The sequence below is a fragment of the Pristiophorus japonicus genome, chromosome 10 (assembly GCF_044704955.1).
Source record: "Pristiophorus japonicus isolate sPriJap1 chromosome 10, sPriJap1.hap1, whole genome shotgun sequence".
In the NCBI taxonomy this organism is placed as follows: Eukaryota; Metazoa; Chordata; class Chondrichthyes; family Pristiophoridae; genus Pristiophorus; species Pristiophorus japonicus.
The window spans coordinates 154,199,539-154,472,333 of record NC_091986.1 but is presented as its reverse complement, the minus strand read 5'-3'; the positions used below and the strand labels follow the sequence as shown (position 1 = coordinate 154,472,333).

The window sequence follows — 272,795 nt, the reverse complement described above, 5'->3', positions numbered from 1 at the left end:
TCGCCGACAGGCTAGAGAAACCCAATAACTGGTACCGAACTGAAGTTTTCCCACAGCTTCTGCATCAACTATCTAAATACCTCTCACAATAAGGAGTGCCCTGTTAACAAACTTCAGTTGACAAAATACCCTTTCTCTAATGCAGTAATAATGCTTCCCTTCTCCATTGGCAGCACTTAGTTTGTGCTACTGAACTATCAGGCCATTGCCACCACCAATCATCACTTGCTAACAGCTACAAGTCAGAATGTTGGACCACAACAACAAGAACACATTTATATAGCGCCTTTAATTCAGTAAAATGTTCCAAGGCACTTTACAGGAGAGTTATAAAACAAAATTTGACACCATGTCCCATAAGTAGACCCTCAACCCTCCCTTCTTCTCCCCTTCCCCAACCCCTCCCCTCTATTCTCTCCTTCCCATCCCCTCTTCTCCCCTTCCTCTCGTCTCTGCTTCCCCAACCCTTTCCCCTCCCCTTCAGCTCTTCCCTCTACCTCTTCCCCTCTCCATCTTTCTCTCCCTCCTTTTTTACCAACCCCCTCTCCTCCCCAGCCTAGTTATCTCCATCTCCTCTAACACTGCTTGACCTGAATACCAGGTCAAGCAGTGTTATGTCCCCATTGGTCTCAAGTCCCTATTGGTCTCAAGTCCCCATATGCAACACCATAATAATTGTCCTTCCAACTCTACTCTCTTTATCAATATCTTATTAAAAATCTTACCTCTGTGCACCCAGGTCCAATTTATAATCCTATAATCCTGCTTCATTTGAAGACTACACTTGGTTTTGACTCCCCCTGTGCAATACCGTGGGTGATTGATGAATTATTTAATAAAGTTGTTGAATTCCATTGAGACTCAACACACATTACTTAATTAATTTGCTGCATTCCATTGACTCCGCAACCTGAAACCTGAAGATTGAGAGGGGTAAGGAGAGAATCAAGCAGCCGTAAAAGGGTAAACTGGGCAGTCAGGGGAGAAACTAGCAGGCCATGGCCTGAGGCCTGGGAATAACCCAGCAACTGACCTGGAGAGCAGTAGAGGCCAAGAACAGACTGTGGATACAGTCAACAGGCAGAGCGGCATTTAAGGAGTGGGAACAGAGGCAGCGTGGGGCCCTTAGCAGGAGCTGTGCTATTGGACTGTAACAGTGGGGACCAGGTAGAACACGGTCATGAGTGGGAGCTGCACTACTGGGGTGAAAACCGAGGAGGCGAAGGTGTGTTGAGCATGGCCATGTTACTCAGGTGAAAGAGCTGGGGGAGGCAAAGGAAAACCTCTAATAATAATAACTTTTATTTATATAGCCCCTTGTAAGGAATGTAATGACTCAAAAGACTTGTTACTGTAAACTGCCTCAAGTGTAAACCTGATCCAACTTTATTCGTGCCCAAAGTAACCTGCGTGACATGGTACCCACGCTTATATACCAGTGACCGCGCACGCGCACGCGCACGTACAGCCCGATGACCTTTGACAGTGGCGCCCCCTGGTGTCTGGTGACCCCAGGCATAAATACATAACAACATCCCCTTTCAAGATCTTAATATCAATCTTTTTACAAATTAAGATGGTCTGGGACTTTCCACTCACGAGTTGATCATCTCAGTTCAACTTCAGTTCTAGGCGAGTGTTCTGAGTCAGTTGTGACTGAAGGCTGAGTAACCGATTTGATGGGATTGGTAATGACCACATCAGATACTGGAGGTCCAGTTTCAATAATGACAGCAAAGTCCTCTGATGAATGAACAATGGTTGGTTGGTCACTGACTGCATCTTCCTCAAGCGGTCCCAGTTCACCCGTGTGCCGCAGTTTTATCTGATCAACATGTTTCCTGCATGTTTGCCCATTCTTGAGCTCGACAATAAACACTCTGTTACCCTCCTTGGCTGTAACAGTACCGGCGATCCACTTTGGACCTTGACCATAGTTCAATGCATAAACCGGATCGTTGTCAGAGATGTCACGTGACACAGTAGCACCATCATGATACCTTTGCTGACTTTGACGTCTGTTTTCAACACGATCATTCAGATCAGGATGAACAAGAGAGAGCTTGGTCTTGAGACTTCTCTTCATCAGTAGTTCAGCAGGGGAGACCCCAGTAAGTGTATGAGATCTGGTCCTGTAACTGAGCAGTATACAGGACAAGCGAGTCTGCAGTGAACTCTGAGTTACACGTTTCATACTCTGCTTGATCGTTTGAACAGCACGCTCTGCTTGACCATTAGAAGCAGGTTTGAATGGAGCTGACCTCACATGTTTAATACCATTGAGTTTCATGAACTCTTGAAACTCCAGACTTGTGAAGCATGATCCGTTGTCACTCACAACAATGTCAGGCAAACCATGAGTAGCAAACATGACATGAAGGTCCTCAATAGTAGCTGTAGACATACTGGATGACATAATAATACACTCTATCTACTTTGAATATGCATCTACCACAACAAAAAACATCTTTCCCAAAATCGATGTGGATCCTCGACCATGGTTTAGATGGCCACGACCAAAGACTCAGCGGAGATTCCGCTGGTACTTAGCTGCATGCAAGTATTGCACTGATGCCCACATGATTCCAGATCAGAGTCAATTCCAGGCCACCATACATGAGCCCGAACAATGGCTTTCATCATGGCAATACCAGGATGGGTGCTATGTAATTTACGTACAAATTTTTCTCTGCCTTTCTTAGGCATAACAACACGATTACCCCACAGTAAACAATCTGACTGAATGGACAGTTCATCTTTGTGATGGTTGTAAGGTTTGGTCTCATCACACATTTCCATAGGTATTGCAGACCAATCACCACTGAGGACACAACGTTTCACAACCGATAAAATAGGGTCATGGCTGGTGCAGATCCTAACTTGTTGAGCAGTGACAGGTGTTCCTTCACTCTCAAAAGCATCTATTACTAACAATAGATTTGCAGGTTGAGGTCTCTCCACCTCAGGTGTGGGCAACGGCGGACGACTCAGTGCATCGGCATAATTCTCAGTGCCAAGTCTATGACGAATAACATAATCATAGGCAGACAATGTCAACGCCCACCTCTGGATACGGGACGCTGCATTGGTAAAGCATAAATACATAACACGCCTTTAACGTAGTATAACGTCCCAAAGCGCTTCACAACAGTGTTATAAGACAAAACAGATAAATTTGACACCGAGCCACAAAACAAGAAATTAAAGCAGATGACCAAAAGCTTGTTTAAAGAGTAGGTTTTAAGGAGCGTCTTAAAGGAGGAGAGAGAGGTAGAGAGGCGGAGCTGTTTAAGGAGGGAGTTCCAGAGCTTAGGGCCCAAACAGCTGAAGGCACTGCCACCGATGGTTTGAGCAGTTATAATGAGGGAAGTTAAAGAGGCCAGAATTTGAGGAGCGCAGACATCTTGTGAGATTGTGAGACTGAAAAAGATTACAGAGATAGGGAGGAGCGAGGCCATGGAGGGATTTGTCAACAAGGATGAGAATTTTGAAATCGAGGCACTGTTTAACCGGGAGCCAATGTAGGTCAGAAAGCAAGAGGTGATGGGTGATCGTGACTTGGTGTGAGTTGGTACACGGGCTGCTGAGTTTTGGATGATCTCAAGTTTACGTAGTGTAGAATGTGGGAGACCAGCCAGGAGTGAGTTGGAGTTGTCAAATCTAGTGGTAACAAAGGCATGAATGAGGGTTTCAGCAGCAGAAGAGTTGAGGCAGGGGCAAAGGTGGATAATGTTACGGAGGTGGAAAAAGGCGGTTTTAGTTATGTCACGGATATGTGGCTGGAAACTCATTTCAGGGTCAAATATGACACCTAGGTTGCGAACAGTCTTGTTCACCCTCAGATTGATGCTAGGGAGAGGAATGGAGTCAGTGGTTAGGAAACGCAGTTTGTGGCGGGTGTTATATATGTGGACTTGTATTTACTCTGTACAGCCACCAGAGGGCTCTTCCACTGGAGTCCCAAGGGATCCCATAATCCCTTGGGAGCACAGGTATTTAAGCAGGCTTCACAGGTTAGAGAGGCACTCTGGAGACCTGCAATAAAAGACTACGGTCTCACTTTACTTTGAGCTCACAGTGTTCAGTCTGACTCTTTCTCCATACACAACAACTGGCAATGAGATACATATAGTGAACCCAAAGATGCAGAGAACAGTGGGCATCCTGGAGAAATTTTCAGAGGGAGATGATTGGGAAACCTTTGTGGAGCAACTCAACCAATACTTCGTGGCCAACGAGCTAGATGGGGAAGAGAGCCAAACGAAGGACGCTCCTCCTCACCGTCTGTGGGGCACCAACGTATGGCCTCATGAAGAATCTGCTCACTCCAGCGAAACCCACTGAGAAATCGTACGACGATTTGTGCACACTGGTCCGAGAGCATTTGAACCCAAGGAAAGCGTTCTGATGGCGAGGTACCGGTTCTACACCTACAAAAGGTCTGAAGGCCAGGAAGTGGCGAGTTATGTCACCGAGCTAAGACGCCTTGCAGGACATTGCGAATTTGAAGGACATTTGGAGCACATGCTCCGAGACATTTTCGTACTTGGCATTTGCCACAAAACCATACTTCGCAAACTTTTGACTGTAGAGACCCCAACCTTGAATAAGGCCATAGCGATAGCCCAGGCGTTCATTGCCACCAGTGACAATATGAAGCAAATCTCTCAGCACAGAAGTGCTGCTACAAGTACTGTGAACAAAGTGATGTTGTTTTCGAATCGTAACGTACAGGGCAGGTCACACATACCTGCAGCTGCACGTCCACAGATGACTCAGAGTCCACTATCAAGGGTGATGAATGCAAGGCCATTAACACCTTGTTGGCGCTGCAGGGGTGATCATCGTTTCCATTCATGGCGATTCAAAGAGTACGTTTGCAAGGGCTGTGGAACAATGGGACACCTCCAACGAGTGTGCAGGCTAGCTGCAAAGCCTGTTAAACCTGCAAACCATCATATTGCAGAGGAGGACAGATCCATGGAGGATCACGACGAACCAGAGCCTCAGATAGAGGAGGCAGAGGTACATGGGGTGCACACATTCACCATGAATTGTCCCCCGATAATGCTGAATGTTGAACTAAATGGACTCCCGGTGTCAATGGAGCTGGACACGGGCGCGAGCCAGTCCATCATGGGCAAAAAGACTTTTGAAAGGTTGTGGTGCAACAAGGCCTCAAGGCCAGTCTTAACTCCAGTTCACACGAAACTAAAAACTTACACTAAAGAACTGACTCCTGTAATCGGCAGTGCTACCGGAATGGTCTCCTACAATGGAGCAGTGCACAAGCTACCACTCTGGGTGGTACCGGGCGATGGTCCCACGCTGCTCAGCAGGAGCTGGCTGGGAAAGATACGCTGGAACTGGAACAGCGTCCAAGCGCTATCGCCCGCTGACGACACTTCGTGTGCCCAGGTCTTAAACAAATTTCCTTCGCTGTTCGAACCAGGCATCGGGAAATTCCAAGGAGCAAAAGTGCAGACCCACCTAATTCCAGGGGCACGATCCATCCATCACAAGGCGAGAGCAGTACCGTACATGATGAGAGAAAGGGTAGAGATCGAGCTAGACCGGCTGCAAAGAGAAGGCATCATTTCACCGATCGAGTTCAGCGAGTGGGCCAGTCCTATTGTCCAGTCCTCAAGGGAGACGGCACCATCAGAATCTGTGGTGATTACAAAGTAGCTATCAATCGTTTCTCCCTGCAGGACCAATACCCACTACCAAAGGCCGACGACCTCTTTGCAACGCTGGCGGGAGGAAAGACGTTCACGAAGCTGCATCTGACTTCAGCCGACATGACGCAGGAACTGGAGGAATCATCGAAGGCCCTCACCTGCATCAACATGCACAAAGGTTTTTTGTTTATAACAGATGCCCGTTTGGAATCCGATCAGCGGCGGCGATATTCCAGAGAAACATGGAAAGTTTACTGAAGTCGGTCCTGCACACTGTGGTCTCGGTCACGGTCGGAACACAGTCGAGCACCTGCAGAACCTGGAGGAGGTTCTTAGTCGACTCAACCTCATGGGGCTCAGGTTAAAACGCACAAAGTGCGATTTCCTGGCGCCTGAAGTGGAGTTCTTGGAAAAGAGGATCGCGGCAGACGGCATCAGGCCCACCAACGCGAAGACGGAGTCAATCGAGAACACACCGAGGCCATAGAACGTGACGGAGCTGCAGTCGTTTCTGGGACTCTTGAACTACTTTGGTAACTTCTTACTGGGTCTCAGCAGACTGCTAGAACCACTTCATGTCTTACTACGAAAAGAGGGTGAATGGGTTTGGGGCAAAAGTCAAGAAAATGCCTTTGTAAAAGCGAGAAAATTGTTATGCTCAAACAAATTGCTTATGTTGTATGATCCCTGTAAGCATTTGGTACTAGCATGTGATGCGTCGTCATATGGCGTCGGGTGTGTATTGCAACAAGCTAATGATTTCGGGAAACTGCAACCAGCTGCTTATGCATCCAGGAGTCTGTCTAAGGCTGAGAGAGCCTACAACATGATTGAAAAAGAAGCGTTAGCTTGTGTCTATAGGGTAAAGAAAATGCATCAATACCTGTTTGGAAGCTAAAATTCGAATTGGAAACTGACCATATCCCTATTTTCCGAGAGTAAAGGGATAAATACCAACGCATCGGCTTGTATCCAGAGATGGGCGCTCACGTTGTCCGCATACAACTGCGCCATCCGCCACAGGCCAGGCACAGAAAACTGCGCCGATGCTCTCAGTAGGCTGCCATTGCCCACCACAGGGGTGGAAATGGCACAGCCCGCAGATCTAGCCATGATTATGGAAGCATTTGAGAGTGAGCAATCACCCGTCACTGCTCGGCAAATCAAAACCTGGACAAGCCAGGATCCCTTTTTATCTCTAGTCAAAAGCTGTGTGCTTCACGGGAGCTGGTTCAGTGTCCCACTGGAAATGGAGGAAGAGATAAAGCCGTTCCAGCGGTGCAAAGATGAAATGTCTATACAGGCAGACTGCCTTCTGTGGGGCAATCGAGTAGTGGTCCCCAAGAAGGGCAGAGACACCTTCATCAATGACTCCACAATACCCATCCAGACATGGTAATGATGAAAGTGATAGCCAGATCCCGCATGTGGTGGCCCGGTATCGATGCGGACTTAGAGTCCTGCGTTCACATATGTAATACATGCTTGCAGTTAAGCAATGTACCCAGGGAGGCGCTGCTAAGTTTATGGTCTTGGCCCTCCAAACTGTGGTCTAGGGTACACGTCGACTATGCAGGCCCGTTTTTGGGTAAAATGTTCCTTGTGGTTGTAGACGCGTACACCAAGTGGATTGAATGTGAGATAATGTCGGCTACCACGTCCGCTGCCACTACTGAAAGCCTGCGGGCCATGTTTGTCACTCACGGCTTACCCGATGCCCTGGTGAGCGACAACGGGCCATGTTTTACCAGTGCTGAGTTCAAAGAATTCATGACCCGTAACGAGATCAAATATGTCACATCTGCTCCGTTTAAACCAGTGTCCAATGGTCAAGCAAAGAGAGCAATGCAAACCATCAAGCAAGGCTTGAAGAGGGTAACTGAAGGCTCACTGCAGACTCGCCTATCCCGAATCCTGCTTAGCTATTGCACGAGACCCCACTCACTCACTGGGATTCCATCTGCTGAACTGCTCATGAAAAGAGCACTTAAGACAAGGCTCTCGTTAGTTCACCCTGATCTACATGAACAGGTAGAGAGCAGGCGGCTTCAACAAAGTGCATACCATGATAGCGCAAATGTGTCACGCGAGATTGAAATCAATGATCCTGTATTTGTACTGAATTATGGTCAAGATCACAAGTGGCTTCCCGGCACTGTCGTGGCCAAAGAGGGGAGCAGGGTGTTTCGGAACAAATTTTCAAATGGACTCATTCACCGGAAACACTTGGACCAAATCAAACTCAGATTCACGGACTATCCTGAACAACCCACCTTGGACCCTACCTTTTTTGATCCCCCAACATACACACCAATGGCAACCGGCACCACGGTTGACCATGAAGCAGAACCCATCATCCACAGCAGCCCAACAGGACCCAACATACCAGGCAGCCCAGCAAGGCCAGCTGCACAGCAGCCCAGCGAGGGCCCAACAAATGATTCAACAACACCAGCTTTCACACCGAGACGATCAACCAGGGCAAGAAGGGCCCCAGATCGACTCACATTGTAAATAGTTACACTATTGACTTTGGTGGGGTGTGTTGTTATATATGTGGACTTGTATTTACTATGTACAGCCACCAGAGGGCTCTTCCCCTGGAGTCCCAAGGGATCCCATAATCCCTTGAGAGCACAGGTATTTAAGGAGGCTTCACAGGTTGGAGAGGCACTCTGGAGACCTGCAATAAAAGACTACGGTCACATTTTACTTTGAGCTCACAGTGTTCAGTCTGACTCTTTCTCCATACACAACAGCGGGGACCAAAGATAATGGCTTCGGTCGTCCCAATATTTAATTAGAGAAAATTTCTGCTCATCCAGTACTGGATGTCGGACAAGCAATTACAAATTATACAGATACAAAAAAAATCCCAGATACAAATTACCTTATGGATACAGATCCAGGTTGAGCACTAGTAGAGTTAGCAGAAGTGTTGCATCTTTTATTGTGAGTTAAAAATTCTGTAAAAATAGTGAAAACTGCTGTATTGTCTTTGTTTATCTGTTATTTTAATAAACCCATTCCATAGATTATAGCTTAAGCCACAGTCTAATAGTGTCTATTCTCCCACTTTCTGAAGAATAGGAGATCACAAGAGGGCTCACGGTATATCTAACAAGCTAAATGCAGTAACAAATGTTTCTGTTCAACTCCTCGGATAGCTGACTAGATACTGGTACTAGATACTGATATTGGTTGTATAATGGTATATTGTAGGAAGTGAGGGCTCACAGAAGTGCTCTTTGTCACTGAGCACGAGGAGTAAAGCACAAGGAGTATCTGATTAAATTCCCTGAAACATTAACATCCTTAAAAGACCTCAATTCTTTTTTAACTCTCTTGCTATTATAATAATAATGCATTTGGGTTCTATAACTATGCTCATTTTTAGTTCACCTTTATTCTCAGTGGTTACCTTCACATTTCTCCCTGTAGGGCTTGTAGAGATTATTTTTCTTGCTGACTTCTCTTTGTATTGTATTATTAATCCATTTAGTGCATACTTTAAATTCTGCATTTATTAGTCCATGGTATCTTCGAGCCCTATATTCCGAGTGAAATGTCCTTAAGGGTAATCTATTTATCCTCAACTGACGTTTTCTTGAGCACTATCCCCAATTAATTTGTTTGTCAATTTGCTCTTTATAAGCTATATATCTGAGTAAAAACTGTTAAATCTCTAACTTCTTCCAGCTCTGACAAAAAGTCATCGACCTGAAACGTTATCTCTGTTTTTCTCTCTCTCCACAGATGCTGCCTGACCTGCTGAGTATTTCCAGCATTTTCTGTTTTTATTATTAATCTACTGTATTTGTTTACAGCAGATCATAGAATCATGTAATGGTTACAGCACGGAAGAAGGCCATTTGATCTGTCGAGCCCATGCCGACTTTCAGTTAGTCTTACTTGTGAATGTTTAAAAATGTATAGAGACATTGAAGTTGAGAACGTGGGAATTGTATAGGGACAGTATAAGGTAACAAAGAATTCATGGAGGAATAGCCATGACATCTCAGACTCGAGACTGCGAAATGTTACAACACTAACACATATTGAAACAAAACCCACAGCTTGTAGAAAAACCTCAAGGTCTGATTAAATCATGTTATTAACCTGAAACATTGACAGAAGGTCTTTGTTTAAAATCAGACCATGCTTGGGTCGGCTTATGAGTGGACAAAGGGAAGGAGGGATCAAAAGAGATGGGCTGAGCTGGGATGTCACTCTGGCCCTATCTTGTTATCTTTTGCCGAAAATGTATAACCATCGTCCCTTTACAATGTAACGTCACTTTGTCCGTAGGAAGTGGGTGCGTTCGAACAGACTTGCATTCCTTCTGTCTGATAAAGTCCCCGATCGGGATTTGCTTTTTAAATAAAAGCTTGCTTTGTTTAAAGCACAAACGGTATTCGACTCAGTAATTTTGCTGAACCAGATTGAGATAAAAGAATCCAGAAATCAACATTTGGTGTCAGAAGTGGGATCTCAACGGACGACTGCCGAAAACTTGCGAATTAAGAGCCAGACTAGCCTTGGACGAGACAAGGGGAAAGTGGCCACTGGAGTGAGTATGATTTCAATACTGTTCCAGTTTCCCCTGGTTTCAAAAGTCTGAGGAAAGTTTAGCCACTCGCTGGTTCTCAGTTAGTGTCTGAACGAGATCCAGGACAATCTGGTGAATACCTTTCAAACTTAGAATAGGGATAGAGATAGGGAAATTGCGCGATGACGCAAACCAAGCGGCGACTTGGAAAGATAGGTTATAGTTAGAGCTAGATAGGGATAGATGATCAATCATGGATCCAAAAATTAATAGGAAAGAAAAGAGACTCTTGTGAACGTCTGTTTAAATGAGAAATGCTTCTGTGATTTTTACTGTAAAAAAAGCCGGGAAGTTGTGGTTTGTTTTATCTCCACCTACTTTTTCAAACAGAATGAAAGTTTTTTTTAACCCTTCGTAGTGTTGTCCTGTATGTGGGAAGTTTAAGAGTGTGAACCTTATTGAATTACGTATATTCGGATGATAAGTTACGGAGCCAGGAAATGCACAAAGGATAGGTTTGTTGAGTAAAAAAAAAAGAAAAAAATACATGGTCCCGGTGGTTAAAAAAAAGGATTTAACATGCTCACTTACTTGTCGAAAGAAAACATTCAGAGAAGGCACAGCAAAACAACTGAGATGGATTCAAAAGGATTCAAAAAAATATATATTATATTAAATAACACGACCTTGAGGCTGGAACAATTGAGATAACGAAAAGCAGTCCACAGCCTACGTGCCAGACTTCTCTCTAGTTATGGAAAAGAAAAAAAAAATAACGTACTAAATAGGTGCTGAAAAAAAAATGTTCTGAGATTTTAAATTATGAGAAAAATTCCACTGCAGTCTAAAAAAAAATCACTCCTGTCCAGTTGGCAGAAAAACTCCGTTAAATTAGGGCTTTCATTGACTGATTGGATTTAAACTGCGCAGTGACGCGAAAGGATAGGGAAATTTGGAGACTAAAAGAAATTAAATAAGGCTCATAAGAAATCAAATTTAGAAAATTAGGCTCACAGGGAATTAAGTAAGGCTTATGGGGAATTAAATAGAGGATAGGTGTTCAAGTCAGGTGTGACGTCGACCTCGTATATCACTTGGCCCGTCCAGGCACTGATTGAATTTAAATCACGCAGCAACTTGAAAGGTAGGGTGAGAGAAGCGCGCGGCGGCGCGAACGCGCAGCGACGCGAGATGTGCGGCGGCGCGAGTGTGCGGCCGAGTGAAGGACGGCTGACGCAGAGGCGCAGCAGCGTAAAACGTGTAGCGACGCGAGACGTGCGGCGGTGCGAGCGTGCGGCCGAGTGAAGGAGGGCTGACGCAGACGCGCAGCAGCGTAAAATGCGTAGCGACGCGAGACGTGCGGCGGCGCGAGCGTGCGGCCGAGTGAAGGAGGGCTGACGCAGACGCGCAGCAGCGTGGAACGCGTGGCAGCGCGGGACGTGCGGCGGTGCGAGCGCGCGGCCGAGTGAACGTGGGACGACGCGAACGCGCAGCAACGCGAACCGCGGGGTGATATCAAAGTCAGTGCTGGTTTCAGTAAGTCTCTGTTTATTTTAAGTGTTTTAAAGTGTTTCAAATCGCGCGGCGACGCGAACCGCGGGGCGACGCGGGAGTCCGTGTTTATTTTAAGTGTTTCATATCGCGTGGCGACGCGAACCGCGGGGCAACACGGAAGTCAGTGTTAGCTTTAGTAAAGTCTGTTTATTTTGAGTTTGTTCAAAGTCAGTGTTAGTTTCAGTAAAGTCTGTGTTTATTTTAAGTTTGTTCAAATCGCATGACGATGCGAACGCGTAACGACACGGTAATTAGAGTCAGTTTAAATACGAGGGGCAGCGTGAAAATGGGTAATCAGTTGGATAAAACAACGGATGCGGATAGTCCGCTACAAAAGTTATGTGAGGAATTCCCTGAAAGAGCTGAAGACTTTAGAAAATTATCATGAGCCCTGAACAAATTATTAGGAGATGACCAGTGGCCTCTAGGTGGCACTAGAAGCGTAGAGGTAGCAAAAAAAGCACAGGGATTGTCAAAAATTAAAAGATGCATCACTTCTGTCAAGTTGGCAAATAAATGCTATTAAATTGGGACTCTCATTGACAGAGGGAACACATGTTAAAACTGTAGACGTCTTTAAAAAAAAAATGTGCGTACGAGAAACTTACTAAGAGATCCTCTGGGACCTCTGAGAAAGGTATTGACCGACTACGTAGTCAAATGGCTGGCTTTGTGTTAACCGAGGCTGATGATGAAATTGATGAGTGGTCACTGACTCAGCGCCCAACGGCGCCTCCCGTACCCCCTGGCCCCTTGCTCCAGTCCTCTTCCCAACACCCTCCACCTTACACTCCGGCGAGAGGAGTTAAAAATAACCCCATACCACCAAAGCAACAAACCCAAACTGACTCCTCATCCTCTGATAGCGATTCGGATCCCCAGTTCACAAGCAATATAGCCGAAAGGACCAGATCTCACACTCGAAAGGGCAGAACTATATCTCGATTTCAGTTTATAATGCAGAATGAAGGGACCTGTGGGCCTTGGTAAAGCAAACCTTGAGCCCAACTGAACACACCTGATTTACTCATGATGCATTGTTGGTTGCTCACCCTAACGATATCCAGGATCGCCTAAACGCTATCTTCAATGCTCTCACCACGACCCTTCAGAAGCCCATCAGTATGGCCACAGTATTAGAAACTAAACCCAAGCGTGAAGAAACTCCCGATGAATTTATGGAAAGATTTATTGAAATATACGGGAGTCAATCAGGAGATAATGCCTTCAGGGCAGGAGAGGATTCTCCTCAATTCTGCGCTATCCTACTTCAGTGCCTGCCCAATTCGATTGCTCACGCTATCCGGACAAATAATATGAATTGGGCAGATAACAGTAAAGCCCAGATGGAAAGGGCGGTTAGATATTATTGGCAGGAAAAGAAAGGGGAGGGGGGAGGTGCGCCCCCAACCCGGGTCAAGACTGAATACGTGACTAGAAAGGAAGAGCCATCTCGGGAGGAACAATCAATAGAACCGCAGTGTTGCATACAGGATTGGATGGATAAGCAAGGATACGGTTATACTAAACAACCAAACGGCCCGAGCCCTGCTAATAAACCTCCCTATTGTCCCCGGCATGGTCTGGGAAGAGGCCGGGACTGGGTAAGAGGAATTGACTGTTTTATTTGTGGGCAAGAAAGACATTGGAATAGAAATTGTCCCTCCCGTCAGCACGAAAAAGGAAGAGGAGGAAGAGGAGGGGAGCAAGGGGGGAGAGGACGGGGATCTTACACTAACTTCTCCCAGAACAACCCCTTTGGCCAACCGTCCCCCGATTCGTATTGACTACGCAGGGACTCTCCCCGGATGACGAACCGATGATATTGTTAAAAATTCGGAATGAGTGGCAACCCTTCTTGATAGATACGGGAGCCTTCATGTCTTCTGTACAATCAAAGCTTAAACTCCCTGCCTTCACTGAAACACAGGGATTGTCAGGATTCCTGGGACAAGTCTCTACATTCCCGGTGTCAGAACCGGTTAAAATGGGTTACCAGGAAGAATCGGTGGAACATCGATTTGTTATCACAATCAATCTGGACTGTAACTTGATGGCTAGAGACCTCCTCTGCAAATTCCAGTTGCATTTGGAGTGTTGAGATGATGGGATTATTGTAAAACAGAGAACCCTTAAGCGGCAGTATACCACTAGAATCCCTCAGTGGTGGTCTCTGGACCTGCCGCAGGCACCCTATCACGTGACCCTAGCATAAGATCCCAGTGGAAATGGGAAGACCTCTTCACTCCAGCAATCGATGTCCCCCATGCTCAGAGGCAGAGCAAAACCTCACCTTTGCTTAGGCCAGGCACCAGAGAACAGACCAGTGCAGCACCTGAGGCACAGACCATCCATCACGACTGCGTGGCAATGATCCGACTGGAACAATCTAAAAATACCTTCCCAGCTCCAGTGGCAGGACTCCTGGGGAAGAAGATCAATTTCATAGGTACCCTTCCAGCGGTTGTGGCAGAATCGCGGGAGAGAAGGATCAAGGCAGTCGACCTCGAGGACAGAGGCAAGATGGCGTTCCTGCTGCAGCGAGGGGCAGCGTGGTTGAAAAAAGAGCCCCACCACGCTAAAGATTTGGGAGTTATGGTACGCAAGGCCATAGATAAGGCTGACCCTACCAGCCGGGATGTGCAAATCGTAAAACATGGCCGAACAGTCCAATTTCATGGGGACCCCGAGAAGGTCTTAACGACTCTGCAGCATCATACTGGCTCTGGCATACCTGACTATGTGGATCCTCATGTGTGGGCAGAGGACCCCTCCCAAATGGGTTATACTCCCATTGATCCGATTGAGATCCCAGTGCAGGGCAATATGGACTGGCCCTCTATCCGACAGAACCCACTGAAATCACAGGCAATCCTAAACTGACCTTTCGGCGCTGTACTGCCATCAATCCGGCCTGTTTTCTTACTGAGCCACCCCAAGATGAGGAAGAACCCAGTCATGATTGTTTATCTTTAATTTAAGAGGCCACATCAGTCAGGGAAGATTTTGTTGATGTACCAATACGCCATAGTAAACCAGGAGAATCAGATCTTGGAATCTGCCGCTTTTGAAACTGCCTATTCTGCCCAACAAGCTGAACTATTCGCCCTCACCCGAGCCTGTATCTTGGCCAAAGATCTCAAAGTCAATATCTATACCGACTCTAGGTATGTCTTTGGGGTGGCCCATGATTTCGGACAATTATGGAAAAATAGGGGATTCCTAACCTCACAGGGGAATGAGATATCCCATAAGCAACTAGTATCTGATTTGTTGCAAGCCCTCATGCTCCCCAAGCACATTGCCATTGTTAAATGTACCGCCCACACCACTGGAAAATCCCCGGTTGATATAGGGAACCACTGTGCTGACAAAGAGGCTAAACAGGCCTCTCGTGACCAACAGATGGTAGTGCTCAAAATGATGAGTCAGACTAAAAATCCTGCGAAGGATAAGTTAGCCTCGGAAAAACCAATGCCAACCATCCAAGATGTTATCAAAGCACAGGAGGACGCTCCTGAAAAAGATAAACTGTTGTGGAAATATTATGGATGTACTTATGACAATGTTTCTAAACTCTGGACCACTCCCGCGGAACAGACTTACATGTCTAACTAGTTGACTCTATGGGTTATTGAATGTATGCATTTTGCTACTCATTGTGGAGCAAGGACCACGAGTGACACACTTTTGGCTACTTGGTGGCACCCTAGACTCCAGGCGCTCACCCAGAACATCAGTAGTCGTTGCCTGGTTTTCCAGCAACATAATCCAGGGAAGGGAGTCCCCTGTGATTGGGGTAAAACGCCCCTACCCGAAGGTCCCTTTGAGACATTTCAGTTGGACTACATTGAGTTGCAAAAAGTTCAGTGTTACAAATATGTGTTAGTAATAGTAGATGTGTTTAGCAGATGGATTGAAGCCTACCCTACCCTGGACAATAAGGCTCAAACTGTTGTTAAGGTGTTAATGAGGGAAATTGTTCCTAGATATGGTATCTCAGCTCGACTGATGACCACCTATGTTCTTTCTCTGACTCAGGCTCTGCGACTAGCTCACAACCAGGTTCAAGATGCTCACCTCGACCTCCCAGTTTTACCCGAATTGTCCCTCGTGGCACCAGGGAAGTATGGATTCGGAAGGGATTAGAGCCACAATGGGAGGGGCCTTTTCAGGTGTTACTCACTACCCCCACTGCAGCCAAGGTTGAGGGGAAAAGTGCCTGGGTTCACCTGCACCACTGCAAGCTCACCACCCTCTAACGAACCTATTTTACTGATTATTCTAACTCCTGTTTCTGTTCCAGATTTCCTCTTCTCCATAGCTGAACAAGGCCGTTGGCATCCTAATTGGAACGTGGACCAGTTTGAACTTTTACCCATAGTGATAGACAGCCAGCTACACCGACGGTGACCTGAGAAGAGAGACGGGAAAACTGAACTCTTTTAATCAGCAAAATAATTGGACTATTTATCTGAATCCTGAGCCATAAGATGAAACTGTCTGTATGCCACAGTCTGTATAATAGTGTTGATATATGACAGTTTCGGCGCATGGGAGGGGAGACAGAGACGAGAGCTCCATGTAAACACCTTTTTGTACATGTCTTATGTTTATGCGCAAAATGGGAACTTTTCTAGATGTTGGGTGTGTTCACATTCCCTATCCATTCCAAAGGGGGAATTCCTTTGCGCCCCGTTCCACTAACCCTAACTGAGACTGTCAGATGGATTCAGAGCCAAACTATCACGAGAGGAGGGGTGCCAATACAATACTGCTGAAGCTCTGGAGGGCATCACAGCTGAAATGGTAGCAATAAGGACCGTAGCATTACAAAACCGAATGGCCCTCGATTACCTGTTAGCTGAGAAAGGGGGAACGTGTGCCCTGATAGGGTCTGAATGTTGCACTTACATTCCTGAGAGTTCAGAAAACATAACCAATCTCGCTGATCACATAAGAAGGGAGGTGAAGAAGTTATCCACACCAGCAGAAGGATCTAGCTGGTTTGATTGGCTATTAGATGGATCTTGGAGATCCTATCTAATTGTTGGTTGCCTTAACCTTTGTTGTAAAGTAATGATGGCAAGGTTAGCAAACCCTCTTGTGGTCAAGGGCTCCCGAGTTATGATCCAACGAACTAAAGAACTACTCGACACTAACAACAATATGATTCAGGAAATAGAGTGTGAACGGATGAATGCGATACTCCTAGAATGATCCTAAGTGTTATCATGGAATGATAAAAGGGGGGAATGTGAATGTTTAAAAATGTATAGAGACATTGAAGTTGAGAACGTGGGAATTGTATAGGGACAGTATAAGCTAACAAAGAATTCATGGAGGAATAGCCATGACATCTCAGACTCGAGACTGCAAAATGTTACAACACTAACACATATTGAAACAAAACCCACAGCTTGCAGAAAAACCTCAAGGTTTTATTAAATCATGTTATTAACCTGAAACATTGACAGAAGGTCTTTGTTTAAAATCGGACCATGCTTGGGTCGGCTTATGAGTGGACAAAGGGAAGGAGGGATCAAAAGAGATGGGCTGAGCTGGGATGTCACTCTGGCCCTATCTTGTTATCTTTTGCCGAAAATGTATAACCATCGTCCCTTTACAATGTAACGTCACTTTGTCCGTAGGAAGTGGGTGCGTTCGAACAGACTTGCATTCCTTCTGTCTGATAAAGTCCCCGATCGGGTTTTGCTTTTTAAATAAAAGCTTGCTTTGTTTAAAGCACAAACGGTATTCGACTCAGTAATTTTGCTGAACCAGATTGAGGTAAAAGAATCCAGAAATCAACATTCTCACCTGCCCTTTTCCCATAGCCCTGCAATTTCTTTTCCTTCAGCGATCATTTCAAATTTAATCACTGTAGTTAAGGGGTGCTACCAGTTACATTCACATATGCTATTTGGGTCACTAGTCATTACCAGATCAAGATACGTCAAGTATTGTGCACCCTAGCACACTGGTTCAGAAAACAGCCATGTACTACAGTAATTGGGTATTCACAGTTTATGTTAGGTTGTACTAATGGAAGATTTTAAGGAACCTTTCTGTTTGCACATGCCTTCCTTATCTCTTCATAGTGTATTCTGGCCTCCTGTTTATTTTGACTTAATCTATAGCAACCCTTAAGAATTCTTTGTTCTTCCGACAACATTATCACACACATCCTGCCCTCTAATGAAGTAGGGATTAACTAAGCACCTAGAGAAGTACGGAATAGCAAGAGGAATTCCATGGCTTTCTGAAAGGAAGGTCAAGTCTGACAAATCTATTGACGTTTCTTGCCCTTGAGGACAAGGAAAATGCAAAGGATATTTTAGATTTACATTCAGATTTTAGCAAAGCTTTATGACACAGTGCCACAGCAGGTTGGTCCACAAGGTTGGAAAGCAGAGAAAGGGGGAAAGGGGTCTTCTGTAATAGATTGGAAATTAGCTGAATCCGATGGAAAAAAGGAGTAATTGTACATGGAATTGCATTGGCATGGAAGGAGGTAACTAGCTGGATATCTCAAGGATCAGTACTTAGGTTATTATTGTTTAAATGATGAAGAATAATAGCTAAGCATGCCTGGCCTCCCTCCCTTTCTCTTCCTCAGATAATTCTATATTTAATGAAAATGGATTCTGTTGGAAACTTTCAATTTAAAAAAAATTAAAAAAGGGAACTGGAACTCTACATGAATTCTAGGGTCCAATTTCCCTATTTCCGATATTTTTTTAAAAGGACATAAAGGAACTCATTTTTTCTCGTATCCCAATAAAGGACTATTTGCTGCTACTCTCAGAAAGAACTTCTAAAATTTAGACAAAAAATTCCCAAATGGTAAATAGGAATTGAATGTTATTTGCATCCAAGATTAAGATTCAGATGACATAGATAGAAATAAGTTCAAGGTTTGCAAAGGGATTTCAATCAGTTAAATTCTAGATTAAGGAGCAGAATCTCAAGAATAGTAATCTCTGGCTTACTCCCATTGCCACACGCTGGACCAGACAGGGAAAGAAAGATTAGGATTGTCAACATGTGGCTGGAGGAATAGTGCAGAAAGGATACTTTTAGGTTCCTGTGACAACTGAAATTTTCAAGTCGGGGATTGATAGATATTTGTTAGGTAAAGGTATCATGGAATATAGAAACATATTTAATTTTTGCTCTTATATTTGTAGATTTTCCACTCAGGATCTATTGACCTGTTTGCTAACTTTTCTACCCAGTTAAGTTGAGCCAGATCTCTTATTATCTTGCTGAACTTTATATTTTTCAGCTCAGCACCCTTATCTGTGTCTCCTCATTATCCTTTTCTATTCTTACATTGAACTTAACTATGTTGTGGTCACAATTTCCTCATTGTTCTCCTGTCAATTATTTGCCCAGTTCATTTTCTAGAACTAAATGGCACATTGCTTCTTTCCTTGTTGGACTAGAATTTTAATGAACTAGGAAGCAATCGTAGATGCATTCTAAAAAGCAATCCTAATATGACCATATATATTAGGCTGGATTTTCAATTGTCAATAGCTTCAGTTAGCAGCCAGAGGGGGCGTAATAGCTTACCGACCAGGTGCACAGCTTTTAGCGCCCCGATGGAACATTCATTAGAGGTTTACCAGGGGCGCAAAACACTAGCGTCTGTCTGTCTGCTCATTATCAGTCCGATCATGACTTCAGTTGTGGTGCAATGCCCGTGCTAGTGCTCCCGTCACTAAATTCGGTGTGGCCGCCTCATTTAGCAACCGCCACTAATCACGTCCGAAAAAACAACTGGTACAACCTTCCACAGTCGATAACTGGTGGCTGCATGAAGGAATGATGGATGCTTCCCTCGGAGATCACAGTGCAACGTTTATACAGAGCACGGTGGTGAGCCTCCGAGTTTGCAGCGGCAGACAGACATAACAGTTCATTTTGAGAACTTTGATGAGTGCATTACTATGCCACCAGCATTGCATTCAAAAGCTCTAGCAAGGCGCCGTTAGGAGAGAAGAGCTGTTGGTCATGTCGGCGGCCGAAGGAGGAGAGCCCCTAGATGTCGGGGCTGGAGGCCTTACCCCCACGGCTTTACTAGCGGCAACGCTCATACCTGTTCGAGGAACAGTGTGTCAGAAGGCTGTGCTTCCGAAAGGAGGTAGTTACAGAGATATGCCATCTACTGCAGGTACTGCAGGCAGACCTGCAGCCTTACATCTGCTCCAGGACTGCTCTGCCCATCGCAGTGAAGGTCATGGTGGCACTCACCTTATATGCCTCCAGCTCCTTCTATGCTGCATTAGGGGACATATGCAGCATTGCACAATTCGCAGCACATCGCTGCATCCACGACATCACACAGGCTCTCTACATATGCAGAATGGACTTCATTCATCATCATCATAGGTAGTCCCTCGAAATCAAGAAAGACTTGCTTCCACTCTAAAAATGAGTTCTCAAGTGGCTGTACAGTCCAATGCGGGAATTGCATTCTCTGTAACAGGTGGGGCAGACAATGGTTGAAGGAAGGGGTGGGTGGGGAGCCTGGTTTGCCTCACGCTCCTTCCGACGTCTGTGCTTGATTTCTGCATGCTCTCGGCGACGAGACTCGAGGTGCTCAGCGCCCTCCCGGATGCTCTTCCTCTACTTTGGGCGGTATTAGGCCAGGGATACCCAGGTGCCAGTGGGGATATTGAACTTTAACAAGGAGGCTTTGAGGGTGTCCTTGAAACGGTACCTCTGCCCACCTGGAGCTCGCTTGCCATGTAGGAGTTCCAAGTAGAGCACTTGCTTAGGGAGTCTCGTGTCAGGCATGCGGATGATGTGGCCCGCCCAACGGAGCTGGTCTAGTGTGGTCAGTGCTTCGATGCTGAGGATGTTGGCCTGATTGAGAACACTGACGTTGATGTATCTATCCTCCCAGTGGATTTGCAGGATCTTGCGGAGGCAGCGCTGGTGATACTTCTTCAGCGCTTTGAGCTGCCTACTGTATATAGTCTGTTATATATGCAGACTATAGATATACTCTCTGTGTAGTCACTGTATAGTTGCATAAGATGGAGACTTGTTACCTGATGTACTATCAATAAGGTTTACACTGTGTATATACTATGCTGGCACCACTAGAGGGTGCAACTGGTGGAGACTGGGGTTTCCTGCCCCTGTGGCAGAGGCTGTCCACCAGAGGACACTGCGGCGGGAGACCTGAGGGTCACCTGCATATGTGTGCAGGGCCCAGTATAAAAGGCTGCCCACCATGCTTGTGCCTCTGGAGTTACGAATAAAGGACCAAGGTCACTACAGTTTGAGTACAACACATTGCCTCGTGGAGTCATTCATAAGTACATTACAGACATAACAACTGGCGACGAGAATACAGACTTTCACACGATTTTGGCACACTAAAAGACTTCGCAGAGGGTGATGATTGGGATGCCTTCATGGAAAGGCTCGAGCAATATTTCGTGGCAAATGACCTGGCAGGGGAGATGGACACATTGGCAGAGAAGCACAAGGCTATACTGCTGACTAGTTGTGGGCCCGAGGTCTACCGCCTTGTCAGGGACTTGCTGGCACCCACAAAGGCCAAGGATAAGACATACGATGAGCTGACTGAACTAATTCACGACCATCTAAAACCAAAACAGGCCAGGCACAGATTCTACACTCACCGCAGACCTGAGGGCCAGGACATTGCAAAATATGCTGCCGACCTCAGGAGACTTGCGGCACCATGTGATTTCGGCACGCACCTCAACGAAGCATTGCGAGACATCTTCGTTATGGGAATTGGCCACGGGGGCCTCCTTCACAAGCTATTATCTGCCGACATCACAGTCAACCTGCAGAAGGCCATCAGCATCAGTCAGGCGTTCATGACCTCGACCTGCAGCACCAAGCAAATTATTCATCCCGTGAACTCAAACCCGACAAGTACTGTACACAGGATGATGCCTTTCACAGGCAAGACTGTAGAACGTGGCCCTGCCCAGGGCAGAGAGCACAGACGTCAGGGTTCCAGAACTCAGAGTCCGCCGAGGGATGCTAATCGAGTGGCACCATGCGCAGACCAGCGCAGCACCTGAGGCACAGACCGTCCATCATGACTGCATGGCAATGATCCGACCGGAACAACCTAAATGTACCTTCCTGGCTCCAGTGGCAGGACTCCTGGGGAGGAAGATCGAATTCACAGGTACTCTTCCAGCTTTTGTGGCAGAATCGCAGGAGAGAAGGATCAAGGCAGTCGACCTCGAGGACAGAGGCAAGGTGGCGTCCCTCCTGCAGCGAGATGCAGCGTGGCTGAAAAAAAAGATGGCCACGGCAATATCACAAGATGTAACGCTAAGGGACCAACACGTGGTGTCTAACAAACGATTTGATTGGGGTAAAGCCAGCAGGGTTCTCTTAAAGGAGACCTGCAACCAACTGAATTTAAAGAGACATTCAATGTAACGAACCGATTAAGATTGTGAACAAAATGTTGTTGCAAGATGTCAGTACCATTCTTAATGTAAAGAACAAAATGTTGTTGCGAGATGTCGGGAATAGAATGTCCCCAAAAGTAGCAAGTGAGTGAATTCGGGAGGGTGAAGGCGCTGATCCTGATGCCCTGCCCCAGGTGTCCCCACAAGTTATAGGCCAGCGACCTCAGGAGGGTGAATGCACTGATCCTGATACCCTGCCCCAGGTCTACCCACACTGCAGGCACCCGATGGCACTATTTGCCACGGACCTGGAAATGAAAATGGCGCCAATGCGCGCAGTCGGCCACCGTTGCCCACCACCCGGGTGAAGACGGCGCAGCCCCCAGACCCATTCACTACCTTGGCCATGTCCGGAGCGAAAGGTCAGAACCAACGACTTCCCCAAACGGGACCTGGAACAGCCAGGTTCCCAACACCATTAGAGAGCAGGCAGAAGATTCTGCAGCCCTCAAAGGGCAACAGGGAGGCCACACACATCTGTGGCTCTGCCCATCACTAGGAAACGGCAAAGGCCCTGAGTCCTGGCTAGGTGAGCGAACCAAGCCCACCCTGCTAGCAGGAGGTGCAGCGCCGCCATCAGACGACTCGGACCCCGTCCGGTTGCTCTGGAACCAGCATCCTCGCATACCTGTACTGCTACCTCAGTACTGACCATGACTGAACCATGAATGCAATCTACCCAATCCTGGCGCACGACCGTAAAACGTAACGAATGTAAGTCACTGAACCAAGGTGTCATGATACAATTTTTTTTTTTCTTCCTTTCTTTGTACTTGCACTGTGTCTGATCCTGTATGTTAATGTAATGGGCCAGCTGCATGATCTCGCTGGTGGAGTGGGGAGAAGGGGGGGGCGGGTGGCGGGGAAATGGATGTATGTAGCCATGGACATACACATGGATCACACCCTCCACTGCATCATTGAACCATCCAAACTGGTAACCACTACTCAACGTTGTGGCAAAAGGACTTGGGGGTTAACAGGGAGAGAGCCAAGCCAAGGCACAGCCAAGGTGCAAGGGCTATTGTCACTTAAGTCTGGGGAGAGCTAAGCCAGAGCACATAGTGCAAAGGTAATCGGCACAAAGGACTTTGGGGAGAGTGATGTTATATATGCAGACTATAGTTATACTCTCTGTGTAGTCACTGTATAGTTGCATAAGATGGAGACTTGTTACCTGATGTACTATCAATAAGGTTTACACTGTGTATATACTATGCTGGCACCACTAGAGGGTGCAACTGGTTGAGACTGGGGTTTCCTGCCCCTGTGGCACTGCAATGAGAAACCTGAGGGTCACCTGCATAGGTGTGCAGGGCCCAGTATAAAAGGCTGCCCATCATGCTTGTGCCTCACTCTGGAGTTACGAATAAAGGACCAAGGTCACTACAGTTTGAGTTCAACATATTGCCTCGTGGAGTCATTCATAAGTACATTACAAACATAACATAGTCCACGACTCTGAGCCATATAGGAGGGCGAGTATCACTACTGCCTTGTAGACCATAAGCTTGGTGCCAGATTTGAGGTCCTGGTCTTCACTCTCTTCCTCAGGCAACTAAAGGCTGTGCTGGCACACTGGAGGCGGTGTTGGACCTCGTCATCGATGTCTACCCTTGCTGATAGTAGGCTCCTGAGGTATGGAAAATAGTCCACGTTGTCCAAGGCTGCGCTATGAATTTTGATGACCGAGGGCAGTGCTGTGTGGCGGAGCTAGGTTGGTGGATGACCTTTGTCTTGCGGATGTTTAGTGTAAGGCCCATGCTTTCGTACGCCTCGGTGAAGGTGTTGATGATGGCTTGGAGTTCGGCCTCTGAGTGTGCGTACTGTAGTTCGATGACAGAGGATGGGACGACCTTGGATCTAGCCTGGAGGTGGTGAAGATTGAACAGGTTCCCATTGGTTCTATAGTTTAGTTCCACTCCAGCGGGGAGCTTGTTGAGAACGAGATGGAGCATTGCAGCAAGGAAGATCGAGAAGAGCGTTGGTGCGATGACGTGCCCTGCTTGACCCTGGTCTAGACGTGGATTGGGTCTGTGGTGATTCCATTGGTCAGGATCACGGCTTGCATGTCATCGTGGAGCAGACAAACTTTTGGGGCCTGCCGAAACGGAGGAGGATGCACCATAGTCCCTCACAGTTGACAGTGTCAAAGGTCTTTGTGAGGTCAAAGAAGGCCATGTTCAAGGGTTAGTGCTGTTCCCTGCAATTCTCTTGTAATTGTCGCATGGTGAAGATCAAGTCCGCTGTATCCGCATTGTGACTCTGGGAGGAACTCTTTAGCCACACGGAGAAGATGATTGAGGAGGATTCTTGCGATGACTTTCCCAGTGGCCGACAGCAGGGAGGTTCCTCTGTAGTTGCCGCAGTCAGACTTGCCCCCTTTTTAAAAAATGGTCATGGTTACGGCATCTCTGAGATCTCCTGGCAAGCTCTCCTCCTTCCAGATAAGAGATGAAGTTATACATTTGTGCCAATAGTGCTTCTCCACCATATATTAGTGCCTCAGCAGGGATTCCATCTGCTCCTGATGCCTTGTTGTTCTTGAGCTGATGGATGGCCTTTTCTACCTCGTGCAGGGCTGGGGTTTTGCTGAGATGGTGGTGGGTAGCATGCTGTGGGATGGAGTCGAGGACACTCGTGTCGAAGGCAGAATCTCAGTTAAGGACATCTTCGAAATGCTCCTTTCAGCGGGCCCTGATGAGCTCGGTATTCTTAATGAATGCCTCTCCATTCCTGAACAGCAGTGGGGTTGGGCCTTGGGTACTTGGACTGTAGGTAGTCTTGACTGCGCTGAAGAATCTTCGCATGTCGTGGTTGTTGGCCAGCTGCTGGATCTCCTGTGCTTTCTCCACCATCTATTTAGGTCCTGGGTTTTTTGTTGGACCTTGGCCTTCAGCCGCCTGTAGAGCTGCTTTGCTGCTCCCGAATTGGGTTGCCGCTTTAAGTTCAGAAATGCCTTGCACTTGCGGCTGATTAGCTCCTTGATCTCCTGGTCATTCTTGTCAAACCAGTCTTGGTGTTTCCTGGTTGAGTGACCGAGCGTCTCTTCGCAGGTGCTGGTTATGGAGGCCTTGAGGGCAGACCAGGCGCTGTCGGCACTCTGCGTCTCGGGGTCATCGAGGGTCGCCAGGTTGGCAGTGAGGTGCTGGCTGTATAGGGTTTTCTTAACTGGGTCTTTGAATGCCCCAGCGTTGATTTTCCTGCGGCATTGTTTCTGTTGCCGTCGCTGCTTTGGGACTATATTGATGTTAATGACAGAGCAGATTAGGCAGTGGTCCGTCCAGCAGTCGTCAGGTCCTGCCATGGCACGGGTGATGCGAACGTCCTTGCAGTCCCTCGCTCAGACGATGACGTAGTTGAGCAGATGCCAGTGCTTGGAGCGATGGTGTTGCCATGATGCCTTGTACTTGTCCCTCTGACGGAACACAGTGTTGGTGATGACAAGGTCATGTTCTAGGCATTTTGTCAGGAGCAGGATATTGCTGGGGTTGGTTTTCCCTACCCCCTTTTTGCCGATCACGCTTCCCCAGAGGTCTGTGTCCTTACCCACTCTGGCGTTGAAGTTGCCAAGGAGGTCGTCCGTGCGGTCTCGGGACAGGGATTGTTCGAGGCTGGAGTGCAATTATTCTTTGGTCTCATCTGTTGCATCGAGTGTTGGGGGCATATGCGCTGATGATTATGAGCCCTGGTTCCGGGCGAGGGTGCACCGGAGAGTCATGAGATGTTCGCTTATCCCGCAGGAAGAGTCTCTGAGATGGCCCACCAGCTCATTCTTGATGAAGATGCCAACACCATAGAGGCGGCGTTCTTCTGGTTTGCCTTTCCAGAAGAAGGTGTAACCACCACCTTGTTCTTTGAGCTGGCCTTCCCCTGCCCGCTGGGTCTCACTTAGGGCAGCGATGTCGACGTCGAAGCTTCTTGAGTTCCTGGGCAACAATAGCAGTGCGATGTTCCAGTCTGTCGCTGTTGGGGTTGTCCACGAGGGTCCTGACATTTCATACATAAGAACATAAGAACATAAGAATTAGGAACAGGAGTAGGCCATCTAGCCCCTCGAGCCTGCACGCCATTCAACAATATCATGGCCGATCTGGCCGTGGACTCAGCTCCACTTACCCGCCCGCTCCCAGTAAGCCTTAATTCCCTTATTGGTTAAAAATCTATCTATCTGTGATTTGAATACATTCAATGAACTAGCCTCCAGATCCCAAATTTCATTTTGAAGGGTGGAAGATGCCTGTGCGTGAGTTCTTTTAACGTGAGATGAACGTTGCACATCGGCTACCACGTAGGCTTAGCAGAGCAAGGTCTTGGTCCAGTGGCAAGGGGGTCCAAAACGGCTGGAGACCAGCCTTTGCTGTATGGGCCTATTTGCCTATGGTGGGATGGAGCCTAGGCTCGGCACTGAGCAGCGCCTTTCGCAACTGCGGAGCCCTTGTCGAGCACGTGGCATGTGCAATGGCAGCGGCCACTCTGACCTCTCCTCCTCCCACAAAGTGGATCTCTGGCCATACCAATGCCTGCCCTCAGCCAGTAGATAATACCTGGGAGAGGGAAGCCTTACCTCAAATCTCTCACCCCCCCCACTCTCCACACCTCAGACTTCATTACCTTCCTGATGACCAGGGAAAAACAGGATGAGCGTGAATGTGGGTTTGCCAGGATAGCGGGCTTCCCGAGGGTGCAAGGAGCAATTGACTGCACGCACGTGACCTTGCGAGCACCATTCCAGAATGCAGAGGTCTTCAGAAACAGAAAGGGATACCACTCCCTAAATGTTCAGCTGGTGTGCGACCACACACAGCACATCCTCGCAGTCAATGCTCACTATCCTTGAAGCGCACATGATGCGTTTATCTTCCGGTAGAGCACTGTGGCTCGATTGTTTCAGCCACCGCAGGAAGGCCGAGACTGGCTGCTCGGGGACAAAGGATACAGCCTGGCCACCTACCTAATTACCCCCTTCTGTAACCCCACCACAGAGCCGGAGGAACGCTACAATAAGGCATGCCACCACGTGCAATATCATAGAGCAGACAATAGTGCTGCTGAAGCAGTGTTTCTGATGCCTGGACCTCTCTGGGGGCAGCCTTCAATATTCCTCTCAACAGGTCTCACTATTCATTGTGGTGTGCTGCATGCTGCACACCTTGGCCATCATGACGGGCCAGGCCTTGCCAGTGAGGATCACAGGCCCACCTCAGGAGGAGGAGGAAGAGGAATAGGAGCCTGGGGATGCTCCGAATGTGCAGCAACACGACGAGGGCCAGCAGCAGCCACGGAGGAGGCAGCGTGCCAATGTTGGCGATGCCAGGGCTATTCGGCGGTGGCTCATAAGCTTTAAATGGAGTGAGATGAGGGATGCAGCTAATAATGACTGCGCATTGTGCCACGATAATGCCACATCTCTGTCACAAGTCCACAGTCATACACCAGAGACTGAAGGAGAAGGTCAAAGTAACAGTTTATTTTTCAAATATCCCTCAAACAACCCCAATAACCCCACACCCGCAAATAAAACATGATGGAGCACCCGCCCCTTCAAAGAACACAAAAGATGATACTTCAGAACATATGTACAGAGGTGCCAGACCCTCAAATAAAACAAAATGGAGGATCCACCCCTTCAAAGAACATAAAAGATGATACTTCATAACATTTGTACAGAGGTCCCATGGAGACACATTTAGTCAGGGGTCTTGCATTGGAATTTCCCACCCCTCTGCCTCACCCCCCCCCCCCCTCTCACGGCTACTACTACTCCTCAATGTGTCATAGAATCATAGAAATTTCCAGCAGGTAAGGAGGCCATTGCGGGCCATTATGTTCGCGCCACTCGAAAAAGAGCTATCCAGCCTAATCCTACTTTCTAGCTCTTGATCCGTAGCCTTGTCGGTTACGGCACTTAAAGTGCACATCCAAGTATTTTTTGAATGTGGTGAGGGTTTCTGCCTCTACCACCTTTTCAGGCAGTGAGTTCCAGACCCCCACCACCCTCTGGGTGAAAACATTTCCCCTCAAATCCCCTCTAAACCTCCTACCAATTACTTTAAATCTATGCCCCCTGGTTGTTGCCCCCTCTGCTAAGGGAAATAGATAATTCCTATCCACTCTATCTAGGCGCCTCATAATTTTAAACACCTCAATAAGGTCTCTCCTCAGCTTCCTCTGTTCCAAAGAAAACAAACGTAGTCTATCCAATCTTTCCTCATGTCCTCAGTGCTTGCAGCAAGGCTGCTTGAGGGCTGCTCTGTGTCTGAGGGAGTCAGGACATATGGCCTACAATGACGCCCTGGACCAGCTGTGGACATGGAAGGCCCAACTGCTGACTGCACCACCACAGGATTGGCGGCAGCAGTGTCGGATGGCTGTGATGCAGAGGTGGAGCCGGAATGCTGTCATTGTGAGGAAGAAGAGCATCTTCCATTTCCATTGCCACACTTCCACTCCTCTGGAGTGGTGCCAGAGCATCAGGAGCAATATGTACAACCACAGATTGCTGACCTGCTGCGGCACTGTCTATTCCCCATCCGACTGTGGGGCTGACAGAGAGGATAGCGCAAGGCAGTGCTTGCAAGGCATCACTGTGAGACTGCATAAGCTCAGCCTGCGCTTGAAATGCTGCAGTCTAAGAGTGCATGCCAGCAAACAGTGTCTGCATGACATCACAAAGACCTTGTGTGGCTTCACCCTGTGATGTCATGGCTGCTGCATAATCAACCATGGCACATGCTATGACCTTTGTGACCCCACTGTCACTGGTTGAGCCCACTTCCCGGTTTAGCCGGGTAAGGATGGATTCAGTGGACTGCTGAGAGGCAGGGCCATGCTTGAGGCGGCCTACGCCACACTCACAGTGTCATGTTTGTAACCTTCACACAACTGTAACCTTTATGCAACAACACTGTACACTGAATACACCTGAGTAATGCACACCTTCACCACAGGGGGTGAACTTGTGGGAGACACTCCTCACCTGGTCATCCAGGTATATAAAGCGAGGTCCCACGGAGGGTCATCACTTCTTGGTCCTGGGAATAAAGGTTCAGGTCACGTAGTGACTTTATCTGCAGTACATGGCGACGAGAAACGGGAATTAACAACCCACGAGGATGGCCACTGGTAGCACAGAGGAATGGTACTGCATTGGTGAGGACTGAGACGATTTTGTTGACAGGCTCCTGCAGCGCTTTGTCATGAAGGACTGGCTGGGAGAGGAAGCGGCTGGCAAGCGGAGGGTGCATCTACAGACCAGTTGTGGATCCAAGACGTATGCGCTGATGAAAGACCTGCTCGCACCCGAGAAGCCGGCGGACAAGTCTTTTGAAGAGCTCAGCACTCTGATCGGTGAGCACCTCAAACCGGCGAGCAGTATACACAAGGCCCGGCACCGGTTCTACACACACCGGCGTCGGGAGGGGCAAAGCATATCGGACTTCGTTGCGGATCTTCGACGTTTGGCCAGCCTCTGTAATTTCACAGACGCCTGCAGGGGGGAGATGTTAAGGGATTTCTTCATTGAGGGCATTGGTCATGCCGGGATTTTCAGGAAGCTTATTGAGACCAAGGACTTGACTGGAAAGGGCAACGTTGATAGCTCAGACCTTCATGGCAGGGGAAGAGGAGACCAAGATAATTTACGCGCGCAGCCCTGGTTCCAACGTGGCAATGGACCAGGGAGTTAACATTGCAAATGAGATTCAGAACCCCGCAGGCAGGCAAGGGCAATTCGACACCGCCCAGGCAGCAACAGGCTCTAGGGTGGGCCAGCAACAGAGACAATGGCAGGGTGATCGGCTATTCACGCCATCACAAGAGACAATGTGTCCCAGGATGGGACCATTGACACTCAGCAACAGAGTGCTCAGGAGTAATCAAAGAGACAATCAGAGAGGAATTCCTGCTAACAGTTCCTTTGTTCACAACAATCTCAACTCATGCTGGAGGTGCGGTGGCAAACATGCTGCGAGAACCTGTAGGTTTCAGCAATTCATCTGCAAAAACTGCAACTTCAGTGGACATCTGGCCAGAATATGCAGAAAGTCCGTAGCGAGGCTAGTTTATGAGGCAGAGGAACCAGACGAGGGGTCTGCAAGGCAGGGTGATGCTTGGGGCAAAGCTATGTATGCTGAAGTCCAGCAGGTTCATGTGGCAGACGTCCACAGCTCGTATATCAAAACGCCACCTATGATGATGAAAGTTCTATTAAATGGCGTCCCGGTATGCATGGAGCTGGACACAGGAGCCAGCCAGTCACTTATGAATGCCCAACAATTTGAAAAACTATGGCCACTCAAAGCTAACAGGCCCAAACTGGAATGCATTGACATGCAGTTACGGATGTACACAAGAGAGATCATCCCAGTACTAGACAGTGCAAACTTGGTGGTCACACACAACGGATTGGAGAAGCGGCTGCCACTCTGGATTGTCCCGGGGAATGGTCCCGCGCTCTTGGGGAGGAGCTGGCTAGCTGAGATGAACTGGAAATGGGGGGATGTGCACGCCATCTCATCTGTGGAGCGAAGTTCATGCTCACAGGTCCTACAGAAATTCGAGCCACTTTTTCAACCAGGTGTCGGGACTTTTAAGGGCACCAAAGTAGTGATACGCATCACCCCGGACGCCAGACCAATGCACCACAAAGCCAAAGCCGTGCCATATGTGATGCTTGAGAGAATTGAGAGTGAGTTGGACAAGTTGCTCAGAGAGGGCATAATTTCGCCTGTTGAATTCAGTGACTGGGAAAGCCCCATCGTTCCTGTCCTTAAAGCGGATGACTCAGTCAGGATTTGTGACGACTACAAGGCCACCATCAACCAAGTGTCACTACAGGACCAATAGCCGCTTCCGAGAGCGGAGGATCTTTTTGCCACAATGGCAGGTGGCAAGCTGTTCACCAAGTTGGACCTCACTTCAGCCTACATGACTCAGGAACTGGCTGAAGAATCCAAGCTTCTGACCACCATCACTACGCACAAGGGGCTATTCATTTACAACAGGTGTCCGTTTGGCATTTGTTCAGCGGCCGCTATCTTCCAGAGGAACATGGAAAGCTTGCTTAAATCCATCCCTGGAACAATCGTATTCCAAGATGACATCCTAATCACGGGTCGAGACACCAAGGAACACCTCCACAACCTGGAGGAGGTGCTACACCGACTGGACCGGGTAGGCTTGCGACTAAAGAAGTCCAAGTGTGTGTTTTTGGCCCCAGAGGTCGAGGTTTTGGGCAGGAGGGTTGCCGCAGATGGGATCTAGCCTACCGAATCCAAAATGGAGACGATCCGTTGCGAGCCCGGGCCTGGCAACACATCAGAGTTGCGTTCATTTCTGGGACTATTGAACTATTTCAAGAACTTTCTGCCGAACTTAAGTCTATTGCTGGAGCCGCTACACGTGCTCCTGCGTAAAGGTTGCGATTGGTTTTGGGGGGAATGTCAGGAACAGGCTTTCAATCGGGCGCGGAACCTGCTTTGTTCTAATAAGTCATTGACCCTGTACGAACCTTGCAAGAAATTGGTTTTGACATGCGATGCGTCATCCTGTGGGGTTGGGTGCATGTTGCAGCAGAGTAATGGTGAGGGCCAACTCCAACCTGTGGCTTATGCCTCCAGGTCGCCCTCCCAAGCAGAAATGGGGTACGGGATGGTTGAAAAGGAAGCACTCGCATGTGTCTACAGGGTGAAAAAGATCCACCAGTACCTTTTCGGCAGAAGGTTCGAGTTCGAAACGGACCACAAACCGTTAACATCCCTGTTGTCCGACAGCAAGGCCGTCAATGCCAATGCATCAGCTCGCATACAGCGGTGGGCCCTCATGCTGGCTGCGTATGACTACACCATACGGCACCGGCCAGGCACCGAAAACTGCGCTGACGCGTTCAGCTGGCTCCCACTGGCGACCGCCGAGGGGGCATCGGAGCAAAGCGCGGAGATGGTCATGGCCGTTGAGGCTTTCGACACCGCAGGCTCCCCTATCACAGCCCACCAGATCAAAATCTGGACCAACAGAGAGCCACTCCTATCCCTGATAAAGAAATGTGTCCTGACTGGGGATTGGACGCCCGCACATGGAGCGTGCTCCGAGGAGGTCAGGCCGTTTCACAGACGGATGGACAAGCTCTCCATCCAAGCTGACTGCCTGCTATGGGACAGCCGGGTAGTCATGCCCCAGAAGGGCAGGGAGGCATTCATCAGGGAACTCCACAGTGAGCACCCAGGCATCATACTGATGAAGGCCATTGCCCGGTCACATGTATGGTGGCCGGGAATTGACTCAGACCTGGAACACTGAGTTCGCAGGTGCACGACGTGTGCTCAGCAGGGTAATGCCCGCAGGCAGTCCCCACTCAGCCCGTGGCCCTGGCCCACCAGGCCATGGTCACATATTCACGTAGACTACGCGGGCCCGTTCATGGGAAAAATGTTCCTCATTGTTGTTGATGCGTACTCGAAATGGATCGAGTGCATCATATTGAACTCGTGCACGACATCCACCACCGTGGAGAGTCTGCGTACGGTCTTTGCGACCCACGGCTTGCCGGACATCCTGGTTAGCGATAATGGCCCGTGTTTCACTAGCTATGAATTCAGGAGTTTATGTCGGGTAATGGTATCAGACATGTCAGGACAGCACTGTTCAAGCCTGCTTCCAATGGCCAGGTGGAACGTGCGGTTCAAATCATAAAACAGGGCATGCTCCGGATTCAAGGACCCTCCCTTCAGTACCGCCTATCGCGCCTCCTGCTGGCCTATAGGTCCCGCCCACATTCGCTCACGGGAGTCCTGCCCGCGGAACTATTCATGAAACACTCGTTTAAAACGCAGCTGTGTCTCATTCATCCAGCCCTGTCAGACATTGTTGAGGGCAAGCGCCAGTCCCAAATCGAGTGCCATGATCGTAACTCAGAAATCGATGACCCTGTTCTCAATCATGCTTTGGGGCCCAAGTGGCTTGAGGTTACTGTAATTGGCAAAGAGGGGAATAAGGTCATAGTGGTCAGACTTAACAATGGGCAGATATGACGCAAACATCTGGACCAAGTAAAGAAAAGGTTCAGCATGGACACTGAGGAACCTGAGGAAGATCATGCGATGCTACCCACACCACTGCCAGAGAACGAGCAACAAAGACATTCACCAGCATGCACAGTCCCTGCGGCCAGCCCGGACAGGCCGGTATCACCTCAGGCGACAGAGATGCATGCCAAGGTTCAACCACCTGAGCCCCAACTGCGGCGCTCCACGAGAGAGCGTCGACCGCCTGAAAGACTCAATCTTTGACCCAAAGATGTTGGGGGGAGGTGATGTCATGTTTGTAACCTTCACACAACTGTAACCTTTATGCAACAACACTGTACACTGTATACACCTGAGTAATGCACACCTTGACCACAGGAGGTGAACTTGTGGGAGATACTCCTCACCTGGATATCCAGGTATATAAAGGGAGGTCCCACAGAGGATCATCACTTCTTGGTCCTGGGAATAAAGGTTCAGGTCACGTAGTGACTTTGTCTGCACTACATGCCTCGTGTGATTTTATAGTAAGGTGTAAGGACACCACACACAGCAAGTACATTCACGCTCTGCGGCACCCGCCCCAATGCACCCATGATCTCATGATGCATCTGCATGGATTCCCTGGACATAGCCTCCCAATCCAGGTCTTCATCTGCTTGACTCTGAGCAGGACGCCTGGGCCGACTTACCCTCCAGAGAGCTGACCCCCTCGCTTTCCCTTGCACTGCGCGTTGCTGCTGGCCACTGGGGCAACAGCGTCTGGATCAGGAAACCCCAGGAACATGGTGGTGTCCTCCCCACTCGCGGTCACTGAGGTCGGGTCCCGCTGTGTGGCCACACACGTCTTCACGTCCACCTCATCCTCCCCTTCGTGTGATGACAGCAACTGACTGGCAGGCTGCGGCTCATCTGACTCGTCTGTAAGCACAAAGCAACACAAGTGTGGGTAGTAGCTGGGGAGGGGGTAGGAAGGCAAGAAGCAGGGGGCATCGTTATTTTGGAGCTACATATTGCAAGGCATGTGGGCTCAAGGGTCAGGGCGCTCACAGCAAATGGACACCTCATTCACAAACCGTCACTGTCAAGCGGGGGCTCAGCATCGCCGACTGTCACCACCCTGACTGATGCGACCATGAGGCCGGACACTCGCTCCTCGATCGCAGTAAGGTCCTGCAGGTCTGGCTCCCCTCCTCCCGTCCGCTCCTGCTCTCGCCTGTTGTGGGCAAGTTTGGCCTGCAATGACCAAAACAAGAAGTTGTCAGTGGGTCTGCAGTAAGTGACTCGCTACTAATTTCGCGAGGTGTGAATCTCTGCATCTCAGCCTGTGTGGCAACGTACAGTGGATGTATCAAAGGTGGGATTTGGGGACAAAGAGCTACGAGTAAGTATGGGGCTGAAGGCCTGTGACCGCATATGGAGAGTTAAAAGGTGTTGGTGGCTGTCCTCAGGCTGAGTTAGGACCTAGAAGGTGAGAGACGCTTGGATGGATGGGGCATGTCTGGTGAGGCGATAGAGAGCTTTTAGGGTGTCTCCAGCAATGAGGAGCATGGCCTGGTACACATAGAGAAGGGGTGAGCAGTGTAAAGCCTTTACATTGTGTAAGACAATGAGGCTCACATGAACGCATTGCTCAGTTAATGTAAAGGGTACACACCCTGATGACGCTAGTAAGGACATTGAATTTTTTGTACATTGAGTCGCTGTCCTGGTCACTGTGTCTTAGGCAGAGACGTGCTGGGCCACCTCCCTCCACAGCCTCCTGAACACCCTTAGTGATGGCCTTCTGTCATCAGTGCATTGTTGCCCCTTTCTGTGACCTCCAGCAAGGCCTCAAGGGCTGTGGCTGTGAAGCGGTGGGCTGTCTGCCTTCCTCCTTGCTCCTCCATTTTCCCGCTCTCAGGTCAATGAGGAGGTGGAGCTGTGCTTTAAGACTCGGCTTTTCCAGGGATCTGAATCAGAGTTCTGAGCATGTACAATGGTTTGGCAAAATTTAACGGCAGGATTTTCATTAGCGCCCCCCCCCAAGCAGATGAGTAATGGCTGATTTTGCGCCCCTGTCAATTCTTCGTCCGATTCCGACAAATTTCTTGGCGGGAGACGCAAACTTTTTCAAGGCGCTAAAATTACCGCTCCGCCTGGATTAATGCCGCAACAGAGGCGCGACCGAATTTCCATCCCATTATCTTTATTCCAATCTATCTTGGCTTAATTAAAATCTCTCAGTATTGTAGTCCTGTTGTTCTTGCATCTAACGTTGAACTGTCTCTACTATCCCACTCTGTCTTATCTCCACTGTTGAGTGGCCTACAATGTATTTCCCTTCCTATTTCTTAACTCTTTCCATATGGATTCTGCCTTAATGCAACCCTCAAAGACCATTCTTACATTCTAGTGCTGTGACAGAATTCTTTGCTACCACCCTCACCTGCCTTTGCCCTCCTTTGAAAGGGATATTATGCAGAGCCAAGTTAAACTGCCACAGGCTATACAGGGTCTTATAGATGAGCCAATACCAGGAGAACTGTACCTTTGTGCTCCCTCTCTCTGTGACTGTCAGACCCTGATTCTGAGCAGAAACCCAAAAAATATTTTTGTCAAGTATTTTTAGTCAGGACAAAGCTCACAGGTCCAGTGTTGACAACTGGAAGAACTTTTGTATATATCTTCTCTCCAGATTTATATGGCAAAAGTTAAATCAAGAATACATAGAAACATAGAAAATAGGTGCAGGATTAGGCCATTCGGCCCTTCGAGCCTGCACCACCATTCAATATGATCATGGCTGATCATGCAACTTCAGTACCCCATTCCTGCTTTCTTTCCATACCCCTTGATCCCTTTAGCCGTAAGAGCCACATCTAACTCCCTTTTGAATATATCCTACGAACTGGCTTCAACAGCTCTGTGGCAGAGAATTCCATAGGTTCACAATTCAATAAGCAGCAAGTCATTTGCCCTACAAAAAGTCACATTCAGGCCAGACCAGGGTAAGGATGGCAGGTTTTCTCCCCTAAAGGATGTTATTGAACTAATTGGGTTTTTATGACACTTTGACAGCTTTGTGGTCACTTTTACTGAGACCAGCTTTTTATTTCCAAAATGTTTTTTAAAAAACCTGAATTCAAATTCTCAAACTGCCATGGGGTGATTCTCTGGATTATTAGTCCAGGCTTGTGGAGTGCTAGTCCAGTAACATAACCACTACACTGCTGTACCCTGATTGAGGCGGAGAAGCAGCGTGAGATTGAGGCAGAAATGCGGTGGATGATCGGGGCAGAGGAACAGTGAGGGATCGTGGCTGAGATTCGGAAAGTGATCATGGCAGAGGTGTGGCAAATGTTTGATGCGGAGGTGCAGTGAGAGATCGTTCGGAGGTGCGGCAAATGTTTTGTGGCGGAGGAGCGGCGAGAGATCGTGGCAGAGGTGCGGCAAATGTGATACGGGGCCCAGAAGAGCCGAGGGCCCTGGGGCAGCACGGGCCAGCCCACACTGCGATACATGTGCGCACTAGGTGTGTGCAGCACAGCAGGTCACCAGTCATCCTGGTTAACCCTTGGATAAAGGCCGAGCTCTGTCAAGCCCGTGTGGTGGCTGATGTGCAATGGTCACCACACGTTAAAAAAATCCACGCACTGGCATCTTCCACCCCTTGAGTTCAGGACTGCACTATCGGGTCCTTCATTAAAACATCTCCAAACTCATCCCTTTTAGTGTGGAAGCAACTCATCCTCGTTTGAGGGACCGCCTATGATGATAATGATGTACTCTCAAGAGGTACATGTGTTGCTGTTGTCCGAGGTCACAGGGCAATTATCGGCAAAGCAACGGTGAAAAAATTCCGCTTTAGGTTTAAATTGATTGTTGTCCTTTTTGGTTCTGGGCAGAACTCCTTGGGTTCTGTCCTAGGGTCACATTGTGCATACTGTGGGAAGATTGAGAGTGCAGGATGCCATAATCAATGTTCCTATCTTTATATATTGAGTATTCCCACAACTTCAATATTCTTGTCTTCAGTGTTTAATTAAAAGTTTGGTTTCTTCGGATGAGACGTTAAACCGAGGCCCCGTCTGCTCTCTCAAATGGATGTAAAAGATTCCATGACACTATTTCAAAGAAGGAGCAAGGGAGTTCTCCCCGATGTGGTAGCCAATATTTATCCCTACTGTTATGCATGTAAACCTGTAAATACCATGTCTCAACTCATAGAATCATAGAAAATAGGTGCAGGAGTAGGCCATTCGGTCCTTCGAACCTGCACCACCATTCAATAAGATCATGGCTGATCATTCACCTCAGTACCCTTTCCTGCTTTCTCTCCATACCCCTTGATCCCTTTAGCCGTAAGGGCCATATCTAACTCCCTTTTGAATATGTCCAATGAACTGGCATCAATGACTCTCTGCGGTTGGGAATTCCACAGGTTAACAACTCTCTGAGTGAAGAAATTTCTCCTCATCTCAGTCCTAAATGGCTTATCACTTATCCTTAGATTGTGCCCTCTGGTTCTGGACTTCCCCAACATTGGGAACATTCTTCCTGCATCTAACCTGTCCAGTCCCGTCAGAATCTTCTATGTTTCTATGAGATCCCCTCTCATCCTTCAAAACTCCAGTGAATATAGACCCAGTCGATCCAGTCTCTCCTCATATGTCAGTCCTGCCATCCCGGCAATCAGTCTGGTGAACCTTCGCTGCACTCCCTCAATAGCAAGAATGACCTTCCTCCGATTAGGAGACTAAAACTGAACACAATATTCCAGGTGAGGCCTCACCAAGGCCCTATACAACTGCAGTAAGACCTCCCTGCTCCTATACTCAAATCTCCTAGCTATGAAGGCCAACATACCATTTGCCTTCTTCACCGCCTGCTGTATCTGCATGCCAACTTTCAATGATGTACCATGACACCCAGGTCCGTTGCACCTCCCCTTTTAGTAATCTGCCGCCATTCAAATAATATTCTGTCTTTGTATTTTTGCCACCATACTGGATAACCTCACATTTATCCACATTATACTGCATCTGCCACTCGTTTGCCCACTCACCTAACTTGTCCAAGTCACCCTGCAGCCTTTTAGCATCCTCCTCACAGCTCACACCGCTACCTAGCTTAGTGTCATCTGCAAACTTGGAGATTTTACACTCAATTCCTTCATCTAAATCATTGATGTATATTGTAAATAACTGGGGTCCCAACACTGAGCCCTCGGCACCCGACGAGTCACTGACTGTCATTCTGAAAAGGACCTGTTTATTCCGACTCTCTGCTTCCTGTCTGCCAACCAGTTCTCTATCCACGTCAATACATTACCCCCAATACCATGTGCTTTAATTTTGCACACCAAGTTCTTGTGTGGGACCTTGTCAAAAGCCTTTTGAAAGTCCAAATATACCACATCCACTGGTTCTTCCTTATCCACTCTGCGAGTTACATCCTCAAAAAATTCCAGAAGATTTGTCAAGCAGGATTTCCCTTTCATAAATCCATGCTGACTTGGACCGATCCTATCATTGCTTCCAAATGCGCTGCTATTTCATCTTTCATAATTGATTCCAACATTTTCCCCACTGGTGATGTCAGGCTAACCGGTCTATAATTCCCCGTTTTCTCTCTCCCTCCTTTTTTAAAAAGTGGTGTTACATTAGCTACCTTCCAGTCCATAGGAACTGATCCAGAGTCGATAGACTGTTGGAAAATGATCACCAATGCATCCACTATTTCTAGGGCCACTTCCTTAAGTACTCTGGGATGCAGACTATCAGGCCCCGGGGATTTATCGGCCTTCAATCCCATCAATTTCCCTAACACAATTTCCTGCCAATAAGGATATCCTTCAGTTCCTTCTTCTCACTAAACCCTCGGTCCCCTAATATTTCCGGAAGGTTATTTGTGTCTTCCTTCGTGAAGACAGAAACAAAGTATTTGTTCAACTGGTCTGCCATTTCTTTGTTCCCCATTACAAATTCACCTGAATCTGACTGCAAGGGACCTATATTTGTCTTCACTAATCTTTTTCTCTTCATATATTTATAAAAGTTTTTGTAGTCAGTTTTTATGTTTCCGGCAAGTTTCCTCTCATACTCTATTTTCCTCCTCCTAATTAAACCCTTTGTCCTCCTCTGCTGAATTCTAAATTTCTCCCAGTCCTCAGGTTTGCTGCTTTTTCTGGCCAATTTATATGCCTCTTCCTTGGATTTAACAATATCCTTAATTTCCCTTGTTAGCCACGGTTGAGCCACCTTCCCCGTTTTATTTTTACTCCAGACAGGGATGTACAATTGTTGAAGTTCATCCATGTGATCCATTGCCTATCCATGTCCAGTGATACGGATTCAATTGTAAGGGGAATAGATAGGCATTTCTGCGGCCGCAACCGAGACTCCAGGGTTGTATGTTGCATCCCTGGTGCAAGGGTCAAGGATGTCTCGGAGCGGGTGCAGGACATTCTGAAAAGGGAGGGTGAACAGCCAGTTGTCGTGGTGCATATAGGTACCAATGACATAGGTAAAAAACGGGATGAGGTCCTATGAGGCGAATTTAGGGAGCTAGGAGCTAAATTAAAAAGTAGGACCTCAAAAATAATAATCTCAGGATTGCTACCAGCGCCACGTGCTAGTCAGAGTAGGAATCGCAGGATAGCTCAGATGAATACGTGGCTTGAAGAGTGGTGCAGAATGGAGGGATTCAAATTCCTGGAGACATGGCTCCAGGGTGATCAATGTTGGGAACTCAACATCCAAGAGTATTCAGCATTTAGGAAGGATAGACAGAAAGGAAAAGGAGGCGGGGTGGCTTTGCTGGTTAAAGATGAAATCAATGCAATTGTAAGGAAGGATCTTTAGCCTGGATGATGTGGAATTGGTATGGGTGGAGCTACGGAATTCCAAAGGGCAGAAAACACTAGTGGGTGTTGTGTATAGACCACCAAAAAGTAGTAGTGAGGTTGGGGACAGCATCAAACAAGAAATTAGGGATGTGTGCAATAAAGGTACAGCAGTAATCATGGGCGACTTTAATCTGCACATTGATTGGGCTAACCTAACTGGTAGCAATGCGGTGGAGGAGGATTTCCTGGAGTGTATTAGGGATGGTTTTCTGGACCAATATGTCGAGGAACCAACCAGGGAGCTGGCCATCCTAGACTGGGTGATGTGTAATGAGAAGGGACTAATTAGCAATCTTGTTGTGCGAGGCCCTTTGGGGAAAAGTGACCATAATATGGTAGAATTCCTTATTAAGATGGAGAGTGACAAAGTTAATTCGGAAACTAAGGTCCTGAACTTAAGAAAAGACAACTTCGACGGTATGAGGCGTGAATTGGCTAGAATAGACTGGCAAACGATTCTAAAAGGGTTGATGGTGGATAAGTAATGGCAAACATTTAACGATCACATGGATGAACTTGAGCAAATGTTCATCCCTGTCTGGAGTAAAAATAAAACTAGGAAGGTGGCTTAACCATGGCTAACAAAGGAAATTAAGGATAGTGTTAAAGCCAAGGAAGAGGCATATAAATTGGCTAGAAAAAACAACAAACCTGAGGACTGGGAGAAATTTAGAATTCAATAGAGGAGGACTAAGGGTTTAATTAAGAGGGGGAAAATAGAGTACGAGAGGAAGCTTGCAGGGAATATAAAAACTGACTGCAAAAGCTTCTATAATTATGTGAAGAGAAAAAGATTAGTCAAGACAAACGTAGGTCCCTTGCAATCGGATTCAGGTGAACTTATAATGGGGAACAAGAAATGGCAGTCCAATTGAACCAATACTTTGGTTCTGTCTTCACGAAGGAATATACAAATAGCCTTCCGAATGTACGAGGGGACAGTGGGTCTAGTGAGAAGGAGGAACTGAAGGATATCAATTAGGCAGAAAATTGTGTTAGGGATATTGATGGGATTGAAGGCCGGTAAATCCCCGGGCCTGATAGTTTGCATCCCAGAGTGCTCAAGGAATGGCCCTAGAAATAATGGATGCATTAGTGATCATTTTCCAAGAGTCTATTGACTCTGGATCAGTTCCCATGGACTGGAGGGTAGCTAATGTAACACCACTTTTTTAAAAAGGAGGGAGAGAGAAAACGGGTAATTATAGACCGGTTAGCTTGACATCAGTAGTGGGGAAAATGTTGGAATCGATCATGAAGGACGAAATAGCAGTGTATTTGGAAAGCGGTGACAGGATCGGATCAAGTCAGCATGGATTTATGAAAGGGAAATCATGCTTGACAAATCTTCTGGAATTTTTTGAGGATGTAACTAGCAGAGTGGACAAGGGAGAACCAGTGGATGTGGTGTATTTGGACTTTCAGAAGGCTTTTGACAAGGTCCCGCACAAGAGATTGTTGTGCAAAATCAAAGCACATGGTATTGGGGGTAGTGTGCTGACGTGGATAGGGAACTGGTTGGCAGACAGGAAGCAGAGAGTTGGGATAAACGGGTCCTTTTCAGAATGGCAGGCAGTGACTAGTGGAGTGCCGCAGGGCTCAGTGTTGGGGCCCCAGCTCTTTACAATATACATTAATGATGTGGATGAAGGAATAGAGTGTAATATCTCCAAGTTTGCAGATGACACTAAACTGGGTGGCGATGTGAGCTGTGAGGAGGACGCCAAGAGGCTGTAAGGTGACTTGGACAGGTTAGGTGAGTGGGCAAATGCATGGCAGATGCAGTATAATGTAGATAAATGTGAGGTTATCCATTTTGGGGGCAAAAACACGAAGGCAGAATATTAATTGAATGGCGGCAAACTAGGAAAAGGGGAGGTGCAACGAGAATTGGGTGTCATGGTTCATCAGTCACTGAAAGTTGGCATACAGGTGCAGCAGGCGGTAAAGAAGGCAAATAGTATGTTGGCCTTTATAGCTAGGGGATTTGAATATAGAAGCAGGGGGGTCTTACTGCAGTTGTACAGGGCCTTAGTGAGGCCTCATCTGGAATATTATGTTCAGTTTTGGTCTCCTAGTCTGAGGAAGGATGTTCTTGCTATTGGGGGAGTGCAGCGAAGGTTCATCAGACTGATTCGAGAGATGGCTGGGCTGTCATATGAGGAGAGACTGGATCAACTGGGCCTTTATTCATTGGAGTTTAGAAGGATGAGAGGGGATCTCATAGAAACATTGAAGATTCTGACGGGACTGGACAGGTTAGATGCGGGAAGAATGTTCCCGATGTTGGGGAAGTCCAGAACCAGGGGACATAGTCTTAGGATAAGGGGTAGGCCATTTAGGACTGAAATGAGGAGAAACTTCTTCACTCAGAGAGTTGTTAACCTGTGGAATTCCCTGCCGCAGAGAGTTGTTGATGCCAGTTCACTGGATATATTCAAGAGGGAGTTAGATATGGCCCTTACGGCTAAAGGGATCAAGGGGTATGGAGAGAAAGCAGGAAAGGGGTACTGAAGGAATGATCAGCCATGATCCTATTGAATGGCAGTGCAGGCTCGAAGGGCCGAATGGCCTATTCCTGCACCTATTTTTCTATGTTTCTATGTTTCTAACTCCTTAAGTATGATTTGCTAGTGTATTCTAGTCAATTCACGTTTATGCCATCGAAGTTACCTTTCCTTAAGTTCAGGACCCTAGTCTCTGAATTAACTCTGTCAGTCTCCATCTAACCACCAGAGGGCTTATCCCCTGGAGTCCCAAGGGATCCCACAATCCCTTGGGAGCACCTGTATATAAGGAGGCCTCACAGGCTGGAGAGGCACTCTGAGGTCTGTAATAAAGGACTATAGTCACACCTTACTTTGAGCTTACAGTATCTAGTCTGGCTCTTTATTCAAGACATAACAACTGGCGACGAGATACAAATGACGAACCCCATCGCAACAATGCAGAGAACCGTGGACATACTGGAGAAATTTTCAGAGGGAGATGATTGGGAAACCTTCGTGGAGGAACTTGACCAATACTTCGTGGCCAACGAGCTGGAAGGAGAAGCGAATGCTGCCAAACGAAGGGCGATCCTCCTCACCGTTTGCGGGGCACCAACATATGGCCTCATGAAAAATCTGCTCGCTCCAGCGAAACCCACAGATGAGTCATACGATGAGTTGTGTTCACTGGTCCGGGAGCATCCAAACCCAAAGGAAAGCGTTCTGATGGCGAGGTATCGGTTCTACACGTACAAGAGGTCTGAAGGCATGAAGTGGCGAGCTACGTCGCCGAGCTAAGGCGCCTTGCAGGACATTGTGAATTTGAAGGACACTTGGAGCACATGCTCAGGGATTTCTTTGTACTTGGCATTGGCCATGAAGTGATACTTCGCAAACTCTTGACTGTAGAGACCCCAACCTTGAGTAAAGCCACAGCAATAGCCCAGGGTTTATCACCACCAATGACAATACCAAACAAATTTCTCAGCACACGAGTGCTGCTGCAAGTACTGTGAACAAAGTAACGTTGGTTTCGAATCAAAATGTACAGGGCAGGACTTACCCGCTTGCAGCTGCATGTCCGCAGATGACTCAGAGTCCACCATCAAGCGTGATGAATACAAGGCCATTAATACCTTGTTGGCGCTGTGGGGGTGATCATCGTTTCTATTCATGCCGCTTCAAAGGATACGTTTGCAAAGGCTGTGGAACAATGGGACACCTCCAACGTATGTGCAGGCAAGCTGTAAACACTGCTAATCCTGCAAACCACCATGTTGCAGAGGAGAACAGATCCACGGTGAATCATGACGAACCAGAGCCTCAGACCGAGGAGCCAGAGGTATATGGGATGCACACATTTACCACAAAGTGTTCCCCGATAATGCTGAAGGTTGAATTAAATTGACTCCCAGTGTCCTTGGAGCTGGACACGGGCGCAAGCCAGTCCATAATGAGCAAAAATAATTTTGATAAATTGTGTGCAGCAAGGCCTCAAGGCCAGTCCTGAATCCCATTTGTACTAAACTGAGAACATACACAAAGGAACTGATTCCCGTAATCAGCAGTGCTACCGTAAAGGTCTTCTACAATGGAGCGGTGCACGAGTTACCACTCTGGGTGGTACCGGGCGATGGCCCCACGCTGTTCGGCAGGAGCTGGCTGGGAAAGATACACTGGAACTGGGACGACGTCCAAGCGCTTTCGTCCGTTGACAACACCTCATGTGCCCAGGTCCTAAACAAGTTCCCCTCGCTGTTCGAACCAGGCATTGGGAAGTTCGAAAGAGCAAAAGTGCAGATCCATTTGATTCCGGGGGCGCGACCCATCCATCACGAGGCGAGAGCGGTACCTTACATGATGAGAGAGAGGGTGGAGATTGAGCTGGACAGGCGGCAATGAGAGGGCATCATTTTGCCGATCGAATTCAATGAGTGGGCCAGTCCGCTTGTTCCAGTCCTCAAGGGAGACGGCAGCGTCAGAATCTGTGGTGATTATAAAGTAACTATCAATCGTTTCTCACTGCAGGATCAATACCCGCTACCGAAGGCAGATGACCTATTTGCGACGCTGGCGGGAGGAAAAACGTTCACGAAGCTGGACTTGACCTTGGCCTACATGATGCAGGAGCTGGAGGAATCATCGAAAGGCCTCACCTGCATTAACACGCACAAAGGTCTCTTCATTTACAACATATGCCCATTTGGGATTCGGTCGGCCGCGGCGATATTCCAGAGGAACATGGAAAGCTTGCTGAAGTCGGTCATGTGCACCGTGGTCTTCCAGGACGACATCTTGGTTACAGGTCGGGACACCGTCGAGCACCTGCAGAATCTGGAGGAGATTGTTAGTCGGCTTAATCGTGTGGGGCTTAGGCTACAATGCTCGAAGTGCATTTTCTTGGCACCTGAAGTGGAGTTCCTGGGGAGAAGAATCGCGGCACACGGCATCAGGCATGCCGATTCGAAGACGGAGGCAATCAAAAATGCACCAAGACCACAGAACGTGACAAAGCTGCAGTCGTTTCTAGGACTCCTGAACTATTTTGGTAACTTCTTACTGGGTCTTAGCACATTGTTAGAACCCCTGCACTCTTTACTGCGTAAAGGAGATGAATGGGTATGGGGTAAAAGCCAAGAAAATGCCTTTGAGAAAGCTCGGAAGCTGTTATGTTCAAACAAATTGCTTGTGTTGTATGATCCATGTAAGCATTTGGTACTAGCATGTGATGCGTTGTCGTACGGGGTCGGGTGTGTATTGCAACAAGCCAATGAATTTGGGAAATTGCAACCGGTTGCTTATGCATCCAGAAATCTGTCTAAGGCCGAGAGGGCCTACAGTATGACCGAAAAAGAAGTGTTTATGGGGTAAAGAAAATGCATCAATATTTGTTCGGGCTCAAATTTGAATTGGAAAGCGACCATAAGCCGCTTGTATCCTTCTTTTCTGAAAGCGAGGGGATAAATACGAATGCATCGGCCCGCATCCAGAGATGGGCGCTCACGTTGTCCGCATACAACTACGCCATCCGCCACAGGCCAGTCACAGAAAACTGTGCCGATGCTCTCAGCAGGCTGCCATTGCCCACCACAGGGGTGGAGATGGCACAGCCCACAGATTTTGTCATGGTAATGGAAGCATTCGAGAGTGAGCAATCACCTGTTACCGCCCGACAGATTAGAACCTGGACGAGCCAGGACTCCTTACTGTCCTTAGTAAAAAACTGTGTGCTCCACGGGAGTTGGTCTAGTGTCTTGTTAGAGATGCAGGAAGAAATAAAGCCATACCAGCGGCGCAAAGATGAAATGTCTGTACAGGCAGACTGCCTTCTATGGGGTAATCGGGTAGTGGTGCCAAAAAAGGGCAGGGACACTTTGATGAGTGATCTCCACAGCACCCACCCAGACATCGTAATGATGAAATCGATAGCCAGATCCCACATGTGGTGGCCCAATATCGATGCAGTCTTAGAGTCCTGCGTGCACAAATGTAATACATGTTCACAGTTAAGCAATGCACCAGAGAGGCGCCACTAAGTTTATGGTCCTGGCCCTCTGAACCGTGGTCCAGGGTCCATGTCGACTATGCCGGCCGATTCTTGGGGAAAATGTTCTTAGTGGTTGTAGATGCGTACTCCAAATGGATTGAATGTGTGATAATGTCGGCAAGCACGTCCGCTGCCACCATTGAAAGCCATGCACGGTCTGCCTGATGTCCTGGTAAGTGACAATGGGCCGTGCTTTACCAGTGCCGAGTTCAAGGAGTTCATGACCCGCAATGGGGTAAAACATATCACATCTGCCCCATTTAAACCAGCGTCCAACGGTCAGGCAGAACGAGCAGTTCAAACAATCAAGCAGAGCTTGAAAAGGGTAACTGAAGGCTCATTGCAGACTCGCTTATTCCGAGTCCTGCTCAGTTACCGCACAAGACCCCACTCGCTCACTGGGGTCCCTCCCGCTGGACTGCTCATGAAGAGGGCACTTAAGACAAGGCTCTCGTTAGTCTACCCTGATCTACACAAACAGGTAGAGAGCAGGCGGCTTCAACAGAATATATATCATGATCGCGCAAATGTGTCACGCGAAATTGAGATAAATGATCCTATATTTGTGTTGAACTATGGACAAGGTCCCAAGTGACCTCCTGGCACTGTTTTGGCCAAAGAGGGGAGTAAGGTGTTTGTGGTCAAACTCGCAAATGGACTCACCTGCAGGAAACACTTGGACCAAACCAAACTCAGATTTACGAACTATCCAGAACAACCCACAATAGACTCCACCTTTTTCGACCCTCCAACACACACACAAGTGGCAACAGACCCAGCGGTTGACCACGAAGCAGAACCCATCGCCCGTAGCAGCCCAGCAGGACTCACCATCCCCAGCAGCCCAGCAAGGCCAGCTGCGCAGCAGCGCAGCGAGGGCCCAACAAACGACTCACCAAAACCAACATTTGCACCGAGATGATCAACCAGAGAAAAGAAGGCCCCAGATCGACTCACATTGTAAATAGTTACACTACTGACTTTGAGAGGGGTGGGGAAGTGTTGTTATGTATGTAAACCTGTAAATACCATGTATAATCACCAGAGGGCTTATCCCCTGGAGTCCCAAGGGATCCCAGAATCCCTTGGGAGCACCTGTATATAAGGAGGCCTCACAGGCTGGAGAGACATTCTGAGATCTGTAATAAAGGACTACGGTCACACCTTACTTTGAGCTTGCAGTATCTAGTCTGACCCTTTATTCAAGACATAACACTTACAATCAACATAACAAAAACAGGTTATCTGGTCATTATCACATTACTGTTGCTGGGAGCTTGCTTGTGCACGAATTGGCTGCTGCGTTTCCTACATTACAAAAGTGACTACACTCCAAAAGTACTTCAGGCTGTAAAGCACTTTGAGACGTCCGATGGCCGTGAAAGGCGCTATATAAATCCCATCCTCTGTCATCAAACTACAATACGCGGACGATGCTTGCGTCTGCACGCATTCAGAGGCTGAACTCCAAGCCACTGACAACATCTTCACCGAGGCATATGAAAGCATGGGCCTTACACTAAACATCCGTAAGACAAAGGTCCTCCACCAACCTGACCCCACCACACAGCACTGCCCTCTGTTCATCAAAATCCACGGCGCTGCCTTGGACAATGTGGACCATTTTCTATACCTCGGGAGATGTTAACAAATATGATGTGATTGGGATTACGGAGACGTGGCTCCAGGATGATCAGGGCTGGGAACTCAACATCCAGGGGTATTCAACATTCAGGAAAGATAGAATAAAAGGAAAAGGAGATGGGGTAGCATTGCTGGTTAAGGAGCAAATTAAGGCAATAGTTCGGAAGGACATTAGCTTGGATGATGTGGAATCTATATGGGTAGAGCTGCAGAACACCAAAGGGCAAAAAACGTTGGTGGGAGTTGTGTACAGACCTCCAAACAGTAGTGGTGATGTTGGGGAGGGCATCAAACATGAAATTAGGGGTGCGTGTAATAAAGGTGCAGCAGTTATAATGGGTGACTTTAATATGCACATAGATTGGGTTAACCAAACTGGAAGCAATACGGTGGAGGAGGATTTCCTGGAGTGCATAAGGGATGGTTTTTTAGACCAATATGTCGAGGAACCAACTAGGGGGGAGGCCATCTTAGACTGGGTGTTGTGTAATGAGAGAGGATTAATTAGCAATCTCGTTGTGCGAGGCCCCTTGGGGAAGAGTGACCATAATATGGTGGAATTCTGCATTAGGATGGAGAATGAAACAGTTAATTCAGAGACCATGGTCCAGAACTTAAAGAAGGGTAACTTTGAAGGTATGAGGCGTGAATTGGCTAGGATAGATTGGTGAATGATACTGAAGGGGTTGACTGTGGATGGGCAATGGCAGACATTTAGAGACCGCATGGATGAACTACAACAATTGTACATTCCTGTCTGGCATAAAAATAAAAAAGGGAAGGTGGCTCAACCGTGGCTATCAAGGGAAATCAGGGATAGCATTAAAGCCAAGGAAGTGGCATACAAATTGGCCAGAAATAGCAGCGAACCCGGGGACTGGGAGAAATTTAGAACTCAGCAGAGGAGGACAAAGGGTTTGATTAGGGCAGGGAAAATGGAGTACGAGAAGAAGCTTGCAGGGAACATTAAGACGGATTGCAAAAGTTTCTATAGATATGTAAAGAGAAAAAGGTTAGTAAAGACAAACGTAGGTCCCCTGCAGTCAGAATCAGGGGAAGTCATAACGGAGAACAAAGAAATGGCGGACCAATTGAACAAGTACTTTGGTTTGGTATTCACTGAGGAGGACACAAACAACCTTCCGGATATAAAAGGGGTCAGAGGGTCTAGTAAGGAGGAGGAACTGAGGGAAATCCTTATTAGTCGGGAAATTGTGTTGGGGAAATTGATGGGATTGAAGGCCGATAAATCCCCAGGACCTGATGGACTGCATCCCAGAGTACTTAAGGAGGTGGCCTTGGAAATAGTGGATGCATTGACAGTCATTTTCCAACATTCCATTGACTCTGGATCAGTTCCTATGGAGTGGAGGGTAGCCAATGAAACCCCACTTTTTAAAAAAGGAGGGAGAGAGATAACAGGGAATTATAGACCGGTCAGCCTGACATCGGTAGTGGATAAAATGATGGAATCAATTATTAAGGATGTCATAGCAGTGCATTTGGAAAGAGGTAATATGATAGGTCCAAGTCAGCATGAATTTGTGAAAGGGAAATCATGCTTGACAAATCTTCTGGAATTTTTTGAGGATGTTTCCAGTAGAGTGGACAAGGGAGAACCAGTTGATGTGGTATATTTGGACTTTCAGAAGGCTTTCGACAAGGTCCCACACAAGAGATTAATGTGCAAAGTTAAAGCACATGGGATTGGGGGTAGTGTGCTGACATGGATTGAGAACTGGTTGTCAGACAGGAAGCAAACAGTAGGAGTAAATGGGGACTTTTCAGAATGGCAGGCAGTGACTAGTGGGGTACCGCAAGGTTCTGTGCTGGGGCCCCAGCTGTTTACACTGTACATTAATGATTTAGACGAGGGGATTAAATGTAGTATCTCCAAATTTGCAGATGACACTAAGTTGGGTGGCAGTGTGAGCTGCGAGGAGGATGCTATGAGGCTGCAGAGCGACTTGGATAGGTTAGGTGAGTGGGCAAATGCATGGCAGATGAAGTATAATGTGGATAAATGTGAGGTTATCCACTTTGGTGGTAAAAACAGAGAGACAGACTATTATCTGAATGGTGACAGATTAGGAAAAGGGGAGGTGCAACGAGACCTGGGTGTCATGGTACATCAGTCATTGAAGGTTGGCATGCAGGTACAGCAGGCGGTTAAGAAAGCAAATGGCATGTTGGCCTTCATAGCGAGGGGATTTGAGTGCAGGGGCAGGGAGGTGTTGCTACAATTGTACAGGGCCTTGGTGAGGCCACACCTGGAGTATTGTGTACAGTTTTGGTCTCCTAACCTGAGGAAGGACATTCTTGCTATTGAGGGAGTGCAGCGAAGGTTCACCAGACTGATTCCCGGGATGGCGGGACTGACCTATCAAGAAAGACTGGATCAACTGGGCTTGTATTCACTGGAGTTCAGAAGAATGAGAGGGGATCTCATAGAAATGTTTAAAATTCTGACGGGGTTAGACAGGTTAGATGCAGGAAGAATGTTCCCAATGTTGGGGAAGTCCAGAACCAGGGGACACAGTCTAAGGATAAGGGGGAAGCCATTTAGGACCGAGATGAGGAGGAATTTCTTCACCCAGAGAGTGGTGAACCTGTGGAATTCTCTACCACAGAAAGTTGTTGAGGCCAATTCACTAAATATATTCAAAAAGGAGTTAGATGTAGTCCTTACTACTAGGGGAATCAAGGGGTATGGTGAGAAAGCAGGAATGGGGTACTGAAGTTGCATGTTCAGCCATGAACTCATTGAATGGCGGTGCAGGCTAGAAGGGCCGAATGGCCTACTCCTGTACCTATTTTCTATGTTTCTATGTTTCTATGTTTCTATGTTTCTACCAGTAAGGGCAGACATCGACGACGAGGTCCAACACCACCTCTAGTGCCCTTTGGTTGCCTGAAGAAGAGAGTGTTCGAAGACCAGAACCACAAATCTGGCACCAAGCTTATGGTTTACAGGGCTGTAGTGATATCCGCCCTCCTATATGGCTCAGAGACGTGGACCATATACAGTAGATACCTCAAATCGCTGGAGAAATACCACCAACGCTGCCTCCGCAAGATCCTACAAATCCACTGGGAGGATAGACGCACCAACGTCAGTGTTCTCGATCAGGCCAACACCCCAGCATCGAAGCACTGACCAAACTCGACCAGCTCCGTTGGGTGGGCCACATCGTTCGCATGCCCAACACGAGACTCCCAAAGCAAGCGCTCTACTCGGAACTGCTACACAGCAAGCGAGCTCCAGGTGGGCAGAGGAAACGTTTCAAGGATAGCCTCAAAGCCTCCTTGATAAAGTGCAATATCCTCACCGGCACCTGGGAATCCCTGGCCCAAGATCGCCCTAAGTGGGTGCTGTGCACCTCGAGTCTCGTCGCTGAGAGCCTGCAGAAAACAAGCGCAGGCAGTGGAAGGAGCGTTCGGCAAACCAGACTGCCCACCCATCCTTTCCTTCAATGACTGTCTGTCCCATCTGTGACAGAGACTGTAATTCCCATATTGGACTGTACTGTCACCTCAGAACTCACTTTTAGAGTGGAAGCAAGTCTTCCTCGATTTCGAGGCTCTGCCTATGATGATGATGATATATAAATGCAAGTCTTTCTTTCCTTATCTCTCCTTAAAATGTTATAACTAAGATAAATTAAGTTCCCAGTCTTATCCAAAACTGATCTACATCTCTGCTATAGCTACAATATCATTGTTATTATTACTTCTAACAGTCCATTTTATTTTTAATGCTTTGGGCCTTCACATACACACCTTCAATCCTGACTCCTATTCTTTTGGAATGTTGACTCATTCTTTGTCCTGGTATTTTCATAACTCTTGCCCCTTCCACAAGTGTTTTTATCTCTCACTACCTTAAACATCTTTCTTTCCCCATTTGTTCTGTTAGTATTTTCTCTCTGTTTTGTTCAGCTAAACCTGCTTCTATTCCAACAGCTTTATTTATCCTGCTCTCCCTTTCTGGTCTCAAGCCTAGACTTTCCCATCCACTGCCATATTAGTTTAAATCATTCACCGTTGCTCTAATTACCCTCTCCCCAAAGATATTGGTGCCATCTTGACTCAGATGAAGTCCATTCCTTTGTTATTGCCTTCCCTTATTCCAGAACTCACTCCAGTTTCCCAGGAGCGTGAACCCTTACCCCCTGCACCAGACCTGCAACCACATGTTGACTTTCCTTCCTCCGTTAACCTGTCCACCATTTCAGGTTAATCCAGAGACTATCACTTGATGTGTTATTTTTCTTCAGGTGTTAATTTTCAATCTAGTACCTAATTTCATAAACTCACTCTGCAAGGCCTCGCAAACATACTTCACTCAGAGAGTGGTGACAATGTGGAACTCACTACCACATGGAGTGGTTGAGGTCATTCGCATAGACACATTTAAAAAGAGAAGCTAGAAAAGTACACGAGGTGGAAAAGAATAGAACAATTGAGCCTATACTCCCTGGAGTTTAGAAGAATGAGAGATGATTTAGAAAATAATAAAGAGAGAGAAGAAGTTTATGAGAGTAAACTAGCAAGAAATATTAAAACCGACAGTAAGAGCTTCTACAGGTATATAAGAAGAGAGAGATTAGCTAAAGTAAACATTGGTCCCTTCGAGGATGAGACTGGGGAATTAATAATGGGAAACAGGGAAATGGCAGAGACTCTGAACAAATATTTTGTATCGGTCTTCATGCTGGAAGACACTAAAAGCATCCCAATGATTGATAATCAAGGGGCTATTGGGAGGGGGGAACTTAAAACAATCACTATCACTGGAGAAAAAGTACTAGGCAAACTAATGGGACTAAAGGTGGACAAGTCCTCTGGACCTAATGGCATGCATCCTATGGTCTTAAAAGAAGTGACTGCAGAGATAATGGATGCATTGGTTGTAATCTACCAAAATTCCCTGGATTCTGGAGAGGTCCCAGCAGATTGGAAAACCGAAAATGTAATGCCCCTATTTAAGAAAGGAGGGAGACAGAAAACAGGAAACTATAGACCAGTTAGCCTAACATCTGTCATTGGGAAAATGCTGGAATCCATTATTAAGAAAATAGTAGCTAGACATTTAGAAAATCATAATACAGTCAAGCAGAGTCAGCATGGTTTTATGAAAGGTGTTAAGTATTGAATAACTCTACGAGGCTAAGTACGGTGAGCTGGTTCAGGCATGAGCTTACTCCAGTTTATTTATTCTCAAAGTGAGGTTTCAACATGGCTGCCAACTTTATATACACAGCTTGCATTTGTCTGCCAGTGACCATTAGGACTCCGACAGTCGCGCCCTCTGGTGGCAGGTAAAACGTACATAACATCATTTCCCCCAAAGTCCTCGGTACAGGTTGTATTTACAAGTTGAGACGGTCCGGGGCCTTCCGCTCCCGGGTTAATCTTCTCAGTTTGAACCCAAGCTTGGGTGAGTTAGTAGGACCATTGTTGCATTGCGGAGCAGTCGGTTTGACAGGACTGTCGGGATTGGTAGGTTCGTCTTCGTGAATGACACAAAGGTCAACTGATGGTTGGTTGGTCGATGATGATGTCATCTTCAATTTCTTCTGAGTTGTCTGTGAATCGCAGTTTGGTTTGGTTGCTGTGCCTCTTGCACGTTTAGCCATTTAACAGTTTGACTACAAACACCCTGTTCTCTCCTTGGCCAAAACCGTGCCAGCAACCCACTTTGGACTATGACCATAATTCAGGACAAACACAGGGTCATGAACAGCAATGTTACGTGATGCAGTCGCGCGATCATGGTACCATTGCTGCCGTTGCCTTCTGGTTTCGACATGATCGTTGCGATCTGGGTGTACAAGGGAGAGCCTGGTTTTGAGGCCTCTCTTTATTAACAGCTCGGCAGGAGGGACCCGGTGAGCGAATGGGGTCTCGTCTGGTAACTGAGCAGAATGCGGTCTGTAGGGAGCCGTGAGTCACGCGTTTTAGGCTCTGCTTAATGGGTTGGACAGCCCGCTCCGCTTGACCGTTAGACGCGGGTTTGAAAGGGGCAGACCTGACATGCTTGATGCCATACGGGTTATAAACTCGTGGAACTCCGAACTGGTGAAACATGGTCCGTTGTCGTTGACAAGGATATCGGGCAGGCCATGGGTGGCGAACTTGGCCCGGAGGCTTTCAATAGTGGCTGTGGACGTGCTGGATGACATGATTATGCATTCAATCCATTTGGAGTAAGCGTCCACTACCACTAAAAACATTTTGCTGAGAAGGGGGCCGGCAAAGTCTATATGGATCCTTGACCACGGTTTGGATGGCCATGACCACAGAATCAGCGGAGCCTCTGCAGGTGCATTACTCAGTTGCATGCAAGTGTTGCACTGATGCACGCATGACTCCAAGTCCGAGTCAATGCCGGGCCACCAAATGTGAGACCTGGCAATGGCCTTCACCATGACAATGGGTGGGTACTGTGTAAATCTCGCACAAAAGTTTCCCTGCCTTTTTATGGCATAACAACACGATTACCCCATAACAGACAATCAGACTGAATAGACAATTCATCTTTGCGACGGAAATAAGGTTTCATTTCATCCTGCATTTCCCTGGGAATGGCAGATCAATTTCCATTTCGGACATACCTTTTTACGCTTGACAGTACAGGATCCTGACTGGTCCAGGTCCTAATTTGGCGAGCCATGACGGGTGACCCCTTGCTCTCGAAGGCATCCATGACCAGCAGCAAGTCTGTGGGCTGCGGCATTTCCACCCCGGTTGTGGGCAATGGTAGCCGGCTAAGCACATCAGCACAGTTTTCAGTGTCTGGTCTGTGGCCGATGACATAATCATAAGCGCATAATGTCAGTGCCCATCTTTGGATGCGGGACGAGGCATTAGTGTTATACCTTTGCTGTCAGAAAACAATGAAATGAGAAGCTTATGGTCTATTTCAAGCTCAAACCAAAGCCCAAACAGGTATTGGTGCATTTTCCTAACCCCATATACGCATGCTAAAGCATTTTTCTATACCATACTATTGGCTCTTTCAGCCTTAGACAGGCTTCTGGATGTGTATGCAATTGGTTGGAGTTTGCCTGATATATTGGCTTGCTGGAGCACACGACCGACCCCATATGATGAGGTGTCGCAGGCCAGCACCAACCACCTACATGGGTCATGGTGTACCAGTAATTTATTGGAACATAGCAGGTTCTTGGCATTCTCAAAGGCTCTGTCTTGAGATTTGCCCCAAACCCAGTCGTTACCCTTTCTCAGCAACATGTGCAAGGGATCTAGCAATGTGCTCAAACTAGGTAGAAAGTTACTGAAATAGTTGAGAAGACCCAGGAACGAGCGCAGCTCTGTCACACTCTGGGGTCTGGGTGCATTCTTGATGGCCTCTGTCTTCGAGTCTGTAGGCCTGATGCCGTCTGCTGCAATCTTTCTCCCCAGGAATTCGACTTCTGGTGCCATGAAAACGCACTTGGAGCATTTTAGCCTGAGTCCCACTCTGTCCAGACGACGTAGAACCTCTTCGAGGTTGTGCAGGTGTTCGGTGATCAGGATGTCAGCTTGGAACATGACGGTTCTCGGGATGGACTTCAGCAAACTCTCCATGTTTCTGTGAAATGTGGCTGCCGCCGAGCGAATTCCGAAAGAGCATCTGTGGTATATAAACAGTCCTTTGTGTGTGTTGATGCACGTCAGTTTTTTCGACGATTCGACCAGCTCCTGTGTCATGTAAGCGGAGGTCAGGTCCAATTTGGTGAACAACTTCTCCCCCGCTAGCATTGCAAACAGGTCGTCAGCCTTGGGTAACTGGTACTGATCCTATATAGAGACTCGGTTGATCGTTACTTTGTAATCGCCGCAGATCCTGACCGTGCCATCACTTTTCAACACCGGGACAATTGGACTGACCCATTCGCTGAACTCGACTGTGATATGATTCCTTCCCGTTGAAGTCTGTCCAGTTTGATCTCAACTTTCTCCCTCATCATGTACGGAACCGCCTGAGCCTTGTGATGGATGGGTCTTGCATCCGGGCCTAGGTGGATCTGCACCTTGGCTCCCATGAAGTCGCCGATGCCTGGTTCGAACAACGAGAGAAACTTGCTCAGCACTTGAGCACACGAAGCATCATTCACTGATGATAAGGTTTTAATATCGTTCCAGTTCCATTTAATTTTCTCAAGTCAACTCCTCCCGAACAGCGTTGGGCCATTGCCTGGAACGATCCACAATGATAAATCATGCACAGCTCCATTGTACGATACCTTGACTGCCGCGCTACCAATGACTGATATGAGCTCTTTGGTGTAGATACGCAGCTTCGCATTGATTGGGCTCAGTTTGGGTCTTTTTGCCTTAGTATCCCACAGCTTTTCAAAAGCCCTCTGGCTCATTATTGACTGACTCGCACCCGTGTCCAATTCCATGGATACTAGAACCCCATTTAATTTAACTTCCAGCATTATCGGAGGAATTTTGGTAAAAGAATGTACCCCATACACTTCTTCGTCCTGTACCTCGGGTTGAGTTGCCTGTGCCGCTTGATCCACGCTGGATCGATCATCCTCAGCCACATGGTGTGTCGCAGCACACTTGCTCGGTTGTGGACACATTCGCTGAAGGTGCCCCATTGTTGCACAGCCTTTGCACACATATTGCTTGAATCGTCATTGATGGGCCCGATGATAGCCCCCGCAACGCCAACAAGGCGAGATTTGATTCACCCCCGATGGCGGACTTTGAGGAGTTACAGGTCATGTGAACGCGGACGAGTAGGCCCTGCCATGTGCAGCTTTGCCTGCCGACGATATTATTTTATGCACAGTACTTGCCAGTGAGTTTCGATGCTGGGAAGATATCTGTTTCGAGTTTTCATCCGTGGACATGCATGCCTGGGCGATCGTGATGGCCCTGCTCAGGTCTAGAGATTCAGCAGCCAGCAGCTTTCGAAGGATGACCTCGTGCCCAATGCCAAGCACTAAAATGTCCCGCAGCATTTCCTCCAACGCAGCTCCGACATTGCACGGCCCAGCGAGACGTCTCAGGTCGGCGACAAATTCTGCCACATACTTGCCCTCAGAGCGATTGTGCATATAGAAACGATACCTCGCCATGATGATGCTTTCCTTTGGTTTAAAGTGGTTCCGAACCAGCGTATACAATTCATCGTAAGTCTTATCCATTGGTCGAGTCGGTGAGAGTAGATTCTTGATAAGGCCATAAATTTTTGACCCACAAATGGTGAGGAGAATCGTCCTGCGCTTAATTGTGTTATCGGTTCCTTCCAATCCGTTGGCTATGAAGTACTGGTCTAGGTGATCAGTGAAATCTTCCCAGTCATCCCCTTCCACGAATCTCTCCAAAGTTCCAACAGACATGGTTGAATGAAAGTTCGTATTTTTAACTTGTCGCCAATTGTTAAGTATCGAATAACTCCACGAGGCTAAGTACGGTGAGCTAGTTCAGGCATGACCTTACTCCAGTTTATTTATTCTCAAAATGAGGATTCAACATGGCTGCCAACATTATATACATGGCTTGCACGTGTCTGCCAGTGACCATTAAGACTCTGACAGTCGCGCCCTCTGGTGGCAGGTAAAACCCAGTTAACATACATAACAAAAAGGAAATCATGTTTGACAAATTTGTTGGAGTTCTTTGAGGATGTAATGAGCAGGGTGGATAAGGGGGAACCAGTAGATGTCATGTGTTTGGATTTCCAGAAAGCATTCGATAAGGTGCCACATAAAGGGTTACTCCACAAGATAAAAGCTCACGAGGTTGGGGGTAATAAATTCACATGGATAGAGGATTGGCTAACTAACAGAAAACAGAGAGTCGGGATAAATGGGTCATTTTCAGGTTGGCAAACTGTAACTAGTGGGGTGCCACAGGGATCAGTGCTGGAGCCTCAACCACTTACAATCTATATTAATGACTTGGATGAAAGGACCGAGTGTTATGTTGCCAAATTTGCTGATGATACAAAGATAGGTGGGAAAACAAGTTGTGAGGAGGATCCAAAGAATCTGCAAAAGGATATAGATAGGCTAAGTGAGTGGGCAAACATTTGGCAGATGGAGTATAATGTGGGAAAATGTGAGATTATTCACTTGGGTAGGAAAAATAAAAAGGCAAATTATTATTTAAATAATTAGATTACAAAATGCTGAGGTACAGAGGGATCTGGGGATTCTTGTACATGAAACACAAAAAGTTAGCATGCAGGTACAGCAAGTAATTAAGAAGGCAAATGGAATGTTGGCCTTTATTGCAAGGGGGATGAAGTATAAAAGTAGGGAAGTCTTGCTACAACTATACAGGGGGTTGGTGACAAGACACCTGGAGTACTGCATACAGTTTTGATCTCCTTATTTAAGGAGGGATATATTTGCATTGGAGGCAGTTCAGAGAATGTTCATGAGGTTGATTCCTGAAATGAAGGGCTTGTCTTATGAAGAAAGGTTGAGCAGTTTAGGCCTATACTCATTGGCGTTTAGAAGAATGAGAGGTGATATTATTGAAACATATAAGATTCTGAGGGGGCTGGACAAGATCGATGCAGAGAGGATGTATCCCCTCGTGGGGGAATCTAGAACTATAGAGCATCGTTTCAGATTAAGGGGTTACATAAGAACATAAGAACATAAGAAATAGGAGCAGGAGTAGGCCATATGGCCCCTCAAGCTTGCTGTGCCATTTAATATGCTCATGGCTGATCCGATCATGGACTCAGGTCCACTTCCCTGCCCGCTCTCCATAACCCCTTATTCCCTTATCGTTTAAGAAACTGTCTATTTCTGTCTTAAGTTTATTCAATGTTCCAGCTTCCACAGCTCTCTGAGGCAGCGAATTCCACAGATCCACAACCCTCTGAGAGAAGAAATTTCTCCTCTTCTAAGTTTTAAATGGGCGGCCCCTTATTCTAAGATCATGCCCTCTAGTTCTAGTCTCCCCTATCAGTGGAAACATCCTCTCTGCATCCACCTTGTCAAGCCCCCTCATAATCTTATACGTTTCGATAAGATCACCTCTCATTCTTATGAACTCCAATGAGAGGCCCAACCTACTCAACCTGTGCTCATAAGTCAACCCCCTCATCTCTGGAATCATCCTAGTGAACCTTCTCTGAGCTGCCTCCAAAGCAAGTATATCCTTTTATCCTTTCGTAAATATGGAAACCAAAACTGCATGCCGTATTCCATGTGTGGCCTCACCAATACCCTGTACAACTGTAGCAAGACTTCCCTGCTTTTATACTCCATCTCCTTTGCAATAAAGGCCAAGATTCCATTGGCCTTCCTGATCATTTGCTGTATCTGCATACTATCCTTTTGTGTTTCATGCACAAGTACCCCCAGGTCCCGCTGTACTGGTGCACTTTGCAATCTTTCTCCATTTAAATAATAACTTGCTCTTTGATTTTTCTTGCCAAAGTGCATGGCCTCACACTTTCCAACATTATACTCCATCTGCCAAATTTTTGCCCACTTAGCCTATGTCCTTTTGCAGATTTTTTTGTGTTTTCCTCACACATTGCTTTTCCTCCCATCTTTGTATCATCGGCAAACTTGGCTACGTTACACTCAATCCCTTCCTTCAAGTCGTTGATATAGATTGTAAATAGTTGGGGTTCCAACATGATCCCTGCGGCACCCCACTAGTTACTGATTGCCAACCCGAGAATGAACTATTTATCCCGACTCTCTGTTTTCTGTTCGTTAGCCAATTCTCTCTCCATGCTAATATATTACCCCCAACCCTGTCAACTTTTATCTTGTGCAGTAACTTTTTATGTGGCACCTTGTCAAATGCCTTCTGGAAGTCCAAGTACACCACATCCACTGGTTCCCATTTATCCACCCTGTTTGTTACATCCTCAAAGAATTCTAGCAAATTTGTCAAACATTACTTCCCCTTCATAAATCCATGCTGACTCTGCCTGACTGAATTTTGCTTTTCCAAATGTCCTGCTACTGCTTCTTTAATAATGGACGCCAACATTTTTCCAAACACAGATGTTAGGGTAACCGGTCTATAGTTTCCTACTTTTTGTCTGCCTCCTTTTTTAAATAGGGGTTGTCCACTTAAAACGGAAATGAGGAGGAATTTCTTCTCTGAGGGTCGTGAATCTTTAGAATTCTCTATCTCAGAGAACTGTGGAGGCTAGGTCATTGAATATATTTAAGATGGAGATAGACAGATTTTTGAATGATAAAGGAGTCAAGGGTTATGGGGAGCGAGCAGGGAAGTGGAGTTGAAGCCAAGATCAGATCAGCCAATGATCTTATTGAATGGCGGAGCAGGCCCGAGGGGTCAGATGGCCTACTCCTGCTCCTATTTCTTATGTTCTTATGATTTCAGAGAAACATATAAGATTGTGAGGGGGATTGACAGGGTAGATGCTGAGATGTTGTTTCGACTGGCTGAAGAGTCTAGAACTAAGGGGATAGTCTCAGGCTAAGAGGTCTGCCATTTAAGACTGAGATGAGGAGAAATTTCTTCACTTAGAGGGTTGTGAATCTTTGGAATTCTCTACCCTAAAGGGCTGTGGATGCTGAATCGTTGCGTATATTCAAGGCTGAGATAGCGTTTTGGACTATAGGGGAATCATGGGATATGAAAATCAGGCAGGAAAGTGGAGTTGAGGTCGAAGATCAGCCATGATCTTATTGAATGGCGAAGCAGGCTCGAGAAGTCACATGGCCTATTCCTGCTCCAAATTCCTGTTTCCTTTCACAGCTGGGCTCCATCTTGTAGCTTATTAAGGAGAAACAGATTCTAACTGTTTTTCTAGGTTTGCATATTTAATGAAGGTTGATCCCTTGGTCAAGGACTAGAAGGTTGCAAGAATCCATAGAACATGTATCAGCCATGGCTCAGTTGTAGTGGCCCTGAGTCAAAAGATCATTAATTGAAGTCCCACTCCAAAAACTTGAACACAAAATCTAGGCTGACACTACAGTGCAGTATTGAAAGAATGCTGCACTGTTAGAGGAGTTATCTTTCAGATGAGACATTAAAATGAGGCCCCGTTTGCCCTCTCAGGTGACTGTAAAAGATCCCATGGCAGTATTTGGAAGAAGAGTTCTTCAGGTGTCCTGGCCAAATCCCTCAAACAACATCACTAAAATAGATTATCTGGTCTTTATCATATTGTTGTACATGGTACCTTGGTGTATGCAAATTGGCTGTTCTGTTTCCTACATTATAACAGTGACGAAACTTCAAAAGTACTTTATTTTCATTGTAAAGCACTTTGGGAATCTTGAGTTTGTGAAAGGCGCTATATAAATGCACGTTCTTTTACTTTTTGGATGCAAGTATGTAAATTCTGCACCCTTTAGAGAGGAAAAATGGGAAAAATTGAACGTTGATTTTTGTGTTTTTGACATGACTTTGTTATACATCCTAACCGGTTAATAAACATCTTTGGACTCCAAATGTATTCGCTCTTTACCCTATTAATATGGCCCACGCTGCTCACTGCCGGGTCGTCGCTCCATCAATCAGGAGCCTTTAGCCAATGGGTTTGCGGGCTGGACTGAGCTTGGCACCGCCCTCTTCAGAGGCCGCGCGCCTCGAGTTTGCAGAACGTCTTGTCTTCAGAAAAGCAAACATGAGCGACTGTAAAAAGGGCAACATTTTAATCGTGGGAAGGTAATTGTTTTGTCTTAAGTTACAGTAGGCGGATATATCGTTGGTTAGAATAATATTTAATGGAAGGACCTATGTAGTTTCTATTGTCTTGTAAAGTTGCATTTCGAGTGATACTATTCATCTAATTTTTAATATTTTATTTACTAGTGGACTCGTTGGACGGAGCTGGGCCATGGTGTTTGCAGGCGCAGGGTACAGAGTTACTCTTTATGATACTGTTCAGCAACAGGTCACCAGCGCAATTGAAAATATAAGGTACAGTATGATGCAACGTACGAAATTCACAACAGCCGCCCTTCCAATTTACTTTCATTTTTGTACTATCAACTGTATTTTTAATATACATAATTAGCAACCGAATAAACGAACGGTTTGTGACACAGAAACATCAGGGAGCAGTGAAACGCAGCTCCCAAATCTCCAATAAATCTTAGGCATGCAAGAAGAACATCGGATTAATACATTGACAAGAATATTAATCAAGGGCACCAGACGAATCCTTAACTCCTTCATCAAGGAACTATCTGGGGTTTATCATCCAGTTTATGCCTCGGAATTAATTATACCTAAATTTGGCTTGCGAACCAGTCTTGCATTAACCAGTTTGGATTATAATAGCGTTTAAAGAAAGACTTGGATTTATATAGCGCCTTTCACAACCACTGAACGTCTCAAAGCGTTTTACAGCTAATGAAGTACTTTTGGAATGTAGTCACTTGCAATGTAGGAAACACAGCAAGCTCCCACAAACAGTTTTTGTGATGTTAATTGAGGGATGAATATTGGCCAGGACACTGGGGGATAATTCCCCTGCTCTTTTTCGAAATACAGGGTACTTGTAGTCCCATGGGATCTTTTACGTCCACTTGAGAGAGTAGACAGGGCCTCGGTTTAACGTCTCATCCAAAAGATGGCACCTCCGACAATGCAGCACTCCCTCAGCACTGCACTGGAGTGCCAGCCTAGATTTTTGTGCTCAAGTCCCTGGAGTGGGACTTGTACCCACAACTTTCTGACTCAGGCGAGAGTGCTACCCGCTGAGCCACAGCTGACACTATCAACCACTCATCAGGATCTGCCAAACTACCGATCAAATGAATGAATCCTTTCTTGCCAATTATCAAATCTGAAAACAAAGTTGTGAACTAATAATTGTTTATTAACCTTAGAAAATAGTTAGCAGCACTTAAACATTGAACAGGCGAATAATTAGTAGAACAGAGTAATTGACAAAATGATTACAAGGTTACAGATCATAAACTTACAGTTGAGATCAGCATCTGAGATTGATATAAATTGGTGAAATTAATTTTGGATTCGACTTCTTCGATAACTGACAAATTAACAGCCTTCGATAGCCAGTCTATTGAATATATTAAAGTCTAGTTGCTTGTCGTTAGCAATGTTTCCAGAATTTATACTGCCTTGTCCTTATAAGCTTGTGTGAATGAACGTGTTACCTTGCCTTCCTATGAGGGGATGGTATTAGCCTTCTGAGATGTCGGAGTTCTCCGTTTGTAGAGGTGCTATCTGTTTCTCCTGGATTCTCGGCTCCTGGGTAAATTCACCTGTTATGCTGGTAGCTGTATCTGGAGTAGTTGGCTATATCTGTCTGGTATAGCCATACAAGTTTAACTTATGTAATCTCTTTAATGGGTAATAAATGCCTGCCTTGACAGTGACGCCTACGTCACAAGAATTTAAAAAAAATCATATAACGGGAATAAAAGTGAACTTAGCACTGACCCCTGGTACAGGTATAAATCACTTGCAACCAATATTCCCTTTAGGTCTCGAGGTCCTACGCCGCTTGCCTGCTTCACAATGCAAAAAAGCGTGCATGCATGGAATTTTGAGTGGGCCACGTGGCCACAAAAATAATTAAAGGGAACATTGCTCGCAACCCTTCTCAAATCCTAACACCACCCATTAATCCTGATCCTTTGTTTTCTGTCCGACAATCGCACTTTCTATCTAAGCTGCTACATTTTCTCTATATCATGCATATTAATTTATGTGTGTCAGAAAGCCTTTTATCTTTTCAAAAACATTCTGAAAATCAAACATAAATCTGACAGAAAGTAATCAAAGATTAATGGAATGTTGGTCATTATTTCAAGGAGGTTGGAATTATGCTTCAGTTGTATAGAGCCTTGGTCAGACCACATCTCTGTATTGCATTCATTTTTGGGCAATGATCCTCAGGAAAGATATATTGGCCTTGGAGGGGGTACAGTGCAGATTCACCAGAATTATACCAGGTCTTAAAGGGTAAAATTAAGAGGGCAGGTTCTATAAACTTGGCTTGCATTCCCTTTAGTTTAGAAAGAAAAATAAATTGAGATTTGGATTTATATAGCGCCTTTCACGACCATCAGACACTCAAAGCACCTTACAGCCAATTAAGTACTTTTGCAGTGAAGTCACTGTTGCAATGTAGAAGGTTAAGAGGTGACCTAAATTAGGTGTTTTCAATGATAAAGGGATTTGATAGAGAAACTATTTCCTCTGGTGGGGGAATCAAGAACAAGAGGGCAGAATCTTAAAATTAGAGACAGGCCATTTAGGAGTGACATTGAAACAATTTTGTACACCGAGGGTAGTGAAAATCTGGAACTCATTTCCCTAAAAGGCTGTGGATGCTGGATCAATTGAAATTTTCAAAACTGAAATCAATAGATTTTTGTTAGGTAATGGTATCTAGAGATACAGAACAAAGTCAGCTAAATGGAGTTGAAGTACAGTTCAGCCACGATCTAATTAAATGGTAAAACATGCTTGAGAAGCAGAATAACCGATTCCTATTCCTAAAATACAAACAGAAAATGCTGGAAATACTCAGCAGGCCAGGCAGCTTCTGTGGAGAGAGAAACAGACCTGTAACTTTTGCGAGAACTGAAAAATGTTACCGATATAACAGGTTCTAAGCAAGTGTAGGTACACGGAAAGGCGGGGTCAGGGAGAGGAGGAGGTGAGAACAAAATGGAAGGTCTGTGAAAGGGTGGAAGGCAAGAATGATTAAATGACAAAAGGATGATGATGCAAGGCAAACGGGGATGGTAATAATGGTAATTTCTTTACTTGTCCCATTGCCACCAGGTTTGCCTTGCACCATCATCCTTTTTGTCATTTAATCACTTCTGCCTTCCACCTGATCACAGACCTGCCCTTTTCTTGCCTTCTCCTCTATCTCCACCCCCACCCCCCCACCCAACCCTCCTTGCATCTGTACTTGCTTAAAATCTGTTATATATTTGTAACATTTTCCAGTTATGAAATGTTAATTCAGTTTCTCTCTCCATGGACTCTGTCTGGATTGCTGAGTCCAGTATTTTCTGTTTATATTTCAGATTTCCAGAATCTACACTTTATTGCCTTTCTACTCATGTAGACTCATAGGCCTCGATTTTGGCCGAGCCCATTTTTCGGCGCACTTACCGGAGCTGCGCCGCTTATTTACGTGCTGAGATGCGCCGGAAAAAAATGCTGTAACTTTGGCCGCTGCCTAGCCTCTTCACTGCAGCCGCGTAGCATGGGCAGTGGACTCGGGGCGGGGGGGGGGGGGGCTGGTGGAGCCAGCGTTCTGTGCCGGGAAGTCTGTACATACACAGTGGATAGTGGTGATGTCCGTGCATGCGCAGTAACGCTGGGAGTTGGCAATGGGCCCCAATGCTTACCAGGTAGGTCGTTCCCTCCCTCCCTTTCCCCGCCCCCCCCCCAGCCTCTCTGTTAATTTTCTGCCTCCTCTCTGTGGGCCCCAATGCTTACCAGGTAGGTCGCTCCCTCCCTCCCTTCCCCCCAGCGCCTCTGTTGATTTTCAGCCTCCTCTCTGTGGGCCCTGATGCTTGCCAGGTCGCTGCCTCCTTCCCACCACCCCACACCCAGCCTCTCCGTTGAATTTCAGATGGCCAGTTCCATTGCTCCCGCCCCTAACCCAGGCCCAGTGGCCTCCCGTTGCATTGTCCCATCCCTAGCCCAGGCCAAGTGGCCTCCTACACTGGCCCGCTCCCTTCCCAGGCCGAGTGCAGAAAGCTGCATTGCATTTTGAAGGTGAAGATAGGAATTTAATTTTTTATTTCTTCTTTTAACTGTGCAAAGGAAGGATGGCTGTTCCCTCAGGCTTGGTTGGTTCAGGTCCACGTCCTCTCCGCTTCCCGTCCCTATCCCAGGCCGAATGGCCTCCGATTTACTTACCTGCGTCAACTTCTTTAACTCTCCCCAAGGGTTTTCTGAAGTGACCACATACGCTGGCTTAAGTAGAAATGGAGTAACTATTAGCTGGCCAAAGTTGCCTAAAGGGGCAGAACTGGCACAGGTGGCTAGTAACGACCCTTTTTGAGAAAAAAAAACGAACCTAAAAAAATCGTAACCAGCTCAGTTATGCTGGTGCAAATTGATTGGGGAAAATGGGGATTTTTAAGTTACACCAGAAAAACCAAGTTACTGCAAAAAAAACGGAGCAACTCGTGACCTAAATTGAGCTCATAGGGTTAGAGGTTGTGAAGTTCTGGAATCACAGTGGGGTCAAGGGTTCATAGAATGCTACAGCCCATTTGGTCAATCATGTCTGTGCTGGCTCTTTGAAAAAGCTATCCCATTAGTCCCACTCCCCTGCTTTTTCCCCATAGTCCTGCAAATTTTTTTACTTCCAAGTATTTATCTAATTCACTTTTGAAAGTTATTATTGAATCTCCTTCAGTCACCTATTCAGGCAGTGCATTCAGATCATAATAACTCGCTGTGTAAATAACGTTTTCCTCATGTCGCTTCTGGTTCTCTTGCCAATTAACTGAAATCTGTGTCCTCTGGTTACTGATCTTTCTGCCACTAGAAACAGTTTCTCTTTATTAACTCTATCAAAGCCCTTCATGATTCTGAACACCTTTATCAAATCTTCCCGTAACCTCTGCTTTAAGGATAACAACCCCAGTTTTCCTAGTCTCTCCACATAACTGAAATTTTCCAACCCTGGTACCATTCGAGTAAATCTCCTCTGCACCCTTTCTAAGGCCTTGATATCCTTCCTAAAGTGTTGCTGCCCACGGCACAATGGGCTGAAATTGAAATCATCCTCTTTGCTGGCAAACTGTCTGGAAACACCTTGCAGGTGTCTGCAGGTTTCAATAAAGCCTCAGACCCATTATTGGGTGGGTTTGAGGCCTATCCGTTCTGGTACAGGGATTGTTCCTATTTGAAATAACTAGTTGGGAGGAAGTTATTAGAGTGGAGTATAAACATCGGCATAGATCAATTGGGCTGAATGGCCTGTTTCTGTGCTGTAGATTCTTAGGTAATAGATCTCCTGATTCTATTGTCATTCAGCAATCTGTAATCTGCTGTTTGTGTTTTCATTGCATAGGGGACAACCAGTGTTGTTAATAGAGGGGGGAGCACTTTTTTGTTTCAGTTTTTTCTTTGGATTCTCCTCGCAATGTATCATTTCCCATCGGAGATGTCAGGTAAGCAACTCGTTTGAGGTATTTGTTAATGTGCTGCTTAGATGTCAAGAAGATGTTCTGAAATGATTCACCTAATATTTCACTCCCAGTGCAGATGTGACGTAGAGAAGTTATGCTAAACTTGTATCAAATCTTGGTTAGACCATATTTGGAGAATTGTGTACAGTTCTGGTTGCCATATTATAAAAAGGATATAGAGGTACTAGAGACAGCGAAAAAAGATTTACAAGGTTGATACCAGAATTGCGAGGTTATACCGATCAGGAAAGGATGAACAGGTTGGGCCACTTTTCTCTTGAAAAGAGAAGGCTGAGTGGTGGCCTAATAGTGGTCTTTAAAATGATGAAAGGTTTTGATAGAGTAGATACAGAGAGAGTGTTTCCACGTGGGGCGGAGCAAAACTAGAGGCTATCAATACAAGATAGTCACCAAGAAATCAAATTGGGTATGTGGAAGAAACTACTTTACCCAGAGAGTGGTGAAAATGTGGAACTCGCCACCACAAGGAGTGGCTGAGGCAAATAGTATAGATCAGGAGTGGGCAATTATTTGGGTTGGACGGTCACTTAACCAGTTTTGGTGAGTTGTTGCTGGCCGCATACATAAAATTAATTGTGTTAACAACAGCTACCATTAAAATTTGTTAATGGCATTTATTGTATAAAGAACCCTCCATGTTGTTTCCACACTTATTAAATATAACACATATTAACATGCTAATGAACATGATACAAGTTTACCCAAAACTTAACGAACCCCAGCAAAGTCCAAATCATGCGCAAGTACCCCGAGAGATATTTTTGTTATTCACATGCCTTGGGACGTTTTACTACGCTGAAGGCACTATACAAATACAAGTTGTTGTTGCAGCTTTAGCTGGATACAATGATAACCGAATTGCTGCTTGTACCAACTGCTTCATGTAACCCCAGACAATCTGACAAATCTCCAGTATCCATACGATCCACTTTTTAGCTTCTTGTCTTTTGTTGCCTGTCCTCATTAATTCAAGATCACATCTGGCTTGTGAGAACTGCCTGAATCAGACTATTTCACAGAGATGAGGTCCTTGACTTGCCTCCTGAATGATAATAGGACACACTTTTTTATGAGCGACACAAATTTCCCATGAAGCAGGTCATAAAATACTTTGCCATCATCCACTTACTTCACTGATTCTTGCAACAACTTTCAGAAACTTCAACTCATCTAAATCTCGCAGCCCACGGTCCTGCCCCCAATTGGCGCATGCGGGATTTAGGCGTTCCATTCAGAACCACTGCATGGGCTGCAATTAATCAATTGGCTGGCCGGATATGGCCTGAGGGCTGTATTTTGCCCACCACTAGTATAAGATGAATTTAAAGGGAAGCTAGATGAGCATATGAGGGAGATATGGTTAAAGAGTTATGTTGATAGAGTTAGAAGAGGAAGGTCAGGAGGTGGCTCTAGTGGAGCATAAATACTGGCATGGAATGGTTGGGCAGAATGGCCTGTTTCTGTGCTGTATATTCTATGTAATCCTGTATTTTCACTGATGGCTGAACTGAGATGGAAAGTTTACTGTGTAGGGAGTCCCAGGCAAAAATGTGCTTCTTTGTGATTCGCTATGCCACCAAGCTGTTGATAAATCTAAATATTATGTGTTCATTGTCCTTTGAATGTAACTCTGGTATAGCTTCACGAACATATGAAAATACGGGCAGGAAAAGACCAGCTGGTCCATCAAGTCTGATGCCTGGAGCCTCATGACTAGAAAAAACCCCAGGGCTCAAACCAGAAAAAAAAAGCAGGACCAACCTTGAGAAGCAATCAAAAGGGCGAGGGCTGTGAGAGGTTTTAAAAGAAATAATTGGCTGTTGATATAATTTCTAAACTTGAAAATATAGTCTTGTTGCATTTGTTTCATTGAATCTTTTATAAGATCATTCTTAGAAAATAGTTGTCCAATTCTGCAAGGTTTATTTATCTTGCTCTGCTGCTATACTTGTGTGTTATGTCTGATAAAAATGTGTAGATTTTTTAAAAAACTTGTGTATTTTAAATGAGCAGGTTTCCACTTGTGTCATATGGGTAAATTGCATATTTTACTGTTCAATTTTGTGTTACAAATTGTTTGGCATTGCAGCTTTAAATCAGGATATGCCATTGCCAGTAGATGATTGCTATAACATAATAAAGTCAGGCTTAGTCAGGAAATATCTGTCAGGTTTTGTTGAAAGAACTTTAGGTCAGCAGTTTTGGTTCTAGGAAAAGGAACCTCTAGTGAAAACCAGCACTTTTACATGGTGGTCTGATTGTATTTTCAAATAAAATGGTTCAGACAATGTCTTATTCATCAGATTGCTGAGTTTTAAAGACATTCTCATTACCAACAGTTTTTCCATGTTATTCAATACAGCAACGAAAAACTTTAAAGGAAAAAAGTCAAATAACTTGTGTTTTCTTTTCTTTTGTAGGGATTGATTGTGTAAAAATCTTAAACTGCTGGATCAAAAGAATTATTTTATCGAACTTGAGTGTATGTAACATGTAGTGTTTCAGTCCTGAGGTAAAATCCCCCATATAGAAATCTGTCTAAAGCAAGTCAGTGGCAATTAGTAATCCCCTTGGCCCCGATATTTATGGGGAGGCGAGGAAAGTGTGGGGAGGCCAAAAACATCCGAAGAACCCAGCAAGGTCACAGAGGTCCTGCAAATTTAATGCCAGGATCTCATAACAACTTTTTTGATCCCTTTCCCGCTCGGCGGCTGGCCAAATTGACAACCTGGTCGATTGGCTGAGAGGGAAAACCATCGGCAGGAGGTCGCAGCCAGAGACCCTTGGGGACAGTCCCCAGCAATTGGAAGAAGGTTGGCCATCGGGGTGGGGGTGTTACATTGTGACTTGGAGGGGAGGGGGAGAGATCAGAGGTCGCGGCAGAGGGGAGAGAGAGGACATTGGGGCTGAAGGGGGAGGTCGTTGATTGGGAGGCGGGTGGGGTTGGTGGGGGGGGGTGGGGGGAAGAGAAGCTGCGATCAGCTGACGCCTTCCTTGAAGGGCCTCCTGGCCCACAAGGAGTGCTGAGAAAGGACACTTATGGAATTGGCAGCTCCCTCCTTCCTTTGAGATTGTGGGGTTGGGGGTAATATATTAGCATGGATAGAGGATTGGTTAACTAACAGAAAACAGAGTCGGGATAAAGGGATAATTTCCCGGTTGGCAAACAGTGACTAGTGGGGTGCCGCAGGGATCGGTGCTGGGTCCTCAACTATTTACAATCTATATTAATGACTTGGATGAAGGGACCGAGTGTAATATAGCCAAGTTTGCTGATGATACAAAGATGGGTGGGAAAGCAAATTGTGAGGAGGACACAAAAAATCTGCAAAGGATATAGACAGGCTAAGTGAGTGGGCAAAAATTTGGCAGATGGAGTATAATGTGGGAAAATATGAGGTTATTCACTTTGGCAGAAATAATAGAAAAGCAAATTATAATTTAAATGGAGAAAAATTGCAAAGTGCTGCAGTACAGAGAGACCTGGGGGTCCTGTGCATGAAACACAAAATGTTAGTATGCAGGTACAGCAAGTAATCAGGGAGGCAAATGGAATGCTGGACTTTATTGCAAGGGGGATAGAGTATAAAAGCAGAGAAGCCCTGCTACAACTGTACAGGGTATTGGTGAGGCCACACCTGGAGTATTGCATAGAGTTTTGGTCTCCGTATTTAAGGAGGAATATACTTGCATTGGAGGCTGTTCAGAGAAAATTCACTAGGTTGATTCCGGAGATGAGGGGGTTGGCTTATGAGGAAAGGTTGAGTAGGTTGGGCCTATACACATTGGAGTTCAGAAGAATGAGAGGTGATCTTATTGAAACATAAGATAATGAGGGGGCTCGACAAAGTGGATGCAGAGAAGACATTTCCACTCCCAGGGGAAACTAAAACTAGGGGACATAGTCTTAGAATAAGGGGCCACCCATTTAAAACTGAGATGAGAAGAAATTTCTTCTCTCAGAGGGTTGTAAATCAATGGAATTCTCTACCCCAGAGAGCTGTGGAGGCTGGGTCATTGAATATATTTAAGGCGGAGATAGACTGATTTTTGAGTGATAAGGGAGTCAAAGATTATGGGGAGCGGGCAGGGAAGTGGAGCTGAGTCCATGATCAGATCAGCCATGATCTTATGGAATGGTGGAGCAGGCTCGAGGGGCCAAATGGCCTATTCCTCCTCCTATTTCTTATGGTCTTTCACTGCCAGATTTCCCAACACCTGGACCCCGCACCGGCCCGCTTCTATCCCGGGCCGAAAACCCCGCACCGGCCCGCTTTAACCCTGGGCCAAAAGGACCCCACAGCCCGCTGGCTATTCTGGCCTGCCGGTTCTTCCGAGGCTCGCCGGGGCCCGCCGACTCTTCTGGGGCCCACCAACACTTCCGGGCCCGCCAGCTCTTCGAGGCCTGCCGGCTCTTCTGGGCCCGCTGGCCCGCCGGCCACAAGGAAGACGCTGGGGTGGAGTGTTCCGGCAGTACTGTGAAACATTCTGCCCGGGGCCGGCGCTCAACCGGTCGAAGGGACTCCGGGGCCGGCATCGAACCAGCCGAAGGGACTCCGGGGCTGGCGCTGGTCCGGCTGAAGGGACTCCAGGGCCGGCGATGAACCGGCCGAAGGGACTCCGGGGCCGGCGCTGCACAGGCCGAAGGGACTCCGGGGCCGGCGCTGAACCGGCCGAAGGGACTCCGGGGCCGGCGCTGAACCGGCCGAAGGGACTCCGGGGCCGGCGCTGATCCGGCCGAAGGGACTCCGGCGCTGAACCGGCCGAAGGGACTCCGGGGCCGGCGCTGAACCGGCCGAAGGGACTCCGGGGCCGGCGCTGCACAGGCCGAAGGGACTCCGGGGCCGGCGCTGCACAGGCCGAAGGGACTCCGGGGCCGGCGCTGCACAGGCCGAAGGGACTCCGGGGCCGGCGCTGATCCGGCCGAAGGGACTCCGGGGCCGGCGCTGATCCGGCCGAAGGGACTCCGCGCTGAACCGGCCGAAGGGACTCCGGGGCCGGCGATGAACCGGCCGAAGGGACTCCGGGGCCGGCGATGAACCGGCCGAAGGGACTCCGGGGCCGGCGCTGCACAGGCCGAAGGGACTCAATTTTTTAACTTTTAATCAACTTTTAAACTTCTTAAACAATTCGGGAAAACTTTTAAATTTTTAATCAACTTGGAGAACTTTTTTTCTATAACTTTTAATCAACTCTTAATCTATTTATTAAACCTTCAATCAACCTGTGTAACTTTAAAAAAAAAATAATTTGGAAATACTTTTAAACTCTTAAACTTTTAAAACAACTTGGAAACTGTTATGTATGGAGAAAGAGTCAGACTGAACATTGTGAGCTCAAAGTAAAGTGTGACCGTAGTCTTTTATTACAGGTCTCCAGAGTGCCTCTCCAACCTGTGAGGGCTCCTTAAATATCTGTGCTCCCAAGGGATTATGGGATTCCTTGGGACTCCAGGGGATGAGCCCTCTGATGGCTGTACAGAGTAAATACACGTTTATATATATAACAACACCCCCCCCCTTCCCCGCCACAAAGTCAATAATGTAACTATTTACAATGTGAGTTGATCTGGGATCCTTCTTGCCCTGGTTGATTGTCTCGGTGTGAAAGCTGGTGTTGTTGAATCATTTGTTGGGCCCTTGCTGGGCTGCTGTGTAGCTGGCCTTGCTGGGCTGCCTGGTGTGTTGGACCCTGCAGGACTGCTGTGGATGATGGGTTCTGCTTCGTGGTCAACCGTGGTGCCGGTTGCCACTGGTGTGTATGTTGGGGTTATCAAAAAAGGTAGGGTCCAAGATGGGTTGCTCAGGATAGTCCGTGAATTTGAGTTTGATTTGGTCCAAGTGTTTCTGGTGAATGAGTCCATTTGAAAGTTTGACCCGAAACACCCTGCTCCCCTCTTTGGCCACGACAGTGCCGGGAAGCCACTTGTGACCTTGTCCATAATTCAGTACAAATACAGGATCATTGATTTCAATTTCACGTGACACATTTGCGCTATCATGATATGCACTTTGTTGAAGCCGCCTGTTCTCTACCTGTTCACGTAGATCAGGGCGAACTAACGAGAGCCTTGTCTTAAGTGCTCTTTTCATGTGCAGTTCAGCAGGTGGGATCCCAGTGAGCGAGTGGGGTCTCATGCGGTAGCTAAGCAGGACTCGGGATAGGCGAGTCTGCAGTGAGCCTTCAGTTACCCTCTTCAAGCCTTGCTTGATGGTTTACACTGCTCTCTCTGCCTGACCATTGGACGCTGGTTTAAACGGGGCAGATGTGACATGTTTGATCCCGTTACGGGTCATGAATTCTTTGACCTCAGCACTGGTAAAACATGGCCCGTTGTCGCTCACCAGGACATCGGATAAGCCGTGAGTGGCAAACATGGCCCGCAGGCTTTCAGTAGTGGCAGCGGACGTGCTAGCCAACATTATCTCACATTCAATCCACTTGGAGTACGCGTCTACAACCACAAGGAACATTTTACCTAAGAACGGGCCTGCATAGTCGACGTGTACCCTAGACCATGGTTTGGAGGGCGAAGACCTTAAACTTAACGGCACCTCCCTGGGTACATTGCTTAACTACGAGCACATATTACATCTGTGAACGCAGGACTCCAAGTCCGCATCGGGCCACCACATGTGGGATCTGGCTATCACTTTCATCATTATGATGCCTGGGTGGATACTGTGGAGGTCATTGAAGGTGTCTCTGCCCTTCTTGGGGACCACTACTCGATTGCTCCACAGAAGGCAGTCTGCTTGTATAGACATTTCATCTTTGCGCTGCTGGAACGGCTTTATCTCTTCCTGCATTTCCACTGGGACACTGGACCAGCTCTCGTGAAGCACACAGCTTTTGACTAGAGATAATAAGGGGTCCTGGCTTGTCCAGGTTTTGATCTGCAGGGCAGTGACGGGTGATTGCTCACTCTGAAATGCTTCCATAACCATGGCTAGATCTGCGGGCTGCGCCATTTCCACCCCGGTGGTGGGCAATGGCAGCCTACTGAGAGCATCGGCGCAGTTTTCTGTGCCTGGCTTATGGCGGATGGCATAGTTGTATGCGGACAACGTGAGCGCTCATCTCTGGATGCGGGCCGATGCGTTGGTATTTATCCCTTTACTCTCGGAAAACAGGGAAAAAAGTGGCTTATGATCAGTTTCCAATTCGAATTTTAGCCCAAACAGGTATTGATGCATTTTACTTACTCAATAGACACACGCTAACGCTTCTTTCTCAATCATGCTGTTGGCTCTCTCAGCCTTAGACAGACTCCTGGATGCATAAGCAACCGGTTGCAGTTTTCCGAAATCATTAGCTTGTTGCAATACACACCCGACGCCATATGACGACACATCACATGTTAGTACCAAATGCTTTCATGGATCATACAACACAAGCAATTTGTTTGAGCATAACAATTTTCTCGCTTTTACAAAGACATTTTCTTGGCTTTTGCCCCAAACCCATTCGTCCCCTTTTCGTAGTAAGACATGCAGTGGTTCTAACAGTGTGCCGAGACCCGGTAAGAAGTTACCAACGTAGTTCAGGAGTCCCAGAAACGACTTCCCTGCTTTTATACTCCATCCCCTTTGTAATAAAGGCCAAGATATCATTGGCCTTCCTGATTACTTGCTGTACCTGCATACTATCCTTTTGTGTTTCATGCACAAGTACCCCCAGGTCCCGCTGTACTGCAGCACTTTGCAATCTTTCTCCATTTAAATAATAACTTGCTCTTTGAGTTATTTCTGCCAAAGTGCATGACCTCACACTTTCCAACATTATACTCCATCTGCCAAATTTTTGCCCACTCACTTAGCCTGTCTATGTCCTTTTGCAGATTTTTTTGTGTCTTCCTTACACATTGCTTTTTCTCCCATCTTTGTATCATCAGCAAACTTGGCTACGTTACACTCAGTCCCTTCTTCCAAGTCGTTAATATAGATTGTAAATAGTTGGTATTGTGTTCCTAACACAGATGAGGCTGCACACAGGGAGGTTAAAGTAACAGTGTCCTCAGTCTTTAATAAGACACTCCAGAGTGAGGAACAGGCCTTAGAGGCCGGCTTATATACAGTGCTCCCGAGGGATGCTGGGATCCCTTGGGACTTCAGGGGATGAGCTCCCTGGTGGCGGAACATGGGAGTGCATGCTTTACAGATACACAACAGTTGGGGTCCCAGCACTGATCCCTGCGGCACCCCACAGGTTGCCAACCAGAGAATGAACCACTTATCCCGACTCTGTTTTCTGTTAGTTAGCCAATCCTCTATCCATGCTAATATATTACCCCCAACCCCGTGAACTTTTACCTTGTGCAGTAACTTTTTATGTGACACCTCGTCAAATGCTTTCTGGGGAGTCCAAATACATCACATCCACTGGTTCCCCTTTATCCACCCTGTTCGTTATATCCTCAAAGAATTCCAGCAAATTTGTCAAACATGACTTCCTCTTCGTAAATCCATGCTGACTCTGCCTGACTGAATTTTGCTTTTCCAAATGCCCTGCTACTGCTTCTTTAATAATGGACTCCCAACATTTTCCCAACCACAGATGTATAAAAGCAAGGAAGTCTTGCTACAGTTATACAGGGTATTGGTGAGGCCACACCTGGAATATTGCATGCAGTTTTGGTTTCCATATTTACGAAAGGATATACTTGTTTTGGAAGCAGTTCAGAGAAGGTTCACCTAGGTTGATTCTGGAGATGAGGGGGTTGACTTATGGGGAAAGGTTGAGTAGGTTGGGCCTCTACTCATTGGAATTCAGAAGAATGAGGGGTGAGCTTATCGAAACATGCAAGATTATAAGGGGGTTTGACAAGGTTGATGCAGAGAGGATGTTTCCCCTGATAGGGGAGACTAGAACTAGAGGTCATAATCTTAGAATAAGGGGCCGCCCATTTAAAACTGAGATGAGGAGGAATTTCTTCTCTGAGGGTTGTGAATCTGTGGAATTCGCTGCCTCAGAGAACTGTGGAAGCTGGGTCATTGAGTAGATTTAAGACAGAGATAGATAATTTCTTAATGATGAGGGAATAAGGGGTTATGGAGAGCAGGCAGAGAAGTGGACCTGAGTCCATGATCGGATCAGCCATGATCATATTAAATGGAGGAGCAGGCTCGAAGGGCCATATGGCGTATTCCTGCTCCTATTTCTTATGTTCTAACAGGACCCGCTGGACTGAATGGCATTTTTTGCCAGTAATCACAACCCTTAATTATTTTCACCACTGGATCCTTCCAGGCTGCTACAAGGGACATCAGCAGCATTTCACAGTCTGCATTACACAGCTACATCAAGCAAATTTGCCAGTCAAGAGATTTTCTGCAGTGACTAGCTTCCCTCATGTTCAGGGTCTGCACACATGTGGGCATCAGGGCACCAGAACACCACCCAGCAGTATTGGTGAACAGGAAAGGCTCCCACTCCATTAATGTCCAGCTAGTGGCCAATCACTGAAACACCATCATGCAGGTCTGTGCAGGATACCCAGGGGGCTGTCACGGTGCATTTATCCTGAGACATGATGGGATGGCTGCTGGGGGACCAGGGATAATGCTACCGACATCCCTCTGTAAGCCCACAAGATCCCATCATCACAGATATAACCGAAGCCTGGAGACCACCAGGATCATTATACAACACACCATAGGGGTGCTGAAGCAGAGTTTCAGCCGCTCAAGGTGCTAATTACAATTCAAAATAATTCTTTATCTGTGAAGTACTTTCAGACGTTTCAACAAAACATGGGTGTAGTAAAAAAAATCAAGTATTTTTCCTCTTAAGGTCCGAATATGGCATCCTACTTATTTTTTTCCAGGACTGCAAAGCTGTCGACTTCTATATCTCTGCCTCCTTCAATCTGCAGGCTTTTTTGAAAACCCAGCCTAATGTCACCTAATCATTACTACTGGATTCACTTTTCCTACTTTACGTTTTGATAATGTTCTACACGATGGGACAAGTCCCTCTTATTCATCTGTGGGACTTTACCTTTGAAAAATAACATACCCATAAGAGAGAAAAGGTCTTGGGGCCAAAATTCAGGGTCTCAAATGTTTGCCCGTTTGCGGTGGCCATTCTTAAAAATCGAATTGCCGCCGCTTTGGGGTCAACTGGCTGACCCGACCTATATTCAGGTCAGGGATTTTTCGACCTGGACCCCATCACGCCCAAGTGGTTTCACCATCAATTTTAATCAATAAAAATATTCAGCTGAACTCATCTAATCCCCGCCACGCAGTGCCCCCGGCAGGTTTTTCTGCCAGTGCACCATCTCTGCACTGAGTGCGGCCCAAAAAAGGGGAGGGCCCACTGCTGCGGCCGCAATGGAAACACTTTTGCCTGCTGACTTGCTGATCGGCTGGCAAAATAGTGCCCCCAGGTTCGGCCGGGCAGCCTGGCACTCCCCCTTGGGTGCCAGCCAGCCGAAATCCTCCCTGGTGGCACAGTGGCCAAAGATAAAAAATTATAGAATCTCTCCCCTTTAACGGAGGGGAGAGAGCGTGATGATGCACACGTGCTGTGAAGTCACCACAACTCCACCGCTGATTGACCCATTTTCAGCCAGTCAGCCTGGCTTTCAGTCTAAGGCCCGCCCCCATTAAGAGTCATTTCCTGTGGGACTTTGGAAAAAAAGGATTCCAACGGTAAGTACCACTTTAAAAATCATAGATGTGCCAGCCTTCTTGAGCACCTGAATTTTGGCCACTTTACCTTTAGATGAATTCTTAAACTGATGCAAATTTCAGCTTTAAACCACAGAGTTTAAATTTCACCCCGTGTTGTCTTAAGTAACATTCTCAAAGAAAATGAACATATTTATAAATACAGTTGACAATGCTCCAAAAATATACATTGTGAGTGTGAAAGAGGACAGCATTTGCACTTTGTACAGTAGAAAATATATTTCTATCTCTAGAGATTAAATCACTATTAATAAGCTTCCTTTACTCAGTGAAACAAACCACTCTATTCTAACTAAAAACACAAGCAATTAAAAACATTTGAGACACATCCCACTCTTCAAAATCCAATTAAAGAAGACCATGATGGAGAGATGCATCTTTACCGTTTTAAGGCCTAACTTTCGGCACTTGGTGTCTGCGCCTCGCAAAGGGAGGCATTGCACTACTATTCAAGGCACAAAACCACGATCCTCACCTTCTTTAGTGTGGGGCCGGGAGCACTGCGAGAGAGGCCTTGGGAGGGGGGGAAAAAAAACAATTCAAAAAAACATTCAAAAACGTTACCAAGACCCCTACCTAACAAATCGCTGCAAAAAAATTAAAACTAAAAACATTAACTTACCTTTTTTTCAGGTTTTCTAACTTACCCATGCTGGCAGGGCTGCACCACTAGGTCAGCAGACCAGAACCATTGGAGGGAGCAACGTGCGGCGGCACAGCCCGGCAAATGGCGCGGTCCCAGCGTGCAAGACCATCAGCAGGCCGGGGCCATTGAAGGGAGCAACGTGCGACGGCATGCCACTGCAGGGAGCAGCGCGTGCTGCTGCAGGCTGATGACGGCTTCGAAGGGAGAGACTCGATTTGATGTCACCCAAATCCAGGTCGCTGATTGCAGTGTGGGCAGGTACAGCAAGAGTGGGGAGGTCGGGGAGAAGGAGCAGCAAGAGTTCGGAGAGGGATGTGACCGGAGCCCAGGAGAGGCGTGAGTTCAGAGCCCAGGAACAGCATGGGCCAGCCCACACTGCGATATGTGTGCGCACGAGGTCCGTGCAGCAGAGTAGGTCTCCAGTCCTCTTGGTTAATCCTTGCCACTAGACCAAGATCTAGCTCTGTCAAGCCCATGTGGTGCTTGGTGTGCAACGGCCACCATACGTTAAAAAAATCCACGCACAGGCATCTTCTACCCTTCAGTATGTAGTTTGGGATCTGGACTATTAGGTCCTTCATTGAAATACCTGTGAACTCATCCCTTTTTGGCGTGGAAGCAAGTCATCCTCGCTTTGAGGGACTGCCTATGATCAACTGGGCTTGTATTCACTGGAGTTCAGAAGAATGAGAGGGGATCTAACAGAAACGTTTAAAATTCTGACGGGTTTAGACAGGTTAGATGCAGGAAGAATGTTCCCAATGTTGGGGAAGTCCAGAACCAGGGGTCACAGTCTAAGGATAAGGGGTAAGCCATTTAGGACCGAGATGAGGAGAAACTTCTTCACCCAGAGAGTGGTGAACCTGTGGAATTCTCTACCACAGAAAGTTGTTGAGGCCAATTCACTAAATATATTCAAAAAGGAGTTAGATGCAGTCCTTACTACTAGGGGGGTCAAGGGGTATGTCGAGAAAGCAGGAATGGGGTACTGAAGTTGCATGTTCAGCCATGAACTCATTGAATGGCGGTGCAGGCTCGAAGGGCCGAATGGCCTACTCCTGCACCTATTTTCTATGTTTCTATGTTTCTAAAACAGCCGTGTCACATTTGAACTACAGCAGTCAACATTGCAATTGTTATTTATCGGAATATATGTCTTCCAGATAGATGGATTATCTTGTCAGGCTCATGACACTGAAATCCATAAACCACAGCTGAAAGAAAATTTGAAACATATATGCCTCTACAAGAATACAACTGGACTATAAGCATAGTGAAACAATGGTTTTACTGCTTGGATAGGTCTGTTGTACAGCCCAGAAAATATATCTGAATTGATAGTGGTGCTGCATGCTGCATAATTAATTCTCCGATAAGGGCATGCAGGTGGAAGATAAGGCTCTGGAACACCCTCAAGAAAATTATGATTAAATTGAGCTCAAGGTTAAAGAATTGTCAGGTCCGCTAGAGCCGCAATAAACACAATCAATCCAGTAGCATCTAATAAACTGGTTTGGTTTTCCTAGGATTAGTGGCAAGGAATGCACATTCCCTGGGCGCTAAGTACAGAAAATGGGGTGGAGACTTCTGGGGCGGGAGTTGAGGTGGGTGCTGGGTGACCAGACAGTCTGTATCAGTAATAGATGCAAGCCAGGAGCAGTCACTCAAATGAAAGGATAGAAGAGGGGCAGGTTGCAGTCCTTTCCTTCTTTACAGGTACATAAGATCAGGGATTAACGGGATTGTCCATGGGATGGAGATGAAATGGCTTGCTCTAGCAAGCAATGCATCAGTACAGAACTGATTGAGATTTCCAGTAAAAGCCTAAAATGTTAAGTACATTTGTAATCTTGTGAGCCATTACCAGTGTGGTGCCTGTGGTGGAGGTGGGCTATATGTCTGCACCCCTTGTGGCATAATTAATGATACTTTGTCGGCCAAGCAAAGTCCCCGTAAATGCAGTCAATGTATCTCTACTTATATATCCTGGAGCAGCAGTACCAAGAGGTGGTGCCATTTCAGTGCGACCTGACCAACTCCTGTTGCGCACCTCATTCCAAAAAAAGGAAAGGTACAGGGCAATTCTCAATGGGAAACCTGCTCCGTGATCCAAGGCGTCTGTTGTCTGCCTGTACTCCAATCTGAGGTCTCTCCCTGTCCCTTATGCTGCCTAACCGATCGCCTCCAGCTGCCTAATCTTCATGACTTTAACCCTAGTTTTCACTGACGCTGGCTCCTGTTATGGGTTGCCCCTGCTCCCAAATCCAAGTCTATCAACCTCTAGCCTGCAACCTGAACCAAGGCATCCTCTCCCACAAATGTTTGCCTCTTGCCTGTTATGTGGTCTTCTGTCCGTTATGTGGTCTTCTGGCCTACTGCTTAATCAAGAGCTTGCCGCTGCTTCCAGCTTTCGTTGTGCACCTTGGCCTCCTGTGACCACTGCATAATGTTCCCGATTAGGAATTCCCCCCAACGCACTTTAAAATCCACTTCCTGGTTAGAACTATTGAGTTCAATGGAAATAAAAATGGGCTGCACACTTCCTATCGCCTGTTTTACACTATCACACAAAGTTGAGATCGACCCATATGCAGCTCCCAGAACTGTGCCCTATATTGTCAACAGGTGTTGGAGACAAATCCATTTGCTACCTGTTTTCAAAATCCATTTGACTTAACTGGCCATTTGCCTAAAGCAAACAAAGAGTTGAGATTGCTATCAAGCCGTCGTCATATTTAAACTTCTGAAACTTTTGTATTGCAAACATCTAGGCTGGATTTTTGTAGTAAGTAAAATTTCAGTGGAACAAGCCAGATCTTATAGGTAGTTGAGGTGATCAACATTAAAAACATTAAGATATAAAAGGTGATGAAACTCTAGTTTGTCACATAGATAGTAACATACATTCTGTTCTTAATTTAGAAAGCAACTGAATGAACTTGAGAGGACTGGCATGCTTAGAGGAACCTTCAAACCCGAGAAACAAATGCTGCTGATCAGTACCTGTAGTAACCTTGCAGAAGCAGTAGAGGGGGCCATTCACATCCAGGTCAGTGTTACAATGGTTACGATACAAGCCAAGTTTTTCACAAGCAAATGTTTGATTCACCTCTCTAGGTAATCAAAGCAAAGGTTTGCTAAGAGCATTTAATACTCATTTAAGTTCTTTTCAGCTCAGTACAATTTTGCATGTGATGAAAATTATTATTTTAACTCAAAAAAGAAAAAAATAGAGATATAGCGTCTTTCATGACTTCAGGGCATCCCAAAGTGCTTTACAGCCAATGAAGTACTTTGAAGTGTAGTCACTGTTGTAATGTAGGAAACATTTCTTGAATGTTTTTGTGGCTGCACCCATCCAGGCAAGTTGTGAGCATTTTGTCATGCTCCTTACTTGAGCCTTCAAGATGGAGAGGTCAGGAAGTGAGCTACACATCAGAGGACCCAGCCTCTGCCCTGCTCTCGGAACCATCATGTGGCTGGTCCAGTTCAGAACACCAGCTAGTATAGAGGCCAGGTGGGGAGGAGAGCAAAGGAGCAGGCGGTAGGTCTCAATACTAAGACATAGGTAAAAAAACGGGATGAGGTCCTACGAGACGAATTTAAGGAGTTAGGAGTTAAATTAAAAAGTAGGACCTCAAAAGTAGTAATCTCAGGATTGCTACCAGTGCCACGTGCGAGTCAGAGTAGGAATCGCAGGATAGCTCAGATGAATACGTGGCTTCAGCAGTAATGCAGAAGGGAGGGATTCAAATTCCTGGGATATTTGAACCGGCTCTGGGGGAGGTGGGACCAGTACAAACCGGAACCAATGTCCAAGGGGCAGTGTTTGCTAGTGCTGTTGGGGAGGAGTTAAACTAATGTGGCAGGGGGATGGGAACCTATGCAGGGAGACAGAGGGAAATAAAATGGAGTCAGAAGCAAAAGATAGAAAGGAGAATAGTAAAAGTGGAGGGCAGAGAAACCTAAGGCAAAAAACAAAAAGGGCCACATTACAGCAACATTCTAAAGGGGCAAAGTTGTTAAAAAGACAAGCCTGAAGGCTCTGTGCCTCAATGCGAGGAGTATTCGGAATAAGGTGGACGAATTAACTGCGCAGATAGTAGTTAACGGGTATAATGTGATTGGCATCACGGAGACATGGCTCCAGGGTGACCAAGGCTGGGAACTCAACATCCAAGGGTATTCAGCATTTAGGAAGGATAGACAGAAAGGAAAAGGAGGCGGGGTGGTGTTGCTGGTTAAAGAGGAAATTATGCAATAGTAAGGAAGGACATTAGCTTGGATGATGTAGAATTGGTATGGGTGGAGCTATGGAATTCCAAAGGGCAGAAAACGCTAGTGGGAGTTGTGTACAGACCACCAAATAGTAGTAGTGAGGTTGGGGACAGCATCAAACAAGAAATAAGGGATGTGTGCAATAAAGGTACAGCAGTTATCATGGGCGACTTTAATCTACATATTGATTGGGCTAACCAAAATGATAGCAATGCAGTGGAAGAGGATTTCCTGGAGTGTATTAGGGATGGTTTTCTAGACCAATATGTCGAGGAACCAACTAGAGAGCTGGCCATCCTAGACTGGGTGATGTGTAATGAGAAGGGACTAATTAGCAATCTTGTCGTGCGAGGCCCCTTGGGGAAGAGTGACCATAATATGGTAAAGTTCTTTATTAAAATGGAGAGTGACACAGTTAATTCGGAAACTAGGATCCTGAACTTAAGGAAAGGTAACTTCGATGGTATGAGGCGTGAATTGGCTAGAATAGACTGGCAAAGGATACTTAAAGGGTTGACGGTGGATAAGCAATGGCAAACATTTCAAGATCACATGGATGAACTTCAGCAATTGTACATCCCTGTCTGGAGCCATCGGGGAAGATGGCTCAACCATGGCTAACACGGAAAATTAAGGATAGTGTTAAAGCCAAGGAAGAGGCATATCATTTGGCTAGAAAAAGCAACAAACCTGAGGACTGGGAGAAATTTAGAATTTAACAGAGAAAGACTAAGGGTTTAATTGAGAGGGGGAAAATAGAGTACGAAAGGAAACTTGCAGGGAACATAAAAACTGACTGCAAAAGCTTCTATAAATATGTGAAGAGAAAAAGATTAGTGAAGACAAACATAAGTCCCTTGCAGTCGGACTCAGGTGAATTTATAATGGGGAACAAAGAAATGGCAGTCCAATTGAACAAATACTTCGGTTCTGTCATCACGAAGGAAGACACAAATAACCTTCCGAATGTACTAGGGGACAATAGGTCTAGTGAGAAGGAGGAACTGAAGGATATCCTTATCAGGCGGGAAATTGTGTTAGGGAAATTGATGGGATTGAAGGCCGATAAATCCCCGGGTCCTGATAGTCTGCATCCCAGAGTACTCAAGGAAGTAGCCTAGAAATAGTGGATGCATTGGTGATCATTTTCCAACAGTCTATTAACTCTGGATCAGTTCCTATGGACTGGAGGGTAGCTAATGTAACACCACTTTTTAAAAAAGGAGGGAGAGAGAAAACGGGTAATTATAGACCGGTTAGCCTGACATCAGTAGTGGGGGAAAATGTTGGAAACATAGAAACATAGAAATATAGAAAATAGGTGCAGGAGTAGGCCATTCGGCCTTTCGAGCCTGCACCGCCATTCAATGAGTTCATGGCTGAACATGCAACTTCAGTACCTCATTCCTGCTTTCTTGCCATACCCTTTGATCCCCCTAAGTAGTAAGGACTACATCTAACTCCTTTTTGAATATATTTAGTGAATTGGCCTCAACAGCTTTCTGTGGTAGAGAATTGCACAGGTTCACCACTCTCTGGGTGGAGAAGTTTCTCCTCATCTCGGTCCTAAATGGCTTACCCCTTATCCTTAGACTGTGATTCTGGACTTCCCCAACATTGGGAACATTCTTCCTGCATCCGTTAGAATTTTAAACGTTTCTATGAGATCCCTCTCATTTTTCTGAACTCCAGTGAATACAAGCCTAGTTGATCCAGTCTTTCTTGATATGTCAGTCCTGCCATCCCGGGAATCAGTCTGGTGAACCTTCGCTGCACTCCCTCAATAGCAAGAATGTCCTTCCTCAAGTTAGGAGACCAAAACTGTACACAATACTCCAGGTGTGGCCTCACCAAGGCCCTGTACAACTGTAGTAACACCTCCCTGCCCCTGTACTCAAATCCCCTCGCTTTAAAGGCCATTTGCTTTCTTAACCGCCTGCTGTAATTGAATGCCAACCTTCAATGACTGATGTACCATGACACCCAGGTCTTGTTGCACCTCCCCTTTTCCTAATCTGTCACCATTCAGATAATAGTCTGTTTCTCTGTTTTTACCACCAAAGTGGATAACCTCACATTTATCCACATTATACTTCATCTGCCTTGCATTTGCCCACTCACCTAATCTATCCAAGTCACTCTGCAGCATCATAGCATCCTCCTCTCAGCTCACACTGCCACCCAACTTGTGTCATCCGCAAATTTGGAGATACTACATTTTTAATCCCCTAGTCTAAATCATTAATGTACAATGTAAACAGCTGGGACCCCAGCACAGAACCTTGTGGTACCCCACTAGTCACTGCCTGCCATTCTGAAAAGTATCCATTTACTCCTACTCTTTGCTTCCTGTCTGCCAACCAGTTCTCAATCCACGTCAGCACACTACCCCCATGTGCTTTAACTATGCACATTAATCTCTTGTGTGGGACCTTGTCGAAATCCTTCTGAATGTCCAAATACACCACATCAACTGGTTCTCCCTTGTCCACTCTACTGGAAACATCCTCAAAAAAATTCCAGAAGATTTGTCAAGCATGATTTCCCTTTCACAAATCCATGCTGACTTGGACCTATCATGTCACCTCTTTCCAAATGCGCTGCTATGACATCCTTAATAATTGATTCCATCATTTTACCCACTACCGATGTCAGGCTGACCGGTCTATAATTCCCTGTTTTCTCTCTCCTTTTTTTAAAAAGTGGGGTTACATTGGCTACCCTCCACTCCATAGGAACTGATCCAGAGTCTATGGAATGTTGGAAAATGACTGTCAATGCATCCGCTATTTCCAAGGCCACCTCCTTAAGTACTCTGGGATGCAGTCCATCAGGCCCTGGGGATTTATCGGCCTTCAATCCCATCAATTTCCCCAACACAATTTCCCGACCAATAAGGATTTCCCTCAGTTTCTCCTTCTTACTAGACCCTCTGACCCCTTTTATATCTGGAATCTGGAATCAATCATTAAGGATGAAATAGCAGCTCATTTGGAAAGCAGTAACAGGATTGGACACTAAACTAGGTGGCGGTGTGAGTTGTGAGGAGGACGCTAAGAGGCTGCAGGGTGACTTGGACAGGTTAGGTGAGTGGTCAAATGCATGGCAGATGCAGTATAATGTGGATAAATGTGAGGTTATCCATTTTGGGGGCAAAAACACGAAGGCAGAATATTATCTGGATGGCGGCAGGTTAGAAAAAGGGGAGCTGCAACGAGACATGGGTGTCATGGTTCATCAGTCATTGAAAGTTGGCATGCAGGTACAGCAGGCGGTGAAGGCGGCAAATGGCTTGTTGGCCTTCATAGCTAGGGGATTTGAGTATAGGAGCAGGGAGGTCTTACTGCAGTTGTACAGGGCCTTAGTGAGGCCTCATCTGGAATATTGTGTTTACTTTTGGTCTCCTAATCTGAGGAAGGACATTCTTGCTATTGAGGGAGTGCAGCGAAGGTTCACCAGACTGATTCCAGGGATGGCTGGGGTGTCATGAGGAGAGACTGGATCAACTGGGCCTTTATTCACTGGAGTTTAGAAGGATGAGAGGGGATCTCATAGAAACGTATAAAATTCTGATGGGAAGAATGTTCCCGATGTTGGGGAAGTCCAGAACCAGGGGACATAGTCTTAGGATAAGGGATAGGCCATTTAGGACTGAGATGAGGAGAAACTGCTTCACTCAGAGAGTTGTTAACCTATGGAATTCCCTGCCGCAGAGAGTTGTTGACGCCAGTTCGTTGGATATATTCAAGAGGGAGTTAGATATGGCCCTTACTGCTAAGGGGATCAAGGGGTATGGAGAGAAAGCAGGAAAGGGGTACTGAGGGAATGATTAGCCATGATCTTATTGAATGGCGGTGCAGGCTCGAAGGGCCGAATGGCCTACTCCTGCATCTATTTGCTATGTTTCTATAATAATGGTGAGATGAGAATTAAATTGTAGAGTGACATGAGATCAGGGTTAGAGTGGGTGGAAGACTAGGGAGAGGTTGAGAGCAGGGCCGAGAGTAGCATCAGCTGCATGGACGATTTCAATCTTGGAGACAGAAATCTATGTGTTCTTCTCACTTGGTATTGGAGATGAGGATGAAAGAAATGGGCGAAGGGTGTGAGTAGCCAATTAATCTTTGAGAAAAGGAGCCTCTAGTTGTCCTTGCCCTCCAGAATAATCCTGGAGTAGTAAGCCATTTTGGTTGAGGAAAGCAAGGCATGGTACTGGTTGACATGGTTGATCCAACTATGACAATAGAGGATTAGACTGGTTGTTTACCAGATGTGCACGAGTTTGCAGCCCTCTTAAGTGAAGAAGAAAAGATGAGAACTGTACCATAGGAAATGACAGGCCCCATTTGCATATTTTATGGTTCTTCACTTATTGTTGAAATACTGAAAGAATTTCAGATTCATATTTTGTCTGCAGCTGTGCTTTTGCTTCGCTCTCTGTTCCCCTCGCCACCTTTTTTATTGCATTTCTGCATATTCATCCCTGGTCATGCTTTCTCCCTGCAGGATTTGTATACCTCCCTATTCCACTTCTGATTAATTTGATAATCTATTTATGCTCAGGCTTGTTTAATCAATGCTTGCTGAATCTAGATACGTATTTATCCTGCATGTACAATATTATGCTATTAAAGCTGTCCCACTTGTCCTCTACTCAGTGTAGTTGAACAAGCTCTCCTAATCTTAACGAGTTCTGTTTCCTGTGTGTTAGTTGAGTCACTTAAAAATACCAGGTCTTGATGTGCACTGCCTCCTATGGCTTCCCTGATGCATGGGATAATGAAGTAGTCGTGTACAGGTACAGCGCCCCGAATCCGGAACCCTCGGGACCGAGGCCATTCCGAATTTTGCAGTTTTGCCGGATTTTGGAACGTCTTTCTGACGTCACAAATCCGGAAATACCCGAGCCCAGGTTCGGGTATTTCCGGATTTCGGACCGTCGGTGGGGGGGGGGTGAGGGCGGTGTTCGCCGGGCAATGAGGTCGTCAGGGGTGGTGTTCGCTGGGCATACTGGATTCCGGAACTCTGGATTTTGGACGCTCAACCTGTATTACATTTACCAAATACGATTCCAAACCACTTGGGTATTCTCAGTTTATGGATGATTTCAATTCTCCGGTTCAAATAACTTCTCTGTTCGCATGTGCTGTTCCTATCTCCTGTTTTCATCTGACTTTGAAGTCTATAGTATACCCCTGGCGTCTTTTTCGCATTAAAGGACCCAGAATTTCCTGTAAATTTTCACTCAAACAAATGCATAATAACAGCCCAATGCTGATTTCTGGCACAGAACATCGAGAAAATTCAGGCATAAATGACATACTCCTATACTTGCTCCATGCCCGAATTTCCTCAATATTCTGCATCGGTTCTTTGAAACCCCACCAAGATCCTCCTCTACTCATTAACGTAGATCCATGTGAAAGAGCGGAAACCAAGAATTACCTGCTATTACATGGTTCAAAATACATTTTAGACGCAGCAGGACCCAAAGTCGTCATTTTTTCCCTCTTTATTCAGGCTTGCACTGTATTTTCTTTTTTTTTTGAATGCATTTTTATGGCATCAGAATAAGTCACATTAAAACTTGAAAAGCTTCCACAATTGCATTTTTTAAACACGCTGTATGTAATGTGCTTAAATGATGGTTAGATGGCATCAAACTTTAATTTTCAGACATAACGAAGGAATATATGGTGTGAGTTCTGTGCTTTCCTCAGGCCCTGATTGTTTGCACTGATTTCTGCTGCCTTATGCCAATTTTTATATTCTGGTGTATGCTAATATGATTGGCAGAAAATTTTTGACGTAAATTGCTGATGGCAAAATGGGAGTGTTGTAAAATGTAAGCATAACTTGCCGAGAACGCCTACACAGGAAAGAGCTACACCACTTTCTTTTCTGTCCATTCTTTCCTGAATTCTGTATATCCCTCAGTTTTGTATTTGTTGCCATCTTGGAGTGTTGCTACCACATTCGAGTTTCCTACTTGGCACAACAGCCTTCAATTTCAGCATTTTGTTCCTAATGCTTCTTTCATTTTCTCTATCCCTCTCTACCTCTCACATGCTCTCCCTCTCCCTTTATCTCTTTCTCCTTTATGCCTCCCAACAGTTTTCTTCTTGCTGTGCCTCCTGCAGCATTCAAACTGCTGCATGGGGCAGAACAGAACTTTACAAAGAACGGGGTCAGAAGGACTTTAAAGGAAGCAGTGCTTTAATTGGCTAATGCAAGGTTGGATTTTTTTTTCTCTCTCCCTGTTTAGGTTTCTCAATTACATTCCAATCCCGGGCAGAGTGGTTAGCAAGATTACTTGCTCACAGGTGATATTGTTTCCCCATTTTGTGTCAGTACATATAAGCAGGCTTGAGTATTGTGCAGTGTGGCAGCCTTTAGTGTTCTATAAGGAATAAATTCAGACGGAGAACACCACTGCATTTGAACACGTAGAAAACCAAGAAGAAGTTATTTTTAGCTCCTGTGTTCCAATGTATTGCAGATATGGCATTGCGATTTTTCAGAACCTCATTTGTATTCTGCAATGCTTCATAGCACTTTATACTGTTACGGGGCAAACTTGAGCACTGGGGCGAGGGCCAACCATATACTGGGTTAATGATCTAGAGACCAGTGACATTCTCTAACAGTAAATTAATCATATGAGCAATTCTAAATGCGACAGTTGTTTTGGATGTTCTCCTGTGGTTTACTCTTAGTTTTAAATGTTCTCCTTCACCCTTTTCCACTATTTCCTCACATAGAATCATAGAATGGTTACAGCACAGAAGGCGGCCATTCGGCCCATCGAGCCCATGCCGGCTCTCAGCTAGACCCACGCCCCCACCCTTTTCCTGTAGCCCTGCAATTTTTTTTCCTTCAGATACTTATCCACTTCCCTTTTGAAAGGTAAGATTGAGTCTGCCTCCACCACCCTTTCAGGTAGCGCATTCCAGATCTTAATCACTCACTGCGTAAAAAAGTTTTTTCTTGCGTTGCCGTTGGTTCTTTTGCCAATCACCTTAAATCTGGGTGCTCTGGTTCTCAACCCTTCTACCAATGGGAACAGTTTCCCGCTATCTATTCTGTCCAGACCCCTCATGGTTTTGAACACCTCGATCATATCTCCTCTCAATCTTCTCTACTCCAAGATTAACAACCCCAGCTTCTCCAGTCTATCAACGTAACTGAAGACCCTCATTCCTGTACTTATTCTCGTAAATCTTGTCTGCATCTTCTCTAAGGCCTTCACATCCTTCCTAAAGTGTGGTGCCCAGAATTGGACCCAGTGGGACCGAAACAGTATTTTATACAGGTTCGTCATAATTTCCACACTTTTGTACTCTATACCTCTACCTCTATTTATGAAGCCCAGATTCCCATAAGCCCTTTTAACTGCTTTCTCAACCTGCCCTGCCACCTTCAATGATTTGTGCACACATACCCCAGGAATGCCAGACACGAGACTCCCAAAGCAAGCGCTCTACTCAGAACTCCTTCACGGCAAACGAGCCAAAAGTGGGCAGAGGAAACATTACAAGGACACCCTCAAAGCCTCCCTGATAAAGTGCACTATCCCCATCGACACCTGGGAGGCCCTGGCCAAAGACTGCCCTGTGGAAGAAGTGCATCCGGGAGGGCGTTGAGCACTTTGAGTCTCATTACCGAGAACATGCAGAAATCAAGCGCAGTCAGCGGAAAGAGCGTTCAGCAAATCTGTCCCATCCTCCCTTACCCTCAACGACAATCTGTCCCACCTGTGACAGGGACTGTGGTTCTCAGCCACCTAAGGACTCATTTTAAGAGTGGAAGCAAGTCTTCCTCGATTCTGAGGGACTGCCTATGATGATGATGATCTCTCTGTTCGTGTACCGCCTTACGATTGTACCATTTAGTTTATATGTCCTCCTCATTCTTTCTACCAAAATGTATCACTTCAAATTTCATCTGCCACGTGTCTGCCTATTTCACCAGCCTGTCTATGTCTTCCTGAAGTCTCTTCCTCACTGTTCACTATACTTGCAAGTTTTGTGTCATCTACAAATTTTGAAATTGTGCCCTGTACACCCACGTCCAAGTCATTAATATATATCAAGAAAAGCATTGGTCCGAGAACCGACCCATGGGGAACACCACTGTATACCTTCTTCCAGTCCGAAAAACAACCGTTCACCATTACTCTGTTTCTTATCACTTACCAATTCCGTATCCATGCTGCCACTGCCCCTTTTATTCCATGGGCTTCAACTTTGCTGGCAAGCCTATTATATGGTATTCTTCTAGCTACGGATGGTGTGTGACTTGGAGGTGCTGGTGTTCCCATGTGCCTATTGCCCTTGTGCAGCTGTGGAGGCTGGGTCATTGAATATATTTAAGGTGGAGATAGACAGATTTTTGAACGATAAGGGAGTGAAGGGTTATGGGGAGCGGGCAGGGAAGTGGAGCTAAGCCCAAGATCAGATCAGCCATGATCTTATTAGATGGCGGCGCAGGCTTGAGGGGCCAAATGGCCTACTCCTGCTCCTATTTCTTATGTTCTTGTCCTTCTAGAGGGGAGAGGTCACGGGTTTGGGAGGTGCTGTCAAAGAAACCTTGGCGAGTTGCTACAGTGCATCTTATAGATGGGACACACTGCAGCCACGGTGCCCGGTGGTGGAGGGAGTGAATGTTTAAGATGGTGGATTGGGTGCCAAACAAGTGGGCTGCTTCGTTCTGGATGGTGTCAAGCTTCTTGAGTGTTGTTAGAGCTGCACTCATCCAAGCAAGTGGAGAGTATTCCATCACACTCCTGACTTGTGCCTTGTAGATGCTGGAAAGGCTTTAGGAGATGAGCCACTCACAGCAGAATATCCAGCCTCTGACCTGCTCTCATAGCCACAGTATTTAAGTAGCTGGTCCAGTTAAGTTTTTTGGTCAATGATGACCCCCCCACCAGGATGTGGATGGTGGGGGTTTCAGCAATGGTAATGCTGTAGAATGTCAAGGGCCGGTGGTTAGACTCTCGTTGGAGATAGTCACTGCCTGGCACTTTTATGTCGCAAATGTTACTTGCCATTTATCAGCCCAAGTCTGAATGTCATCCCGGTCTTGCTGCATGCGGGCATGGACTGCTTCATTATATGAGGAATTGCGAATGGAACAGAAAACTGTGCAATCATCAGTGAACATCCCCACTTCTGACTTTATGAAGGTGGGAGGTCATTGATGAAGCAGCTGAAGATGGTTGGGCCTAGGATACTGAGGAACTCCTGTAGTGATGTCCTGGGGCTGAGATGATTGACCTCCAATAACCACCATCAGCTTCCTTTGTGCTAGGTATGACTCCAGCCAGTGGAGAGTTTACCCCCTGATTCCCATTGACTTCAATTTTACTAGGGTTCCTTGATGCCACACTCAAGTCAAGTGCTGCCTTGATGTCGAGCAGTCACTCTCACCTTACCTCTGGACTTCAGCTCTTTTGTCCATGTTTGGACCAAAACTGTAAGAGGTCTGGAGCCGAGTGGTCCTGGCAAAACCCAAACTGAACATCGGTGAGCAGGTTATTGGTGAGTAAGTGGCGCTTGATAGCACTGTCGACGACACTTTTCATCACTTTTGCTGATGATCGAGTAGAGGTTGATGGAGTGGTATTTGGCTGGATTGGGCTTGTCCTGCTTTTTGTGGACAGGACATAGCTTGGGCAGTTTTCCACATTGTTGTATAGTTGCCAGTGTTGTAGCTGTACTGGAACAGCTTGGCTAGAGGCGTGGCTAGTTCTGGAGTAGGCCGAGATAGCTCATCCATTCGGCACTGAAGATGGTTGCAAACGCCTTGTCTTTTGCACTCGCGTGCTAGGCTCCTCCATCATTGATGATGGGGATGTTCATGGAGCCTCCTCCTCCCGTTAGTTGTTTAATTGTCCACCACCATTCATGGCTGGATGTGGCAAGATTGCAGAGCTTGATCTGATCTGTTGATTGTGGAATCGCTTAGCTCTGTCTATAGCATGCTGCTTCTGCTGTTTAGTATGTATGTAGTCCTGTGTTGCTGCATCCCCAGTTTGGCATCCCATTTTTAGGTGCGCCTGATGCTGCTCCTGGCTTGCTCTTCTATACTCACTGAACCAGGGTTGGTCCCGTGGCTTGATGATAATGGTAGAGTGAGGGATATGCTAGACCATGAGGTTACAAATTGTGGTGGAATACAATTCTGCTGCTGCTGATGGTCCACAGCGCAGCATGGATACCCAGTTTTGAGCTGCTGGATTGGTTCTGAATCTGTCCATTTAGCACAGTGGTAGTGCCACACAAAACGATGGAGGGTGCCATCGTGTTGATTCTCTCACCACCTGCTGCAGGCCCAGTCTGGCAGTAATGCCCTTCAGGTCTCGGTCAGCTTGGTCAATAGTAGTGCTACAGAGCCACTCTTGGTGATGGACATTGAAGTCCTCCGCCCAGAGTACATTCTGTGCCCTTGCAACCCTCAGTGCTTCTTCCAAGTGGTGTTCAACATGGAGGAGCACTGATTCATCAGCTGAGGGAGGGCAGTAGGTGGTAATCAGCAGGAGGTTTCCTTGCCCTTGCTTGGCCTGAAGCTCTGAGACATCGTGGGGTCCAGAGTCAATGTCGAGAACTCCCAGGGCCACTTCCTCCCGACTGTATACCACTGTGCCGCCTCCTCTGCTGGGTCTCTACTGCTGGTGGGACAGGACATATCCAGGGATGGTGATGGAGGAGCCTGGGACGTTGGCTGAAAGGTGTTATTCTGTGAGTATAACTGTCAGGTTGTTGCTTGACTAGTCTGTGGGACAGCTCTCTCAATTTTGGCACAAGTCCCCAGATGTTAGTGAGGAGGACTTTGCAGGGTCGACTGGGCTGGGTGGGCCTTTGTCGTATCCTAAGCTTGTGCCAAGGTTGATGCCAGGTGGCCTGTCTGGTTTTATTCTTCTTCTTATTTTCTGTTTGGTACAACTGAGTGGCTTCCTAGGGCAGTTAAGAGTTGACCACATTGCTGTGGGTCTGGAGTCACGTATAGGCCAGACTAGGTAAGGAATGCAGATTTCGATCTCTAAAGGACATTAGTGCACCAGGTGGGCTTTTACGACCATCATGGTCACTATTACTGATAGTAGCTTTTTATTCTAGATATATTTAATTAACTAAATTAAGAATCCCCAGCTGTCATGGTGGGATTTGAACTCGCGTCTCTGGATGTGTTGTGTAAATATTCGTGTGAATTCCACACTGATAGAAAGATAAAAATTAATTTTCTCTCTCGTTGGAAATGGGAGGTTATGAGCCCTTGCTGAACATTAATATTCAAGTCATGTTTGTTTTTACAAAGGATTATGCAGATCACCAATCCCCCGAAAGTGGTTTTAAATGAACATCTTCCAAATTCTCTCAGATGATCATACACACTGATGCCCGTATCCATAACTAGTGAGTTGTGAGAGGCCAAGAGAATTTTTTTAGTGGTGGTGTTTTACGCTGAATATATTTGTGAATCACTTATCTGGTTTATTAATAGTTCACATGGCAGCCAATACAGCCCAATTCTATTTTTGACAGCAAATTTAGTTTAACACCTTGCGATTATACATGTTCATAAGTCTACACATACAAAAAATCAGAGCTCTGATGGACACATTTGAATCTGTTAATTCTTTAAAAAAGGTACTTCTTTTTACTTCAGCTCAGGTTGTTGAGCTTCTTATTGCGGCATTATGATGTTTCTAAGCAGACAAGGTAGTGAAGCTTATGCCTAAAATGTATCTGCGCTTATCTAAGTCAACTTTTGCATTGATGTGAAAGCAGTTAGAAAGTGGAAATCTAATTTGCGAATCAGGTCTTGGATCTGACCCCTACTAAAGGAAGAGTGTGTGGCACCTTTAATAGACAGTCTTATACTGGGTGGTAACCCTAGCCTGCTGCGAAGCCACATTTTAAAAGTGCTTAGCCGGTTAATTCGACTTGAAACTTAGTAAATGTTATTTTCTAATGTTGTAAGAGAGGTGGCGCTCTTGCCTATATTCCCATTATATTAAAAGTTAGCCAACCAGAGATCAGAGCTCTGGCAACATCCAAGCAGGTATGCCGAACTTTGTCGTCGCTGAGTTCAGTGCAAGCCACAAGATCTGGCAACTGAGCATTGTAACAGCATCTGAAGTAAAACTTATCCTAAGAAATAACAATGCCAAACTTTTATCTGCTGTCACATGATTCCTCATTACAACGGAAGTACCATTTAACTGCTGATTACAGAGCCTTGACATTTAATGTAGTTGGAGCCAAGGATTTTTGTTAATCTAAACAGCTGTTGTTTGGAAGCAAAATCTTGGGTAAACTAATTCATTACTAAGAAGAGGCTAGATGATTGAGTAATGGAATGTGATTTTCTGTTAGCTAACTGTGATCTACCAGGAAAAAGTTAATTTATTTTAATTTTTTTTGATGTTTTGGCCACATCATTAGCCAATATGTAACTGTTCTTTCTTGACACCTGCAAGGGATCTATGTGGTGTACTTTACGTGTTTTTACAAAGCATTATTGTCTTGATCTGATGACTCACGGCAACAAGCACCTTGATGCTGCGGAACTCCAGTTTGGCCTCGGCATTAAGTCGTAGAGAACCCCACCTCCTTTTTTTACCACTTTGACGTAATTTATTTGTGTTTGGAGGGTAAATGAATAAGGAAAATGATAGATTGCATTGCACTACAGTACAAGAATGAGGAATGCAAGGTCAAAAATCTTAATATTCCTTGTGTTGTGTAAAAAAAAAAGTACCATCATATGGTGAGAAAGGTTATTGTCTATCAGAAATGGGTTGTAAAAAGTCATTTACCTCAAAACAAAAATTCTCTGTGAAGGGGAAATTAAAGAGTTGAACATCAGAGGAGAGCTAGAATTATGTATGTCCCTTGGAACTTAATGCTTTAATTTAAACCTCTGCAGGTCAGTTTTATAATACAGAGAACATTTACATTTTGGAAATCTGACGCACTGCTGAATCATTAACCTGCTGGGGACGACAATTGAGTTTGTTTGACACCATTCTTTGCATGCAGAGATAAATGAGTCAACTGGCAATCAGTTTTGGCTCGAGAAATTTTCCTGATAAATGGATTACTTTGAGCTTATAATTCTTTCAACTTCTTAATTGTTTTTAAACTTATGAAGCTTACTATGCACATCAACTGTCAGCTTTTCTCAGGTTTGTCTTTGAACCTGGAGTTGTTTTTCCCCCACTTTTATGTTTTTCTGAAAAATCTATTCAGTACAGTTTCTATGCCTGCGTTGTACTATTTTTCCTGTGAAACCTGAGCTGCAACAAGAGTCCCACAATAACGTTTCCATTTATCTGTAGTTGTGTTGTGCTGTGGAAAGTGGAATAGTGGAGCCGAATTTCCTCCGCTGTTTCTTTGGGCTCTCACTAGCTCTGGCAGGAGTATGGAGTCCAGCTCAAAAAAAGGTCGCAACCTCATTTCGGAAATCCCACTTTGCCATGTAAGTGGTTGAGGATCCCTCTCCCGCCCCGCTACTTTTCTCCTTTACAAGATCAGCCATATCAGAACGGTCAGGACCAAGGGTGTTGATTTTTCCTATTATGCCATCCACTCTAGCTTCAATCCCTTGAACTTTTCCATCTTCTCCCGATTCTTATCTCTTCGAGAAATATCCCTTCTCCCTTGATTCTTTTCCCACAGAACTATTCTTTCCTTACCCCTATGTTGGCCAGCATTGTTAATGGCTTCCTTTGTTCTGATACAGTATCTCCCTTTCAAAACTATCATTGTCGCTCCATTCTCAGAAAATCCACCTTCAACCCATCTGCCCAGTTCTGTCTTCATTTATCCCAAAAGTCCCAGTTTGAATCCCTTCTATTTAGCTTTTGTCCTGCTCAGAGCACCAAGGATGCCTTGGCTAACGTCATAAATGGCATCCTCCGTAACAGTGACCATGGACCTGTATCCCTCCTTATCTTTTTTGTGTCAAAACGCATGAGAGAGGTCAATCAACTGCTGCAACCTCCATTACTTATTCACCGTTGTTCCATTCCTAACTATCTGAATGCAGCCAGTGCATCTACAGCACTGGTTTCTCCAAAGTTGCTCAACATTCTGTCCTCGGCCCCCTCTTCGCCTATGTGCTTGCTATTATCATCTGCAGGCACTGGACCAGCTTCCACAGTTATGCTAATGATACCTAGGGCTACAAATTTGGTTGCATAGCACCGGTTGTTTGGGTGCTGCGGATGCCAATTTGGCTCAAAAATGGCGTCCGAGCAGTGCACGCACACATCTGATGTGGGCCACGCCAGACGTCATTTTGGTGAGGGGTTAGCATCAGTGTTCTGCACGTAATCCTTGGCAACCTGTATCGCACCACCACCAGAAGGCCCACCTGTTGGAGTCCCAAGGGATCCCAGCACCCCTTGGGAGCACTGTATATAAGCAGGCCTCCCACGTGGTACCTGCACTCTGGAGTCTAATTAAAAGGAGCTAAGGTCACACTTCCTCATTGCATACAGTACTCAGTTTCATCCTTTATTATGAGCATAATAATTGGCGACGAACAACCGCGCGAAAATGCAAATAATTGTTGGTATCTTGGAATTCTAGAAGGGGACGATTGGAAGGCCTTCCTGGAGAGACTCAACCAATACTTCGTGGCTAACGAGCTGGAAGGGGACGAAAACGCTGCCAAACGAAGGGCGATCCTCCTTACCGTCTGGGGCAACAACCTATGGCCTCATGAAGAATCTTCTAGCTCTGGTAAAAGCAACAACCAAATCCTATGAAGAATTGTGTACGCTGGTCTGGAAGCACCTAAATCCGAAGGAAAGCGTTTTGATGGCGAGGTATCGGTTCTACACGTGTCAACGGTCGGAGGGCCAGGAAGTGGCGAGCTACGTCGCTGGACTAAGGCGCCTTGCAGGACATAGCATTTGTTCAAGGAATCCGTCAAATTTGCAAAGAGACTTTTTTGTGCTTGGCATTGGCCATGAGGTAATCCTTCGCAAACGATTGACTGTTGAATCACCGAATCTGAGCAAAGCCATAACGATAGCCCAGGCATTTATGTCCACCAGCGATAACACTAAACAAATTTTGCAGCATAAAGAGGTTTCGGCTGGTACTGTGCACAAAGTAATGTCGTTTTCTAGCAGAAATATACATGGCAGAATGTACATGCCGGCTGTTGCACGACCTCAGATGACCCGGAGTCCGCCATCAGTTGTTAATGCGAGGCAGTTAACACCTTGTTGGCGTTGTGGAGGTGATCATCGGGCCCATCAATGCCGCTTCAAGCACTATGCGTGCAACGGCTGCAGAACAATGGGACACCTCCAGCAAATGTGCAGGCAATCTGCAAACCCTGCAAACCACCATGTTGCAGAGGAAGATCGATCCATAGAGGATCAGGCTGAACTCTAGACTCGAACCGAGGAGGCGGAAGTATACGGGGTACATACCTTCACCACGAAATGTCCGATTATGTTAAAAGTTGAACTGAACGGAATTCCAGTATCCATGGAACTGGACACGGGTGTGAGTCAGTCCATAATGAGCAAAAAGGCCTTCGACAGGCTGTGGTGCAACAAGGCACACAGGCCCAAGCTCAGCCCCATTCACACCAAGCTAAGAACTTACACCAAGGAACTAATCCCTGTAATTGGCAGCGCAGAAGTCAAAGTCTCCTATGATGGATCAGTGCATGAACTCCCACTATGGATCGTGCCAGGGGATGGCCCCACACTGTTCGGCAGAAGCTGGCTGGGAAAAATCAGCTGGAACTGGGACGACATCCGAGCGCTTTCGTCCGTCGACGACGCCGCATGTGGCCAGGTTCTAAGCAGATTCCCATTGTTGTTCGCACCAGGCATTGGCAGTTTCTCGGGGTCGAAAGTGCAGATCCACTAGGTTCCCGGTACATGACCCATCCACCACAAGGCACGGGCGGTACCGTATATGATGCAAGAGAAAGTGGAAATTGAGCTGGACAGGCTGCAGCAAGAAGGCATCATCACACCAGTGGAATTCAACGGAGTGAGTCAGTCCGATTGTCCCGGTACTCAAAGGTGACGGCACGGTCAGAATTTGTGGGGACTATAAAGTAACGATTGACCGTTTTTCGCTACAGGACCAGTACCCGCTACCCAAGGCAGACGACCTATTTGCGACCCTGGCTGGAACAAAGACGTTCACCAAGTTGGGCCTGACCTCGGCCTACATGACACAGGAGCTGGATGAATGTTCGAAAGACTTCACCTGCATCAACACGCACAAAGGTCTGTTCATCTATAACAGATGCCCGTTCGGGATTCGTTCGGCCACGGCAATTTTCCAACGGAACATGGAGAGCCTGCTAAAGTCGATTCCTCGCAACGTGATTTTCCAGGACGACATACTGGTCACAGGTCGGGACACCATCGAACACCTGAAGAATCTGAAAGAGGTTCTTAGTCAGCTAGATTGCGTGGGACTCAGGTTGAAATGCTTGAAGTGTGTTTTCCTGGCGCCAGATGTCGAGTTCTTGGGAAGAAGAATCACAGCAGACGGCATCAGACTCACCGACGCCAAGACGGAGGCCATCAAGAACGCTCCAAGACCACAGAATGTGATGGAGCTGTGGTCGTTCCTGGGACTCCTCAACTATTTCGGTAATTTCCTACCTGGGTTAAGCACCCTGCTCGAACCCTTACATGTGCTACTGCGCAAGGGAGACAAATGGGCATGGGGGAATTCACAAGAGGCTGCCTTTGAGAAAACCAGAAATCTGTTATGTTCAAACAAACTGCTTGTTCTGTATAACCCATGTAAGCGATTAGTGCTAGCTTGCGATGCGTCGTCATACGGGGTCGGGTGTGTGTTACAACAGACCAACGAATCGGGGATTTTGCAACTGGTCGCCTATACGTCCAGGAGTCTGTCCAAGGCCAAAAGGGCCTACAGCATGAATGAAAAGAAACTCTGGTGTGCGTTTACGGGGTGAAAAAAATCCACCAGTATTTGTTTGGTCTCAAGTTTGAGCTAGAAACTGACCATAAGCCGCTCATATCGCTATTCTCAGAAAGCAAAGGGATTAACACCAATGCCTCTGCCCGCATCCAAAGATGGGCGCTCACGCTGTCGGCATACAACTATATAATCCGCCACAGACCGGGCACAGAGAACTGCGCTGATGCTCTCAGTCGGCTACCATTGCCCACCACCGGGGTGGAAATGGCACAGCCTGCAGACTTGCTCATGGTGATGGATGCATTCGACAACGAAAAGTCACCCGTTATGGCCTGCCAGATCAGGACCTGGACCAGCCAGGATCCTTCACTGTTCCTGGTAAAAAAAAACTTTGTCCTCCATGGGAGCTGGTCCAGTGTCCCAGCGGCGATGCAGGAAGAGAGTAAGCCATTCCACAGGCGCAAAGACAAAATGTCCATACAGTCGGATGTCTTTTGTGGGGTAATCACGTGGTCTTGCCTAAGAAAGGCAGAGAAACGCTCATACGTGACCTACACAGCACCCACCCAGGCATTGTAATGATGAAAGCCAACGCCAGATCCCATGTGTGGTGGCCCGGCATCGACTCAGATTTAGAGTCATGTGTGCGCCAGTGCAATACTTGCTCTCAGCTGAGCAATGCAACCAGAGAGGCACCGCTAAGTTTGTGGTCGTGGCCCTCCAAACCGTGGTCTAGGATCCACGTTGACAATGCGGGCAAAATGTTCTTGGTTGTTGTGGATGCTTATTCAAAATGGATTGAATGTGTAATAATGTCTGTAAGCACGTCCACCGCCACCATCGAAAGCCTACGAGTCATGTTTGCCACACATGGCCTGCCTGATGTCCTAGTCAGCGACAATGGGCCGTGTTTCACCAGTGCTGAATTCAAGGAATTCATGACCCGCAATGGGATCAAGCACATCACATCTACCTCGTTCAAGTCCGCATCCAAGGTCCAGTTCAAACCATCAAGCAAAGCTTGAAACTCGTGTTGGAAGGCTCCCTACAGACCTGACTGTCCCGAGTCCTGCTCAGCGACTGCACCAGACCCCACTCGCTCACCGGGGTTCCCCCAGCAGCTGCTCATGAAAAAGGCGCTCAAATCTAGGCTCTCTTGTCCACCCTAACCTCCATGATCACGTCGAGTGCAGGCAGTATCAACAAAGCATGTATCATGATCGCACAAACTTGTCACGCGATATTGAGGTCAAGGACCCTGTGTTTGTACTCAATTATGGACATGGTCCCAAATGGCTTGATGGCACGGTCATAGCCAAAGAAGGGAGTAGGGTGTTTCAGGTCAAATTGGCCAGTGGACTAAAATGCAGAAAGCATTTGGACCAATCCAAATTGCGGTTCACTAACAGCTACAAGCAACCCGAAGAGGAACCACCAACACACACGTGGCAACCGACATCACGGTTGACCGCGAAGCTGAACTCACCATCCCCAGCAGCCTGGCAAGGCCAGCAGCCCAGTGAAGAACCAACCAACTCACCCACACCTGAATTGTACCGAGACGATCGACAAGGGAGCGAAAAGCCCCAGATCGTCTCAACCTGTAAATAAGTGTACTATTGACTTTACAAGGGAGTGATGTTAACATAACTGGCAAACTGTATAACACCACCACCAGAGGGCCTGTTGGAGTCCCAAGGGATCCCAGTATATAAGCAGGCCTCCCACGCGGCACCTGCACTCTGGAGTCTAATTAAAAGGAGCTAAGGTCACACTTACTCATTGCATACAGTACTCAGTTTCATCCTTTATTATGAGCATAATAATCAGCACTGGGAGTGAGCGTCGTAAGTATGCAGAGTACGCAGATCCTGATACCAGTCAGCATGTAATGCTGATTTGATGCCAGTGCTGCCATTTTTGACCTTAACGCTGGAGCTAACACCCTTTCTTAACCTCGTACAGCTGAACATGTGTTCAGCAGCTAGAAGAACCTCCCCAGAGCTATTTAAAGGGATCATCATCTACTTAGGTGATTGATTTCTACTAGCTGTTGCTAAGTATGTAGAAATGTTTGGGGCATTCTAGACTTTTAAAGTTGCCTAAAGTCTACAAGAGTGGTGTAGCATGTGCTCAAGGACTTGGTACTGACTTGCAAGGGTTTGCTCAGATCAGTGGTTCCCAGAGATACAGTAGTTTGTATCCCCCTTAGCCTGAAACATGACAGGAAGAATGAGCAGAGAATACGCAGAGCAGGACAAGCTGCTAGAAGAGGAGGAGGGGGAGAAGGGCTCTCTGCAGGAAGCCATATCCACCCAGGGTGTTCAGGCAGCAATTCTCCAACCTCAACCTCATTGAGAAACAGTGCATGCATCCATTTTACTAAGAAGGTGCTCACTGAACTCTGTCACCTGCTGTAGGCAGACCTGCAGCCTCAGTCAAGGGCGAGGGTGGCATTGCCACTGGCTGTAAAGGTGCGCGTGCCCTTGAACTTCTTCGCGTCAGGCTCCTTCCAGGCTGGAGCAGGCGACATCTGTAACATCCACCAGTTCGACATCCACTTCTGTATAAGGGAGGTGAGTGAGGCTCTGTAAGCAAAGAGAGCTGAATACATTTCATTCTCTCTTGCCAAAGAGAAGCAGGCGGAGCGAGCACACAGCTTCGCCAGGATAGCAAGCTTCCCCATGGTGCAGGGTGCCATTGACTGCACATCGAAAGGACCGGCCCGCACCCATCCCGGGTCGAAAGCACTCCACACCAGCCCGCTGCAATCCCGGGCCGAAGGGTCGGGCCCTCACCCATCTCGGGCCGAAAGGACTCCACACCTATCCCTGTGGTCGCACACCAGCTGTTCATTGTGCTGACAGACTCGAGGTGGACGTCGAACTGGCCGAAGGGACTCCGGGGCCAGCGCTGAACCAGCGGAAGGGACTCCGGGGCCGGCGTTCAACCGGCCAAAGGGACTCTGGGCCGGCGCTGAACTGGCCGAATGGACTGAAAGCGGCGTTCAACGGCCGAAGGGACTCCGGGGCTGCCGCTGAACTGGCCGCCGGCGTTCAACGCAATATCTTAAACTTCTAACCAACTTTTATTCAATTTTTAAACTTTTAATCAACTTTTGAACTTATTAAACAATTTGGGAGAATTTTAAAAACTTACATTTCAGACTTTTAATCGCAATACTTTTAAACACCTATTATTGATCTACATCTTTGACTTTTTAACAACCTTTAGAAACTTTTAAAATGAATTATGAATTTTTAGCAACTTTTAATCAACTCTTAGAAACATAGAAAATAGGTGCAGGAGTAGGCCATTCGGCCATTCGCGCCTGCACCACCATTCAATATGATCATGGCTGATCATGCAACTTCAGTACCCCATTCCTGCTTTCTCTCCATATCCCTTGATTCCTTTAGCCGTAAGGGCCACATCAAACTCCCTTTTGAATATATCTTAACGAACTGGCCTCAACAACTTTCTGTGGTAGAGAATTCCATATGCTCACAACTCAGAGTGAAGATGTTTCTCCTCAACTCGGTCCTAAATGGCTTACCCCTTATCCTTAGACTGTACCTCCTGGTTCTGGACTTCCCCAACATCGGGAACATTCTTCCTGCATCTAACCTGTCCAATCCCGTCAGAATTGTATATGTTTCTATGGGACCCCTCATTCTTCTAAATTCCAGTGAATATAAGCCTAGTCGATCCAGTCTTTCTTTATATGTCAGTCCGGTCATCCCAGGCATCAGTCTGGTGAACCTTCGCTGCATTCCCGCAATAGCAAGAATGTCCTTCCTCAGATTAGGAGACCAAAACTGTACACAATATTCCAGGTGAGGTCTTACCAAGGCTCTGTACAACTGCAGTAAGACCTCCCTGCTCCTATACTCAAATCCTCTCGCTATGAAGGCCAACATGCCATTTGCCTTCTTCACCGCCTGCTGTACCTGCATGCCAACTTTGAATGACTGATGTACCATGACACCCAGATCTCGTTGCACCTCCACTTTTACTAATCTGTCACCATTCAGATAATAATTTGCCTTCCTGTTTTTACCACCAAAGTGGATAAACTCACATTTATCTACATTATACCGCATCTGCCATGCATTTGCCCAACTTGTCCAAGTCACCCTGCAGCCTCTTAGCATCCTCCTCACAGCTCACACTGCCACCCAGCTTAGTGTCATCTGCAAACTTGGAGATAGTACATTTAATTCCTTAGTCTAAATCAATAATGTATATTGTAAATAGCTGGGGTCCCAGCACTGAACCTTGCGGTACCCCACTAGTCACTGCCTGCCATTCTGAAAAGGACCCGTTTATTCCTACTCTTTGCTTCCTGTCTGCCAACCAGTTCTCTATCCATGTCAATACATTACCCCCAATACCGTGTGCTTTAATTTTGCACACTAATCTCTTGTGTGGGACCTTGTCAAAAGCTTTTTGAAAGTCTAAATACATCATATACACTGGCTCCCCCTTGTCCACTCTACTAGTTACATGTTCAAAAAATTCTAGATGATTTGTCAAGCATGATTTCCCTTTCATAAATCCTTGGTGACTTGGACCGATCCTGTCACTGCTTTCCAAATGCGCTGCTATTACATCTTTAATAATTGATTCCAACATTTTCCCCACCATCGATGTCAGGCTGACCGGTCTATAATTCCATGTTTTCTCTCCTTCCTTTTTTAAAAAGTGGGATTACATTAGAGTACCCTGCAGTCCATAGGATCTGATCCAGAGTATTTGGAATGTTGGAAAATAACCACCAATGCATCCACTATTTCTAGGGCCACTTCCTTAAGTACTCTAAGATGCAGACTATCAGGCCCTTGCCTTCAATCCCATCAATTTCCTTAACACTATTTGCTGACTAATAAGAATTTCCTTTAGTTCCTCCTTCTCGCCAGACCCTCGGTCTCCTCGTATTGCTGGAAGGTTATTTGTGTCTTCCTTAGTGAAGACACAACCAAAGTATTTGTTCAATTGGTCTGCCATTTCTTTGTTCCCCATTATAAATTCACCTGATTCTGACTGTAAGGGACCTATATTTGTTTTCACTAATCTTTTTCTCTTCATGTATCTGGCGAAGCTTTTGCAGTCAGTTTTTATGTTCCTTGCAAGCTTACTCTCATTCTATTTTCCCCCTTCTAATTAAACCTTTTGTCCCCCTCTGCTGAATTCTAAATTTCTCCCAGTCCTCAGGTTTGCTGCTTTTTCTGGCCAATTTATATGCCTCTTCCTTGGATTTAACACTATCCCTAATTTCCCTTGTAAGCCACGGTTGAGCCACCTTCCCCATTTTATTTTTATGCCATACAGAGATATACAATTCTTGACGTTCATCCATGTGATCTTTAAATGTCTGCCATTGCATATCCACCGTCAACCCTTTATGTATCATTTGCCAGTCTATCCTAGCCAAATCACATCTCATATTGTTGAAGTTACCTTTCTTTAAGTTCAGGACTCTAGTCTCTGAATTAACTGTGTCACTCTCCATCTTAAATGAAGAATTCTACCATATTATGGTCACTCTTCCCCAAGATCCTCGCACAACAAGATTGCTAATTAACCCTCTCTCATTACACAACACCTAGTCTAGGATGGCCAGCTCTCCAGTTGGTTCCTCGACATATTGGTCTAGAAAACCATCCCTTATACACTCCAGGAAATCCTCTTCCACTGTATTGCTACCAGTTTGTTTAGCCCAATCTATATGTAGATTAAAGTCACCCATGATGACTGCTGTACCTTTATTGCATGCATTCCTAATTTCCTGTTTGATGCTATCCTCAACCTCACTACTACTGTTTGATGGTCTGTACACAACTCCCACTAGCGTTTTCTGCCCTTTGGTGTTCCGCAGCTCTACCCATACAGATTCCACCTCATCCACGGTAATGTCCTTCCTTACTATTGCGTTAATCTCGTCTTTAACCAGTAACACTACCCCACCTCCTTTTCCTTTCAGTCTATCTTTCCTGAATATTGAATACCCTTGGATGTTGAGTTCCCAGCCTTGGTCACCATGGAGCCATGTTTTTGTAATCCCAATTACATCATATCCATGAACAGCTATCTGCGCAGTTAATTCATCCACCTTATTAGGAATGCTCCTCGCATTGAGACACAGAGCCTTCGGGCTTGTTTTTTTAAACACTCTTTGTCCTTTTAGAATGATGTTGTAATGTGGCTCTTTTTGATTTTTGCCTATGATTTTTCTGCTCTCCACTTTTACTTTTCTCCTTTATACCTTTTGCTTCTGACCCCATTCTCTCTGCATAGGTTCCCATCCCCCTGCCCTATTAGTTTAAATCCTTCCCAACAGCACTAACAAACACTCCCCTTAGGACATTGGTTCCAGTCCTGCCCAGGTGCACTCCGGTTTGTACTGGTCCCACCTCCCCCCAGAACCGGTTCCAGTGTCCCAAGAATTTGAATTCCTCCCTCTTGCACCATTCCTCAAGCCACGTATTCATCTTAACTATCCTGCTATTTCTACTCTGACGAGCACGTGGCACTGGTAGCAATCCTGAGATTACTACCTTTGAGGTCCTACTTTTTAATTTAACTCCTAGCTCCCTAAATTCAACTTGTAGGACCTCATCCCGCTTTTTACCTGTATTGTTGGTACCTATATGCACCACCACAACTGGCTGTTCACCCTCCCCCTCCAGAATGCACTGCAGCCGCTCCGAGACATCCTTGACCCTTGCACCAGGGAGACAACATACCATCCTGGAATCTCAATTGTGGCCGCAGAAACGCCTATCTATTCCCCTTACAATAAAATCCCCTAGCACTATAGCTCTCCCACTCTTTTTCCTGCCCTCCTGCGCAGCAGAGCAAGCCATGGTGCCATGAACTTGGCTGCTGCTGCCTTCCCCCGATGGGTACTGTTGGGGGAGATGGCCAAAGTGGTTGATCTGTTTTGGAGGGAGATGACCGCAGGGGACCCCTGCACTACCTTCCTTCCACTGCTCTACCTGATGGTCACCATTCCCTGTCTGCCTTTGTAACCTTTACCTGCGCTGTGACCAACTTACTAAACATGCTATTCACGACATCCTCAGCATCGTGGATGCTCCAGAGTGAATCCATGCGCAGCTCAAGTGCCGCAGTGCGGTCTGTCAGGAGCTACAGCTGGATACAATTCCCGCACACATAGTAGTCAGGGGCACTGGGAGCGTCCCTGACTTCCCACATAGGGAGCATGACATGCGTCTGGGCTCTCCTGCCATGACTTAACCCTTAAATTACTTAATTTGACAAGTGACCAGGTTTCTTACTGCTAAGAAAAGAAAAAAAGATAAAGAAAAAGAAAACTATTCACCAACGAACCAGCCAATCACTTACCCTCTTGGCTGTGACATCACACTTTGATTACTTTTTACTTCTTTCTTACTTTTGACCCTGCTGCAGCTGCAGATAGCTCCTCCTTGCCGCTGGGCTTTTTATAGGCCTCGCCGCTCCTCCCCGTATGCAGGTTTAACCTGTATTTCCAAACTCTCGTACCTCCGGACATCCCGAACTCACGGACCTCCTGAACCTCTTTTTAAACAATTTGGAAATACTTTTAAACTTCTAAAATAACTTTGGAAGTGACCTTCCTAATGCTTGCCCCCCCAACCTAGCCTCGGGCCATCTACCATCAATGGCGCTACTCGGCGCCGAGCCTGCGGCCAATACCTCACCGTAGACAATTGGGCTTATACAGCTGTGCCTGGTCTCCAGTTATCTTGGATCCCCTTGCCACTGGACCAAGACCGTGCTCGGCTAAGCCCTAAGCCGGTGTGCAGCGGCCACCCCACGTTAAAAGAACTCACGCACAGGCATGTTCCACTTTGCTAATATGAATCTCGGGACCTGGAACGTCAGGACCCTCATGGATAATTTCAACAGCAACAGGCCGGAACATCGCACTGCCATAGTTGCCCGGGAACTCTGACATTTTGACATTGACATCGCCGCCCTAAACGAGACCCGGCAGGCCGGGAAAGGCCAGCTGAAGGAACATGGTAGAGGTTATACCTTTTTCTGGAAAGGAAAACCAGGAGGAAGAAGAATGCTGCCTTCATGGAGTCGGCTTTGCCATCATGAATGAGCTGGTCAACCGCCTCAAAGACTCCCCCCTGCGGGTTTAACGAACGCCTCATGACTCTTCGTTTTACCCTATCCCGGAACCATTGCGCCACAGTCATCAGTGCGTACGCCCCTACACTCGATGCAACAAATGAGGCTAAAGAGGGTTTTTATTCTAACCGAGACATCCTTGTCCCGTGTCCCCACAGGCGACAGATTGATCCTCCTAGGTGACTTTAATGCCAGGATCGGCAAAGACACAGCCCTCTGGGGAGGCGTGATTGGCAGAGAGGGGGTAGAGAAAGCCAACTCCAGTGGTACCCTCCTCCTGACAAAATTTCTAGAACCTGAACTCATCACCAACACCCTGTTCTGCCAGAGGGACAAATACAAGGCATCGTAGCAACACCCTCGCTCCAAACACACTGGCACCTGCTCGACTATGTCATCTTCCGAGCCAGGGATTACAAGGATGTGCATATCACCCGCGCCATGACAGGAGCTGACGACTGCTGGACGGACCACCACCTAATCTGATCCAGTATCGACATTAACATAGCCCCAAAAGCAGAGGGGACAGCAGAAGCAGTGCCGCAAAAAAGTTAATGCCGGAGCACTTAGAGACCCAGCTAAGAGAGCCCTATACCGCCAGCGCCTCACAACTAATCTGGCGTACCTTGATGACCCCGAGATGCTGAATGTCCACAACGCTTGGTCTGCCCTCCAGGCCTTTATACCCAGTGCCTGTGAAGAGACACTTGATCACTCAACCAGAAAACACCAGGACTGGTTTGATGAAAATGATCAGGAGATCCAAGATCTTACAGATCGCAAGCGCAAAGCATTGCTGAGCTTCAAGCAACAATCCAACTCGGGAGCTGCAAAGCAACATTAGAGACGGCTCAAGGCTCAAGGCTCAGGTCCAATAAAAAACCCGGGACCTAAAGAACAGGTGGTGGATGGAGAAAGCACAGCAGATACAACAACTGGCCGACAGCCACGATATGCGAGGATTCTTCATTACAGTCAAGGCCACCTACGGTCTAAACTCAAGGCCCCACCCTACTCCTGGCCAAGAACGGGGAAACACTCATTAAGGACACCGAGGCAGTCGAGGCCCGCTGGAAGGAGCACTTTGAAGATCTCCTCAATTGAGACTCTGCCTTTGACTCAAGTATTCTTGACTCCATCCCGCAGCATGCGACCCGCCACCAACTCAATGAAACTCCAACGCTGCACGAGGTCGGCAAAGCCATAAAACAAGAATAACTAGGCTACGGGTGCGATTGGAATCCCTGCTGAGGCGCTAAAGTATGGCGGAGAGGCGCTGTTGGCACGGATACATGACCTCATCTCTCATCTGGAGGGATGAGAGCATGACGGGAGATCTTAGAGATGCAGTGATCATGACCATTTTTTAAAAAGGGGACAAGTCCGACTGCGGCAACTACAGAGGAATCTCACTGCTATCAGCCGCTGGGAAAGTTGTCGCTTGAGTTCTCCTCAATCGTCTTCTTCCTGTGGCCGAGGAGCTCCTCCCAGAATCACAGTGCGGATTTTGTCCCCTACAGGGCACAATGGACATGAACTTAGCAGCGCGACAGCTACAGGAAAAATGCAGGGAGCAGCACCAGACCTTATACATGGCCTTTTTCGCTCTTACAAAGGCCTTTGACATTGTCAACCGTGAGGGCTTATGGAGCGTCCTCCTCTGTTTTGGATGCCACCAAAAATTTGTCAACAGCCTTCGCCTGCTTCATGATGACATGCAGGCAGTGATCCTTACCAACGGATCCTTTTCAGACCCAATCCACGTCCGGACCAGGGTCAAACAGGGCTCCGTCATCACTCCAACCCTCTTCTCAATCTTCCTCGCCACCATGCTCCACCTCACAGTCAATAAGCTCCCCGCTGGAGTGGACCTAAACTACAGAACCCGTGGGAAGCTGTTCAACCTACGCCAGGTCCAAGATCACCCCAACCTCTGTCGTTGAGGTGCAGTACACAGACGACGCCTGCGTCTGCGCACATTCTGAGGCTGAACTCCAGGATATAGTCAATGTAAGCATGGGCCTTATGCTTAACATCCGTAAGACAAAGGTCCTCCACCAGCCTGTCCTCGCCGCACAGCACTGCCCTCCAGTCATCAAGATTCACGGCGCAGCCCTCGACAATGTGGACCATTTCCCATATCTCGGGAGCCTCCTATCAACAAAGGCAGACATTGATGCGGAGATTCAACATCACATCCAGTGCGCCAGTGCAGCCTTCGGCCGTCTGAGGAAAAGATTTTTTGAAGACCAGGCCCACAACTCTATCACCAAGCTCATGGTCTACAGGGCTATAGTAATACCCACTCTCCTGTATGGATCAGAGGCATGGACGATGTATAGAAGGCACCTCAAGTCACTGGAGATATATCACCAACAATATCTCTGCAAGATCCTGCAAATCCCCTGGGAAGACAGACGCACAACATCAGTGTCCTCGTCCAGGCTAACATCCCCAGTATTGAAGCATTGACCACACTCGATCAGCTTCGCTGGACAGGCCACATAATTCGCATGCCAGACACGAGACTCCCGAAACAAATGCTCTATGCGGAGCTCCTTCATGGCAAATGAGCCAAAGGTGGGCAGCGGAAACGTTACAAGGACACCCTCAAAGTCTCCCTGGTAAAGTACGACATCACCACTGACACCTGGGGGACCCTGGCTGAAAACAGCCCTAGGTGGAGAAAGTGAATCGGGAGGGCATTGAGCTCTTTGAGTCTCAACGCTGAGAGCATGAAGAGGCCAAGCGCAGGCAGCGGAAGGAGCGCGCGGCAAACCAGTCCCACCCACCCCTTCCCTCGACGAATGTCTGTACCACCTGTAACAGGGTCTGTGGCTCTCGTATTGGACTGTTCAGCCACCAAAGAACTCACTTTAGGAGTGGAAACAAGTCTTCCTCGATTCCGAGCGCCTGCCTATGACGATGATGACGACGACGACGAGGAGTCATTTTGCGGCTGCCGCATCTCAGTTCGAAGATGTACTGCAACCGGAACGAATATTAAAAAGTAGGACCTCAAAAAGATAGTAATCTCAGGATTGCTACCAGTGCCACGTGCTAGTCAGAGTAGGAATTGCAGGATAGCTCAGATGAATACGTGGCTTGAGGAGTGATGCAGAAGGGAGGGATTAAAATTCCTGGGACATTGGAACCGGTCCTGGGGGAGGTGGGACCAGTACAAATCAGACAGTCTGCACCTGGGCAGGACTGGAACCAATGTCTTAGGAGGAGTGTTTGCTAGTGCTGTCGGGGAGGGGTTAAACTAATATGGCAGAGGGATGGGAAGTAGAATGGGGGAAGAAGCAAAAGATAGAAAGAAGAAAAGTAAAAGTGGAGGGCAGAGAAACCCAAGGCAAAAATCAAAAAGGGCCAGATTACAGCAAAATTCTAAAGTGACAAAGTGTGTTAAAAAGACAAGCCTGAAGGCTCTATGCCTCAATGCGAGGAGTATTCGTAATAAGGTGGACGAATTAACTGCACAGGCAGCAATTAACGAATATGATATAATTGGCATCACGGAGACATGGCTCCAGGGTGATCAAGGCTGGGAACTCAACATCCAGGGGTATTCAACATCCAAGAAGAATAGACAGAAAGGAAAAGGAGGTGGGGTAACGTTGCTGGTTAAAGAGGAAATTAACGCAATAGTAAGGAAGGACATTAGCTTGGATGATGTGGAATCTGTATGGGTGGAGCTGCGGAATATCAAGGGCAGAAAACGCTCGTGGGAGTTGTGTACAGACCACCAAACAGTAGAAGTGAGATTGGGGACAGCATCAAACAAGAAATAAGGGGTGTGTGCAATAAAAGGTACAGCAGTTATCATGGGCGACTTTAATCTACTTATAGATTGGGCTAACCAAACTGGTAACAATATGGTGGAGGAGGATTTCCTGGAGTGCATTAGGGATGGTTTTCCAGACGAATATGTCGAGGAACTGACTAGAGGGTAGCCCATCCTAGACTGGGTGATTTGTAATGAAAAAGGACTAATTAGCCATCTTGTGTGAGGCCCCTTGGGGAAGAGTGACCATAATATGGTAGAATTCTTTATTAAGATGGAGAGTGACACAGTTAACTCAGAGACTAGCGTCCTCAACTTAAAGAAAGGTAACTTTGATGGTATGAGACGTGAATTGGCTAGAATAGACTGGCAAATGATACTTAAAGGATTGACGGTGGATTGGCAATGGCAAACATTTAAAGGTCACATGGATGAACTTCAACAATTGTACATCCCTGACTGGAGTAAAAATAAAACGGGAAGGTGGCTCAACCGTGGCTAACAAGTGAAATTAAGGATAGTGTTAAATCCAAGGAAGAGGCATATAAATTGGCCAGAAAAAGCATCAAACCTGAGGACTGGGAGAAATCTAGAATTCAACAGAGGAAGACAAAGGGTTTAATTAGGAGGGGGAAGATCGGTTTTGAGAGGAAGCTTGCTGGGAACATAAAAACTGACTGCAAAAGCGTGAAGAGAAAAAGGTTCGTGAAGACAAACATAGGTCCATTGCAGTCAGATTCAGGTGAATTTATAATGGGGAACAAAGAAATGGCTGACTAGTTGAACAAATACTTTGGTTCTGTCTTCACGAAGGAAGACGCAAATAACCTTCTGGAAATACTAGGGGACCGAGGATCTAGCGAGAATGAGGAACTGAAGGAAATCCTTATTAGTCAGGAAATTGTTTTAGGGAAATTGATGGGATTGAAGGCCGATAAATCCCTGGGGCCTGATCGTCTGCATCCTAGAGTACTTAAGAAAGTGGTCCTAGAAATAGTGAATGCCTTGGTCATCTTTTTCCAATAGTCTATCGACTCTGGATCAGTTCCTATGGATTGGAGGGTAGCTAATGTAACACCACTTTTTAAAAAAAGGAGGGGGAGAGAAAACAGGGAATTATAGACCGGCTAGCCTGACATCAGTAGCGGGAAAAATGTTGGAATAAATTTTTAAAGCCACCACAACAAATCAGAGGGTGGCTAATGGGTGACGAGGGCTATCCGCTGCTCACCTGGCTCATGACTCCGTTGCACAACCCACGCACATGTGGGCAGCATGCATATAACTCAAGCCATGCTACCACACGGAATTTGATAAGGACGTCAATGGTCTGCTCTAACAATGCTTCCGCTGCCTGGATTGCTCTGGAGGGGCCCTGGAGTACTCACCAGAGTACGTCTCAAGATTTGTCGTGGTCTCCTGCAAGCTCCACAACCTCGCCATCATGACGGCACAGCCCTCGTCACCAGGCAGGGAGGAGGCAACCCAGACAGTCCCTTTCTGCCCGGGCTGTCCGTGGTCAACTCACCTGATTGTGGTACCAATGAACACAATCCACCAATAGTCCCACACCTTATCTTCCCTTGTTACTGACCATTACAGCGTCCGCTTGGCCACAATGTTACAATAAAAGCCACCACAAAATAAACATTCCAAACCAACTTTATCAAACTATTACAATATTTTATTCAAAAATCAGTTAAGTGATCACCCTTGTGTATTCCCTTAGTGCCCGTCTTCAGTGTGCCTTTGCCTGTCCTAGTGCCCCTGCACAATCATAGGCAGTTCCTCGACATCCAGGAAGACTTGCTTCCACTCAAAGTGAATTCTCAGGTGACTGTACAGTCCAATTTGGGAATTACAATCTCTGTCACAGGTGGGACAGACGGTGGTTGAAGGAAAGGGTGGGTGGGTAGTCTGGTTTTCTGCATGCTCTTGGTGACAAGACTAGCTGCTCAGCGCCCTCCCGGATGCTCTTCCTCCATTTAGGTCGGCCTTGGGCCAGGGATTCACTGGTGCTGGTGGGGATGTTTCACTTTATCAAGGAGGCTTTGAGGGTGTCCTTGAAACATTTCCTCTGACTATCTGGGGCTCGCTTGCCGTCTAGGAGTTCCGAGTAGAGCGCTTGCTTTGGGAGTCTCGTGTCGGGCATGCGGACAATGTAGCCCGCCTAACGGAGCTAGTCGAGTGTGGTCAGTGCTTCGATGCTGAGGATATTGGCCTGATCGAGAACATGAACGTTGGTGCGTCTCTCCTCCCAGTGGATTTGCAGGGTATTGTGGAGGCAGCGCTGGTGGTACTTCTCCAGCGCTTTGAGATGTCTACTGTATATGGTCCATGGAGGAGGGCGGGTATCACTACTGCCCTGTAGACCAAAAGCTTGGTGCTAGATTTGAGGTCCTGGTCTTCGAACACTCTTCCTCAGGCGACGCTGACACACTGGAGGCGGTGTTGGACCTTGTCGTTGTATGCCCTTGCTGATAGTAGGCTCCCAAGGTATGGAAAGTGGTCCACCTTGTCCAAGGCCGCGCCGTGAATTTTGATGACCGGGGGCGGGGGGGCAGGGCAGTGCTGTGAGGCGGGGTCAGGTTGGTGGAGGACCTTTGTCATAAGGCCCATGCTTTCGTATGCCTCAGTGAAGATGTTGACGATGGTTTGGAGTTCGGCCTCTGAATGTGCGCAGACGCAAGTGTTGTCCGCGCACTGTAGTTCGATGACGGAGGATGGGACGACCTTGGACCTAGCCTGGAGGCGATGAATGTTAACAGGTTCCTATTGGTTCTATAGATTAGTTCCACTCCAGCGGGGAACTTGTTGAGAGTGAGATGGAGCATTGCAGCTAGGAAGATCTAGAAGAGCGTTGGGGCGATGACGCAGCCCTGCTTGACCCCGGTCCGGATGTGGTTTGGATCTGTGGTGGATCTGTTGGTCAGGATCACGGCTTGCACGTCGTGGTGGAGCAGGCGGAGGATGGTGGCAAACTTTTGGGGCCAGCCGAAACGGAGGAGGACGCTCCATAGTCCCTCACGGTTGACAGTGTTAAAGGCCTTTGTCAGGTCAAAGGCGGCTATGTACAAGGGTTAGTGCTGTTCCCTGCATTTCTCTTGGTAGTTGTCGCGCAGTGAGGATCATGTCCGTTGTACCCCTTCGTGGACGGAATCCGCATTGTGACTCTGAGGAGGAGCTCTTCAGCCACAGGGAGAAGATAGTTGAGGAGGATTCTTGTGATGACTTTCCCAGTGGCTGACAGCAGGGAGATTCCTCTGTAGTTGCTGCAGTCAGACTGGTCCCCATTTTTGAAGGTAGTCATGATTACGGCATCTGAGATTTCCCGGCATGCTCTCCTCCTTCCAGACAAGAGAGATGAGATCATGCTTTCATCCCAATAATGCTTCTCCGCCATCCTGATGCCTTGTTGTTCTTGAACTGACAGATGGCCTTTTCTACCTCGTGCAGGGCTGGTCTCTTGCTGAGATGGTGGCGGGTAGCATGCTGTGGGATGGAGTCGAGGACACTCGTGTCAAAGGCAGAGTCTCGATTAAGGAGATCTTCGAAGTCTCCTTCCAGCGGGCCCTGACTGCTTCGGTGTCCTTAATGATTGTCTTCCCGTTCTTGGCCAGCAGTGGGATAGGGCGTTGGGTGTTTGGGCCATAGATGGACTTGACTGCGGTGAAAAATCCTCGCACATCATCGCTGTCGGCCAGCTGCTGGATCTCTTGTGCTTTCTCCACCCACCATCTATTCTTTAGGTCGCAGGTTTTTTGTTGGACTCTGCTTACAGCCGTCTATAGAGCTGCTTTGCTGCTCCCGAATTGGGTTGCTGCTTTAAGTTCAGAAATGCTTGTGGTTTATTAGCACCTGGATTTCCTGGTCATTCATCAAATCAGTCTTGGTGTTTCCTGGTTGAGTGACCGAACATCTCTTCGCAGGCGCTGGTTATGGTGGCCTTGAGGGGAGACCAGGCGCTGTGGGCACTCTGCATCTCGGGGTCGTCAAGGGTCGCCAGGTTGACGGTGAGATGTGGCTGTATAGGGCTCTCTTAGCTGGGTCTTTGAGTGCCCCGGTGTTGATTTTTCTGCGGCAGTGCTAACCCAATGGCAGCAGCATAGTTGATGGAAGGTTGCTGACTTTCAAGGGGGGAGACTGCCAATGGCTTTGGAGGATGATCTCGAGCATCGGACTGCATCACCTCGGCATGGGTGGCAGCAGTCTGGGCTGGCTGGCTGATGGGCAACATCAAGGGCACTGGCAGAGTGGCAGTGGTGGGAGGATAAATGCTGTCATCCTGAGAGTGGTAAGCAAGTTCTTGCTCCATAGAGCCACTGCCACTCTCCCGGGACGGCGCTTCAGCACTCCTAGTAATTTGCTGGTGGACAGATTGCTGGGATGTTGTGACACCCTGCAAGCCCCTTTCAACACTAGTAAACCTGGCCACAATGGTAGCAGTCTGTGGCTGCGTGGCAACGAGCTCAGCTTACATGACCTCAGTCTGTGCTTCCATTGCAGCACTCGAATGTTGGGTGGCTTCTGCTTGTGCTGCAATGGAAGCTGAGACATCGATCACGAGATGCTGCATAATAGTTGGGTCCACCAGTTTGCTAATGGATCTGCCCACCTCTGAGCAAAGCCCTGTTAAAGTTTGGAGCTGTACCCCTCCATGCTCCTTGACATTGTATTCAGGCTTTCTGGCAGGCCTGCCAATGCACCAAGCATTTTGTTGTGTATGTCCATCAGCTTTGTTCGGTAGGCTGCCCCATTGAAGTCCTCATCCAAGTCCCCTGCAGCAGAATCAGTGTGCGACCTCGCCCTCCGGGGAGCTGGCACCTGCGCTACCCTTTTCCCCCTACCCTGGTTGCAGCCCACTCATGCCAGGTAACTCACCCCATGCAGATCCCTCCTCTAGGCTACCCTTTAAAGTCTTGCAGTGCCAGTATCTGAGCTGGTGACTGCAAGTGCCAGATCGGTGGCGGTGTTCCTTCTTCACCATCACTCTACCGCCCATTTTGCGTCACCGCCCGAAATGAATTTCTACCCAGTTATATTTGTCTTCACATCCTTCTACAGCCTCCCTCCTTCCTCTAGCTTTGTATCTCCTCCCACACCATTCAGTCTACTGGCCATTTGAGAATTATTTTATACCCTTCCATCTCATCATTGAGAGCAGAGCCTTCTGCCGCCTCAAGTCCTTCTCTCTGGAAATGTCTCCCTAAAACCTTCAGCCTTTAAAAGCACCTATAAAAGCCATTTTAAAACCGATCTTTGTTAAATCTTTCGGTCACCTCCTAACTTTCCTACTGTGGCTTAGTGTCTATTTCTTTATCTTAATTGATTTTCTATCTTTTTCCCTCTCCCTTCCCCTCACTGTAAAGTCCCTAGTGACATTTCTCTGTTAAAGGTACTATATAAATCAAAGTTTTCATTTGGGTCCTTCAGCCACTTCATATTCAAGCACTTCATTGGCTTTGAGGCAGTTTTTTTGACAATGTGGTTGCACTCTTAATAGCTTAGAGTGTATCATACTGTGGTCCTTCTAGTATATTGCTCCACACATTGCTGCGGTTCTTAGTTATGTTGCCTGCCAATAATGTTACGATCAGATTCCAGTTTCAATCGAGGATGCATCCAGGATGGTTTGTATAATTGTCTACTGGGAAAAAAAAGTGTTGAAGGTGAGCAACTCGAGCTCGCACTTTATCGTAAAAAGGCAACTTTCCCAGCAATATTGATTTAAATGGAATGAAAATCGGACGGGTTCTATAACAGGTGGGCGACCTGCTTTACCAGATTACCGCTAATGTGGTAAAGGCAAAATTTCCCCTGGTCTTTATTGTTATGTATGCAACACTATGTAACCAGCATTCTACTGCCACCAGAGGGCGTATCTGTTGGAGCCCCAAGGGATCCCAGCATCTCTTGGGTGCACTGTATGTAAGCAGGCCTCCCATGCTGTACCAACACTCTGGAGTTAGAATAACGAGACTAAGGTCACACTTACTCACATCTACAGTACTCAGTCACATTGCTTTATTCAAGACTTAACGAGATAACGAACCATGCAGAGAACTGTTGGTATCCTGGAGAAATTCTCAGAAGGGGATGATTGGGAGGCCTTCATGGAGGGACTCGACCAATACTTCTAACGAGCTGGAAGGGAGTGCGAACGCTGCCAAACGAAGGGCGATCCTCCTCACCGTCTGTGGGGCAGCAACCTATGGCCTCATGAAGAATCTTCTTGCTCCGGTGAAACCAACAACCAAATCATAAGAACTGTGTACGCTGGCCCGGGAGCACCTAAATCCAAAGGAGAGCATTCTGATGGCAAGGTATCGATTTTACACATGTCATTGGTCTGAAGGCCAGAAAGTGGCGGGCTATGTCGCCGAACTAAGGCACCTTGCAGGACATTGCGAATTCGATGGATTCCTGATGCAAATGCTAAGAGACTTCTTTGTGCTTGGCATTGGCATGAGATTATTCTTCGCAAACTATTGACTGTTGAAACACCGAACCTGAGCAAAGCCATAACGATAACCCAGGCATTTATGTCCACCAGGGATAACACCAAACAAATTTTGCAGCATAAAGATGTTTCGTCAAGTACTGTACACAAAGTAATATCGTTTTCAGGCAGGAATGCACATAGCAGAATGTACACGCCTGCAGCTGCACGACCTCAGATGACTCAGAGTCCGCCATCAAGCGTTAATGTGAGGCAATTGACACCTTGTTGGTGCTGCGGTGATCATCGAGCCCATCAATGCCGCTTCAAACACTATGCGTGCAAAGGCTGTGGAACAATGGGACACCTCCAGCGAATGTGCAGACGAGCTGCAAACCACCACGTTGCAGAGGAAGACCGATCCATGGCGGATCAAACTGAACTAGAGACTCAAACCGAGGAGGCAGAAATGTACGGGGTACACACCTTCACCACGAAATAGCCACCGATTATGTTAAAAGTCGAACTGAACGGAATTCCAGTATCCATGGAATTGGACACAGGTGCGAGTCAGTCTATCATGAGCAAAAAGGCCTTCGACAGGCTGTGGTGCAACAAGGCACACAGGCCCAAGCTGAGCCCTATTCACATCAAGCTGAGAACTTACACTAAAGAGCTGATCCCTGTTATTGGCAACGCAGCAGTAAAAGGCTCCTATGATGGAGCAGTGCACGAACTACCACTATGGATTGTACCAGGAGATGGCCCCACACTGTTCGGCAGAAGCTGGCTGGGAAAAATCCGCTGGAAGTGGGACGACATCCGAGCGCTTTCGTCCGTCGATGACGCCTCATGTGCCCAGGTTCTGAGCAAGTTCCCGTCGTTGTTTGAGCCAAGCATCGGAAGTTTCTCGGGGGCGAAGGTGCAGATTCACATGATTCCCGGTACATGACCCATCCACCACAAGGCACGGGCGGTGCCATATATGATGCGAGAGCAAGTGGAGACAGGCTGAAACGAGAGGGCATCATTGCACCGGTGGAGTTCAACGAGTGGGCCAGTCCGATTGTTCCGGTTCTCTAGGACGATGGCACGGTCAGAATTTGTGGGGACTATAAAATAACATTTAACTGTTTTTCGCTGCAGGACCAATACCCGCTACCCAAGGCAGATGACCTATTTGCGACGCCGGTGGGAGGGAAGACGTTCACCAAGTTGGACCTGACCTCGGCCTACATGACGCAGAAGCTGGTGGAATCTTCGAAAGGCCTCACCTGCATCAACGCGCACAAAGATCTGTTCATCTACAATAGATACCCGTTTGGGATTCGATCGACCTTGGCTATTTTTTCAAAGGAACATGGAGAGTCTGCTAAAGTCGGTTCCGCGCACCGTGGTTTTCCAGGACGACATATTGATCACAGGTCGGGACACCATCGAACACTTGAAGAACCTGGAAGAGGTTCTAAGTCGGCTAGATCACGTGGGACTCAGTTTGAAACGCTCGAAGTGTGTTTTCCTGGTGCCAGAGGTCGAGTTCTTGGAGAAGAAATCGGCAGACGGCATCAGACCCACCGACGCCAAGACGGAGGCCATCAAGAACACGCCGAAACCACAGAACGTGATGGAGCTGCGGTCGTTCCTGGGACTCCAGTTATTTTGGTACAAGGGTTAAGCACCTTGCTAGAACCTCTACACATGTTGCTACGCAAGGGAGATGACTGGGTATGGGGGAAATCACAAGAGACAGCTTTTGAGAAAGCCCGAAATCTGTTATGTTCCAACAAACTGCTTGTCCTGTATGATCCTTGTAAACATTTAGTGCTAGCTTGCGATGAGTTTTCATACGGGGTAGGGTGTGTGTTACAACAAGCAAATGAATCGGGAACATTGCAACCAGTCACTTATGCATCTAGGAGCTTGTCCAAGGCTGAAAGGGCCTACAGCATGATTGAAAAAGAAGCTCTGGCATGCGTTTACGGGGTAAAAAAAATGCATCAGTATCTGTTTAGGCTTAAGTTCGAGTTAGAAACTGACCATAAGCCGCTCATATCGTCATTCTCAGAGAGCAAAGGTATCAATACCAATGCTTTTGCTCGCATCCAAAGTTGGGCGCTCACGCTGTTTGCATATAACTGTAATTCGCCACAGGCCAGGCACAGAGAACTGCACTGACGCCCTCAGTTGGCTACCATTGCCCACCACCGGGGTGGAAATGGCACAGCCTGCAGACTTGCTCTTGTTGATGGATGCATTCGAAAACGAAAAGTCACCCGTTATGGCCCACCAGATCAGGACCTGGACCAGCCAGGATCCTTTACTGTCCTTTGTAAAAGAACTGTGCCCCCCATGGGAGCTGGTCCAGCGTCCCAGCGGAGATGCATGAAGAGATCAAGCCGTTCCAGCGGCGTAAAGGCGAAATGTCCATACAGGCGGACGGTCTTTCGTAGGGTAATCGCGTGGTTTTGCCCAAGAAAGGCAGGGAAATGTTCATATGCGACCTACACAGTACCCACCCAGGCATAGTAATGATGAAAGCTATAGCCAGATCCCTTGTGTGGTGGCCCGGCATTGACTCAGATTTGGAGTCTTGCGTGCGCCAATACAACACTTGCTCTCAACTGAGCAATGCACCCAGGGAGGCAGCGCTAAGTTTGTGGTCATGGCCCTCCAAACTGTGGTATAGGATCGACGTTGACTTCGTTGGCCTGTTTCTAGGCAAAATGTTCCTGGTTGTTGTGGATGCTTATTCAAAATGGATTGTGTGTAAGCACGTCCACTGCCACTCCAAATCTGAGTCAATGCCGGGCCACCACACATGGGATCGAAAACCTACGAGCCATGTTTGCCACGCACGGCCTGCCTGATGTCCTTGTCAGCGACAACAGGCCGTGCTTCACCAGCGCTGAATTCAAGGAATTCATGACCCGCAACGGGACCAAGCGCGTCACATCTGCCCCGTTCAAGCCCGCATCCAACGGCCAGGCAGAACGGACAATCCAAACCATCAAGCAAAGCTTGAAACACGTGTCGGAAGGCTCCTTGCATCCCGCCTATCCCGAGTCCTGCTCAGCTACCGCACTAGACCCCACTCGCTCACCGGGGTTCTCCCTGTTGAACTGCTCATGAAAAGGGCACTCAAAACAAGGCTCTTTCTCGTCCACCCTGATCATGTCGAGGGCAGGCGGCATCAACAAAGCATGTACCATGATCGCGGAAATTTGTCACGCGATATTGAAGTCAATGACCCTGTATTTGTATTCAACTATGGACATGGTCCCAAATGGCTTGCTGGCACTGTCATAGCCAAAGAAGGAAGTAGGGTGTTTCAGGTCAAACTCGCAAATGGACTAACTTGCAGAAAGCATTTTGACCAAACCAAAATGCGATTCACAAACAGCCACGAGCAACCTGAAGAGGAAACCACCAACTTCGACCCTCCGACACACACACAAATGGCAACCGACATCACGGTTGACCACGAAGCTGAACTCATCATCCCCAGCAGCCCGGCAAGGCCAGCTGCGCAGCAGCTCAGCAAAGAACCAACCAACATACCTGCACCTGCATTTGTACCGAGATGATCGACTAGGGAGCGGAAAGCTCTAGATCGTCTCACCTTGTAAATAAGTGTACTGTTGACTTTGGGAGGGAGTGATGTTATGTATGCAACACTACGTAACCAGCATTCTACCGCCACCAGAGGGTGTATCTGTTGGAGTCCCAAAGGATCCCAGCATCCCTTGGGAGCACTGTATATTAGTAGGTCTCCCATGCTGTACCAACACTCTGGAGTTAGAATAAAGAGACTAAGGTCACACTTACTCAAGTCTACAGTACTCAGTCACCTTGCTTTATTCAAGACTTAACATTTATGCTTTATTGTCACACCAGTCTGTACATTTATGCCCCGTGACCTCAAGAGTATTGAATGTAATTCTGTGTGCATATTTTAAGTTAACTATCTCAATTAGCAGAATATTTTGGGAAGTTTATAAAATCTGTGCTCTTGTCCAATGCAGCTATGCAAGGCACAATCCAATCTAAGCAATGAGAGAGAGAGAGAGAAAGAGAAAAGCACAAAAGACTTATGGAATTGTGACCATTTTTAATTTACCGACAGTAAAACTGTTGTGAATAGAGAAAAAAACCTAATAGTAGACCATCACCCTGATTAGAATGCGAGTTATAGAGCTCATTTAGTGATTAACAATGGTGTAATGTAAATGTTTTACCTCGCTACATTGTTGCCTTATTTTTTAAGCTAACCAAAATAAACCACAGCCTCTACTCATTCTGAAGCATATGGCATTGTATGAGGTGAACATAACAGTTCATCCTTGTAGGACTGCCAGTACTGAGTTATGCTTTGGGTGTGTTTATAGCATTTGTTTCTATTAACTTCTGAAACACAAGGTCATACTTTGGTAAAGTTCCTTGGCACTTCACTGTAGCTTCAGATTTTCTCAGGAAAAACAATAGGCTTAGACTTTGTAGCAGTTAACTTTTAAATGAAATCTGACTCATCTAGCCAATTTAATGTAGCGCATAGTCTGAATAGATTTGAGTATGAAAAACAGAGGATACATACTGAGATCCCATTGGTTACTGGAGTTTCAAAAGTCTTAACTGATGAGGTTGAATTTGTTCTTGGCTTATGCTAGTATTTGTCTTGGTTGCATAAATATTTCTAATGGCATCCTTGTATTTTATTTGTAAACGTTTTTTATTTTCTAACAAGCAAACTTGTATTTCTTAACGAAAAAGTGTTACACTTGAAAAAGTTGGCAAAAGAAGTTCTGCAATACAAAAGTAAGATACTGTGGATGCTGGAAATCTGAAATAAAAGTCAGAAAATGCTGGAAATACTCAGCAGGTCAGGCACCATCTGTGGAGAGAGAAACCGAGTTAACATTTCAGGTCGATGACCTTTCATTAGAACTGGAATAGGTTGGAGATGGAACAGGTTTTAAGCAAGCACAGAGGCAGGGAAAGGAGGAGAGGTGGAAAGAACAAAACTCTAGGTCTCTGATAGGGTGGAAGGCAGGAGTGATTAAAATCACAAAAGGAATGATGGTGCAAGAAAAAAGGGGTTGACAATGGGACAAGTAAATAAACAAAAGATGGGTGTAGAGGAGATGTAAATGGGAATATTAGAATCAACAGCAACAGCTGCCATCCGAAAAAATGGGTGCAGAGGTTATGATCTGAAATTGTTGAACTCAATGTTGAGTCCGGAAAGCTGTAAAGTGTCTAATCAAAAAGGGAAGTTGCTGTTCCTTGAGCTTATATTGAGCTTCATTAGTTCAGAGTAGGAGACCGAGGCAGAGAGGTCAAAGTTGGGAGTGGTCCGGAGAATTAAAAAGACAGGCGACCAGAAACTTGGGGTCACACTTGCGGACTGAACGGAGGTGTTCCGAAAAGTGGTCACCCAATCTGCATTTGGTCTCCCCAATGTAGAGGAGACCGGGTTGTGAGCAGTGAATACAGTATACTAAATTGAAAAAAGTACAATAAATCGCTGTTTGACCTGGAAGGACTGCTTGGGGAAGAGGTAAAGGGGCAGGTGTTGCATCTCCTGCACTTGCACGGGAAGGTGCCTTGGGAAGGAGAGTGGATGTTGGGGGTGATAGAGAAGTGGACTAGGGTTCTGTTTGGGATATTTTGCTATAAATGATATTAAAAGTTGAGGGAACAATATTGAAATGTGCTAATGGTGCTAAATTGTGGTTTGACAAATCTTGTTGAGGTTTGTCAAAAACTGCAGGAGGACCTAAATAAGTGAGCAGTATGGGCGTATAAGTGGCAGATACAGTTGACTCCTGGTTAAAGCCTCGATTTCAAAATTCTCATCCTTCTTTACAAATCACTCCATGGCCTTGCCCCTCCCGATCTGTAATCTTTTTCAGTGTCACAACCCCACAAGATATCTGTGCTCCTCAAATTCTGCCCTCTTGAACATCCCTCATTACAACTGCTCAACCATCGGTGGCCGTGCCTTCAGTTGTTTGGGTCCCAAGCTCTACCTCTCTACCTCTCTTTCCTCCTTTAAGATGCTCCTTAAAACCAAGCTTTTAGTCATCTACCTAAATTTCTTCTTTTGTGGCTCGGTGTCAAATGTATCTGTTTAGTCGTGCAACGCTGCTGTGAAGTGCCTTGGGATGTTTTACTATTTTAAAGGCGCTATATAAATAAAAGTTGTTGTTGTTGATTATAGTGGACTATAAAGTACTTTTTAGAAGGAAGAATTGGAGAAGGAAGTAAATCTTAAATGATTATGATTTTAAAAGGAGTATAAGAGCAGAGATCTTGGTGTGTAGATACACAGGTTGTAGCACAAGTAGGTAAGGCCATAAAAAGGCAAACAGAATCCTTAGTTTTATATCCAATGGCATAAAATACAAAAGCAAGGAGGCAATATCGAACTTGTTAGGTTGCAATTGGAAAGTTATGTATAGTTTTGGACACCCAATTATAGGAAGGTTATGAAAGCAATTTTAAAAAGTGCAATGTTATTAGGGATAAGAACATAAGAAATTGGGAAGGAGTAGGCCATAAGGCCCCTTGAGCCTGCTCTGCCATTTAATAAGATCATGGCCGATCTGATCATGGACTCAGCTCCACTTCCTCGCCCGCTCCCCATAACCCCTTATCGTTTAAGAAACTGTCTATTTCTGTCTTAAATTTATTCAATGTCCCAGCTTCCACAGCTCTCTGAGGCAGCAAATTCCACAGATTAACAACCCTCAGAGAAGAAATTTTTCCTCAGTTTTAAATGGGCAGCCCCTTATTCTAAGATCATGCCCTCTAGTTCTAGTCTCCCCATCAGTGGAAACATCCTCTCTGCATCCACCTTGTCCCACCTTGTCAAGCCCCCTCATAATCTTATACGTTTCGATAAGATCACCTCTCATTCTTCTGAATTCCAATGAGTAGACCCAACCTACTCAACCTTTCCTCATAAGTCAACCCCCTCATCCCCGGAATCAACCTAGTGAACCTTCTCTGAACAGCCTCCAAAGCAAGTATATTCAAAACTGCACGCAGTATTCCAGGTGTGGCCTCACCAATACCTTATATAGCTGTAGCAAGACTTCCCTGCTTTTATACTCCATCCCCTTTGCAATAAAGACCAAGATATTATTGGCCTTCCTGATCACTTGCTGTACCTGCATACTATCCTTTTGTGTTTCATGCAGAAGTACCCCCAGGTCCCGCTGTACTGTGGCACTTTGCAATCTTTCTCCATTTAAATAATAACTTGCTCTTTGATTTTTTTCTGCCAAAGTGCATGAGCTCACACTTTCCAACATTATACTCCGCCTGCCAAATTTATGCCCACTCACTTAGCCTGTTTATGTCCTTTTGCAGATTTTGTGTGTCCTCCCCACACATTGCTTTTCCTCCCATCTTTGTATCCTCAGCAAACTTGGCTATGTTACACTCAGTCCCTTCTTCCAAGTCATTTATATAGATTGTAAATAGTTGGGGTCCCAGCACTGATTCCGGCGGCACCCCACTAGTTACTGGTTGCCAACCACAGAAAGTTGTTGAGGACAGTTCGTTAGATATATTTAAAAGGGAGTTAGATGTGGCCCTTACGGCTAAAGGGATCAAGGGGTATGGAGAGAAAGCAGGAATGGGGTACTGAAATTGCATGATCAGCTATGATCATATTGAATGGTGTGTTTCTATGTTTCGATGAATCATTTATCCCGACTCTCTGTTTTCTGTTAGTTAGCCATGCTAATATATTACCCCCAACCCCGTGAACTTTTATCTTGTGCAGTAACCTTTTATGTGGCACCTTGTCTGGAAGTCCAAATACACCACATCCACTGGTTCCCTTTTATCCACCCTGTTCCTTACATCCTCAAAAGAACTTCCCCTTCATAAATCCGTGCTGACTCTGTCTGACCAAATTTTGCTTTTCCAAAATGTCCTGCTACTGCTTCTTTAATAATGGACTCCAACATTTTCCCAACCACAGGCTAACCGGTCTATAGTTTTCTGCTATTGTTTGCCTCCTTTCTTAAATAGGGGCGTTACATTTGCAGTTTTCCAATCTGCTGGGACCTCCCCAGAATCCAGGGAATTTTGGTAAATTACAACCAATGCATCCACAATCCCTGCCGCTACCTCTCAAGACCCTAGAATGCAACCCATCAGGTCCAGGGGATTTATCTGCCTTTAGTCCCATTATCTTATTGAGTACCACCTTCTCAGTGATTGTGATTGTGTTAAGTTCCTCCCCCACTATAGCCCCTAGACTATCCACTGCCAGAATATTGTTAGTGTCCTCTTCTGTAAAGACTGATACAAAATACTTGTTCAGAGTTTTTGCCATCTCCATATTCCCCATTGTTAATTCCGCAGTCTCGTCCTCTAAAGGGACCAACATTTACTTTAGCCACCCTTTTCCTTTTTATATACGTACAGAAACTCTTGCTATCTGTTTTTATATTTCGTGCTAGTTTAATTTCATAGTCTTATCTTCCCTTGCTTAATCATTTTTTCAGTCGTTTTTTGTTGGCTTTTTAAAAGCTTCCCAGTCTTCTGCCCTCCCATTAGTTTAGTCCACTTTGTATGCCCTTGTTTTTAATTGGATACCGTCCTTTATTTCTTTAGTTCGTCACGGATGGCTATCTTTTCTCTTACACCCTTTCCTCCTCACTGGAATATATTTTTCTTGAGAGTTGTGAAATACCTCCTTAAAATGTACACCACTGTTCATCAACCATCCTACACTTTAATTTATTTTCCCAGTCCACTTTAACCAACTCTGCCCTCATACCTTCATAGTCTCCATTATTTAAGCTTAGTACGCTGGTTAGAGATCCAACTTTCTCACCCTCCATCTGAATTTGAAATGCAATCATGCTATGATCACTCATTCCGAGGGGATCATTTATTAGGAGATTATTTATTAATCCTGTCTCATTACATAGGACCAGATCTAAGATAGCCTGCCCCTTGGTCGGTTCCGTTACATATTGCTCAAGGAACCCGTCCCTTACCCACTCTATGAACTCCTCCTCAAGATTCCCTGACCAGTTTGATTTGTCCAATCAATATGGAGGTTAAAATCACCCATGATTATTGCTGTTCCCTTTTTACAAGCCCCCACTATTTCCTAGTTTATGCTCCGACCAACAGAGTTGCTACTGTTAGGGGGCCTATAGACTACGCCCACCAGTGACTTTTTCCCCTTATTGTTCCTTACCTCCACTCAAACTGTTTCAACACCCTTATCATTTGAGCCAGTATTGTTTCTTACTATTGCAGTGATTCCATCCTTTATCAATAGAGCTACCCCACCTCCTTTTCCTTTCTGTCTGTCCCTCCGGATTGTCAAATACCCCTCAATATTTAATTCCCAGTCCTGGTCACCTTGCAACCACGTCTCTGTAATGGCTTTCAGATCATACCCATTTGTCTCAATTTGTGCTGTCAACTCATCTATTTTGTTACAAATGCTACGTGCATTTAGACAAAGTGCCTTTAAGTTTGTTTTTTTAGCCTTTTTTCCTACTTGTTTCCCCTCTCCTCCAAACTCACTTTCTTTATTTTTGCTTTCTAATTCCAACTTTACTCCCCTCCCTACTGAACGTGAGCTTAAAGCCCAAAAGAGAGGCTTGAGAAGTTAGGGCTTTAGATGAGTGGAATCCTCTTTTTCACAACTGTAGTATTTAAAGGTTACTAGTTCATAAAAGATCAACACAGTTCTGCTATACTTCCTGAATATAGTTGTGCTAATCTGGCATCGCCAGGGAAGTGTAGGGTTGGGGAAGCTGTAAGTGAGTCCCTAAGAGAAGGTAGAACCAACAACAGGCATCAGACTCTGCCCCAACTCGAGCACATCCTTATTCCAGACCTTCTAGACATCATCCTCTTAAAGTACTGTCAGGCGCAGCCACATTCCCTCAAACATATTCCATCAGTTGCCAACACAGTGTTCCCACATCAAGACTTGGGATACCGTACCCTGATTTTTTTTTAAACAAAGGTAGGAGGTAGAAATTGAGTATATAAGTAAAAAGGCATTTGTGACTGCTATACAGAGTGATGAGGAGAGACAAAGGGAATCAGAGATTTACACAAAGATTGAAAGAATCAGAACAAGAGTTGGAGCCAATAGAGAGAGAGGTACGATAATGAGAAGAGAGTATGATAGTCATACAGAGACAGGAAAAGAGTTGAAGACAGACAGACCAAGGGAATAACACAGGACAAATTAAAGAGCAACATTGAATGAGATAGGCAACCTCAGGAAGAGAAGGACAATTTTGGTTCCAATTTTTCTGAATGAGCAGTGAGGAAATTCACAGTTCAATGGGCCCAAAATTCCACATGGACTTTTTTTGGCACAGTTATAGAGGTACGTCCGATTTTTTTTTTTAGTGGCTCAACTGCGCCAAAAAAAGTTCCAAGTTTCGCCGGCATAATCTTTCATTTTGTAGCGGCGCAGATTTCCTTAAGCTCTGTGGGTGGAGCTTAAGGACTGTGCCAAATAACTGAGATTGTGAGGGTAATGAGCGACGCTCTGAAGGGCTGAGGCACAAATAAAGTATCTCCCCTTTGTAAAATAGATCAGTAAGTGAGACTTGGGACAACAGACTGAAATCTCAATATATGAAACAATATGAAATTCCTTCATTCCTTTTTAGCATTTGTAGATTTTTTTTCACCTCTACAGTGCTGGTGCCGCTGCAATCCCAGGCCGAAAGGACCCAGTACAGGCCCACACTTATCCTGGGCCAAAAGGACCCCCCACTGGCACACTGCCATCCCGGGCAGAAAGGACCCCGCACTGGTCCACACCTATCCCAGGCTGAAAGGACTGTGCACCGGCCCACACCTATCCCGGGCCGAAAGGACCCCACACTGGCCCGCTGCCGTGTCTTCAGCTTCGCTGAACTAATGGCGTCTTCTCTCTGCCGATTTTCTCTTCTCTGTGCTGATTTCTTTAAGTGCAGGGAAGGTTTTTCAGAAGGGTGCAATGCGCTGTTTTAGAAAAAAATCGTACTTGGACAAGCTCACTTAAATGGCCAGAAATGGCGCACCCGGCAGGTTCCGCCCCCAGTGACGTAAAAAAAAATTGGACGTACCTACTTTAGAATGGCGCAGAAACTTTGGCGAAACTTGCAGATTTTAGTCTGCTCCAAAAAACAGCGTAGGCCAAAAAAACAGCGCAGAATGGTAGAGAAAATTCAGCCCTTTAGACCGAAATTGGATCCCGTTCCATCGATGCCTCAATTTTAAGTAAGAAGTTAACTGAATGCTTCTCAGACCTGCATCTTAATTCTAATTTACCAAATCCATATTTTTGCTCATGTCTCAGTTGCAACTTACACAAATAATTTTCTCACACGGTAAGGGTAAAAAATTAATAGTTTCTTGCATTTCCTTGTTCAAAACCAATAACTCATTAAATAAAATATTTCTCTTGCTCCACTTAATTCTGCTTTCAATAATTAGATAAATCGTTTCACTCTCTCTCTGATTTGATGTAATATTTGCCTCACGCCTTCAATTAATATTAATAAACAATTAAGTAGCATGTGCCTCAGCACTCAACTTAATATCTGATTGAATAATTTGTTTTTCTTGTGATGCAACTCGACTAAAAATGAACCAATTTTTTTTTTGTTCATTCTTGTCAGATCAACTCCAGCGCCAAAGATCACTTTGCGCTATTACACTTGATCTTAGCCAAAAGGCCGAGAGGGGAAGCTGCACCGTTCCTGGAAACACTGCAATACCAGGTCGATGCGTGGAGTGGACGGAGCAAGCCCCTGTTCCAGCTCCCTGTTCCAAAAAACAATTTAATATTTGGTCCCCAGATAGGGGATATTAAACTGATAAGAACAGATACTACACTTGATCTTAGCCAAAAGGCCGAGAAGCAACTCGACTAAAAATGAACCAATACTTTACATGACCCTCATTGACTTCAAGAATAATTGAACAGTTCCTTTCACCTCTGACCCAATGTAGCTAATAATGAATCACTTCAGACTCTGACTTTTGGTTACAAAATCGTTACTAAATTAAATCTCTTTCCTCACTACTATGTTTTCTTCAATAAATTAATAAATAACTTGATTATTGAAGAGAACATGAAAAGTTAAACAAAAAGATAAATTCCCTCTTACCCCGGTCATTCTCGCTACTGACAGCCCCTGAAACTTCCATACGAGTTCATTTGTTTTTCCTTTTGTGCACCATACCTGACTCGCCAGTTACCCTCAAGACGATGATGCACTCCAGTCCCTCTAGTGCCCATCTCTCGCGGAAGGCCGCGAGCGTACCGGTGGACACCGCGTGCTCCATCTCTAAGGACACCATGGCTCGGATGTAAGCACGGAAGAGAGGCAGGCAGTCAGGCTGAACGAACCCCTCGACCGCCCGTTGCCTGGACCGTCTGATGGCACCCTTGGCCGTGCCCAGGAGCAGTCCTACGAGGAAGCCTTCGGACCTACCCGCTCCCCTCCTCACAGGGTGCCCAAAGATCAGGAGTGTGGGACTGAAGTGCAGCCAGAAATTGAGGAGCAGCCCCTTTAAATAATGGAACAGGAGCTGCAACCTCGTGCATTTAATAAAAACATGGAATACGGACTCTTCCAGACCGCAGAAATTGCAGGCGGCCTGGGAGCCCGTGAACCGGCTTAAAAATTTATTGCACGGAACTGCTCCGTGCACCACCCTCCAGGCCAAGTCCCCGATAAATAGTGGGAGGACTCCCGCGTAGAGTGAACTCCATCGGGGACCCCCGCCTCCTCCGGATGGCAAGATGGTACGCCATGGCATGTCCGGATGGCAGACGAGGATGGCAAGGTTGAGAGTGTGCAGGAGCAGCCCATACAGGAAACCCCTCCACGCAGAACTGAAAGGCACGGAGGGGATTTCCCCGAGGCGGCTCAAGTTGTGAGGCGCCGGCTCCCGAGGGAGGTTCCGGGGTTTGGCGCCGATGAGGAATTCCGTCCGGACGGGGGTCAGTTCGGACGGGATCTCCCCACGTGCTTGAGCCTCCTCGACACACCTAACGGAGTCAGGGCCCAGAGCTATTTTTAGCTACTCGATGGCATCGGCCGCGCGGCGGGCGTCGGCCGAATTTAGGCGCCGTGCCAGCATGTCTGCCGCCATCCAGCCCGCTCCTCCGCCATCGAACAGGTTCCTGACCCTGGTCACCTCGCCAGCCACAGCCCTCTCGTCCGACTGCCACCTAAAACCTCGGTCGTGTTTTCTTTTTCTTTTTTTTCCCCCTTTTTTCCCCCTCATTTCGGAAATCCCACTTTGCCATGTAAGTGGTTGAGGAGCCCTCTCCCGCCCCGCTACTTTTCTCCTTTACAAGGCCAGCCATATCAGAACGGTCAGGACCAATGATGTTGATTTTTCCTATTATGCCATCCACTCTAGCTCCAATCCCTGAACTTTTCCATCTTCTCCCGATTCTTATCTCTTCGAGAAATATCCCTTCTCACTTGATTCTTTTCCCACAGAACTATTCTTTCCTTACCCTTATGTTGGCCAGCATTGTTAATGGCTTCCTTTGTTCTGATACAGTATCTCCCTTTCAAAACTATTGTTAATACGGATTCTTTTTCCCTCAATCTGTTTCAGCGAATACACTGACATGAACACCAAAGCAGCTTATAACAAAGCAGTCTTTATTATTTGTTTCACCGGCCGGGACTTATCAGAACAAAGGAACGCTCTCCCTTCAGAGTGCGCTCACTTCCCTCGGACAAGCCCCGTTCCAATGTAGGGGCGCAACGGTTATACGCTTGCAGTACGTAATACAATTGAGGGACATTCAGTTCACCCTATCCTTTTGTGATCCCTCCTTCCCTTTGTCCACTCATGAGCCGACACCTGTCCTTCCTTGCTCAATTAAATAGCAACTGTTTTGCACAAAGAGCTTTTTCACCCATTACTTGTTATTGCTACAATTTTACTGGCGCGACTAGTTACCAAGACCTTGAGCAAGTCTGCTATTTGCAGTCTGACATTCTTTTAGTTATCCTTCCATGATTCCTTTGTTCACTTCACTGTCTCTAATTGCTATACATTTTCACACATTCTCATTCCCCCCTTTTATCATTCCATGATAACCCTGGTGACTATTCCAGGAGTATCGCATTCAGCCGTTCGCACTCTCTTTCCTGATCCTCCTTGTCGAGTAGGTCTTTAGTTTGCTAGATCATAACCCGGGAGCCCATGGCCACAAGAGGGTTTGCTAACCTTGCCATCATGACTTTACAACAAAGGTTAAAGCAACCAATGGTCATGGGGTGGTTGGTACCATCCCTGGAACGTTTGACTAATGGGGTACCCAGCACTCTCCCACTCGGTGACATCCCCGTGGTTGTCCACACGGTAACGGTATGATGCTCCTCCTGCCCTCCGTCTTTCATCTTTCGTATTTGCATTGGCCCCCCTCCTCTCATGCTAGTCTGGCTCAGAAGCCACTTGACAGTCTCAGTTAGGGTCAGTGGAACTCCCCCTTTGGAATGTATAGGGATATGTGAGCACACCCAGCAACTAGAAAAGTTCCCATTTTGCGCATAAACATAAGACATATATAGGAACGTGTTTACATGGAGTTCCTTTCGTTGTCTTGCCCCCTGTATGTTATAAGCCGCCAATGCCATTATACTAAAAAGAATCCACAACCCCATAGCTATGGGTTAAGTGGATATCATCCAACGTCCTCTGGGCCCGTCAGGTTCCAAGAGTCCCAAGGACCCGGTTTGTCCAATGGGGAATTGGAGGTACACAACCTTCAGCAGCTCGTCTTTGCTCGCCCGAATGTTCCACTTATTCAGCTATGGGATAGAGGAAGTCTGTAACATAAATATAGAGGATAGTTAAGGAGTGATAAGCTTGCAATGATGCAGGTGAACCCAGGCACTTCTCCCTTCAACCTTAGCTGCAGTGGGGGTAGTGAGTAACACCTGAAAAGGCCCCTCCCATCGTGGCTCTAATCCTTTTCGAATCCATTTCTTAATCAGGACATACTTCCCTGGTGCCACGAGGGACAATTCGGGCGAAACTGGGAGATCGAGGTGAGCATCTCGAGCCTGATTGTGGGCTATTCGCAGAGCCTTAGTCAGGGAAAGAACATAGGTGGTCATTTCCTCAGTCATGTGGTGGAACTGGACAGTGGAGGGACATTCTGATTCCAGGGGGTCCTCAGGGGTCTACCATAAATGACCTCAGCGGGGGTCAGTCTAGCCTTACCAGTAGGAGTAGTGCGGATCTGGAATAGGGCTATGGGAAGGAGTTTAAGCTAATTGAGTCCGGTTGATGCTACCAGTTTTGCAAGCTTGGTTTTAAGAGTTTGATTAGCACGTTCAACTAATCCAGCAGCTTGGGGTCGGTAGGCACAATGCAGCTGCTGGTTAATGCGCATCTAGGAACAGAATTCTTTGTTAACTTGGCCAATAAAGTGAGGGCCATTATCGGAACTCAGTCGAGCTGGGATACCATATCTAGGAACAATTTCCCTCATTAACACTTTAACAACAGTTTGAGCCTTATTGTCCAGGGTAGGGTAAGCTTCGATCCATTTGCTAAACACATCTACTATTACTAACACATATTTGTAACACTGAACTCTTTGCAACTCAATGTAGTCCAACTGCAAGGTCTCAAAGGGACCTTCTGGTAGGGGCGTCCTACCCCAATCACAGGGGACTCCCTTCCCTGGATTATGCTGTTGGCAAACAAGGCAGCGACTACTGATGTTCTGGGCCAGCGCCTGGAGTCTAGGGTGCCACCAAGTGGCCAAAAGCGTGTCACTTGTTGTCCTTGCTCCACAATGAGTAGCAAAGTGCATACATTCAATAACCCTTCCGGCCAACTTGTCAGACATGCAAGTCTGTTCCGCGGGAGTGGTCCAGAGTTTAGAGACATTGTCATAAGTATATCCATAATCTTTCCACAACAGTTTATCTTTTTCAGGAGCGTACTCCTGTGCTTTAATGACATCTTGGATGGTTGGCATTGGTTTTTCCGAGGCTGACTTATCCTTTGCAGGATTTTTAGTTTGACTCATCATTCTGGGCACCACCATTTGTTGTCCACGAGAGGCATGATTGGCCTCTTGGTCAGCACAGCGGTTTCCTATGTCAACCGGAGATTTTCCGGTAGTGTGGGCGGTACATTTGACAATGGCAATGCGCTTGGGGAGCATGAGGGCTTGCAACAAGTCAGATACGAGCTGCTTATGGGATATCTCATTCCCGTTTGAGGTTAGGAATCCCCTATTTTTCCATAATTGTCCAAAATCATGGGCTACCCCAAAGGCATACCCAGAGTCGGTATGGATATTGACCTTGAGGTCTTTAGCCAAGATACAGGCTCGGGTGAGGGCGAATAGTTCAGCTTGTTGGGCGGAATAGGCGGTCTCAAAGGCGGCAGATACCAGGACCTGATTCTCCTGATTTACTATGGCGTATCCCGAAATTCGTCCGCCTTGTGGGTCAATGGAAGAGCTTCCGTCAACATACATAATACAGTCAGGGTCCTCCATTGGTACATCAACTAAATCCTCCCTGACCGAGGTAGCTTCTTGAATTAAAGATAAACAGTCATGACTTGGTTCTTCCTCATCTTGGGGTGGCTCGGTAAGAAAATAGGACGGATTAATGGCAGTACAGTGCCGAAAGGTCAGCCTAGGATTATTTAGTAGGTAGATCTCATATCTACTCTGCCTGGCCATGGTAAGATGTTGAGTCTGCAGTTGACCCAAGAGGGCAGCTACGGAGTGAGAGGCATATACAACAATATCCTGCTGGAGGGTAAGGTTGGCGGCAGATTGAAGGCTATTGTAGATGGCAGTTAATATTTGAGTACATACAGGGTGCCCCAAGGCAACGGGGTCTATTTTAGAAGAGTAGTAGGCAACACGCCTATGCTTATCCCTGTGTTTCTGAGTTAAGACAGCGGTAGCACAATCTTTCAGGATCGTACAATACAGTTGAAAGGGCCAGTCATAGAGGGGCCAGCCCAAAGCCGGAGCTTGCAGCAGGGCTGTCTTTAGTTCCTTAAAGGCTTGGACGTCTGCGGTTTCTATTTCAAGCTGCCTTCCTTGGTTGTGTACGGTGTGAGGTGTACGGTGTGAGGTGCTTGGTCATCAGGGCAGCATTAGGGATCCAGGATCTACAGTAATTTATCATCCCCAACCACTGCTGCATTTGTCTAGCCATGCTAGGGACTGGAAACTGGCAGATGGGTTCGACTCGGCTAGCCTCCAAGGCTCGGTGGGTGTCTGATAAAATGATCCCAAGAAATTTGACTTGAGACTGGCCAATTTTGACCTTTGACGGGGAAACTATGTATCCCAGGGAGGACAAGTAATTCAGTAACTGATTAGCATCCTCCCGATTACTTGGTTCATCTGCGCTGGCTACCAGTAAATCGTCCACATACTGAATTAAATTGATCCCTTAGTCAGCGTGAGGGACTGTAATTGTTTCTGCAGGCACCTTGAGAATAAGGTCGGGGAGTGGATGAACCCTTGGGGAAATCTAGTCCATGTATATTGCTGTCCCTGGTAAGTGAAGGCGAACAGGTACTGACTCGCCTGGGCTAGCGGCAAGGCGAAGAAGGCGTGTTGGAGGTCTATTATTGCGAAGATCTTGGCGTTTGCTGGGATTAACGACAGTAACTGTGCTGGGTTGGGAACCAGAGCGTGTAGGGGCTGGACGATAGCATTGATGGCTAGAAGGTCCTGGACCAAACGGAACTGATTTGTTTTGCCTGGCTTAGGGACTGCCAGTATTGGTGTATTACACGGGGACTGACATTGAACCAAAATCCCCTGTTCCACTCGTCCCTTGATCAATCGGTGGATACTTGGTATTGCCTGTGGTTTCAGTGGGTACTGACGGATGGAGGGCCAGTCCACATTGTCCTGTACTAGGATCTCAATCGGATCAATTGGAGTATAGCCCAGTTGGGAGGGGTCCTCTGCCCATATGTGAGGATCCACGTAATCGGGTATATTGGTACCGGTATGGTGGCATAGTACCGTCAGGACCTTCTCGGGATCCCTGTGAAATTGGACCGTCCGGCCATGTCCCACAATCTGCAAATCCGGGCTGGTAGGGTCAGCCTCGTCTATAGCTTGGCACACCATAATTCCTAAATCTCTGGCATGGTGGGGAGGTAATACTTTGTGAGTGACGTGGGGTGCCACTGTTGGGGGCTGCCGCCACAACTTTCTATTCATTGCCACGAAATCTGCTTTCCCCTACGGTCCAGACACTCTGGCTCTTAGGAGGATTTCCCACTCCTCTCCCACGAGATCCTGGTAGAGATTCTGGAGATCCTGATTCTTACCACTAGGATCATAGGCTAGGGTCACATGATAGGGCGCTTGGGGCAAATCCAGGGACCACCATAGTGTAGCACTGCCGTTTAAAGGTTCCTTGCTTTACAACGATCCCATCATCCCCACATTCCAGATGCAACTGAAATTTACAGAGGAGATCCCTAGCCATCAAGTTACAGTCCAAATTGGTGGTAATAACAAACCGGTGTTCCACAGATTCTTCCTTGTAATTTACTTTAACTGGTTCTGACACTGGGAATGTTGAGACTTGACCCAGGAACCCTGACAGTCCCTGTGTCTCGGTGGAGGCTGGGAGTTTAAGCTTCGATTGCACAGAGGACATGGAAGCTCCTGTATCTATTAAGAAGGGTTGCCACTCATTTTGAATTTTTAGCGATATCATTGGTTCCTCATCCGAGGAAGGTCCTCGTACAGTCAAGCTGCGTGGTCAGTATTGATATTCGGGTGACAGTTGGGCAAAGGGGTTGTTCTGGGAGAAGTTAGTATAAGATCCCCGTCCTCTTCCCCCCTTGCCCCCTTCCTTTTCCTCCTCTTTTTCGTGCCGATGGGAGGGGCATTCCCTGCTCCAATGTCCTTCCTGTCCACAATTAAAGCATCGTCCGCTCCTTCCCCAGCCCTGGCTGCCTCCCATACCCGATCGAGGGCCATAAGGGGGTCCATAGTTTGCGGGGCCGGGACCGTTGGGGTGTTGGGTATATCCATATTCTTGGTTATCCACCCATCCCCTTACACAGTGCCGTGGTTCCATTTGATATCCCCTTGGGGCAGGTTTCGGTCTTTCCCCTCGAGGAGGCTCTTCCTTTCTAGTCACGTATTCAGTCTTGACCCGGGTTGGGGGCGCACCTCCCCCCTCTCCTTTCTTTTCCTGCCAATAATATTTCACTGCTCTCTCCATCTGGGCCTGACTGTTATCTGCCCAATTCATATTATTGGTCCGGATAGCGTGAGCAATCGAATGGGGTAGGCACTGAAGTAGAATAGCGCAGAATTGAGGTGAATTATCCCCCGCCCGGAAGGCATTATCTCCAGATTGACCTCCGTATATTTCAATGAATCTTTCCATGAATTCGTCGGCATTTTCGTCTCGCTTAGGTTTAGTTTCTGATACTGCGGCCATACTGATGGGCTACTGAAGGGTCGTGCCGAGGGCGGTGAAAACGGCGTTTAGGTACTCCTGGGCGTTATTAGGGTGTGCAGCCAACAATGCGTCATGGGTTGCACGTCTTAGGTGAGCTAGAAATCGGGAGTGCTCAGTTGGGCTCAGGGTCTGCTGTACCAGGACCCACAGGTCCCTTGATTCTGCATTATAAACTGCAATGGTAGTCCGGAGATGATCTATAAACTTGACAGGTTCCCTTTTTCAATCTGGCATGGTGGCCAGAATGTCCATAATTTCGCTCGGTTTCCAAGGCACATAGACATCTATGGTGGGGTGGCCTGCAGCTTGTTGTGCGTCAGGGTTTGGCATTGGTCGAGCTGGGAGCTGCCGCCGGGGCTTAGGGGTGGGGGTGTCAATCTCGGAAGACGTTTCTGGGTCGGAGGGTGGCTCAGAGCCGTCTGACCGCACAGCACCTCTGCGTCCCGATCGGCGGGAGGGTTTGTTTTGCCTTTCGCAACTGGCATTCTGACGAGCGGATTCACGGGACTGCTTGTTCCTTCGAGATATAGATCTGCCCTTCCGGGTGTGAGATCTGGTCCTCTCAGCTACATGGCTCGTGAACTGGGGATTTGAGTCGCTATCAGAGGATGAAGGGTCCGTCTGGGCTTGTTGGTTCGTTGGTGTGGGGTTATGGTTATCATTAGCTCCTACCGCCGGAGTGCAAGGTGGAGGTTGGCGGGAAGTGGACTGTGGTAAGGGGCCAGGGGCTGCGGGAGGCGCCGTTGGGCGCCAAGTCAGTGACCATTCATCAATTTCATCATCAGCCTCGGTCAATGCAAGGCCAACCATTTGACTACGTAGTTTATCAATACCCTTTTCAGAGGTCCGAGTGGAGCTCTTGATACGTTTTTCATGCGCGCACTCTTTTTTTAAGACGTCTACAGTTTTAACATGTCCTCCTTCTGTCAATGAGAGTCCTAATTTAATAGCGTTTTCCTGCCAACTTGACAGAAGTGATTCATCTTTCAAACTGCAGTGGAACTTTCTCATAATTTAAAATCATTATCAATGGAGAGTGTCTTTTACCTCTTCCAAAATTTTTTCAATTAAGCCAATATCTTTTTCACGGCAAATATCAGCTAGTATTTACTAAGTTATGTCCTTTTCCATCTCAGAACACTTTTTTTCCCCTTTCAGCACCTATTTAGTACGTTAAGTTTTTTTTTAAGATCTCCTTTCTTCAAATTAGGTTTTGTATTTGTTTTCTTTCAAGGTTGCGTCTTTTTTTCCCCGTCTTTTCCATAACTAGAGGGAAGTCTGGCACGTAAGCTGAGAGGGTTGCTTTTCGTTATCTCAATTGTTCCAGTTTCAAGGTTGTTACCATGTCTCTTCGAAACTGCTAAAGCTTGCTGTTTTTAACATTTTTCAAAAGTCCCTTTTACACCTTCGCAGATAGCTTGCCACTCGCCCAGGAGTTTGACCTGATCCCTGAAGGTATTTCTAGATTGTTTCCAAACTTTTTAGTTTTATATCTCCTATTTTCTTTGAGATCAGATTTAATATAATAATTTTTTTCTTGAATCCACCTCAGTATTTTGCTGTGCCTTCTCTGAATGTCTCAAAATCCCAATTCAAACTTTGTAATTTCAATCTTTATTTAAAACTTTTTTTTTGAGCTTAGAAGCTTTTTTAAAAGGCATTCTTTATCTCATTCCGAGACTAAATTTATGGTCTTTCAACCCAATATAATCAATCATTGCATGTTTTCTTTCGACAAGAAAGTGAGCGTGTCAAATAAATTCTTTTTTTTTCAACCACCGGGACCATGTATTTTTTATCTTTTACTCAACAAACCTATCCTTTGTGCATTTCCTAGCTCCGTAACTTATCATCCGAATATATCCACACCTGCGTTCCTAACTTAAAATGTAATTCAATAAGGTTCACACTCTTAAACTTCCCACATACAGGACAACACTACGAAGGGTTAAAAAAACTTTCACTCTGTTTGAAAAAGTGGGTGGAGCTAAAACAAACCACAACTCCCCGGTTTCCCAAACAGGCTTTCATTCTGCAGTCAAAATCACACAAGTACTTCTCATTCAAAACAGACGTTCACAAAAGTCTCTCTTTTTTCCTATTAATTGTTTTGGCCGGTTCTATTTTTGGATCCATGATCTTTCAGGGAATTCAGATAGTTTAATCTAAATTACCCATCCTCGTGTCGCCCCGCGTAGGATCAGGGTCCTAATTAATCCCGATTGTCCCCGCGTCGCCCCGCGGTGGAATAAGTTATCTTATCCAGAGCCTAGGCGGACCAAGTGATATACAAGATCGGCGCCGTACCTGGCATAAGTACAATTTTAAATTTACACAGTCCCGCGTCGCCCCGCGGCTTAATTTTACCTAATTCCCTAACCTCCGCGTTGCCGCGCGTTTTTTTTTATCCCTCCGGGTTGCCGAGCGATTTAACCTAGCCCTATCTAACCTAGCCCTATCCTACGCGTCGCCGCGCGATTTAACCTAGCCCTATCCTCCGCGTCGTCGCGCGATTTAACCTAGCCCTATCTAATCTAGCCCTATCCTCCGCGTCGCTGCGCGATTTAACCTAGCCCTATCTAACCTAGCCCCATCCTCCGCATCGCCGCGCGATTTAACTTAGCCCTATCTAACCTAGCCCTATCCTCCGCGTCGCCACGCGATTTAACCTAGCCCTATCTAACCTAGCCCTATCCTCCGCGTCGCCGAGCGATTTAAATCCAATCAGTGCCTAGACGGGCCAAGTGATATACAAGGTCGACGTCACACCTGACTTGGACACTTATTTCCTAAGTTTAGAAGGTATTCGCCAGATTGACCTGGATCTCGTTCAGACACTACCTGAGAACCAGCGAGTGGCCAAACTTTCCTCAGACTTTTGGAACTGAAGGAAACTGAAGTGGTATTTTAAAGGGTACTCACTCCAGTGGCCACTTTCTTCCCGTCTCGTCCACGGCTAGTCTGGCTCTTAATTCGCAAGTTTTCGGCAGTCGTCTGTTGAGATCCCACTTCTGACACCAAATGTTAATACGGATTCTTTTTCCCTCAATCTGGTTCAGCGAATACACTGACACGAACACCAAAGCAGCTTATAACAAAGCAGTCTTTATTATTTGTTTCACCGGCCGGGACTTATCAGAACAAAGGAACGTTCTCCCTTCAGAGTGCGCTCACTTCCCTCGGACAAGCCCCGTTACAATGTAGGGGCGCAACGGTTATCCACTTTCAGTACGTAATACAATTGATGGACATTCAGTTCACCCTATCCTTTTGTGATCCCTCCTTCCCTTTGTCCACTCATGAGCTGACACCTGTCCTTCCTTGCTCAATTAAATAGCAACTGTTTTGCACAAAGAGCTTTTTCACCCATTACTTGTTATTGCTACAATTTTACTGGCGTGACTAGTAACCAAGACCTTGAGCATGTCTGCTATTTGTGCTGATGTTGTAACATTTGCAGTCTGACATTCTTTTAGTTATCCTTCCATGATTCCTTTGTTCACTTCACTGTCTCTAATTGCTATACATTTTCACACATTCTCACTATCATTGTCGCTCCATTCTCAGAAAATCCACCTTCAACCCATCTGCTCAGTTCTGTCTTCATTTGTCCCAAAAGTCCCAATTTGAATCTCTTCTATTTAGCTTTTGTCCTGCTCATAGCACCAAAGATGCCTTGGCTAACGTCATAAATGGCATCCTCCGTAACAGTGACCATGGACCTGCATCCCTCCTTATCTTCTTTGTGTCAAAAACGCATGAGAGAGGTCAATCAACTGCTGCAAGCTCCATTACATATTCACCGTTGTTCCATTCCTAACTATCTGCAGCCAGTGCATCTACAGCACTGGTTTCTTCAAAGTTGCTCAACATTCTGCCCTCTTCGCCTATGTGCTTGCTATTATCATCTGCAGGCACTGGACCAGCTTCCACAGTTATGCTAATGATACCTAGGGCTACAAATTTGGTTGCATAGCACCGGTTGTTTGGGTGCTGCGGATGCCGATTTGGCTCAAAAATGGCGTCCGAGCAGTGCACGCGCACATCTGATGTGGGCCACGCCAGACGTCATTTTGGTGAGGGGTTAGCATCAGTGTTATGCACGTAATCCTTGGCAACCTGTATCGCACCACCACCAGAAGGCCCACCTGTTGGAGTCCCAAGGGATCCCAGCATCCCTTGGGAGCACTGTAAAGAAGCAGGCCTCCCACGTGGTACCTGCACTCTGGAGTCTAATTAAAAGGAGCTAAGGTCACACTTCCTCATTGCATACAGTACTCAGTTTCATCCTTTATTATGAGCATAATAATTGACGACGAACAACCGCGCGAAAATGCAAATAATTGTTGGTATCTTGGAGTTCTAGAAGGGGACGATTGGAAGGCCTTCCTGGAGAGACTCAACCAATACTTTGTGGCTAACGAGCTGGAAGGGGAGGAAAATGCTGCCAAACGAAGGGCGATCCTCCTTACCGTCTGGGGCAACAACCTATGGCCTCATGAAGAATCTTCTAGCTCTGGTAAAAGCAACAACCAAATCCTATGAAGAATTGTGTACGCTGGTCTGGGAGCACCTAAATCCGAAGGGAAGCGTTTTGATGGCGAGGTATCGGTTCTACACGTGTCAACGGTCGGAGGGCCAGGAAGTGGCGAGCTACGTCGCTGGACTAAGGCGCCTTGCAGGACATAGCATTTGTTCAAGGAATTCGTCAAATTTGCAAAGAGACTTTTTTGTGCTTGGCATTGGCCATGAGGTAATCCTTCGCAAACGATTGACTGTTGAATCACCGAATCTGAGCAAAGCCATAACGATAGCCCAGGCATTTATGTCCACCAGCGATAACACTAAACAAATTTTGCAGCATAAAGAGGTTTCGGCTAGTACTGTGCACAAAGTAACGTCGTTTTCTAGCAGGAATATACATGGCAGAATGTACATGCCGGCTGTTGCACGACCTCAGATGACCCGGAGTCCGCCATCAATTGTTAATGCGAGGCAGTTAATACCTTGTTGGCGTTGTGGAGGTGATCATCGGGCCCATCAATGCCGCTTCAAGCACTATGTGTGCAACGACTGCAGAACAATGGGACACCTCCAGCGAATGTGCAGGCAATCTGCAAACCACCACGTGGCGGAGGAAGATCGATCCATAGAGGATCAGGCTGAACTAGAGACTCGAACCGAGGAGGCGGAAGTGTACGGGTACATACCTTCACCACGAAATGTCCGATTATGTTAAAAGTTGAACTGAACGGAATTCCAGTATCGACAGCCCCTGAAACTTCCATACGAGTTCATTTGTTTTTTCTTCTGTGCACCATACCTGACTCGCCAGTTACCCTCTAGTACCTTACCCAAGTGTACATTATTCATTAACGAAAGTAGGCAGTGAGTGTTCGCCACCTATTTGGTGGGAAGTATTATAGATCTTATTCTCACCTGACATGTACATGCACTTCCCAAAAGTGGTCACTGATGGTAGTTAGGAGCAGGAACCAAAGGTGTTTCCTAAATCCCCCATCCCACCATAGCCCAGAGTCATTAAACCAATTATAACGTTCCATCTTCTGCCCTGGCTGAGTTCAGCCAGCTCAGAATTAAATCTGGATCTATGCTGGTCCATATGACTTAGCTCCACATTGGGCAGTACATTCATTGGCTGAGCCATCAGAGAGTTGTATTTTTTCACCCCAGTTTAAGTATGTGCACCATCTTCCAAATGCCATATCAATTAAGAATTAATTAGTTCCCTTTTATGCCTTTTTCCAAATCCTTAGTGCATTAACTATTTGAGCCCTGAATTGAAAATACTTAAACTTGTTTGGTTCTTGCCTTTGTACCCCTTCTGTATAAATTTGCTCATTGTTGCCTCCTATGTTCTGCAACATTCTCATCTATAATCCCACCTCCCAAACTTCCATTTTGAGTTCTCCTAATCCTTGGCAAACTGTCATAACTCAATATTATGTGCCCTCCTCATATTCTTTTTCACACATCTGTAGTTCTGCTTCTATCTGAATATTTTAGTTTCATTCCCTTTTGACTTGCACTCTTATTTCTGCACACCAACAGCTAACAATCATGGCCTGTTTATGGCTTGCAAATCGGCAGGTCTTCTGCTCTTGCTGCCTGTTTTTATGCTTTTCTTGTTTTCTCAACAGTCAGCTAAAATCTGTTCCTAAGTGCAAACAGGGTTCCTTCTAGCTAGCAATTTGATTCTTATGAGATCATTCTGTTGGAGAAAAAAAGTTGCGTTTATAATAGTATCTTACCACATTTCTCAAAAATCCTAAGCGTTACACATGCAATGAATTACTTCTTAAATGCAAGCACTGATTTTAACTCTGGGCAGGTTTGGGCAGATAGGTAGTATGGTGAGGGCAAAACTTACCAGCTGCCTCAGAAAACAAGCTCAGGGTATTTTAACACCTGGGCCTCATTAGAATCTCACCGATGGGTTTTCCATTTGTTTCACTGACCCATTAGGAAACCTGGTGACAGGGACAGCCCAGGAGACAGCTCACTGGAAGGTGAAGTCTTCTCCCAACCCTGCTGCTGACAATGAGAAGAAAACTGAGTACTTCACACAAGCAGCTATAAGAGGCATTGGTAGGCCTGCGAAGGAGTTGCACCACCATGACAACAAGTGTGGAGGAGTCCAGTTCCAACCTGTGCGGTGTCAGCTTGCATGGCATCAGCACTTTGCGGTCTAGTTTGGAGAGTGTTGCTTCCTCCTTGGATGATGCAGTTGGGCCCAGGAATCAATGTTCACAACCTTTGCAGCTTCGCTGGAAGCTCATTCGGCTGCCATACAGGCTCTGGGCTCAAACTGTACTCTGCCTCTGAGGCAGATGTCCATCTTGAACAGATTGATGGAGCAAATGGATAGGGGCTTTGAAGCCATCACTCACCTTCTGCAGTCTGCTCTCTCTCTGACATCCCTAGATGGGTGAAAATGTGGGGAGATGGATTGCCGCAGAATGACGAATTTGTGGCAGTTGCTAGCGAAACCTGCACGATTCTTCTGCGGTGATCATGTCATTTGATTATTGATTAAGTGTAAGCCTTTCCTGTTGACAAAAGCTTCTGGCTGTCATCTGGTGCCCGAATATCCACATGAATTCAGTCCATTATACCCTAGACATGAGGGAAGCTGACCACTGCTACAACTCTTTTGGTTCGATCAAATAAAACAGTTAAATCAAGTGCCCCTCAATCTGGGGGACACTCCAACATTTTTCAAGACCCTTTTTTTTCCTTTTTTTTGTTTTTTTTGGGGAGTTTTTTGTTTTTTGTGTTTTTTTGGGGGCACTAAAATCATACCTTTTACAAGTGCCCCCTATAAAAGGGGAGGAGGACACTAAAACCGGCAATTAAAACAAATTAAACTTTAAAACATATAAAATCAAATTAAAAATTGTTTGCCGGGTGTAATAATGCACTCCAGTCCCTCCGGCGCCCACCTCTCACGGAAGGCCGCGAGCGTACCGGTGGACATCGCGTGCTCCATCTCTAGGGACACCCTGGCTCGGATGTATGCACGGAAGAGAGGCAGGCAGTCAGGCTGGACGACCCCCTCGACCGCCCGCTGCCTGGACCGGCTGATGGCACCCTTGGCCGTGCCCAGGAGCAGTCCTATGAGAAGGCCCTCGGGCCTACCGCTCCCCTCTGCACAGGGTGGACCACTGCTATAAATCTCAGAGCTCTCTCATTGCCCGTTGGGAAGGCAATATACTTGTTTGTTCTGGCAAGGATGGCATTGATGATCTGTTCATGCAGCTGTGCACTGCAGATTAGGAGGTTATGGGGAATTTCCCCCCCCAGCTGGACAGGGAGGGGGGGGCGTGGTCTGTGGCTAAATAGTTAAGGACAGTGGTAACTTTGACGGCCACTGGCAAAGAATGGTCCCCTGGTCCAGTAGGTAGCAGATCCTGTTGCAACAGTCTGGCTGGTGAAACGCAGCTTCCTCCTGCATTGCTCCCCAGAAATATCCAAGATGGTAATTCTTGGCCTATAGACCCCATGAGCTGGGTAAGGCCTTCTACAAGCAGCTCTCCTCACCTGCTCTTTTCTAACAGGCACCTGAAGAACTCGCTGCTTTTCTTTGGGTAGTGCCATTCTACTTTAGATAGTGAATTAACATCTCAACTTTCTTGTCATCCAGATGTGGTGAAGTGGAAAAAATCTGAGTTTACTTTTGATGATGTTTTCACTCACAAACTGTTCATTAGATTATTTTTCTGTAAATCTTTCTAGCTCCCATAGATGCAGCATGCATAGTAGTAAGTGATTTTGATTATATTTCATGTCTTTGTGATGCAGGAATGTGTTCCTGAAAACTTGGACCTGAAGAGGAAGGTTTTTCAAGAGCTAGATGACCTTATGAATGATGATGTAATTCTTAGCAGTTCTACCTCCTGCCTTTTACCTTCAAAATTGTTCAGCGGTCTTAAACATGTTAAACAGTGCATCGTATCCCATCCTGTAAGTATTTATGCAGTACGCAGCTGTGATACTTAAAGTAGACAGTGTTTGTATCTGGCTGTTCAAAGGTAACTGGTTTTAATTAGTTGAAAATCTACAGTGCAATGGTTATCAAACTTTCACACTTTATATATATTTATCAGGATTATGAATTTAAGAATATGTCAAAAGTGTGCAGCAGTGCAAAAACATTTTATGTGGAAATCCTTTTGGATTTACAATAGGATAGTTTAAGATTGCTTAACGATCTTTATCTTGTGTAAAAAATTATAGCATTTAAAATGGTGAAGATACAGGTTTTGATTACAGAACAATGTATCAGAATACTGAGTTGAAACGTAGTATATCTTGTTGACGAGAAATTGCAAACAGGAGGTCCTTGCTACCATTATAAAGTAAATAAAGTTACATTTTCCAGTTCATTAAAATGAATGGCCAGAAAACCACAAGCTAGAGGGGTGTGAAATTTCCTGATGGACACTAATGGCTTGCGCTGACAAAACCAAGGTGGAAAATATTCCCTTGCGTAAATGCCATTTTAGCAATATTCAGATGCAAAGTATGCATATATGAAACATACTGAAACTCCAAAACTGTTTACTGTAGAAATCACAGTGGGCCTAATCTGTTGCTGATGCCATGAGTATTATCACTCCACAAGTTGATCTTTGAACAGCAAAAGTGTTTAGTTTCTAATGTTTATCAACAGGAATTCTATACTTGTAAACTAGAGACGAAGAAAGCCTTTGATTTGCATTCTGACTGAGGTTCCAAAAATTCCAGGTCTCAACTTGCATCCTTCTTACGTGGTCAAACAAAATAATAAACTGTAGCCCAATTTTAACCTGGAGCGAGAATCGAGCGGGCGGGGGGACATCAAACCATGCCAACGTCAGGCTCAGGCAGTTTTTATCTCTGTGCCTTATTTTACTATGGTTGAAGGACTGCCCACCCGATCATGTTGGGAAACAGGCAGTTCTGTCCATTTTTATGGTACAATATCAGGCAGCCACCCAAGGCCTATTTAAAGCAGGAATGTACCTCTTAAATCAAGATTGCATTCCCTGCATTCAGATTTAGTGACAACACCGTTGACACAATTCTCACAGTAATCATGAGTCACAGGGCTACCATGAGATTTTCTGATGCCTCTGGAAGTTCTGATGGAGTAGGTCAGAGCAAGGAGGGAGGTACTGTTCCCCAGCACGTGCAGGAAGATCCCCAGGCCTAATATCCAGCAGGCTTGGACAGAGATGACTGAGAATGTCAGTGCCAGCAACATTAACCAGGACTTGGGTTCAGTGATCTCACACGAGCAGCAAGGGTGAGTACTGCTATCCATCTCTTTCAGTAATACCTCCCAACATTCCTTTCACTCTCTCCCCTCCAATGACAAGGACACACGATTCGGAAAGATAGACAAGAAGGGAAAGGAGGTGGGGTAGCTCTGAATAAAGGATGATATCAGGGCAGTTGTGAGAGACGATATTGGCTCTAATGAACAAAATGTTGAATCATTGTGGGTGGAGATTAGAGATAGTAAGGGGAAAAAAAATCACTGGTGGGTGTAGTTTATAAGCCCCAAAATAATAACTTCACGGTGGGGAGGGCAATAATCAAGGGAATAATGGAGGCATGTGAAAAAGGAACGGCAGTAATCATGGGGGATTTTAACCTACATATCGATTGGTCAAATCAAATCGCAAGGGGTAGCCTAGAGGAGGAATTCATAGAATGCATACGGGATTATTTCTTAGAACAGTATGTTACAGAACCTACAAGTGAGCAAGCTATCTTAGATCTGGTCCTGTGTAATGAGACAGGAATAATAAACGATCTCCTCGTAAAAGATTCTCTCGGAATGAGTGATCACAGTATGGTTGAATTTGTAATACAGATTCAGGTTGAGAAAGTAGTGTCTCAAACGAGCGTACTATGGTTAAACAAAGGGGACTACAGTGGGATGAGGGCAGAGTTGGCTAAAGTAGACTGGAAACACAGACTAAACGGTGGCACAATTGAGGAACAGTGTAGGACTTTTAAGTGCTCTTTCATAGTGCTCAACAAAAATATATTCCAGTGAAAAAGAAGGGCGGTAAGAGAAAGGATAACCAGCCGTGGATAACCAAGGAAGTAAAGGAGAGTATCAAATTAAAAACCAATGCATATAAGGTGGCCAAGGTTAGTGGGAAACTAGAAGATTGGGAACATTTTAAACGACAGCAAAGAATGACTAAGAAAGCGATAAAGAAAGGAAAGATAGATTACGAAGGTAAACTTGTGCAAAACATAAAAACGGATAGTAAAAGCTTTTACAGATATATAAAACGGAAGAGTGACTAAAGTAAATGTTGGTCCCTTAGAAGATGAGAAGGGGATTTAATAATGGGAAATGTGGACCTTAAACAATTATTTTGCTTCGGTCTTCAAAGTGGAAGACACAAAAACCATGCCAAGCATTGCTGGTCACAGGAATGTGGGAAGGGAGGACCTTGAGACAATCACTATCACTAGGAGGGTAGTGCTGGACAGGCTAATGGGACTGAAGGTAGACAAGTCCCCTGGTCCTGATGAAATGCATCCCAGGGTATTAAAAGAGATGGCGGAAGTTAAAGCAGATGCATTCGTTATAATCTACCAAAATTCTCTGGACTCTGGGGAGGTACCAGCGGATTGGAAAGCAGCTAATGTAACGCCTCTGTTTAAAAAAGGGGGCAGACAAAAGGCAGGTAACTATAGGCCAGTTAGTTTAACATCTGTAGTGGGGAAAATGCTTGAAACTATCATTAAGGAAGAAATAGCGGGACATCTAGATAGGAATAGTGCAGTCAAGCAGACGCAGCATGGATTCATGAAGGGGAAATCATGTTTAACTAATTTACTGGAATTCTTTGAGGATATAACGAGCATGGTGGATAGAGGTGTACCGATGGATGTGGTGTATTTAGATTTTTAAAAGGCATTCAATAAGGTGCCACACAAAAGGTTACTGCAGAAGATAAAGGTACGCGGAGTCAGAGGAAATGTATTAGCATGGATCGAGAATTGGCTGGCGAACAGAAAGCAGAGAGTCGGGATAAATGGGTCCTTTTCGGGTTGGAAATCGGTAGTTAGTGATGTGCCACAGGGATCGGTGCTGGGACCACAACTGTTTACAATATACATAGATGACCTGGAAGAGGGGACAGAGTGTAGTGTAACAAAATTTGCAGATGACACAAAGATTAGTGGGAAAGCGGGTTGTGTAGAGGTCACAGAAAGGCTGCAAAGAGATTTAGATATGTTAAGCGAATGGGCTAAGGTTTGGCAGATGGAATACAATGTTGGAAAGTGTGAGGTCATCCACCTTCGGAAAAAAAACAGTAAAGGGAATATTATTTGAATGGGGAGAAATTACAACATGCTGCGGTGCAGAGGGACCTGGGGGTCCTTGTGCATGAATCCCAAAAAATTAGTTTGCAGGTGCAACCGGTAATCAGGAAGGCGAGTGGAATGTTGGCCTTCATTGCGAGAGGGATGGAGTACAAAAGCAGGGAGGTCCTTCTGCAACTGTATAGGGTATTGGTGAGGCCGTACCTGGAGTACTGCGTGCAGTTTTGGTCACCTTACTTAAGGAAGGATATACTAGCTTTAGAGGGGGTACAGAGATGATTCACGAGGCTGATTCCGGAGATGAGGGGGTTACCTTATGATGACAGATTGAGTAGACTGGGTCTTTACTCATTGGAGTTCAGAAGGATGAGGGGTGATCTTATAGAAACATTTAAAATAATGAAAGGGATAGACAAGATAGAGGCGGAGAGGTTGTTTCCACTGGTCGGGGAGACTAGAACTAGGGGGCACAGCCTCAAAATACGGGGGAGCCAATTTAAAACCGAGTTGAGAAGGAATTTCTTCTCCCAGAGGGTTGTGAATCTGTGGAGTTCTCTGCCCAGGGAAGCAGTTGAGGCTAGCTCATTGAATGTATTCAAATCACAGATGGATAGATTTTTAACCAATAAGGGAATTAAGGGTTGCGGGGAGCGGGCGGTTAAGTGGAGCTGAGTCCACGGCCAGATCAGCCATGATCTTGTTAAATGGCGGAGCAGGCTCGAGGGGCTAGATGGCCTATTCCTGTTCCTAATTCTTATGTTCACTGAACCACCTCTCTTCCTCATTTCGAACGCACACATTTCTTCCTTTTCTGCTTTCACACCTGATACTAATAACATTCTCTTCTCACATCCTAACACTTGCAGAATCAACAACTTCTCTCAGGACTCCTTCCTCACTTCACATGCCACACACTTGCCTTTCTATTCATCACCTCCCCAGCTTCATCCTATCTATTTTCTTAGCCAGCTTTCAGTAGATGCACTATATGCACATGCCCTACAGATCTCCACTTTTCTTTTCAAAAGCCACTCACTAATTCTCACCCTCTCTTTGTGCAGGGCAACACAGCACATAATGCCAGGGATAGAAAGACCAGAAAGGAACACCCAAACGAAGCAGGGCTCCTTGGAAATTAATGTCCCATCAAAAGCCATGAGTATCAGGGAAGGTGATGCAGGGAGCTTGTTGGAACAGGAGGCCTGCTTATTACTTGTAACCATTCATTTACTTAAGCAAATTGCATGTTCAGACAACGTCAAGCTACATTTTGAAGACTATCAGATGCTAATGTGCAGCCTGCCAGTGCAGTGCGAACACATATTCCTTTTTTTCTTTTCTCTAGGTCCTTCTCAGCAGCAAGAGCCTCCTGCAGAAGACCCCTTAGAGGAGGACAATGCCCCTGAGGATGCACTATCATGCACTTCATCCTTCTGAAGCACCAGCACAGAAATTGGCACTCTGTCGTTTAGATAGTGAGTTAGAGCAGTGGTTCTCAAACATTTTGGGTTGAATAACTCCTTTTCAATTCAATGAGTAATCAGTGAGATGGGTGAATCTTGAATGGCATCAGCACTCCCCAGTCTATCTTAGAGAATGGGACCACCTCCAGGAACGCTGCAACCGGGTCCTTGCAACACAAATCAATGTTCACAACCTTTGCAGCTTTGGTGGAAGCACAAACGGCTGCCATGCAGGCTCTGGGCTCCACATTGGAGAGAATGATGGATCACACGAATAGGGATTTTCAAGGTGTCACTCATCTCCTGCAGTCTGCTCTCCTGCAGATTAGTGAGAGTGATGAGCCCTAGCCCAACAGGAGTGGTGCCAGCATTCGGGGGGCAGTATTTGTTGTCCTCTCTCAGGATGTCACCATGTCTGCTTCTTCGCCGCCTCCTGAATCTACACCTGCTATGGAGCCAGGAAGTCAGCTAGGCCAGACTGCCCCACAGCAGCTGAGTGAAACAGTCTGTAGCCGGGCCCTCACAGCTATGAACAGCCAGAAGTTCCCGGTCACGAGGATCTCAAGGGTCCCAACAAGCTTTGCTGAGATCATTAGGGGAGTGCCTCATAGAAATAGTAGAGTTAGTAAAATCTCTCTTAAGGAACGTATCATGGGTTGACATGGGCGATGAATAAAATCAAGGCAATTAATTGTGTTTGGGATTAAATTAAACACATTTATCACATTTGGCAATTGAATTTGTATTGTGGTTTTATAGTCGCTTCTGAGCCTGCATTGTCAATATGTGATAGATAGAGAAGTTGGCTGAATGGTTTCAATGTTCTGTGATGCAGGATGAAGGGTGTGGTGAAGGATGTAACAAGGATTGTTTATTCAGAGGGGCTTTGTGAAAGGTTTCAGGGCAGAGGAATAAGCAGGTCAGCAAAATTGCTGTGCAATGAACTCATCCCTGTCATCGTTAGCTGCAAAGAGCTGAAGTAGCGCTCTTTCTTCTGCTTCTTCCTTACCGTACCTAGTCTTCCTTGTTCAAAGGTGACAGCTGCTGTTTCTGTGCTTCTTCCAAATGCAGTGCTCTCTGGCTGACAAGATTGTGTTGGATGTAACACACCAAGATAATGTGGGAGACCATTTGTGGGACAAATTGTAAGAAGCCCCCACACCTGTCCAGTTATAGAGTCATTATGGCACAGGAGGCCATTCGGCCCATCAAGTCCACCCCCGATCCAGTACGCATCAGGTCTTGTTGCAGGAGGCTGCAGTGGTCTGCAACAGCCAGCCTGGGGAATCACAACCTCCTCCTGCACTGCACTAGATCCAAGAAACTGACCAATATACCCTGCGGTGCTGTGTAAGGCATCTGTAATGTATTTGCTTCATGGGTTCTTTGCTTAAGAATTCATAGCAACACATTACTATTCAGAACTAGTTGGTTTATTAGCAAATGTTTAACAATCACACTATACATTACCAGTTCATCCACCAGGCTCACAACCACCTGCCTCATCGTGGATCCCCTGAGCTGGGGTTTTATTGAGTCTTTTGAACATCACGTGACTGACTAAGCCACTCACAACACAACAGCTCTACAACCATTTTAACTAAGCCATAAAACAAGTGCCCCCTTAAAAAGGGCACTAGAACCAACAAATTAACAAATTAAACTTTGGACATTAAACAGTCAAATTAAAATTTGGTTGCCGGGGGTGATGATGCACTTCAGTCCCTCCGGTGCCCACCTCTCGCGGAAGGCCGCAAGCGTACCGGTGGACACCGCGTGCTCCATCTTCAGGGACACCCTGGCACGAACGTAACCGTGGAAGAGAGGCAGGCAGTCAGGCTGAATGACCGCCTCGGCTGCCTGGACCGGTTAATGGCCACCTTGGCCAGGCCCAGGAGCAGTCCCATGAGGAGGCCTTCCGACCTGCCCGCTCCCCTCCGCACAGGGTGACAACAGCTCTACAAACCTGTGAGCATACTCACAGGTGCATACATTACAGCATCCTTCGAGCAGGCCCCCTCATCTGCTGTCTTCTAATAGGCCCATCCTGCATCATCTCATCTGCTGCTGAAACCCTCATCCATGCCTTTGTTACCTCTAGACTTGACTATTGAATTGCTCTACTGGCCGGTCTCCCATCTTCCATGCCTTAGCTTTAAAATTCTCATCCTTGTTTTCAAATCCCTCCATGGCCTCGTCCCTCCTTATAAGCCTCCGAGATCTCTGTCCAATTCTGGCATCTTGTGCATCCCCGATTTTAATCGCTCCACCATTGGCGATCGTGCTTTCAGCTGCCTTGGCACCAAGCTCTGGAATTCTCTCCCTAAACCTCTTCGCCTCATTTCCTCTCTTCCTTTAAGATGCTCCTTAAAACCTACCTCTTTGACCAAGCTTTCGGTCATACATCCTGTGGCTCGGTGTAAATTTTTTTTCCAACCTTGGGACGTTTTGCTATGTTAAAGGTCCTATATGAATGCAAGTTGTTGTTATAATCCAATTACCTTTAGCTGAAAGCCCGTTTAGATAGTGCTTTCATGTCTCTGAGAGACTAATCCCACTTGGTTTTGCTCGCGCCGGGTTGGATGCTGGGCAGGATTTACACAGTTTCGCGTTAGAATCGTGTTGAGATTCTAATGACATTTGCATGTATTCATGAGGCCCTGCCTGTCTTTGGTTGGCACCTCGGCTGACTAAAGAAACCGTTTGGTTAAAATGGGGGCTAGTGAGAAAGAATTGGGTATGGAGCGGTAAGTACTATGAAACGATATTAACTACCCGTCCACCCCATTCCCGCGGGACAGAATGGGTTAAAATAGCCCTGTGCCCTACCAAAGCAAAGGTTTAATGGAAATAATCCAGAATTACGGGGGTCTGAATGTAGGAAATTCTGGATTAGCTCAGATTTATCCAAATTGTGCAATTTTGACATAAAGAATCTTAAAGTACAGAAGGAGGCCATTTGGCCTGTCGTACCTGTGCCAGCTCTTTGAAAGAGCTGTCCAAATTCGTCCCAGCTTTTACCCCATAATCCTGCAAATTAGTCCTCTTCAAGCTCAAGTCCAATTGCCTTTTCAAAGTTTTTATGGAATCTGCTTCCACCACTCTTTCAGGTAGTGCATTCTAGATTTTAAGAATCCTCTGAAAAAAATTCTCTCAATTTACCCCTAGTTCTTTTAAACTTGGAACCTCTTGCCAGGGAAAACAGTTTTTCCATACTTGCTATATCAAAACCTCTCATAATTTAGAATACTTCTATTAGGTCTCCCCTTAACCTTCTTTGCTGTAAGGAAAACAATATCAATTCCTCCAATCTTGCCACATAACTGAAGAGCAATGCCGAATTGACACATGCTCATCCATTTTGGAGCTCGCTGCTCCTCTTACTGCCCTCTCCAAAGCACGCCTGTGCGTGCAGCTGTTGACAGCACGGAGAGGTGGGAGAAAGCAGCAGTGAGCTAGAACCCACACAGTAAACGGCTGTTGAGATAACTGTTAACTATGGAGAGTTATTGAAATGAAAACTACTTCCAACGAGATGCATTAAATCTCCCTCCTGGTCAGTCAAACAGTATAGGAGGTAAGTACTTCTAAAATAACCTGTACTGTACTACAGTTGTAATAACCTCAGCAAAAATCAAAGCTACATTTCCTTAAATGTTATACTTTGGGGTTTTCTAATTTAGGAACTGATAAAATAATATGCAACGTTTGGAAGTCTGCTTTGTGAAGGCTTGACTGCATATTCTCACCGAATTTTTCAAAGGTCTGCTGCTGTTAAAAATTAAATTGAACTCTCTTCTGCACCATTTAAACCAGTGAACTCCTGACCCTGTCCCTTTTTTAAAATGTATTTCCATGATGTCTTCCCTGCAACGGTTTAAGGACATCTGTGCCATAGTCTTGTGTGGTGCTTCCAGTCAGGGTCCCTCCAGATTTGAGCCTGTGCTTTAAGAGCCACTCACCAGGGAATGTCTTATGCAGTATAGAAACATAGAAACATAGAAAATAGGTGCAGGAGTAGGCCATTCAGCCCTTTGAGCTTGCACCCACCATTCAGTATGATCATGGTTGATCATGCAACTTCAGTACCCCATTCCTGCTTTCTCTCCATACCCCTTGATCTCTTTAGCCATAACGGTCACATCCAACTCCCTTTTGAATATATCTTAACGAACTGGCCTCAACAACTTTCGGTGGTAGAGAATTCCATAGGTTCACAATTCTCTGAGTGAAGAAGTTTCTCCTCATCTTGGTCCTAAATGGCTTACCCCTTATTCTTAGACTGTGACCCCTAGTTCTGGACTTCCCCAACATCGGGAACATTTTTCCTGCATCTAACCTGTCCAATCCCGTCAGAATTTTATATATTTCTATGAGATCCCCTCTCATTCTTCTAAATACCAGTGAATATAAGCCTAGTCGATTCAGCCTCTCCTCATATGTCAGTCCTGCCATCCCGGGAATCTGTCTGGTGAACCTTCGCTGAACTCCCTCAATAGCAAGAATGTCCTTCCTCAGATTAGGAGACCAAAACTGTACACAATATTCAAGGTGTGGTCTCACCAAGGCCCTGTACAACTGCAGTAAGACCTCCCTGCTCCTATACTCAAATCCCCTAGCTATGAAGGCCAACATACCATTTGCCTTCTTCACTGCCTGCTGTACCTGCATGCCAACTTACAATGACTGATGTACCATGACACCCAGGTCTCATTGCATCTCCCCTTTTACTAATCTGTCACTATTCAGATAATATTCTGCCTTCCTGTTTTTACCACCAAAGTGGATAACCTCACATTTATTTACATTATATGCAGCTTCCGTGCATTTGCCCACTCACCTAACCTGTCCAAATCACCCTGCAGCCTCTAAGCATCCTCCTCACAGCTCACACTGCCACCCAGCTTAGTGTCATCTGCAAACTTGGAGATATTACATTCAGTTCCTTTGTCTAAATCATTAATGTATATTGTAAATAGCTGGCGTCCCAGCACTGAACCTTGTGATACCCCACTAGTCACTGCCTGTCATTCTGAAAAGGGCCCGTTTATTCCTACTCTTTGCTTCCTGTCTTCCAACCAGTTCTCTATCCACGTCAATATATTACTCCCAATATCATGTGCTTTAATTTTGCACACTAATCTCTCGTGTGGGACCTTGTCAAAAGCCTTTTGAAAGTCCAAATACACTACATCCACAGGTTCTCCCTTGTCCACTCTATTAGTTACATCCTCAAAAAATTCTGGAAGATTTGTCAAGCATGATTTCCCTTTCATAAATCTATGCTGACTTGGACCGATCCTGTCACTTTTTTCCAAATGCGCTGTTATTACATATTTAATAATCGATTCCAACATTTTCCTCACTACCGATGTCAGGCTAACTGGTCTATAATTCTCTGTTCTCTCTCTCACTCCTTTTTTTAAAAGTGGGATTAACTTAGCTAACCTCCAATCCATAGGAACTGATCCAGAGTCTAAAGAATGTTGAAAAATGACCACCAATGCATCCAGTATTTCTAGGGCCACTTCCTTAAGTACTCTGGGATGCAGACTATCAGGCCCTGGGGATTTATTGACCTTCAATCCTATCAATTTCCCAAACACAATTTCCTGACTAATAAGAATTTCTTTCAATTCCTCCTTCTTGTTAGACCCTCCGTCCCCTATTATTTTCGGAAGGTTATTCGTGTCTTCCTTAGTGAAAACAGAACCAAAGTATTTGTTCAACTGGTCTGCCAATTCCTTGTTCCCCATTATGAATTCACCTGATTCTGACTGCAAGGGACCTACATTAGGCTTCACTAATCTTTTTCTCTTCACATAGAAGCTTTTGCAGTCAGTTTTTATGTTCCCTGCAAGCTTACTCTCGTACTCTATTTTCCCCCTCCTAATTAAACCCTTAGTCCTCCTCTACTGGATTTTAAATTTCTCCCAATCCTCAGGTTTTTCTGGCCAATTTATATGTCTCTTCCTTGGATTTAACACTATCCCTAATTTCCCTTGTTAGCCACGGTTGAGCCACCTTCCCGTTTTTATTTTTACGCCAGACAGGGATGTACAATTGTTAGAAACATGGAAAACATAGAAAATAGGTGCAGGAGTAGGCCATTCGGCCCTTCGAGCCTGCACCGCCATTCAATGAGTTCATGGCTGAACATGCAACCTTAGTACCCCATTCCTGCTTTCTCACCATACCCCTTGAACCCCCTAGTAGTAATAGAAACATTATTGTAGTAGTTCATCCATGTGGTCTTTAAATGTCTGCCATTGCCTATCCACCGTCAGGCCTTTAAGTTTCATTCGCCAGTCTTTCCTAGCCAATTCACGTCTCATACCATCGAAGTTACCTTTCTTTAAGTTCAGGACCCTAGTCTCTGAATTAACCGTGTCACTCTCCATTTTAATGAAGAATTCTACCATATTATGGTCACTCTTCCCCAAGGGGCCTCGCAAGACCAGATTGCTAATTAATCCTCTCTCATTACACAACATCCAGTCTAGGATGGCATGCTCTCTAGTTGGTTCCTCAACATATTGGTCTGGAAAACCATCCCTTATACACTCCAGGAAATTATTGCACGCGTCCATAAAGCCTGTTTGATGCCATTCCCAATCTCCCTACTACTGTTTGGCGGTCTGTACACAACTCCCACTAACATTTTCTGCCCTTTGGTGTTTCGCAGCTCTACCCATATAGATTCCACAGGCTAGTGCACTATCACTGCCTGCTGCAAGACGATGCATCTTCATCCCCCTCCCTCCACCCCTCCAGCACCATGGTGGAGCACAAACCTCCACACAGCAACCATCTGAATGAAAGATCTGTGGAGCTATGGCAGCCAGCGAAGGTGGGAGTACCAGGCAATTTGGCAACCATTTGTGGACTCCACACAAAACCCAAAGAAATGTCTGCGAAATTAAGAGAGCCATGGACAAATAAATGCCTCACCTACTGCCATAGTGCACATTGCTCCAACCCTACAAGGTTCATCAGCGGACTTGATAGCAAAACCCAGGAACTGTCATGAAATGATCTGACACAGCACATTGCCCGAGAACGCCGCACCGTGCCTTCAGAAGCGACCTTCGGCCTCCTGATGAAGTTAGCGCGTTGCACCACAGATTCTCCGCTACATTTATGTAAATTAGCAGGCAGCACCGAAACACCGGTGCTTCTTGCTCTCTTTCTGTGGGCAGCCGTTAGCTTTGACCGGCGCTGTTACCGGCAGGTTTCCAACTACTCGAATTTCTAGGCCTTAGTCTTTGAACCCTCTCGTATATCATCCCTCTGTAGAACTGTAATATTATCCTTGATATATACTGCGACCCCACTTCTTTTTCCTTCCCTATCCCTGCTGAATACATTATAGCCAGGAATGTTTTGTTCAGCTTGCCGTTCAGGGGTGATGTCAGGAACCATTTCTTCACATAAATGGTAGTGGAAATCTGGAACTCTCTTCCCCAAAAAGCTGTTGAGACTAGGACAATTGAAAATTTCTAGATTGAGATCGAAAGATTTTTGTTGGGCAAGGGTACTAAGGGACATGGAACCAAGGCGGGTAGATGGAGTTAAGGTACTAATCAGCTATGATCTAATTAAATGGTGGAACAGCCTACTCCTAATTCCTATGCTGCTTGCTTATGTAGGGCTAGATTTTCCCCAACAAGTTTTGTCGGCGCACTGACCTCAAGCGCACCGACTTTGCGCGCTGGAAATGGCGCTGGCAAAAACCCGCCCCAACCTGGTTGCTGCGTGCAGTCCCCGGAGTCCTGGTTTGGTGTCGATGTTGAAGTGGGTGGCGGAGCCAACCGCCCCGCCGAAAACACTGCTGGCACCTTCGCGCATGCGCAGTGGTGCCGGCCCCGACGTGCGCACATGCGCAATAGACATTAAACGCAACTCCAGCAGCTTCTCGGGTGGCTCGACGGGCTCTCACCCCCCCCCCCCCCCCCCCCGTGATTAAACACGCAGCAGCTCCAGCAGCTTCAACTTCTCTCCCCTATCTCAGGCCGAATGGCCTCACACACAGGCCGGCCCGCTGCCTTTCCTGTGCAGACCTTCTCTGGTAGCTCGGCGGGCTCCTCCCCCCGCCCTCCCTCACACATTAAACGTAACTCCAGCAGCTTCTCGGGTAGCTCAGCGGGCTCTCTCTCCCGCCCCCCACCCCCCCACCCCCCCCCCCACCCCCGCGCATAAACGCGCAGCAGCTGCAACTTCTCCGGTGCGTCTTCCCTCTCCTATCCCAGGCCAAATGGCCTCACGCACCGGCCGGCCCGCTGCCGTTCCCAGACAGACTTTAAAGATAAGGTAGGATTTACTTTTTTTTATTGTATTTTATTGGTTTGAGCTTTTCCTTAATGTTTGCTGCTTGTATGTTGAGGTCCTCTCCAGTTCCCTTCCCTCCCCTATCCCTGCCCAAATGGCTGCTGAATGTGCGCTGCTTTTTCTTAACTGCCCGCAAGGTTTTTCAGAGCTGGCCACATACGCTGACCAAAGTGGATCTGGAGTACTTTTTTGCTGGCCAAAGTGGCATAAATGGCCAAAACTGATGTAAGTGTCTGGGAACGCCCCCTTTTGGAAAAAAAACTGACCTAAAAAAAATCGTACCGAACTGACTTACTCTGGAGCAAATGTTTTGGGGAAATTGGCATTTTCTAACTTACGCCAGAAAAAACAACTTACTCCAAAAAAATTGATGCAAGTCATGGCCAAAATTGGGCCCGTAGTTAGCAATTTCTGATGGCATACAGTAGACCCTTTGTGGCCCCAAGTTTCCACATGATTTGCTCCTGATTTTTAGGAGCAACTGGTGTAGAACGGAGTATCTTAGAAATCGGAATTCTCCACATTTAGTTTACTCCAGTTCTAGTCAGTTAGAACAGTTTCACTTTGGAACAGAATTTTTTTTTCAAAAGGGGGTGTGTCCGGCCACTTAGGCCTGATTTCAAAGTTTCGTGAGTGAAAACTTACTCCAAACTAACTTAGAATGGAGTAAGTGAAGATTTTTGTACGCTCGAAAAAACCTTGTCTACACTTTAGAAAATCAGGCGTAGGTTACAAATTAGGCGTCGGGAACAAGGTGGGGGGGGTGGGGAAGGGAAGTCATTAAATTCTACAATCAATCCTTAGTTATACTTATACAAATGTTATACAAATAAATCCAACCTGAATAAAAATTTATAAGCAAAGAAAATAAAATAAACCATGTTCCGACCTCTGTGAAAGTGCTTCAGGCAGGCCTTTCCTGTTGGAGACAGGCAGCGGTGTGGCGTCAGTGTCTTGACGGCAGCGGCAGCGAGCTTCGAGCTGAGCTGCAGTGCTTGAGGCAGGCCTTCATTCTCTTCGTGGCTGGCCGCGAAGAAGCAGCACCGGACGGACCCGAGGCCATTCGGCCATGAGATATCAGTGGCGTCAGTGGCTGGCCGGCAGCCGAAGATACAGCAGCAGCCTTCTGAGGCCATTTGGACAGGGAGAGGCAGCCACATTGACAGTTTTATATTTAAATTTGCAGAATGGGGGCTGCATTGTCAACACCACGTATTATTGCAAAGTTGAATTGCCACTCTTATTTCTCCAAACACACAGTCCTTAATTTGCATGCACCAATGCAGCACCGGTTCTGCAAGTTTAGCAGTGAAAAGCTGAACTCACTGATTTCAGCAGATGATTTATTCAGCAGTGCTGCTAAAGGCACTCCCTCACACACAGAAATATCAAAAAAAATTAAATTACAAGCCTTTGCAGGGGTCCAAGAAACAAATCTTCACTTTTTCTGCAGTATTTTTAAAAATGGCCGAGTGCCAATGTTTGTGTGAGGCTGCGTGTGCGCGCACGCTCCAACGTGCACGCGCAGGGTTGCCGGCACCACGAAGGCTAATTTAAATTGTACCCGCCCCCTGCTACTTAGAAAATCGGCGCGATTGTTAGGCTCCGCCCCCTGCTGCGAAGAGCGCGCCGTGCCAAGCAGACATCGAGCTCCAAGGAGCTCGAGAATATCGGAGGTTTTTTTAGGCGCAGTTTTCGGCGCGAAAAACAGGCGCCCAGCTCGGAGGTGCACCGTTTTCGCCGCGGCACGAAACTTGGGGCCATAATTACCGGACACTTCTTGGGTGGGGGAGGGGAGTGGCTGTGAATTTCAAAATGAGTCCAGTAGCATCCAAGCACAGACACTGAAGAACAAAAAACAGCAGCAGATCAACTGAGGAAGTCAGACTCCATCAAGCACCATCAGTATTTGAAGGTGAAAGGTTTTTTGTGAAAGACATAACTTATCCGGCTGGGAGAGATTCATTCTCCTGGCTCTCAACACGTGGCATGAGGGAGCAGCAGCTACCAAGGTATTTAAAGAGAATGCAGAAGAATTAAAAGGGGGGCACTTAACAAAAGGGAACCAAAAGGCAGAAGAAAATCTAAAGATGGAAAAAATAACCCAAGCAAAATAAGGTTTTAAAATGGGAATATCTGAGCGGTATAAAAATTATTAAATAGGATGTACCTGAAAGAAGTAACATTAAAAGGAGAGTGCAATTACCAAACAAGAAGGAGATTTGTTGAAGAAGCCAGGTAACACAAATAACAATTTAAACACTATTTGTGCTTACTCTAGGTTTTTCAAGCCAAAAGTTGAGGTTATCTTCTGATCCTAAAATATAGAGAACTGTCTAAACTTTTTAAGTAGGATAATGGGCTCAATTTTCCCCAGTGATTTGCACTGTTTCTTTTGGAACAGGCTGCTCTTTCTGGCCTAAGTTGAAAAACCAGTTTTCCCAATCAATTTGCACCAGTTACGATTTTTTTAGGTAAGTTTTTTTTCAGCCAAAGGGGGTGTAACCAGCCACCATGCCAATTCTGGCCATTTAGCGAAGTTTGGCCAGCTGAGAGTTACTCCAGTTCTGCTTAGGCCAGCGTATGTGGCCTCTCCAGAATAACCTTCCGGAGAGTTAAAGAAATTGGCGCAGTAGATGCCTGGACACACTAAAAGAATTGAAAAACACATAGCAGCAACTTACCTTCAATCCTGCCGGTCCGGTCCCATTCTTGGTCCCCGGTTCACTCTCAGAGAGAGAGAAAATGGGGACCGAGAATGGGACCGGACTGGCAAGCCCTTCAGGCGGGATTGGAGGTAAGTTGCTGCTATGTGTTTTTCAAATCTTTTAATGTGTTGGGAGCTGGCTGTATGCTTCACTTTGCAGCCTCAGCTTGCATTGTGTCCCTGGTTACCATGGCAGCCCGATCTTTTTGGCGCAGATCAAGGCTCCACCCCCAAAACTAAAGGTCGGGTTACGCCACACCAAAATGAAGAAATCCAAAGGGGAAACTTAGAATATTTTCTTTTGGCGTACTTAGGCCCCAAAAAATCGGGCGTAACTCTTCAAGTACGCCAAAAAAATGCTTTGGGAAAAATTGAGCCCAATATCTGTGGGAATGACATAAGCCTTGACATGTGAATGTTGTGAGATATTTATGCATTAGAAAGCCAGAGTATAATAGATTTGAGAAGAAATGAGAAAACTTGATCAAAAAGCTAAAGGAAAGGCTTAGCCATATGAGGGTACAGGAATCCACAGGGTAAGCTAAGTGATTATAAAAAAAAATTCAATAGTAATGCGGAAACAGCATGCTATAGACAAGTCTAAGTGATCGCACAACCAACTAATCAGATTAAAGCTCTGCAGTCCTGCCACATCCACTCGTGAATGGTGGTGGACCATTAAACAACTTGCGGGAGGAAGAGGTTCAATGAATATCTCCATCATCAATGATAATGGAGCCCAGCACATGAGTGCAAAAGACAAGATTGAAGCACTTACAACCATCTTCAGCCAGAAGTGCCGAGTGGATGATCCATGTCGGCCTCCTCCTGAGGTTCCACCATCACAGAAGCCAGTCTTCAGCCAATTCAATTCACACCACGTGATATCAAGAAAAGGCTGAGTGCACTGGATGCAGTAAAGGCTATGGGCCCCATGGCCAGCTATTGTGCTGAAGACTTGTGCTCCAGAACTAGCATCGCCTCTAGCCAAGCTGTTCCAGTACATCTAGAGCACTGGCATCTACCCAACAATGTGGAAAACTGCTTAGGTGTGTCCTGGCCACAAAAAGCAGGACAATCCAATCCGGCGAATTACCTCCCCATCAGTCTACTCTCAATCATCAGAAGGTGATGGAAGGTGCGGTCAACAGTGCTATCAAGTGACACTTACTCACCAATAACCTGCTCACCGATGCCCAGTTTGGGTTCCGCCAGGACCACTCAGCTCCAGACCTCATTACAGCCTTAGTCCAAACTTGGACAAAAGAGCTGAATTCCAGAGATGAGGTGAGAGAGATTTGCCATTGACATCAAGGCAGCATTTGACCAAGTGTGGCACAGGTAACCCGAGTAAAACTGAAGTCAATGGGAATCGGGGAAACTCTCCACTGGCTGGAGTCATACCTAGCACAAAGGAAGGTGGTTGTGGTGGTTGGAGTTCAATCATCACAGCCCCAGGATATCACTGCAGGAGTTCCTCAGGGCAGTGTCCTAGGCCCAACCATCTTCAGCTGCTTCATCAATGACCTTCCCTCCATCATAAGGTCTGAAGTGGGGATGTTCGCTGATGATTGCACAGTGTTCAGTGCCATTCGCAACTCCTCAGATAATGCAGCAGTCCATGCCCACATGCAACAAGACCTGAACAACATTCAGGCTTGGGCTGATAAGTGGCAAGTAACATTCGCACCACACAAGTGCCAGGCGATGACTATTTCCAACAAGCAGCACCTCCCAAACCCGCGATCTGTACCACCTAGAAGGACAAGAGCAGCAGGGGCATGGGAACACCACCACGTTCCCCTCCAAGTCATACACCATCCTGACTTGGAAGTATATCGCCGTTCCTTCATTGTCGCTGGGTCAAAATACTGGAACTCCCTTCCTAACAGCACTGTGGAAGAACCTACAGCACAAGGACTACAGCGTTTGAAGAAGGCGGCTCACCACCATCTTCTCAAGGGCAATTAGGGATGGGCAATAAATGCTGGCCTTGCCAGAGATGCCCACATCCCAGGAATGAATTAAAAAAAAAACATGATAAGTGAGTCACCGCCGGTCAGTGAAGTGGCAAGTCATTTAGGACTGGCAGTAAGGACAAATACAACAAAGTGCAGAATCACTAAGAAAAGGAGAAGCATGCTGAGAAAAGATGAGGAAATAGGGATATTTAATATATTAAGGCAGGAAATTGTGAGAATGAACAGATAAAAGACTTGCATTTATATACCGCCTTTCATTACCTTAGGATGTCCCAAAGCGCTTTACAAGGACACCCTCAAAGCCTCCCTGATAAAGTGCAACATCCCACTGACACCTGGGAGTCCCTGGCCAAAGACCGCCCTAAATGGAGGAAGTGCATCCGGGAGGGCGCTGAGCACCTCGAGTCTCATCACCGAGAGCATGCAGAAATCAAGCGCAGGCAACGGAAAGAGCGTGCGGCAAACCAGTCCCATCCACCCCTTCCCTCAACGACTATCTGTCCCACCTGTGACAGAGTCTGTGGTTCTCGTATTCGACTGTTCAGCCATCTAAGAACTCATTTTAGGAGTGGAAGCAAGTTTTCCTCTATTCCGAGGGACTGCCTATGATGATGATGACAGCCAATGAAATACTTTTAAAGTGTAATCACTGTTGTAATGTAGGAAACGCGGCAGCTAATTTGCACACAGCAAGCTCCCACAAACAGCAACATGATATGACCAAATAATCTGTTTTAGTGATGTTGTTTGAGGGATAAATATTGGCTAACTCATCATCGTAGGCAGTCCCTCGGATTCGAAGATTTGCTTCCACTCCTGGGGCCCAAGTTTCCACATGATTCGCGCCTGATTTTTAAGAGCAACTGGTGGAGAACGGACTATTTTAGAAATCGCAATTCACCACATTTTTTTTTCTGCAGTTCTAGTCAGGTTGAACAGTTCTAGTTTAGAACAGAATTTTTTCTTCAAAAGGGGGCGTGTCCGGCCACTGACGCCTGATTTGAAAGTTTCCACAGTGAAAATGTACTCCAAACTAAAGTAGAATGGAGCAAGTGAAGATTTTTGTAGAACTGAAAAAACCTGTTCTACACATTAAAAAATCAGGCGCAGGTTACAAATTAGGCGCCCAGAACGAGGTGGGGGGGAAGGGAACTCATTAAATTCGACAATAAATCCTTATTTATACTTCTACAAATATTATACAAATAAATCCAACCTGAATAAACATTTATAAGCAAAGAAAAGATTAAATAAACCATCTTCCTACCTGTGTGAAAGTGCTTCAGCCAGGGAGAATTCTGCAGCCGTTCATGCTGCTGAGCGGGAGGGGGAGAGAGAGAGAGGGAGGGAGAGAGAGAGAGGGGGGGGGGAGGGAGGGAGAGAGAGAGAGGGGGGGAGGGAGAGAGAGATGGGGGGAGGGAGGGAGAGAGAGAGAGGGGAGGGAGAGAGAGAGGGGGGAGAGAGAGGGAGAGAGAGGGGGGGGGGGAGGGAGAGAGAGAGAGCGGGGGGGGAGGGGAGGGAGGGAGAGCCTGGGGGGGGAAGAGAGAGAGGGGGGGGAGAGAGAGAGGGGGGGGGAAGAGAGAGGGGGGGCGGGTCGGGGAACAGGAGCGCGGGGCGGATCAGTCGGGGGGGGGGGGGCGGGTGTCGGGTCGGGGCGGGGGGTGGTGGAAGCGGGGGTCGGGGCGGGGGTCGGGTCGGGTCTGGTCAGCGGGGGCGGGGGAGCGGGTGTCTGGTCGGCGGGAGGGGGGAAGCGGGTGTCGGATCGGGTCTGGGTCGGGGGGGAGAGGGGGGCGCGGGTGTCGGGTCGGATCTGGTCGGCGCGGGTGTCGGGTCGGCGGGGGGGGGGGTGTCGGGGTGGGGGGGGTGGGGGGCGGGTGTCGGGTCGGGTCTGGTCGGCGGCGGGGGCGGAGCGAGTGTCGGGTCTGGTCGGGGGGGGAGCAGGAGCTGGCCGTGGGAGGAGCCTCATTGACGCAGCCCCAGTGAGGCCATTGGGCCAGGGCTAGGGGCTGCGTGCTTCGGGCCCCTCCCACACAGTTCGGCGCCTGGAGCTACTGCACTTGCGTGCCGACTGTAGCGCGTATGTGCAGAGGTCCCGGCACTGTTTTCAGCGCCGGAACCTGGCTCCGCCCCCCCCACAGCTCGTGCTGGCTGCGCCAAGGGCCAGAGGATCTGTAAGTAGGTGGAGAATACCGAGGATTTTTTCCTGGGCGCCCGTTTTTTTTCTTGTGGAAACTTGGGCCCCTGAAGTGAGTTCTTTGGTTCGCACTTTATCAAGGAGGCTTTGAGGGTGTCCAATACGAGATCCACACACTTTGTCACAGGTGGGACAGATAGTTTTTGAGGGAAAGGGAGGGTGGGACTGGTTTGCCACACGCTCTTTCCGCTGCCTGCGCTTGATTTCTGCATGCTCTTAGCGTTGAGACTCGAGGTGCTCAGCGCCCTCCTGGATGCACTTCCTCCACTTAGGGCAGTCTTTGGCCAGGAACTCCCAGGTGTCAATTGGGGTGTCGCACTTTATCTGGGAGGCTTTGAGGGTGTCCTTGTAATGTTTCCGCTGCCCACCTTTGGCTCGTTTGCCGTGAAGGAGCTCCGAGTAGAGCACTTGCTTTGGGAGTATCGTGTCTGGCATGAGAACTATGTGGCCTGCCCAGCGGAGCTGATCGAGTGTGGTCAGTGCTTCAATGCTGGGGATGTTAGCCTGGACGAGGATGCTGATGTTGGTGCGTCTATCCTCCCAGGAGATTTGTAGGATCTTGCGGCGACATCGTTGGTGATAATTTTCCAGCGACTTGAGGTGTCTACTGTACATGGTCCGTCTCTCTGAGCTATACAGGAGGGCGGATATTACTATAGCCCTGTAGACCATGAGCTTGGCGGCAGTTTTGAGGGCATGGTCTTCAAACACTGTTTTCCTCAGGCGGCCGAAGGCTGCACTGGTGCAATGGAGGCGGTGATGGATCTCGTCGTCGATGCCTGCTCTTGTTGATAGGAGGCTCCCGAGATATGGGAAGTGGTCTACGGTGTCCAGGGCCACGCCGTGGATCTTGATGACTGGGGGGCAGTGCTGTGCGGCGAGGACAGGCTGGTGGAGGACCTTTGTTCTACAGACGTTTAGTGTAAGGCCCATGCTTTCATATTGGCTAACACAGCAGGGATAATTCCCCTACTCTTTTTTGACAGACACCATGGGATCTTTTACGTCCACCTGAGCGAGCTGGTTTAATGTCTGTTCCGAAAGACAGCACACTCTGACGGTGCAACACTCCCTCAGTACTCCACTGGAGGGTCAGGCTAGATTTTTTGTGTTCAAGTCTCTGGCGTCGGACTTGAACCCACAACCTTCTGACTCAGGCGAGAGTGTTACCACTGAGCCACAGCTGATACTCATAACCACACACTGTCTCATAATAATGAAGGAAAACAGGTAGAAAACTAGAGACGATAGATTGGACAAAGATGCAAACTGAAAGACACAGGAAGATTGCATTCATATGGAATTCTTCGCTCAGGAAGTTAAATAACAGCAACAACTTGCATTTATATAACATCTTTAACAAAGAAAAATGACTAAACATGTTTCACAGAAGCATATTCAGACACAAAAGGGAGAAGAAGGATATTAGCTTGGTCAAAAAGATCGGTTTTAAAGAGAAATTGGGGCTCAGTTTTCCCCAAGCCCGTTTTCTGGTGTATTGCCAGAGTTACGCCAGGTTTTCTAGGCCAGAAATGCGGCATAAATATTTTTCCAAACTTTCCCCGATCTATAAATCGAATTCGGAGCCGCACAGCATGTCCAGTCGCCTTGGGGGGTGGAGCCTGCTGTCTCCACCGAAAAATGAAGCCGCGACTTCTGCGCATGCGCGGGGAAAAAAACTTACGTTTTTGACATCGCTCCAATGGACGCGCATGCTCAGTTCAGCTCGGATTTGGCAATCGGCCATTTTTAAAGAGCCAGTTGAGTGTGTGTGAGAGAGTAGGAGTGCTGTGTGTGTGGGAGCATTGGAAAAATCGCAGCTGTAGCAGTACAAGATGCAACGCGGACCAAGGCCCAAGAATTTCTTGCTGGAAGAACTGTAGGCACTAGTTACTGTGATTGAGAACAGATGGCAGGAGCTGGATACCAGCAGAGGTCACATGAAAGTTCCACCAAAAGAAATGAAGAAACGCTGGACCCAAGTTGCAGAAGATTACTGCGCAGTGGTGAACACCATGAGATTTGGAAGCCAGTGTAAAAAGAAATGGCAGGACTTTGGTCAAGTAGTTAGTGTAAGTAATATTTTCATTTATACAATGCAATTGTAAATGTGACCAGCTGTATATGTCCCACCCAGCAGAAAGGCACCCTATCTAAAAAGTTGTATTTTCATCTTTGCAGAAGAAAGTGGCACATAATAAAAGGGAAAGAACTCGAACAGGAGGAGGCCTGACAAATCTGCACCCACTGACACCCTTGGAAGAGAGGGTCGCTGCTTTGATAGGTCCTGCCTGGAGAAAAACAATCAGTACTGCACAAGCTGGGCCCACACTCGAGGGAGAGGATAAATCCTGCAAATTCATCGTGGTCCTTGAAATCAATCTGCTGCCTGGCCTGCGATGTTTGAGCCTACTCATGCCACCCATCCTGCACCCTTCTCTGCTGCTAACCATTTGACTGTTCTGTTATATTTTGTAGAACTCGAGGCCAACCCTGACAATGCAGAAGAAGATTCAGACGAGGATGAGCCTGAAGAGAAGAACATCTTCCAATCCCACCCTCCAGATCAAGAACATGGGGGGGAGGGGGAGGGGATGGAACTGGATGAAGCTCTCACTGTTGTACTGAATATGGAGGAGGTGCCGCTCATGGAGGTGACAGCTCCTTCCGTGACTAGTGGTTTGAGTGTTGGTGGAACTTTCCATGGTTTCACACCTTCCGAGGTTGCGGTCCCAGTGGTGGGGTGCAACGAGGCACACCCAGGGCGCCACCATCCCAGGTTGCAGGTTCCAGTGTTGGGGTGCAGCAAGGCACACCCAGGGCCCCACCGTCCCAGGCTGCGGGTTCCATTGTTGGGGTGCAGCGAGGCACACCCAGGGCTCCATGGTCCTAGGCTGCGGGTCCCAGTGTTGGGGTGCGAGCCACACCCATGGGGAGGAGGGGAAGGAGAGCTCGACCACGCTCCCCTGAGATGCAGGATGTAACAGATGTGGTTCAGATGATGTCATTGAGTGCGGAGAGCATTGACCTTACCCGATCACTCCTGGACACCATCAGTGGGGTGAGTGATGAGGTAGCGGGACTGTCGGGAGAAGTAACAACACTCGCCGGGACCATCAGTGAGGCAATAGTGTCCATGAGGGAGGGAATGTCAGAGGTAGTGCAAATCACGTCACTGGCCATGAGGGAGGGAGTGTCAGAGGTAGTGCAAACCACGGCACTGGCCATGAGGGAGGGAATGTCAGAGGTAGTGCAAACCACGACACTGGCAATGAATGAGGGAATGTCAGAGGTAGTACTGGCCATTAGGGAGAGAATGTTGCAGTCCGCTGAGACACTGTCAGGGTGCATGAGGGACGGCATGTGTGAGTTAGCCGCTGCAATAAGGGAACACGCCCAGACCCCGCACCCATTGACAGAATCAACTGCCACTCCCACTGCAATCCCCACACCAGCCACTGAAGAGCTCAAAGCTGGGCCCTCCAACTTGCCGCTTGACGCTGATGCCCACCACCCTCAAGAGGTGCGCAGTACCCGAGATGTTAGAAGGAATAAGCTTGGTACCAAGCCCAAAAACTGCGCCACCGCCTGCGGGCAGGGGTGGTGGAGAGTCTAAGACCAAGCACAGCGGGCGGTCTTATACTAAGGAGAATGAGAGATGAGTGCAGCCTTTTTTTGCTGCTGTTGTTATTATTGTTTCTGTTGTAACTGTCCCCAAATTAAGTTTTTTGTAAGTTATGTAAATTTACAAGTTTATAAGTGATCTTAAAGTTTTTAAGTGATCTTAAAGAGTGATATTAAAGTAAAGTTTGATACAAGAATAATTTTATTAAAGTTAAGTTAAGTACATTGTAAACTTTTGAATAAAATATATTTTACATCAAAATTGAATCATGTTCCATTAACAAAACACAACATTATGGAAGTGACCTCTCCCTCCCTCCCCTCCCCGGGCACCAAGCCTTCTGATCGGCTGTCTCTCCCTCCGCTCCCCCGCCCGACCCTGGCCCCGAGTGCCCTCCTGGTCCGCACCCCGTCCCTAGCCCAGGCCGAAGGGCTTGCCGATCCGCTCCCCCACCCGACCCTGGCCCTGAGTACCCTCCCGGTCCGCTCCCCACCCCTAGCCCAGGCCGAAGGGCCTGCCGATCCGCTCCTCTGCCCGACCTTGGCCCTGAGTACACTCCTGGTCCGCTCCCCGCCCCTAGCCCAGGCCAAATGGCCTCCTCCAATTTCCTTACCTGCGCCGATTTCTTTAACTCTCCGGAAGGTTTTTCTGCAGAGGCCACTTACGCTGGCCTAAGCAGAACTGGAATAACTCTCAGCTGGCCAAATTTGCCGAAATGGCCAGAATTGGCGTAGGTGGCAGGTTACGCCCCCTTTGGCTGGAAAAAAAACTTTCCTAAAAAAAATCATAACTGAGTTATGCTGGTGCAAATTGATTGGGAAAACTGTGGATTTTTAAAAAAGCAGCCTGCTCAAAAAAACGGCGCAAATCACTGGGGAAAATTGAGCCCATCGAGAGGAAGCTCCAGAGTATAGGACATGATGGCAAAAGGCTCAGCTGCTTGTTCTGGGGCAAAGGGAGGAGGAAGAGGTGCAAGAGGCCAGATTTGGAGGATTGCAGAGTTCTCAGAGGGTTGTAGGGCTGGAGAAGGTTACAGAAATCGGGATGGGCAAGGCCATGAAGGAATTTAAACATAAGGAGAATTTAAAATTGGAGGCATTGGGGGACCGGGCGCCAATGTGGGTCAGCGAGTACAGGGATGATTGGTGAGCAGGAGTTGGTGCGGGATAGTTGCCCTGCGTAGTTTGTTTTGTTGGGTAATAATGCCTGTTACCAACGATGTTAGCACAAATTGGTTCTCAGATATTTCTTTGTTGTTCCTTTGTTGTTAGAGCTCAATCTGTTCATGCTATGGCCATGTTATTAGCCAATAAATAACTGATTTTCATGACAATATGGGCAAGGATTAATCGATATGGTTTTACAGTGCATTTATCTGTCAGCTCAAGATAATTGTGCTCCAAGTTGACTTCAACATTAATTCATAACCAATCATTTTTCTTATACTGCATTGGCATCATTCATTTGTAATTGAGGATTGATCTAATAATGAAAGGTCGAACATTTCTAAAAGGTTTCTATACATTTTATGGAATTTAGTGAGGGTGATCATAAATAGTGATTACATAGAAACATAGAAAATAGGTGCAGGAGTAGGCCAGTCGGCCTTCGAGCCTGCACCATCATTGAATATGATCATGGCTGATCATGCAACTTCAGTACCCCATTCCTGCTTTCTCTCCATACCCCTTGATCCCTTTAGCCGTAAGGGCCACATCTAACTCCCTTTTGAATATATCTAATGCATTGGCCTCAACAACTTTCTGTGGTAGAGAATTCCACAGGTTCACAATTCTCTGAGTGAAGAAGTTTCTCCTCATCTCGGTGCTAAATTGCTTACCCCTTATCCTTAGACTGTGACCCCTGGTTCTGGACTTCCCCAATATCGGGAACATTCTTCCTGCATCTAACCTATCCAATCCCGTCAGAATTTTATATGTTTCCATGAGATCCCCTCTCATTCTTCTAAATTCCAGTGAATATAAGCCTAGTCGATCCACTCTCTCTTCATATGTCAGTCCTGCCATCCCGGGAATCAGTCTGGTGAACCTTCGCTGCACTCCCTCAATAGCAAGAATGTCCTTCCTCAGATTAAGAGACCAAAACTGTACACAATATTCAAGGTGTGGTCTCACCAAGGCCCTGTACAACTGCAGTAAGACCTCCCTGCTCCTATAATCAAATCCTCTTGCTATGAATGCCAACATGGCATTTGCCTTCTTCACCGCCTGCTGTACCTGTATGCCAACTTTGAATGACTGATGTACAATGACACCCAGGTCTCGTTGCACCTCCCCTTTTCCTAATCTGTCACTATTCAGATAATATTCTGCCTTCCTGTTTTTGCCACCAAAGTGGATAACCTCATATTTATCTACATTATGCTGCATCTGCCATGCATTTACCCACTCACCTAACCTGTCCAAGTCACCCTGCAGCCTCTTAGCATCCTCCTCACAGCTCACACTGCCACCCAGCTTAGTGTCATCTGCAAACTTGGAGATATTACATTCAATTCCTTCGTCTAAATCGTTAATGTATATTGTAAATAGCTGGGGGCCCAGCACTGAACCTTGCAGTTCCCCACTAGTCACTGCCTGCCATTCTGAAAAGGACCCGTTTATTCCTACTCTTTGCTTCCTGTTTGCCAACCAGTTCTCTATCCACGTCAATAAATTACCCCCAAAACCACATGCTTCAATTTTGCACACTAATCTCTTGTGTGGGACCTTGTCAAAAGCCTTTCGAAAGTCCAAATGCACCACATCCACTGGTTCTCCCTTGTCCACTCTACTAGTTACATCCTCAAAAGATTCTGGAAGATTTGTCAAGCATGATTTCCCTTTCATAAATCTATGCTGACTTGTACCGATCCTGTCACTGCTTTCCAAATGCGCTGCTATTACATCTTTAATAATTGATTCCAACATTTTCCCCATTACCGATGTCAGGCTAACTAGTCTATAATTCGTTTTCTCCCTCCTTTTTTAAAAAGTGGTGTTACATTAGCTACCCTCCAATCCATAGGAACTGATCCAGAGTCTATAGAATGTTGGAAAATGACCACCAATGCGTCCACTATTTCTAGGGCCACTTCCTTAAGTACTCTGGGATGCATACTATCAGGCCCTGGCCTGATGGTATTGGCCTTCAATCCCATCAATTTCCCTTACACAATTTCCTGACTAATAAGGATTTCCTTCAGTTCTTCTTCTCGCTAGACCTTTGGTCCTCTAGTATTTCCGGAAGGTTATTTGTGTCTTCCTCAGTGAAGACAGAACCAAAGTATTTGTTCAATTGGTCTGCCATTTCTTTGTCCCCCATTATAAATTCACCTGATTCTGACTGCAAGGGACCTACATTTGTCTTCACTAATCTTTTTCTCTTCACATATCTATAGAAGCTTTTGCAGTCTGTTTTTTATGTTCTCTGCAAGCTTACTCTCATACTCTATTTTCCCCCTCCTAATTAAACCATTTGTCCTCTTCTGCTGAATTCTAACTTTCTCCCAGTTCTTAGGTTTGCTGCTTTTTCTGGCCAATGTATATGCCTCTTCCTTGGATTTAACACTCTCCCTAATTTCCCTTGTTAGCCACGGTTGAACCACCTTCCCCGTTTTATTTTTACGCCAGACAGGGATGTTCAATTGTTGAAGTTCATCCATGTGATCTTTAAATGTCTGCCATTGCCTATTCACCGTCAACCCTTTAAGTATCATTCGCCAGTCTATCCTAGCCAATACACGTCTCATGCCATCGAAGTTACCTTTCTTTAAGTTCGGGGCCCTAGTCTCTGAATTAACTGCGTCATTCTCCATCTTAATGAAGAATTCTCCCATATTATGGTCACTCTTCCCAAGGGGCATCGCACAACAAGATTGCTAATTAATCCTCTCTCATTACACAACACCCAGTCTAGGATGGCCAGCTCTCTAGTTGGTTCCTCGACATATTGGTCTAGAAAGCCATCCCTTATACACTCGAGGAAATCCTCCTCCACCGTATTGCTGCCAGTTTGGTTAGCCCAATCTATATGTAGATTAAAGTCACCCATGATAACTGCTGTACCTTTATTGCACGCACGCCTAATTTCCTGTTTGATGCCATCCCCAACCTCACTACTACTTTTTGGTGGTCTGTACACAACTCCCACTAGCGTTTTCTGCCCTTTGATGTTCCGCAGCTCTACCCATACAGATTCCACATCATCCAAGCTAATGTCTTTCCTTACTATTGCGTTAATCTCGTCTTTAACCAGTAAAACTACCCCACCTCCTTTTCCTTTCTGTCTATCCTTCCTGAAAATTGAATACCCCTGGATGATGAGTTCCCAGTCTTGATCACCCTGGAGCCATGTCTCCGTAATCCCAATTCCATCATATCCGTGAACAGCTATCTGCGAAGTTAATTCATCCACCTTATTACGAATGCTCCTCGCATTGAGACACAGAGCATTCAGGCTTGTTTTTTTTTAACACTCTTTGTCCTTTTAGAATTATGTTGTAATGTGGCCTTTTTGATTTTTGCCTTTGATTTCTCTGCCCTCCACTTTTCCTTATCTCCTTTTTACCTTTTGCTTCTGCCCCCATTTTACTTCCCTCTGTCTCCTTGCATAGATTCCCATCCCCCTGCCATATTTGTTTAAACCCTCACCAACAGCACTAGCAAACACTCCCCCTAGGACATTGGTTCCGGTCCTGCCCACGTGCAGACCGTCCAGTTTGTATTGGTCCCACCTCTCCCAGAACCGGTTCCAATGTCCCAGGAATTTGAATCCCTCCCTCTTGCACCATTCCTCAAGCCACATATTCATCTTAACTATCCTGCTATTTCTACTCTGACTAGCATGTGGCACTGGTAGCAATCCTGAGATTACTACCTTTGAGGTCCTACTTTTTAATTTAACTCCTAGCTTCCCTAAATTCAGCTTGTAGGACCTCATCCCATTTTTTTTGCCTATATCATTGGTACCTATATGCACCACGCCAACTGGCTGTTCAGCCTCCCCCTCCAGAATGCCCTGCAGCCGCTCCGAGACATCCTTGACCCTTGCACTAGGGAGGCAACATACCATCCTGGAGTCTCGATTGCGGCCGCAGAAACGCCTGTCTATTCCTCTTACAATAGAATCCCCTACCACTATAGCTCTCCCACTCTTTTTCCTGCCCTCCTATGCAGCAGAGCCACCCATGGTGCCAGGAACTTGGCTGCTGCTGCCTTCCCCTGATGAGCCATCCCCCCAGCAGTATCCAAAGTGGTATATCTGTTTTGGAGGGAGATAACCGCAGGGGATCCCTGCACTACCTTCCTACTCCTGCTCTGCCTGATGGTCACCCATTCCCTAGCTGCCTTTGTAACCTTTACCTGCGGTGTGACCAACTCACTAAATGTGCTATTCACGACATCCTCAGCATCGCGGATGCTCCAGAGTGAATCCATGCACAGCTCCAGTACCGCAATGCGGTCTGACAGAAGCTGCCTCTGGATACACTTCCCGCACACATAGTAGTCAGGAACACTGGAAGTGTCCCTGATTTCCCACATAGCACAGGAGGAGTGTGACATGGGTCTGGGCTCTCCTGCCATGACTTAACCCTTAAATTAACTTAATTTGGCAACAATGCCAAAGGATAAGAAAAGAAAAAGAAAAAGATAAAATACTCACCAATCCACCAGCCAGTCACTTACCCGCTTGGCTGTGACATCACACTTAGATTTCTTTTTACATCTTTGTTTTACTTTCGGCCTCGATCTCTCGCTCTCGCTGCTGTGGCTCCTCCCGAATTCCGCGCCCTTTTTATGGGCCTCTCAATCTCCTGCTGCTGAGATTGCTTTACAGACTGTAAAAACTGTAATATAATGCTTCTTGCATTAGCGAAATAACCTTTTCTGACCTGGCCTCCTACAAATACGGCTTCCTGCTAAGAGCATGGGATTGCAGAATTACTTCTCTTGAGTATGCAGAAGCACTTTAGCTTGAATTGAAGAGATTCACACCTTTCTCTATCGAGCAGTATTTTACTTGCATACAGTCTATTTATTTTTAAATCTAGACATCGAAAATAAAGAAGGGAGTTTTTTTGATGTGATTTGTTGTGGGATGTTGCGGACCCATGGTCCCAATATATAGTGGGTATTATACGATAGCTCAATAGTTTACTGATTCTTGCCACCATCTGCAAAGTTTGCAATGGCACGAAATTGCTTTAATAAGGAAAGTTGGAAGAAAAACTGTGTTTATGTTCTCAGGTGAATCCAACATACTATGTACCTCTGGTTGAACTAGTTCCTCATCCTGAAACACATCCTGCTGTTCTGGAACAAACCTATGCACTTATGAAAGCTATTGGCCAGACTCCAGTCAAACTGAACAAAGAGATTGATGGATTTGTTTTGAATCGAATTCAATTTGCGATCATTGGAGAATCATGGAGACTTGTTAATGTATGTATACCTTCTTTTACAATTTATTACACATTTATGAGGATTTTTGACTGTTACAACAATTATGCAATTCATAAAATCAACTATTGGATACTGTAATTAGTCATGAGTATAGAGGAAAATCCTGGTCTGTGTGTGCTTAATAATTAAATAAGTTGAATGTTAAAAATATTGGTACAGATGTTTAATGACAAAGCAGGTTGATGCTTCAATACATTGTGCCACAAGGCTTCATCTCTTGCAAGTTCCTGAGATTAGACACGTTTCCACTTGGAAAGAAAGAAAATTTGAACCGTGTATCTCTAGTAGATCCTGGACCAATTAGAGAGCCACTGCTAGGTATCTGAGAGCAGGTTCCCTATTCTCCAGGGATTGACTTGTGGCATGGAAAAGCTTAAACGACAGGAAAAAATGTGGCTAGTACACATAAATATTTTCCTGTTTTATTTGCTTTTGTTGCTTCATAAAGGTTTTATTACAGTGGTTGAGTAATTTCAAAGAAATAAATTTCAAAATCCTCATCTTCAACTCCCTCTATGGCCACAGTTCATATTATCTAGGTAATTTTCTGCAGTCAAACATCCTAGATTGCATCCTCCATTTTTTAAATGCTGAATTACTGCACATTCCATGCTCCACCATTAGATCCCAATCTTTCAGGTACTCTGCCCCTCCTAGAATTCACCTTCAAAAATCATACATGTAAGTTGTAGCAGTGGTGGTGATGCTTAGGTGTAAATACATGGATGAAAATTGTTGATATAAAGATAGTTACTGTTGTAGTTTGAACATCACAGCAGTTTTCCATGTTACAAATGTGTCACCCCAGATTAATGCAAGCAGTGATCATATCATACATGGAATTTACTTGAGCAGTTTTTGGAGACAAAAGGGACACTGGTGTCCACCCAGAATCATGTGCATTGTTTTTCTACCCCTGCTGAAGGAAGTCATCCCTTTGTGCTCCTTACCTCTCCAAGTTCTGCTCCCCATCCTGTACTCGTCATGATCAGGTAGCCTTGTTTCTCAATGAGCAACAATTGGCGAAGAAATGTATTTTTTTGAGGAAAGAAAAACATACAATTTTTTCTCTAGATTTACTGGCGTTCCGTACAGTAGTAAGGCGGTTGCTCATCTGATTAAATATTAATGGGTCTTGGTTTGCTATACTGATGGCACGTACAATACCTGAGCTAAAATTTTAAATACGATCATGGATCTCCCATGCTAACAGGTAGTCTTGAGAATGGACTACTGTAATTATGCTTTAGAGTGATGCCAGGCCAGCGAGTGGGGTGGGAGATCGGTTGGGGGGGGGGTGGCGGATATGGGGAGCAGAGTAGACAGGAAATGGACAATTATGGGATACGGTAGAGAATTTGTAATTAAAAGCACTGGATCATGAAAGAAATAAGAACTTATTATTGTTTTCTTTCAAAGCTAACTGGGTTAACTCACCAGAACAGATATTTTAAAAACTAGTTACCCAAAATGCTCCTAATGACCCCGAAGCAGACTAACTTCAATCTGTTGGGTGATAGAAAGAACTGATAGAAAGGGTGATAGATAGAAATAACGCCTTTAACATCCTCATGCAAACAAATACAACAGCCAATTTGCATACAACAAGGTCCCACAAACTGAGAATGAATGAATGAATGAATGAATGCATAACCATATAATGGGGGAGATGTTAATTCCCTCTGCCTGACAGAAATGGAGTGGTAGTAGAGTGGTAAATTAGAGATGCTGGACTATCTCCATACTATTTTTCATGGGGCTATCTGCGAAGTTAATTCATCCACCTTATTACGAATGCTCCTCGCATTGAGACACAGAGCATTCAGGCTTGTTTTTTTTTAACACTCTTTGTCCTTTTAGAATTATGTTGTAATGTGGCCTTTTTGATTTTTGCCTTTGATTTCTCTGCCCTCCACTTTTCCTTATCTCCTTTTTACCTTTTGCTTCTGCCCCCATTTTACTTCCCTCTGTCCTCCTACTGCTTCCTCGACCTCCTCCTCCTCCTCCTCCTCCTACTGCTGGCTCGACCTCCTCCTCCTCCTCCTCCTCCTACTGCTTCCTCGACCTCCTCCTCCTCCTCCTACTGCTGGCTCGACCTCCTCCTCCTCCTCCTCCTACTGCTGGCTCGACCTCCTTCTCCTCCTCCTCCTCCTCCTCCTACTGCTGGCTCGACCTCCTTCTCCTCCTCCTCCTCCTACTGCTGGCTCGACCTCCTCCTCCTCCTCCTCCTCCTACTGCTTCCTCGACCTCCTCCTCCTCCTCCTCCTCCTACTGCTGACTCGACCTCCTTCTCCTCCTCCTCCTCCTACTGCTGGCTCGACCTCCTCCTCCTCCTCCTCCTCCTACTGCTGGCTCGACCTCCTCCTCCTCCTCCTCCTACTGCTGGCTCGACCTCCTCCTCCTCCTCCTCCTCCTACTGCTGGCTCGACCTCCAGCGGCTGTCCCATCATGATGACCAGGTTGTGCAGCATGCAGCAGACCATGACGATTATAGAGACCCGTTGAGGAGAGTACTACGAGGTGCCACCAGAGCGTTAAGGAAGCCTATGCATTGCTTGATGATCCCTTGTCCCCAAGCAGCCAACCGCAATGTTGATTTGAGCCGGTGAAGACGGCGGGCACACTGGTCTGGCGCAGAATGAACAAATCATGGCTGCTGCCTCCCTTGCCCACTGTCTGTCTGCATGGTGCTGACGGCGACTCCTTCTCCTGTGTGCCGCCCTGCTTCTGACCAGTTGTACCAGGCTCTCCCAACACTCCTCCCATCCTCAGGGTGAACCTTGCCAAGCAGGTCTCTGCAGCCCACAGGACTCCACTAAAGAGACCTGAAAATTGTACACAAGTATGTGAAAACTCTGAGCAGCACTCAGCAGGTTTAATGGAGCCAAAACAATTAATAAAGCAATTTTAAAAAGCAAAATACTGCGGATGATGCAATCTGACATAAAAACACTAATAATTAATAAATCTATATGAAAACATAAATACTGCGGATGATGCAATCTTACATAAAAACAATAAAATTAATAAAACTATTTCCTTACAAAAGGGCCCCGATCGCGACAACACGCCAGTGCTGTTGCATTCAAGCACCGACTCGAATACCTCACGGGGACACTGCCTGAAGAACTCCTACCTTTTGGAGCTGAAAATCCCTGTTCTGGCACGCTGCAGATCTCAATGCTGGAAACTTACCTTTACAGCGGCTTCACCCTGCCGTTTCCGGTGGAAGTGAGCACCGCTCAAACCCCAGCCGAGCTGAATATGGGGAGGGAAAAGTACCTAACCGTGGCGGCCGATCGACTTTTTCCAATCGGCTGCCCAAACCCCGCGGTAGGCGTCCCTTCGGGGACGGTGAATTTCGGCTTCAAGTACTTCAACAATTTCTGTATCTTCGGTTACTAGTTTTCTAATGACATATTTAGTGGGCCAATCCACTTTTTCGCCCTTTGTTTACTCATGGAATGCTTGAAGAATACTTTACTATTCTGCTTTATGTTTCCAGCTTTGCTTTTCTCGTGATCCCTCTTTGCAGTCCTTATCCATTTACTAGCATTACTCAACCTATCTTTATAGATCTCCCCATCCTGTTTCTTTTCTAAACATTTAAAACACGTAAAGCTGTATATGCTTTCTCTTTCTCCCTTGCTGGTAAGCCAAACTGGTCTTACTCTTTTATTCTGTTCCTGACTTATTTCAAGGATAAATTCTTTTTGTGTCTTAAAACTATTCCTTTGAAACGATTCCACTTTCCACATCTTTTCCTTCTAGTATCTCTCCCCATTTTACCATTCCCATTCTGTCATATGCTCAAAATCAGCTGGTTTAATATGTATCTTTTTATTGACATTCTTTTGTTTTCTATCCTCGGGGCGTAAATTGCCCCTTTCTATAAGGCCCATGGCCGCCTGAAAGCGACAGCCACGGGTCGGTGCGGACTGGCCGGCAAGTCTCCGCGGAGCGGCTGCCATTTTAGATATTGCCCTTTCTCAGTTTTGGAGCGGTGTAGGGGACCGATCCTCCTGTTTTCCTGCTGCGGCGTGCATGCGTTGACCCCTTACCGACCGGCGGCGACCCCTTCCCGAAATTGCCCCGCGGGAAATTGCCCCTTTTGAAAATTGCCCCATGGAAGCGGCGCCGTCACCGTTCGGTGCCACTGACCGCTTTTGCTGTCAGTAGCCTTTCTGTGGTTTGGCAGCGCGGCCACCCTTAAAGGGGAGGTGGCGCTACCGGCGACTCCATGTTATTTTTTTTTGTCAGCTGACTGCCAGGTCAGACCAACAGTTATTGCCGTGGGTTCGACCGGGCCTCTTGGGTGCCAGGTCACTGGCCTGGCCGAAACTCTCCCTGGTAGCCCAGTGTTTGCCACTGAAGTGGCTGCAGAGTTCGTAGCGACCCTCTCCTTTAACTGAAGGGGAAGGCGTTGTGACTCGCCAGCGCGATGACGTCATCAGTGCAGCACTGATGTCTTGGAGCGTCGGCTACTCTGACCCGACCGCACTTCTGCCCCGATGATGAGGCCACTTCCACCCCGATTCAAAAAAAAGCACGGAGTGCTGAATTTATCCCGATTGGCTGCCCCATTCATTGGGGTGGCTGGAACACATCGAAAACAGTAGGTGTGCCCCGTTTCAGGCGGTGGGCAATTTCAGCCCCCTCATGTCTACCCTGAATGTGAGAACATTATGGCCACTAATTCTCAAATGTTTCCCTATTTCTACTTTGCTTATTTTTTCCTCCTCATTAATTAGCACTAAACTCAATACTGCATTACACTTTGTAGGTTCTTCAACATACTGGCCCTGAATTTGTGGTTGGAGACTTTCCGTGGGGAAATGCCTCCACGAATAAAATGCCCACGTACGTGGTGGTCCGGGGAGGTATGGAGATTCGCGGTCCTGTACCTCTCTGGGTTCCCGTGGGTAGAGGCCCATGTATCCCAGGGGCACAGGCGGTTCGCAAGCATCCCTCGGATCCTGTGTGCCAGTCCAACGAATGAAAGAAGGGGATCCCCAGTCATGCTTATGGGGATTCCATATATGTACGGAATGCCCATAGCATGAATGGGAATATCCCCACAAAATACATGTACACATCAAATAAACTAAAAAAAAATTACATATTTAAAATTAATTAAAATGCCATTTAATTAAAATTTTTGTTTTAAATATTTATTTTTTGACAAATAAATTTAAATGTTTTAAAGGGGCTAAAAATAACCGAACCTTATTGTACAGGTTTTTTAATGGTTAAATGATTGAATTTTTAAAAAACTTTTACGCTGGTAAAAGCAGGCCTTATGAGTACCAGGCGCAAGAATTTCATGGGCATACACTGGGCAGAAGTTAGGCAAATAGTCCAACTCTCCACTCGCAAATGGGCTTTTCCTGGGAATGCATTGGATCTGTCAAGAAATTGACAGATTGCAAGTTCCAGATTTAACCCGGAACTTGTGCGGCCCTTACAGGCGCTTAGGCACCTCATACTCACCCATAAGGGCCGCAAATTACGTGTCATTGCTTTAAAAGAGTCCCTGGCAATATCAATAAATTTTCGCTTGCATGTACACCACTCAATATCAGAAAGATTGAAATCCTCCAGGAATACTACTGAAGATTTGGCACTCATCTGTTTTCTCATTTCCAGCAAAACTATATCAGTCTCCCTTTAATTATTTGCTGGCCTGTAACATATTACAGGTTGAACCTCCCTTATCCAGAACTCCCTTATCCGGAACCACCCCTCGTCCAGAACCATTCCCGGCCACCAGGTGGCGCATGCGCAGAACCCCGACATGAACAAATTGAAGTCCTTCCTTGCTGCTGACTCCCGCAATCGCTGGCCTGACCCCGCGATTCAGCGCCCCCCCCCCTCCATCCCACCATGATCTCTCTGCCGCACTCCCAACCCCAAAAAGCCAACCCCGATATCCCCTTGCTCAGTACCTGTACCATCAAATTTAACGTGACCACCCCTTGTCCGGAAAAAACCCATATCTAGAACAGGCCAGGTTCCGAGGGTTCCGGATAAGGGAGGTTCAACCTGTACTATTACTAACTTATGTCTTTTAATTCTATTCAAAGAGACTCCATGCCACTTCCAACATTAGCTCCATTGTGACTAGTCGTTCTGTAACAAATAATGCCACCCACCCCTGCTTCCTTACGTCCCTGGTCCTTTCTAAACATACACAAAACCCTGCAAGTTAACTCCACAGACATCATTTGATTTCAACCAGGTTTCAGTTACTCCTGCAACATCTATTTCCTCCCTATGCACCAGCAATTTTAGCTCACCCATTTTAATCCATATACTCCTTTTATTCATATTAGCACAATTCAGATTATCCGTTAATATTCTTACTTATTCTTTCCTAATTATTCTTAACCTGCAACCTGTTGTGCTTCCCTCTGCCATACTAGTTTAAATCCACCCTTGCTGCCTTTATTCACCCTTTCTGAAAGCAGATTAATACCCCTTCCGTTCAGGTGAAGTCCATCCCTCCTGAGCAGCTTGCCCCTGTCCCGGAACTCCTGGTTTCTTGCACTGCCTCTCAAACCATGCATTAATGGATCTAATCTATTCTTGCCTGACCTGACCAGCGCATGGTACAGGAAGTAATTCTGAGATTACCACCCTTGAGGTCTTGCTCTTAAACCTTGACTCTAACTCCTCATTCTACCATCGCAAGATCTCTATATACTATTCTTTCCTGTGTCACTGGTTCCTACTGGACCATAATCTCTCGCTGCTCTTCTTCATTTGCAAAAGGTTTTCCACTTACTCCATTATAGCACTATGGAGGCACCACAGCATTCAGGACTTACGATCACGGCTACAAAAAAAACTGTCTATCCTTATAATAATTGAATCTCCCCAACTACCATTTTCCTATTCTCCTCGTTCTTCTTGTTCCATTGGTTAACCACTTGCTCTATAGTACTATGATATTGCTATTGTTACCCTCCCCTGTATCACCGTTCTTGTCCTCATCAGAGGCTGTCAGAGGACAGCTTAAGATGCACAATGAATTCCTGCTTCTCTCTGCTTTTCTGTCCTGCCCTATGAGTGGTCAGCCTGCTGCTCCTGACTCCTCTTTGACTACTGGGCAGACGCTACACTCAGTAAAACCTGGCAGTAGTACAGAAGAGGCTCAAAGAGTAAGTACCTTCAGACTCCACAATAATAATGTGGATTGCTGCCATCCTAGTCTCCCCTCCCCGCAATCACAACCCCCACCTCCCCAGATCCTACCTTTTTCTTGAACGGGTCAGCCACAAGGCCATGTGATACTGTGCCGGCCTGGAGATGATATAATAGCACATCTGAAAGGCGCCACTTCTGACAAAGCAGCACTCCCTCAGTACTGCACTGAAGTATCAGCCCAGATTATGTGCCCAAGTCCTTGAATGGGGCTTGAACCTCCAATCTATTTATTCAGAGGTGAGAATACTATCAAGTGACTAAAGTTAACACTAACCACTGCTTGCTAGTCTGCTTTACTACATGACTTACCTGTTTAATAACGACAGGGACAAGGGAATCTTAGACAACTGTTTTAAGAGAATTGCTTTTCCTGAATCTGGTTTGCAGTCAGAAGGTTCTATCTACATAGGATTACATAGGATATACAGCACAGAAACAGGCCATTCGACCCAACCAGTCTATGCCGATGTTTATGCTCCACTCGAGCCTCCTCCCATCTTTCCTCATCTAACCCTCAATTCCCTTCTCCCTCATATGCTTATCTAACCACTCCTTAAATGCATCTATACTATTCGCTTCAACCACTGTCTGGGTAAAGAAGTTTCTTGTGAATTCCCTATTTGATTTCTTGATGACTATCTTGTATTGATGGCCTCTAGTTTTGCTCTTCCCTACAAGTAGAAACACTCTCTCTGTATCTACTTTATCAAAACCTTTTATGATTTTAAAGACCTCTATTAGGTCACCCCTTAGCCTTCTCTTTTGGGAGAAATGTACTTCTGTTTGTCTAATCAGAAAATTGTGATGTGCCTTTAGATGACCGACAGCAAGCCATATCCATTGCCAGAGACGTTATACCTTCTTGTTGAAAAAATGTCTCGTCTTTCTTCCTGCCTTCACCAATTTGAGTAGAATGTAGCAGTCTCAAACTGCATCAGTTGTAGTCTGCTGCCTGGTTGAGCCTCAATATCAACAATGATGATGATACAGTCTACCAGGAACATCGGGTGACATTTTCTGAGACCTTGTGCCACTGGCAAGGTTTCACATGCAGTGGGTGGCTCATCAAAAATTTCATCCCTCAACCAATACCATTAAAACTAGTCATTTATCTCATTTACTATATGTAGGACCTTGCTGTGCTTAAGTTGGCTGCTGTGTTTGCCTACATAATAAGTGACTGCACTTCAAAAAAATAAATAATTGACTATGAAGTGCTTTAGAGTCCGTAATATTCTGATAAGCCACTTGCTGCATTCACTACCTTGCTACTACTGCGGACTCTCAGAAAATGTTGCTTATAGAAATTGATGCTCAGGCTCAGAGAGAATGTTTGCGCTGTGGGACGAAACATTGGTATGTAATTTGCGGTCAGCAGCAAAGCGAAGGCGTTCGCCGCTGTCCGAAGAAAGCTGTCCACAAAGATATCATGATCTCTGTGGCGAGATTTTGGTTTTGCGGTCAGTTTCAATTGGTTAATATCAGCAAATAAAGTTCATTTGATGCTATTACTCACCACAAGTTCCAGGCCAATGTTGCAAAGATTTCATTTTTGTTTTTGTTTTTTATGTTCATGGGGTGCAGAGGTTATAAAGATAAGGCAAGGCCATGAAGGAATTTAAACACAACGATGAACATTTTAAATTGGAGGTGTTGGGGACCAAGAACCAATGTATTTCACCAAGGTCAGAGGTGATGGGTGAGTGGTGTGGGTTAGGATATGTAGCAAAGTTTTGGTGAGCTGCTTCTTCTTTCGTATGTGGGTCGCTGCCATTTTATGCAAAGCAAATCAAATGTCAATATCTAAGTTGGATATCCAGACCAAAGCTTCCAGTGTAACAGCATAGATATCTTGTAGGCAGCTTGCAAATGTCCTCTGAGGGCATTGCTCAATGATGTGCTACAGTCACATGATGGGGATGCTTTAATTTTCCACCTCATCATCATCATCATAGGCAGCCCCTTGGAATCGAGGAAGACTTGCTTCCACTCTTAAAACGAGTCCTTAGGTGGCTGAACAGTCCAATACAAGAGCCACAGTCCCTGTCACGGTGGAACAGATAGTCGTTGAGGGAAAGAGTGGGTGGGACAGATTTACCGCACGCTCTTTCCACTGCCTGTGCTTAATTTCTGTATGCTCTCTGCGATGAGACGCGAGGTGCTCACCACCCTCCCGGATGCACTTCCTTCTCTTAGGGTGATCTTTGGCCAGGAACTCCCAGGTGTCAGTGGGGATGTTGCACTTTTTCAGGGAGGCTTTGAGGGTGTCCCTGTAATGTTTCCTCTGCCCACCTTTGCTTTGTTTGCCGTGAAGGAGTTCTGAGTAGAGCGCTTGCTTTGGGAGTCTTGTGTCTGGCATGCGAACTATGTGGTCTGCCCAGCGGAGCTGATCAAGTGTGGTCAGTGCTTCAATGCTGGGGAAGTTGGCCTGGTCGAGGACGCTGATGTTGGTGCGACTGTCCTCCCAGGCGATTTGTAAAATCTTGCGGAGGCATTGTTGGTGGTATTTCTCCAGCGACTTGAGGTGTCTACTGTACATGCTCCATGTCTCTGAGCCATACAGGAGGGCGGGTATTACTACAGCCCTGTAGACCATGAGCTTGGTGGCAGTTTTGAGGGCCTGGTCTTCAAACATTCTTTTCCTCGGGCGGCCGAAGGCTGCACTGGCGCACTGGAGGCGGTGTTGAATCTCGTCGTCAATGTCTGCTCTTGTTGATAAGAGGCTCCCGAGGTATGGGAAATGGTTTACATTGTCCAGGGCCACGCCGTGGATCTTGATGACTGGTGGGTAGTGCTGTGCGGCGAGGACAGGCTGGTGGAGGACCTTTGTCTTACGGATGTTTAGCGTAAGGCCCATGCTTTCGTACGCCTCAGTAAATACATCGACTATGTCCTGGAGTTCAGCCTCTGTATGTGCACAGACGTCGACCGTGTACTGTAGCTCGACAACAGAGGTTGGAGTGGTCTTGGACCTGGCCTGGAGATGGCGAAGGTTGAACAGGTTCCACTGGTTCTGTAGTTTAGTTCTACTCCAGTGGGGAGCTTGTTGACTGTGAGATGGAGCATGGCAGTGGGGAAGATTGAGAAGAGGGTTGGGGTGATGACGCAGCCCTGTTTGACCCCGGTCCGGACATGGATTGGGTCTGTAGTGGATCCGTTGGTAAGGATCACGGCCTGCATGTCGTCGTAGAGCAGGCGGAGGATGGTGACGAACTTTTGTGGGCATCCGAAACGGAGGAGGACGCTCTATAGACCCTCGCGGTTGACAGTGTCAAAGGCCTTTGTAAGGTCGAAGAAGGCCATGTATAAGGACTGGTGCTGTTCCCTGCATTTTTCCTGCAGCTGTCTGTAGTGGACGGAATCCGCATTATGACTCCGGGAGGAGCTCCTCAGCTACAGGGAGAAGACGGTTGAGGAGGAATCTAGCAATGACTTTCCCAGTGGCTGATAACAGGGAGTCAGACTTGCTCCCTTTTTAAAGATGATCACTGCATCTCTGAGATCTCCCGGCATGCTCTCCTCCCTCCAGATGAAAGAGATGAGAGGTCATGTATTCGTGCCAGCAGTGCCTCTCCGCCATACTTCAGTGTCTCAGCAGGGAATCCATCCGGTCCCATAGCCTTGTTGTTCTTAAACTGCCTATGGCTTTTTCTACCTCATGCAGTATTGGGGTTTTACTGAGGTGGTGGCGGGATGGAGTCGAGAACACTCGAGTCAAAGGCAGAGTCTTGATTGAGGAGATCTTCAAAGTGCTCCTTCCAGCGGGCCCTGACTGCCTCGGTGTCCTTGATGAATGTTTCTCCGTTCTTGGCCAGCAGTGGGGTGGGGCCTTGGGTGTTTGGACCGTAGGTGGCCTCGACTGCGATGAAGAATCCTCGCACATCATGGCTGTCGGCCAGCTGTTGTAACTCCTGTGCTTTCTCCATCCACCACCTGTTCTTTAGGTCCCAGGTTTTTTGTTGGACCTCAACCTTGAGCCGTCTGTAATGCTGCTTTGCTGCTCCTGAGTTGGGTTGTTGTTTAAGGCTCAGAAATGCTCTGCACTTGCGATCTATTAGCTCTTGGATCTCCTGATCATGCTCATCAAACCAATCCTGGTGTTTCCTGATTGAGTGACCGAACGTCTCTTTGCAGGCACTGGTTATGGAGGCCTGGAGGGTAGACCGAGAACTGTGGGCATTCTGCACATCCGGGTCATCAAGGCACGCCACGTTAGCTGTGACATGCTGACTGTATAGGGTTCTCTTAGCTGGGTCTTTAAGTGCCCCGGCATTGACTTTTTTGCGGCACTGTTCTGTTGCCCCCTCCGCTTTGGGGCTATGTTGATATCAATGATGCATTAGATTAGGTTGTGGTCTGTCCAGCAGTTGTCAGCTCCTGTCATGGCGTGGGTGATGCGCACATCCTTGCGATCCCTGGCTCGGACGATGACATAGTTAAGCAGGTGCCAGTGTTTGGAGCGAGGGTGTTGCCATGATGCCTTGTATTTATCCCTCTGGCAGAACAAGGTGTTCGTGATAACAAGTTCATGTTCTAGACATTTTAACAGGAGTAGGGTACAGCTGGAGTTGGCTTTCCCTACCTCCTCTCTGCCAATCACGCCTCCCCAGAGGGCTGTGTCCTTGCCGACCCTGGCGTTGAAGTTACCGAGGAGGTTTAGTTTGTCGTTCGTAGGGATTTTTCGAGGCTGAAGTAAAAACCCTCTTTGGTTTCATCTGTTGCATCGAGTGTTGGGGAGTACGCACTGATGACTGTGGCGCATTGATTCCCAGATAGGGTGAGTCGAAGAGTCATGAGGCGTTCGTTAACCCCGTGGGCTTGGCTGAGCTAAGGAGAAGGTGGCAGCATCTACCATGACCAGTTCTGAGGCAGTTGATGGTTGTCCACTGTTTGCAAGGAAGGTTTGATGCTTCAGGTTGTACTGTGGAGTCCTCTATAAAGAATCCATTCCGTATATCGCAATTCTTCCAAACATTTTGCCATCGGTCATCAAGGCTGAGGGGAGATCGCTGAAGGGCTTCGGCGACAGTCCAAAATGGCCTTCTAGATTCGTGTTGGTGGTAGGTTGTTCAAGTCGGCCGGAATCGATATGTCTTTGCTGGTGTAGCGGTTGTATTCTCTGGAAACTGCATATTCACAGATAAGCTGAAGTTAACGGAGGGTGGAAGTTGTAAAGTTAGCCAGGAGAGCATTGTAATCGTTGAGTCTGAAGGTGACAGTGGCATGGATGAGAGTTTTAGCAACAGATGGGCTGAGGCAGGGGTTCAGGCGGGCAATATTATTTGGGTGGAAGTCTCTGTGATGAAGTGTATGGGGTGGAAAGGTCAAATAGGACATCGCTGCAGCAAACAGTTTGGCTCACCTTGAGGTAGTGGCCGGGGAGGGGGATGGGGATGAAATCATTGGCAAGGATACAGAGTTTGTGGTGTGGGCTGAAACACTTATTTTAGTTGCCATTAAGCCTAAATGAAGAGCCAAAGCCCACAGTGTAGGTTGAAAAGTTGGGAAAGACTTGGTAAGTCAAGTGATTAATGTTGCCAAGCTTGTGTGTGAGCGAAAAATATATTTTAAAACTCTATGGAGTTTCTCTACTAAGTTATTCCCACATTAACATAAGAACATAAAAAATAGGAGCAGGAGTAGGCCATTTGGCCCCTCGCGCCTGCTCCACCATTCAATAAGATCGTGGCTGATCTGATCGTGGACTCAGCTCCACTTCCCTGCCCGCTCCCCACAACCCTTTACTCCCTTATCGCTCAAAAATCTGTCTATCTCCGCCTCAAATATATTCAATGACCCAGCCTTCACAGCTCTTTGGGGCATATAATTCCACAGATTTATAACCCACTGAGAGAAGAAATTCCTCCTCATCTCAGTTTTAAATGGGCGACCCCTTATTCTAAAACTATGCCCCCTAGTTCTAGATTCCTCCAAGAGTGGAAACATCCTTTCTGCATCTACCTTGTCGAGCTCACTCATTATCTTATGTGTCTCAAGAAGATCACCTCTCTTCTGAACTCCAATGAGTATAGGCCCAACCTGCTCAACCTTTCGTCATAAGACAACCACTTCATCTCAGGAATCAACCAAGTGAACCAAAACTGTACGCAGTACTCTAGGTGTGGTCTCACCAATACCCTGTACAGTTGCAGCAGGACTTCTCTGCTTTTATACTCATTTTCCCCTTGCAATAAAGGCCAATATTCCATTTGCAATCCTGATTACTTGCTGTACTTGCATATTAACTTTTCGTGTTTCATGCACAAGGACCCCAGGTCCCTCTGTACTGCAGCATTTTGTAATTTTTCTCCATTTAAATAATTTGCTTTTTTATTTTTTCTGTCAAAGTGGATAACCTCACACTTTCCCACATTATACTCCATCTGCCAAATTTTTGCCCACTCACTTAGCCTGTCTATATCCCTTTGCAGATTTTTTGTGTCCTCCTCACAACTTGCTTTACCAACGATTTGTGTACCATCAGCAAACTTGGCTATATTACACTCGATCCCTTCATCCAAATCATTAATATAGATTGTATTTAGTTTAGGCCCCAGTACCGATCACTGTGGCACCCCACTAGTTACTGTTTGCTAACCGGAAAATTGCGCATTTATCCCAACTCCCTGTTTTCTGTTAGTCATCATCATAGGCGATCCCTTGAACGAGGATGACGTGCTTCCACGACTTCACAGGTGTTTCGATGAAGGACCCGATGTTCCAGTCCTGAACTTCAATTGAGTGGGTAGAAGATGCTTGTGCGTGAATTTTTTTAACGTGTGCACACCAGCCACCACACAGGCTTGGGAGAGCTAGGTCTTGGTCCAGTGGCAAGGATTAATCAAGATGACTGAAGACCTGCTCTGCTGCATGGATCTAATGCGCACACATATCGCAGTGTGCGTTGACCCGTGCTGCTCTTCTGGGCCCCTTACCCTCGTCTGTCGCACCACCGCCACGATCTCTCACCGCTGCTCCGCCACAAACATTCACCACATCTCGCTACAAACACTCGCCGCTCATCCACCCCGACCTTCCCACTCCTCTGTACCTGGGTCCTGCCGATGTTCCTGCCCACGCTCCAAAACGGCGACCAGAGTTTTGATGACATCACCCAGTCGCCCATCTCAAAATCGTCGCACGCTTGGAGCAGCTCACACTGGAGGTTGAAGTGGTACGCCGCTCCAGCTCTTACACTTGCCGACCTGTGGAGCTGTTCGCTCGGAGGTCGGGGGGGCCACCCGCAGGCAATAGTGACTGCACTCCAAAAGTACTTCATTGGCTGTAAAGCACTTTGAGATTTCTGATGGTCATGCAAGGCACTGTATAAATGTAAGTCTTTCTTTCGCCTCAGTCAAACAAAATAATCCTTTTATATCTTGCAATTTCCTCAAACTAAGGCAGGCTTACAACACTGAATTTCAATGCATTCTGAGGCATAGGCTTTTAATTTGTTTTCAATTTATTGTTAACTTGAAATAGATGTTAATATGTACCAAAATTTGGATTTTAACAAGATGCACATTTTCCCAAACTTTGACCCTACAGTAAAGGTGTAATGCTTAATGAGGCAGAAGGAATGCTAAAGGTTGCCAGAACAGTTCCTATTGAACTTTACCCACTGACTAAAATCTGTACTTAGCTGAGCTGTTTGCTCAGAATTTGTTTCTTCAAATTAATCATTATCACAAAGTCCTTCTGACCAAGTTAAAGTTAAATTGAAGATGATGCACAGCTCAGATTCCAGGATATGGAGGCTCTGGTGTGATAGAAGTTGGAAGTAAACCGTGACCAGTGGTGCATTGCAAGAGTGCACAAGCAGTCTGTGCCTTGTTGTTTTTGTTTTAACTGATGGCATTTGACATGCTTGTAATGACTGAAGAAGAATGTTGTTACAGCATTGAGTGTTGCAATTGTCCTTTTGATCTCTGTTCATCCCATTTTTTATAATAATACATTTTTCAGATGTTTTAATATAATCCTGTCAGATGATGGATTTGTGTGAAAAATACTAACATTCCATGTAATGCAGACTTTTTATCCTCACTCAAGTGAATTGTAGACCTCAGCACCTCATTGTTGTAGTTGCTAAAAGTTTCTTGGATTGAACAATTGGAACAGCACTCTACACCCTCAAATTGTGTTGGCAATAAATTGGTAGAGTGTTATTAAACTCCAAAATTTGCAGAATGGTATTGAAACAGTAATTAAATTGGACACCAAAGTATGACATCTGACAAAACTGAAGCACATTCAGTGTCAGCTATCAGAGGGGTTGGGTTCTATATTAGGATTGATAGAGTTAAAGAGCCCTAAATAAGCTTCTTAAATCTTCAAAAATGTGAAGTTTAAGTGTATGGTAGATTAGTACTTTTACTTATGGCACTTAAACTGATTTATAATAGCTGACATTGATAAATATTATAGGTCTGGGCTAAGATATTGGAACAATAGTGTATCACTTTAGCATGATTAGATGCAGGGAAAATGCCTGTGATTTCCTAATAGTACTGAGTACAACAATAAAAATACTAAATAGGTTCTTACTTGCAGTCCACACATAGTAAATTCTCCAGCAGCTAGATTATCCACTTTGGTAGGAAAAACATAAGGACAAAGTATTATTTAAATGGTGATGTCTGGGAAGTGTTGATGTACCGAGGGACCTGGGTATCCTTATACACCAGGAGTATTGTGTGCAGTTTTGGTCTCCTTACCCAAGAAAGGATATACTTGCCATCGAGGAAGTGCAGCGAAGGTTCACCAGACTGATTCCTGGGATGGCAGGACTGTCGTATGAGGAGAGATTGGGTCGACTAGGCCTGTATTCATTGGAGTTTAGAAGAATGAGAGGGGATCTCATTGAAACATATAAAATTCTGACTGGGTTGGATAGACTGGATGTGGGGAGGATGTTTCCCCTGGCTGGGAAGTCGAGAACAAGGGGTCACAGTCTCAGGATACAGGATAGGAAATTTAGGACCGAGTTGAGGAGAAATTTTTTCACTCAGAGGGTGGTGAACTTGTGGAATTCTCTACCACAGAAGGCTGTGGAGGCCAAGTCACTGAATGTATTTAAGAGGGAGATAGATAGATTTCTAGAAACAAAAGGCATCAAGGGGTATGGGGAAAAAGCGGGAATATGGTGTTGAGATAGAGGATCAGCCTTGATCATATTGAATGGCGGTGCAGACTCGAAAGGCCGAATGACCTACTACTGCTCCTATTTTCTATGTTTCTATGAGACACCAAACTAAGAGATCGATATCTACTTGTTTTTTTTCTGGAGTGGCGATATGGAGCGTGATATGTCCTTACTATACAGTATAAATGCACACGAGGCCCATACTTGAGAGACGGTCACTCTGTGACCAGTAACCTTTATTAGCCAGCACTGAAGTGATGAAGGTGGGTGGAGCTTCCCCTTTTATACCTGAAAGTCCAGGTTAGGAGTGTCTCCACCTAGTGGTCAGTGTTCTCACAGTGTACAACTTAGGTCAGTTTATACATGGGTTACAATGACAGTTGAATACATGACATCACCTCCCCCGCCAAAGTCTTATTGGGATCACAGGTTAAGTCTCTCTGGTGGTTTACGCTTCCTTGTAGAGCGCCTGAGTTGGGGCTCTGGTTGTTGGGTGCTGGCCTGAGTGTCTGCTGTTTGCGGTGCCTCAGGCCTGTCCGGACTGACCGCAGTGACTGGGCTCTCCTCCGCTTGGTTCCGGTGTTCGGTCACCTGTGGTGGAGTGAATTCTATATCGTGGTTCTTCCTCTGCTTCTTCAATGGGGTTGCTGAACTTCCTTATTGTTTGATCCACGTGTTTGCGGCAGATTTGTCCATTGGTAAGTTTAACTACCAGAATCCTATTCCCCTCTTTGGCAATCACAGTGCCTGCGAGCCATTTAGGCCCTGCAGCGTAGTTGAGGACAAAGACAGGGTCATTGACATCAATACATTGTGCCCTCGCATTCCCGTCATGGTAGTCGCATTGTGACTGGCGCCTGCTCTCAACAATTTCTTTCATGGTGGGGTGTATAAGGGATAACCTGGTTTTGAGCGTCCTTTTCATTTGCAGCTCTGCGGGTGGGACCCCTGTGAGCGAGTGTGGTCGGGATCTATTGGCCAACAGGAGGCGTGATAAGCGCCTTTGTAGGGAACCCCCTTGGATTCTGAGCATCCCCTGTTTGATTATCTGCACTGCTCGTTCCGCCTGGCCGTTTGAGGCCGGCTTGACCGGTGTCGTTCTGACATGGTTGATACCATTTCCTGCCATGAAGTCCTGGAATTCAATGCTTGTAAAGCACGGGCCATTGTCGCTGACCAAGATGTCCGGTAGACCGTGGGCGGTGAACATTGCCCGTAGACTTTCTACCGTGGCAGAGGATGTGCTTGAATTGAGAATGTCACACTCGATCCATTTGGAGTAGGCGTCTACTGCAACCAAAAACATTTTTCCCATGAAAGGACCTGCGTAGTCCACATGAATGCATGACCATGGCTTGGCAGGCCAGAACCAGGGGCTAAGGGGGGCTTCCCTGGGCGCATTGCCCAGCTGGGCACACGTGTTGCACCTGCGAACACAAAGTTCCAGGTCTGCATCTATCCCTGGCCACCAAACCTGTGACCTGGCAATTGCCTTCATTATGATAATGCCCGGGTGCTCATTGTAGAGTTCTCTGATGAACACCTCTCTGCCCATCTGGGGCATGACTACTCGGTTTCCCCATAGTAGGCAATCGGCCTGAATCGAGAGTTCATCCTTGCGCCTGTGAATTGTTTGAATTCCTCAGGGCATGCCCCGTACGTGGCTGTCCAGTCCCCATTCAGTACACATTTCTTGACTAAAGATAGAAGCGGGTCTCTATTTGTCCAGACTTTGATCTGACGGGCTGTCACCGGGTGAGCCTTCGCTTTCGAAAGCTTCAACAGCCATGACCATCTCAGCAGCATGCTCGGTTGCCCCCTCGGTGGTGGCTAGTGGGAGCCTGCTGAGTGCATCAGCACAGTTTTCAGTGCCCAGTCTGTGCCGAATTGTATAGTCATAGGCGGCTAACGTGAGTGCCCACCTCTGTCTGCGGGCCGATGCATTTGCATTTATGGCCTTGTTGTCGGCCAAAAGGGACGTTAGGGGTTTGTGATCTGTCTCCAGCTCAAATTTCCTGCCAAACAGGTACTGGTGCATTTTTTTTACTGCATATACACATGCAAGCGCTTCCTTTTCTACCATCCCATAGCCCCGTTCTGCCTGGGACAGACCTCTGGAGGCATAAGCTACCGGCTGTAACTGACCCTTGGCATTAACATGCTGCAACACACACCCGATCCCATAGGACGATGCATTGCATGTTAAAACAAGTTTCTTACATGGGTCATATAGCGTTGACAGATTGTTGGAGCATAACAAATTTCGTGCTATATCAAAAGCCCTTTCCTGGCTGTCCCCCCAGACCCATTCGCGACCTTTGCGTAGGAGCACGTGTAGCGGCTCTAACAGCATGCTCAATTTGGGAAGAAAGTTACCAAAATAGTTCAGGAGCCCCAGGAACGAACGCAGCTCCGTTGTGTTGCAGGGTCTGGGTGCTCTCTGGATCGCTTCCGTTTTGAACGCAGTAGGTCTGATCCCGTCTGCTGCTACCCTCATCCCCAGGAATTCTACCTTTGGAGCTAAGAAGACGCACTTCGCCTTTTTCAGTTGCAGCCCTACCCGGTCCAGTCTGCGTAGCACCTCCTCCAGGTTGTGGAGGTGTTCTTCAGTATTGCAACCCTTGATGAGGATGTCGTCTTGAAAAACCACCGTCCTTGGAATCGACTTGAGGAGGCTTTCCATGTTTCGTTGAAAGATCGCGGCGGCCGAGCGAATCCCGAACGGACATCTGTTGTACTCAAACAATCCCTTGTGTGTCATGTAAGCTGAGGTCAGGTCTAATTTTGAAAAAAGTTTGCCGCCTGATAGCGACGCAAAGAGGTCCTCCGCTCTCGGTAGCGGGTACTGGTCTTGGAGTGACACCCGATTGATGGTGGCCTTGTAATCACCACATATCCTGACCGACCCATCCGCCTTGAGCCCCGGCACAATTGGGCTCGCCCAGTCACTGAATTTGACTGGCGAGATGATGCCTTCCCTCAGCAGACGGTCCAATTCGCCTTCTATCTTTTCCCGCATCACGTACGGCACCGCTCTGGCCTTTTGGTGTACTGGCCTGACGTCCGGGTTTATGTGAATCACTACCTTGGTCCCCATGAAACTGCCAATGCCAGGTTGAAATAATGAGTCAAATTTGTCCAGGACCTGTGAGCATGATACTCGCTCCACAGAAGAAATTGCATTGACATCGCCCCATTTCCAGTTCATGACAGCAAGCCAACTCCTCCCCAGTAGTGCGGGACTGTCCCCCGGGAAAACCCAGAGTGGCAACCTGTTCTCCGAATCTTTGTGGGTCACGACTACCGTGGCGCTGCCTAGCACCGGAATGATCTCCTTTGTATATGTCCGTAGCTGTGTGTCAATCGCCAATAATTTTGGCCTCCTGGCCTTGGACGCCCACAACGCGTCGAACTGTTTGATACTCATCAGGGACTGGCTGACCCCCGTGTCTAGCTCCATTGATACTGGGATGCCATTGAGGAGCACTTTCATCATTATCGGTGGCGTCCTGGTGCATGAACTCGTTGAACTTCAGCTTCCAGCGATTTCCCCCAGTGTTCATTTGGCCTCTAAGGCTTACATCGGGCCCGTCCTCCTCGTACATCAACCTGGCTGCAAGTGACCGCTGACATTGCAATTTCTGCAGGTATATTGCTGATACCTGCAAGCTCTGGCTGTGTGTTTGCCTCCACACCTCCAACATGAGCCGTTGTTGGAAACAAAAGGTCCATTACTAGTCGATCGTCTCTGACTGTCTCGGTAACTGCTCTTAAGTGCACCATTGACAGGTGTTGATGGCCCCATTACTGGTCGCATTGTCCATTGCATTGGCATGAATCGCCGTTCAGCTAGCCATTATCTCTGTTGAATTACACCTTTGGGTTCGACTACATGCTCGGGCATGTCTGATTGCCCCTATTTGCCTGGAGAACTGTGTGCCGCGCTAACAATGTTGACTCCCTGTCCATTTGCTGCATTTAAGCCAAGATTTTTGTCAAACTTCATTCTGATCTCTTCCTCTCCTGAGATAAACGTGTGGGCCATCAAAGCCGCCTTTTCCAGGGTCAAGTCTTTGGTCTCAATCAGTTGCCTGAAAACCCCAGCGTGCCCGATGCCCTCAATAAAAAAAGTCTCGCAGCATCTGCGCTCTGCATGCGTCTGGGAACTTACATAGGTTCGCCAGTCGCCGGAGGTCTGCCACGAAGTCTGGAACGCTTTGCCCTTCTCGTTGCCGGTGCGTGTAAAACCGGTGTCTTGCCATGTGCATGCTGCTCGCCGGTTTAAAGTGTTCCCCGATCAACTTACTGAGCTCTTCAAACGTCTTGTCCGCCGGCTTCGCTGGCGCTAGAAGGTCCTTCATCAGGGAGTATGTTCTGGATCCACAAACCGTCAGGAGATGAGCCCTGCATTTGTCGGCCGAATCCTGTCCCAACCATTCCTTAGTGACGAAACTTTGCTGTCGTCTCTCAATAAAATCGTCCCAATCATCACCAACACAGTACCTCTCGTCTGGTTTAAATCCCAGTTTCTCGTCGCCAATGATATGTCCTTACTATACAGTATAAATGCACACAAGGCCCATACTTGAGAGAAGGTCACTCTGACCAGTAACCTTTATTAGCCAGCACTGAAGTGATGAGGGTGGAGCTTCCCCTTTTATACCTGAAAGTCCAGGTTAGGAGTGTCTCCTACAAGTTCACCACCTAGTGGTCAATGTTTTCACGGTGTACAACTTAGGTCAGTTTATACATGGGTTACAATGACAGTTGAATACATGACAGAGCGGAGCAATGGTAGAGTAAAAAAGAGGGAAGTGGAGGAGTTAAGAGGGATGGTAAGGAGAAATGTGGGCGGGGTGGTCGCTAGGAACAGCTGCTGCTCTGGCAGAGCTAGTGACTGGGTATGGAGGAGAATATCAGGCAAGGAGCAGAGGGAAGCTGGAGGCTCATGCCAGGAGGACTCAAGCCTGGGACAACAACATGACAGAAAGGAAGTTGAGGACTACTATCAAGTGGGAAGAGGGATCGGGAGGGCATGGTACTGGAGAAGAGAGAAGTGAAAGAGGGCATGGCAGGAATAGATGAGGAGGAGGAGGAAGAAGCAGAGTAAGGCCAGGGAGAAGCCCCCAAGAAAGACGGGATGGGGGACTTGGTTCTGGAGTCGGCACTGGAGACCTTGAATTACATGCATTAGTGGTAAGGACAATTCTAGTCAGTTTCTATTGCTAATTTAAAAAACAATTTTCATGTTTTTCCAGATTTTCTTTACTGTGCTTAAAAAAAAAAAGAAAATCAGTGGAAAAAAGTTGAACTTTCATAACGTTCCTTGTAACAGAAAATAATAAAGCATGCCACACTATTCCTGGTAGTAAGCTAAATTTACTTTAATAACCAGAAAATCTCTGAAGCTAGTTGACGCTAACCTTAAGGAGATAGGTTATCTTCCCTCCGTGTCTGTCTTCCACAGCAGATCTTTGTTTGACAGCCATTGTCCCAGTTAGATGGCGAGCCAAAGACTTGACTTCTGATCCACCCTCAGCTCTCCAGGTCTTGGGACTGGCCAGTCAAGCTACAATTAAACCTGCTATCGCTTTCCTAGGTGTGGATTCCTGGCAACTACTAGCGGAAATCTTGGAGAAGTGGACATTTCTCCTGGACTTAACACCAATCTTCTGCTGAAGTTATGACAAGATATGGAGAATCGCTGTGGAAATTCTCCCCTTACTATGGTTATTGTTGTGGCTCCAACCTCCTACTTGATAGTGGGACGTTAAAAATTGTTGAAGATTGTGCACAAGTGAACAGTTGTGATCTTGTGTAGGGTGTTTGTTTTTCACTCTACTCTGATTCTTAGACCTCGGAACTTATAGTGGGAAAGGACAACACGTGGCACAAAATTTAGGCTAAACCCAGTGTCGGTTTTATTACGCAGCAAAAACCGACTAAAATTACAGGACTAGAGTGCTGAGAGAAATTTGACTTTAGACATACAATCACCAGAGATTTGTGGTCCTTGATTCCGTAACCTGCTGTTTCTTCTGGCTGTTCTCCTCAGCTTCTGTTCCTTTTCTGCTGGTTCTTCTTGTGTTGCCTGTCCTTCTTCTGTTGCCTGTCCTCCTTCTGCTGAGCTGCTTTTTGCTCGCATATTTATCCAAGTTTTGAATAAGTTTCTCCGCTGGGCCGAGATTTGATTATTGATGTGGTGATCTGTTTAACTGGTTGTGGTGGTGAGTTTGAATGGCTACTAATTTGCACACGGAGTCGACAATGCAAAAGATATTTCCTTATCTGAATGCTGTTATCCAAAAATTTGCATTCCGTGGGGTCCTTTGTTGTCCGTCTTTTTACAGACTCGATGTCGCCAGTGGCAGTTTTCCCCACCCTGGTCAATCAAGTTCAAAGCCTCACGTAACAACTCCATTGTTGTTATGCATGAAGTCAGTTTTATGTCCTTGACCACAGAATGTTCTTAATTGTCCAGCTTAATTCAAAAAACTTGGATCAATCAATTTTTAGTTCATGGTCTGCGTTTTTCTGAAGATTTGTAACCTTAAAATCCCTCCTTTTAATGTCTCATAATAAACTCAGAGACATTATTCTGGGTCCCATCATTAGGCTCCTTTCTCTCCTCATCCCAATCTACCCCAACTTCCCCCGGTGTCATAAGACAAGCCCTACCCCTGGCCCCGGATAATGCGAGGGTCACCTTACTGATTTTTAATTACAGGGCCTGTGATCGGTCTCTTCACGTATCCGATTTTGAGCTACCCTGTCTGCCACCTTTTTATCTTTTAACTGACCCTCAGCCTTGTCAGCTCTCTCTGCTAGTCAGGAATTTTCTTCTCGGAGGACTTGCTCGCTGAACTTAGCTTCGGTAACCTGGCACTGTAAGTACTCTTAAGTGATTCCGCGCCGTTTCTTCCTTCCTACTCTGGTCCTGCCTTTCTTTCTCGAAACTGGCTACCTCGTCTTTTAACCTTTTATTCTCCTCCTCCAGCTTTTTTCCCTTTTCTCTCAACAGGTGATGAGCCAAACCGCCTTCTCTTTTGACCCTTTGTGGTTGCTACTGACTGTCCACTCTGCCGTTTCTTCCTGTGGATCCCCAGAGTGCAGCATTTCCCATGCACATGGCTTTGAAATGTCCAATTTGTTGCATATATATGCAGCTACCTTAGCCTCCATGTACTTTCTACGACTACTCTTAGCTGCGGACTATACCGCATTTTGCTGTGGTGAGTCCATTTCCAGTGCCTCTGTCTGAGAAATTATCCTTGGTCCTTGGTCCCCCCTGAGACCACCTCGCAGTGACCTGCGGTTCCTGTTACTCAGGCGTCTCTCTTTGGCTACCCTATTTGACCCGAGACTACTCCGGTCTGTCAGAGACTGTTTCTCTCCTGGTCCCCTAGTCTCCTTTGAGATCACTCTTGATATCACCCTTGATATCACCCTTGGCCTCCCTGAGACCCCTGTTTGCTGACTACCCGCGACTACCTTTTGGCTTCTCTTGGTCCAGTCGACCGGGATTACTCCAGCCTATCCGAGACTGTTCCTTCCTCCGGTTGCCCTGGCTGTCCGTGAGATTACTATGGTCTCCCTGAGACCCCTGCGCAGACTACCTGTAACTTATTTTCTCTGTGGCTACCCTAGTCAACCCAGGATTACGTCAGCCTACCCAAGACTGTTTCCTTCCTCTGCTGGCTGCCCTAGCTGCCCCTAAAAAGATCCTTTTCGACTACCTTAGCCGACCTTAGACTTAACCAAGCCTCCCTCGGGGTTCTTGCCCTGATTTTGTGTCCATGATTCTATTCCCAATGCCGAGTCGTGCCGCCAATTTCTGTAGGGTGTTTGTTTTTTCACTCTATTCTGATTCTTAGACCTCATAACTTACAGTGGGAAAGGACAACACGTGGCACAAAATTTAGGCTTAACCCAGTGTCGCTTTTATTACACAACAAAAAACAACTAAAACTACAGGACTAGATTGTTGAGAGAAATTTGACTTTAGACTTATAATCACCAGAGATTAGTGGTCCTTGATTCCGTAACCTGCTGTTTCTTCTTCCAGCTGTTCTCTGCAGCTTCTGTTCCTTTTCTGCTGCTTCTTCTTGTGTTGCCTGTTGGAGGAGCAGCGGCCGGAGGAGGAGCAGCGGCGGCCTATTAAGGCCCAGCGGGAGTCCGGGGGTCAGCGGTCGTCGGAGGATCAGCAGCCGGAGGAGGAGCAGCGGCGGCCTATTAAGGCCCAGCTGGAGTCCGGGGGTCAGCGGTCGTCGGAGGATCAGCAGCTGGAGGAGGAGCAGCGGCGGCCTATTAAGGCCCAGCGGGAGTCCGGGGGTCAGCGGCAGTCAGAGGAGCAGCGGCCGGAGGAGGAGCAGCGGCGGCCTATTAACGCCCAGCGGGAGTCCGGGGGTCAGTGGCAGTCAGAGGAGCAGCGGCCGGAGGAGGAGCAGCTACTTGCAGCTGGTGCGGGGTCAAAAATAAGTAAGAAGTAAAAAGTAATCGAAGGGTAAGTGATTGGCTGGTTGAGTGATGAGTAGTTTTCTTTTTCTTTATCTTCTTGTTCTTTGCAGTAAGAAACCTTTGACATTGTTGCCAAATTAAGTAATTTAAGGGTTAAGTCATGGCAGGAGAGCCCAGACCCGTGGCATGCTCCTCCTGTGCTATGTGGGAAGTCAGGGGCACTTCCAGTGTCCCTATGATGCCTACATGTGTGGGAAGTGTATCCAGCTGCAGCTCCTGACAGACTGCATTGCGGCACTGGAGCTGCACATGGATTCACTCTGGAGCATCCACAATGCTGAGGATGTCGTGAATAGCATGTTTAGAGAGTTGGTCACACCGCAGGTAAAAGTTACACAGTCAGCTAGGGAATAGGTGACCATCAGGAAGAGCAGTGGAAGAAGGTAGTGCAGGGGTCCCCTGCGGGCATCTCCCTCCAAAACAGATACTGTTGGGTACTGGGGGAGATGATTCATCAGGGGAAGGCAACAGCAGCCAAGTCCATGGCACCAGGAGTGCTCTGCTGCACCGGAGAGTAGGAAAAAGAGTGGGAGAGCTATAGTGATAGGGGATTCTATTGTAAGGGGAATAGATAGGCGTTTCTGCGGCCGCAAACGAGACTCCAGGATGGTATGTTGCCTCCTTGGTGCAAGGGTCAAGGATGTCTCAGAGCGGCTGCAGCACATTCTGGAGGAGGAGGGTGAACAGCCATCTGTCGTGATACATATAGGTACCAACGATATAGGTAAAAAGCGGGATGAGGTCCTACAAGTTGAGATTAGGAAGCTAGGAGTTAAATTAAAAAGTAGGGCCTCAAAGGTAGTAATCTCAGGATTGCTACCAGTGCCACGTGCTAGTCAGAGTAGGAATGACTACGTAGGGATAGCTGGGATGAATACATGGCTTGAGGAGTGGTGCAAGGGGGAGTGATTCCAATTCCTGGGACATTGGAACTGGTTCTGGGGGAGGTGGGACCAGTACAAACTGGATGGTCTGCACCTGGGCAGGACCGGAACCAATGTCCTAGGCGGAGTGTTTGCTCGTTCTGTTGGAGAGGGGTTAAACTAATATGATAGGGGGGTGGGAACCTATGCAGGGAGACAGAGGGAAGTAAAATGGGGGCTGAAGCAAAAGATAGAAAGAAGAAAAGTAAAAGTGGTCAAAGAAACCCAATGCAAAAATCAAAAAGGGCCACATTACAGCAAAATTCTAAAGGGACAAAGTGTGTTAAAAAGACAAGCCTGAAGGCTCTGTGCCTCATTGCGAGGAGTATTCGTAATAAGGTGCGCGAATTAACTGCGCAGACAGCTATTAACGAATATGATATAATTGGGATTACGAAGACATGGCTCCAGGGTGACCAAGGCTGGGAACTCAACATCCAGCGGTATTCAACATTCAGGAAGGATAGATAGAAAGGAAAAGGAGGCAGGGTGGCGTTGCTGGTTAAAGAGGAAATTAACGCAATAGTAAGGAAGGATATTAGCTTGGATGATGTGGAATCTGTATGGGTAGAGCTGCGGAATACCAAAGGGCAGAAAATGCTAGTGGGAGTTGTGTACAGACCACCAAACAGTAGTAGTGAGGTTGGGGACAGCATCAAACAAGAAATTAGGGATGCATGCAATAAAGGTACAGTAGTTACCATGGGCGACTTTAATCTACATATAGATTGGGCTAACCAAACTGGTAGCAATACGGTGGAGGAGGATTTCCTGGAGTGTATTAGGGATGGTTTTCTAGACCAATATGTCGAGGAACCAACTAGAGGGCTGGCCATCCTAGACTGGGTGATGTATAATGAGAAAGGACTAATTAGCAATCTTGTTGTGCGAGGCCCCTTGGGGAAGAGTGACCATAATATGGTAGAATTCTTTATTAAGATGGAGAGTGACACAGTTAATTCAGAGACTAGGGTTCTGAACTTAAGGAAAGGTAACTTCGATGGCATGAGACGTGAATTGGCTAGAATAGAATGATGAATGATACTTAAAGGGTTGATGGTGGATAGGCAATGGCAAACATTTAAAGATCACATGGATGAACTTCAACAATTGTACATCCCTGTCTGTAGTAAAAATAAAACAGGGAAGGTGGCTCAACCATGGCTAACAAGGGAAATTAGGGATAGTGTTAAATCCAAGGAAGAGGCATATAAATTGGCCAGAAAAAGCAGTAAACCTGAGAACTGGGAGAAATTTAGAATTCAGCAGAGGAGGACAAAGGGTCTAATTAGGAGTGGGAAAATAGAGTATGAGAGTAAGTTGCTGGGAACATAAAAACTGACTGCAAAAGCTTCTATAAATATGTGAAGAGAAAAAGATTAATGAAGACAAATGTAGGTCCCTTGCAGTCAGAATCAGGTGAATTTATAATGGGGAACAAAGAAATGGCAGACCAATTGAACAAATACTTTGGTTGTGTCTTTACAAAGGAAGACACAAATAACCTTCCAGAAATACTAGGGGACCGAGGGTCTAGCGAGAAGAAGGAACTGAAAGAAATCCTTATTAGTTATGAAATTGTGTTATGGAAATTGATGGGATTGAAGGCCGTTAAATCCCCAGGGCCTGATAGTCTGCATCTCAGAGTACTTAAGGAAGTGACTCTAGAAATAGTGGGCTAGACTTTCCACTTCACATCACCCATCTATGGCCCATCTATCGCCCAAAACGGACCTCTATCGCCCATTTTGAGTAAAAAGTGGAAACTAGGCCCAAAATATCGCCGGAAAAACAGGTGCCTAAGTTTCCACTTGGATCGCCGAGATGATCGCCCAAACGATCGCCCACACAAGGCCCATCCCAAGTTTCGGCACCTAGCATGCACTTCGCTGGGTCGATGCAAGGCCCAAAAGAGTGCTGAGAAATAGTTGCTTTTTCAGGGCACGAGAGAAGGAAATGGGCACTACGGACGCCATTTTGAACTTCGGAGGAAGGGTGGAGAATTAGTTGTGAGTTATTTAGAGAGTAAAATTGAAGAAAATTGTACTCAGATATTTGGGACAGGGAATATAAATAGGTATTATCAACTTATTTATGCTAAATAGTTTTTATATATCGGAATTATTTTGTAAATAGCTTTTACATAGTGAAGTTATTTAATGATATTGTTGGGGCCTATCAAACTGACTGGTATACAGCTTAGAGAGTACAGAGAGTGCAGAGTACAGTGATTAGAGAGTATAGAGTAGAGAGATTATTAAAATTAGTGAAAGTAATTATCGATAGTGATGGGGCCTATGCTTTCCCTGCCTTTAATTGCAACTGCTCACACACTGGTTACTGAAAGGATCAATCGAAGAGGTGGCAGAGAAATGCGTAGACGGAGACGAAGACAGAGGAGGAGACTGTACAGCCAACGAAGGTACTTGGAAAAGCAATCCTACCTGAACTTGTCTGAAAATGCCTGTCTTAGGAGGCTGCGATTCCGGAAAGAGGTCATTGATGAGATATGTCAACTCGTCAAGGATGATCTGCAGCCTTCCAGCACCATCAGAACCGCACTGTCCGTTGAGGTGAAGGTTACTGCGGCCCTAGCCTTTTACGCATCGGGATCTTTTCAGGCTTCAGCTGGCGACATCTACCATATCTCTCAGCATGCTACACACTGCTGCATTCGACAGGTGACTGAATCCCTTTACGCTCGCAGGATGGACTTCATAAGCTTCCCAATGACCAGGGAGGCACAGACCGAGAGGGCTTTGGGTTTCTCGAGAATAGCAGACTTCCCCAAGATGCAGGGAGCAATAGACTGCATGCACATTGCCCTGAAAGCACCCTTAAAGAACACGGAGGTGTTTCGTAACTGAAAGGGGTTCCACTCACTAAATGTGCAGCTTGTTGTCGACCACAATCAAACAATCATGACAGTAAATGCTACATTTCCTGGCAGCATCTATGATGCGCACATCTTATGTGAAAGTGCTATCCCTGACCTGTTTGCTAATCAGCCAGAAGGTCACGGTTGGATGCTGGGGATTAAAGGAGTTTATTGTGGGCCTTGCCAGTTGGCTCATGACCCCTCTGTGTAATCCTGTCACTGAAGCACAGAAACGGTATAATGAAAGTCATATAGCGACTCGCAACATCGTTGAAATTGGAGTCCTAAAGCAGCGCTTCAGATGCCTGGATCATTCTGGAGGCAGTCTCCAGTACTACCCTGATCAGGTAGCAGAGTTTATTGTGGTGTGTTGCATGCTGCGTAACCTAGCTATAAAGCGAGGACAAATAATGCCAGATCATGCTGCAGGTCCAGCTCCAGAAGGAGATGAGACAGAAGAGGCAGCCGGTGAGGATGAAGAGGAGGAACAGGCGGGAGAGGACGTGGGCGCGGACATAGGGGAGGTTAATCAGCCTGGCGATCTAGCACCGGTACCACCACACCTTTCCCGAAGACCAGTAGCCAGTGGCAGTTACACGGCCGCTAAGCTTTTGCGTCAGCAGCTCATTATTGAACGCTTCGCATGAACTATTATTGTTGATATTCAAACGTTCAATTACAGTTACGGTTAATCAAAAGTTTCATTACCGTGGGGAATCAGAATAAACAAACAAATATGCATGAAAAACTGTACGTTGTAAAACTAATGTAACTAAGAGAGAAGGTACAAAAGTTGTAGAAAAACTTTTTATTAAAACATTTTTTTTTAATGTTCCATCTTTTGCGGCACTGGTCCGGTGTCCGCGCTTCATTCGATGCCGACGTGACCACGTCGGCAATCTCTGCCCAAAATCCTCCGATATGCACGGGGTGGAGGTTTCCCATGCCCACCCCGTGTCAGATCCTCCCACCTCGCGCTGACAATGTTAACAAGGGCCTCATTGGCCTCCTCACTGAAGGGCTTGGCCCTTCGCCTTTCTAATGAATCCTCCATTGTTTGAATTGAATTGAATCAAGGATAGTATTTTTCTCTGGTAAGTGCTTTGTCAAATCTCCGCTTCCTTTCTCCTCTCTCTCTCTCTCTCTCTCTCCCAGACCCACACGGAGCTTCTGAGCATGTGTGAACACCCCTGACCTCTCAAAACGCGGGAAAGAGCATCAACCTGAAAAAAGAAATCAACCTGCACATGCGCAGTAATGCGTTGCTAGGGAAGCTTTTTTTTCATTCACTCCTGTTTTCTTTGGGCGATCGTGAGATTGGCGAGAAATCACATCGCCCATTTGACATCGCTGGGGTAAGGCCGAGTGGAAAATCGCAAAAAAAAAAATGGGCCTTGAGCCGGCGATCAGCACGGGCGATACGTCCCGTATCGCTGGAACAAGGCCCATTTTTTTCGGCCTTAGCCACCAAGTGGAAAGTCTAGCCCAGTGGATGCATTCATGATCATTTTCCAACAGTCTATCGACTCTGGATCAGTTCCTATAGACTGGGGGGTAGCTAATGTAACAACACTTTTTAAAAAAGGAGGGAGAGAGAAAACAGGGAATTATAGACCGGTTAGTCTGACATCAGTAGTGGGGAAAATGTTGGAATCAATTATTAAAGATGAAATAGCAGCGCACTTGGAAAGCAGTGACAGGATCAGTCCAAGTCAGCATGGATTTATGAAAGGGAAATCGTGCTTGAGAAATCTTCTGGAATTTTTTGAGGATGTAACTAGTAGAGTGGACAAGGGAGGACCAGTGGATGGCGTATTTGGACTTTCAAAAGGCTTTTGACAAGGTCCCACACTGGAGATTAGTGTGCAAAATTAAAGCACATGGTATTGGCGGTAATGTATTGACGTGGATAGAGAACTGGTTGGCAGACAGGAAGCGGAGAGTAGGGATAAACGGGTCCTTCTCAAAATGGCAGGCAGTGACAAGTGGGGTGCCACAGGTCTCAGTGCTGGGACCCCAGCTATTTACAATATACATCAATGATTTAGATGAAGGAATTGAGTATAATATCTCCAAGTTTGCAGATGATACTAAGTTGGGTGACAGTGTGAGCTGTGAGGAGGGTGCTAAGAGGCTGCAGGGTGACTTGGACAGGTTAGGTGAGTGGGCAAATGCATGGCAGATGCAGTATAATGTGGATAAATGTGAGGTTATCCACTTTGGTGGCAAAACACAAAGGCAGAATATTATCTGAATGGCGGCAGATTAGGAAAAGGGGAGGTGCAACGAGACCTGGGTGCCATGGTACATCAGTCATTGAAAGTTGGCATGCAGGTACAGCAGGCGGTGAAGAAGGCAAATGGCATGTTGGCCTTCATAGCTAGGGGATTTGAGTATAGGAGCAGGGAGGTCTTACTGCAGTTGTACAGGGCCTTGGTGAGGCCTCACCTGGAATATTGTGTTCAGTTTTGGTCTCCTAATCTGAGGAAGGACGTTCTTGCTATTGAGGGAGTGCAGCGAAGGTTCACCAGACTGATTCCAGGGATGGCAGGACTGACATATGAGGAGAGACTGGATCGACTGGGCCTGTATTCACTGGAGTTTAAAGAATGAGAGGGGATCTCATAGAAACATATAAAATTCTGACGGGACTGGACAGGTTAGATGCAGGAAGAATGTTCCCGATATTGGGGAAGTCCAGAAGCAGGGGTCACAGTCTAAGGATAAGGGGTAAGCCATTTAGGACCGAGATGAGGAGAAACTTCTTCACTCAGAGAGTTGTGAACCTGTGGAATTCTCTACTGCAGAGAGTTGTTGATGTCAGTTCGTTAGATATATTCAAGAGAGAGTTAGATATGGCCCATACAGCTAAAAGGATCAAGGGGTATGGAGAGAAAGCAGGAAAGGGGTACTGAGGTGAATGATCAGCCATGATCTTATTGAATAATGGTGCAGGCTTGACGGTCCGAATGGCCTACTCCTGCACCTATTTTCTATGTTTCTATATTTCTGTTGCCTGTTCTCTTTCTGTTGAGCTGCTTTTTGCTCGCATATTTATCCAAGTTTTGAATACATTTCTCTGCTGGGCCGAGATTTGATTATCGATGTGGTGATCTGTTTAACTGGTTGTGGTGATGAGTTTGAATGGCTACTAATTTGCACACGGAGTCGACAGTGCAAAAGATATTTCCTTATGCTGAATGCTGTTATCCAAAAATTTGCATTCCGTGGGGTCCTTTATTGTCCGTCTTTTTACAGACTCGATGTCGCCAGTGGCTGTTTTCCCCACCCTGGTCAATCAAGTTCAGAGCCCCACGTAACAACTCCATTGTTGTTATGCATGAAGTCAGTTTTATGTCCTTGACCACAGAATGTCCTTAATTGTCCAGCTTAATTCAAGAAGCTTGGATCAATCAATTTTTAGTTCATGGTCTGCGTCTTTCTGAAGATTAGTAACCTTACACTTGTGAGTCAGCCTTTGTTTCATAGGGGGTGAAAATGATCCTGGGTGCTAGCATAAAAAGGGCGATAACAAATCGACAGCCTCTTTTACATTCCAACCATTTTTCATTTTGCTGTCCTTGTCCTTGCTCCATACATAACCAGGAATGAAAGCCTGACATTTGCTGTAGTGTAAAGAATATAGGGCTGGATTTTCCACTCTTTTGTGTCTCTGTTTGCGCCCCGGAGGGGCGCTAAATGGTGTTTCTGGGCGTACGCTGAGTGTCCAGGTTTTAGCACCCGATCGATAAATTAGGCTCCTGATTTGTGGCGGCGCAAAAACTTACTGCCCGCCCTTCAGTTTGACTGAGATCATGATGAGGAGAGGCCGAAGACATCTGAGGAGGGGGCCTTACCCCCCCACCCACCCCCCCCCCGCCAACGGATTTACAGGGACCAACGCTCATACCTCCAGCTCTCTGAGCAGTGTGTGAGAAGGCTGTGCTTCCGAAAGAAAATGCAGACAGAGATATGCCAGCTCCTACAGGCCTACAGCCTTCCAGCGCCAACAGGACTGCGCTGCCCGCCGCAGTGAAGGTGACTGTGGCGCTGGCCTCGGGCTCCTTCCAGGCATCACAGGGGACATATGCAGCATCTCTCAATACGCTACACATTGCTGCATTCGCCAAGTCACAAAGGCTCTGTACGCCCACAGAATGGACTTCATAAAGTTCCTAATGAGCAGGGACAGCCAGAATGAGAGGGCATGTGGGTTTGGCAGAATTGCAGGCTTCCTGAGGGTTTAAGAGCCATTGACTGCACACATGTCGCCTTGCGAGCACCATTCGACAATGCAAAGGTTTTCAGAAACCGAAAGGGATACCACTCCCTAAACGTCCTGTGCGACCACACGCAGTGCATCCTCGCAGTGAATGTTCGCTATCCAGGAAGCGCACATGATGCTTTCATCTTGCATGAGAGCAGTGTCTCACGAATGTTCAATGACAAAGGGAAGGGCAGGGCTGGCTGATCTGGGACAAAGGATACGGCCTAGCCACTTGGCTCATGACCCCCCACAGAAACCGAGCAGCAGTACAATGATAGCCATGCAGCCATCCGCAATGTCATCGAATGGACAATTGGGGTGCTCAAGCAGCGCTTCCGATGTCTAGATCGCCCTGGAGGCAGTCTTAAATATTCCCCTCAACAGGTCTCCGAGTTCATTGTGGTGTGCTGCAGGCTGCACAACTTAGCCTTCATGAGGGGTCAGGCATTGCCAGTGGGGATTGCAGGCCCACCTCAGGAGGAGAACGACGATGAAGAGGAGCCTGGCGAGGCCCCGATTGCACAGCCACCCCATCCACTGGGGAGGCAGCGTCCACATGCTGCCGGAGCGAGAGCCGCACGTTGCCAGCTCATAACGTACTGGTTTGGTTGAATGGAGGAAGCTGAGGGATTCCTCTAATACTGTTGAAAGTAACTTAACAACAAGTGCATTATTAAAAAAACTATTTACAGGCGTTCTCATAAAATATCAAGGCATCTGCAGAAGGCTGTCCCATCCCTTAATGGGACTTCGCCTGAGATTCCCGCCTCCCGTCGCTTCTTTCCCCCCCGCACTCCACCCCCCCCCCCCCACACACACACACACACACGCCTGCTGCTCCTCCTCAATGAGGTCTTAGCGCCTACAGCAAGGCTGCTTGAGGGCTACTGTGTTACGGGAACAGACAGTGCAGACGGCGTACGAGGGCACCCTGGATCAGTTCTGGGCCTGGAAGGCCCGGTTATGGACTGCAGCGCTTCATCATCGGCGGAAGCAGTCACTGGTGGCTCGGGTGTGCCGTGTAGGGGGTATGGTTGGAGAGTCAGTGGTAGAAGCTGGAATGCTGTCATCCTGAGGAAGGACAGCGCCTTCCATTTCCTGGGAGTCATTGAGACTCCGACGGGATTGGGCCTCAACATTCCAGTGCACGATGTGTCTCCACAACTTCCTGGCCTACTTCAGCACCCAGCACCGTCCCTTCCCCGTTGGACAGTGTGGAACACAGAGAAGATGCATCGACTGCATCACATCACCATGCTGCAACGTAGCTTGTGCCTGTGATTCGATCGATGCTGCAGAATGATCAATGGCACGTGCCACACACTCTGGAATGCCTCTGTCGCTGCTGGAGGCCACCTGTCTCTGTGAGTGGGCAATGATGGCCTCGCTGGAGTCCTGAGTTGCACAGACAATGCGTGACGTTGCCTCCGTAACGTCGCAGAAAGTTTGTCAGTGCTCTCTGGGATCCGACCTAATGCACCCATAAGCTCACGGTGCATGTCTGTTTTCCTTGGACATTTCCATCAAGTCGAGCTCCACGTCTGCCTGTTGTTGAGCAGACCTACTTTGCCGACTCACCCTCCGGAGAGCTGCCCTCCGAGATTCCCCTCTTGCTGCGCGTTGCTATATGCGACTGGAACCAGCAGCCTCCGACGACTCAAAGCCAAGGAAATTGAGCTCGTCTCCAGATGTGCATTGTTGCGACGGGCCAACTGGTGGGCTCTGTAGCTCAGGCATTGCAGTCTCTTCGGACGCCTCATCATCTCCACCATGGCTAGATGTCAATTGCTCTCTGGATGCCTGTTGCGATTGTGGCTGTTCTTCTGCAAGCAGAAAACAGCAGACTTGGTTAGCAACAGGGTAGGGGGCTGGGTGATAGCAGGACGGTGGCATTGCACATATACATGTGAAGGCCCCAAGCCACTTCATAATATGATTCAAAAAGTCACATCAGTCGTGCACCAATTTACATATCCTCACCACCCAAAGGGGGCTCAGCATCGTCCCTGGCAACTGTGTGAGCTGGTGTTCCAATGAGGGCAGACACCCGTTCCTCCACATCTGTGAGGTTGAGGATCTGAGGCGGACCCCCGCCTATCCGGCATTGCTCATGCCTGTTGTGTGACAGCTTCGCCTGCAATGAGAAAAATAGGAAGGATTCAGAAAGAGTACACCTCCTGTTGCATCACATATACCTACTATAGTTCAATAGCTGAGACTGTGTGTATGTGCAATTGTCTTTACTTCAATCTGTGTGGATGTTGCATGAGCTATGTGAGCAATTGGTAGGAGGTGAGAGGGAGGTAGCATAAGGGCTGCAGGTGATCTTTTAGGAAACCCATATCAGCAGTGGGAGTGTATTGCGAGGAAGGTTCTCAATGATTAGGGGGTATGTGCAGCCTTAATTAAGAGGCAATGGCTGGAGAAGTCAGCCTTCAGCTTTCTGATGCATTGGGAAATCCACTCCACAGGCTGCAAAGCTTTGAGAATGGGCATATACATGAAATAGTGTCTGGCATTCATGTTGGAAAGATAACAGGCATACATAACTGTGAAGGGTCGTTTAACTTTTTGCGGCATTGGGTGCCAGTTCTGGCAACCGTGTCTGCCACAGACACCTCTTGGGCAATTTCACGCCATATTCTTTTGAATATTTTTGGCAGCGGTCTCCCTCCCCCAAACTAGATGGAGTGATGTCCACTTCCTCTCCACTGCATGGACTAAGGTCTCAGTAGCCTCTGTTGAAAAACGCCTGGCACGCTGCCTGGCCTCCTGCTGCTCCATCTCTGCAGAAGTGCCAGAAATTGGATGGGTCAGCTGCGCATGTGCGGAGGAAGCTACCGCGCTCTGAAATAACGTCTGCGCCCGGGAAAACAAAAACGCGACTGCGCATGCGCAAAATGGCTGCCTCTTTTAAAGCCACGATTTTCGGCTCGGGTACACAAAGTCCGCTGTGTAATGCCTGATTTAACACCTCCGATCATGGATCCTCATTATTTGCCAAAATTTCCAGTCGAAGGAGCAAACATTTTTCAGGCGGTATCGGGACAGCCCCGCCACAATTAGCGCCTCGAAAACGGGAAAGCCGAAAATCCAGCCCATATAGTTCTCACGTTGAAGGCTAAAGAAGAATCAGATCCCCTTAAAAACAATTCAAATTGCACAGCCTATGTTTCTTTTCCTGCCTAAAATCAGGTCGAGAGATCTACTTACATTTCAGCAGTGACCTCAACATGACACTTACAGCATGCAACATGTGTGCTGACATCACGGACATCTCTGGACCCATTTTTTGATAAGAAGATAATGAGAACTTCCTGGAGGAGGGTTCTCAAATTTGGGAAGAAATCGGCTTTTACTGATTGACCATCCAGAAAAATTAGTGAATTTTTTTTTAATGGAAATCAGTAAAAACTGAAGCCCCAATTTTATCACAGGACGGGGGCTGATGAGCGACAAACCTCATTGCCAGCATGAGGCCTGGGCCCTAACAGGAAACGAGCAGCCCACCTAGTTTCTCTGCACAATTTCCGGCAGGCTGTCTGATTTAATGCAGAAGTGTGCCTCTTAAAAGAGAGGTTGCATTCCCTGATGCCAGATTTCACTGTTGGAGAAAAACCATGAGGAGAATGAGTAACGGAGCTTATCCCAAGTTTTCTGATGCTTCTGTGGAGGTCCTCATGGAGGAGGTCAGGGCAAGGAGGGAGGTACTGTTCCCAGCACCCGCAAGACCATCTCCAGGGCTACTATCCAGAAAGCCTCAGCAGAGGTGGCTGAGGGTCAGTGCCACCAGCATCATCCCCAGGACCTGGCTTCAGTGTAGGAAGAGTTTCAATGATCTCACATGACTAACAAGGCTGAGTACAGCTCCTCATGTCTCCATCGCTCTCAACAACACTTGCCAACAATCCTTTCACCCCCTTCCTCATCATTCTCAACAATTCTATCCCTTCCATCACATCCTTCAACATCCGATCACAATAGCACACTGCACTACCTTTCTTTATTCCAAACACACTCACCTCTTCCTTATCTCTCTTCACACCAGGCACAAACAGCATTCTCTTCTCCCATCCCAACACTTGCAGAACCAGCAACCTCTCTCAGGACTCCTTTCTCACTTTACATTCTATACACTTGCCTTTACATTCATCACATCCCCATCTTCTTCTTCAGCTCTCAGCATTTGCACTATATGCACAAACCCTACACATCTTCACTTTAATTTTCAACAGCCACTCTAACTCTTTCTACAGGACAAAACAGCATATAATGCCAGAGATAGGAGGAAGACCCAAGGCAGGGGTGTTGTCAAACAGCTGCCATGTAGGCTCTGGGCTCCATATTGGAGAGACTGGTGTCCACATTGGCCTGACTGGTTTACCTTGTGGATAGGGTCATTCAACGAGTCACTCATCTTCTGCCCTCCCGCAAATCAATGGTGGTGATGAGCCCCATGGGAGTGGCAGTGCCGCCCCCTTAACTAATACCTACCATTGTGGCAGGAGATCAATTGGACTAAATGGCCCTGGCAGAAGCCGAGATAGCAGTCTGCAGCCAGGTTCTCAGGCTAAAGCACCCAGAAGCTAATGCCTATGAACATCTCAAGGGTCTCAACATGAGTAACAGCTGCCTTCCACCAGATTTGCTGAGGTCACTTGGCAAGCACCCTGTCGGAACAGTAGGATTTTGAAACCTTATCAGAAAGGCACTGTGGGTACACATGTGTGAGAAATTAATGGAGGCAATTATTGTATTGTAAATTAAATTCAGCACTTTTATGGACACGTTTATTTGCGACACCTAAAAGCTCTGATTGGGTCCCCTTGATCACATGACTGATTGCTGATTGGTTCCCTTGGAGGATAAGACACACCCAGCAGTTTCTCTGGAATGTGTAATTAGAATCGTCCTGCCGATGTAATCAGTGAATTTGCAAAGTGTAATTCGAGCCATTCGGACTGCTGACTCCAGACAGTATAGAGCTCACTCTCACAGATTAAGACCTTCTCCCACCCCCCAAACAAGTTCCTGCCCCATCCCCTCGTCCACATAGAAACATAGAAATTAGGTGCAGGAGCAGGCCATTCGGCCCTTTGAGCCTGCACCGCCATTCATCAGTACCCCTTTCCTGCTTTCTCTCCATACTCCTTGTTCCCTTTGGCCGTAAGGGCCATATCTAACTCCTTTTTGAATATCTCTTAACGAACTGGCCTCAACAACTTTCTGCGGTAGAGAATTCCACAGGTTAACCACTCTCTGAGTGAAGAAGTTTCTCCTCATCTCGGTCCTAAATGGCTTACCCCTTATTCTTAGACTGTGACCCCTGGTTCTGGAACTCCCCAGCAACGGGAACATTCTTCCTGCCTCTAACCTGTCCAATCCCGTCAGAATTTTATATGTTCCTATGAGATCCCCTCTAATTCTTCTAAACTCCAGTGGATACAAGCCCAATTGATTCAGTTTCTCCTCATATGTCAGTCCTGCCATCCCAGGAATCAGTCTGGTAAACCTTCGCTGTACTCCCTCAATAGCAAGAACGTCCTTCCTCAGATTAGGAGACCAAAACTGAACACAATATTCTAGGTGTGGCCTCACCAAGGCTCTCTACAACTGCAGTAAGACCTCCCTGCTCCTATACTTAAATCCTCTAGCTATGAAGGCCAACATGCCATTTGCCTTCTTCACTGCCTGCTGTACCTGCATGCCAACTTTCAATGACTGATGTACCATGACACCCAGGTCTCGTTGCACCTCAGCTTTTCCTAACCTGTCACCATTCAGATAATATTCTGTCTTCCTGTTTTTGCTACCAAAGTGGATAACCTCACATTTATCCACATTATACTGCATCTGCCATGCATTTGCCCACTCACCTAACCTGTCCAAGTCACCCTGCAGCCTCTTAGCATCCTTCTCACAGCTCACACCGCCACATAGCTTAGTGTCATCTGCAAACTTGGAGATATTACATTCAATTCCTTCATCTAAATCATTGATGTATATTGTAAATAGCTGGGCTCCCAGCTCTGAACCCTGCGGCACCCCACTGGTCACTGCCTGCCATTCTGAAAAGGACCCGGTTTATTTCGACTCTGCTTCCTGTCTGCCAACCAGTTTTCTATCCACGTCAGTACATTACCTCTAATTCCATGTGGTTTAATTTTGCACACCAATCTCTTGTGCGGGACCTTGTCAAAGGCCTTTTGAAAGTCCAAATACACCACATCCACTGGTTTTCCCTTGTCCACTCTACTCGTTACATCCTCAAAAACTTCTAGAAGATTTGTCAAGCATGATTTCCCTTTCATAAATCCATGCTGATTTGGACCAATCCTGTCACTGCTTTCCAAATGCACTGCTATTTCATCTTTAATAATTGATTCCAACATTTTCCCCACTACCGATGTCAGGCTAACCGGTCTATAATTCCCTGTTTGTTCTCTCCCTCCTTTTTTAAAAAGTGTTGTTACATTAGCTACCCTCCAGTCCATAGGAACTGATTCAGAGTTGATAGAATGTTGGAAAATGATGACCAATGCATCCACTATTTCTAGGGCCACTTCCTTAAGTACTCTGGTTTGCAGCCTATCAGGCCCTGGGGATTTATCGGCCTTCACTCCCATCAATTTCCCTAACACAATTTCCTGACTAATAAGGATTTCCTTCAGTTCCAGGTTCCTGACCTAATCCCACCTCCCCCCCCATCCCAAGTTCCTGAACTAATTCCCCCCCACCCCACCAGCCCAAGATCCTGACCTAATCCCCCACCACAAGTTGCTGACATACTGACATACTCCCCGTCCTGCCACCCACCCCAGCCCAGGGTTCCTTACCTAGTAATTCCCCCCCTCCCCCCAGCCCAAGTTCCTGGCCTAATCACCCTCCCCCAGCCCAAGTTGCTGACTTTCTCCCCCCCGCCATCGAGGGGGCATTGTGTGTGGGTCATGAACTGTTAACAGGTTCATTGGGTGTGAAGTGAATAGTGACCGGTGACCGTGTCATGACTTCTGGATTTCGTCTAGTCTTGCCACCTGGATCATACTCTCAACACCCCCCTTTAGAACTGGAACATGTTCTTCCGCCATCCCCACTGTGCTTTCTGTACTCTTTTACCCCCCACCACCACCGAGTTCCTGACCTCTCTCTCCCCCCCCCCCACCCCCGTGATTTCCCCCCCCCCTCTCTCTCTCCCCTCTCTCTGACCCCCCTGTATCTCTCTTTCCGGCCCCCTGTCTCTCACACACCTCTCTCCATTCCCTCTCTCCGGCCACTCTCTCTCTCCGATCCCTCTCTCTGACCCCCTCTATCCAACTTCCTCTCTCCAACCTCTCTCTCTGACCCTGACCTTTCTCTCCCCTCCCTCTCTATCTGACCCCTCTCTCTCTCCTATCTCCGACCCCTCCCTCTCCCGTCTCTCCCCTATCTCCGAACCCTCTCTCGTCTCTCTCTCCAACCCCTCTCTCTCTCCGACTCCCCTCTCTCCGACCCCCCTCTCTCTCTGACCCCCCCCCTTTCTCTGACCCTCCACTCTCTCCATCCCCCTCCCTCTCTCTCCCCTCTCTCCGACCCTTCTCTCCGAGCCCCCTCTCTCTCTCTCCGACCTCCCCTTCTCCGATGCCCTCTCCCCCATTCTCCGCCGACTTCTCTCCGACCCCTTATCTCTCTCCGACCTCTCTCTCTCCCCTCCGACTTCTCTCTCCGATCTCCCTATCGATCCTCTGTTCAGTGTGGGCCATGTTGCAGCTGCAACTGTGGGAAACTGCGCATGCGTGGCCGGTCAGTGACATTGCGCATGCGCAAAAGGGGGCATGGATGAATGCGCGCATGCACAGAAGGACACAAAAATGTTATTGCAGATAATCACTGCACTTTTATTACATTTATCACTTTGGCCTTCATTGTGTTTTATAGTAGCTTCTGAGCCTGGCATTGTCAGTATATGATTGACATAGAAGTTGGTTGAATGGTTTCAATCTTCTTTAATGCAGGATGAAGGGAGTGGTGAAGGATGTAACAACGACTGTTAATGTAGAGGGGTTTTGTGTAAATTTTCAGGGCAGGTGACTGAGCTGGTCGGGGTATCACTGTGCAATTAACTCAACCCTCACAGCTCTGGCTGCAAGGCGTTGAGGTGGCCCTCTCTCTTCTGCTTCTTCCTTGCCTTCATCCCAGTTTGAGGAAGACTGCTGCTGTTGCTCTGCCTCCTTTTAAATGCAGACCTCTCTCTATGGCAAGTATATTCAGATTACTGCACACCACTATGATGTGGGAGACTCTGTAGGACATATTGTAGGGAATGCCCAGATCTGTCCACATATCTGACCCTCTGCTTCAGCAGTCCAATGGTGTGTTCAATAATCACCCTGGTCATCCCATGGCATTGATTGTACCTATTTGCTCAGGTGTGGTGAGGTTGCTGAGAGGTGTTATGAACCATACATGTAGAGGGTATTCCTTATCCCCTAGCAGCTATCCTGTCACATTAGACGAATGTTTGAATATTAAGGGGATGATTGAGTGTCACACGATAAAAGCATTGTGATAGCTGCTTGGTTACCTTGCACAAACATGCATGATCCTGTTTCTGTGATCAGACAAGCTGGACATTAGTGGAGTGGTAACCCTTCCTATTCACAAATACTGCTGGCTGGTGTTCAAGTGCCCTGATGGAAACATGTGTGGTTAGTGATGCCCTGGATGCGAGGGAAGCCAGCCACTGCTGTAAATTCCAAAGCTCTGTCATGGTGGTTGTTGAGGTCAGTGGAGTAGGTGATGTACTGGTTAGCCCTGGTGAGCAGGAACACGGGAACAGGAGTAGGCCAGTTAGTCCCTCGAGCCTGAATCGCATTCATGTCAGAACATGGCTGATCTGTACCTCAACATCATTCACTCACCTTTGATCCATATCCCTTGATACTGTTACCTAACAAAAATATATTGATATCAGTCTTTAAAATTTGAATTGACCCAGCATCCACAGCGTTTTGGCGGAGAGAGTTTCAGATTTCCACTCAACCATTTGTGTAAAAAAGTGCTTCCTGATTTCACTCCTAAATGGCCTTGTACACATTGTAAGATTGTACCTCCTTGTTCTGGATCCCCATACCAGAGGAAATAGTTTCTATAGGCCCAAGTTTCCACACGCACCTAGAACGGCGCAGTCCCGACCTGGACGCCCGTTTTTCGCGCCACAAAGTGCGCCTAAAAAAATCCTCGGCATTCTCCACCTACTTGCAGGTCCTCTGGCCCTCGGCGCAGCCAGCACGAGCTGTGGGGGGGGCGGAGCCAGGTTCCTGCGCTGAAAACAGTGCCGGGACCTCTGCACATGCGCGCTACAGTGGGCACGCAAGTGCAGTAGCTCCAGGCGCCGAACTGTGTGGGAGGGGCCCGAAGCACGCAGCCCCTAGCCCTGGCCGAATGGCCTCACTGAGGCTGCGTGAATAAGGCTCCTCCCACGGCCAGCTCCTGCTCCCCCCCCCCCCCTTCGACCAGACCCGACACCCGCTCCCCGCCCCCCCGCTGCCTCTGGACCAGACCCGACCCGACACCCGCTCCCCCCCCCCCCCCCCCGCCTCCGGACCAGACCAGACCCGACACCCGCTCCCCCCCCCTCCTCCGAACCAGACCCGACCCGACACCCGCTCCCCCCCCCCCCCCCCCGCCTCCGGACCAGACCAGACCCGACACCCGCTCCCCCCCCCTCCTCCGAACCAGACCAGACCCGACACCCGCTCCCCGCCCCCCCGCTGCCTCTGGACCAGACCCGACCCGACACCCGCTCCCCCCCCCCCCCCCCGCCTCCGGACCAGACCAGACCCGACACCCGCTCCCCCCCCCTCCTCCGAACCAGACCAGACCCGACACCCGCTCCCCGCCCCCCCCCCCTGCTTCCGGACCAGACCCGACACCCGCTCCCCGCCCCCCCCCCTGCTTCCGGACCAGACCCGACACCCGCGCCCCCCCCCCCCCTCCCCGACTGACCCGACTCGACCCGCGCTCCTGTTCCCGCTCCCCGCCCCCCCGACTCGACCCGACCCGACCCGCGCTCCCGACCCGACCCCCCCCCCCACTGGACCCGACCCAACTCCCGCTCCCGGAATGGATCCGACCTGACCTCCCCCCCCTCCCTCCCCCCCCCTCTCTCTCTCTCTCTCTCTCTTTCCCCCTCCCCCCTCCCTCTCTCTCTCTCCCTCCACTCCCTCCTCTCTCCCTCTCTCTCCCCCCCTCTCTCCCTCTCTTCCCCCCTCTCTCTCCCTCTCTCCCCCCCCCCCTCTCTCTCCCTCTCTCTCTCTCCCCCCCGATCCGACCCAACCCAACGCCACCTACCTGTAAATCTGGTGCTGGGGACGGGCCCTGCCCTTCGGTCCCGAAAGGCCTGCCTGAAGCACTTTCACACAGGTAGGAAGATGGTTTATTTAATCTTTTCTTTGCTTATAAATGTTTATTCAGGTTGGATTTATTTGTATAATATTTGTAGAAGTATAAATAAGGATTTATTGTAGAATTTAATGAGTTCCCTTCCCCCCCCCCCCCCCACCTCGTTCTGGATGCCTAATTTGTAACCTGCGCCTGATTTTTTAATGTGTAGAACAGGTTTTTTCAGTTCTACAAAAATCTTCACTTGCTCCATTCTACTTTAGTTTGGAGCACGTTTTCACTGTGGAAACTTTCAAATCAGGCGTCAGTGGCCGGACACGCCCCCTTTTGAAGAAAAAATTCTGTTCCAAAGTAGAACTGTTCTACCTGACTAGAACTACAGAAAAAAAATGTGGAGAATTGCGATTTCTAAGATAGTCCGTTCTCCACCAGTTGCTCCTAAAAATCAGGCGCAAATCATGTGGAAACTTGGGCCCTAAGTATCTACCCTATTGGGTCCTTTTATCATTTTAAACACCTCAATTAATCAACAGATCAACCCTCAGTCTTCTAAACTCAAGAGAATACAAGCCAATGTTTTGCAATCTGTCCTCCTAATGCAACCCTTTAAGCCTAGAGCATTGTTGAACTGATTAATGCAGTTGTGTGCTGCAGAGTGAGAAATGCAGGAGTTGTCCCCTGTAGCAGACTGGATGGAGACAATGGCAAAGTAATGTCAATAACTAGAGGGCATAGATTTAAAGTAATTGGTAGAAGGATTAGAAAGGAGTTAAGGAGAATTTTTTCACCCAGAGGGTTGTGGAGATCTGGAACTCATTGTCTGAAAGGGTGGTAGAGGCCAAAACCCTCATCCCATTTAAAAAGTACTTGTATGTGCACTTGAAGTGCCATGGCATACAGGGCTACAGACCAAGAACTGGAAAGTGAGATTAGGCTGGATAGTTATTTTTCGGCCGGGGCAGACACGATGAGCCGAATGGCCTCCTTCTGTGCCATAAACTTCTATGATTCTGTGGTAAGGACATAAGAAATAGGAGCAAGAGTAGGCCATTTGGCACCTCGAGCCTGCTTCACCATTCAATAAGGTTATGGCTGATCTGATCATCATCATCATCATCATCATAGGCAGTCCCTCGAAATTGAGGAAGAATTGCTTCCACTCCAAAAGCGAGTTCTCAGGTGACTGAAAGTCCAGTTCGGGAATTACAGTCTCTGTTGCAGGTGGGACAGACAGTCGTTGGAGGAAAGGGTGGGTGGGGAGTCTGGTTTGCCGCACGCTCCTTCCGCTGCCTGCACTTGTTTTCTGCATGCTCTCAGCGACGAGACTCGAGGTGCTCAGCGCCCTCCCGGATGCTCTTCCTCCACTTAGGGCGATCTTTGGCCAGGGACCCTCAGGTGTCGGTGGGGATGTTGCACTTTATCAAGGAGGCTTTGAGGGTGTTCCTCTGCCCACTTGGGGCTCGCTTGCCTTGTAGGAGTTCCGAGTAAAGCGCTTGCTTTGGGAATCTTTGGGAGGCATGCGGACAATGTGGCCCGCCCAACGGAGCTGGTCGAGTGTGGTCAGTGCTTCGATACTGGGGATGTTGGACTCAGCTCCACTTCCCTGCCCGCTCCCCATAACCCTTTACTCCCTTCTCGCTCAAAAATCTGTCTTATCTCCGCCTTAAATATATTCGATGACCTAGCCTCCACAGCTCTGTGGGGCAGAGAATTCCATAGATTTACAACCCTCTGAGAGAAGAAATTTCTCCTCATCTCAATTTTACATGGACGGTCCCTTATTCTAAGACTATGTCTCCTAGTTTCAGTTTCCCCTATGAGTGGAAATATCCTCTCTGCATCCAACTTGTCAAGCCCCCTCATTATCTTATGTTTCAATAAGATCACCTCTCCTTCTTCTGAACTCCAATGTGTATAGGCCCAACCTACTCAACCTATCCTTATAAGTCAACCCCCTCATCTACGGAATCAACCTAGTGAATCTTCTCTGAACAGGCTCCAATGTAAATATATCCCTCCTTAAATAAGGAAACCAAAACTGTACGCAGTACTCTAGGTGTGGCCTCACCAATACCCTGTTCAGTTGTAGCAGGACGTCTCTGCTTTTATACTCTTATCCCCCTTGCAATAAAGGCCAACATTCCATTTGCCTTCCTGATTACTTGCTATATCTGCATATTAACTTTTTATGTTTCATGCAGAAGGACCCTGTCCACACCCCCCCCCCCCCCCCCCCCCCCCCACCGCCTCCCCCGGCCCGTTCTCTCTGTACTGCAGCACTTGCCAATATTTCTCCATTTAAATTATAATTTGCTTTTCTATTATTTCTGCCAGAGTGGATGACCTCACATTTTCCCACATTATACTCTCAACTGCCAAATTTTTGGCCACTCACTTAGCCTGTCTATATCCCTTGGCAGATCTTTTGTGTCCTCACAATTTGCTTTCCCACCCATCTTTGGGCCCAAATTTCCCCAGGAGTTGCTCCGTTTTTTTGGAGCAACTTGATTTTTCTGGAGTATCTTAAAAATTCCCATTCTGCACATTTAATTTGCGCCAGTGTAAGTGAGTTAGTTAGGATTTTTTTTATTTAGTTTTTTTTCAAAGGGGGTGTTACCAGCCACCTACGCCTGTTTTGGCCATTTAAGCCAGTTTGGACAGCTAATAGTTGCTCCAAACTAGCTTAGGCCAGCATATGTGGCCACTTGTGGAGATTTAAGAAATCAGCGCACGTAGCCAGAGATGGGGGTGGGTGGCAGGAGGGGTGGAGGGAAGTGAGAGGACCTTGCAAAGCACTAAACACCTTAACAACAACATTAAAGAAGCATAAAAACATCAATAATAAATAAAAAATAAATAAAAAAATAAAACTTAAGTTACCGAGGGCTCAGGGATGGGCCAAACAACGTACATTAGTTCACACAAATTGGCTATCCTATCAATGTTAAATGAAAACTATCTTTTATAGTCTAAAATGCTCTGTCCATTTCAACATATTGACACCCAAAATCTAGTTAAACGATGGATTAACCTGAGAGTTTCTCACTGAAATTAAGCAGCATCGATGCCAGCATGTCTTTGGACTAGCTATGACCTCCATCTCTGGATAGCATATTAAAGTTTCAGATCACCACTAGCCTCGCTCTATGCTGCTAGCTTATTGTTACAAAAATTCAGAATTTAATATTACAGAACTATGTTTAACTGCATCAGAATTGGACTTTTCTTTAAAGACAAAACGCTATCCCTCCCGCCCGGCTATAAAAAAAAGTTCCTTGTATGCGAGTCCCAATGGAGTGTATGCAATTGTGCACACTCTGCTAAGCGATTCACTGTGGTTGCTGGTGCTTCTAAACAACAGGATTCCATGAACTCCGTGGGAACCTATCTGACAGACATGCCACTCCTGCTAGCACCCTTAACTTACTTCAACCATGGCTCTGTGTTGTGCAGTACAGTGCTGTTAAAGAGTATCGGGTCATCCTTTCGGCCAGGAATAGGGGCAGCGAGCATTGGGTCAGGCTCACAGGCTGCAGGATGCGCTGGGAGGGCGAGGAATTACTGCGCATGCGCGCAGGCTCCACTGTGCATGCGCGTAGCTGCCGGCACTGTTTTCAGCGCAGGGCTGTAGCTCCGCCCCCCCCCACTGCTTTTGCCACTCCACACCAAGGCCTATGACGATCCACGGAGCGGGAAGAATACCGAGGTAAATTTTCGGTGCCGTTTTTGGAGTACAAAGATGGCGCACCTCAGGCAAGTGCGCCGTTTTACCCGGAGGACCAAATTTTAGCCCTTTGTATCATCAGCAAACTTGGCTACATTACACTCGGTCCTTTCATCCAAGGCATTAATATAGACTGTAAGTAGTTGAGGACCCAGCATCGATCCCTGCGACATCCCACTAGTCACTGTTTGCCAACTGGAAAATGATCCATTTATCCCCACTTTCTGTTTTCTGTTAGTTAGCCAATCCTCTCACCATGCTAATATATTACCCCCAACTCCATGAACTTGTGCAGTAACCTCTTATGCGGCACCTTGTCGAATGCCTTCTGGAAATCCAAATATACTACATCCACTGGTTCCCCCGATCCACCCTGCTTGTTACATCCTCAAAGAACTCCAGCAAATTTGTCAAAAATGATTTCCCTTTCATAAAACCATGCTGACTCTGCTTGATTGAATCATGCTTTTCCAAATGTCCCGCTACTGCTTCCCTAATGGACTCCAGCATTTTCCCAACGACAGATGTTAGGCTAACTGGTCTATAGTTTCCTGCGTTTTGTCTGCCTCCTTTTTTAAACATTGAGAGCCACTGGCAAAGCATGGCCCCGGGTACAGCAGGCATCAGGTCTTGTTGCAGGTGGCTGCAGAGGTCTACAACAGCCTGCTGAAGATGTGCAGCCTCCTGATACACTGCTCTTCAGATCGATCCAAGAAATTGACTTGGCCAGTACATCCTGTTTGCTGGATATGGCCTCCTAAAAGCAGCTCCCCTCACCTGTTGTTTTCTAATAGGCCCAGCTGCTGTTCATACTGGTTGCTGAGGCTACTACTCATCTTTGTCCAACTGTTCCTCCTTCCAGATGAAACTGGCAATAAAAGCACTAATGATAAGCAGATAGAACTTACTGAGAGTAAGTAGACAAAAAATGTGAGAAAGAAGTGATCTGGTAGCTAAATTTTCCTGGCACAATGGCACATAGATCTGAGTCAATTACTTGCAGCCGCATGCCCCTTTAAATACTCCTTCAGTGGTTCCGCAAGATCCCACTAGATTTTACTGGTGGATTCGGTGCTGGGTGAAATTTCTATTTCTATAATTTCACGTTAAAATGATGTTTGGTCTTAATTATGTCATAAAACCCTGATTTCATGAGGCACGTGCCTACCTCTGACCGACTAAAATGGTAGCTGGTTGGAAAGGAGCGATAAGTCCTCTGCAGCAATTTTAACAGTCCGCTCGCCTTATTCTTGCCAACTGGGCAGGGTTAAAATTGTTTCAAAAAGCTCAACATGGCAAGGAAGATTCTTAGGATCGAGGCTGATTGTAACTAATCCAGTATCTTAAGAGTTGACGAGGGGAATCCTCAGGTCGGCATCCAGCAGTGGGGTGAAGTCCAGTTCAGGAGTCATCAGAGGATCTGAGTATGCACCAGAAGCCAGTGAAGCACCAGAATTTGATTGGAGGACCATGAAGCCTGGGAAAGCAAGAGTGGGGTCCAGCTCAGGAGACAATGGATGAACAAATGTAGCCCAGAATACCAGCAGAACCGTGGACTTCAACCCAGCAACCAAAGGGAAAGTGGAATTCAGCCCTGGAGCCAGCAGAGTTGAGTCAAGAGGTTATTGAACAGCAAGAGTTCAACCCAAGGAAACGAGTGGAGCAGCTTGGATAGAGTCCAGCAGCAGAGATAGCCATGTCTTGTAATTTGAGACTTCTAGGCAGAAAAGAGCATTGGAGGTTGGGAAGCAATCCCAGTGGAATTGGGGGAAGAGACCCAAGTCAGAATTGGCGACTGGACTGCTGCAGAATGCAGATGGTCCAGTGACTCTAAGCATGAGCAGATCCAAGAAAGAGTCCTGGAGCAGACAGAGGAGCAACAAAGCAGCAGCAAGAATAAGATTAGTGGAATACTGCTTCGCTTTCATGAATCAGAATAGTAGCAGTCAAACCAGGAAGAGCAATTTCAATTCAGGAACCACCAGATCAGCGTGAATTCAAGTTACCCATGGGAGAGGTTGAGTTGGGTCCAAGCTCCTCAATGTTCAGGTGGAGGCTGACCAATGAAGGTGCAAAGGCAGCAGTATAGCAGACTTAAAACTGCAGGCAAGTTAAATGAAACCATGCTTACCTGGAGGCAGCGTGGCTCCAGTCAGCGCAAGAAAGGAGACTAGAAGAGAAAGAGTCGGGATACAAACCATGGATGGAAGTCCATGAGAGAAAAGCTCAACAGGGTATGGACATCAGAAAATTAAGCTCATTAGAGATCTAGTAGGATTTTTTTGAGGTTTAGGCTAACTATGCAGCGGGCTGGGCTGTACAACAAGAATAACAACAGCTTGCCTTTATACAGTGCCTTTAACATAGAAAAATGCCCCAAGGTGCTTCACAGATGGATAATCAGACAAAAATCAATGATGAATCAAAGAAAGAGATAATAGGAAGGATTACTAAAATACCTTAACTTGATGTTAACACTAGTTGCTTGAAATGGGAAAGTATTACATTTTCCATCACTGGCATCCCTCGAAACAAAAAATCATCGCGATAGTGGCCTGGTGAAGTGTACCTCTGGTCTCTGAAAGGATGCTGTTTACTGCAAACTGGAGAATGTACTAATGGATGAGGAAATAAGTGGAGGTTTGGGGACAACATCGAGTTCAAAGTTGTCACAGCCTGATTTAAATATAATTGACTGTTCTAGGTCAGTAATTCCTTATTTACATAATTAAGCATCAATCAATTTTTTTGTTTTGAATATGCTTTCTGCTCTAGTCCGTTTCATATGTAATAAAACAAGTGGGGCTCAGTTTCTATTTGAACAACATGCAAAATACTGCAGATGCTGGAAATATGAAACAAAAGCAAAATATATTAAAAACATTCAGCAGGTCAGGCAGCATCAGTGGAGAGAATACACAAGTTAATGTTTCAGGTGCAAAGGCCACTTGTGGTTTTGCTGTGATATATTTTGGACACTTCAGTGTTTAATACATGAGCTACAGCAGTGAATGTAATTTATCATAAGGATAAAATTATCAGTTAATTCTTTGACTTTTTTTAAAAGCAGCCTTTTTGAAAAAGTTGTTACTGAATATTTAAAACTACAATATCCCACAAATACTACATTTTAAAGATGAATTAAATATGGTGATGTTTAAATAAATCAGATTACAAAAAAAAACTCCTATGGTGAATTCTTTCTTGTTTCAAATTGGGTAAACTAAAATAGATTTACTTAAATCCAAGTAAAATGATTGCAGCAGTTGTGGGCACTGCAGCTTTAATTTATTTTTGCCAATGTATGCAGTATGACATTGGCCACAGAGGCATGACAATCTGATTAATCAAATACTATGAGTTAATTATTATTTAATGATCACAATCTCAGCTGTATTAATTAATCCAGCAACATTTTTGTAATAACATTTGTTTAAAATTCTACTAATTGGTTGACTGTTTATAGTTCAAACGGCAGAAATACCTATAGTGCGAAACTTGAATTGAAGATTTCTTTACAACTAATATCTTGTATTGTGAAGTTATTGAACTTGCAAAACAATTTGTTTTTCTGTTTAAATTTTTTAGCCTGCATTAATAAGTCTTTATTTTCCTTTGTCACCTGACCATCCCCCCCACCCCAAAAAAAAGTTCTACGAAACTAAGAATAATAGATTTCAAATGTGTGAAATTATACCAAAACTTGCTAATACTGATTGGTAGGAGTAGAATGCTATAGGTTTCAAAGCATACATTTATGACTGCTGAAAGGTGACTATCTGGAACAATCTGAGGAAAGTTGCTTGTACTAAGTTTTAATATAATATATGTAACTGTTTCTGATACTGGAAGATCCTATACATCCTCTGTGATGGTAAACTATCCATTCTAATTTAAAATCAAAACAGTTCCTTTTAATTTCTTGTAGTTGGGTGCTATGGTACCAGGAACAGTTAAATACCAAAAATAGTCAATAGTGACTAAATCCTGGCAGGAATGATTTGAATTTTTCTCTCTGTTGTATTCATTTATTTTCTAGTAAGCATTCAATTCATACCAGGGAAGTGCTGGCACATTGTACTGTTTATTTTTTTGAATGACTAATTGCTTTGGTGAAAACAGCACCTAGTGCTCTCTGTTAACATAGAAATATAGAAATTTACAGCGCAGAAGGAGGCCATTTCGACAAAGAGCCGCACCGCCCTTGGTCAGCAGCCCTAAAGGTTACTTATAAACCTATGAACAATGACGTAAAGGCAAAGAGCAACCAGTCCGCCTCACACAACTGCGACACCCCTTATACTGAAACATTCTACACTCCACCCCAACAGAAGCCATGTGATCTCCTGGGAAAGGCAAAAACCAGATAAAAACCCAGGCCAATTTAGGGAGAAAAAATCTGGAAAAATTCCTCTCCGACCCATCTAGGTGATCGAAACTAGTCCAGGAAATCACGCTGGCCGTATTCGAGTCCCTGCAGTACTTACCATTGTATCTGCGCCGTCCAACAAAAGGTCATCCAGTCTAATCCCAATTACCAGCTCTAGGTTACGGCACTTTAAGTGCCCATCCAACCATCTCTTAAAAGTGGTGAGGGTTTCTGCATCCACCACTCTTCCAGGCAGTGAGTTCCAGATTCCCACAACCCTCTGCGTAAAGAAGCCCACCACCCCCCCCCCCCCCGCCGAAATCACCTCTAAACCTTCCACCAACCACCTTAAATCTATGCCCCCTTGTAATAGACTCCTCCACCAGTGGAAATAGGCCTTTACTATCCACTATGTCCAGGCCCCTCAATATTTTGTACACCTCAGTGAGGTCTCCTCTCAACCTCCTCTGTTCCAATGAGAACAAACCCAGCCTATCCAATCTGTCCTTGTAACTAAGATTCTCCATTCCAAGAAGCATCCTAGTAAATCTCCTCTACACCCTCTCGAATGCAATCACGTCCTTCCTATAATACGGCGACCAGAACTGTACACAGTACTCCAGCTGTTGCCTAACCAAAGTATTATACAATTTAAGCATAACCTCCCTGCTCTTATATTCTATGCCTTGGCCAATAAAGGCAAGCATTCAGTATGCCTTCTTAACCACCTTATCTACCCGACCTGCTACTTTCAGGGATCTGTGGACAAGCACTTCAAGGTCCCTTTGTTATCTACACTATTAAGTGACCTACCGCTTAATGTTATACCCTTTCCTTGTTAGCCCTCCCAAAGTGGATCACCTCACACTTCTCTGAATTAAATTCCATTTGCCACTGCTCTGCCCACCTTACCAGTAGATTGATATCCTCCTGCAGCCCATGACTTTCCTCTTCATTATCAACCACGCAGCCAATTTTAGTGTCGTCTGCAAACTTCTTAATCATACTCCCTATATTCAAATCTAAATTGTTGATATATACCACAAAAAGCAAGGGACCCAGTACTGAACCCTGCGGAACCCCACTGGACGCATCCTTCCAGTCACAAAAACATCCATCAATCATTACCCTTTGCTTCCTACCTCCAAGCCAATTTTGGATCCAACTTGCCACTTTGCCCTGGATCCCATGGGCTTTAACCTTTGTGATCAGTTTACCATGTGGGACCTTGTCAAAAGCTTTGCTAAAGTCCATATATACTACATTGTACATGCTCAGGCATTGCCATTTCTAGCTTCCACGAGACCGCAAGACCTGGTATTAAGTGGATGTGCTGTGGCACCACTGCTTCTCAACGTATCTTGTGAATTTCTACACTTACAATGTATAGTGATTTGCTGCAGGGATGCTAGAATTATACATTAACAGTCCTAGTGGCAGTGACAATATGGTATTAGAACAAAATGTCACTTGTCACAACGCATTTTTCCTATGAATGGGTCTCAGACTGTCTCATTGGACCCAAACTTGGTGCACTCACCGCCCGCTACCGCTGAGTTTTTCCGGCGTTTACCCTCGGTGCTAGTTTCTACTAGGCCTCCCGCCGGCAGGAGGGGAGGACCACTGGGAGCCGGCCACTGATGGCCGCAAGCGCGCAAGGCACGTAAGTGGCCTCCCGCCCGCCAAGCTGGCACACTCCTCCAGGCGGGAGTCTGCGGCAGCAGGGGGAAAGACCGCTGCATGGAGGCAGGTCTAACCCCATGGTAAGTATGAAGACCTGCAAAAAAAATTTGTGAACTTTTTTTTCAGCGATTTATGTGGATCGGGTCCCCTGAAGGTTTTCCAGTGGTTTTTTTTGTGTCAATTTTTATTTTTATGTGCTCCCCCCTCCTTGGGCCCAACTCAATCCTCAGCGGCACTTTGGCGAGAATTGCATTTGCCGCCGAGATTGGGAGCTGCCGCCCAGATTCACAGCGTAAGTCCCTTTTTTGCTGCCGGGCGGTCTTTCAAGGACTTTTTTAATGAAACTCCCACCCCAAGTACTGTCAGGTATCTCGGCGGTCCTTTGGCTGGCACTTGGGCGGAACTTAGCTTCCACCAAGTTTGGGCCCAATTATGTGGTAAGATTTTGGGGACAGATTTTAAAATGAAAAGATTCACTACAGTTTTTAGTTGCTGATTTCCACAATGACAATACAGTAACCTTAGAAATCCCACAATGTTCCACCAGCAGCTTTGCTGACAGACATAAAAGCATCCCCCATAATAGTAAGTGATCTTTTGTTTTATGCACGACTGGAATTAGGATGAAGTTAACTCTACAGGAGTCATTTTCCAACTTCATCTACAGCAGGGAGCCTTGTTTAACAGAAGCACATATTGGAAATTCAAGCTTGATTTTCTGACCTTTAAATGGTCAGAAAATCATGTGTCCAAATTTATAATACGTGCTTTGAGCAGATGAAGCTTCTGATCGTGCAACTGGCAAGTTATTCCTTACATTCCTTAATCTGTATAACAGTGCTTCTGTTTGCTTTTCATCAGGATGGTGTACTGTCACCTGAGGATGTAGACCTTGTGATGTCGGCAGGTTTAGGAATGCGCTATGCTTTTATGGGACCTTTTGAAACTATTCATCTCAATGCAGAAGGTAAGTGCTGGTGTAGCTCAGCTTACTGTAGCAAAGTATATTAATACCAAAGTACTAATACACTAAAATCATTTATGAAAGGCTAATCGTGTTTGACAAATGTTTTTTTTGAGGTTGTAACTAGCAGGGTAGATAAAGGGGAACCAGTGGATGTGGTATATTTGGATTTTCATAAAGCATTCAATAAGGTGCCACACAAGAGGTTATTACACAAAATTAGGGTTCATGGGATTGGGGGTAATATATTAGCATGGATCGAGGAATGATAAACGGACAGAAAACAAAAAGTAGGAATAAATGGGTCATTTTTGGGTTTGCAGGCTGTAACTAGTGGGGTACCGCAAGGATCAGTGGTTGGCTTCTGCTATTTACAATCTATATTAATGACTTAGATGAAAGGACCGAGTGTAATGTATCCAAGTTTGCTGATGATACAAAGTTAGGTGGAGGAGGAGACAAAGAGATATATACGGGTTAAGTAAGTGGGCAAGAACATGTGAGATGGAATATAAGGTGGAGAAGTGTGACGTTATCTACTTTGGTAGGAAAAATAGAAAAGCAGAATACTTTTAAATGATGAGAGACTGGGAAATGTTAGTATTCAGAGGGACCTGGGTGTCCTTGTACACGAATCACAGAAATTTAACATGCAGGTACTGCAAGTAATTAGGAAAGCAAATGGTATATTGGCCTTTATTACAAAAGGATTGGAGTTAAAGTAAAAAAAAGTCTTACTAAATTATATAGGGCCTTGGTGCAACCACACCTGGAGTACTGTGTACAGTTTTGGTCTCCTTACCTAAGGAAGGAGATACTTGCCTTCATCATCATCATCATCATAGGCAGTCCCTCAAAATCGAGGAAGACTTGCTTCCACTCTAAAAATGAGTTCTTAGGTGGCTGAACAGTCCAATACAGAAATTACAGTCTCTGTCACAGGTGGGATAGACAGTCGTTGAAGGAAAGGGTGGGTGGGACAGGTTTGCCGCACGCTCCTTCCGCTGCCTGCACTTGGTTTCTGCATGCTCTCGGCGATGAGACTCGAGGTGCTCAGTGCCCTCCCGGATACATTTCCTCCACTTAGAGCGGTCTCTGGCTAGGGACTCCCAGGTGTCAGTGAGGATGTTGCATTTTATCGAGAAGGCTTTGAGGGTGTACTTGAAACGTTTTCCCTGCCCACCTTGGGCTCGCTTTCCGTGTAGGAGTTCCGAGTAGAGCGCTTGCTTTGGGAGTCTTGTGTCAGGCATGCGAACAATGTGGCCCGCCCAGCGGAGCTGGTCGAGTGTGGTCAGTGCTTCAATACTGGGGATGTTGGCCTGGTCAAGGACGCTTAATGTTGGTGCGTCTGTCCTCCCAGGGGATTTGCAGGATCTTGCGGAGACATCGTTGATGGTATTTCGCCAGCGATTTGAGGTGTCTACTGTATATGATCCACGTCTCTGAGCCAAACAGGAGGGCTGGTATCACTACAGCACTGTAGACCATGAGCTTGATGGCAGATTTACCTAAGGAAGGATGTACTTGCCTTAGAGGGTATGCAATGAAGGTTCACAAAACTGATTCCTGAGATGATGGGATTATCCTATGAGGAGAGATTGAGTAGACGAAGCCTATATTCCCTAGAGTTTAGAACACGGGTGGGCAATTATTTGGGCTGGAGGGCCATTTAGCAAGTTCTGGTGAGCCGTTGAGGGTCGCTCACCAATGCTCCCCCTAAGGTGCATGGCTGCGCACCAATCTCGAGGTCTAATGCAGGCTGCTCACCAGCTTCTGCCGCTGGAAGAGACAATGTGCATGCAAAGTTAAAGGGACTGCGACGGAAAAGAATGGGGGCGTATAAGCATTGCATAAACGTAAGCCTAAATTGAGATAATAGTCAGATACTATCTTAAATACACAGAATGTAATGTAAAATAGTAAAATCTTCCGTTATTAAATGAATGAAATGTCTGATTGATCGATTGCATGTTGTACTGAAAGTCTACGTGGCTCGAGTCTGCAAGGTCTCCGGCGCAAGCATGTTCTCTTTTTAGTGTGTTGATTCCGGAGCCCGAGGCTTTACAAGGCCTGAACTAGAATCGTGTACCATTACCTGGAGTCCTTGTGTTCCAAGATCCACTCCCGTGTCTAAAATGACCATGAGAACTTCCCTGCCATTGTATTCTGGGTACCTGGAGTGGAGCAAACCATTATTTTTGCTACCTATCTAGTATTGTATATATAATTAGTAATATTTTGAAAATATAATCCTACAATGATATATTTTAAAATCTCCTGCAGTAATAGAACCAGATATGTGATAGTAACCAGAGTGCCAGGATGAATGTCCTAGTGATTCTGAGTGTGGCTCATTTGTAGGTTTATAATATAATATTTAAAGTGTAAACTGATGATAAAATGTAATTTTATTCATATATGAAAAAGAATGGATTACTCGCATTTGCCAATTATTGCCTCCCATTTGCAGCGTTTAAAGACTGAGTGATCAATGCAGATATGATGCAAGGTTTTTTATGTAACATCGAATTTTTTACAGTTTACTATTTCATTGGATAATTTGTCAAGGATTGTATATACATAAAGACGCAATGCTTTCTTCGATAAAACTAAGAGTTGTCGAGATGAGCAGCCATGACTCGACGGAGGAGGAACATCCAAAGCGCACGCGCAGCAGCGCCCCCACCAGCCAGTAATGAGTGGAGGATTTGGCAGGTTTTTGAAAAGTGGTTCATGGAGTCAGAGCGGGAGAGAGCCGCAGAAAGATGTTGGGCCAGCTCCAAGACACAAAAGGGAAGTAGATCTGTATCAGGCAGTCCTGGCAGCTTTATTTTTTTAATTGCCCCAGTTCAGAGTCACAGCCTGAGCGAGCTCTCCTCTGTGAGGTGGGGAGGCCTCGCAAGATTGGATGACTGCAGCTCGAGTTCCTGCGGGCTGGATAGAATGAACTGGCGGGCCGGATATGGCCCGCGGGCTGTATTTTGACCACCCCTGGTTTACAAGAATGAGAAGTGATCTCATGGAAACATAAAATTCTTAAGGGGCTTAACAGGGTAAATGCTGGGAGGATGTTTACTCCAGCTGGGGAGTCTAGAACGAGGGGTCATAGTCTCAGAATAAGGGATCAGTCATTTAGGACTGAGATGAGGAGAGATTTCTTCACTGAGGGTTGTGAATCTTTGGAATTCTCTACCCCAGAGAACTGTAGATGCTCAGTCATTGAGTATGTTCAAGACAGAGATCGATCGATTTTTGGATATTAAGGGAATCAAGCAATATGGGGATAGTGCGGGAACATTAGAACATAAGAAATAAGGACAGGAGTGGGCCACCTGGCCCCTCAAGCTTGCTCCGCCATTCAATAAGATCATGGCTGATCTGATCATGGACTGAGCTCCACTTCTCTGCCCGCTCCCCATAACCCTTTACTCCATTATCGCTCAAAAATCTGTCTATCTCCACCTTAAATATATTCAATGACCCAGCCTCCACAGCTCTCTGGGGCAGAGAATTCCATAGACTTACAACCCTTTGAGAGAAGAAATTTCTCCTGATCTCAGTTTTAAATGGATGGCCCCTTATTCTAAGGCTAGGTCCCCTAGTTTTAGTTTCCCCTATGAGTGGAAATATCCTCTCTGCATCTACCTTGTTGAGCCCCCTCATTATCTTATATGTTTCGATAAAATCACCTCTCATTCTTCTGAACTCCAATGTGTAGAGGCCCAACCTACTCAACCTATCTTCATAAGTCAACCCCTCATCTCCGGAATCAACCTAGTGAACCTTCTCTGAATGGGAAGGTGGAGTTGAGGTAGAAGATCAGCCATGATAATTGTGATGTGGTGCCCTCAAAGCGACGTGGGTGCAGTTCATGACCCTGCACCATGGGGATGCCCGCTATCCTGGCAAAGCCACATGCATGCACATGCTGCATCACTCTGCTCATGGTGAAGGAGATGCAGTCCCTCCTCCTTATGTACAGAGCATCTGCAACCTGGCGGATGGAGCAATCGACAGCAAATTGGGAGATGTTGGAGATGTCTCCTGTTGCTCCCTGGAAAGATCCATTGACGTAGAAATTGAGCGCGATGGTGACCTTGACTGCGACTGAGTGAGCCATTCTCACCCTGGTATGAGGTTCAAGGTCTGGTTGCAGAAGATGGCAGAGCTCTGTGACCACATCCTTGCTGAAATGCAGCCTTCGCACACACTGCTCTTCCGTGAAATTAATGTAGCAGAATGGCTACCGGCATACCCGAGGAGAGTAAGGACTCCTGTTGCCAGTCCTGTGGAACCTTCTTCCTCTGGCAACATGCTGTAGTTCTCCCTGTCCTGCTGCCTTAGGTTCTCCCTGTCCTGCTGCCACTGGTTCTCCATGTCCTGCTGCCTGTCTTTGTCTGTCCCTCTTCCTTTGCCTCTGCCTGTGCCTTGCTCCATGGACCTCTTCTTGTGGTGCTCCCTCTCTTTGTCATTGCCTTTCTCTCTCCATTTCGCTATGCCTTTCTCTCTGTAACTGGTGCCACCTTTGTCTTCATCTAAGCATCCTCTGACGGTGACGTCGGAGCAGGAGGCCGAGAGCCAGCACAGCCCCCATGAAGCGACAGAAATGGTGTAAGTTCAAAACTGTTATGCAGGGGAAACGTTAGGAGGCTCCTTGAAGTAAAAATCGCTGCTATCAGTCGATCAGCAACCCTGCCTATCTATTGGAAAGCAGAAAAAAGTAATGGCCAACAGAAAATAGTTTTCAAGATGATGCCTTTAAATACCGCTGCTCCATCCGGTTTCCGACTGCAACTCGACAGCTGAAGCTGTCGTTGTCATCGCCAGGCGCTAAGATAGGTTGCGTGGGCAATTTAACTTCCGGGGTGGTAAGGGGGCAATGCGCACAACGATGACGTTATCATCACCACGCGCAGCCCAGCGGGGCGCTCCCTGCAGGAGCGAACAAACCCCTACCCAATTCCACCCTGGCAAAAAACAACGACCATCAATAAAAGCAGCAAAGTTGCCCCCCATGGGTCAGGTTATAATGTTGATATTTATCAATGTGAACTTTTTTTGAAATGCTCAAGTGTCACTACTGTAGTATATGCAAGCACTCTAATAATGACTCCACGAGGTAAGGGTATTGTACTTGAACTGCAGTGACTTTAGTCCGTTTATTGCAGCTCCTTGAGTGAGGACACAATGAGGTGAGCTCCCTTTTATACTTGGTTACCTGCAGTGTGCAGGTGACCCTTAGGTCTCCACCAGTAGCACCCTCTGGTGGTACAGGTATGGTGTATACAGTGTGAAGATACATTCAGTGGTCTAGTGTTACAGTACATACATTATACATACACAACGACACTCCCCCCTAAGTCTTGTGCCACAGGCTTTTGCACTGTGTGCTCTGATCCTCGACTTGAGTGCCCAAAGCCCTTGCACTTTGTCTTTGCTTGGGAATGGCTCTCTCCCTGTGGACCCCCAAGTACTTATTGCCATGACATGGGGAAGTGGTCAGCTGTGGACGGTTGGAGGTGGTAGTGAGGGTTGTGTGGGTTCTGGGTGTGATCCATGTGTCCATGGCTACATAAATCCATTCCCCCCCCCCCCCCCCCAATACATTGACCATATGTGTGGCTCAACACCTGCATTGGCATACATATACAGAGAATAAAGAATCGGATTGGTTATGTCACTGTTTTTGTGTTTAGCAGTGGTGGAGCAAGTACATATTACAGGTAAGGTACAGATGTGGTATTGCGGCCTTCAACTGGAGGCGTGGGTGCAGGTGGGTGAGAACGTTTAGTGGTGGGCAGAGCCACAGGAATGTGTGGCCCCCCTGTCCTCCTTTGATGGACTGCAGGGTCTCCATGTGTCAGTGGTGGTGGAAGTCTGGTCATCCCAGATCCCGCCGGGAGGGCTGGAGGGTGCTGGCTTCTTGCTCCTGGTGTTGGCCCTGGTGGCCAGGGGGTAGGGCCAATCTAGAGCAGGGTGTCAGTGGTGGTGCCTGTGCCATCCCTTGATCGTTGGCTCTACAGTGGGTATGCTCCCACTGTGTGTGTGGCCACCCTCCCTGGGGCATCACATTGGTCCCGGAGGTGTAGGCGACATGATCGGGTAGCCCGCTGGACCTGGGTGCTAACCACTGGACGTTGCCCTTGGCTTTGTCGGCATGCATGTAGAACCCGGCATCATATCTCATTTCATCATTAGCATTCATGATACATTGGCTCTGACCGCAATCAGCCGACTCGACATTGTTATTTGTCTTTACACTTTCGCATTTGTCAATTACATCACTTTCCTGTGTACTATCAGCATCTCGGTGCAAGATTGCGTTTAGATACCTGAATTTGTCAATTACATCACTTTCCTGTGTACTATCAGCATCTCTGTGCGAGGTTACATTTAGATACCTGCATTTGTTAGTTACATTTTTTTCATTAGTATTACTGGCATCACTGTTCAACGGTACATTTGTATACTTGCATTCGTTAATTACATCTTTATCATAAATGTCACCGGCATCACTGTACAAAGAGTGGAACTGTCCCTTTAATTGTTCTGGGTTGCCGGTCTCCTTTAAAAGGGCCTTGCAATCTTTACCCCAATCCGGTTCGCTGCTCGGCATCACGTGTTGCTCCCTCAACACTGCCCCTCGTGGTCTAGTCGCGGCTATCTTGATTTCAGGTGGTTCACCTCGTGGTGTGGGCGCCATCTTCTTTCTCTCCACGAGATAGACTGCGGTGATCCTTTTCTCCCCGGGTTCTGCCACGAAAGCAGGGAATCTACCTTCTGCGCCGATTTTCTTCCCTCGGAGTTCTGCCACTGGAGCCCGGAAGGTGAGGTCTGGTCGTTCAACTTGGATCATCCCGCTGTTGAGTTCTATAGTCTGTGTCGTCAACGCGCAGTCGAGTTGGATGGTAGGATTTCCAGGTGCTGTGATGGATCCAAATTTGGTGCCGCGTAGGACGTCGATCGCCGGGACCTGGAGGCTCTGGTGGTACAGATATGGTGTATACAGTGTGAAGATACATTCAGTGGTCTAGTGTTACAGTACATCCATTATACTTACACAACAACTAGAACCAGATTGAAGACCTTCCTGAATGTTGAAAGTTTGTGGTTGGACCTTTGGTTTGTCTACTTGCCTTCCCTGAGTCAGATCAATGATTGTTTGTAATGCAAATGTAGAATGACTGAAAGGATAAACTAAAGAAAAGGCCAGAAGCAGAGGTCTACAGTCAAAAGATAGGGCAAAAAATTTAAAATTGAAGGAAGAAAATAGGTTTAAGAAAAAGATAATTAGCAAGTTGGAGAATGCATCAAGATGGTTTTTGTTCAAACTTAGCCCAAGAAAGCATGGAATAGATAGAAAACAGCATAAAATTAAGCTGAAATGAAATTTCATAGAAGTAAGGAACAAAATATTAATTAAATTGAATTTATACAGAATTATTCTCACCATCCCCTCCCGTCGCCCACAAGAACACCATCACTCCAGATTGAGTTTTTGAGAATGAGTGTGCTTATTTTCAGGGAGGTCACTTACCTTGCCACAAACTTTGTGGAATAGGCCTGGTTTCCCTCCATTCTTGTATGACAGCCAACACAGGTTAATAGTCTCCATATAAGCATTGTAGCCATTTTAAGTGAAGACTTCCAAACCTACTAATTCCTGGAGGTTTGATCACGTAATGCGTGATCAGGTGACGTTTGATCAGTGATGCCTACCCTCAGTTTGCATATGTTGCTGGATTTACCTTACAACGGTTGGGCCCCCAGTAGTTGAGTGCCTTTGCGCTAGCAGCTGTCATGCGAGAAGTTTCAGGAGATTCATCTTCCATTCTGGGAAACTCCTGGACAATCCCAGGGGGTTGGGGATGGGGTGGGATAATTATAAACTTCACTCTGTTACTCATTACTAGTATAAGAGGTGGCAGGTGGGATCAGCCATTTTGGACCATTCTCATACAAATCACGCAAAGACGATTTTGATACTGACTATCCAATTGGAATGACCAACTGATGTGCTTAAAGCCCTTATAAAGATTGTATTTATCTCTTTGCATGCCCTTTATTCTCCCTCTTTTGTGGCAAAGTATGTAGAATTCACACTTTGTTAATTATATTAAATGGGGCTATTTAGATATCTCCAAACCACCAAACTTTGTCAGGCTAGCTGACAAGCTCGTGTCTCCAGGCTTGTTTAACTGCATTTGGACAGCTCCATATCCATATTGATTATTACAGTAAAAACCCTCATCAAATGTTTCTCAGCTCCTAAATGAATCCATGACTACTGCAGTTGCAGATGATGGGTAGGGACTGAACCAAAACTGGTTTTGGTTTTGTTGTTTGTAACTATATACTTAACTGATAATCAGTGTTGCATGTTTTATGGTAGGAGGAACAGTAAGTTGGGAGCAGGAAGTTACAAAGGGCCATAGACATATTAAGTGACTGGGCAAAACTGTGGCAGGTGGAGTTCAATGTGGGGAAGTGTAAGGTAATACACTTTGGATCCAAGAAAAACAAATCGGAATATTTTCTTTAAAGGCGAGAGACTAGAAATTGTGAAAGAGCAAAAGAATTATGTGTCCAGGTATAAATAATCACTAAAAACTAATGTATTGATGCAAAAAGTAATCAAAGGCTAATTGAATCTCAAGAGGATGGAATACAAAGGGGAGGAAGTTATGATTCAGTTGTTATATAGCCTTGGTCAGATCCCATCTGGAAATGTTGTGTTTAGTTCTGGGCACTGCACCTCAGGAAAGATATATTGGCCTTAGAGGGGGATATAGCACAGACTCACCAGAATGATACTGGGGCTTAAAAGTTTAAATAATGAGGACAGGTTGCATAAATGTGGGGTGTAGTCCCTTGAAGTTTGACAGTTGAGGGGTGATCTAATTGAGGTTTTTTTTTATTCATTCATGGGATGTGGGCATCGCTGGCAATTTATTGCCTATCCCTAATTGCCCTTGAGAAGGTGGCGGTGAGCCACCTTCTTGAACCACTGCAGTCTGTGTGGTGAAGGTAATATACTTATTTGTAGTGATTTGGTACAACTGAGTGGCTTATTAGGCCATTTAAGAGTCAACCACATTGCTATGTGCCTGAAGTCACATGTAGGCCAGACCGGTGAACCAAATGTGTGGATTCTCTTCCCCCAAAAGGCTGTGAGTGCTGTGTCAATTGAAATCAATTGAGATCGACAGAATTTTATTTGGAGCATGTAATAAATCGAAACAGCCAGAAACTTGACTATATTGTAATCTTAATTAGTTTATTAATTTGCTAGGTCTCAAGAATTACTTTGAACGTTATGATGTGTGTATGAAAAGAGTTTTATCATCTTTTGGACCTGTTCCTGAATTTTCTGGTGAAGTCATGGAGAAAATTAACCAGGTAGGTGGGAAGTCCTTTGTTTGGAATTTGTGATTAAGGAGTGATTTTGCCAGGCCACATTAGCAACTGGTAGTGCCACAAAATCAGATGCAGGACCTTGTGTGCTGGATGTGCTCTGCATGCTGGTTTTCTAACAGCACTTTTGGGAGCTTTTTTGAGGCTTGTACTTTAGCATGTGCAGGCCTCAAAATCATATTAATTAGGTTCTGAAGGACCTTTAGATTTTCTGACTTCAGGCGAGATTCCGTACATAGTACAAGCCTCACTCATAAAAACTGGGCGCATTGGAACTTTTACCAGTGTGGCCTGTTTATGTACCTTCTGAACAGAAGGTAAGTTTTCAACAATTTTTTTCCGCCATTTCTGCTGTGTTTGGCTGCATTTTTCTTCATATGTTAGTTCGTTTTGCTGTGCATGCCTCCTTTTAGGTTTTTATTCTCTACTAAATGTTTCTTCTAGCTTTTACATGGCACGTTACAAAGAAGTAAGGATGGGTATTCCTTTGAGAGTTCTAATTGCGTTGATTAAAATAATGCACTAAGAAGTGTTTGTGAAGTAAAACTGGTCTAACAACCCCTGAGGCGTTTCTGTCACATCCGTTGCTACCTTGGGTCATGTCCAAGGAGTCCCATCTTTGCCAACTCTACTTCACAAAACAAACTATCACAGAGTTGTGCCATTTGCTGCCCAATCATTTACATTCATCATCCTGTATGCCTTCTTAACCACCTTATCTACCTGTCCTGCTAACTTCAGGGATCTGTGAGCATTCACTCCAAGGTTCCCATTTTTCTCTACACTTCTCAGTATCCTACCATTTATTGTGTATTCTCTTGCCTTGTTAGCCCTCCTTAAATGCATTACCTCACACTTCTCCAGATTGAATTCCATTTGCCACTTTTCTGCCCAGCTGACCAGTCTAGTGATATCTTCCTGCAGTCTTCAGCTTTCTTCCTCACCATCAACCACACAGTCTATTTTTGATTTAGACTTCAATGCAGTGGGTATAATTAAGAAATAGCAGCCACTGAAAACTTTCAAAATGTATAGACCCACATTTATTTATTTTTAATTGTAGAGCGAGATGAAGCCAGCAACTAGCAGGTAAATGCAATTGCCCTTCAGTGCCCTAGTTATGGGTGAGCTGTAACTGTAAGCTGAAGATTCAAAGCATTTCAATACTTTGACAGGACTCGGGGCTCAGATTGACAGTGGAAATCCTATTCGAGCGGTTGTCACAGGCAAGGGTTACATCCAATCTTAACAGGTAGATATGGACACATTTAACATGGGAAGATGTTGACATAGGACTTTTCAATGTACTTTGTGACAGACATACCAATTTTAATAATAAATGGGGAGCGCTAACTTGCATACCCGTATGCAAGTCCATCAAGAAGAAGCATTCCATCAGGAAAACACATAAGTAAATTACTTCCCCAGAAAGTAGGGGGAAACTCTGAGGTCAAGTCTCTCTGAAGCAGCCATCTTCAGAGCAGCAACAGCAGCAGTTTAAGAACAGGTCAACTCCTTGCCTGTTGAAGTTTGGTGCATGGATGAGGGGCTAATACTAAGGGCCCAAGTTTCCACATGATTCGCGCCTGATTTTTAGGAGCAACTGGTGGAGAACGGACTATTTTAGAAATCGCAATTCTCCACATTTTTTTTTTCTGCAGTTCTAGTCAGGTTGAACAGTTCTAGTTTAGAACATAATTTTTTCTTCAAAAGGGGGCGTGTCCGGCCACTGACGCCTGATTTGAAAGTTTCCACAGTGAAAATGTACTCCAAACTAAAGTAGAATGGAGCCAGTGAAGATTTTTGTAGAACTGAAAAAACCTGTTCTACACATTAAAAAATCAGGCGCAGGTTACAAATTAGGCGTCCAGAACGAGGTGGGGGGGGGGAAGGGAACTCATTAAATTCAACAATAAATCCTTATTTATACTTCTACAAATATTATACAAATAAATCCAACCTAAATAAACATTTATAAGCCAAGAAAAGGTTAAATAAACCATCTTCCTACCTGTGTGAAAGTGCTTCAGCCAGGGAGAATTCTGCAGCCGTTCATGCCGCTGAGCGGGAGGTGGAGAGAGAGAGAGAGAGAGAGAGAGAGGGGGGAGGGAGAGGGGGAGGGAGAGAGAGAGAGGGGGGGAAAGGGAGGGAGAGAGAGAGGGGGGGGGAAGGGAGGGAGAGAGAGAGAGGGAGGGAGAGAGAGGGGGGGAGGGAGAGAGAGGGGAGGGAGAGAGAGAGGGGGGGGAGAGAGAGGGGGGGGAGGGAGAGAGAGGGGGGGAGAGAGGGGGAGGGAGGGAGAGAGGGGGAGGGAGGGAGAGAGGGGGAGGGAGGGGGGGAGAGAGAGAGAGGGAGGGAGAGAGGGGGAGGGAGGCAGAGAGGGGGAGGGAGGCAGGGAGAGAGGGGGAGAGGGGGAGGGAGGCAGAGAGGGGGAGGGAGGCAGGGAGAGAGAGGGGGAGGGAGAGAGAGAGAGAGAGGGGGGAGGGAGAGGGGGGAGGAGGGAGAGAGAGGGGGGAGGGGGAGAGAGAGAGAGGGGGGAGAGAGAGAGAGAGGGGGGAGAGAGAGAGAGGGGGGGAGGGGAGAGAGAGAGAGGGGGGGAGGGGGGGAGAGAGAGGGGGTGAGGGGGAGGGAGAGGGGGGAGGGGGAGAGAGAGAGGGAGGGGGAGGGAGAGAGAGGGGGAGGAGGGAGAGGGGAGGGAGGGAGGGAGAGAGAGAGAGGAGGGAGGGGAGAGGGAGGGAGAGAGAGCGGGGGCGGGGGGGTCGGGTCGGGGAACAGGAGCGCGGGTCGGGTCGGGTCAGTCGGAGGGGGGGGAGTGGGTCTCGGGTCGGGTCGGGGCGGGGGGTGTCGGGTCTCGGGTCGGGTCGGGGGAGAGCGGGTGTCGGGTCGGCGGGGGCGGGGAGCGGGTCTCGGGTCGGGGGGAGCGGGTGTCTGGTCGGGGAGGGGGGGGAGCGGGTGTCTGGTCTGGGGGGGTGGGAGCGGGTCTCGGGTAGGGTCGGGGCGGGGGGTGTCGGGTCGGGTCGGGGGAGAGCGGGTGTCGGGTCGGGGCAGCGGGGGGGGGGGGAGCGGGTCTCGGGTCGGGTCGGGGGGGGAGCAGGTCTCGGGTCGGGTCGGGGCGGGGGGTGTCGGGTCTCGGGTCGGGTCGGGGGAGAGCGGGTGTCGGGGGGGCGGGGAGCGGGTCTCGGGTCGGGGGGAGCGGGTGTCTGGTCGGGGAGGGGGGGGAGCGGGTGTCTGGTCTGGGGGGGTGGGAGCGGGTCTCGGGTAGGGTCGGGGCGGGGGGTGTCGGGTCGGGTCGGGGGAGAGCGGGTGTCGGGTCGGGGCAGCGGGGGGGGGAGCGGGTCTCGGGTCGGGTCGGGGGGGGGAGCAGGTCTCGGGTCGGGTCGGGGCGGGGGGTGTCGGGTCTCGGGTCGGGTCGGGGGAGAGCGGGTGTCGGGTCGGCGGGGGCGGGGAGCGGGTCTCGGGTCGGGGGGAGCGGGTGTCTGGTCGGGGAGGGGGGGGAGCGGGTGTCTGGTCTGGGGGGGTGGGAGCGGGTCTCGGGTAGGGTCGGGGCGGGGGGTGTCGGGTCGGGGGAGAGCGGGTGTCGGGTCGGGGCAGCGGGGGGGGGGGAGCGGGTCTCGGGTCGGGTCGGGGGGGGGAGCAGGTCTCGGGTCGGGGGGAGCGGGTGTCTGGTCGGGGGGGGGGGGGAGCGAGTGTCGGGTCTGGTCGGGCGGGGAGCAGGAGCTGGCCTTGGGAGGAGCCTCATTCACGCAGCCCCAGTGAGGCCATAGGGCTAGGGGCTGCGTGCTTCGGGCCCCTCCCACACAGTTCGGCGCCTGGAGCTACTGCACTTGCGTGCCGACTGTAGCGCGTATGTGCAGAGGTCCCGGCACTGTTTTCAGCGCCGGGACCTGGCTCCGCTCCCCCCCCACAGCTCGTGCTGGCTGCGCTGAGGGCCACAGGACCTGTAAGTAGGTGGAGAATACCGAGGATTTTTTTAGGCGCCGTTTTAGGCGCGAAGGGGCGCCCGTTTTTTTTCTTGTCGAAACTTGGGCCCAAAAAGACAGAAAAATATAACTTTGAAAATGCTGGAAAAGCATGAAAAAAGCATTACAAACTGAAATAAATCTTTTAAAACCAGCATCAGTAAACAGGTCAGAAAATGGAAAATGTGCATTTTTTAATTCAAGAAAGTAAACCAAAAGAGGTAATTTAATTATATGCTGAATAACTTCTATGAATAAAAATTACATTTGGTGAAGTTTCTGAAAAGTTTTATACGGTTGAAATTATTTTAGTGAAATGCACAATTTTTCTCTTTTTTTAATCTGCATGTTCAACATGTATGTAACCGCCTTGAATAATTTTCCACAACCCAGGCAATGTCTCAAAGGATCCCACCTAATCCAGAAAACCTCAATGCACAAAGAAGATGGAGAGACTCGTGTCTAGCTGCTCTTGCAAAATTGAATAAGGATATGAAGTCAGACTGCAAGTGAAGCAAGTCCCTCGAGATTCTGTGAAGGTTTAGATCTCATATCAGTGACCTCTTAAAATATATAACAATATAAAAGATGCAGTTATATAAACTTTCTTTAACATTAATATTAACTTTGGCTTGTCTGTTCATTTAATATCATAAATGGAATCATTTGTGTACAGCATTTGCAATTAATTTTGACCTTTTAAAAAAAAAAATCTTGGTTTTAAGAGCAATATATCTGTCAATATATATTTGTATGTATTTAGATTACTGGTATCTTTTTAACTCTTCAGAAATGGATTTATTAATCACTACAAAAATCTTGTGAATCTTGCAAATTGAAGTACTCGAGGAAGACTAAATATATTGCGGTTTGAGTAAACCAGACCATTGAACTGCAGCCAAGCGGAAAGTGGTCAATTCAATTTCCAAGTTATATATTTTTCTTGTTAAAAACATAAATTACATTTACAAGATAAAATGGACACACCTACAGTGTACAAAATTAAAAAATGCATCAAGACTGTATATCAGAGTGCCATAAGCTTCCTTTTTACTAAAATTAGTCAACACAGTCATGACTAATTTAGGGAACTCTGCGCTATACTCATTTGCTATTTCTCTAAAATTAGCATACTGTGGAAAATATACCCAATGATGTTTTATCAAGTTAACATATTAAAGAATAATTCTTTCAGATGAGAGGTTTCTCTTTCCTATAGTCTTATTAACCAATGAAAATCTTATAACTAATAACCTAATAAAATGTTAGATAATGCAAGTCATGATGGTTCATCTTATTGCACAACCTGGTTTCAGGAACTCCCTTAAATATGACTGGGTCATCAATAAAAAGTTTTGTCTGGGAATAAGCTATACATGTACTCATTCTCTGAAATTTTCAACAACTTGTATTTATATAGCACTTTCAGCTAGAAAAATATCCCAAGGTGCTTCACAGAAGCATAATCAGACAAAAGAGATATATTAGGAGGGATGACTACATGGTTTCTCAAAGAAGTAGGTTTTTAGGAGGAGAGAGAAGTGGAGCAGTTTAGAGAGGGAATTCCAGACTGTAGTGCCTAGACAGCTGAAGGTTTGGTGCCAATGATGAGGAAAAGACAGTGTGGGATGCATGAGGCCAGAGTTGAAGGCTGCATAGTTCTTAGAGGGTTGTAATGGCTGGTGAAGCTTACAAAGATAGAGAAGGGCAAGGCCATAAAAGATTTTAAACGCTAGGATGAGTACTTTAAATTTAGATGTTAGGGGACAGGAGGCTAATGTAGGTCAACAAGCACAGTGGTAATGGGTGAGCAGCAGTTGGTGTGGGATATGTTAACAGACAGCAGAATTTTGGATGAGTTGGAGTTTTTGAAGTCTGTAGAATGGCCAAGACAGCATTGGAATAGTTGATTCTGGAGATGATAAAGGCATGGATGAGGGATTCAACAGCAGATGGGCTAAGGCAGGGATGGAGACAAGTAGTTATACAGAGGTGGAATTAGGTGGTCTTTGTAATAGGACTGGACTGGACTGGAATATTTTAACTGTGTGGAACGGTTGGATAGGCTGGAGTTGTTTTCTTTGGAACAGAGGAGTCTCAGGGAAGATTTAATTAAGGTGTATAAGATTATGAGGGGCCTAGATAGAGTGGATAGGAAGGACCTATTTCCCTTATAAAGAGGTCAATAACCAGGGGGCATAGATTTAAAGTAATTGGTAAAAGGGAGTTGAGGAGAAATTTTTCACCCAGAGGGGTATGGAACTAACTGTCTGAAAGGATGGTAGAAGCAGGAACCTTTATCGCATTTAAAAAGTACTTGGATATGCACTTGAAGTGCCATAACCTACAAGGCTATGGACCAAGAGCTGGAAAGTGGGATTAGGCGGGATAGCTATTTCTGCCAGCATAGACACGATGGGCCGAATGGCTTCCGTAAATTTCTATGGGGATAATTTTTCGGGGGGTCAGCAGGCACGTTGGGTGGGAAAATGTTTTTTTGTCGGAACTCCGCTGTCAACCCACCGCCACGTGCCTTTCTCAAATGTCAGGTCTGTCAGTGCTGAACAGACCGACACGCAGTGGCGGGGGAGGCAGTTGAGCCAATTATTGGCTTGTTTAGAAGTCCTTAACAGTGATATTTTATTCCCCTTTTAACTTTACCAGGTTATCCAGGGATTTCATGCTGCTCCTGGACCCCATCTGAGGCGGAGGTTGAGTGGCCATTGAAGCAGATGATTGGTGACAGCGTTAAAACTTGTATAAAACCTCACAATTTACACCTGCACACTTTCCAAAGTCAGAGACTCTTTGGTTTCTCTCCTTGGAAGACAGATTGTGCTTTATGCAGGCTGCAAGTCTTTGTAGCTAGCTCTCCAGTCAGGCTCACCTCATCGCAACAACCTCTCTCATCTTTGACAGAGAGCTTCTGTCATCTCACCTTTAACTGGTATTTATTCCATCAGGATGGGAACCATTTACACTCTCACCTTGGCCCTCAGAATCTGACCACGATGAACCCCAACACCAGCATCACCAACAACACCAACCTTTTCCGCAATCAACTAATGCTGCACAGGACACAGGGCATCAGCCTCAACCACATTGCTACCCAGGACGCCAGGGATGGCCTCACCATGGCCAGATTTACTTCACTTGACGCTGTACACCCTGGCTGCCACATGATCCACCAGGTTGGCACCACCCCACAAAAACATGATAAAGCATCCCTACAATGTCCAAGCCATTCCTTTCACACTCATCACCATTGCGGGGGTACCATTATGTCTCACCATTCACTGCAACTCAATGAGCCATTTCCAAAGGTGCACAAAGATCTGTTCAAGAACGCAAAGTGATGAAAATAAAAATTTCAGTGTTTGACATCACATTAACTGAAACTTTACATGAACATTGCATAAAACACCCAAGTGCCTTCCCTGGTGTGTCGTTAGTTGGTCTGATTGGGCTAGGATGAGGATGAGGGGTGTTTAATGAGATAGGGAAGTGATAATATAGGTAGAGAGGGATGGGTGGAGGTGCAAGATAAGTTGGTGTGAGTAAGGATGTGCAAGAGTAGGATAGGGAAGGCAGAATGGTGGGGATGTGATGAGTGTCACAGCAGGATGAGGTTGAGTGTGGCTTTGCAGTAACGTTTCGTGATCCAGTGAGATGATTGAAAGGTTTGCGCCACTGCAGCCTGATCCTCCTGACGACAACCCTGCTTATACCTTCCTGTGCAATGTGCAACCAGGCTCTCCTGGGGAGGTCTTTTCCGCCCATGAGAAGAGAAGAGAACCTCCCTGCATGCTATGATTCCTTCCATGTTTAGCTGGAGGAAATTGCAGCTAATCGGTCACGCATCTAATAACACAAAAGGAGTGGAGGGGTCGAGACAGGTGATGGAGAGATAGAGCTCGGTTTTAGCTATGTGTGGAACCTGACCCCAGGTCTTTTCAGATTAGTATTAAAGTATCACCATGGGTAGCACTACAGCTGTAAAAGAGTGATTATTTTAAAGAATTATACAGCATACCTTGACTGATGAGAAAACTATTCAGTTGGTATATAACTACATTATTACATGGAATATATAGCACAGAAACAATAGCTAGTGGGTCACTTTTAAAAAGAGATTGTTATTCAGAAATGATCTATACATATATATTTGATCTTTATTTTTAATAGTATGAATATAGATACAATAAAGGGCTCCATTATTTTTTATTTCTTAGCAAAGAATTAGAGTAGCAACTTGGCTTGGAGGTTTATGGCAATGCAATTTCTGTTGATTTTTCAACAAAGGTCCATGTGAGTCAGAAACTATTAGAGCAATGGAGCACCACATCAAGCCACCAACAGAAACAGAATTTTTTTTAAAAGCCACCTCTAAGAGAAGCTTTTGAAATGGAGTGAAATGACACTGGGTGAAAGCAGCAATGCGGAAAAACTAAATTAGAAATAATAATACAATGGAGTGTATAATCCACCTGGGTCTGATTTACGCTACTATATTTGTTGATTTACAAAATAGTGGAGCAGAAACGTGGTGGCATAACAGAAATTGCCTGTAAAATTCTAAAATGATTTCACATTATCTGCCTTACGTGAGCCATAACGAGGAATTGCCCATATATGGAGCAAGAGGATTAAGAAATGCATGAAGGAAAGCCAAAGTAGTTGAAATAGTTGGGAGGGGCTGATGAGCACCATGGGTTACAATTCTGCTTCTATGATGCTGACACATGCACCGTGATTTCCTGCCTGTGATTATTGATGATCAGCGTTCTCTTTAAAAGCCCGACTGCCTTCCTGGTTCTCTGTGTTTCGACTTCCTCGTGTCAAAGCTGGAAAGGGATCAAAGACCTTCCAACAGACAGAGATATTTATCGACTACCGAGACTATCTAACAAACTGATTATTGATATATTAAGTACCTTTTGTTTAAGTGTCTTATTTTACTTGTTTTAAAAAGCCAACATTAAAATTAAAATTTTTACTTTGCAAATCCATGCTGAGGAAAAATGTTCAAAAATCTCAATATGACAATCATCAAGATATCTGTTTCCCCATAGGACCAATAGAACTAAATAGTACAGCTAAGTTTTCATCGCAACAGCATGGCTTATAAGCAGCTGTCAAACGAGATTGTACTTTCCCCTCGTCCGGTGCTGGCCTACTGTGCATCTCCTCCCCTCACCATCGGTGACAGAACTTTAAGCCATCACAGCCCTGCATTCTGGAATCCTGTTCCTAAACTCCTCCACCTTCAAAAACCTCCGCAAAATGTATTTCTTTGACCATGGCTCTTGTCATTTTCTCAACTCTTCTAACTCTTCCTGTGTCTAATTTTTCCAGCCATAATTTCTGAAGTGCCTTGGGATGTTTTACTTTTTAATGGGATGCGGGTGACACTGGCAAGGCCAGATTTATTACCCATGCTTAATAGCCCTGAGAAGGTGGTGGTGGGATTTCTCCTTGAACCACTGTGGTCGCTTTTCACACGATGGCCTCATGATGGTGTTAGGGAGGGAATTATAGAATTTTGATCCAGCAAGGTTGATAAGGTCACAGGGCTGGATGGTGCTGTTGAAATTTGACAGTTGCTAAAGTGCATCCTGTAGAAAGCAGTTACTATAAACACAGTATAAAAGCAAAATACTGCAGATGCTGGAATCAAATAAAAACAGAAAATGCTGGAAATCTCAGCAAGACCCGCTGAGATTTCCAGCATTTGCTACTTTTGTTACTGTAAACACAGTGCCTTGGTAGTGGCGACGATGAATATAGCGTTTAGTTCATGGATCAGTCTTGCCAAATCCAGTCGTGAATGATGGTGGACAATTAAACAACTAACAGGAGGAGGAGGCCCCATGAACATCCCCACCCACGATGATAGTGGAGCCCAGTCCACGAGTGCAAAAGAAAAGGCTGAAGTGTTTACAACCATCTTCAGCTAGAAGTGCCAGGTGGATGATCCACCTCGGCCTCCTCTGGAAGTTCCCACCATCACAGAAACCAGTCTTCAGTCAATTTGATTCACCACATGATATCAAGCAACAGATCCACCAAAGGCTATGGGCCCCAACAACATCCTATCTGTCATGCTGAAGCTTTGTGCTCCAGAATTAGCCGTGCCTCTAGCCAAGCTGTTCCAGAACAGCTACATCAGTGGCATCTACCTGACAATGTGGAAAACTGCCCAGGTATATCCTATCCATAAAAAGCAGATCAAGTTCAATCCGGCCAAATACCACCCCATAGGTCTGCTCTCAATCATCAGCAAAGCGATGGAAGGTGTCATCGACAGTGCTATCAAGTGAACCTTACCAATAACCTGCTCACCAATGCTCAGTTTAGGTTCTGCCAGGACCACTCAGTTCCAGACCTCATTACAGTCTTGGTCCAAAGATGAACAAAAGAGCTGATTTCCAGAGTTGTGTTGCGAGTGAATGCCCTTAACATCAAGGCAGCATTTGACCAAGTGTGATATCAAGGAGCCCGAGTAAAATTGAAGTCAATAGGAATCAGGAAAAGATTCTCCAGGAGCCATACCTAGCACAAAGGTTGTGGTTGTGGTTGGAGGCCAAACCCCTCAGCCCAGGACATCGCTGCAGGAGTTCTTCAGGGCAGTGTACTAGGCCCAATCATCTTTAACCATCACTGATCTTCCCTCCATCATAAGGTCACATGTTTGCTACTAATTGTACAGTGTTCAGTTCCATTTGCAACTCCTCAGATAATGAAGCAGCCCAGCCCGCATGCAGCAAGACCTAGACAACATTAAGGCTTGGGCTGATAAGTGGCAAGTAACATTTGCACCACACAAGTGCTAGTTAATCTCCAACAAAAGAGAATCTAACAACTGCCCCTTGATATTCAACAGCATACCATTGCCGAATCCCCCACCATCAACATTATGGGGTTGCCATTGACCAAACTTAACTGGACCAGCTACGTTAATACTGTGGCTGCAAGAGCAGGTCAGATGCTGGGTATTCTGCAGCAAATGACTCACCTGACTCCCCAAAGCCTTTCCACCATCTACAAGGCACGCCAGGAGCGTGATAGAATACTCTCCTCATGCCTGGCTGAGTGCAACTCCAACAACACTCAAACTTGACACCATCCAGGCGAAAGCTTGATTGGCAACCCATCCACCATCTTAAAACATTCACTCCCTCCATCACTGACACACCGTGGCTGTGGTGTGTATCATCTACAAGATGCACTGCAGAAAATCGCCAAGGATTCTTCGGCAGCACTTCTCAAACTCACAATCTCTACCACCTAGAAGAACAAGGGCAGTTGGCGTATAGAAACACCATCAACTCTAAATTGCCCTCTAAGTCACACACCATCCTGACTTGGAAATATACCGCCATTTCTTCGTTGTCGCTGGGTCAAACTCCTGGAACTCCCGAAAAACACTATGGGACTACCTTCACCACACATAGAAAATAGTGCAGGAGTAGGCCATTCGGCCCTTTGAGCCTGCACCACCATTCAATATGATCATGGCTAATCATGCAACTTCAGTACCCCATTCCTGCTTTCTCTCCATACCCCTTGATCCCTTTAGCCGTAAGGGCCATATTTAACTCCCTTTTGAATATATCTAACGAACTGGCCTCAACAACTTTCTGTGGCAGAGAATTCCACAGGTTCACAATTCTCTGAGTGAAGAAGTTTCTCCTCATCTCGGTCTAAATGGCTTACCTCTTATCCTTAGACTGTGACCCCTGGTTCTGGACTTCCCCAACATAGGGAACATTCTTCCTGCATCTAACCTGTCCAATCCTGTCAGAATTTTATATGTTTCTATGAGATCCCCTCTCATTCTTTTAAATTCCAGTGAATATAAACCTAGTTGATCCAGTCTTTCTTCATATGTCATCCCGGGAATCAGTCTGGTGAACCTTTGCTGCACTCCCTCAATAGCAAGAATGTCCTTCCTCAGATTAGGAGACCAAAACTGAACACAATACTCAAGGTGAGGCCTCACCAAGGCCCTGTACAACTGCAGTAAGACCTCTCTGCTCCTATGCTTAAATCCTCTCGCTGTGAAGGCCAAAATGGCATTTGCCTTCCTCACCGCCTGCTGTACCTGCATGCCAACTTTCAATGACTGATGTACAAAGACACCCAGGTCTCGTTGCACCTCCCCTTTTCCTAATCTGTCACCATTCAGATGATCTGCCTTCCTGTTTTTGCCACCAAAGTGGATAACCTCACATTTATCTACATTATACTGCATCTGCCATGCATTTGCCCACTCACCTAACCTGTCCAAGTCATCCTGCAGCCTCTTAGCATCCTCCTCACAGCTCACACTGCCACCCAGTTTAGCGTCATCTGCAAACTTGGAGATATTACATTCAATTCCTTCGTCTAAATCGTTAATGTATATTGTAAATAGCTGGGGTCCCAGCACTGAACCTTGCGGTACCCCACTAGTCACTGCCTGCCATTCTGAAAAGGACCCGTTTATTCCCACTCTTTGCTTCCTGACTGCCAACCAGTTCTCTATCCACATCAATACATTACCCCCAATACCATGTGCTTTAATTTTGCACACTAATTGTGCCACAGAGGACACACAGTTACAGCCATCTGCTGCACAGCATGTGAAGATAGTACTCAGCCTCCACTGATATGTGATGCTCCGCTAGCAAATTCTCTTTATAGATGACTCCTAAGAACATCGTCTGCGCTAGAGTCAGGGACAGATTTTTTCTGAGCCTCCTGAAGAGCATCAAGTTCCTCTTCCTCTACCATATCCTTTGGGTTCCTTCCGTTCTGTGACGCACCCAATGACAATTCCTCATCTACACTATGTTTAAGAACTCTGATAACCTCCAAATTAGTCCTGCTGATTTTATTTAACCAAAAAGCATCCAAATTATTGACCAACTTCAGAAAACAACGATAACTTTCATTTATATAGCACCTTTAACATAGTAAAACATACCAAGGTGTTTCACACGAGCATTACCAAACAGAATTTGACACTGAGCCACATAAGCAGATATTAGAAATAAAAACATAAAATACTGCAAACACTCAGCAGATCAGGCAGCATCTGTGGAGAGAGAAACACAGTTAACATTTCAGGTTGATGAAGGTCATTGACCTGAAACGTTAACTCTGTTTCTCTCTCCACAAATGCCTGACCTGCTGAGAGTTTCCAGCATTTTCTGTTTTTATTTCAGATTTCCAGCATTCACAGTATTTTGCTTTTGTTAAGGAGATATTAGGACAGGTGACCAAAAGCTTGGTCAAAGAATATAATTATTAACCATGCGCTCCGTGGCCTCTATAGTGAATCCTCTCCTCCTCCTCCCACTGAATCACAGAGCTGATCCTGGTATTAATTACCAAGGTCAAAGCAAAAATTAGAAACAGTATAATGATTTTTAAGGTTTGAACTTCACCCCTTTAGTCATAGAACCACTGTGTGCCTCAGTTGTTCGATCACATTAAAAGTTTCTCACAGTTTAAAACAAGGTGAAATCCTCAATATTGTTTGACTGAATATTTAAGTGACAAAAGATCCATTCAGAGTAAGTGTCTCATTTTACAGAAAATTGAGGATTAGCTCTAGTTTCTTCCTCCTCAAATAGTCACGAATATCAAACATGAAGAATCAAAGAATTTTGTGCCAAGCCTTTTGCAAAAAAAATCATGTTTGACGCCAAAGCATTGAACTCTACATAAAGGCCTCACTGTAAAACTGTTTCAGCTTGGGCAGGCTTCCCATTTTGACGACGCATCCTTTCCCTAAATGAAATACTATCTTGATACTAGATTTTCAAAAGGGAACTCTATACACCAGATTGTATGAAAGTTCGAAGAGTACACACTTTTAGAGATTGTCACAATTCTTTATAGGAAGCTGATCTGCAGATGTTTTCCTGTTTTTCTTAACTTCAATCTTTCCTTCCAATATAAATTATGATTTTATGAGCAATCAGAATTTAACACTAACTGTATGAAATAATCTATAATTCAGTTTGCACAGCCTTTCACTTTAAATCTCATAGCTGCGCTATTAAATATTCACTTACAGAGAGCTTTTTTCTGATCTTTTCGGTCCTTACCTGCCCAACTGATACTTTACACAATTGTGCTCCTGACCGGGAGCCCTGCCTGCTGGAAGTGTGTATTGGGAAATTGTATGAATAAATAAGATCCTGGGTTAGATCAGCAGAACAATTGAACACAGATCAAAATAGTTTTGATGGAGTACTGTGCAGATCTGGCCATCTAATCATAGGAAGGATATTGTTGTTCTTGGAGAGTACAGAAGCAAGCAACAGAAGTGACTTAAGGCATGAGGTGAAAAGAACAATTTCTTCTATTGTTATAGCTTATTTAACATATAAGATGTACCAAGAGGCTTTATAGAATTAGCATATGGAAAATTGATGCCAGGCCAGAAAATAAGAGTTTGAGGGGTAACTAAAAGCTTGTTTGAGGAGATGAGTTTTTAAGAAGTGTATTAAAGGAATAGAGAGGTGGAACAGTTTAAGCAGGGAATGCCATAGATTAGCACTCAGTTGGCTGTAGACCCGCCACGACGATGAGGCAAAAAGAGGATGGATGCACAAGAGGCCAGAGACAGAGCAATGGAGTGTTTGTGGTGTGTGGGGTGAGAGGTTTTAAGACTATACGAGGTAGGGTGGGGTGAGCCATAGAGGAATATAAAGTTAAAGAACCCAAAACTCCATGGAGCACAATCCCAGCAGTTATGTTGGGGTAGTGCCCGCCTTGGAACTTGCTGTTGACCCTACTGAAGTTCACAGGATCAGGCGAAACTGCCTGCATCAGCAGATCTTTGGCAGAAGAACCCAGAAATATTGGAAGAAGATATTTGGCCTGGGGTGGGGGGGGTGAAGGGGGGGGGGGGGGAGAGTACTAAGTCTCCCACCCCTCAGAAATTGGTAGATTGTGACCATAGCAGTACCTCCACATGTTAAGGAACCACTTAAAAAAATATTTTAAAGTTGTTTCCTGATCGTCGAAGTAGCAGACCTCAAGCCCAACCTGAACCAGTTCAGTGAGATCCATTGCGCCCTCATGTCATCAGTGGTACTAGCCTCCAATCATATATTGGATTCCATGGAGGCCAAGAAAGTAGGAACTCCCAGTGTAGGGACTAGAGTTCATGCCTTCTCTGAATAAGTGCCATTGTTTGAGCAGGCAGAGTTCAAGGCCAATATTTTTTTTATTCGTTCATGGGATTGGGCATTGCTGGCAAGGCAAGCATTTATTGCCCATTTCTAATTGCCCTTGAGAAGGTGGTGGTAAGTTGCCTTGTTGAACCGCTGCAGTCCTTGTGATGAAGGTACTCCCACAGTGCTGTTAGGGAGGGAGTTCCAGGATTTTGACTCAGCGATGATGATGGAACGGCGATATACTTCCAAGTCAGGATGGTGTATGACTTGAAGGGGAACTTGGTGGTGTTCCTATGTGCCTGCTGCCCTGGTTCTTCTAGGTGGTAGAGGTCGCGTGTTTGGGAGGTGCTGCAATGCATCTTGTAGATGGTACACACTGCAGCCACGGTACGCTAGTGGTGGAGGAAGTGAATGTTTAAGGTGGTGGATGGGTGCCAATCAAGCGGGCTGCTTTGTTGTGGATGGTTTTGAGCTTCTTGAGTGTTGTTGGAGCTGCACTCATCCAGGCAAATATTCCATCACACTCCTGACTTGTGCATTGTAGATGGTGGAAAGGTTTTGGGGTGTCAGAGGTGAGAGACTTGCCACAAAATACGCAGCCTCTGACCTGTTCTTGTTGCCACAGTATTTATGTGGCTGGTCCAGTTAAGTTTCTGGTCAATGGTGACCCCTCGGATGTTGATGGTGGGGGATTCAGCAATGGTAATGTCATTGAACGTCAAGGGTGGTGGTTAGACTCTCGCTTGTTGGAAATAGTCATTGCATGGCACTTGTGTGGCACAAATGTTACTTGTCACTTATCAGCCCAAGCCTGGATATCGTCCAGGTCTTGCTGCAGCGGACATGGACTGCTCCATTATCTGAGGAGTTGCGAATGGCACTGAACACTGCAGTCATCAGCAAACATCCCCACTTCTGACCTGATGATGGAGGAAAGGTCATTGATGAAGCAGCTGAAGATGGTTGGGCTGAGGATTCTGCCCTGAGGAACTCCTGCAGCGATGTCCTGAGGCTGTGATAATTGACCTCCAACCACCACAACCATCTTCCTTTGTGCTAGGTATGACTCCAGCTAGTGGAGAGTGTTCCCCTCCATTGACTTCATTCGGAATAAGGTGGACGAATTAACTGCGCAGATAGCAGTTAACGGGTATGATGTAATTGGCATCACGGAGACATGGCTCCAGGGTGACCAAGGCTGGGAACTCAACATCCAGGAGTATTCAACATTTAGGAAGGATAGACAGAAAGGAAAAGGAGGCAGGGTGGCATTGCTGGTTAAAGAGGAAATTAATGCAATAGTAAGGAGGGACATTAGCTTGGATGATGTGGAATCGGTATGGGTGGAGCTGCGGAATACCAAAGGGCAGAAAACGCTAGTGGGAGTTGTGTACAGACCACCAAACAGTAGTAGTGAGGTTGGGGACAGAATCAAACAAGAAATAAGGTATACGTGCAATAAAGGTACTGCAGTTATCATGGGCGACTTTAATCTACAGATTGATTGGGCTAACCAAACTGGTAGCAATGCAGTGGAGGAGGATTTCCTGGAGTGTGTTAGGGATGGTTTTCTAGACCAATATGTCGAGGAACCAACTAGAGGGCTGGCCATCCTAGACTGGGTGATGTGTAATGAGAAGGGACTAATTAGCAATCTTGTTGTGCGAGGTCCCTTGGGGAAGAGTGACCATAATATGGTAGGATTCTTTATTAAGATGGAGAGTGACACAGTTAATTCAAAAACTAGGGTCCTGAACTTAAGGAAAGGTAACTTCGACAGTATGAGGCTTGAATTGGCTAGAATAGACTGGCAAATGATATTTAAAGGGTTGACGGTGGATAGGCAATGGCAAACATTTAAAGATCACATGGATGAACTTCAACAATTGTACATCCCTGTCTGGAGTAAAAATAAAATGGGGAAGGTGGCTCAACCGTGGCTAACAAGGGAAATTAAGGATAGTGTTAAATCCAAAGAAGGAGCATATAAATTGGCCAGAAAGAGCAGCAAACCTGAGGACTGGGAGAAATTTAGAATTCAGCAGAGGAGGACTAGGGGTTTGATTAAGAGGGGGAAAATAGAGTACGAGAGGAAACTTGCCGGGAACATAAAAACTGACTGCAAAAGCTTCTATAAATATGTGAAGAGAAAAAGATTAGTGAAGACAAACGTAGGTCCCTTGCAGTCAGATTCAGGTGAATTCATAATGGAGAACAAAGAACTGGCAGACCAATTGAACAAACACTTTGGTTCTGTCTTCACGAAGGAAGACACAAATAACCTTCCGGAGGTGCTAGGGGACCGAAGGTCTAGTGAGAAGGAGGAACTGAAGGAAATCCTTATTAGGTGGGAAATTGTGTTGGGGAAATTGATGGGATTGAAGGCTGATAAATCCCCGGGACCTGATAGTCTGCATCCCAGAGTACTTAAGGAATAGTGGATGCATTGGTGATCATTTTCCAACAGTGTATCGACTCTGGATCAGTTCCTATGGACTGGAGGGTAGCTAATGTAACAACACTTTTTTTAAAAAGGCGGAAGTGAGAAAACAGGTAATTATCGACCGGATAGCCTGACATCAGTGGTGGGGAAAATGTTGGAATCAATCATTAAGAATGAAATAGCAGCGCATTTGGAAAGCAGTGACAGGATCGGTCCAAATCAGCATGGATTTGTGAAAGGGAAATCATGCTTGACGAATCTTCTGGAGTTTTTTGAAGATGTAACCAGCAGAGTGGACCAGGAAGAACCAGTGGATGTGGTGTATTTGGACTTTCAAAAGGCTTTTGACAAGGTCCCACACAAGAGGTTGTTGTGCAAAATCAAAGCACATGGTATTGGGGGTAATGTACTGACATGGATAGAGAACTGGTTGGCAGATAGGAAGCAGAGAGTTGGGATAAACGGGTCCTTTTCAGAATGGCAGGCAGTGATTAGTGGAGTGCCGCAGGGCTCAGTGCTGGGACCCCAGCTCTTTACAATATACATTAATGATTTGGATGAAGGAATTGAGTGTAATATCTCCAAGTTTGCAGATGACACTAAGCTGGGTGGAGATGTGAGCTGTGAGGAGGATGCTTAGAGGCTGCAGGATGACTTGGACAGGTTAAGTGAGTGGGCAAATGCATTGCAGATGCAGTATAATGTGGATAAATGTGAGGTTATCCACTTTAGAGGCAAAAACACGAAGGCAGAATATTACCTGAATGGTGGCAGATTAGGAAAAGGGGAGGTGCAACGAGACCTGGGTGTCATGGTTCATCAGTCATTGAAAGTTGGCATACAGGTACAGCAGTCAGTGAAGAAGGCTAATGGTATGTTGGCCATAGCTAGGAGATTTGTGTATAGGAGCAGGGAGGTCTTATTGCAGTTGTACAGGGCCTTGGTAAGACCTCACCTGGAATATTGTGTTCAGTTTTGGTCTCCTAATCTGAGGAAGGACGCTCTTGCTATTGAGGGAGTGCAGCGAAGGTTCACCTGACTGATTCCAGGGATGGCTGGACTGACATATGAGGAGAGACTGGATCAACTGGGCTTTTATACACTGGAGTTTAGAAGGATGAGAGGGGATCTCATAGAAACATATAAGACGTGACTGGACAATTTAGATGCGGGAAGAATGTTCCCGATGTTGGGGAAGCCCAGAACCAGGGGACACAGTCTTAGGATAAGGGATAGGCCATTTAGAACTGAGATGAGGAGAAACTTCTTCACTCAGAGAGTTGTTAACCTGTGGAATTCCCTACCGCAGAGAGTTGTTGATACCAGTTCATTGGGTATATTCAAGAGGCAGTTAGATATGGCCCTTATGGCAAAAGGGATCAAGGGGTATGGAGAGAAAGCAGGAAAGGGGTACTGAGGGAATGATCAGTCATGATCTTATTGAATGGCGGTACAGGCTCGAAGGGCCGAATGGCCTACACCTGCGCCTATTTTCTATGTTTCTATGTTTCAGTTTTACTCAGGCTCCTTGATGTCACACTCGGTCAAATGCTGCCTGATGTCAAAGTCAGTCAAACTCACTTCACCACTGGAATTCAGCACTTTTATCCATGTTTGGACCAAGGCTGTAATGAAGTCTAGAGCCGAGTGGTCCTGGCGGAACCCAACTGGGCATCAGTTTTTGGTGAGTAAGTGCCACTTAATAGCACTGTCGACGACACCTTCCATCACTTTGCTGATGATTGAGAGCAGACTGATAGGGTGTTAATTGGCCGGATTGGATTTGTCCTGCTTTTTGTGGATAGGACATACCTGGGCAGTTTTCCACATTGTCAGATAGATGCCAGTGTTGCAGCTGTACTCGAACAGCTTGGCTAGAGGCACGGCTACTTCTGGAGCACGAGTCTTCAGCACTACAGCCGGGATGTTGTCAGGGCCCATAGCCTTTGCTGTATCTAGTGTGCTCAACCGTTTCTTGATATCACGTGGAGTGAATCGAAATGGCTGAAGACTGGCTTCTGTGATGGTGGGGACCTCAGGAGGAGGCCGATATGGATCATCCACTCAGCACTTCTGGCAGAAGATGGTTGCAAACGCTTCAGCCTTGTCTTTTGCATTCACATGCTGGACTCCGCCATCAATGAGGATAGGAATATTCATGGAGTCTCCTCCTCCCATTAGTTGTTTAATGGTCCAACACCATTCACGACTGGGTGTGGCAGGACTGCAGAGCTTTGAACTGATCCGTTGATTGTGGGATTGCGCAGCCCTGTGTATGGCATGCTGCTTCCGCTTTTTAGCATGCATGTAGTTCTGTGGTGCAGTTCCCCAGGTTGGCACCTCATTTTTAGGTACGCCTGGTGCTGCTCCTGGCATGCTCTTCTGCACTCCTCATTGAACCAGGATTGGTCCCCTGGCTTGATGATAATGGTAGAGTGAGGGCTATGACGGGCCATGAAGTTACAGAACGTGGTGGAATACAGTTCTGCTATTGCTGGTGGCCCACAGCGCCTCATGAATGCCCAGTTTTGAGATGCTCGATCTGTTCTGAATCTATCCCATTTAGTACGGTGATAGTGCCACATAACATGATGGAGGGTGTCCTCAGTATGAAGACAGGACTTTGTCTCCACAATGACTGTGAGGTGGTCACTTCTACCAATGCTGTGATGGACAGTTGCATCTGCGACAGGTAGATTGGTGAGGACGAGGTCAAGTAGGTTGTTCCCTCGTGTTGGTTCTCTCAACACCTGTTGCAGGCCCAGTTTGGCAGATATGTCCTTCAGAACTTGGCTACCTCGGTCAGTAGTGGTGCTACCAAGCCACTCTTAGTAATGGACATTGAAGTCCCCCACCTAGAATACATTCTATGCCCTTGCTACGCTCAGTGCTTCTTCCAAGTGGTGTTCAACATGGACTGATACCTCAGCTGAGGGAGGGTGGTTGGTGGTAATCAGCAGGAGGTTTCTTTGCCCATGCTTGGCCTGAAGCCATAAGACTTCATGGGGTCTGGAGTCGATGTTGAGGACTCCCACGGCCACTCCCTCCTGAATACCACTGTGTCGCCACGCCTGGCAGTTCTGTCCTGCTGGTGGAACAGGATATGCCCAGGGATGGTGATGGAGAGGTTTGGGATATTGGCTGAGAGGTATGATTCTGTGAGTTTGAATATGTCAGGCTGTTGCTTGACTAGTCTGTGGGACAGCTCTCCCAATTTTGGCACAAGTCCCCAGATGTTGGTGAGGAGGACTTTGCAGGGTCAACTGAGCTGGGTGTGCCGTTGTCGTGTCCGTAGCCGGTGCTGAGGTCGATGCCGGGTGGTCCGTCCGATTTTATTCTTCTTATTGTTTCTTATAGTGTTTTTTGTACAACTTAGTGGCTTGCTAGGTCTTTTCAGAGGGCAGTTAAGAGTCAACCACATTGCTGTGGGTCTGGAGTCACATATAGGCCAGATCAGGTAAGGACGGCAGATTTCGTTCTCTAAAGGACATTAGTGAATCAGAAGGGTTTTTATGACAATCCGATAATTTCATGCTCACTGTTACTGATACTAGCTTTTTATTCCAGATTTCTATTTTATTAACTGAATTTAAATTGCACAGCTCCTGCAATGAGATTGGAACTCACGTCTCTGCATCATTAGTCCAGACCTCTGGATTACTAGTCTATAATTTAACTACTACTCTACCGTTCCCTCGGCAGTACTGCAGTACTCTTTGACCACTCTGACTGCTTAATAGGGGTATAATATTGAATAATAATTTGTTCCTGCGAATGATGAGGTATCCCTTATTGGAGATACACTCCAGAATAGACTACTTCGAAACATAGAAACAAAGAAAATAGGCGCAGGAGTAGGCCATTCGACCCTTCGAGCCTGCACCACCATTCACCATCATGCAACTTCAGTACCCCAGTCCTGCTTTCTCTCAATACCCCTTGATCCCTTTAGCCGTAAGGGCCACATCTAACTCCCTTTTGAATATAACTAACGAACTGGCCTCAAAAACTTTCTGTGGTAGAGAATTCCACAGGTTCACGCTTCTCTGTGTGAAGAAGTTTCTCCTCATCTCGGTCCGAAATGGCTTACCCCTTACCCTTAGACTGTGGCCCCTGGTTCTGGATTTCCCCAACATTGGGAACATTCTTCCTGCATCTAACCTGTCGAAAGGCGTCAGAATTTTAAACGTTTCTATGAGATCCCCTCTCATTCTTCTGAACTCCAGTGAATACAAGCCCAGTTGATCCAGTCTTTCTTGATATGTCAGTCCCGCCATCCCGGGAATCAGTCTGAACCTTCGCTGCACTCCTTCAATAGCAAGAATGTCCTTCCTCAGATTAGGAAACCAAAACTGCACACAATGTTTAAGGTGTGGCCTCACCAAGGCCCTGCACAACTCCAGTAAGACCTCCCTGCTCCTATATTCAATTCCTCTCGCTATGAAGGCCAACATGCCATTTGCCTTCTTCACTGCCTGCTGTACCTGCATGCCAACTTTCAATGACTGATGTACCATGACACCCAGGTCTCATTGCACCTCACCTTTTCCTAATCCGCCAACATTCAGATAATATTCTGCCTTCGTGTTTTTGCCACCAAAGTGGAGAACCTCACATTTATCTACATTATACTGCATCTGCCATGCATTTGCCCACTCACCTAACCTGTCCAAGTCACCCTGCAGCCTCTTAGCATCCTCTTCACCGCTCACACTGCCACCCAGCTTAGTGTCATCTGCAAACTTGGAGATATTACATTCAGTTCCTTCGTCTAAATCATTAATGTATATTGTAAACAGCTGGGGTCCCAGCACTGAACCTTGCGGTACCCCACCTGCCATTCTGAAAAGGACCCGTTTATTCCCACTCTTTGCTTCCTGTTTGCCAACCAGTTCTCTATCCACGTCAATACATTACTCCCAATACCATGTGCTTTAATTTTGCACAGCAATCTCTTGTGTGGGACCTTGTCAAAATCCTTTTGAAAGTCCAAATACACCACATCCACTGGTTATCCCTTGTCCACTCTACTAGTTACATCCTCAAAAAATTCTGGAAGATTTGTCAAGCATGATTTCCCTTTCATAAATTCATGCAGATTTGGACCGATTCTGTCACTGCTTTCCAAATGCGCTGCTATTACATCTTTAATAATTGATTCCAACATTTTCCCCACTACTGATGTCAGGCTAACCGGTCTATACTTCCCTGTTTTCTCTCTTCCGCCTTTTTTTAAAAGTGGGATTACATTAGCTACCCTCCAATCTATAGGAACGAATCCAGAGTCGATAGAATGTTGGAAAATGACCACCAATGCATCCACTATTTCTAGGGGCACTTCCTTCAGTACTCTGGGATGCAGACAATCAGGCCCTGGGGATTTATCGGCCTCAATCCCATCAATTTCCCTAGCACAATTTCCTGACTAATAAGGATTTCCTTCCGCTCCTCCTTCTCGCTAGACCCTCAGTCCCTTAGTATTTCCGGAAGGTTATTTGTGTCTTCCATAGTGAAGACAGAACCAAAGTATTTGTTTAATTGGCCTGCCATTTCTTTGTTCCCCATTATAAATTCACCTGATTCTGACTGCCAGGGACCTACATTTGTCTTCACTAATCTTTTTCTCTTCACATATCTATTGAAGCTTTTGCAGTCTGTTTTTATATTCCATAGAAACAGAGAAACATAGAAAATAGGTGCAGGAGCAGGCCATTAGCCCGTCTAGCCTGCACCGCCATTCAATGAGTTCATGGCTGAACATGAAACTTCAGTACCCCCTTCCTGCTTTCACACCATACCCCTTGATCCCCCGAGTAGTAAGGACTTCATCTAACTCCCTTTTGAATATATTTAGTGAATTGGCCTCAACTAATTTCTGTGGTAGAGAATTCCATAGGTTCACCACTCTCTGGGTGAAGAAGTTTCTCCTCATCTCGGTCCTAAATGGCTTACCCCTTATCCTTAGACTGTGACCCCTGGTTCTGGACTTCCCCAACATTGGGAACATTCTTCCTGCATCCAACCTGTCCAAACCCGTCAGAATTTTAAACATTTCTATCAGGTCCCCTCTCACTCTTCTGAACTCCAGTGAATACAAGCCCAGTTGATCCAGTCTTTCTTGATAGGTCAGTCCCACCATCCCGGGAATCAGTCTGGTGAATCTTCGCTGCACTCCCTCAATAGCAAGAATGTCCTTCCTCAAGTTAGGAGACCAAAACTGTACACAATACTCCAGGTGCAGCCTCACCAAGGCCCCGTACAACTGTAGCAACACCTCCCTGCCCCTGTACTCAAATCCCCTCGCTATGAAGGCCAACATGCCATTTGCTTTCTTAACTGCCTGCTGTACCTGCATGCCAACCTTCAATGACTGATGTACCATGACACCCAGGTCTCGTTGCACCTTCCCTTTTCCTAATCTGTCACCATTCAGATAATAGTCTGTCTCTCTGTTTTTACCACCAAAGTGGATAACCTCATATTTATCCACATTATACTTCATCTGCCACGCATTTGCCCACTCACCTAACCTATCCAAGTCACTCTGCAGCCTCATAGCATCCTCCTCGCAGCTCACACTGCCACCCAACTTAGTGTCATCCGCAAATTTGGAGATACTACATTTAATCCTCTCGTCTAAATCATTAATGTACAATGTAAACAGCTGGGGCCCCAGCACAGAACCTTGCGGTACCCCACTAGTCACTGCCTGCCATTCTGAAAAGTACCCATTTACTCCTACTCTTTGCTTCCTGTCTGACAACCAGTTCTCAATGCACGTCAGCACACTACCCCCAATCCCATGTGCTTTAACTTTGCACATTAATCTCCTGTGTGGGACCTTGTCGAAAGCCTTCTGAAAGTCCAAATATACCACATCAACTGGTTCTCCTTTGTCCACTTTACTGGAAACATCCTCAAAAAATTCCAGAAGATTTGTCAAGCATGATCTCCCTTTCACAAATCCATGCTGACTTGGACCTATCATGTCACCATTTTCCAAATGCGCTGCTATGACATCCTTAATAATTGATTCCATCATTTTACCCACTACTGAGGTCAGGCTGACCGGTCTATAATTCCCTTTTTTCTCTCTCCCTCCTTTTTTAAAAAGTGGGGTTACATTGGCTACCCTCCACTCCACAGGAACTGATCCAGAGTCAATGGAATGTTGGAAAATGACTGTCAATGCATCCGCTATTTCCAAGGCCACCTCCTTAAGTACTCTGGGATGCAGTCCATCAGGCCCTGGGGATTTATCGGCCTTCAATCCCATCAATTTCCCCAACACAATTTCCCGACTAATAAGGATTTCCCTCAGTTCCTCCTCCTTACTAGACCCTCTGACCCCTTTTATATCCGGAAGGTTGTTTGTGTCCTCCTTAGTGAATACTGAACCAAAGTACTTGTTCAATTGGTCTGCCATTTCTTTGTTCCCCGTTATGACTTCCCCTGATTCTGACTGCAGGGGACCTACGTTTGTCTTTACTAACCTTTTTCTCTTTACATACCTATAGAAACTTTTGCAATCCGCCTTAATGTTCCTGCAAGCTTCTTCTCGTACTCCATTTTCCCTGCCCTAATCAAACCCTTTGTCCTCCTCTGCTGAGTTCTAAATTTCTCCCAGTCCCCAGGTTCGCTGCTATTTCTGGCCAATTTGTATGCCACTTCCTTGGCTTTAATGCTATCCCTGATTTCCCTAGATAGCCACGGTTGAACCACCTTCCCTTTTTTATTTTTACGCCAGACAGGAATGTACAATTGTTGTAATTCATCCATGCGGTCTCTAAATGCCTGCCATTGCCCACCCACAGTCAACCTCTTAAGTATCATTCGCCAATCTATCTTAGCCAATTCACGCCTCATACCTTCAAAGTTACCCTTCTTTAAGTTCTGGACCATGGTCTCTGAATTAACTGTTTCATTCTCCATCCTAAAGCAGAATTCCACCATATTATGGTCACTCTTCCCCAAGGGGCCTCGCACAATGAGATTGCTAATTAATCCTCTCTCATTACACAACACCCAGTCTAAGATGGCCTCCCCCCTAGTTGGTTCCTCGACATATTGGTCTAGAAAACCATCCCTTATGCACTCCAGGAAATCCTCCTCCACCGTATTGCTTCCAGTTTGGCTAGCCCAATCTATGTGCATATTAAAGTCACCCATTATAACTGCTGCACCTTTATTGCATGCACTCCTAATTTCCTGTTTGATGCCCTCCCCAACATCACTACTACTGTTTGGAGGTCTGTACACAACTCCCACTAACGTTTTTTGCACTTTAGTGTTCTGCAGCTCTACCCATATAGATTCCACATCATCCAAGCTAATGTCTTTCCTAACTATTGCATTAATCTCCTCTTTAACCAGCAATGCTACCCCACCTCCTTTTCCTTTTATTCTATCTTTCCTGAATGTTGAATATCCCTGGATGTTGAGTTCCCAGCCCTGATCATCCTGGAGCCACGTCTCTGTAATCCCAATCACATCATATTTGTTAACATCTATTTGCACAGTTAATTCATCCACCTTATTGCGGATACTCCTTGCATTAAGACACAAAGCCTTCAGGCTTGCTTTTTTAACACCCTTTGTCCTTTTAGAATTTTGCTGTACAGTGGCCCTTTTTGTTCTTTGCCTTGGGTTTCTCTGCCCTCCACTTTTCCTCATCTCCTTTTTGTCTTTTGCTTTTGCCTCATTTTTGTCTCCCTCTGTCTCCCTGCATAGGTTCCCATCCCCCTGCAATATTAGTTTAACTCCTCACCAACAGCACTAGCAAACACTCCCCCTAGGACATTTGTTCCGGTCCTGCCCAGGTGCAGACCGTCCGGTTTGTACTGGTCCCACCTCCCCCAGAACCGGTTCCAATGCCCCAGGAATTTGAATCCCTCCCTGCTGCACCACTGCTCAAGCCACGTATTCATCTGCGCTATTCTGCGATTCCTACTCTGACTAGCACGTGGCACTGGTAGCAATCCCGAGATTACTACTTTTGAGGTCCTACTTTTTAATTTAACTCCTAGCTCCTTAAATTCTTTTTGTAGGACCTCATCCCTTTTTTTACCTATGTCGTTGGTACCAATGTGCACCACGACAACTGGCTGTTCTCCCTCCCATTTCAGAATGTCCTGCACCCGCTCCGAGACATCCCTGACCCTTGCACCAGGGAGGCAACATACCATCCTGGAGTCTCGGTTGCGGCCGCAGAAACGCCTATCTATTCCCCTCACCATCGAATCCCCTATCACTATCGCGCTCCCAATCTTTTTCCTGCCCTCCTGTGCAGCAGAGCCAGCCACAGTGCCATGAACTTGGCTGCTGCTGCCCTCCCCTGATGAGTCATCCCCCCCCAACAGTACTCAAAGCAGTGTATCTGTTTTGCAGGGGGATGACCACAGGGGACCCCTGCACTATCTTTCTTGCACTGCTCTTCCTGCTGGTCTTCCATTCCCTATCTGGCTGTGGACCCTTCTCCTGCGGTAAGACCAACTCACTACACGTGATACTCACGTCATTCTCAGCATCGTGGATGCTCCAGAGTGAATCCACCCTCAGCTCCAATTCTGCAACGCAGACCATCAAGAGCTCGAGGCGGATACACTTCCCACACACATAGCGCCCAGGGACACCGGAAGTGTCCCCGAGTTCCCACATGGTACAGGAGGAGCATATCACGTGACCGAGCTCTCCTGCCATGTCTTAATCCTTAGATACCCTTAAATTGGTAATAACAATGCTTCAGTTCACTTACTGATATAAAAAATAAAAAGAAAAGCTACTCACCAATCACCAGCCAATCACTTACCCCATTGGCTGTGACGTCACTTTTTGATTCCTTTCTACTTCTATTTTGCTTTCTCTCCCGCTGTAACTGCACCAGTACGCCTTTTATCGGTCGCTCCCCTCTCACCAACTGCCGCTGGCTCTCGATCTCCCGCTGGGCCTTTTATAGGTCGCTCCCCTCTCACCAACTGCCGCTGGCTCTCGATCTCCCGCTAGGCCTTTAATAGGTCGCTCCCCTCTCACCAACTGCCGCTGGCTCTCGATCTCCCACTGGGCCTTTGATAGGTCGCTCCCCTCTCACCAACTGCCACTGGCTCTCCCTGCAAGCTTACTCTCATACTCTATTTTCCCCCTCCTAACTAAACCCTTTGTCCTCCTTTGCTGAATTCTAAATTTCTCCCAGTTTCAGGTTTGCTGCTTTTTCTGGCCAATTTATATGCCTCTTCCTTGGATTTAACACTATCCCTAATTTCCCTTGTTAGCCACGATTGAGCCACCTTCCCCAATTTATTTTTACGCCAGACAGGGATGTACAATCGTTGAAGTTCATCCATGTGATCTTTAAATGTCTGTCATTGCCTATCCACTGTCAGCCCTTTAAGTATCATTCGCCAGTCTATCCTCGCCAATTCACATTTTATACCATCAAAGTTACCTTTCTTTAAGTTCAGGACCCTAGTCTCTGACTTAATTGTATCACTCTCCATCTTAAGGAAGAATTCTACCATATTATGGTCACTCTTCCCCAAGAGGCCTTGCACAACAAGTTTGCTAATTAACCCTCTCTCATTACACAACACCCAGTCTAGGATGGCCAGCTCTCTAGTTGGCTCCTCGACATATTGGTCTAGAAAACTATTCCTTATATACTCCAGGAAATCCTCCTCCACCATATTGCTACCAGTTTGTTTAGCCCAATCTGTATGTAGATTAAAGTCACCCATGATAACTGTTGTACCTTAATTGCATGCATCCCCAATTTCCTGTTTGATGCCATCCTCAACTTCACTACTACTGTTTGGTGGTCTGTACACAACTCCCACTAGCGTTTTCTGCCCTTTCATGTTCCGCAGCTCTACCCATACAGATTCCACATCATCCAAGCTGATGTCCTTCCTTACTATTGCATTAATCTCCTCTTTAACCAACAATGCCACCCCGCCTCCTCTTCCTTTCTATCCTTCCTGAATATTGAATACCCCTGGTTGTTGAGTTCCCAGCCTTGGTCACCCTGGAGCCATGCCTCCGTAATCCCAATTACATCATATCCGTTAACAGCTATCTGCGCAGTTAATTCATCCACCTTATTACGAATGCTCCTCGCATTGAGGTCTTTTTAGATGAGAAATAGGAGGGGGCCAAGGATAAATCTTTGGGGGACACCAGAGGTAATGATGTGGGAGCGGAAAGAAATGCCATTGCAGGTGATTCTCTGGCTATGATTAGATCGATAAGAATGGAACCAGGCAATTGCAATCCCACCCAACTGGACGACGGTGGAGAGGCATTGGAGAAGGATGGAGTGGTCAACTGTGTCAAAGGCTGCCGACTGGTCAAGAAGGATGAGGAGGGAATTTATGATGTAATTTATGATTTTAACGAGAGCTGTTTGGTTACTGTTGACACACAAAAAACCTAGGACACCTCTACAATTTAGGAAGAAGTGCAATGATCGCACAGATCTGCTAAGGTAAGTTACTAGTCAGTGTAATGTCTGTAGCTCCACACTGTGGGCGTATTGTGTTACTGCACCAGAGTGTTTAATAGACAGTCGGGTCACCTGACAAGAAGCAAGCTTCCACAGAGAATTTCGGAAAGCTGTTCAATCTTAAAAGCTTGTGTGCTGTGTGCTCTGTGAATCTATCACAATGGCGACGAATATGGGATATTTTGGATAATATAAAGCTGAAAATTTTGTTGGTGAAGGATTCAGCCAGCCGACAGAGAGACTTTGAGAGCTTCTCTGTTTTGATTACAGAGCTACAAATTCAAGGTAAATTACGAGCACATTGTTGAACTGCCAGAGTCAAAATGGCTGCACCTATGGGAGTGATGGGGCATTTAGGGGAGTATAAACGTGACTGGGAAAGGTTCAAAGCGTATGTGGATCAGCTAGAAATGTGTTTCACTGCAACTAACATAATCGAAGTCCCAGAGAATGCAGAGCAGAACCGGGCGGTGTTGGAACGAAAAAGAGCTATTTTCTTAACTGAAGCTGGGCCTGAGTTGTATGAAACGCTGATAAATTTGCTTGTGCCTGCCAAGCCAAAGGACACAATGCTTAAGGAGATTTTAACTAAGCTGGAACAGCACTACAACCCCATACCCTTGGAAATTGCTGAAAGATATCGTTTCGGCATACAATATCAAAAGGTCGATGAAAATATCAATGAGTACATTGTAGCATTAAAAAAGCTATCTATTCACTGTAATTTCGGAAACTTTCAGAACCGAGCATTGCAGGACAGTTTTGTTTGTGGAATGAAAAATGATGCAATCAGAAGAAAGTTATTGACAAAGCCTGACTTGACTTTTGATATAGCTTGTCAGACAGCTAGGTCGATGAGCATGGCCGACCAATATTCCCGAGAATTTCATACTATTTTCAGTCGTCAGACAACCGAGATGAATCTCCTGCAGGTTCAAAGTAAAAGACGGTGGGGGCTCAAAGCCTTAGAAACTAGAAATTGTAACAGAGCATTGAAGTCCTGCTATCGGTGCCTGGGACAACACATTGTTCAAAGTTGTCCATATGTGAAGGCAGAGTGTTTCAAGGCGAGTGTTAGGGTACAGAAGGATGCTAGATCGGTTTACTGTAAGCCACATTCCGTACCATATGCACTCAAGGAAAAAGTTGAGCAAGAACTCAAAAGACTAGAGACTGAGAACATTATTTCTAAGATAGATCGATGTAATTTGGCTACACCCATTGTTGTTGTACCTAAGTCCGATGGTAATGTAAGATTGTGTGGTGATTATAAAGTAACCGTAAACCAGGTTCTAGAGGGTAATATCCCCAATACATTGCCAAATGTAGAAGATTTGTTCTCAACACTGAAAGGTGGCCAGATCTTCTCAAAGTTGGATCTTACGAATGCCTACTTACAGCTTGAGTAGTCCAAGTCATGCTTGACTATAAATATTCATCTAGTTCTATATCAGTTTAATACGCTACCATTTGGAGTGTCTTCTGCCCCTGCCATATTCCAAGGGGTGATGAACCAGATTTTGCAAGGTATTGAAGGAGTAATATGTTATTTAGATGACATAGTAATTTCAGCACCAAATAGGCAAATTCATAACAACATATTGAATGAAGTCCTCAAATGGCTAGAGAAGCACAGAGTACGAGTGTCTGCTCGTAAATGTGAGTTAGTTCAAAACTCAGTGGAGTACTTAGGGTACAGAGTAGACAAAGATGGTTAAACTAATATGGCAGGGGGATGGGAACCAATGCAGGGAGACAGAGGGAAACAAAAAGGAGGCAAAAGCAAAAGACAGAAAGGAGATGAGGAAAAGTGGAGGGCAGAGAAACCCAAGGCAAAGAACAAAAAGGTCCATTGTACAGCAAAATTCTAAAAGGACAAAGGGTGTTAAAAAAACAAGCCTGAAGGCTTTGTGTCTTAATGCAAGGAGTATCCGCAATAAGGTGGATGAATTAACTGTGCAAATAGATGTTAACAAATATGATGTGATTGGGATTACAGAGACGTGGCTCCAGGATGATCAGGGCTGGGAACTCAGCATCCAGGGATATTCAACATTCAGGAAAGATAGAATAAAAGGAAAAGGAGGTGGGGTAGCATTGCTGGTTATGGAGGAAATTAAGGCAATAGTTCGGAAGGACATTAGCTTGGATGATGTGGAATCTATATGGGTAGAGCTGCAGAACACCAAAGAGCAAAAAACGTTAGTGGGAGTTGTGTACAGACCTCCAAACAGTAGTAGTGATGTTGGGGAGTGCATCAAACATGAAATTAAGGATGCGTGCAATAAAGGTGCAGCAGTTATAATGGGTGACTTTAATATGCACATAGATTGGGTTAACCAAACTGGAAGCAATACGGTGGAGGAGGATTTCCTGGAGTGCATAAGGGATGGTTTTTTAGACCAATATGTCGAGGAACCAACTAGGGGGGGAGGCCATCTTAGACTGGGTGTTGTGTAATGAGAGAGGATTAATTAGCAATCTTGTTGTATGAGGTCCCTTGGGGAAGAGTGACCATAATATGGTGGAATTCTGCATTAGGATGGAGAATGAAACAGTTAATTCAGAGACCATGGTCCAGAACTTAAAAAAGGGTAACTTTGAAGGTATGAGGCGTGAATTGGCTAGGATAGATTGGCGAATGATACTGAAGGGGTTGACTGTGGATGGGCAATGGCAGACATTTAGAGACCGCATGGATGAACTACAACAATTGTACATTCCTGTCTGGCGTAAAAAATAAAAAAGGGAAGGTGGCTCAACCATGGCGATCAAGGGAAATCAGGGATAGTATTAAAGCCAAGGAAGTGGCATACAAATTGGCCAGAAATAGCAGCGAACCTGGGGACTGGGAGAAATTTAGAACTCAGCAGAGGAGGACGAAGGGTTTGATTAGGGCAGGGAAAATGGAGTACGAGAAGAAGCTTGCAGGGAACATTAAGACGGATTGCAAAAGTTTCTATCGATATGTAAAGAGAAAAAGGTTAGTAAAGACAAACGTAGGTCCCCTGCAGTCAGAATCAGGGGAAGTCATAACGGGGAACAAAGAAATGGCGGACCAATTGAACAAGTACTTTGGTTCAGTATTCACTAAGGAGGACACAAACAACCTTCCGGATATAAAAGGGGTCGGAGGGTCTAGTAAGGAGGAGGAACTGAGGGAAATCCTTATTAGTCGGGAAATTGTGTTGGGGAAATTGATGGGATTGAAGGCCGATAAATCCCCAGGGCCTGATGGACTGCATCCCAGAGTACTTAAGGAGGTGGCCTTGGAAATAGCGGATGCATTGACAGTCATTTTCCAACATTCCATTGACTCTGGATCAGTTCCTATGGAGTGGAGGGTAGCCAATGTAACCCCACTTTTTAAAAAAGGAGGGAGAGATAACAGGGAATTATAGACCGGTCAGCCTGACATCGGTAGTGGGTAAAATGATGGAATCAATTATTAAGGATGTCATCGCAGTGCATTTAGAAAGAGGTGATATGATAGGTCCAAGTCAGCATGGATTTGTGAAAGGGAAATCATGCTTGACAAATCTTCTGGAATTTTTTGAGGATGTTTCCAATAGAGTGGACAAGGGAGAACTAGTTGACGTAGTATATTTGGACTTTCAGAAGGCTTTCGACAAGGTCTCACACAAGAGATTAATGTGCAAAGTTAAAGCACATGGGATTGGGGGTAGTGTGCTGACATGGATTGAGAACTGGTTGTCAGACAGGAAGCAAAGAGTAGGAGTAAATGGGGACTTTTCAGAATGGCAGGCAGTGACTAGTGGGGTACCGCAAGGTTCTGTGCTGGGGCCCCAGCTGTTTACACTGTACATTAATGATTTAGACGCGGGGATTAAATGTAGTATCTCCAAATTTGCGGATGACACTAAGTTGGGTGGCAGTGTGAGCTGCGAGGAGGATGCTATGAGGCTGCAGAGTGACTTGGATAGGTTAGGTGAGTGGGCAAATGCATGGCAGATGAAGTATAATGTGGATAAATGTGAGGTTATCCACTTTGGTGGTAAAAACAGAGAGACAGACTATTATTTGAATGGTGACAGATTAGGAAAAGGGGAGGTGCAAAGAGACCTGGGTGTCATGGTACATCAGTCATTGAAGGTTGGCATGCAGGTACAGCAGACGGTTAAGAAAGCAAATGGCATGTTGGCCTTCATAGCGAGGGGATTTGAGTACAGGGGCAGGGAGGTGTTGCTACA

The 272,795-nt window shown here is 46.5% G+C and overlaps 1 protein-coding gene and 1 non-coding gene across 4 annotated transcripts; one reads left to right on the top strand and one right to left on the bottom strand.

The window, feature by feature from the left end:
• The first annotated feature begins 61,401 nt into the window (after nt 1-61,401).
• cryl1 (crystallin, lambda 1) lies at nt 61,402-244,842 on the top strand. 3 transcript variants are annotated; one of them, XR_011595678.1, is made up of 10 exons: nt 61,402-61,502; nt 61,650-61,757; nt 81,263-81,389; nt 145,751-145,912; nt 175,832-176,026; nt 230,001-230,106; nt 239,396-239,502; nt 240,581-240,606; nt 240,693-240,769; nt 243,867-243,953. XR_011595678.1 is itself a non-coding variant. In XM_070892191.1 (9 exons), the coding sequence occupies exons 1-9, from the start codon at nt 61,462-61,464 to the stop codon at nt 243,937-243,939; spliced, it is 996 nt and encodes a 331-aa protein (XP_070748292.1). In that variant the 5' UTR covers nt 61,402-61,461; the 3' UTR covers nt 243,940-244,842. The 3 variants fall into 3 exon arrangements, 2 of the variants coding, with proteins under 2 accessions (XP_070748292.1, XP_070748293.1); XM_070892191.1 differs by lacking the exon at nt 240,581-240,606 and having other exon boundaries at nt 243,867-244,842; XM_070892192.1 differs by lacking the exons at nt 240,581-240,606; nt 240,693-240,769 and having other exon boundaries at nt 243,867-244,842.
• LOC139275456 (U2 spliceosomal RNA) lies at nt 129,658-129,839 on the bottom strand. The gene has a single exon (XR_011595731.1). It is a non-coding gene; the product is annotated as a U2 spliceosomal RNA (small nuclear RNA).
• Nucleotides 244,843-272,795: the final 27,953 nt, after the last annotated feature.

Excerpts from the sequence above, each read along its gene's own strand:
- cryl1 (XM_070892191.1), top strand. The coding sequence starts at position 61,462 with ATGAGCGACTGTAAAAAGGGCAACATTTTAATCGTGGGAAG. Across the intron at positions 61,503-61,649 it reads AACATTTTAATCGTGGGAAG|TGGACTCGTTGGACGGAGCT; the intron begins GTAATTGTTTTG and ends TTTATTTACTAG. Across the intron at positions 61,758-81,262 it reads AGCGCAATTGAAAATATAAG|AAAGCAACTGAATGAACTTG; the intron begins GTACAGTATGAT and ends TTCTTAATTTAG.